Source organism: Myodes glareolus, chromosome 15 (genome assembly GCF_982192425.1).
Source record: "Myodes glareolus chromosome 15, mMyoGla1.1, whole genome shotgun sequence".
NCBI lineage: Eukaryota > Metazoa > Chordata > Mammalia > Rodentia > Cricetidae > Myodes > Myodes glareolus.
In genome coordinates this window covers 51699472-51968104 of record NC_142040.1, presented here as the reverse complement: position 1 = coordinate 51968104, position 268633 = coordinate 51699472, and the positions used below count along the sequence as shown (strand labels likewise).

General features: G+C 38.9%; 6 protein-coding genes and 1 pseudogene across 26 annotated transcripts; 1 reads left to right on the top strand and 6 right to left on the bottom strand.

Annotated features, from left to right (window-relative positions):
* Positions 1–2626: 2626 nt before the first annotated feature.
* Positions 2627–27311, bottom strand: Capsl (calcyphosine like). Of its 5 annotated transcripts, XM_085676653.2 has the most exons (6): positions 27158–27311; positions 18155–18291; positions 15080–15257; positions 14576–14785; positions 4177–4204; positions 2627–3480 (listed from the first exon to the last, which is right to left on the bottom strand). In XM_085676653.2, the coding sequence occupies exons 2-6, from the start codon at positions 18289–18291 to the stop codon at positions 3440–3442; spliced, it is 594 nt and encodes a 197-aa protein (XP_085532779.1). In that variant the 5' UTR covers positions 27158–27311; the 3' UTR covers positions 2627–3439. The 5 variants fall into 5 exon arrangements, with proteins under 5 accessions (XP_085532779.1, XP_085532778.1, XP_085532780.1 ...); XM_085676652.2 differs by lacking the exon at positions 4177–4204 and having other exon boundaries at positions 2628–3480; XM_085676654.1 differs by lacking the exons at positions 2627–3480; positions 4177–4204 and adding an exon at positions 4578–4704.
* A 3874-nt stretch (positions 27312–31185) lies between these two features.
* Positions 31186–64335, bottom strand: LOC125397070 (UDP-glycosyltransferase 3A2-like). Of its 7 annotated transcripts, none has more exons than XM_087896938.1 (8): positions 64206–64335; positions 57543–57735; positions 52456–52554; positions 43847–43961; positions 39248–39779; positions 35524–35755; positions 34030–34249; positions 31186–32187 (listed from the first exon to the last, which is right to left on the bottom strand). In XM_087896938.1, exons 2-8 carry the CDS (start codon positions 57634–57636, stop codon positions 31911–31913), a joined length of 1569 nt encoding a protein of 522 aa, XP_087753064.1. In that variant the 5' UTR covers positions 57637–57735; positions 64206–64335; the 3' UTR covers positions 31186–31910. The 7 variants fall into 7 exon arrangements, with proteins under 7 accessions (XP_087753064.1, XP_087753066.1, XP_087753065.1 ...); XM_087896940.1 differs by lacking the exon at positions 64206–64335 and adding an exon at positions 61082–61222; XM_087896939.1 differs by lacking the exon at positions 64206–64335 and adding an exon at positions 57810–57875.
* Positions 64336–77509: 13174 nt separating this feature from the next.
* LOC125397044 (UDP-glycosyltransferase 3A1-like) lies at positions 77510–99273 on the bottom strand. The gene is made up of 7 exons (XM_087896928.1): positions 99044–99273; positions 93357–93455; positions 88087–88201; positions 85734–86265; positions 81699–81930; positions 80197–80416; positions 77510–78342 (listed from the first exon to the last, which is right to left on the bottom strand). Exons 1-7 carry the CDS (start codon positions 99135–99137, stop codon positions 78066–78068), a joined length of 1569 nt encoding a protein of 522 aa, XP_087753054.1. The 5' UTR covers positions 99138–99273; the 3' UTR covers positions 77510–78065.
* Positions 77510–229714, bottom strand: LOC125397518 (UDP-glycosyltransferase 3A2-like). 2 transcript variants are annotated; one of them, XM_087896937.1, is made up of 8 exons: positions 229462–229714; positions 220636–220734; positions 215577–215691; positions 212064–212595; positions 199340–199571; positions 197849–198068; positions 194990–195314; positions 77510–78016 (listed from the first exon to the last, which is right to left on the bottom strand). In XM_087896937.1, the coding sequence occupies exons 1-7, from the start codon at positions 229553–229555 to the stop codon at positions 195038–195040; spliced, it is 1569 nt and encodes a 522-aa protein (XP_087753063.1). In that variant the 5' UTR covers positions 229556–229714; the 3' UTR covers positions 77510–78016; positions 194990–195037. The 2 variants fall into 2 exon arrangements, with proteins under 2 accessions (XP_087753063.1, XP_048285893.3); XM_048429936.3 differs by lacking the exon at positions 77510–78016 and having other exon boundaries at positions 194217–195314; positions 229462–229713.
* LOC148119697 (UDP-glycosyltransferase 3A2-like) lies at positions 103308–136628 on the bottom strand. 8 transcript variants are annotated; one of them, XM_087896930.1, is made up of 7 exons: positions 136474–136628; positions 126511–126609; positions 121423–121537; positions 116174–116705; positions 110328–110559; positions 108826–109045; positions 103308–105065 (listed from the first exon to the last, which is right to left on the bottom strand). In XM_087896930.1, the coding sequence occupies exons 2-7, from the start codon at positions 126587–126589 to the stop codon at positions 104789–104791; spliced, it is 1455 nt and encodes a 484-aa protein (XP_087753056.1). In that variant the 5' UTR covers positions 126590–126609; positions 136474–136628; the 3' UTR covers positions 103308–104788. The 8 variants fall into 8 exon arrangements, with proteins under 8 accessions (XP_087753056.1, XP_087753057.1, XP_087753058.1 ...); XM_087896931.1 differs by having other exon boundaries at positions 126511–126619; positions 136474–136619; XM_087896932.1 differs by lacking the exon at positions 136474–136628 and adding an exon at positions 134107–134127.
* On the top strand, positions 105464–106358 carry LOC148119698 (small ribosomal subunit protein uS5 pseudogene; annotated as a pseudogene).
* On the bottom strand, positions 148970–173906 carry LOC125397061 (UDP-glycosyltransferase 3A1-like). 3 transcript variants are annotated; one of them, XM_087896925.1, is made up of 7 exons: positions 173693–173906; positions 168379–168477; positions 165726–165840; positions 159290–159821; positions 155749–155980; positions 151553–151772; positions 148970–149737 (listed from the first exon to the last, which is right to left on the bottom strand). In XM_087896925.1, the coding sequence occupies exons 1-7, from the start codon at positions 173862–173864 to the stop codon at positions 149461–149463; spliced, it is 1647 nt and encodes a 548-aa protein (XP_087753051.1). In that variant the 5' UTR covers positions 173865–173906; the 3' UTR covers positions 148970–149460. The 3 variants fall into 3 exon arrangements, with proteins under 3 accessions (XP_087753051.1, XP_087753052.1, XP_087753053.1); XM_087896926.1 differs by having other exon boundaries at positions 173498–173836; XM_087896927.1 differs by lacking the exon at positions 173693–173906 and adding an exon at positions 164387–164518 and having other exon boundaries at positions 168379–168401.
* Positions 229715–268633: the final 38919 nt, after the last annotated feature.

Below are 268633 nucleotides of genomic sequence, written 5' to 3'. Positions count from 1 at the left end.
TCACTGAGCTAATTTTGTGGGACTAATTATATTAGCAAGGGTTCTTCCTACTAATTACTTCTGTCTCACAAAACCATGACTGAGGAGGGTGGTTAAAGGAGTTCAGCATATGAAAAATAATAATAACATGATGTATATAAGATCCCCTACAGAAATTGAACATCACTGGTAGACAAGGTTTGCTGTGTCCTAAGCGATTTATATTAATGAAACCAAAGAAGCAGCCCCTCTACATGTAGATATTCAAAAAGGAAGGCCAGTGAACATCTTTCCAGTCACATTTGGAGACTTGTGATGTAAGTATTATGGTGTCACTGGCGAGATGTCTGCAGAAAGCAGCATAATCTCACTCTTGTTTTAATATACAAACCCCTTACTCTGATTCAAATGACTAAGAATCCCTCATGACTGCAATTAGTATACAAATGATGGATTTGCCTCTAGAATAAAACTTTTCTCATTTACCAATAAATACCTAGTTTATAGTATTATGATAAGGACATAATTTCAATTCCCTTCAGAAAAAAAGTCCCTAATTTACATATATTAGAAATGTCTCCCTGAACTCAATGGACACAGATAAATGAGTTGCTACTGTGTTATTTGTTGTAGCACAAATTTAAGTATTGGAATGATACCAGTAGGTTTAGTATTTGCAGAACGTGAAATCATTATCTTGCAAGGTTATATAGGTAGTTTTATATTTGCTAAAATTGTTAAGGACAGGGAGACCTTAGTTTTGTACTGCTTGATCCTGACTGACATCTGTACACGACACTCCATATGAGATACTGATAAGATAAGATGTTCCGCTAAATAATTTGGAAGTGTTCACCCAAATTCCTAGGTAACTGAAAGATCCCCAACCCTTGAAAGCCTCATAATGTTGCAGGTTTTTCAAGCTATATAAACCCACTCTCTCTTTTGTTAACTGCTGTTAGCTCAAACCCTGCTTTAGGAAGATAGTTCTGCCTGGCAGAAAGTAACACTTGTTTAATTCCGCCAGAAATGTATGGTAGTGCCCTTCACTCTCATTTGGTGGGATTGACATGATCTCAGTGTTTCTTTGTGATTATTTTTGATCCTATCAGGGAACTCTGGTCCAATAAGGAAATAGGAGGATTGTATTTGCCATAGTTGGTCGGTGGCCAAAACTCTCATTTCAGCACCAACTGCTATTAGCTAGGAGTCTGCATTACCAAGTCCTGAATTTTGAAAAAATTTCTCCCGTTAAAAGTTTGTTTCTCTCCTACATGCCTATGTGATATTGTTTTCATAGTCACATGATTTTAAAGACTAGAAAAAGATAGGTGACCCAGTAGTCAAAATTTATAAACTGTGATGAGGAAGTAAAGGTGGGAAAATAATCTGTAAAACACCAAAAAGACACCCGTGGGAATCTTTTTACTCTTCTCTATCTTTCTTTGATGACCAGAGACACCAACGTCATAAGGAAACTTGATAAATGGCTGAACCAGAAATAACATGGTAACAAAATTCCCAGGTGGCCATGTGCTCAATAAGTATGAGAAGCAAGAGTCCACGCTTCCAGGCCTTTTCCCACTCATTTCTTCCGGTTCTCTGCCCTGGAGGTCCTATAGACATAAGCAACGCTTAGCTAGCTCTGGCAATCAAGAAAGTTACCACTGAAAGGGAATGCAGCCTCCAAACCTATAATATAGAGCTTTGTGGAGCACCTGCAAGCCATTGTAATCTCAACAATATGTTTGTATAAACAAAACCTGTGTCATGACCACAACAGTCAATACGTCAATGTGGGTGAGAACAATTTCACAAGGTCACACTCATAGATTAAGAATTAAGAAATCAGCAGCTTCTGAGAGAAGGTGAATCAGTTTTCTTCAGGGACAAGTGCTCCAGTAAATTATCCAATCCCATCGGCCATCCATAAAGACTAAATAAAATGGACTCAGTAGGTGTGTATGTGAGAGAGAGGGGGGGAGGGAGAAGAAGAGGGGTAGGAGGGAGAGGGAGGAAGGGAAGGAGAGAGAAAGATCTTAATCTTAATTAAAGAAGAGATCATGAATTTGAGAGACAACGAAGGGCATCTGGAAGGACTTAGAGGCAGCTGGAGTAGGGATAGAAATAATGTAAATACTGTGCTCCTATATAAAATTCTGGTAGGAAAAATCTCCAAATGATATGAAACCTATCTCTGTAGTGTAAGGTAAACCTCCAAAACACATCTACTTTGTAGCTGTCCCTCCCTTTTCTCTTTGCTGAGCTGATCAGTGAGCTCATTCCATGAAAACCCACTGCTTAACTTGGTGGATTACCGCAGCACACTTACCTTTCCTCATATATTTGTGTCTCTTTTACATTGCATGGGAGCTTCCTGAGTCTAAAACCTTGCATAAAAAATTGGAAATAAATAAAATTCTACTTTTCAGAATAAAGTATGTTTTGCTTTTCTTAAAAAAATGGTAAAAGAAGTAAATTCGTAAAATTTTACAGTTAGATGTTACTCCTGTCAAAACAAGAATAAACACGTGTGGAGAGCTCTATATTTATATCTAAAACAGAAATAGCCAATAAAAGTGATTTATTTTTATACAAAAACCTTTTCAGAATAAAATATGCTTTGTTTCTCTTTCCAAGAAAAACAATAAAATAAGTAAATTCATGAAATTTTGCAGCTAGGTGTTACTCCCGTCAAAACAAGAAAAGACACAAGTGTCAAGAGCATCTATATTTATATCTACAACAGAAATATTCAATACAAGTGATTGATTTTATACAAAAACCACTTCCAATTTCAGTTCATGATTTCCTTCATTTGTTCATTCCTTCCTTTCATGCTGATTTAAAACTAGATTTCCAAGCAGTTGTGGCAATACATTCCAGTACTTAATAAGATTGCTGAAGATTTATTGCAACTAAAATTCCAGGTTTTCAGACATTTTACTTTGTATCTCTTAAAATAAATTTAATTAAAACATAATTATATCACGTCTCCCCTTCCCTTTCTTCCCCCAACCTCTTCCATATCACCTCCCTCCAACCCATTTCATGTCCTCCCTCCCTCTAAAGTTGATGGACTTATATTGTTGAGATAGATAGGTAGATAGATAGATAGATAGATGATAGATAAATGCACAAATATGTGAATACAACTTTTTAAGTCCATATTTGCTGTTTAAGAGTATATGATTTCAGGGATGACCATTTTATAATGAATAAGTAATCAGAGGTCTTATCACTGGGAGGCAAGTTCTTCTCTTGGTAGTAATCAGCCGCCTTAGTTCTTTGTCTAGGGTTAGCTGTGTCTTATTGAGATCCAACACTTTAGATGCCCCACAGATTCATTCTGTTCTCTGAGCATTCTCAATTTCCTCCAAGAGAATGGACAAAAAAAATTCATAATCTCCATGATTTTGTCATCATCAAAACAAAATAAGCATCCGTGTCGATGGAAGCACTAACACCTGCATAGTAATTCAGGAAGTCTTCTTTTGAAACCTGCGGAAGAAAAAAGGTGAGGGGGTGGGAGAAACAGTGTCAAAATATGTGAGCCACAGAACATTGCATTTTTTTCCTGAGATGCTAACTACAGATGGGATCTGCAACAGGAAATAACGCAGCCATGCCTGAGTTAAGAACTTGCTTAGTATTCCCATCTGAAACTGTTTTCTGAAATGGGATATTTACAGTGGGCAGCCTAAGACTCACCTGCATCTCAGTCATCTAAGCCGCTTTCCCCAATCCATCACTATTTATAGTAAAATGAGATCTAGAGATCTCTACCATGCCACCCAATAAGGTAGCCATTGACCACATACAGCTGTTTACATTCACTCTAATTAACATGGAGTCTAATGAGAAATCCCATTCCTTGAGATCACTAACCATACTCCCCATGCACACCAGCTACGTGTGGCCAGCAACTGGCACACTGGAAAACATGGATGGAGAAGAGCTCTGCCACCAGAGCAAGTTCTATGAGACAATCCTGCTCTAGACGCGATACTGTAAACTTGTCATCATTATTAATGCTGCCAACCCTCTGTGTCTGTGGATTCTTTATCCATTGATTTATTCAGCTTTTATTTGGGAGAATTTAAAGTAAATGAAATTGTGTACATGTTCAAGAAGCATGTAGGTTATGAGCAAATGTTAGTTCATATAAAGGACCTGGGCAATTAAGAATTTTATTACCTGTGGCTAGTTCTGGAATAAATACTCTCTGGAAAAAAAAAGAGATGAATACGATAAAGATTTTATGGCATAAATGAGTAGATAATAATTGCTTTAAGGAAGAAAAGTCTGGGCAAACACATCTAGAGACAGAATTAGAGGGAGGGGCACCCTACAAGATCTTTAAGGGAGCACTCTGGAAAACAGGATGTGTTTACTCAAAGGCCAATAGCCAACTGTGAGACAATTGTCATATAGTAGCTGCTGGAACCACCTTATCAGCCAGGCCAGAAGTGTGTTTCTCATAACTAGTTCAAAATGGACTTTCGATGCTGGGCAATGGCACTGAGAACAAAATACAGGAGTCAGATCCAAACTTCTCTCCCTCCCTCCCTCCCTCCCAGGCTCCTTCCCATCCTTCCCTTCTCTTGCCCTCTGCCTTCCTTGTACTAGTAATGAGTTATTCTTTCCATCTTGGTCCTAGAAGACTGACATAATACTGTGCATGCTGAGAAATTGGTGAGCCTCCTAGGTGGACATAGTCTGACCCTGTGGGAAGAATAGAAACGAACAGTGATAGTAAATAGTAAATTTCGTGTCTCAGTATCTCATTCTTGGCTGTCAGAGTAGCAATTTTATGAGTAATTATGTCATGCATCTTAAAAAAAAACTCATCACTTTCAAAATTTAATGCTGTCACTTGTAACCGAAATGTCATACCATTAATATTTAAAAAAGGCTTATAAAGAATATTTATAAATCAATATCTGTAAATATTATAAATAATATAAAAGCACGATCACTCTGCTTTAATGAGTTCAGCAATAAAAACATCACACAACTAGAGTAAAGTAGCCACAAAAATAAACACTTGCCCAGTCCCAAAGTCTATACATTTCAGTTAACTTCTACACAGTTCATTACAATAATATGCTACATTTTTATCAAGAAACAAAAGCACAGTCAGAGAATCTCGGTAAGTAACATGTTAACTAATGAGAAAAAACATACTTTGGAAATAATTTTAACCTTAAACCAGACAGTTATATGTTTCTTTCATTGAAACCATTTTCAAATCTTATTTTTAAAAAACATTAAGTGATCATGGTATCTCCCCTGACAGGCAAGTTCTTACCCATTTGGAGGAGTGGATGAGGGGTAGATGCGGCGGCGGGGGGGGGGGGGGGAGTTAAGGGAGGGCAGGAGGAGGGTTGGGAGGAAAAACTGTGGTTGGAACATAAAAAGAAATTTAAAAAAATAAATACAAATATATTAGGTGAACTTGTTAAAGGCAAATCACTGAAAATATGCCAAAATGATAAGGTTTGGGTTTTTTTATAAATTAAGTCATGTCTAAACTGGTGGGTGGCTCACAGAAATCTTAATTTCTAGTTCCTACAGATGATATCCCGATTGTTTCCATTATGACAAGCTGAAGTCTTCATATATATGGAGCTTACCACTAGAAGCACACGTTGTTTTAAATAAATAGTTAGCATTTATAGTATAAATAACACAAAAGCTCTTATTTAACGATCAGAAGGTCAATTTGAAACCCTTGTTTCCTCCATTTCTACTTAAATGCTGCCAATAAAAGCTTTACGTATGGGAATATCTCACTGTATAAAAAATAGCTTGAGTTACAGTTTTACAATAAAATGACAATTTGTTGTTGGCCTCAGACTGTTTTAGAAGCTATATGGAACCTTTTCACGACTAATAATTATAGTCATAAGCAAATAGATATCTCCCATAAACTTATGGATATAGGTAGACACAGCCCTTGTGTGCCTTGCTACATTACTAATGTTTACTTAACTTTGTTTTTGTTTTTAGTTTACATGAAATGAAAGTGATTTCTACTCAAACACTTTCTCAATGACTTCAATTAGTGGAGCTGAAATTCTCAGTGATTTACTTCACGCACTTTGCAGCTTCAATGATGATCTTAAGTAAATGGATTTTGAATGTTATTGCTAAATGACATTTGAAATGTGAATGAGTATGAAACTTGTGGAATGGTACTTTATTTCTCTGTTCCCTTGGAAACGAAGGGAATGTCCTTCGCTAAGTAAGGGATGCCTGCCACTGGATAATACTCCGCATTTGTGAAGTACTTTAGCACACCACTGTAGAAGCACCAAGACCCAAGAGAACCCTGTAAGAAACAAGCCACTCTGTCAACCATCATTTTCTCTCAATTTACAGCCCCCATTCTGTTCCAAGTCTCTCTCAGACGGCTAATTGTCGTGAGTTACACACACAGCCTGAGTGTTTCCAAGATACCAGCCCCTGAAACCTTCCAAGCTCTAGAGCAAGATGCTTCCAGATCAATACCAGTGACTGAATGCTAAGGAATAAGGTCAGTGGATACTGTTATAAAGAATCTGGAGAAGAATTCAATACAAGTGACAAAAAAAAGCATGACATTTTGAGCGTTTCTTTCCGCAGTGCACTTGACCGTACTGCCTGATGTGCAATCCATATCAGAAACAGCTGCTGCGGGCTGGCTTGTATTCTCACTGGGCTTGACTTCCACGACGTTTCTCTGAGGGGAAGACAAAAGCTGGCTTTGGCAAAGCAGGTGTGAGAATTAAACAAGAAGGCTGTGCTATTCTCAGAGAGGAAGGGCTGTTTCACCGCAGTCTCTCACCGCATCAACCCAGACTGCCAGAAGAATTCTTCTCACAGCAGTGTTCTCAGAGGCCCCATCAATCATTTGCTTATATATCTTTCAACAGATTCCACCCGTCATCTGTTTTAGAAGAAACCATTTGAGGCATTAACTTGGTGAGGTTTTCTGTTAGAACAAAAAGGACTTAGCTAGGTCCAACCTGAGTACACAGTTTTCATCGAAGCAACTTGGAGGAGTCAAACCCATGCCGAGAAAACCATTTGTCCAACGAATCAATTATATGTCAGACCCTTAGAGCTTTTGTTTTTACTTTGAGTCACAGTCTTTCTAAGAGTTAAAACCCTATTGCTGTATTCAGGAAGCTCTTAATTTAAAAGCCCCTCAAAACTCCTTGTTTTCCCCTTGAGTCATGAGTATTTCTATGACTGAACTTTTCTCTGCTTCATCCAATGGATTTTTTAATTAAAATAAAAACAGTATTTTCCAGGAAGGTAAGCTTGTTGGCCAATTTGGAAAGTGGGAAGTTGTGTATTTTGTATTCTGAACTTAAAACAGATTTGCGTAAATCTAGAGCATAAGTGAGTCATAAGATGTTCAGACAATTTTATCGAGCAGAAATAGAAAAGGTACCGACACATCAGCTAACAATATATTGGTAAATTTAATCTCATTCCTTGATTAAATATCTGCATAATAGACTGTAAGTAGATTCATAAGGATGGGGTCATTTCTGGCCTGTACGTTCCAATGAGGCAATCTACATTGGCCAAGACAACTGAAGGAAAAGAGCCACTATCTGCCCCGTTAAAATAGGAGAGAGTTATGCACGCATTGTCATGATAGACTTTCAAGATTTCTAATTCCTTTACATAGTTCCATATGATGGGTTCCACCTGTCTGGATTGAAGAACTGGATGAGGGAGAAGAGGGGAATTTTGGTGCTAATGTATTCTCTTTCTGCCCTCTCTCATCTATTAACAACTGTTGGATGTTAGTTTGGTTTAAAAGACACTGGTTGTATCTAATTCACTGCTCCATCCTTACTCCACAGAAGAGCATGGAACTCAATAAATAATTATTAATAAGATATTTTTACCTGCAAGTCACATTACTTGGTAAGTCAGTTGGCACCTGTTCCTGACTTCAACATTGATGTTAGAGTTTGAAATATAACTGAGTTTATGCTTATGAACAACACAGAGCAAATAAACTGCTATTTAGGGGTAGGGAGATTCTGCCAAGTGCTGCGGGAGTACCTTCCGCTCCTTCAGCCAATAGTCGCTGAAGTACGAGCCCACTGGGGCGTGGTATATTTCTCTTTTAAAAAGAGTCGCAAGTCTCGTCTCGGCCTCTCTTGGTTCCAGCGCTTGCTTGCCTCTAGAAAACAGAGCAAACCCGAAAAATTGCTGCTACCAAGAAAAAATTTTTTGCTACCAAGCAAAAAATTGCTTTACTCTATTCTTTCCCAAACTTTCTCAGGCTTTCTGTGGATTCAGTTATCCACATGGGTGCCATATATAACATGAGGGGCCGGCTTGTTGGGGTTTCTGTCCCGCCCAGTACCCCACAACCGGCAAACTCCAATAAAAATCACACACTGGCCTCCATAAGATTATAAACTGATTGGCCCATTAGGTCAGGCTTCTTATTAGTCCTTGTAACTTATATTAATTGATTATCATTATCTATGTTAGCCACATGGCTCAGTACCTTTCTCAGCATGGCAGCTCACATGTTGCCTCTTCAGTGATCTGGGCAGGAATGGCGGAGGGATCTTCCTCCTCCCTAGCCTTCTCCTATTCTCATTGCCCCGCCTCTACTTCATGCCTGGCCAATCAGTATTTTATTAAAATATGATTGACAGAATACAAATAATTCTCCCGCACCAGCCAAGGACAAGATGGTCGTGAAAAACTTGTCCTTCAGATTGACAGGAGGAATTCTTCCTCAGGCCATACATAATTCAGAACATCTTGCTTTTCATTTGCCCTGAGAATGGAATCAAAGTACATTGTATACAGTTCTTGATAGAAGTTCAGTTACTTCCTAATCTTACACAGGGTTTTATTCTGAAGGAGACAGTCCAGATTCAGTAATAGTAATGACGGCTTGGTCTGAAGATTCTAATTTGGAAATAAGTCATGAGTTAGTTTTATTTCATAAAAGTCTGCTAATGGTACCCTCTCTTCTTTCCCAAATAGGATCCAAGTCCAGTAGGAAAGAACTTCCTAGAAAGGCTTTTGTGTGTGTGTGGGGGGGTATTGTATCTTGTCTTCTGAACCAAGTTGTTACTTTTAACATTACAAACAGAATCATGCTTAAAAATTTAGATGTTTAAATACATTGGAAGGGTGCTCAATAAGTTGTTAGAAAATACTTTAAAGCTGCTCTTCTATCTTCCTGCTTTAGTTACTAGACTGAGTGAATTAATGAGTTGGCCTTGACAGTGTGTGTAAGAAATCATAGAAGAGGACAGTGATCCTTAAAAATTAGATTCTGAAACCACAAATTGGATAAAAACGAGTACAGTTTTCCTTAGCCATTAGGTTCTTAAGAGGCTTGTTCCTCAAAGGTGAGAAGGCCTTGGTAGAATCGTGCTCCGAGTTCAGAACCTAAAACTCTGAAACTGAGGGACCTGGGTTTGCACTGTGAGACAAGGGCCACTGTAAGGAGTCCTTTTGCTGTCCTGCCAGCCAGCTCCCACATAAGGACCCAAAGACACTTCTTATTCATTACGAAACATTGGTCTATAGTTAAGGCTTGCTCTTACAACTTACACAGCTAAAATTAAGCCATTTACATTAATATACATCCTATATATTCTTCTATATACTATATATACATACCATATTCTATATATATTCTATATATACTTCTCTTCCATCTTGGACCTCCTGTTTCCTTCCCGCATCTCCTGGCATCTCCTCCATACCTAAATTCCTCCTCTTCATTCCCTGGAAATCCTGCCTAACTTTCAACCCTTCAGCTTTTTTTTTACACCAGTCACAGCAATACACAGTGTAAAATATCTCACAACAGCTCTCTGAAATCAGATGAGTGTGCCCTGTACCCTCCTTGGACAGGAAGCAAAATATCACAAGAAGAGATAGAGCTGAGAGCTGCAACCTGGGTTCCGCTCAGAATCACATGCTTGCTCTGTAGCCTGCATTAAGCAAGACATGAGTCCTACCTACAATCAAAGACACAGATCTATCTAGATCAGTAGGCTTGAGATTCACCATGTCTAGGACATAGGAGGCTTCCCCTCAATCACAGCTCGCAAGCTACATGCTTTAAAATGGTCTCTTCCTGCGTATTTGTGCTTCCTGTGTGATTTGTACATATTTTCTCATTACATTTGGTATTGGTTGTCCTGCCCTTCTCTATAGAAGACCGGTTAGTAAATTCAATGGAAAGCACGTCTTGGATAATTAATGAGAGGAAAGCTGGTTTCCTATCATATAAAGATATGCCCAACCTCAAGATAAAGGCCTTTTCTCTAGCTAGTTCCTAAGATAAATAATTGAGCTTCCCCAACAAGAAACAAAGCAAGATGCCCCAATAAATAACTGATATAATTCTCATCTTGCAACACCTGTTTTCACAGCATTGAAACAGTATCTATTTTGATCTCAAGGAAGAGTGTAAGATAAATGGTAAATAATGAGGATAAAAGTTTCAATTACAGAGTATCCTCAGTCCACTTTATTGAGCCATTTATATTCAGAAGATCGTGAAGATACCATCTACCAAATTCATGTCCCTAAACCAATGCACAGTGCCAGCCTGATATGGGGTCTGTAGACGAGACGTCCGAGCAACAAAAGCAGCTAGGAATTCATCCCAGTGTCACAACCAGAATTTATTCACTGTCTTGTCTGTGGCCCCAAGCACAAATCATGCAGAGTAGGAGCTGCTGTTTCAGGCTCCATTTCTCCCATTTTGAGACTTCCATTCTTTCCATTAGTCCCTCATGCATTGATTATCCCGTGTCAATAATATATAAGCAGAGATGAGGACTGGAAAGAGGATTTGAACCATGAAGGCTCAAGTATCATGAAGAATCTGCTTTGGAAAGTGCTATGATTTTAGTCTGGGCCATGTCCATCCTCTTTGCATAGAGAACTGTAAGCATGCTTGGCTGACAGCGGAGAAAAGTTAGACAAACTTTGTGCCAAAGGAAATTTTGCTAGTTACCGCAGTGAAGCTGTTCCACATAAAATAGTAGAGTCCAGTCCAGGCTGACCGGTCCAGCCACAGGAAGGTGTTGAACATCCATAGGTTTATCATTCAACAAAATGGCCTCCACTCGTATCAGTATTTTAAAACCAATAGAAACCAACAAACCCATAGTCATGTTCAATCTATTTGCCAAAAGGAGGCTTCCATAGACCCGCAAGGAGTAAACTCCAGATTCACTTGCAGAAATTATAAACCTAGTATATTCTTTCTTGTCTCCAAATTGAGGCTAGGACCCTTAAAATTTTACAACTATACAAATGGAGATATTCTCACACCTAGCTTAAAGGTGAAAATATCTTGACTTTCTGTGCAAATAAGGTCGTAATTACAAGATTCAAAATCTCACTGATGACCAGGGGAGACATCTCAAGTTGCTTGACGTAGCCACAGTGTTAGCAAATTTAGAGATGCAACTTTAATAATTCCTATTTTAGAAATAAGGAAACAGTTTCAGAGAACACAAGTTTACAGTGAATTACTTAGTGACTTTATTTCTGCCCTTATGTCAGCCCTAGAAAATACACTATGTTGGCAAAGAAAAAGACGTGCGATGAACATGAAATAAAATATCATTCTGAGTTTTTGAGGTGTGTTTTGATCATTTAGAGTCACATGGCTGCCTCCAGGACCTGGCTCCCAGGGTCAGGCATCTAGAGCTTCCAGGCAGTAGTCATCATGATGATGAAGTACACATCGGTGTCAATGGACGCACTCACGCCTGCATAATAGTTCATGAACTCCTCAGGGGTCACCTGTGAGAGAGGAGTTAGAAAGAGAAAGGACACTTTGTGTTGCTTTTCAGTGGGGGCCTCCCTTCCATTCCTGTAGAGAGAAGGGGCATTACCACCAAGGATGTCTGTGTGTATGATTACAGCTAAGGAACAGACCTAAAATAAAAGTAAATCCAAGTTAAGGATAGTTGTGAAAATAACTCAGGACAAAAGAAGTAAGCCTTGAAAACATCCGAACCACCCTAAGTAAAGAGTGAGGCATGGGTTGTTATCTTTTCTGTAAAAACTGGGGCCTGTGGGTTCAAAAACAGAGACTAAACACAGAATAAGAAGATCTATTTGCAGTTAGTACTGTCTTTCTGGCACATGTAAGAAGCATGCCATGTCCAATGTCAGGATAAACAATGTCTCACCTTCCAAGAAATGCTTTGTCCTATGGGTAAAGAAATTAATTTCTAGTAAAACGTGTGATTTCTGTGTGTTTCTAAGGTGTGAACTGCTCGTTCAAGGCTGAAAGTGAGCAAAAACATGACTTTCTCCTCAGCTTTTCCCACCCCTCCCCAGACTCTCCACTCTGTGTGTATGACTGTCTTTGGAATGTCAGCAGAGATATCTACTTCCATACTGAGGTTCAGAGGACTCTCCTTTTAGAAAAAAGGAAGGAAGTCTCATGAGTTAATAGGAGTTTGCCAACCTCAAAGTCAAAAGACTAAAAGCATCACAAGAAAGGAAACTCATAAATAACTGAAGAATTCTTTCTAGTTCATAACAGCTTAATCTGTCTCACTAATGTTTAGGACCATTATTGTCTCTTTTTTGTACTATAGGGGCTCATGAACAACATGCATTTTTTTAATGAAACAAAAAAATATAAGTTAACCAAAAAAATTCATGTGACCTACAATGTCTCTATATTCTGTTTCATAAACTTCCTCCCTCAAAGCAGTGAAAGGTGCCAGGAATCACAACCCTGAACTCAGTGAACACTGAAACTGGGGTCATCCATTTGTAAATACAAATAAATAACATACATGTATGAATTATTGTCTGTATGAAAGAGTTTGCCATAGATTTTTTTTTTGTATTTACAGTTTATTATGTTTTTAAGATGTCAGTAAAATTACAGAAGTTTTAAGGCCGGGAAGATTTCAGCATTATGAGTACTGGCTGCTCTTTAAGAGCTCCTGGAGTTGATTCCCAGAACCCACAAAAGGTTGAATCACTTTTATGAACGTATTTATTTCATTTTGTCTATTAAATAAGATAAATGTAAAACCCTTAGCACAATAGTCAGTTGATAAGTGTTCTATAAGCATTGTTCATATTCATTGTCATAATAAATAAGGCTGTATATATATATTATGTTTAGTAATAAAAGTAAGGCTTTCTAAATATTCTAGATCTAAGGCCCTCAGATATGGAGTGTAAACACCAATTGAGTATATATTAAATATACAAAGACTAGGATTACATCTCCCCAGATGTCAGACTTCATGGTTCCTCAGTAATTTGAATTTTTCAAGACACACACCCAATGGTGATGAACAGCTAATATTCAACATTATTACGAGTCTATGGTATTCAAGCAACATCACATACTGTAACTACAGAAAAACCCCAATAACCTTTTGAGATTTTGAGAGATCAATGGGGCTGATTGAGATAAATGTCAGAAGGACCTGAAATAGAGACGTTAAATCAGTTGAATCACAAATGGCTACTTGGACTTGTTAGAGTCAAAAGCAGCTGCCATTTCCCCTGGTGACAAGGAGGAACCACCTGCGGAAAGAACGAAAGACTGTAGGGGCTATGGAGAGTTGAGCTATTAGGGGAAATGGCAGTTGGCTATTTTCTCCGACATCAAAGGCAGCAGCACTAGAGGAAACATAAAGTTCGGTTATTTCTGTCCGAGACATTCGGCTGCCCAACAGAAGCGGGGACTCTTTGGTATCTGACAATCCCTTGACCTACAAGACAGTACTTCAACTACTTCTCCATCTCTGACTGCAAAATGTCAGCAGGCAGGCAGGAAACTTCCCCCTTCCTACCTCCTGCCCCTTGATAATAAGACAAGTCATCAGGTTTTATGGGAAAGGGAGGGGAAATTCCCTTCAGGGGGAGGAGGCTTGCTTCTTCCTCCCATAAGCACCACCCCTTCCAAGTCACTGTCCCTCTTACCTTTTCTGGTCTGACCCTGAGGTTAAGAGGTGTGGCTGCTGCCCAGGCTGAGGGACCCCCTCCCACATCACCATAACTCTCAGGTCCTCTAAAACAAAAACTGCCTCCAGCTGTTTAAACAGGTAGCTTAGGGATCTTAGCCCATCTTTTCCAATACACAGCATCTTGTATAGTTGAAGACAATGATTAAAGAAAATAGAGTGACTGCTTTTGCCTTGAAGTTCACTGAAATTTAGATGTGCAAGCTAATCTCAAAATTTACTAAAGCATGAGTCAGGGTGAATTCTGCTGCCTGGGATTCCCTTTACTGGCAGCTGCCTTTTCACACAGGAAAGCGTGATAACCAATGATGCTCCTACAGACAAGGGTAAAAGAAACAAAGCGTCCTCAAATGCCTTGCTATCTGTTCCAAAGCACTGTGGTCCTATTTAAAACTAAGCACACTTTTATTGTAATTTAATTCATGAGAATATAGCTAGCTGTATGTGGGGAGAATAGTAATCTTCTATTTGTAACAGTTAGGGTTGTCAGCATCTTGAGGTTTTTTTTTTTTTTTTTAGGCTTTGAACCTATTCCTTATTTACAATTTCATGGGGGTAGATAAATTCCATCTGGATTCATCTTTTTCACTTACCAACCCATCTTTGTCATACGGTGAGTCAAAGTTGTCCAGAAACTTCCGGAAGACTTGCTCCTCTGTCCATTCCCCATTTTGGTACTTTGGATGGTGTTTAGCATTATAAACTTCTCGAAGATCTTCAATGGTTATGACACCATCTCCGGTTTTGTCTAACTTCCTAAAAGCTTTCATAATTACCTCCTTTCTGGCTCTGGACATTGGGGGCTAGATAAATTAAAAAATAAAAATAAATACACACATGTGGATAAATACATATTCAAATGAACTTCTAAGCAGATGTGACTTGACACTCCCACCAGTGGTGTGAAATTACTTACGTGCCACTGAGATACTACAGAAAGTCCCTCAGCTGGCTTAATCTTCTGCCCACACCCCTGTGTAATGTACTAGCAAGTTCTGAAAACAAAACTTTGAAGTAGTCAACCCAAACCATGTGGAAGTCAAACTCTTCCACAGAAAACACTGATTCATAGGGCAAAGGTGGAGGAAAATATTTACCCTTAATGTGAGAAGGAACTCGTTGAAGTCTATGGTCCCACTTCCATCTCTATCAAATCTCCGGAAGAGTTCTTCTACCTCCTCTTTCTCCATGACCACGGCGTAATCATTTAACCCTTTCAAGAATTCTTTGAAATCAAGGGTTCGGTTATTATTGTCATCCATGATCCGAAACACTCTGAAGATAACAACATGGAAAAAAATAAGATAAAACAAAACAAAACGAATAAACCACAAAGAAAAACGTCTAAGTGTAAAGGTGCGAAAAGTGAGCCACTCCCATTTGCTTTCAAATATAATACATAAGTTTTAGACTTTTCTCTGCAGACTCGCTGTTGAGCTCAAAGGCTCTGAGCATTTCCTACAGGAAAGCAAACTTTCAAACTCACATTGTGCATGGACACACAAACACACACACACACACACACAGAGAGAGAGAGAGAGAGAGAGAGAGAGAGAGAGAGAGAGAGAGAAGGCTGCAGTTGTACCCTTTGATTCTAATTCCATGACATGTACAACAGTTAATTTTTCAGTCTCCCAAACATCTAGGTGTGGCAGCTTGGCTGTCGGGTGCAGAGGTGCTGCTGGAGGTTGGTAGTGCCTGCTGAGACTGGTGCCTACAAGATGGAAGTCAGATAACTGGAGTTGTGTCCTTGCGAAGGCTATTGTCCGGACCCTGCCTGCTTTCTTCTGCTAGCCTCCCAGCCAACAAGAACAGGCAGCTGTACCCCTACTGCGTTCTCCTTGAGCTAAGGCATGGCCCTGCCACAGGTCACAGTAATGAAGTTCATTGACCATAAACTGAAACCTCTGACTGTTGAATCAAGATGAACTTTTTCCTCATGCAGGTTTATTATCCCAGGTATCTTGTTAAAATCATGAAGAGTTGTAACCAGAGACTGCTTGTTTATTTTCCGGCCACACCAATGAGTTACTAATATAGGTAACCTTTACAGGAGCCCATGCTTGCTAATAAATCATTGTTTCCTCATCTTCCACTTAAACAAATGCCAAAAATGTAGGGAAGCAATTGAAGCATAGTATTTTTATTTTTATTAATCATATTAATCTTAGTAAAATTTCTAGGAACTATTATCAAACATAAATAAGGCTTCTAATTCTCAACTTTTTAAATTTATTTATTTATTTATTTGTTTGTTTATAAAAATTTCCACTTCCTCCCCTTCTCCCCATACCCTCCCATCCCCCCCACTCCCTCTCCTCCCCCCTGCCACTCCCTCTCCTCCTCCCTCTCCAGTCCAAAGAGCAGTCAGGGTTTCCTGCCCTGTGGGAAGTTCAAGTTCCTCCCCCCTCCCTCCAGGGTCTAGGAAGGTGAGCATCCAAACAGACTAGGATCCCAAACAGCCAGTACATGCAGACAAAACAAGACCCAGAGCCATTGTAAATGGCTTCTCAGTCAGCCCCCATGTCAGCCACATTCAGAGAATCCGGTTTGACCACATGCTCATTCTCAACTTATGTGCACTGATCACATAAAGTATACAGATGCTGTTTTGTCCACAGGAAGCCTCTGCTTAGAAACACATCTGTTATAGGCTAGGAGTCTAATCATTCCAAATGCATGGTACCTACTTTTATGAAAGAAATGGTATGTCGTCTCGTTGATCTTGTGATGCTTAAGGCCTTTCTATAAATGCCATATCATGATCTTATGAGCTTACTCATTTCCTTTCCTCCACCATACACCACTCCCCATACTAAAGCCCTAAGAATTATATCTTTGCTAGAATCATAACAGACAGAATTATAATTTAGGATTTCAGAAAGGTGAACTTGAATTCTAGTTCTGCAGTAACAACAGCTATATAAACTTGAGTATAACTGGGTCTCACTTTTCCACAAAAGTCTATCCTCTTGACCTATCACTTCTAATTAACGCTAAAATAAATGCAATTGCTAAGTTACAGCTTACAATTTTCTTTTTGCTAGTACTGTGTAAAGATGAGGGATTCAACTGCAAATGACATAAAGGTAGATGCCTCACTATGTGGAGGAAGTGACCAGCAGGAAGAAGTAAAGAAATAGGACAATGAAGAAAGGATGAATAAGAATGGATACATAGTTATGTATAATATTCCATAATGGAGACATTTACGCTGACTGACTAGCAATGAAAAATTAAAAATGAATAAAATTTCAGACTCTTGTTAATTTATATTTCATATTTTCTTTTCAAAGCTAGAAAGAACACTTTGGATATTAATTAAGTAAATAAGTACATTGTACAGACTTGGACATGGGCTATTTGGTGGCAGATCCATCTCTATGCTTTTTACTGCTATAAATTCACTGTGTAGCAATTACTCTTTTAATATTCACCACCTAGAAGAGTTAATGAGTAAACTTTTCTACTACAAGAAATAGGCTGACAAGTTTCTGTCTTCAAAGATTAATTTGAAATAAATAATGCATTGCTGATATATCTGGGATTGTTCAACAAACTTCATCATCAGTTAGGCATCTTATAAGCTGCCAAACATTAGATTAAATACTGTAATTTGAAATACATAGTTGAATGAGACCAGACTCTATCTGTATGAAATTTATTCAGAGACAGGGAGGTAGGAAAGGAGGGCAATCAGCTATTCTGAGTTCTGGCAAGGAGAAGCATTTTAGATCTATAGTAGTTTGGGGAACATCCCTCGTCCATCTGTGGAAGCAAGAAGACTGCTACCAAAGCTTAAAAGATGGAAGAAGCATGGACAAGTGGATCAATAGAAAAGTATGAAGAATTTTAATCTCCTTAAGTTCTAAGGAGCTTCAACCTTGTTACATGATAAAACATGTAAACCTTGTTACATGATAAAACTTTGCTACGTGATAAAGTAACTGCATAGTTTTCATGAGCAGAATATCATCAAGACAAATTCTTAGAGTCCTTAAAAAGAACTGGCTGAAAGAATTATACAGAGACCGGCAGTGAAAGAGGCTGAGAGTCTGCCCATGAGCCACTCAGATGATAGTATGAGAAGAGACCAGTGGTTTCATCTATAAGTTTCCTTAGTCATAGTGTTTTGCTACTGATTTAGAAAAGTAACTAAGACGCCATCCTACCTGCCAAGACCTTTGATGCCTGCAGAGCCCCTGGCCAGACACTGCAATCGCAGTCTTTCAATGGGATCAGTTGCTGTGGACAGCTTTTTCTTGGATTGGATTGCCATCTCACGGTCATGACGTGCTGTCCCTGCCATCTGAAAGGAGAATCCGCAGCCTGTTAATGGAATTTAGACCCTACTGCCCGCATCTAGCTGGGGAGTTGGCACAAAGAAACAAACAGCCTTCTGTCATTCTGCCCTCAGGAAATAGTCTCAAACTTCCTAAAATTTTACAATTTTTAACTATGCCAATTGTGTGCCTGGCATTTTTACAACCTACTTATCTAGTTTCACAGACATGTGTTCTCATCACTCTGGAAAATAACGAAGAACACTGCCATTTCCAATATGCTTTGATCTTTCTGAAGCCCTTCTCTCTCCACACAAACCCATCCTTAATAGTAAACGGAAAAGGGGAAAAAGAAAGTGTTCAGAAGCTGCTAAGGATACTAAAGTTGAACAAAGCAGGATTCATGGATATGGAAAAGTGAGAGAAACCATTAGACCTGGAACATTAGTGGGAGCTGAATTTCTCAGTTCTTACTTGTTTGAACCAACTGTGACGTGGTGTGTGTGTGTGTGTGTGTGTGTGTGTGTGTGTGTGTGTGTGTGTGCCTATATAATTTATAAGGCCCTGTATCCCTTTGATTCTATACTTAATGCTCTCCCCTTTAGTTTAAGTGCCAAGTTCTATTGCTTCTGTCCACCACTGAGTTTCTCAATGAGAGTGTTAGTGATGCTTACCAGTAACTCATACACCCTCTTTTGTAGGTTAATGCCCTTCGAACAAGGCTTTTAAGAAAGAATAAAATTGAAAAACCAATCCTCTCTCTTTCTATCTCTTTCACACACGCGCACACTCACACATGCATGCACATACACACACACACACACACACACACACACACACACACACACACACACACACACCGTAACCCCTTAGTTGCTCTTTTCTGTAAAAAATATTCAGAAATAGTAGAAGGTGACCTGGCCAGTCCAGATTTGAATTCTCAGAACTCTTACGTCAGTGAGAAGAGCACAAGACCAAAAAGAATAGGTGCCTAGATTTTGTTCTTATTTCTCCAAACTCATCCCTGGTGAATATGAGTTTGAGACAAACTCTATTGTCTGCTGCCTGTGACAGCAGATATCCAGAGTATACAGTAAACAGGAGAGATCAGAGAACACCAGGATCTGCTTAGCACCAAGTGAGGGACTTCTTACTGCATCAGGTAGGGTATCACATGTCATAGCAGAACAAGTATGTCAGGCCTGAGCCCCCTTCTCTTTTGGTAAGGCCACATTATAGCCATCATGGAGGCCCTACTCTGAGGACTTCTTCTAACTTTGGTTATATCTCAAAGATCCTACTAGAAAGTGTCATAACATATAAACTTTGGAATTAAGTTTGGTAGGACACGTTAAAACCAGAGCAGGAAACCAAATATGGATTGATAAAATTACTTTCCTATAAGTCCCAACAAACAATAGATATTGGACTTTTTAATCCCACCAAGATTCTCTCTGCTCCACCATATATAACAGTATGTAAGAAATTCAAAGTGTAATTTCCTGGCACTTCCTCATGAAAAATCAAACTAGATTTTGGGAAGACCAGACACAGGGATCTAGACTGCAACCACTTCTACCTTCTGAGGCCAGTTCTACCAGCGTGATGTAGGCTGGTGCTACTTGATATGATCTCATAAATTCAGGGAAAAAATTGTAATTAAACATGGTACTTGAGATGTTCACATCGACTATTGCTTTTTATCATATAGTCACTTAATTCATCAACAAGCAGCCAATATTAACCACACCCTCTATTTAATGTACTGTGTTAGGATAGAGGTTAGGAGTCTGAGGGGTAACTCGGAGAATCAAGCTCTAGAGAGAACAGAATCTTCACTTGAATTCTGCAGCCTCACATTAAAGCAGAACTGGAAAAATAAAGTTTGCAAGACCTGGGGTTTGAGAGGAAGGTGGATAGAGCAGTATTTCCAATAAAGAAGGACAAGACATACTCAAAAGCTCTGAGGTTTCAATAATACATTCAGCTGCAGTCTCCGAATATGACGTCATGATGTCACTGACATCACATCCCCAATTAAAGTGTGTCTGACTCCAAAATACCCCTTTTGACTCTGGTCACGACAATACAATCAGTCAATTTGAACTAGGCTTAGGAGGCAGTCTTTCCCAATGCATGGGGCCACAGCACCACCATGTGTTGGCTCAGCATATGTACAGTTAGCTTGTCAGAGGAACAGTTCAGTGCATTGCTTCAGCAAACCCCCGTCCAGAATGATAGTCTGGGGCAGCAACAGCAGGCACAGACAACATTCACAGCCTGGACTCTCACTTTATCCCACTTCATCCCAAGAGAAAGATCACAGGTATCACAGCTTTAGCCTGGGGACTTTCTGAGACACCAGAGAGGAAATGATATCTACATTTCACTCATAATAGAAGTTAAAAAAAAAATCTAGGCGAGGGCTGTGAGTGTTCAACAAGGGTGGTTCCTATATAATTGATATGACTGGTATACCACAGGCTTTGGTCAAAGCAAAAAGGTAAATAACCTAAGTAAAGAAATACACCGTTTTTATTTTTATTTCATTTGCATGTATGTGTCTATGTACATGTGTGTCACATGTGTGTCATATTTATGAGAAGTCACAGAAAATGGAACATGCAGCCAGGATGAACCTATTATGTCCAGTATGCTGCCTGGACCCTGTGGACAGTGATGGATCCATTTAAAATCCATGTGAATAAGCTGGAGGTGTAAGATGAAGGGAGAACTAGGGCTGTATCCAGAGCTGCTGTTGCCTTACCTCTCTTCACTCAAACCCACCCTCACACACAGTGACAGATGAAACGACATTCATGCATGTTTCTACCTCTGTTTAAGACATTTTGAATATTGATACAATTTTAGGATATACTTATCATACTGCGTTATACATTTCTATCTCTGATCAAGACACTTGTACATTGTTTACAATTTGAGGTCATTGTCCTCATTTTCTGTATAGTAGTTTAAAGATTGTTTAATATTCTAATATAAAGCCTTAATCTTTAATTTATGCAGGTATTTAGTATTATAGGTCAATAGTCATCCATGTTTGTCATACTTATACTTTAGACTACTCAGGTCCTTTAGAGATTATATTCTGCATAGAAAGATAATCTTCAACCATTTCAAAGACTGTAGAATATGGCATTTAAATAACTTAGGGTTCTTTTGATGTGAGACACAATTGCTTCTGGCAGCACCGATCTATTCCAGAGAGAATGTTGGAGCTTCTTTGCTTCTTAGCAAAACTAGCCTTTGAGCAAGGAACGTCCCATGCCTTGACCACTAACAAAATGCACAGTGTCTAGAATGGATAAGCAAGATACAAGAAAAAAGACTGCCAAACCTTGCCAAGACAGGGTAAGACAGTTTTGAAAATCTTTCTGCTTCCGAAATGGTCTGTCCAGGCCTTAGCCAAAGTTGGTTGCTCCAATGTTGCAAGTGAGACTTTGAGTGATTGCCCAGGTAGCCAGTTGTCTCTGTCATCTACTGCACACTTTGGAAGCTGCTTAATTGCACTTACTGCTTACTCAAGTAATATTATCTCCCTTCTCAGGCCTTTGATGGGGTTAAGACTAGAAAGTCGTAATTACTTTCCTCTTATGGCTTAGCCAAGCCTTTTTGCTTCCTGCTTGCCACACCTGGATGTTCGATTCTGTTCCTTGTGATCTGTGAATTCTCCTTTAATAAAGAACCCCTTACTATACCAGATTAGGAGCTAGCGTGGAATTCCTTTATCCACCTCATCTGACTTGTTCTGCTTCAAGGCCCTGACCTACATTTCTGCTTCTGCACTTCTCTGAGCTCTCTTTAGTGCTACCTGGTGGCAGAAAACTGAACTACACCTTGCTCCCTCCCCCCCTTCCCTTCCTCTCCCTCCCTCCATCCCTCTCTCTCTCCCTCCATCCCTCCCTACTTCCATCCCTTTCGCACTCCCTCTCTCCAAAACTACATAAACAAAACCTGTAAACACAAAAGTAGAGCAAATCTTCAAAGCATTCTCTAGCATATTCATCCATACATCCTAAAACATCAAATTCTTCCACATCCAGTTTATTATTAAGCCCAAAGAAATGTCTTACTAAATCCTCAAAAATGAAGCCTTCCTTGGATTTCCCTGACAAGTAGTCAAGGAACCTGGAGCGCCTTTGACCTGCTCAAATAAAACTACATATAAGGAGTCGATCTGTAGAGTTTCAAGGGGAGGGAACAGAATTACATAATGGAAGGCAGAGCAAAGGATGTGCAGGACTGGGGCAAGGTATATATATCAAGGCAGAGGCCTCCTCTCCTGGCTGCAAGGGGTGTGCACCACAGTGACTGGCTAGGTCTCATTTGGTTTCTGCCAGGGTTTTATCCCCCTAGTGCTGAATTACAGGAAATGTGTGTTTCAAGAAAACCATCCTACTGGGTGGCAGTCTCTAAGAACAGCAAGTGCCTGCAGGGCTGTACTGATTTCCCCGAGGTAGTTCCTTCCCCTTAATGGTGTCAAGGCTATTTTCCTGGCGGCTATATTGAGCAATAGTTCTTTGGGTTTTTTTTTTCTTTAACATTAAATGCCATTTTATTTTAAGGATTTCTGTAATTAAATGTCTGCGCCATCGCATTAGATATTTCCAAAACAAAAAGAGGTACTGTTGCTGTAATCGTTCCTGCAGTTTTAAAACATCGTTCTGATGGAAAGGATAGAGCAGAGAAACAATCTGCACAGCAGGTGACAACTGGCTAACGTAGGAGGGCTTGAAGCCATTTTGAGGAGGAAAGCATGCCCGCCTTCTCTCCAATTCCCCTCCTGCCTCCCTTGCCTCAGACTTCATCCTGAGGACCATGGCTATGCCTTATGTTGTCCTCATAACCATTTTCAGTACAAACTTGTCTAGCTTTCTGATTCCAGAGCAGAGTTCAGTCACTCTGATGGGTTCTTAGGTTTAGCAATGCCCCCAAATGGCTCATGCCGAGGTCAGAGACAATAGGGTACTCTTTATGACTGACTAAGCCCAATGATTCATCTAAATCCTTTCTATTGGGTCCCTTTTATGCCACTGGTCTCTCTCACACTTCTTTCCTCTTCTCCACCCTGCTAACAAAGTACCACAGACAGGGTAATTTACAAAGGAACGAATTTTATTCTCTAGAGTCCTAGAGATGAAGTCCAAGGCCAAGCCCTGGCGTTTCATGACTACTGAGAACGTCTCTCTCTTTTCAATGTGGTGCTGTGGGCTCTATGTTCTTTTAGCATAGAGTAGCCTGTTCTTTAATCTTTCTGTTAATACTGGGGTTAACATTAAGTACTATTTCTCATGTTTGTGAATATTTGAAAAATACTTTTGAAGTATCGTTGTCTGAGTTAGGGTTTCTATTGCTGTGAGAAAACACCATGGCCAAACAGTGGGTGTAATTTTTTTTCATGTTACAGTCCACTACAGTCCATCACTGAGGAAAGTCAAGACAAGAACTCAAACAGGGCAGAGGGCAGGAGGCAGGAGTAGATATAGAGGCCATGGGAGAAGGCTGCTTCTTGGCTTGCTCAGCCTGCTTTGTTTTTACACCTAGGGCCACCAGTCCAAGGTACTGTCCATAGTAATCAAAATTTGATAAGAAAATTCAGTAAGGTAAAGCTTTTTTTAAAACACCAGATTACAGGGATGAAAAATTATCAAACTGTCATGAGGTCAACACCTTACTCCTCCCAAGCACCTACCTTGTCATCAGCTCAGAGTCTCTGGGAGAGACTGATCCTGAGCATGCCATGCAGGCACAGGCCAATTTTGTAGATCCTCCTTGCATTGCAAACTCTGTAGGGAGCAGCCTTGCAACATTTATTCATCCTCATCTGTGATAAAAACTCTGACCAAGAGCTGCTGAGGACAGAAGAGGACTTGTTGCCGTTTAGAGACTACACTCCACCACTGACAAAACCAGCTCCAGGCATTCAAAAGGGAACTCAAAGGGTACCTGCTTCCTCTTCCACACAACTCTAAACAGCAACCTCACTCACAGCCAGGAGGAACAACAACCTTGGTATCAGATGCTGTTTGCTGACTGGGACACTCGGATTTATATTTAGCTAGCTTTGTCGTACAGCCCATGACCGCCTGCCCAGGAAATGGTACATAAACACTGACCTCTGCATCGGCTCCTGTCTCCAGGGTTCTGTCCATAGTTCCAGTCCTAATTATGATTGGAAGTGCAGCCCAAATACCCTTTTCTCCCAAGCCTGCTTTGGACATGTGTTTATCACAAAATTGCTAGGACAGACCAAGGGAACAAAAGCAAAGAACCAAACCAGGTTAGGACTTGTAACTTCAGCCATTTAATATCTGACAATGACACTCAGAGCATAATCTTGGAGGCGGATGCATCTTCAACAAATGGTGCTAGGAAAATTGAATGTCCACATGCAGAGTATTGAATTTAGAGCCACATCTATCATCTTGCACAAAAACTCTCCAAAAGGATGAAAGACCTAAGCATGAAACCTGAAACACTGAAACTGTGAGAAGAAAGCATGGAAGTACCCTACAGGCTTGGTGCAGGAGAATTGTCTGTATTCTGTCAATCGTGTTTTAAATAAATGCTGACTGGCCAGGCAGGAGGTGTAGGTGGGAAAACCAGACAGGAAGTGGAAATGATGCAAGGAGAGCAGGAAAATTCTGGGGAGGAGGAAGTTGATTCCTCCCACTCCTGCCCAGATCACCGAAGCAACAGGATGTGAGCTGCCCCACTGAAAAAGGTACTGAGTAACATGGCTAACATAGATCAGAAAAATGGGTTAATCAAGATGTAAGAGTTAGCTAATAAGTAGCCTGACCTAATGGGCCAATCAGCATTATAACTTACAGAGATCTGTGTGTGATTTTTCTCTGGGACTAAACAGCTGGGGGAACCGGGCAGGACAGAAAACACAAACAAGCCAGCCCCTCATGTTACACTGGCTATTGGTGTCTGAAAGGACTTCCTGAGTAGGAATCCATTTGCTAAGACTAAGTCCAATAATTGGTAAGTTGGACTTCATAAAACTAAAATCTCCTCCACAGCTAAATCAATAACCAGGAAAATAGAATGCCTACAAAATGGGAAAGAATATTTGCTGGCTCTTTATCAGACAAATGACTAATGTAAAGAATGTATATTAAAAAAAAACTTTTAAAAAGATCAGAGAGTCAACTAAAACAGAAAACATGACCCAATCAAAACCTGGGCCTGGCTGAAAGGAGGTAGGAAGAGGCACACGCCTTTAGTCCTAGCACTCAGGAGGCAGAGGCAGGTGGATTTCTGAGTTCGAGGTCAGCCAAAGAGATAGTCACAGAGAAACCCTGACTCGAAAAAAAATTTAAATAAATAAATAAATAACAAAAATAAGAGCCTGGCCCTGGATTCTGAACAACAAGATCTCCAAAGAAGAAAAAAAAAAGTATGGCTTAAAAATATCTCAAAAAAATTGCATCATCCCTAGCAACTGAGGAAATGCAAATCAAGATAACTTTGACATTCCATCTTACCCCAGTCAGAATGCCAAAGCTCAACGCAACGAACAACTACAGATTCTTGTCTTCATCATTGACTTCCCGTGCCTTTGACAATTTCTCACGGCATAAACAGCAGTGCCAGCAGGTGTCACTCGCTTCGTCCCCATAAAGATCACGCTACCACCTTTATTTTTCTGTTAAAGGAAACACCCATGCTGTACTGTCACACATCTGTCCACTCCCTTGTCCACTGCCACCATAGAAACCATTACTCAACTGGTTCTGCCTTACTAGAACTGAAAGAAAAAAATGTTCTGTTGTAGCTCTGGATCAGAGGCATAAAGTGTGTCTCTATCTTTAATCCCGTCAAAGGTTCATTAAATGCTTAAAATTCTGTACACACTCCTTAGCATTATGATCACGCAGGCTCTTTTGCATAATATTGCACATAAGATAACATACTCAGTGCTACCAAAATATTATTAGTGTTCATAAACAAAATATACATATATTATTCCATTAAAAACACATCACTAATTTTAATAGGGCAAAAGGGGTGTATAGGGAGGTTGGAGTAGTGAAAGAAAAGGAGGAATGACACAATTAAATTATAATATTTAGAAAGTATTTAAATAAAAAGAGTAAGAAAAAGAGCAACAAGCAAACAATGACTGATGAAGAAGAGGAAATCCTTCCCCCCCACCCCAGGGAAAAGTCCCCTGATAGGTTATCCATACAAGGCGGTCAACCCTAAACACAAGTACTTACTGGCATCATTAAATGGGTTTAATTAGTGAGTGTGTGTGTGTTCAAAAGATAGAGAAAGAAATGAAGGAAGAGAGAAAGAAAGATGCATTTATATGCAACAATGATAAAGTAGAGGCCATTAATTTAAGATGGAGGGATGTTATGTTTATACAATGCTCTGTGTACAAAATTCTCAAACAACCAAAAAAAAAGTTAAATCCCTAATTTTAATTCTGAATCTATCAACAGTCATGGGGTATGGCATAGTCAGAACAAACTTACCTCACAAAAATACTGGAATATATTTGTTGATTGATTTATGGTTTGGAAATAGAATTCTCTTTGGCTTAGTTTCATCAGGGGCACCAGGGTCCTTAGCAAATCATCAAAACACTCCTCATCCAAGAACCCAGCACACAGACGCCACTCAGAAAGGGTTGTCTCCTTTGCCTTTGCTAAGTGAAACTGAATTTTCTCTAATAATCTCTTCCAAGAGACTACCCCAGGGGCCAAGCGCTGTGCACTGACAGGCTAGGGATGACTTCTTTGGGACATGATTATGATTTCTCATCAAGGCTAATTTGTTTTCTTTAGATAATAGAGCCTCATAGTTAAAAATGAAGCAGAAGTGACAGAGTTAATAGAATAAATAAGAACATTAAGTTACCTGGAATGCTAATCTGTAGCAACAGGCTGCTTCAAGCTGCAACTATGGACACGGACTTCTTTCTGCACCTGGGGACTCTAGTATTCTCTTATGGCCCTGTGTCTCCTCCCTCTTACCTGTCTTCCAAAGGTGTCCCTCCCCTTCAAAACTTTCATTGCTAATTGGATGGCCTGAAAAAACGCTGCAACAGACTCAGGATCTGGTTAGCTCAGCTCACTGTCATTCCTATGCTGGGCCTGCTTTTTTCTCAAGTTTACACTCCTGTTACCTAGGAAATCCCAGTGACTCTGAAAGCCCAAGCTGATTGTTCTGGAGGAGGTGACAGGCAGACGGTCTGTTGGCAATTGTTTGGTTTCTAATACAGCTTCAAAACTGATCTCCCACGTTTAATAGGAAAATGTTTGGTAGATTGTCTTGTCTTATTTGATTCAGCCGCTCTTTCCTCACTCTCCAAGGCTGACTGCCTGAATGGCTTATTGCCAGGTGAGGCATGAAACCACACCCTTTAGAAGCAAGCAGAGGTGATCATAGGAGCTTTTCTACATTCGCACACTGAGATGATACCTTTCCCACATTTTTTGTTCTGTTTTAATATTGGAATATGTATTTTAATTCTTTCTTCTGCATTCACTACACACTTGTTCTTAGCAATACATTTGGCAAAACAGAAACAGGCCAGTTAGTTAATGCTGTGGTGGATCTATCTAAGCCACATTTCTTGCTCTGAGTTTTTGTGACATCCCCCTCCCTCCACACTCCCACACCAGGTTCCCTCCATCCGGAATCATACAAAGAACTAGGAGAACAGCTTTCTAGAAAAACCTCCCTTTCATTTTCTGTTATGCAGTTTGTCTGATGTGTATTCTCAGAGTAGGGTGGTCACTGATTTTTAAGATCACTAATTTTTAAGGTTTTATTATAGACATCAAATGGAAAGATTCCTTTTTTAAAAAAAAAATCAGCATTAGCTGAGGTGATTTCTGATGAAATGTATGAGGAGCAAGAAAACAACCACCAGCTCAAAATCCTGCTTTCTTTATCTCTTTCTGAGTCAGACACACTTCAGGGGGTCCTTCAAGTAGAAGGTGGTACTTAGAAGTGAAGAGAAAGTGCAGACACAACAGGGATCCAGTGCACTTCCCACTCCCATACCAGAGTAGTCTGAGCATCTTCACATAGCACAAGGCATTCCACTTAAAGTACCTTGAGCTTGTCATTTTACTTTTATCAAGGGAAATTATGAGGCTAGCAAGGTTAATCTGGGAGTACTGACCACTTAAACAACAAGCACCACCAATGAAAGATAAACCTCGCCTTTTAAAAAATATTTTATTGTTTTTATTGCGCTATATGTTTTTCTCTGCTCCTGGTCCTTCCTCCCCCAGCCCCACTCTACTGTCTCCCATGATCCCAAAGCTCCCAATTTGCTCAGGAGGCCTTATTTTCTTCTACTTCCTTTGCAGATTAGATCCATGTCTGTCCCTCTGAAGGTCTTCTTTGTTGACTAGGTTCTCTGGGTTTGTGAATTGATCTGTAAATGATGGAAGACAACTGGGAGCTCCCAGAGGTCCAGGAGGAGTCTCGTTTATCTTTGCATCTCTTAAAGTCCCCGTCACAGCACTCTGCACAACCTTGAAATTAATCAAGGTTGGTTAATCAAATTGTTGAACCAAATGAAAAGAATTCATATTCAAAACATTCAAAATGGAAATCAGTCTTCCACAAAGAGCTACTGCTTCCTTACACTAAACAGTTTTTTTAATCAATTAAATTAGCTCTTTAACAACTTCCTACATCTACTGAAGGCAGTCTGATTACTCTAACATCCCCTTATCTTCCTCCAATTCCCTCCTCACATCAGTCATTTTCCCAGGTTCATGGCTTTGACTCTCGTTTTATGACTAATTCAGTTTAATGAGGGTTATCTGTGTAACCACTGGATTGGATATTGGGGACTGATGGAGTCACCACTGGACACAGAAGGCAATCAATCCCCTCTCCAGGATGTATCATCAGCTGATAGTTCAGCATTGAGAAGTGGGGTCCCTCTAGTCCCTCCTCCATCTCTGCCTGGCTGTTACTGGGCATCACTCAGATGTTTATTCTCCTTAAGTTCTTTCTTCTTATTTTTGTTGTTTTGTTTCATTGTGTTTCCTTTAAATTCCCTGAGTTTTGATGAACTTCATAATTTTCTTTTAAATTATGCATCCTGGGATTCATCCAGGTAATTCTCAGTAGCAAGCACATCTACAGACCTGAGAGATTTGGGGCTGAGATGCTGCCTTGATCTTTTATATATTGGTACTTTCTGATGCGATCCCACCATGGTGACTGCTTTTGTCAGTTTGGTGTCATATGTGAGCAGAGCAGATTGGGCAGGAGAATGGTGGGGTCTGGAAGTCGGGTGAGGCTTGTGTGAAATGACAACAGCAGACTGGGGGCAGGACTGCTGTGGAGGAAACGAGTTCTTCAAATTCCACATTTCCAAGGAATCTTGGTTCCTTTTCATGGAAAATGGTATTTAGAGACAGGAAAATATTTTTGGCTAGCAAAAGACTGCTGCTTCCTTTTAATATTTTTATTGGTAAGACCTAGGGAATAACAGGATAGCTGAGATTATAAAAATTTCATATCTGTACCTCTGTGTTGTGTTCTTCTTATCTTTAGAAGAAAAATTATGAATTTTGAGTCACCTCTTAAACTGAAATATAAGCCCATATGGTAACCTTGTTATTCTTCTCAAATATCAACTCTGGATTCTTCTTTAAGTATCTGTGAAACCTCTCAATGTATCAAATTATTTATTTATACATTTTCTCAACCTATGTGAAAATAACGCATTCTCAAATGATAATCCACAAAACTATGAAATACCAATAATAAATTGCAAGTTCCTTTATAATTATATTTCTCTGTAATCTGATAATTTATTGATAAAGTTATACTTTCTCAACTGACATTGTATTAGGTACTTTTTTCTTTTTCTCATACTAATAACAGTGCTGGTGAGAGTAAATGAATACATTCATTTCTTTATATAATTAATTTTAAGATTTTAGATATTTTTTATATTTTAACTTCTTTGTTTTTTCTTTCTTTTATTGTTTATATTGTGTTGTACATCTTTCTCCACTCCCCTCCTTTTCTTCCCTCTGTTCTTCTACCCTTTTTGTGACTCCCACACTCCCAATTTATCAGGATAACTTGCCTTTATTTCCTTCCTTTGTAAATTCATGCATATCTCTCTAAGGGTACTCTTTGTTGTCTAGGTTTTCTGAGGTTTTGGACTGTAGGCTGGTTTTTCTTTATTTTATGTCTAAGAGTCACTTATGAATGAGTATATATTATATTCTTATCTATGGATCTGGGTTTCCTCACTCAGTATGGTTTTTTCCTAGATCCATCCATTTACCTACTAATTTCAAGATGTCATTAGTTTTTACTGTTGAGTAGTACTCCATTGTGTAAATGTACTACATTTTCTTTATCCATTCTTTGGTTGAGAGACATATAGGTTGTTTTCAGGTTCTGGCTATTATGAATAATGCTACTGTGAACATACTTGAGCACATGTCCTTGTGGTATAATTGAGCATCCTTTGGGTATATACACCACAGTGGTATTGCTGGGTCTTGAAGTAGATTGTTTCTAATTTTCTGAGAAATAGTCATACTAATTACCAAAAGGGCTGTACAAATTTACACTTCTACCAGGAATGTAGAACTTTTCCCTTTACCCCCAAATCCTCTCTAGCACAAGCTGTCATCACTGATTTTTTAATTGGCCATTATGGACAGGTATAAGGTAGAATCTTAACTTAAGAGTTAATATATTTTATACATGCAATGCTAGCTCACCTGCAAATTCCTGTGTGCAGTGTGAACTGTGACAGGGGCTCTTCATCCACACACTGCACATGATCCCTCACATGATTTTCCCATGTATATGTGTTTTGAGAATAAAATCATTTTATATTTATTGCTTTACTTTGTATCTTCGTACTCAACAACACTGAAGTTCATTCTGCATCAATTTATAAATCTCAGGTTTATTCTATTTGACATATAACTGCTACTCCAATAATTGGACAGACTGTAGTTTCTTTTCTTTCCTTATGTAAATTTCTCACACATGAGGAATTAAATTTTTCATACCGTAAGTCATATCAAAAAAATGCTTTCTCCCAACCCTTCAATTTTCTCTTATCTTCATTTGTTATTTTATTCATTATTCAGGAAAATGTATTTATGACATTTGTAGGTTGTCATTTACAGCCAAACTGGTTTTTATTACATCCTGGGAGTGGCTGATCCTGCCTAACAGGGTGACAGAAGCAGTCGAATAGAACACTCTAGGCACCTGAACTCTAAAGAAAGATTATATGTTACAAAAAAAAAAAGGAGTAAGTAGAATTTGTCTAATATAGGGTTTTTTAATCTCAAATAATTGCAGAAATAAGAGTCAGAGACTAGAAGTCACAGAGAAGATGAAACTCTGACAGCACTGTGAATGGCAGAAAGGACTAAAGAGGAGAAATGGCCGGTGAAAAAAGGTTGGTACTAGAGCAAGTTGATCCAGGGAATGAGGAGTCACCAGTCAGTCAATGTACTGTATGAGGATTATGAAAAAGACAGAAAATACTGAGGACAACTAGAGGTCCTCCAGCAGGAAGAGGGAAAGAGGAAAACCCTAGAGTTCCTTGTGCTAGGGAACGAGAAAGCTCCCAATGCCCTCCCCCGGGTCAAACTTAACATTATGCCTTCTTTTCCTTCCTAGCCACACACAGGGTCCTGAGCAACAAGCCCAGCACTTTCTTCAATAGCCACAAGGTGGCGAGAGTGAGCCCCAGCAGGAACAACAGGACATCCAGCAGGTGCTGCACATGCCATGGCTGCTGAAAGCCATGGGGCTTTAGATGTGCTCCTCCCCGTGATTGTAGGATGTGGTCAATCCAGCCCACCAGACGCTGGGACGGTGTGAGGGGGTGGGAGCGCCTGATGGCCCTGGCAGTCATTGCTGCAGACTTGTACCTATGGACAGACACAGAGAACATGTGTTACCATTGTGCTGTGCCAATTCTTCAGAAGTTATAACATAAACACACACATACACGCACATACACACACGCACACACACACACACACACACACACACACACACGCACACACATTTTTTTCTAGTTTATAGCCAGCTTCAAACAAAATTGTTGGCATACACTTAACACTGTCTACCTGAGCCCCCACTAAAAGCACAACAAGAAGCTAAAAGATAAAACCTTAGAAGGATCAAAATTAAACTTTGAAAGAAATTTTTGAAAAATAACTATGTTTGTAAGGATTACAGCTATGATACTGAAGTAGTATTCACATTAAATATATTTGAATATATGAACAGGATATATATTTGATTATATGAGTAGGACATTGAAACAAGAGTATGTAGTGGTTTTTGTGAAGGTATTGTGTAGATGGGCAAGTGATATGTGGTTCAACTGCTCTTGTCTCTGTTCCTGTCTACTTTATTTTATGTTTGTGAAGTTTTCTTTTAGAACAGGCCTGACCTTGGCTCTAGAAGTAGAGTGGAAACAGATACTCAATGCTTCCTTGTCATGCAAATTTTCTATGTGCTAGTGTGGGGCAGACAGTAATGACACACATGACTGAGACATTACAATCTATTAAAGGGTCAAAGAGAAAGTATAATATAATAACTGAGCACAAGTACAGAAAAATAACAGCCAAGCACATGGTCTCCTAGGAGGACAACATTGGAGAGACAGTCCTGTGATTTCCACACAAAGACCCTGAGGAGGGGAGATCCCGCAGTAAGGACATCAAAGGTCCTTGTCATGGTTTGAGAGAACAGTGGCTCCCATAACCATGTATATCTGAATGTTTGCTCCAGTTGGTGGACTGTTTAGGAAGGATTAAGAATTGTGATTTTTGCTGGAGGAGGTTTTTCGCTGGAGGTCTTTAAAAAGGCCCACATCAGACCCAGTCTTGTTCTCCTGCCTCCAGCCTGCAGACCAAGATGAAAGCTCTCAGCTACTGCCTCTGTGCCATGCCTGCAGCCACACTTGCCAGCATGATGGCCATGGGCTCACCCCCTGAACTGTAAGCAAGGCTCAATTAAATGCTTTATCTTATACATAACCTTGAGATGTGGGATTCCCCAGTGTATGCTGTGAATACTGTTGGTTAATGAAGAAAACTACTTTGGGCCTATTGCAGCACAGGATAGGGCAAGGTGGGAATTCCAAACAGAGAGAGGAGAGAGTAGGCAGAGTCAGAGAGAAGTCATGTAGCCAAAACAAGAGACAGATGCAGTATGCCGGACAGAAGTTTACTGAGAAGCCACGAACTCGTAGTGATACACAGATTAATAGAGATGGGTTGATTTAAGATAATAAGAGTTAGCAAGAAATATGCATAAGCTAATAGCCAAGCCATTATTTAAAGAATATAGTTTTGTGTGATTAGTTCAGGTCAGAGCAGCTGGGAAAGAAACAACCCAACTGCCAACAACCTATAATTGTATATGTATATGCTGAGCCAAAGATCAGCCATATTAAAAACACACAAAGGTTCTCTCCTGCCTCAACTGGAATTCAGTTTACAGGTAACCAAATACAAGAGGTCATAAAGATAATGTGTGTGGAAAAAAATCATCACATCACACCAAGTAGAAGTGTATTCTCAGCACCTCAACTAAAATTAGGATAAATAGTAAGGGAAACTAGGACTTCAAGTATCACACATGTATTTTACCACATTCTACAAAATTCTAGTTTTATCAATAAACAGACTACACAGATCCTTTAATGTCAGGCCTGCATTCAATGTAAGCAACCCCAACCCCAGAGAGCTGCATACCTCTTGTCTTCTATGACTTCTTTCAGTGTAAGTGCAAATGTCTCTGCCTTGAGAGTGTCTACATGAACAGAAACACCAATTTTCTTGGCTTCTATAAGGACCATGTTTTCAGGCTGGTCTGCAAAGAAGGGAATCCCCACCATGGGTACTCCATGCTGGATGGCCTCCATGATGCTATTCATTCCACCGTGGGTAACAAAAAGTCGAATATTAGGATGAGCTGTTGCAAAATACAAAAATGGTCCAATATTTCACTGTAAAAGTTTCAGATTCCAGGTAAAGCAGCAGACCCAAGAAATACCAGTGTGTTGTTGAGAATTGTTTTACTTATTTTTTTTCCTTTGAGATTTTCAGTGCTTTAGGATATAAAATCTAGTCTTCCCTAGGTAGAGAGATGCCTTACTTCAATCTAAAACTATCAAGGGACCTAGACAAGGAAGAATATGTGGAGAGTGGCAATCCTGGCATGTTTCTCTGTCCTTCTGTTCATCCTCACCTTCTCCATGGATACGTCTTCTTTATTTTTCTAACCTCAACCTTCTCTGGCTATTCACATCTGGTCTTATGAAGCTTGTATTCTGTATATTTTCTCCTCTATTTTAATAGAAGTTTACTAAAGAGGATGGTAGAGCAAAAGATTCCTTATTTACAGATCTTGTCTGTAGCTCCATATTAAGCAACCAAACATTTCTTACGGTCATAAAGAACAATACCTCACACAAAATCTACCCATGTTCCCTAGAAAACAAATGTTTTTCCTGTTGTATCGCCTGTGATGTCCCTGAACAGAGATCTATGTGCAAAATTTCCCATCTTATTTTGAGTGACAACCTTATTTATAAAACTCTGACTGAGTCATTGAGCGTGGAAGTGATGGGTCTACAGAATATCACCAAGAAACAAATGATTTTAGGGGAGGTGGCTAAGGGAATTTCCCTTTGCTCAAGAAATCAGTGTCTCCTTATCTTACTGTAAGGTTACCCTGGTTGGCTCTCAAACAGCTTCCACATCCTCACAACCCCAACATTAATGTTGTAGGTGTCTGAGTTTTCAGCCCTCTCCAGACAACCAAGATGTATCTGCATGCTGACATTCATATGTGTGCCTCCAAAAATGTGAAGCAGTTCCCACATCATTGTGACAATAGTGGGAACAAATAGTGGCATCCGCCCCGAGGAGCAGCTATAGTTCACACGGTTTTCAAGATTGTGTTGGGGGGATCAATCTTGAATACTGATAATTCAAGGCTACCTATCTGTTTAGGGACTTGGGACCTGTCTGAGTAGGGAAGGATAAGGAAATTGCTCCTATCCAGTCTAGAGCACAGCCTGATTCCCGCAAGAACTCTAGCTGCTTTTGCCTGCCTGGTAGAGATCTATCTTTACATATCAGCAGACTTTACTTTTGCAAGCCCATGTACTTAGACATCAGTTATCTATTAAGTCCCAAATGCACGTAAATGGAAATAAAGTAACAGGTCTAGGAGGTGCTTACCCAGAAGGTCAGTCTGGGGAAGCCAATCCATGATTTTGACATTTGGGGCCATTGTGACGTCTTTGGGCCATTGATCATCCTTAACTGTCCACAGCACCCCTTGAGGGAGGCGAGCAAAGGCACTGTTCATCTCCTTAATAAGTTTCTTGGTCTGATACAAGGATGCTACGGAGCCCAGGGACACAAGGACAAAACCTGAGTCTCCAAACATAGTGATAAAATCCTCCAAGTCCTAGATAAAACATAAAAGAAAGAAGTCAAAAGAAGTGGTTTGTGAAAGCCAACACATCTATGACATGAAACCAGGTCAGGTGTTGATTAAGCCCATGCTTTAGTTGCTTGTGTTTTGTTTGAAAAAGTTCCTCTCATGGAACCTGTACAGCTGTGTTCTAAGTACTAACTGCATTGATTAGCAGGCATCTCTTCACCGTTGGACTGTTATGAATTGCTCTTCCAAGCAAATATATAAACAAGATTTTTTTTGTTTTTCTAGACAGGTTTCTCTGTAGTTTTGGGGCCTATCCCACAACTAGCTCTTGTAGACCAGGCTGGCCTCATAATCACAGAGATCTGCCTGCCTCTGCCTCCCGAGTGCTGGCATTAAAGGTGTGTGCCACCACTGTCCAGTGTATAAACAAGATTTTATTTGTGTAAACTATTTCTACTGCTTAAAGTATAAGTTCAGGATAAACTGATTGTTCAGGGCATTTTATTTGTTTAGTAACTTGAGGCTCCTCACAACTCGTTTGGACACTATTTGTATTATTTTATAATCATGCTACAAATACAGTATACAAAATTTCTTTACTTTCTGTGTTATATAATGCCATCTACGCTGGTGTTGTTTTCTAGCTTTGGTTACAGAGTAATGATAGATTCATAGAATGTGTTGAGAAATCTCATTTCTTGTGGAACTGCCACAAACACTGGCATTAATTCTTACATGTTTTGCTTAACTCACCAATTAATCCATGTTATATCAGACATGCTTAATGAAAGATTTTTGTATTATTTTACTCTAATTTAATCCCATCAGTTTCAGATTCCCTGTTTTGAGTCTGTTGTGTTCACAGACATGCATAGGAATTTGTTAATTTATGTAGGATAACTAAATCGATGATATATCATGTTTGTATAATTTCTTCATGATCTTTATTGTTTTATGTAATAGCAGATAATTTTTTACTTTAGAACATAATTATTCTATTCTTCTCTGTTATTTATTTTCTCAATGACTCCAATGATTTGTCACCAAACTGCTCTTTTGATTTTATTGATTCTAATTTTTCTGTTTATTGTTTCAGCCATCTACACTGTGATTCTTGTAAGCCTCTTCTTTCCACTAACATCCTGTTTAGTTCTCTCTTCATTACTGTGCCTTATATGGAATTGTAGGTTATCAATTACAAGTACCTTGTGTGTATTAATGAAGAAAATAACCGCTATAAATCATATCTTAAGTCTTCTTTTTATTATTCTACATTTTTACATTGTGTTTTGTCTCATTTTCCTTGATACATAACATTTGTAAATGTTCCTCTAGATTTTTTCCCTTAGTCTCACTGGTTGTACTATGCTGTGTTGTCTCTTTTTACATACTGTTGATTTCTATCTCATCCCACTGTGATAAGAGATATTTGCATTAATTTAAGATTTTGAAAATTACTGAGGTTGCTTTTGTGTGTGTCATCAAAGGCATGACCAAGGAATTTGTACTGTGCATTAAAGAACACATGTTCTGCTCTTGTTGGAAAGACCACTTAGGTCTTGGGAGTTGGTTCAACAGCCAAGAGAACTGGCTGTCCTTCCAGAGGACCACAGTTCAGTTCCTACACTTAGGTCACAACCACCTGCAACTCTAACTCCAGGGCATCCAGTGCTCTCTGCTGCCCTCTTTTGGGGCCAGACATGCCCTGCACATGGTGCATAAACTTATATGCATGCAAACTCTCAGGCACATAAAATGACCTAAAAAATAAATTCAAAGAATTCTCTGTATAATTCTAATAGTTCTACTTAACCTATGTTGTTATTAAGGTGATAATTTATATGAATGTTCCTCTCGTTATAAAACTGTAGAATTGCAGTCTTCAGTAAAAATCTATTTCTTATTTAAATTCCAAAGATTTTGTTCTTATTTTTATATCATATTTATGCATATATGACATATTTCATTGTAAAAACTGTCTCACAAATTCGAACCAATATTTGTTAGTGTTTAAGTTTGCTGAACAAAGTTTCAAATACCTATATATAGCTTTGGATATTCTGTGAATGTTATGATATAGAGTCTTCTTTCCCTTATATTGAAAACCACCATAGTTTATTTTGCTTCCCCATGATTCTTTAGGAAACATGTGGTTGAACATCCCTCAGAGTAGGTTCCAGACTCTTTTGTCAGGTATTACTTCAAAATGTTTGTTCCCACTCTTCTCCTTATCAATTCCATCATCTCTCTGTGCCAATATCTGAGCCATCTGTCTAGAAGGTGAGGTCTCCGTCAGTCACATCTACATCCCACAAACTTGGGGTTTCTGGAGATTTTCTCCAAACCCCAATAAGAAATCTCCTTCTCCTTCTAGAAATAATATAAATATATTCCTTATTGATCACTCCCTAAACACTCCTTCTCACCCACTGCAAGACAGGATAGGCACTCTGGTACCCTTGGGAACCAGAAAAAGTCCATACCCTCTCTTCTTTGAGCTGAAAGTAGGAAAAACATTACTTTCATCACCTCAGCTTTTTTGCCCCCACTGCTTAAAATCAAAGGAGGTCATTATTCCCAGAATAGGACAGGGGACCCCACAGTGACAGGTAACAAACAATCAAACATCCTTAGCTCTCTGTACTTTTAAATTTTCAGCTGTAGTGACTCTGAGTCTGCACTGAACATGCAGATTATATGCAGCTTTGATGATTCCCAGTAGCTGGATGGAGTACAAAGGGGTCAGTAGGCTAGGAAACTAAAGAGCAGAATCAGTTCTTCTTCCCAATACTGCTAAGTTCTGTCTAGGTACATACCTTGTGAAAGTGTTATCTGTTTCATTATGAAGAGCCTATCTCCATAACAAACACTGTATGTATGGATATGCACGGCATTTATAACATGTATAGCTCTAAATTCAATAGGAAATACCATTACTAACTAAAGGACTTATTGCACCAAAGACGGGAATACAGAGAGATAAAAGAAACTCAAACTTTTTAACACATAGACAAGTCTTCAACCATAGCATGGGATATTCTAACACCATCCTTCACAACCCTAAAATGGACACTCAGAGTGCCTACCTTGCGTTAGAGTACTTCCTTTCAGGACATGCCTACCAGTAACAGTTGCCACCTATGGCACTATTAGGAGGTATGGCCCTGTTGGACTGAGTGCTGCCTACTCAGAGGAAGTGTGACACTGTAGAGTGGACTTTGGAATCTTCTAAGCTAAAGCTATAACCAGTGTTCCACTTGACTTCCTGTTGCCCACTGATCAAGATGTAGGACTCTCAGCTCCTTCTTCAGCACCTGCCTGAAGAGCACAATGTTTCATGCCATGGTGATAATGGACTAAACCTCTGAATCCATAAGAGACCCAGATTAAATATTTTTTATAAAGTTGTTATGGTCATGGTATTTCCTCACAGCCATAGAAACCCTAACTAAGACACCACCTAAGCACTGCCAGCCATTGAATCAAAGGTAAACTGAGGGCTGACGTTTTACTCACTTGAGGTAGTGGCCTGGCAGGTTTGTCCATTAAGCCTGCCACATAGACTGTGTTGGGAAGCAGGGGACGAGCAAATTCAAAGGCAAAGTCAGAGTTGACAAACCACAGCTCTGCTTTCAGTACAAGGTCAGACAAAACTGGCCGAGAGCCTTCTGCAAAATGTTCCTGGATGGTGGCATCATATTGAGAAAATATTTGTCTTTGCTTGAGAGAGAAATCAAAGAACATCAGAAAGTTCTTCACTCGGTCCCAGAAGTCCATTTGGTCAGTTAGTCTTGAACCATACACTGGAACATAAGATAAGGGGCTAGGGAGTCCAAAGTCCATAAAACTAAATTGCGTGGGAAGAAAGGCCACAAATGGTTTTTCAAGTTTCTCAGCAATCAAGAAAAAACAAGATTCTGCTGCATCAAAAAATACTAGGTCAAAATTCTTATTCTTTAAGTAGTCCATGATGTCCTTTCTGCTTAATATGATACTGCATACATCTGCAAAGCATTTATATATCTTTATAAGAGTGTGATGATTGAACCTGCAAAAAGTAATAGAAAATATTTTGGGGAGATATAACATACACTTTGTAAAAAATGTTAAACTCAATTGCTGTAGGAATTCCTACAGCCAGTAGCCTTTAAATTACCTGCCCATTATGTAAAGCCCACCTTCCCCTTCTCTTCCAGCTGCAGGATCAGTTGATGTGCCCCTTTAAAGCAGAGACTGTGATCTGTGAGTCTACCCTAAATAGATGACCTTTCATTATACTCTATTCTTAGTTAGTGTGAAATTTCTTTTTAGCATCTGTCATTACTCAATGAAAGTGTTCCACAACTAGGCAAATGTAAGCCTGTACTCTAAAAGCTACTGATCTTTTTCTATTTTATGCGATACTTAAACTTAACCATGTGTGTATTTGTGATGTGTTGTGTGTGCATGTGCATGTGCATTTTCATTTTTTGGTGATGAAATGAGAAAAGCGGGCATGAAAGCACTTAAAAATAAAAGGCTTCAGCAGAGATTAGGAGTCATGGAAGAGTGTATTGAAGAAAGGGGGCATTAGAACAAAGGATAGTGACATGTTTACTTTAAAATCCATAACAGAACCTATTTTTATATACTCATTTAAAGTTCTAATGGAAAACAAAAGTATAATTGGAAGATTATTATCAGAATACATTGCTCTTACTGACTCCAACTTACACTGGAGATTGTGCTAAACATTAGTCATCCTATTGATGACTCTTTCACATCAATGTTCACCAAATAAGCAACTTGATAAGACGCACCAGCGTGTGATGTCATTTTATGTAGTGGTATTTTCTTTGTGTTTTAAAATTGAAGCTTGCCTGAAGATCAGAGTGCAAAACTAAGTCACTAGAGGCCAGGCAGTGGTGGTAAACACCTTTGGTCCTGGTATTTGGGAGTCACACATCTTTAATCTCAGCACTAGGAAGGTGGAGACAGGAGTGATATGACTGGGAAGAGAGGAATATAAGGCAGGAGGACACAAGCTGGAAGCAGTCTGATGTTTGGTGGAGACAGAAGGAGTCTGAAGATGCAATCTGACAACAGGGTCGCCCCCTTCGGTCTGAGCATTGATAGTGGTAAAAGAACTCTAGTGTCTGGCTGCACTGTTGTCTGAACCCTCAGGATTCTCCCCCTAATATCTGACTCAGGGATTTATTTATTAAGACCAATTAGAATTCTTGCTCCAATCATACATCAAAAGATCCACAAGATGAGAGCCCAGTGACACACTCCTATCTTTGCTCATTCTTGACACAACTTCAAGTCACAACTGTGGTTTGCCTTCACGGGTTCCTTTGTCAGAGAGATGTTGTTCAATGTGACTGTACGAAGGTGATGGTATCTTTAAGGAAGTCCTTCATATGAGATTATTAGAAACCCTTTTCATTTAGATGTTTGAGAAGATCAGCATTGGAGTTTGAGTTAACTTCTGTGGGGGATGTAAACTTCTTCTTTCCCTTCTCTTGGCTCTTCCAATCACACATACTTTAGCAATTATAACAACATCTCTCATGGTGTCTTCAATCAAGCTGACTACCATTGATACCATGAGCTTTAACTTCCACAATTATGACTTAAATATGCTTCTTTTCATTATACATTGACCCAAATACAGTTATTCTGTTATAATAATAGAAAGTAGATCCACACGATGCATAATTCTCTACAATATGTGTGTGTGTATGTGTGTGTGTGTGTGTGTGTGTGTGTGTGTGTGTGTGTGTAATAATTGCTAAGTAACTATAGTATGTGAAGGTTTGTTTTCTTGAAAACAGAATGGTGATCCCTTTGAGGTAAATCAATTGTGAAAATTCTCAAGAAGATGCTGTTCTCAGCAACTTGACTATATTCTACCTGTAATTTGAATTACTCTTCAAAAGTACAAACTTAGAAGGAGACACAATATACATGTTTTAAATGTGTATAAATAATCACCATGTTAGACTAAGATGCAATTTTACTTCTTTCAAACATATGACAAAAGATATATGGTCTTTAAGTTTCTGTGAGTGAGAAAGTCTTCCATAAAGAATCTTGGTGCTATTAGCACCACCTTGACTGTTAAGTAGAATTTTCAAGGACAGAGAGTGAGACCAATGGAATTAACTAAGGGACACATGTGAATTTGTCATCTGTGTAGAAGACAAAGGAGGTTCTGAGCATTAAAGTCAAGGGCTAAAAGCCTGATGTTCATGTATATCACCTGGACATTGAAAAATTGTGAGGTTACCTGTGGTGGTTAGCTGTTATGCCAGTGATAACCAACCTACAATCCATAGAACGGCCAAGTTCAGGTGTAGAGTAAGGTAAATGTGGGCACAGGGAGATCTTATTAAGAACGGAAAATATGAGTAGTTAAGGGTGGAAGTGACAGTCTGAAAGGAGAGGATGAAGTGAGGAGGGGAGAGAGTGATGAGGGATGGAGTACAGGGAGACACATTTAAAATTAAGGGAAAATTGAGGGATAGTATGGAAACAACATAATGGACACCTTCTAAATTATATACATATATGAGGGTGTTCTAAGTAAAATTTACAAATAATGGGGAGGCAGAGGCCTAACTGTTCATCTGTGGCACCAATGAGCTTCCAGTACCATATTTGGGTCAAATATATTTGAGTTATTGGAAAAATTGGTCCCACAGGAATGCCCCAAACAACCCAGGTAGTTACCAAAACTATAGATTTATCTTCATAAACTTACAGGAAGATTCTATTGCTGAAGACAACACCTAAACAGATCATTGATCATGGAGAAATTGAGCTGCTGTCTTTAAAGAGCCTAGGATCTAGCGTCTTTTGTATAATTACACACTGTATGCTACCAAAAGAAAAATGTAAACACCAAGTCAGCCACAAGCCCACTATCTACAATGCTGTCCTCCCAGAAAGTTATACTTGGGCCATGGAGACACAAACTTGTAGGAGTAGCCAAAAAATAACACAACAAACCAGTTAGGTCCACTCTATGATATGAAACTCATACGCAACACTGGGTAATCAAGAGCCTGAGATTAGATAACTCAAGAACCTAGGGGAAAAAAATAAATACTACTGCCCTAAAAAGCAAAGCAAAACAAAACAAAATGTATCAATAAAATGACTTCTAAAGATATTTTGTTAAGCTAGTATATCAGTAACTTGCCCATTCACCACCAGAGAAGAACCGAGAGGAGGAACAGACAGAAAGAATGAAAGAGTCAAAGGAATGGACAACACCAAGAATACAAGGCGCTATGAATCAACATGAGCAAAGTTCATATGGACTCACAGAACACATTGAGGCAGCACACACACGCATACACACACATATATATGCTTCCAGTTTAATGTTTTTATGGGATTTCTGAGTGTACAAAAGAGTGGGTCTCAGATTCTTTCGCCTTCTCTTGGGCTCTTTTCCTATTTTTTCTAATCCAACTGTGATGTGATATTTTCATTTTATGTTATTATATTTTTATATTTTGTCATTATTATCCCTTAGAAGCCTTATCCCTTAGAAGCCTATTTCTTTTCTAATGAATGATAGAAAGAGAGTAGATCTGGGTGGGAGGAGAGGGGGGAGTAAAAGGAAGGCAAACAGTAATCAGGATATATTATGAAAGAAAAATTTGTTTTCAGTAAAAGGAAGGGAAAGGAAAGTTTTTAAACAAGCTTAATAGGAAAGGACCAACGCATGACAGATGACATATGCACGTGCAATGGAGTTTCCTCCATTAGGGATTGTATGTAGGAAGGTGACAAAGTTCATGAAAGAAGGTGGCTCCTCTGTCCCTGAATAGAGAGGTTGCAGTAACTGTACTGGCTTCATTGAGAGGCCATGAGCAGATGACAAGTAACATGCAGAAAAGAAGGTCTAAAAGTCACACCTTCCACTTTCTAGAGAATACCCCATCATTGATCTAGCTGTCAGTTATCTTCCATGTACCACTCAAAGACAATCCATCCCTACATCAATTAATTCACCCACTCATCTTTTCTTTTAAACTCACTCAAAGCATCTTGCAACTATCATCTACCCATGTGTAAGGCTGGATTAGTCATACTTTGGTTCCAAGAAATGAAATAAATTACCTTTTAATAAATAATTCTTCCACAAGTAGAGAAAATCTATTATCAAATTCCTTTTCTTGATCTTCAGGTAGATTCCAGGTTATAATCTCATATGACATATTCTCCTTTTTTAAATCTAGGAAAACACCAATTGAGTAATATTTAAACATATCACAATATACCACACATAATTACAATGATAAAAAATTGGCTCAGTTTCACATCTTTGTGGAAATTATGTTTTGATCTTCAGTGGTTTGTTCTTCCTTTAATCCATTCAGTTCTGTAATCAAATAATACTTATTGAGATTTTATAGCAATTTGAGAACTTCTATTGTTTTTGTTTTTTGGTATTTGTTTTTCTAGACAATGTATCTCTTTTGCTTTGGAGCCTGTCTTGTAATTCACTCTATAGGGCAGGTTAAACTTGAACTCACAGAGATTCACCTGTGTCTGCCTCCTGAGTGCTGGAATTAAAGGTGTGTGCCACCAGCACCTGGGTCAAGAACTTTTATACAGTCTGCAGTACTGAAAGTTTCCAGCAATAGATTTTATTTAAAGACAGAGTTACTATTTTTCACATTACTGGTGGCAAAACATAAAGGAAAATAGTGTGAAATGGTTCATTGAGTTTGTCATCATAGTGAGTTAGGGTTTGTAGTAAACTACAAGTCAGTTTGATTATAGAATCCCTGCATTTCATAGGAAAATTAAAATGAAACATACAATGTGTCCATTTGCTTGCTTGTTTTTTGTTGCTGTTCCTTTCATATTTGGTCCCTGTTTTTTGTTTGTTTGGTTTTGTTTTTTGTGTGTGTGTGTGACAGGGTCATATTTAATGACCTAATTGGTTTTCAACCCAAAATCTTGTTTCTTTAGGCTTCCTATCACTTAGATTATAAATACATGCCAGTACAAAGATGCAGCACAAATTCTAATTGGTCTTTGTAATAAAAGTCCAGAGTGAGATATTAGGGGCTGAAAGATAAGGGATCAAAAAAGCAGAACGGCAGCCACTGGAGCTCTTACCACTATCAACGCTCAGACTAAAGGGCGATCCTGTCTCTACGAATCCTCTGAGTGCATCTCAGTCTGCATCTGCCTCTAGGAATCTTCACACTGCCTGAACGTCTCTCTCCTCCAGCCTTATTTTCTACCCTCTTCTCAGCCATATCACTCCTGTCTCCACCTCCCTAGTGCTGGGATCATCTTTGTGTGAACTCTGTTTTTCTTTTGACAGATTCAATCTCATGTAGTCCAAGGTGGACTTGAACTCACAAAGATCCATCTGCCTCTGTCTCCCAAGTGCTAGATTAAACGCGTGTGCAACCATTGCCTGGCCTCAATGACTAACTGGTGGCTTATCTCTGCACTCTGATTTTCAAGCAAACGTTATTTGTTACAGCATAATCAAAATATCACCACACAAAGAGATTCAAAAGTTCTACCTCAAGTCAAAATGCTAAATCAAAAAAAACTCAAAAAAGGTAGGAACTGTTAGATCCTGGAGTCCAATTACCAAGGAGGAGTCGCCCAAAGAAAACACTCTTATACCTCAGGTGATGTAAAAGCATGAGGATTTAATTAATTCTGTCACGACAGGGTCTCTCAGCATTCAAGAAGCCAGAAAGACCCCGAATAGCTGGTACAGGCTAGTTTTAAAGCAAAAAAGCCACAGAAACAAGGGGAAAGTCTGAGAATTGTTTTCCAACTATTGGGATTGACTTATTCAAAGGGCTATTAACAATAATTGGTCCGAGCCAGGACTGGCAGGCAGTTGTCAGATCAGGTGAGGTAAGAGGAAACATTTGAGGGTTACTTTGACCCCTTTCCAGGGACTGAGTAAAAACATCAGGAACTGAGTCAACATCTTAAGGGTTATCTTGCCCCATTTTTAATAACTAAGTTCTATATGGAGAACATTCACAAAGACTCAGGGAGATGGAGAGTTTCCAACATTTCAGTATGTGTGTGGGTAATTGTTAGAGTCCTGATTCCCAGGAGAGGGTGGAAAGCACTAAGACTGAGAGGCCTCAGAGTTATCTTAGAGTTCTATAGGAACAAAGGAAGGAAGGAAGGAAGGAAGGAAGGAAGGAAGGAAGGAAGGAAGGAAGGAAGGAAGGAAGGAAGGAAGGAAGAATCCACCATGCTTGAACTGGTTATCTAAGCACTCATATGTAATGAATAATCTGATTTCACTTTTGAAGTTTGACTCCTGAAATTTCAAGCAATATCTCTCATTTTACCAGAAAAAAAACCCAAAGTCCAACCCATCCTCTCATGTTCTTGATAAGAATTTTAAGTCAAGAGATCTAGGCCAAAAACAGAATCCTCACATGAACTTACCTGGAGAATTTCAATAATTATTATTTGATGAGAGACTGTAGGATTAGAACTTCCTTTTCAGTGTTCCTGCATCATGTGATACAGCCCAACCCTACATTGGATCTCAGACTCATCCCGACACTGGGACTCATTCATGATTATAGATTCCAGGACAAAATATGGCTGACTCTCCTCAGCAGAAGGACTCTGACTTGTATGTGTGTAGGGCAGTGGTGTGCATAGTAAAAAGTGTTGGTATGGATAACCCGTACAAAATATATCCAGATGACTAGATATAATTGAATGCTTATGCCCATGCAACACCGATAGCAGTCACAGAGGATCCTAGAAAATGCCCTTTCTGTCCCTAGTGATTCCATGTCTACAGCTAAAAATGCTATTAAAGGTGCTGCAATTCTCTGAATGTGGCTGGTTTTTCTGAATGTGGCTGGCCTGCAGTCTTTCCGAGAAGCCATTGACAATGACACTGGGACTTGTTTCCTCTGCATATACTGGATTTTTGGGATCCAGTCTGTTTGGATGCTCACCTTCCTGGACCTGGAGTGAGGGGGGAGGAACTTGGACTTCCCACAGGGCAGGAGACCCTGACTTCCCTTGGGGACAAAGAGGGAGGAGGAGAGGGAGGGGGGGAATGGGAGGGTGTTGGGAGGAGGGGCGTAAATGGAAACTTTTTATAATTTAATAAAATTACAAAAAAAAAAAAGAAGCAGCCACAGTATCATGAAAACACAGTGGATGGTTCACATCAAACTTTATTTTAGACTTGGACCTTTCAAATTTGCCATTTTCTTTGAAGATTCTGGTTATGTCTCTCTGGGGGATGTAGTTAATATGAGAAGTTTAGAAAGACAAACATCATTGCCAAGGAAAGTCAAGCAACAATGAAAAGAAAGAATTGAGTGTGGATCAAGTGTTGTACAAGAACATACACAAAGATTTTTAGAGAAAACTGCAAAGGACTTTCATTAAATTTTGTGTCTCGAAATTAGCATTAATATAAGGGGAATTTGACAGGTAGAAACATTATTAATTGCATTAAGGCATATTAGAGTAAAAGTCTATGACATCAGAATATGTCACTATATTTAAGTGGTACCATCTCTGCCTTTCAATGTCACCAAATGTAAAACTAGAAAAAAAATGAATGGCCTATCTTCCATGAGACTATTCATAGTCTTACATATAAACTACTTCCTGTCACATCCCATGATGGGCTTGGTTGTGAATATAGAAATTACTAAAGTTCTTAGCACTTAGTCAGTTGACAAAAACAAAAAAGAAGAAGAAAAGTGCTGTGGGTCCTCTCTAACACAGGATATTTAACAGTGCTAGCCAAAATGGAAGGATGCTGAGCCTTCATTGAGTACAATCTATTAGAAAAGTTGATTAAACCAGAGATGGTTACCCCAACCTATCTCTATGTAAAAACTCAGTTTGAACTCTTCTTAAATCTATAAAGAAAGGATGCCTGATGGGCTATTACTGCAACTGCTGGCATCAGTTCATCAATGATCTAAGAAACAGTCAGTCAAGTGAAATAATATCCAGGGGGCACACATGGCCCTCTCTATGCCCTTATTCTTGATTCAACTGTTGACATTTTCAATGTGGAAGAGTTTCTATAGGCTTCAAACACTTAATACTGTAATTTACCCCCTGTTGTGATCTCTCTCTCTCTCTCTCTCTCTCTCTCTCTCTCTCTCTCTCTCTCTCTCTCTTTCTGGCTGTCTATCTGTCTGCTTGCTTGAAAATTCTGATATTTAAAGATAGAGGTGTATTTTAATTTCTGTTGAATCAACTTCACCTTACATAGTGAATGAAACTGTTAAACATGTTCTTCCTCTGATAATGGGAACAATGCTGATAAAGATGAATTATAATAAAAACTGAACTCTAATTTAGGAACCTCATCATATCTGCCCTGCCTGCTTTTTTAACAAACCCCACAACAAAAAAGAAATGGCCTACTACACAGTTTAAAGAGTGTTTGGTCAGTCAGAATACGTATATAAACATGTCCTGGTCTGATTATTTGTAGCAAATCACTGAGGATCCCTGATGTTATCGAATTGGTCCCACAAAAGCAGAAACACCATCTAACTTGAAACATTTGCCTAACAAAATGTGGGTTAGACAGGTATTGATATGTTGTTCAGTTGTTACAGTACTTGCCTAATGTATACAACATCCTAAATTTGATCACAAGCACCACACCAAAACAATATATGGCACACACTTATTATCCCAGAACTCAGAAAGTAGAGAAAGGAGGAACAGAAAATCAATTTGATTATTTACCATAAAGCAGTTTTGAAGCCTGTTTGGGAACTTTTCTCTAGATGATAGATAGAGAAATTTTCTCTTGAGATAGATAGATAGATAGATAGATAGATAGATAGATAGATAGATAGATAGATAGATAGATAGATAGATATAAAGAAATAGATGAATTTACAGTTAGTGTTGAAATATGGCCAAAAGAATAAAGCATAGTGAAAGATGCCTTGGGCAACTTTAAGAAAGGCAAGGGGGCTTTACCTCAAGTGCATTTTGTTCCCTGGATTGTGGTTGGATATGATTTCCTGCCTCCTGTGATAAACATTTAATAGGACATGGTTATTCTTGATGGGTATCAGAACATAGTTATAGAACACAATAAGCTGAAAGGATATGCTGAGTGCTGTCCTCAGTGTGCCCTGCTCAAGATATGGTTTTCTATCTTGATTCTGTGCTTTCCCAGATATAATCTATAGTACATTCTTAAACTGCTCTATCCTGAGAAAATCCTGGGAGGACTGCTCTGTTAATATTTAGTATGTGCTTACTGGTATTTATTTACATGGTTTTTCTGATCCTGTTTTTCTGTACTCACACAACATTCCTTGGATCACTGCTTTCATCATTACATTTGTGTATAAAAATACACAAAAACTGAAGTACAGCATTTTTTTTACAACATTAGACTGTAGTCTACCTCATTCTTCTAGGTCTTCGAAGCACAGGTCTTTTTTAAATTTATTTATTTATTTATTAAAAAAAATTTCACCTCTTTCCCGCCTCCCTTTTCCCTCCCCCTCCCCACCTCCCCTCCTTCTCTAGGCTTAAGAGCATTCAGGATTTCCTGCCCCATGGGAAGTCCAAGGTCTTCCCTCCTCCATTCAGGTCTATAAAGGTAAGCATCTAAACAAACCAGGTTCCCACAAAGTCAGTCCATGCAGTAGAATAAAAACCCAGTGCCATTGTCCTTGGCTTCTCAGTCAACCTTCATTGCCAGCCACATTCAGAGTGTCCAGTTTGGTCACATGCTCAATCACTCCGAGTTCAGCTGGCCTTGGTGAGCTCCCATTAGATCCGTCCTACTGTCTCAGTGGGTGGACGCACCCCTCGTGGTCCTGACTTCCTTGCTCATGTTTTCCCTCCTTCTGCTCCTCATTTGGACCTTGGGAGCTAAGTCCAGTGCTCCAGTGTGGGTCTCTGTCTCTATCTCCATCCATCGCCAGATGAAGGTTTTATGGTGATATGCAAGATATTCATCAGTGTGGTTATGGGACAAGGCCAGTTCAGGCACCCTCTCCTCTGCTTCCCAAGGAACAATCTGGGGACCTCTTCTTGGACCTGGGAACCCCTCTAGAATCAAGTCTCTTGCAAACTCTAAAATGGCTTCCTTAATTAAGATATATACTTCCCTGCTCCCATACCCAACTTTCCTCCATCCCACTCATTCCATTCCCCCAAGCTTTCCCCAATCCTCCCCTTCTCCCCTCTCTCTACCCATCTCCCCTTACATCCACCCCAACCCCCCATGCACCCAAATTTTGCCTGGCAATCTTGTCTACTTCCAATATCCAGGAGCATAACTATATGATTTTCTTCAGGTTCACCTTCTTATTTAGCTTCTCTAGGATCACGAATTATAGGCTCAAAGACCTTTAATTATGGCTAGAATTCTCTTATGAGTGAATTCTCTTATGGCATTCCCACCAACATTGGATGAGTGTTCCCCTTACTCTACATCCTCTCCAGCATAGGCTATCATTGGTATTTTTGAGTTTAGCTAGTCTGACAGGTGTAAGATGGTATAAGAGAAACAATGAATAAATGGGACCTCCTGAAACTGAGAAGCTTCTGTAAAGCAAAGGACACTGTCACTAAGACAAAAAGGCTACCTTCCGACTGGGAGAAGATCTTCATCAACCCCTCATCAGATAAAGGCCTGATCTCCAAAATATACAAATAACTCAAGAAACTAGACACTAAAACTCTAATTAACCCAATTTAAAAATGGGGTACTGAACTGAACAGAGAATTCTCAACAGAAGAACTTCGAATGGCCAAAAGACACTTAAGGTCATGCTCAACCTTCTTAGCAATCAGGGAAATGCGAAGCACAGGTCTTGAAGACTGATCTGAGTGTAAAGAAGCTTGTTATAGAATGGCAAAGAACTATAAGCTTAAAACATTGAACCCTCCATGAGGACACTAAGAGAGACATACATAGATCTAATCTACAGGGGAAGTAGAAAAAGATAAAAATCTCCTGAGTAAATTGGGAGCATGGGAACCTTGGGAGAAGGTTGAAGGGGAGTGAAGAGGTAGAGAGGAAAGAATAGAAAAATGTAGAGCTTAATTAAAAAAAATTAAACCCTCCTCCCTAGTACTATCAAATACTTTCAATTTATGTGAATCCTAGAAACCTTTACATCTTCAAGATGTCTGTCATGTAGTTTATCGAGTTGAATAATCACAGAACGAAAGTGATCTAGAGAAAAAAAATAATTTTTAAATGTTTCAGTAAGAGTTTCAGTTTAAGGTTGGTAAAAATGTCCTAGTAATGTTCTAAATTTATAAATCCATGTAAATTCTACTGGGAAATAGAAAAGAAAGACTAACCCATTATTGCATCTGAAATATTGAATGCATGTGGATGGAGAAAGGACCTCTGAGTTGGATCTACTGATTCATTGTATAATCCAAAAAGTTGAGACGCCAAGATAAGAGTTTTGAGCAATAGAGCAATGATTTGCGGACTAAGAAAACAGGGTGAGCATGAATTGAAGTTATAAAACCAGACTATTAAGGATAATTAAATCTGTAAAAATATCCAAACAAAGAACTGAAGTTTTCCAGACTCCTGTGTCCTAATCTATCAGCAGTGACTGATGATTGTCTTCAGTTTGGTTATAATTCTCTATATTCAATAAGCTAAAACCTTCTTGTATCACTATGCAGAGTTCTGGGGGAGCCACTGATTCCTCAAGAATCTGAGGTCTTCTCAATCACACATCCTAAAATTTATGCATAGGTATAAAGGTCACTATAAAATAGTTCTTAAATTGTAGTTCTCCTTATAAAAACTACAAGTGGATTTGTGTGACACCGAGTGTAGCAATTCTTAGATAATTAAAGCCCTTGGTATGGCAGAACATGTCTTTCTACACTACAATCAGACACATTTGACATAAGAATTTCTCAAATGATCAATAATCATGTGTGGTGTTGACTGGGAGTGACACTCAAGTAACTTAATCTATTTTTGTAGTCATAATAAAACACTTGATATTAGTTAACTTGTATTTTTAATATTTTACTGAGATGGCTCTGCAATTAACACTGTGAATTTCTGAGGGCCATTTTCAGTTCCCAGCAACCACATCAGGCAGCTCATAATTGCCGGTTACCTCTAGGTCCAGGTGATCCAACCACCTCTTTTGGCCTCATTGAGAACTTGAATGTATATGCATAAATACAGACAATCACACAGTCCAAGATAGCATGAAGCTGTGTGAATAGCCTTTGATGGGTGCCATTTCACGGCATCTTAATACAGAAAGTGATATGTATCATGGTAGATACAAGAGCCACATGACAAAAGACAAGAAAGAGGCCAGAGAAGGAAAGGATCCTTCTTTTATAAACACCTACCCCATGAGAAATAATCTGCACATGCAAGGACAATGTAATTTCTTTCCAAGTGTAAACCTTCATAGGCCAATCAGCTTTTACTAGGCCTACTTCTAAGAGCTCAATAATGTTCAATACCATTGGTTCTTGCACATTTAGGTTTAGGGGACATACTGCAATCACTGTCAACCTATACCATGAAGTAACATACAAAAATATGTCATAGAAGACCAAGAAAACATAGTCTAATGAGATGTATAAAACTTATGCATACACACATACATCATGATATATATTTAAAAAGGACCACATATACAACTTTAATCAAAAGTTAGTGTTTACAACTTAAAGTGATTTAATGTAAAGATTGATTTTAAAAGTACCTGGGATGGATATCTTTTCATAAAGCAGACTGGTCACATCATGGCCATGGTCTTGAAGAATTTGTGACACACGGTTCATCAATCTATAATGGCTTACACCTAGAAATAAGACATAAGTTCATTTTTGTGGAGAATAATGAAAAGATTTCTGATTATCATAAATGACTGACATAAAGAAATCCAAAAGTAAGTTTAAAGACACAGAAAGCCTCACAATCCATAGAGAGAAGCTACCTTTTCCATGTTCTCAATTACATTGTAGGGAATATCCAGGGTGAGAACCCAGAGCTCTGGCCAATAGTAATCCTCCACCAAGATACGAAGACCATGCCTGAAGAGAGGGCCAGCAAGTAAGAGCATTTGCTGCTCTCACAGTGGACTTGGGTTCAGTTCACAGCACACACATGATGGCTAACAACCATCTGAAACTCCCTTTTCAGGAAATCCAACACCTTCTTCTTGCCTTCCCGCACATGGTTCACTTATATGCTATATGTGCAGTCAAAAGACTCATAAGCATAAATTAAAAACAAGCATTTTACAAATCTGAAGGTTCCCATGCTTGACATAATGAGTTACTCTGTGGAGGCCCAAAAATGTGAGCCTTTTCCAACTAGTCTGAAGGTCAGAGAGTTTTAGATTATTCCAAGTTGTTAACAAGTGTGGCTACACACCCTAACCTAGGGTGTGGTTGCTTTGTGTTTTGGATGTTAAGATGGCTCAGACAGGTAGATCTACTCCACCCTAACCAAAGGCCAGAGCATTCAAGCATACTTCTGCTCCTTCTTTAGAATTAAGAGATTTGACCTAGGGAGTGGCTGCCTTCAGGATATATGGTCTAGGGTGGGTTCACTGCCTAAACAACAGAATGTGTTTCTCAATAATTAATGACTTAATGTCTCATGTAGTGAAGCAAGTAACTGTTCAAGTTGTCCTTTGTATCATGTTAATGCAGCCTTTGTATTCTTACCCTTTTAGCATTGGGTATAAATGTGCATGGAAACTAAACACCAGTGAATTCATCATTCAGTGTTTGCTAAGTTGCCCTCTCATTACTATCTTACGTCTTTGTGATTCTTTCTTATCTCTGTCCTCCTACTTAACATTTTCTAATCCTCAAGCTTCTACCCTAAGAAGTAGGAAACTGCCACTGCTAGGATCGTGGCAGAAGTTACGCCAAAGTTTCCCCCAACACGACTCTGCGTGGACATGAGACACCCTTCATCCTATGTTGCATTTATATTTTCCACTGTGTCTTCCCACCACTACCGTCATTGAGTTAAAAAAATACAACAGTGAAGGAAAATATATAACAATATAAGGTTGATAACTTTTAAGTGACAGAAATTTTCATGGGAAAGTTGAGGATGGAGCTCTCACTTAACTTTCTCTTCTTAGACCTGAGTCTACATCCTTGAAAACAAAGTCATTAAGGATCACCATGAGACTTCAACATATGGGATGGTTGTGAAGAGCACCAGACACATGAGAAGCTAGAGCAAAATATATTCTCCAACAATCCAGGGATCTTCAGGAAATGTATAGGTATCATTACAACACTAGCATCTTAGAGCATTAGTTTTGAGTCCAAAGTAGAAGCAGAGAAAGATGAACTAAGAAAAGAAATGGAAAATGTATAACAAAGGTTGGGAAGGCAGAATGACTGGGAGAGCTAAAAGCACCATGATGAAATTAGGGCAAAGCAGGAAAAGTCAGGGAAATGGAATGTATCTGTTGAGTGAGTCACTCTTCTCATTCCCATTTGTGTTGTCTGAAATAACATAGCACAGATAAAAGCCCACTGCACCTCTGACTTCCTGCTCCTGTTCTCGTGGATGATGAACAAGGGTGTCCAGTAAGACAGCTGTCCTAATGAATGTTCTTTTAAAAATTGTTCTTCCTGGGGAAAGCCTGAGGATTTCAAAATGGACAAACTAAGTCAGTGAGACCAGGAACAAGTGTTGTATCAAGACTTGGGATCTTTACATTCATTACATAAAAGAACCAGGACTAAAGGAGACAGATGAAGCAACATCTTCAGGGATCATTTCAGAATATGAGGCAAGATGATTAACCTCCAGAGGTACATGGAGTTTGCTGTGAGATTATGTCTTGTGTGAATGTCAGAAGTTAAACTCATAAAATCTCAGCAGCAGTAAGAACACCTAAACATGTGCTGAACAAGGACAACAGCGTACACATGGTAAAGTCAATGTGGGAAAGACCTGGAGCCTTCAACCCTGCAGACAGACACACACACACAAACAATGTACACATACACACATACAAGCAGAGAGAGAGGAAAAAAGCAAAACACAACCAAAAACAGCTACAATAAAAACAGAGGCAACTAAGACATACTGAGAGTGGGAGAAATAGGCTTCCCTGGGAAGACTGCACTAATTGGTTATTCAAAATAAAATGGTCATCTCTAAAAACACTATAGAGACTGAGCAGGTTATAGTTCGTAGTACATGTGTATACACACATGCATGTATGCATGTTATAACAATTAATGAAAAATGAGGCCATGTGTTTGAAAGAAGTCATGGAGGTGTATATTGGAGGATTGGGAGGAAGGAAAGAGAAGGAGAACATAGTGTTATTAACAAATTAATTATCTCAGAAAATAAAAGAAGTATTTTTAAAAGCAGGTAGAAAATGAGATCAGAATTTTTAAAAAATAGTGGGCATGTTCCACTATGAGGAAGATCATTAGGAAATGTGTGCGAATTATTTATGTAACATTTGAAAGATGAGATGTAGGCTTGAAAGAGGCTGCCCAGGCCCTTGATCCTTGTTTTCCTTTTTAGAGAACCGAGCAGAAGTTTCAAACCCATGTCTACAGTCTGTGTTTCGCTACAGCACTGAGGTCCTCAAGTTCCAATCCTGAAAGTGATTTAAGGGTGACAAACTATTGTTTGAGAAAGGTTGAGTACAATCATCCTTTCATACAAGCACACTTTCAAACTTTTGTTTTCTATTATGCAAAAGAAATAAAAAGGAAATTACATTTGAACCAGAAAATACAAAATTATAATACCATCCATCTTCAAAAATTTTGAGAAAGAAGGTAAAACACAATAGAGCCCACTAGAATCTCTCTGGTGATTCAAGTCATTGCTTCAATTTTACCTTGGAAAAAGTATTTCTAATATTTATCTCTTAGAAATTGAGGGAAAATCTCTGAATGTCTTATTCCTGCCACTGAGAAAGGACTTGGATTCTATGGCTTAATAGTACATCTAAATCTCTGTCCCCTGTCCTGTGTGATGATTACTTCCACAGCAGTTAAAAGAAAACTTCTGCTTTCCATAAAATTATCTCCCAGGCGGTGGTGGCATCAACCTTTAATTCCAGCACTTGGGAAGGAAGAGGCAGTCAGATCTCTGTGAGTTCAATGCCAGTATGCTCTACAGAACTAATTGAAGCACAGACAGGGCTGCACAAAAAACTCTCTAAAAAAGGAAACAAATAAACAAAACCCACAAAGGATGTGCCAGAGGTTGGAAAGATTGCTCTCTGGTTAAAAATGCTGGCTGTTCTCCCAGAGGGCTAAGGTTCAATACCCAGCACCCAGTGGAAGCTCAGAGCCGCCTATAATCAAGTTTTAGTATATCTGAAGCCTCCTTACAACCCCCACAGGGGCTGGGCACATGGGTGTCAAACAGACATACATGTAGGTAAAATATTCATACAATAAGAATAAATGATTTTTTTTAATTATCATCTTACTGAGATAGTTGGGAGTAGTGAACAGTACCAGATACAATAAACTTTCTATTCATTGTTAAATCCATAATGTCAATAGCTCTGCCATAAAACACTAGATTATGAACCAAGGTTGAAATGCTTACAGCATTCCCTTATGATTAGGACAGCTGAAGAAGGCAGAGTTACAGATAGATACTCAAATGTATACACAAAGGACTTAATGATAAAGTACCTTAATTTATATAAACTCCTTAGAAATTCTACAGAGTAAGCAAAGGCATAACCAGTCTATAAGAGCAGAATCATACTCATTTCAGAATGAAAAACTCTTCTTTACAAGTACTGCAAAACAATCTAAGTGTCACTTGATTTTCATTTACTTTTAAGAATCATTAATTTTGGAAGTCATGGAGCACAATGACACATGAGTTATTTCCTGACAACTTGACATTGGGAAATAGCTGTTACAACTGTATTGTGGTCATGGATTGCAAATTAGCAGTCTATGTTCATTTGTGGAGGTTGAAGTTTACTTTTGCTAAAATCTTGACTCTTTGCTGGTACCCATAGATGTCTAATTGAGATTTTAAATAGGAAAACACATTCGTCAACTCTGCCTTCCTATTACATGTCATTTCTTGCCCTAGTCTCTGGGTCACACGTATTCAACTATAAATGCAAACAAGTTGATCATTTGAAAAATATGTTTTCACAAAACCTATATGTGGGTTTAAAGTGGTCTGTTGCCTTTTAGTACTTATATGTATTTCCCCTTATCCAACTGTTACTTTTATTGGTGATCATGTATCTCTGAGCGCTACAGATTATCATGAGCCTCATTACAAACAACATAGCCAGGATATTTGTGATGTTAAGAATAGCATATCATTTTCTTGAATAATATGGTGGATTACTGGTATGCAAACTTCAGTGACTGAGTGTTTATACAGATGAAGTTCTTTTGAAATCAAATATGTTTATATATGATAGACTCCCTCAGAAAAAATTTGGAAATGCTCACTGATCCATTTTTTTGGAGGAACAGACTGATAAATTTGACTAATATGCCTCCTGTCTACTCATAACCTAAAGTCCCAGCAGAGAAGCCTTTCTTGTCTTCTTTACAACACACCGCTCAGTCTACTTCTGTTGTTTCTACATCGGATGCTATTTCAATGTACTGTTTACCCCACCCTTTGGTACAGTCACTACTAAGCACCACATTGCACACTCCATATGACTTCCCTCAGAGTTGATCTCAGCCTAGCTATAAAATCTCATGTATAGATAATCCCCTATGTGCTGTTTTTAGGAGACATGTCATCCCAAATGTCCTGATCTTACAAGACTCTCTATTTCCAGCAGGTACTCACCCATTGCACCTATTGTCAGTATTTTTGAAGCCTCTAAGAAAAGAGCCTCAGTGAGGAATAAGCTCACTAGAAGCCAAATCCGATGCCCAGCCATGTGTAGAACTCACAGAACACAGGTATACTATCCAGACCTTGAGAATGTGCATAAGTAAGGATCCCTGGGAGCCTCGGTTGCAACGCACTGGCTTTGGCCCTGAAATGAGATTAAGAAGAAAAAAAAAAGATGAGATCTTTTTCTGGTCTTCCAAATGCCCACTTGTTCTTTACCTTGTCTCTGCAGCTCACTTTCAATAGGACATTCTGTTTCACCCTCCTTAATCTGAGTTGGTAGATGAATAGAAAATGGGTTAATATTTAATTTGTACTTTAGCCCCAATATCCTCTTTACTGCTCCAACACAACTCTCTAAACTGATTGAAGGGACCTTGAGAAAGCCTGTCAATGACAGTATTTTGAAGTGACGTGTACCGTGAACATTTTACAGGCCTAGTCACTAACTTATAAGACTCTGCCTCCTTTGTTATTTCTATACTTGTATTCTACTGCCATACCTGTTACCCATTAAGCCAGGTTTTAGTTCTAAAATCTCCAGTAATGGCAATAATAAGCTACTTTCCCAGGAAAACACATAAGATTTTTCCTCAAGGCCTCTCACTAGTCACAAAGTCACAACAATGTGCTCATGGCCTAAATTCAGGAATTTACCTGAAGACAAAACAATTAAGATTGAACCCACGGTTCTGAATGAGCATCATAAAGCAGAATGGACGCATTACACCATCCTCCCATGTGCAAGCACAAGACAGCTTCCAGTTCTGTCACTTGTAAATCCACCCAAGAGGAAGGAGTGTATTGTCTCACGTGGTCATCTTCACATTCCTAGTTGAAAACTTAACAGCTGTAGTGAAGTTTCCCAGTGCATCCTCAAAGTAGAAGAGAGTCTGCTTCAGTACAAACAAAGCATGCAGAGGAATACCGCCTGGAGTTCTGCTTTGCAGCATTGTGTCTGTGTCTATGTCTTTACCTACGTCTGAATGTAAACATTACCTTCTCATATACTCATGCTGGCTTCACAGTCACACAGATGAAAAGACCAAAAAGGAGAAATAATGTGAGAAAAGGGGCTGCATTGTTCTTCACAGCAAATCTCCAGTCCTCCTACTTTCCCGTACTTTCACATGCGTTAATGTGATGGTTAATTTCAATGTCGGCTTCACTACATTAAGGGATACTCAGATACTTGGGAAGGTTTTATTGCTGACCATATGTGAGATCGCATCAGGATGGAAGTAGCCTTTGTAGCAGTGAAGAGTGTAAGGAAAATCACCCTCACCCAAAATAGCTGAGCACTGTCACATTTGCTCAGGCCTAGAAGTACAAAAATTAAAACAAAAATGCAGATTTTTTCTTTTTCCTCTTTAGGAGCTGAGACATCCATCTTCTTCTTCATCAGACGTCAGAATCAGGGAGATGGTTAGGTGAAAGAAGCACTTGTCAGCCTAAGTACTGATACCCAATATTCACCAAAAGAAAAAAAAAACCCAGGCACCTATAATCCCAGCACTAGGAAGGTAAAGGAAGGTAAAGAAGGTGAACCTGGGACCTTTTGGGCCTGCCAGTCTAGATTAATCAGGAGGCTTCAAGTTCAGTAAAAACCCCATCACAAAAAGTAGGGTAAGATGTATTAAGAAGAATACCTAATGACACCTAGCTTCCACATACATGTTTACATGTGTATGTATGGTCACACTGATATATATATACACACAAATACATACATACAATACTCATAGACCTCTCTTCTTCTCTCCCTTTCTCTTACACACATACACACACACACACACACAGACACATAGACACAGAATACACACACACATAGACCTCTCCTCTCTCTCTCTCTCTCTCTCTTTCACTCTCTCTCTCTCTCTCTCTCTCTCTCTCTCTCTCACACACACACACACACATAGACACATAATACACACACACACACATATCCACAAAGACATGAATATGGGAGAGATATTTGTAAGAAGGAAAGTAGATAAGGGGAGAGAGAACATGGAGTACTAAGTGTGATCAGAACGCACTAAAAAGCATTTCTGTAAGCAGAGACTGTTGCTTCCTTCCCAGCCATCCTGACCCAAATAATTACACAGAAACTATATTAATTATAAAACTGTCTGCCTGTCCAATAGCTTAGGAATATTTCTAGGTAGCTCTTACATCTTAAATGAACCCATTTCTATTTTTCTGTGTATCACCACAAGGCTGTGGCTTACTAGGCAAGGTTCTGGTGTCTGTCTCCTTCAGAGCTACATGGTGTGTCCCTCGTTCAGCAGCTTCATGGCATCTGTCTGACTCCTCCTACTCTTTCTACCACTGTTCAGATTTTCTGCCTGGCTTTATTCTGCCAAACCACTGGCCAAAAACAGCTATATTCATTAACTAATAAAAGCCACATATATTCAGGAGGATCTTCCACATTACATTCCAGTGACCAATGTAGAGAAAATAACTTTTTGAAAGAAATGCGTGTGTGAGAGAGAGAGGATGTGTGGATGTGTGGATGTGAATGTGTGTATAAAACATTAACAACAGGTTATTTTTTTAATCAGACAAACAGTAAGCAACCTCAACTCTATGAATAAAAAACTAAACAACTGTGACAATGTGCACAATAGATATGACTAAAAATATAATGAATTACTCATAACCATTATGAATAAATCTTTGCATAATTTTTATGCTTAAAACAATTAATAAAAGGAAATATACACACAGGTATAGGTCACTAACAGGATATTTTTCTATTCAAAAAGACATAACCAAAACCCATTGCTTTCTCCTACCAGCAATTTGGGTTTTCAGAGTCGAGCCCCCTTCTTTGCTCCCCAGTTGCCTGCACCCTGCTTCAGCAGTGTGTCCTTGCTTCTACCCCCAGGACATGAATTCCTAGCGCCTGGCCAGCAGGTTAAAACTGGCAGAAGTTTCTCTGCCACTACTCAGCTTCCTTTGGGGTGGTCTGTGCCATCTTGCGTCGGCAGGGGCGGGGAGGGAATCAGGGTACAGATAACTCAGTGTAGCTACCAGGCACCCATTTGTGTTGCCCAAAGGAGACAGCCCAAGTTAGCTGCTATCGTGTCCCATGTCTGATTCCTTTCCACCTCCCTGCTTGCTCCCTAGCTTTTCATTTTGACACAAACCACCTGCAACCCCAGTAACCCACACTCACGCTGCACCTGTTTTCAAGGGCTCACTTGAAGGCATATTTTAAAATATGCCCAGCTCAGTTGTAAAATCTGGGGTGCGTGGACAAGCACCTTGGCATATATTTAGCTTCTTCTAAGAGGGACATCAAGGTTTGGCTTTAAGCATGTTCACAGCACGGGACGGGATTTCCTCAAGCCCGCAGGCTCTGGCTGCTGCCTGGCATTTCCCCAAGCTATAGGCGCCCGCAGCCAACTGCTCCGCTTGCACAGGTGGCCTCGAACCTGCAACACCCCTGGCCGCGCGCAGACATGTCCAGCCTGGGTACTCACTTTTGCTAGGGAGAAAAGTCTGCCATACCAGGTGGTGCACACTGCCTGCAATGGACGCGAGCTTTATTGCTGCAGGTGAAGCTGTTTCCTAAACCCTGGGTAAAAATCCGGAAGGCAGGAAAGTAAGACGGAACAGGAAGGCGGGGAAAGCCCAGCCTTCTGGGGATTTTAGCCTCTGCTCCCGCAGTCGCCGCGTGTCTCTCCGAAGAAGCTCAACTCGGTGCACTTGTTCACTGTTTCTTCACTAGAGGAGGAGTCAGTGTTGCAACATGCATGTTCCTTGCTGGAGGCAAAACAGAGATTTTCTCCAGCATGCTAAAGGTCCAGAGCCTGCCAATTCTACAAGGCGAAGAAGGTAGTTGGGGGAGTCGGACTGCAGAGAAGAGGCGGACAAGAAATTTTCTGATTTCCCCCGGACCCGTTTTGCATAATAAAGGGACTGTCTTCCACCAAGACTTGACAAAACAATAATAAAAATGCCCTTTAAGTCGAGTGACCTCAGAGATGACAGTTCTCTCAGTAGCCAAGATGAGGCTTGGTGTCAAATGTCTTTCCTCATTTCCCAGAAAGCAACACTGAGCAGATTGAAGAATCTGTTCTTCAATGCCCTGCTGTTGGTCAACAGTCTGGACTGGGTCCTGGCAGCAGGTATTGCACTGGGGCATCTCGCCCAGTGGGCAGCATCATCATAATCCAGATGGAGACATCATGGTATACCATAGCATTCTTTGGAGACCATGGGTCACTGCTAGGATCTCGGAGTCTCTTTCTTATATAAGCTTTTTAATCATTATTTTAAGTGCCATATTCTGCAGATCTCTGAAGTATGAGGGCTGCCTAGATATATCAGATTAGACAAACTTTGTTTCTAGTTACTTGTTTCAAGTTTGACTTCGAAAACTTATACAAGGAACTGAGTGAGGCTTATTCCTGTAATTAATTATGTCAGTACTTTAAGGATGACTGACTAACTTGTATTTTTTAACAGTCTATAAGAAGTTAGCAGCTTTCCTAAGACTAGAACTCCACACTCTGTAATGATTATGAATTGAAGCTAATAAGGAAACTGAGTTAGTCATTCCAAGGCTAAAAACAGAACAAGTGTGCATCCAGCTGTTAATACTGTCTCCAGTGAAGGCAAGGAAAAGGTCACAGGGTAAAATGGGAACAGGAGGGAACCTTAGAAAACAACAATTTTTCAATTGAAGTTCCTGTTAGTACCAATACAAAATTTTATAACTCTCATTATCCAAATAGCTTAAACCCAAGAAACTTAGCAAAGACAACGAGGCTAAACGTACATTTTAAAGCCTGAATAGACCTTGAACAGGAAATACATTTTTAAACCATTAGTTAATATTTTAATGCTATGACTTTTTAACATTGTTTCCCATGTTGTAGTGATCCCCTATTACAAAATTTTTTCCTGTTGTTATTTTACAATTGTAGTTTTGCCAACGTTGTGAATCTCAATTCAAACATCTGACATACAGGTGATCCTAGGCCATTTCTGTACAACCCTCCAAGGATAGAGACCCACACAGGCTTGGGTGCTATTTTAAGCCCTCTATCAAACTGCGTAGGTCACTGTCTTCTGCATCACAAGAAATGAACATTTCATTTTCTGGTTAGCTTTTGCTGCTTATGGCTATGACACTACTTTTTAGCCTTTTATTTTAAGTTCAAATATTAACAATATAGAATCCCATAAGCGCAGATGTCCCCCAGTCTTATAAATTTAAGTATTATAAAAACTTAATTTTAAAAAAATTAAAATCTCTTAAATGCCTTCCTTCAATATCAGAAATAAAGCTCCTCTTTGGTTCCATCTTCAACAGCATATACATAGCCTGTGTTTTTTATCTCAGTCTACTCTCTTTCGCTATAGCTGGTACCTCTGGTGACTGTCACCTGGCACTGGCATTTCTAAAACTGTTAAGGTCCTATAATTGTAATGGGCAGTCCCTTAAATTTTGGGGGGATTTCCACAAATTAATGAGGCCTCTGCTCCTGTATCCACTAGAGCATTTGTTTGAGTAATTGAACTATTTTACAAATATATAATTATAGGAACATGAGGCCTAAAATCAGTTCTAGTTACTTCTCCAATTCGTGGACTGCTAGGAGCTTGGCCTTCATCCTATTTTAATTTAGCTAGATCATCTAGGGGTTATAAAGGAGTCCGTGGCTCTGGGGGAGCTGTCACAAACAGATTCTAGTAGAAATACTTATCCATAACAGTCACCTTCTTTGCTTCCTTTGTCTCTTCTTTATACATTTCTTAGTAGGAATGCCATTCAATTTTTCCCAAGTTACACCTGCCTTAATTAGTGCATCAAACTTTTCTTTCCAGGATAGTCTATTAGTATTAAATTTAGAGTCCTGATTTCGAGGTCCAGATTCTGACTTATTTTCATCAACATTATCATCCCATTCTCCCATATCTTTTAATTCTGCCACCTTTTCAAGTACTCTCTCAATGGGATTGCCGGTTTCTGCCAAAAGAGAAGTCATCATTAAATGCTTCTAAGCAGAGGAAGCAGTTGTGATGAGGCATTGCTGCCTGACTCTGTGGTTCAGCACCTCCTTTTCTAACTTTCCCATCTCTACTTTTACCTCATCACGCTGCTTACATACTTTCCTATAAGCAGACAATAGTATCTACCCTCTTCCACCTCTTCCAGCCCCTGCGATTCATTCCCTTCTTAACAGGCACCATCTTTAACAACTCAGTCACCTGCGGAGGCCGGGCATTTCGATGTTTGCCACCCCTGTTTTCACTCAAACCGGAACTGTATGCCCATTCTGGCAGGAGAGAAGACAACTTGGAATCTTCCCATCCAGGAATAATACAAGTCACACCAACAATTTTAGTTTTCTTTTTAAACAGAGGCATTGTTTTGTTCTCTCTCGGATCCTGCCGACCAAGCCAGTTTGTAATAGCAAATAATCTTAGCCCCTTTGCTGTGCTCAGACTTTTACTTTCATTTCGATCCGTGAGAAAGAACTTCCAAGAGCCACGAAATTAGTTAATAAGGAGAGATTTATTCTACAAGGAAGCTTAATTGAAATAAAGAAATAGAGTGGGAAGCCCCCAAGAGAGGGGACTTCACCCCGGATTTACCACTAGGCGTTCTTCACACAGCACAGAAACACAACATGGGAATACGCATCACCAGCAATCATCACGGGCACAGTCTTTCCACTCATCTGACTGCATGTCTCTTCCGGGTTGAAAGAGCAGCAGCTAGAGGCGTTCTGAGGCAAATTTTTAAGCCTTGTGAGCAAAGGTGGCTTGTTGCCCAGTCATTGGCAATCATCCAAGTACATTTTCCAGCATGCACTTCTGCCAGGCCTCCTTAGCCTCATTCCTCAGGGAAAGGTAAGTGCACTATCTGCCCATTCTGCAGCCCCACAAATCAGGATAATCAGACATGATGCCCTCCCTCTGGCTGGATAGGTGGCTACCTAGATTTTGCTGTCTCATCCTCTCTACTCCCCTTCCCTGTCCCGGGAATTTGAGACTGTCCTTCACTCTCCAGCCAGGCTTTTCTCTGTCCTACAAGCCTCAAGGTACAGGCCCTGAGATAATTTTGGCCTAACACACATCCACTCCCAGACACTGATCAGATGTCACGGACGTGAAGCACATGAACAGGGCTCTATCTTAATTACAACAAATTACTCCCCCCCTTCTCAATCCTGAGAACTGGTCAAGCTCTCAAAACAGAGAAGAGGGGTCATCTACAGTTCATGCCTTAGACTATACAGAGCCTTAACAGAAGCCTCTTCATTTTAAAGACACTTTCCTTGCAATCCTTGGTTCAACTGTTTATTTACAGAAGAATTTCAGTTTTGTTGAAGCTCTTAAAATTGTGATTTTGATTTCTGTGATTCTCTCTCTCTCTCTCTTTCTCTCTCTCTCTCTCTCTCTCTCTCTCTCTCTCTCTCTCTCACACACACACACACACACACACACACATACACACTATACACATACACACATGCACACGCTCAATCATGAACCTAGTTTTCTCCCTAATGGTCTTTTCTATGAGAAATGTTCAGAAGCAGGAGAAGGTGACATGGGCAGTACAGACTTGGGTTCTCAGAACTCTTACTTCAGTGGGAAGAGCCCAAGACCAAAAGCCTGAAAACCTGGGATTTGATCTCACCTCTTCAATCCCATCCCTGGTGAATATGAGTTTGAACCAAAGCCTCCACGATGTACTCCCTGTGACAGCAGAGATGTAGAATAGACAGGAGAGATCAGAGAACACACAGTACCAGGATCTGATCAGTGAAGGTTTTCTTACAACATTATGGAGGGCATCACACACAATAGCGGAACAAGCATATCAGCCCCAGATCCCTCTTTTTTTGTAAAAATGGCTATGGGATGTCTTTCTGTATGGTGTGAACATATGTTATTCTCATTGATTGATAAATAAATCTGCTTTGGCCTATGGCTAGGCAGGAGAGAGCCAGGCTGGAAATCCAAGCAGAGATACAGGAGAAGAAGTACAGAGTCTGGGGACAACAACCAGCCACCGAGGAAGGAGGACATGTTACAAAATAAGGTAATAAAGTACAAACCAAGTAGCAAAGTAAAGACAAAAATAAGGGTTAATTCAAATGTAATAGCTAGCTAATATTAAGTTTGAGCCATTGGGCAAACATTAATAATTAATATAAAACTCTGAGTGATTATTTGGAAGTGGCTGCAGGAATGAGTCGAACAGAGAAAAAACCTTTCTCTACATTTGGCACTTCAACACAGTGCACTTGCTTCCACATAAGACCGGAGAAAGCTTGAAAAAGGTTCTGAATGCAAAGAACTGGAGCCACACTGGGCTTTCTAGTCTCATAGTCTCATGCCAGGCTACTGGCTGACGGAGTTCCTACAGCACAACAGGTGCTGAGAGACATGAAACTGAAAGAGAGACTGATAAAATAAACGAACCTAAATGTATGATATATAATATATAAAGTTAAAATGTTTTAACTTTAAAACAGAAGTCAAAAATGTATTTGTAAAAGGGAACATAAATGATGCATTGCTTGGGTGAAACGGTTTTCCATAGTAAACAATAGGCTATGGATGTTTTCCAGATTAACATGAACCAGATTTGATAAAGGGAGTCCTCCTTTACTGTTTTTTTCTTGTATTGAAAATACATTTATTTCTCATATAATATATTATGGTTACAGTTTCTCCTCCCTCACATCCTCCTATTTCTTCCCTACCTCCTTTGCCGTTTGGAACCAATCCCTTTCTGTCTCTCAATAGAAGAGAAGCAGGCTTATAAGGTGTAAAAATAAACTAAGATAAGACAAAAAAGAAACTAACACATCAGAATAGAAGAAAACAACAAAAATAAAACATTGTAGGTTTCTATAAAGATTTTGTGGGAATGAGTGTGTCTCTGTCTATATCTGTTTCCTGCAACTTTTCTTTTTTTTTGTTTTTATTGATTTTTATTGAGCTCTACATTTTTTCTCTGCTCCCATCCCTGCCTCTCCCCTCCCCGCTTCAACCCTCTCCCAAGGTTCCCATGCTCCCAATTTACTCAAGAAATCTTGTCTTTTTCTATTTCCCATGTAGATTAGATCTATGTAAGTCTCTCTTAGTGTCTGCATTGTTGTCTAAGTTCTCTACGATTGTGGTTTGTAGGCTGACTTTCTTGGCTTTATGTTTAAAAACCACCTATGAGTGAGTACATGTGATAATTGTCTTTCTGGGTCTGGGTTACCTCATTCAAAATAATGTTTTACACCTCCACCCATTTTCCTGAAAAATTCAAGATATCATTATTTTTTCTGCTGTGTAGTACTCCATTGTGCAAATGTATCACATTTTCCGTATCCATTCTTTGGTTGAGGTGCATTTGGGTTGTTTCCAGGTTCTGGCTATGACAAACAATGTTGCGATGAACATAGTTGAGTACATGTCCTTGTATATAATTGAGCATCCTTTGACTCTATACCCAAACATGGTATTACTGGGTCTTGAGGAAGGTCGTTTCCTAATTTTCTGAGAAATCGCCATACTGACATCCTAATGGGCTGTACTAGCTTCCGTGAAGCCACACAGTAGCCATCATGGAGTCCCCAATCTGTGAACTTCTTTTTACTTCAATTATGTCAAAAATGTCCCACCTGAAAAAGTCATTAATATATAAACATTGGAATTACATTTCTAGCACATGGATTTGGGATGACAGATTAAACCACAGCAGGAAACCAAGTGTGCATTGGAAAAATGACTTTCCTATAAGTCCTAACATACAACAGACATTGGATATTTGAGTCACAGCTTGATTTTCTCTCCACTACCATTTGTAACAATAAGTAAGAAATTCAAAGTGTAATTTTCTAGCACTTCCTCTTACAAAATCAAAATAGACTTTGGGAAGACCATACACTGGGGTCCAGAAATTTGACTGATGATATCCGTCAGCAAAAGTTGTAACTAGTCTTCCGAAGACTTGGCCATTATCTCAGATTTTCTCAGGATCCCTAAAAGGTAAGCCTCTTCCAAAAATCAGCAGAAGTAGTTTAGAAAATATTGCCCAAATTATCAAGCTATTTTTATAAATGTTTCTTATCATTTAAGAGGGACTGGTTATAAATTGTTATTAGTCATCGTCAATTTCTTTCTAAACGGGGAAAGGGCATATGATATAAAAATGATAGAGGAAAAGGTAGATATTGATTTGACTTAAATCCAGAAAATAGATGTTAATCTCAAAATACTGTGCATTAGTATGATTTTGGTTTATTGATACAAATTTAAAATCAATTTTTTTTATTTTGTATATATATTTCTATTCTTGTTTAAGGTATTATGTTTATGTAGTCCATTTAAAATATAATGTATAATTAAAAATACAGATTAATAGTTATCTTTTATATTAGTCAAATTTATATTCCTATTGTTTATGTTTTGTAGGTATACAAAGATTTATTTCAATTAGATAAGTAACCTTCGAACCCTTCATAGACCTATAGAATATGGCAAGTAAAATATTTTAATAACTGAGACTTTTCACAACACAGACATTTCTGCTCCTGGAAGCAACTATTACTTTAAAGAGGATGATGAGCATCAAACAAACTTCTTATGAAATTTGCTTTCAATGTGGCAAGTCTAGTCATTTGGCAAAAGGTTGCTTTTGCCTGGACTGCTTGAGAGTATGCTGTATAAACTAGCTATGCAGGAACCACAGGAAAATGACCACGATACTTTGCCAAAACAAAGCAGGCTGGTCCTTCAGGTTCCTGTTTCAAGAAGAAACTGCCAGTATGCAGTACGCAGAGAAAAGTGACTGATGTACTTTGCCAATATTGGTGGAACAGTCCTTTCAATTTCCTGTTTCACTGAAAAGTCTGCCAGATAATACAGACCTGTAGGCTGAAGACCGATAATCCATCATTATATAAGAACTTTGAGAGAATGTACACACAGTCAGATGTTTCTTTCATTTCAAGAGTTTGGAAGTTGCTTGTAATGCACTTTCTATTTATTAGGGGAATATTCTATCTCTGGGATTTTTGACAGAGTTGAAGATCAGATAGTGACAATTATACTTTTCCTTAGTTAGGATAAAAAGTAAATTAGATATGAAACTTCAGACTTATAAAATAGGATATATGATAGAATATTTTTTTAAATTTTGCCAAATACAAATAGACTAGATATTGTTATTTTAATTCTTCCCTGATAACTGTTTTGTTTTATATAATTTAACTATCTTAAAGTTGAAAAATTACTTTTTATTAGAAATAAGAGGATAAATGCTGTGGAATATTTTTTCTGATGATGTAAATATGTGTTGCTATCATTGGTTGATAAGCAAATCGGCTTTGTCCTAGGGCAAAGCAGCATAGAGCCAGGTGGGAAATCCAAGCAGAGATTTAGGAGAAGAAGGGTGAATCTTGTAGAAACCAGACAACTCTGAGGAAGAGAGACTTGTAAGAAATAAGGTAACAAGCCATGAACCTACTGGAAAGTATAGATTTAAAAAATATATTAGTTAATTTAAATGTAAGAGCAATATATTAGTTAATTTAAATGTAAGAGCTACCTAGTAATAAGTCCAAACCTTTGACCAAACATCTATAAATAATATATGTCTCTGAGTGATTATTTAGAAGCAACAGTGGCACCTGACAAAAGAGAAAAGCCTCTATCTACACAAATCCATAATGTGATCATCATGAAGGGCATCACATGCCATAACAGAACAAGAATATTAGCAGCAAGCACCCTTCATTTTCTGTGAAGTCACCCAGTAGCTGTGTTGGGAGCCCCTCTTTGTGGACTTCTTTTAGTTTTAATTATATCTCAAAAGTCCCACCTGAAAGTGTCATTAATATATAAACATTGGAATTAAGTTTCTAACACATGGATTTAGGGTGACAGATTAAGTCACAGCAGAAAAACAAGTATGGATTAATAAAATGACTTTCCTATAAGTCCTAACATACAACAGACATTGGACATTTGAGTCACAGCATGAATTTTCTCCTCTACCATATGTACCATATAATAAATCCAAGTAATTGTCTGACATTTCCACATGCAAAATAAAAATAGACATTGAAAGACCATAAACTGTCATATAGACTACAACAATATCTGTCTTCTGAGACCCAGTCTACCATGCCTGAGGTAGGCTGATGTATCTGGATATAGTCTGATAAAATCAAGGGAAAAAAAATGCAGCCAAGCACAGTACTTGAGATGTTCACATTAACTATCATTTTGCAATATTTTTATTCACTTAATTCATCAACCAACTGCCAATATTAACTGTGACCTTTTTTCAATGTACCATGTTTACATAGAAGCTTGGAGTGTGAGAGATAACTTAGTGAGAAACATGCTTGGATGGTATAGAATCTTCATTTGAATTCTAAAGCCTCAAATTAAAGTAAAAGAGGTAAAAACTAAAGTTCAAGACCTGTGGATTGAGAGAAAGTTAGGATAGTGTAGTATTTCCAATAAAGAAGGGCAAGACATACTCAGAGCTCTGAGGTTTGAATGGTACATCTGACTGCAGTCTCTGAATATGATACCATGATATCACTGACATCACAGCCCCAGTTAAAGTGCTTCTGCCTCCAACAGGCCCCTTCTGACTCTGGCCAAAGTAGTATAACCTGTCATTTTGAACTAGGCTTAGGAGGCAGTCCTTCTCAATGCATGTAGCCACAGCTCCACCATGTGGTGGGTCATCATATGTACAGTTCCCTTATCAGAGGCACAGTTCAGTGCCTTCCTCCATCAAACCTCTGCCCAGTATGCTAGGTTTGGAGGTAACAGGGGGCACAGACAGCCTTCACAGCCTCGAATCTTCCTCTAGTTCCCTGCAGAGCTACTGCTCATCCCTAGGTGAAGAGCACAGGTATCACAGCTTTGGCATGGGGACTTTCTGAGACACCAGAGAGGAAATGATGCCCACAGTTTACTCATAATAGAAGGTAAAAAAACAAAAAATCTAGGCTAGGTGTGTGAATATGCAACAAGGGTGGATGCAATACAATCTGGATATCTGAAATACCACATGTTTTGCCCAAAGCAAAAAAGTAAATGGCCTAAGTAGAGAAATTCACCATTTTTATTTTTATTTTATTTGCCTATGTGCCTGTATGTACATGTAAATGGTGAATGCTCATTCATTTCCCAACTGCCCAGACATGAATAATCACACAGTAACTGTATTAACTGCCAACCTGTTTGGCCAATAACTCAAGTATATTCCTAGAAAGCTCTTATATCCTAATAACCATTTCTATTAATCTATGTCTCACCACAAGGCTGTGGCCCAACAATATGGTTACAACATTTCAGTATAATCTTTTTCGAAATTTGGGCATAGTTTTCTCCAAATTGCTTCCTACTGTTTGTTGGATGATGTAATTTTAGGGTTCGTGGAGGCCTTTTCTTCTTCCATATAAATCTTGTTCCATAAAATTATATTAGATAGGACAGAATCCACAGGTTCTCAAGGCTACGTCCAGCTAAGTGGGACTTTGTAAAAGTAAAATCTTCTACATGGCTAAATTAACAAACAACTTGGTAAATAGGGATTGTGAAAAAATGGGAAAGAATATTTGCTGGCTCTTCATCTGACAAGTGACTAATGTAAAGTATATATATACATATATATGACATGACTCATTCAAAACCTGGGCCAGAGATCTGAACAAGATTTCCAAGAAGAAAAATGTGTGGCTCAAAAACATCTCAAAAAGTTTCCATCATTCCTAGCAACTAAGGTAATACAAATCAAAACAACTTTGACATTCCATTTTACGCCAGTCAGAATGACAAAGCTCAACCCATCAATCAACTACAAAATCTTCCCATCATCACTGACTTTCCGTGCCTTTGACATTTTCTCACGGCATGAACAGCAGTGCCTGCAGAAGTCACTCGCTTCATCCCCATAGAGATCACGCTACTATCTTTATTTTTCTGTTAAAGGGAAAAACCATGCTGTCCTGTCAACGATCTGTTCACCCCCTTGTCCTTGCCACCACAGAAACCATTATTCAACTGGCTCTGCCTTAGTAAAACTGATATAAAAAGATATATCAGTTGTGAGTCTATATCAGAGTCATAAAGAGTGCCTCTATCTTTAATCCCTTCAAAGATTCATTAAATGTTTAAAATTCTACATACACACCACAGCATAGTTATCATTCAGTCTCTTTTATATAATCCTACACATAAGATAGCATGTTTAGAGCTACTAAAATAATTTTAGGATTTGTATACAAAATATTCATATGTTGTTGCATTAAAAATACACCACCAATTTTAAATAGAGCAAAGTGGTTGAAGGAGGGGTTGGAGGAGGGATATGAAAAGGGGAATGATGCAATCATATTTAATTTTCAAAAAGTGTTTAAATAAAAAATCATGAGAAAAAGAGCGGCAAGAAATGACTGATGACAAAGAGGAAATCCTTTTTCTCCAGGGAAATGTTCCCCTGAGAGGTTGTCCATAAAAAGTGGTCAATTCTAAACACAAGTTCTTACTGGCATCGTTAAAAGGATTTAAATAATGAATGAGTATGTTTGTGTGTGTATGTGTGTGTGTGTGTGTGTGCATGAGAGATCTTTACATGCAACAATGATTATTAAAGGAGAAGAGGTGAATTTGAGCAGGAGTGAGCAGAGTAAAAGAGGAAGTGGTTAGGGGAGAGGGGGGATGTTATATATAATACTCTGTGTATAAAATTCTCAAAAAACAAAAAATTAAACTAAAACCCCTCATTTTAATTCTGAATCTATCATCAGTTCACAGAATGTAGCATAATCAATACAAACTTACCTCACAATAGAAATAAGAATGAAGCTATATTTGTTGGTTGCTTTGGTTTGGAAACAGAATTCTCCTAGGCTCAGCTTCATCAGGGGCACCAGAATAGTTCGAACAAATATTCAAAACAATTCTCGTCCAAGAACGTAGCACACAGATGCCACACAGAAAGTGTTATGTCCTTCACTTTTACTAATGAAATTGATTTTTCTCGAAGTATCTCGTCCAAGAGACTACCCCTGTGTCCAAACTCTGTGTATTGATAACCTAGGGATGGCATCTTCAGGACATGATTTCTCACCAAGGTGTAACTTTTCTTTTTAGATAAAAGATCCTAATAGTTAAAAATGAAGCAGAAGTGACAGAGTTAATAGAATAAATAAGAACATTAAGGTGTAGACAGACGTTTCTGTCCTGCCCGGTCCAGCAGCCATTCAGTCACAAAGAAACACACAGAGGCTTATATTAGTTAAAACTATTTGGCCTATTAGCTCAGGATTATTATTAACTAGCAATTACAACTAAATTAGCCAATATTTCTTAACCATGTTTAGCCATGTGGCTTGGTACCTTTTCTCAGTAAGTCATTCTATTCCCTACACCTTAGTTGTAACTACATCTGTGACTTTCCATTTCCCAGAATTCTCTTATGTGGTCACTTCTATTTTCCCTCCCTGGTCACTAGCCAATCAGCATTTTATTAACCTAACACGAGCGACAAATCTTTACAGTGCACAGGAGCGTTGTCCCACAGCACCAGGTCACCTGCTGTGCTAATCTATAGCTGCTTCCAGCTCAGCTACAGACTTGACTACTTTTTGCACCTAGGGACTCTAGTATCCTCCTATGGCCCTGTGTCTCCTCCCTCTTACTTGTCTTCCTAAGGTGTCCCTCCCCTTCAGAGCTTTCAGTCGGAGTTGGATGGCCAGTAAAAAAAAAAAAAAAAAATAGACTCATTGTCTGATTGGCTCAACTCGCTGTCCTGGGCCTGCTTTTTCTCAAGTTTACACTCCTGTTACCTAGGAAATCCCAGGAACTGTGAAAGCCCAAGCTGTTTGATCTGAAGGAGGTGACAAGCAGAAGTTCTGTTGGCAATTGTTGGGTTTCTAACACAGCTGGTCTCCCACATTTAAAAAGGAAATTTTGGTAAATTGACTTGTTTCAGATGGCTCCATCCTCACTCTACAAGGCTGACCCCTGAATGGTTTATTGCAGGTGAGGCATGAAACCACAAGCCGCAAACAGAGCTAATTATCGGTAATGTCTTCTGAGTGTTTCTACATTCACACACTGAGAAGATACCTTTTCCACATTTTCAATTTGATTTGTTTTGGTTTTATTTTGGCTTCTATATTTTAATTCTTTATTATTGTTAATTTGTAATACAATCATATTTTACATTCTAACCCCAGTTCCCTCTCCCTCCCTATTTCTGACTAGGCCACCCCATTCCCATCAATTCCACAGAGAGGGTGAACCTCCCATGAGGAGTCAACAAAGTCTGTCACATTAGTTGAGGCAGGACCAAGGACCTCCCCCCTGTACCTAAACTGAGCAAGTTATCCCTTCATAGGGAATGGGATCCAAAGAGCCAGTTCATGCACTAGGGATAAATACTGGTATCACTGCTTGTGGCAACACAAACTGCCCAAGCCACACAGCTATCACGCACACTTTGATTCTTTATTCTGCATCCACTTCACACTTGTTCTTAGCAATACACTTGCTATAGCAAAATCAGGCTGTTTAGTGGATGCTGTGGTCGATATATATAAGCCACATTTCTTACACTGAGTATCTATAACATCTACCCTCCTTCCAAACACCCACATCAGGTTCCCTCCATCCAGGAATCGTACAAAGAACTAGCAGCACAACTTTCTAGAAAAGCCTCCCTTACATTTTCTGTTACGTAGTTTACCTCATGGGTATTCTCAGAGAAGGGTGGTTGTTGATTTTTAAGATCATTAAAATAAATATTATAATTTCTAAGATTTGACATAAACATCAAATGATACTATTTATATTTTTAAAACTGTAAACATTAGTTGAGGTGATTGCTGATGAAAAGATATGAAGAACAAGAAAACAACCACCTACTCAAAACTGCTTTCCTTATCTCTTTCTGAGTCAGAAGCTACTACAGGGGGGCCTTCAGTAGAACATGGTACTTAAGAAGCTAAGAGAAAGTGTAGACACAACAGGGATCCAGAGTGCTTCTGACTACCGTCCTGGAGTAGTCTGAGCTTCTTCACACAGCACAAGGCATTCCACTTAACGTACCTTGAGCTGTGTCCTTTCACTTGTACTGAGTGAAATTATGAGCCTAGCAAGTTAATCTGTAAGTACTGACCACTTAAACAAGAAGCACCACCAAGGACAGGGAAATTTTGTCTTTAATTGATCAGTAAATGATGAAAGACGACTGGGCGCTCTCAGAGGCCTTGTTCATCCCCTCAAGTCCCCATCACAGCACTCTGCACAACTTTGAAATTAATCAAGGCTGGTTAATCAAATTGTTGAACCATATGAAAAATATTCATATTCTGGACATTTAAAAGGGAAATCAGTCTTCCACAAACAGCTACTTCCTTACACTAAGCAGATTTTTATCAATTAAATTAGTTCTTTAACAACTTGCTACATGTACATAATGCATTCTGATTAGTCTAACATCCCCTTATCTCTCTACAATTCCCTCCTCCCGTCAGTCATTTTTCCAGGTTCATGGCCTTAGGTCTTGTTTTATGACTAATTTAGTTTAATGAGGGTTATTGTATAACTACTGGATTGGAGCTATGCATTGGGGACTGATGGAGTCAGCAGGGGATACAGGAGACAATCACTCCCCTCTTCCAGGATATGGCATCAGCTGATAGTTCAGCATTGAGGAGTAGGCTGTGTCTAGTTTCTCCTCCATCTGTGCCTGGCTGTTATTGGTCATCACTCAGGTGTTTATTCTCCTTAAATTCTTTCTTCTTATTATTTGTTTTGTTTTGTTTCTTTGTGTTTTCCTTAACTTCCTTGTGTTTTGATGAGGTTTACAATTTTCTTTAAACTATGCCTCCTGGGGTTTCTCCAGGAAATTCTCAGTGGCAAACACATCTACAAACCTGATAAGTTTGGAGCCAAGATGCTGCCTTGATCTTTTATATATTGGTACTTTCTGATGCGATCCCACCATGGTGACCTATGTGAGCAGAGCAGATAGGGCAGGAGAATGGTGGGGTCTGGAAGCCGGGTGAGGCTTGTGTGGAATGACATCAGCAGACTGGGGGCAGGGCTGCTGTGCAGGAAACGAGTTCTTCAACTTCCACATTTCCAAGGAATCTTGATTCCTTTTCATGGAAAATGGTATTTAGAGACCGGAAAATATTACCTAGGTCTACTCTTTGCTGTCAAGAGACTGCCGCTTCCATTTTTGTCTTTTTGTTCATCAGATCTAAGAAATAACAGGTTAGCTGAGATTAAAATTTTTCACATCAATACCTCTGTGGTGCATTCTTATATTTACAAGATAAGTTATGACTTTTAGGTCACCTTTTAAGCTGAAATATAAGCCCATATGGTAACCTTGTTATTCCTCTCAAATATCTATTTTGAATTTTCCTTTAAGTGTCTGTGAAACCTCTCAATGCTATCAAATTATTTATTTATTCATTTTTTCAACTGATGTAAAGATAATGTATTCTCAAGTGATAATCACACAACTATGAAACGCAAATAATAAACTGTAATGTCATTTGCAATTATATTTTTCTGTAATCTGGCAATTTAATGAGAAAATTATGCTTTCTAAACTGGCATTGTATTAGTATTTTCTGTTTTTCATACTTATAAATATGCTGGTGAGAGTAAATACATTCATTTCTGTGTATAAGTAATTTTAACGTTTTAACTATCTTTTTATATTTTAACTTGTTTTGTTTTTTCTTTTATTGTCTTGTGTATTTTTTTCTCTGCTCCCCTCCCTTTTTCCCCTCTCCTCTTCTACCCTTTGCTGTGACCTCCACACTCCCAATTTTCTCTGAAAACCTTGCCTTTATTTTTCCTATATAGATCCATACATATTTCTCTAAGGGTACTATTTATTGTCTAGGTTTTTTGAGGTTTTAGAATGTAGGCTGGTTTTTCTTTGTTCAAAAGCCACTTATGTGTGAGTATATATTATATCCAGATGTATGGATCTGGATTACCTCACTCAGGATGGTTGTTTTTTCTAGATCCATTCATTTGTCTGCAAATTTCAAGATGTCATTAGTTTTTACTGCTGAGTAGTACTCCACTGTGCAAATATACCTCATTTTCTTTAACCATTCTTAGGTTGAGAGGCATTTAGATTGTTTCCAGGTTCTGGTTATTATGAATAATGCTACTACTATGAACAGAGTTTAACACAGGTCATTGTGGTATGATTGAGCATCCTTTGGGTATATATCCAACAGTGGTATTGCTGGGTCTTGAGGTAGATTGTTTCTAATTTTCTGAGAAATCGCCATACTAATTACCCATGTGGCTGTACAAGTTTGAAGTCCCTCCAAGAATGTAGGAGTTTTCCCTTTACCCCACATCCTCTCCAGCACAAACTGTCATCAGTGTTTTAATCTTGGTCATTATGATGGATGTAAGGTGGAATCAGAATTAACATGTTTTCTATATACAATGCTAGCCCCCTACAAATTTCTGTGTGTAGTGGAAACTGTAACACGGGATCTTCATCCACACACTACACAATCCCTCACAATGATTTTCCCATGTATACTTGTATTGTGAATAAAATTTTATGGAAGAAAGTTCACACATTATTTGTTGTCCCTTAACTCCTACCATTTAATGTCTTAAAATGTTTTGATGTCTTAAAAAATAAGACATTCTTTATTTATCACTTCTCTGTGTATCTCCTTACTTATCAACACTGAGGTTAATTCTGTATCAATTTATAAATCTCAGGTTTATTCTATTTTACATATAGCTGTTACTCCAATAATTGGACAGAATATAGTTTTTTTCTTTCCTTATTTATATTTCTCACACATTAGGAAATAAATCTTGCATACCAGTCATATCAAAAAAAATGATTTCTCACAACTCTGCAATTTTCTGTTATCTTCATTTGTTTATTTTATTCATTATCCAGAAAAGTGTATTTACGACATTTTTATATTGTCATTTTCATGCAAACTGGTTTTTATTAAATCCTGGGAGTGGCTGATCCTGCCTAACGGGGTAACACAAGCAGTAGAACAGAACTCTCAGGGAATGTGAGCTCTAAAGAGAGATTATAAAGTATGGAAAATAAAAGAGTAAGGTAGAACTTGTTTAGTGTGGGTTTTTATCTCAAATGATTGAAAAAGTAAGAGTCAGAGACTAGAAGTCACAGAGAAGATGAAACTCTCATAGCACTGTGAAGGGCAGAAAGGACCGAAGAGGAGAAATAACCAGGAAAAGAAGCTTTGTACTAGAGCAAGGGGAGCCAGGGAGTCAGTCAATGTACTGTATGAAGATTATGAAAAATTATCATAGTGAAAATAGTGAGGGCAACTGGAGGTCCACCAGCAGGAAGAGGGAAAGAGGAAAACCCTTTGAGTTCCTTGTGCTTAAGCCTTTAAAGAGACAGACCTCCCAATGTCCTCCCCCAGATCAAACTTAACATTATGCCTTCTTTTCCTTCCTAGCCACACACAGGGTCCTGAGCAACAAGCCCAGCACTTTCTTCAACAGCCACAAGGTGGCCAGAGTGAGCCCCAGCAGGAACAACAGGACATCCAGCAGGTACTGGACATGCCATGGCTGCTGAAAGCCATGGGGCTTTAGATGTGCTCCTCCCCCTGTTTGTAGAATGTGGTCAATCCAGCCCACCAGACGCTGGGACGGTGTGAGGGGGTGGGAGCGCCTGATGGCCCTGGCAGTCATTGCTGCAGACTTGTACCTATGGGCAGACACAGAGAGATTGTGTTACCAATGTGCTGTGCCAATTCTTCAGATCTTATAACACACACACACACACACACACACACACACACACACTTTTCCAGGTTTATACCCATCTTCAAAGAAAATTGTTAGCATACACTTGATACTATCTACTTGAGTCCCATTATAAGGACAAAAAAATTAGAGCTGAAAGTCAAACCTTATACTGAAGGATCAAAATTAACATTTGAAGGGAAATTTTAAAAAAATGACTATGTCTGTAAGGATTGTAGCTATGACAGTGAAGCAGTGTTCACGTTAAATATATTTGAACATATGTGAACATCTATTTGATTACATGATTAGGACATTGAAACATGAGAATTTAGTGAAATCATTGTGAAGATTGTCAAATGATATATTTTGCAACTGTTCTTGTCTCTGTTCCTGTCTAATTTATTCTAGGTTTGTGAAAACATCTTTTATAACAGGCCTGCCCTTGGCTCTAGAAGCAACGTAGAAACAGATACACAGTGCTTCCTCATGATTCCCATTTTCTATGTGCTAGTGTGGGGCAGACAGTAATGACACACATGACTGAGACATTACAATCTATTAAAAGGTCAAAGAGAAAGTATTGTATGATGACTGAGCACAAGTACAGAAAAATAACAGCCAAGCACATGGTCTCCTAGGAGGACAACATTGGAGAGACTGTCCTGTGATTTCCACACAAAGACCCTTAGGAGGGGAGATCCCTCAGTAAGGACATGTGAAGGCCCTTGTCATGGTTTGAGTGAACAATGGCTGCCATGACCACGTATATCTGAATGCTTGCTCCAGTTAGTGCCCTATTTAGGTGGGTTAAGAATTGTGATTTTTGCTGGAGGAGGTTTGTCGCTGAAGGTCTTTAAAAAGGCCCACATCAGGACCAGTCTTGTTCTTTCTGCCTCCAGCCTGCAGATCAAGATGAAAGCTCTCAGCTACTGCCTCTGTGCCATGCCTGCGGCCACACTTGCCAACATGAGAGTCATGGACTAACCCCCTGAACTGCAAGCAAAGCACAATTAAATGCTTTATCTTATACATAACCTTGTGATGCAAGGTTCTCCAGTGTATGCTGTGAATATCATTGATTAATGAATAAAACACTATGGGCCCATTGCAGCAAGGATAGGGCGAGGTGGGAATTCCAGAGAGGGAGGTGAGCAAAGAGTAGGCAGAGTCAGAGAGAAGTCATGTAGCCAAAACAAGAGACAGGTGCACTATGCAGGACAGAAGTTTACTGATAGGTCACAAACTCATAGTTTTGCACAGATTAATAGAGAAGGGTTGATTTAAGATAATAAGAGTTAGCAAAAAATATGCATAAGCTAATAAGCCAAGCAGTTATTTAATTAATATACTTTTGTGTGATTAGTTCAGGTCTGAGCAGCTGGGAAAGAAACAAGTAGCCACTGCCAACAACCTTGGTCATGGTTCATCCTCATAGCAATAGAAGAGTAACTAAAACAGTCCTCTTCTGATTCAACTGGAATTCTATATGTATATGATGAGTCAGGAGATCTGCCATCTTCAGAACATACAAAGGTTCTCTCTGGCTCAACTAAATTCTATTACAGGTACCCAAATATAAGAGATCATAAAGATAATGTGTGTGGAAGAAATCATCACACCACACAAGTAGAAGTGTATTCTCAGCACCTCAACTAAAATTAGGATTAATAGGGAAACCAGGACTTCAAGTATCACACATGTATTTTATCGCATTTTTCAAAATTCTACTTTTATTGATAAACAGACTACACGGATCCCTTAGTGTCAGGTCTGCATTCAATGTAAGCAACCCCAACCCCAGAGAACTACATACCTCTTGTCTTCTATGACTTCCTTCAATGTAAGTGCAAATGTCTCTGCCTTGAGTGTGTCTACATAAACAGAAACACCAATTTTCTTGGCTTCTATATTGACCATGTTTACAGGCTGGTCTCCAAAGAAGGGAATCCCCACCATGGGTACTCCTTGCTGGATGGCCTCCATGATGCTATTCATTCCACCGTGGGTGACAAAAAGACGAATATTAGGATGAGCTGTTGCAAAATAGAAAAATGGTCCAATATTTCACTGTGAAAATTTCAGATACCAGGTAAAGCAGCAAACCCAAGAGATAACAGTGTGTTGTAGAGAATGGTTTTACTGATTTTTTTCCTTTGAGATTTGCAGTGTTTTAGTATATAAATCTAGCCTTCCCTAGGCAGAGAGATACCTTATTTCAATCTAAAAAAAATCAGGGACATAGACAAGGAAGAATATATGGAGAGTGGCAATCCTAGCATGTTTCTCTGTCTTTCAGTTCATCCTCACCTTCTCCATAGATACATCTTCTTTACTTTTCTAACCTCAACCTTCTGGCTATCCACATCTGGTTTCTTATAAATCTTGTATTCTGTGTATTTCCCCTCTATTTTAAGAGAACTTTACTAAAGAGGATGGTAGAGCAAAAGATTCCTTATTTACAGATCTTTTCTCTTGCTCCATATTAAGCAAACAAACATTTCTTATGATCATAAAGAAATCATCCCAAACTATACCTCACACAAAATCTGCTCATATTCCCTGGAAAACAAATGTCTTCCCTATTGTATATCCTGTGATTTCCCTGAACAAAGATCTATGTGAAAAATTTCCCATCTTATTTTGAGTGACAACCTTATTTATAAAACTCTGACAGAGCCACTGAGTGTGGAAGTGATGGGTCTACAGAATATCACCAAGAAACAAATGATTTTAGGGGAGGTGGCTAAGGGAATTTCCCTTTGCTCAAGAAATCAGTGTCTCCTTATCTTACTGTGAGGTTATGCTGGTTGGCTCTCAAACAGCTTCCACATCCTCACAAATCCAACATTAATGTTATAGGTGTCTGAGATTTCAGCACTCTCCAGACAACCAAGATGTATCTGCATGCTGACATTCATATGTGTGTCTCCAAAAATGTGAAGCAGTTCCCATATCATTGTGAAAATAGTGGGAACAAATAGTGGCATCTGCCCCAAGGAGCAGCTATAGTTCACACGGTTTTCAAGATTGTGTTGGAGGGATCAATCTTGAATACTGATAATTCAAGGCTACCTATCTGTTTAGGGACTTGGGACCTGTCTGAGTAGGGAAGGATAAGGAAATTGCTCCTATCCAGTCTAGAGCACAGCCTGATTCCCGCAAGAACTCTAGCTGCTTTTGCCTGCCTGCTAGGGAGCTATCTTTACATATCAGCAGACTTTACTTCTGCAAGCCCAAGTACTCAGACATCAGTTATCTATTAAGTCCCAAATGCACATAAATGGAAATAAAGTAACAGGTCTAGGAGGCGCTTACCCAGAAGGTCAGCCTGGGGAAGCCAATCCATGATTTTGACATTTGGGGCCATTGTGACGTCTTTGGGCCATTGATCATCCTTAACTGTCCACAGCACCCCTTGAGGGAGGCGAGCAAAGGCACTGTTCATCTCCTTAATAAGTTCCTTGGTCTGATACAAGGATGCTACGGAGCCCAGGGACACAAGGACAAAACCTGAGTCACCAAATGTACTGATAAAATCCTCCAAGTCCTAGATAAAACATAAAGGAAAGAAGTCTAAAGAAGTGGTTGTGAAAGTCAAGGCAGCTATGACATGAAACCAGACCAGGTGTTGAATAAGCCCATGCTTTAGTTGCTTGTGTTTTGTTTGATAAAATTCTTCTCATAGAGCCTCTACAGCTGTGTTCTGAACACTGACTGCATTGATTGGCAGTCATCTCTTCACTGTTGTGCTCTTATGAATTGCTCTTCCAAGCAAATACATAAACAAGGTTTATTTTGTTTAGTTTTTCAAGACAAGGTTTCTCTGTAGCTTTGGAGCCGGTCCTGCAACTAGCTCTTGTAGACCAAGCTGGCCTCAAACTCACAGAGATCTGTCTGCCTCTGCCTCCCGAGTGCTGGGATTAAAGGTGTGCACCACCACTGCCCAGCTTATAAACAAGATTTTATTTGTGTAAATTATTTCTACTGCTTAAAGTATAAGTTCAGGATAAACTGATTGTTCAGGACATTTTCTTTGTTTATTAACTTGAGGGCCCTCACAACTCCTTTGGACACCATTTGTATTATTTTATAATCATGCTAGAGTTACAATATACAAAATTTCTTCACTTTCTGTGTTATATAATATATTCTACCCTGACATTGTTTCTAGCTTTGATTACAGAGTAATGATAGCTTCATAGAATGGGTTGAGAAGTTGCCTGTCCTGTGGAACTGCCAAAAACATTGATAGAGAAACTGGCATTAATTCTTAAGTGTTTTACTTAATTAATTACCAATTAATCCATGTTACATCAGGCATTGTAAACGAAAGATCTTTGTATTATTTCAGTCTAATTCTCTGTTTTGAGTCAGTTGTGTTAACAAACATGCATAGGAATTTGTCAATTCATGTAGAATAACTAAATTGATGATATATCATGTTTGTATAATTCCTTTATAATCTTTATTGTTTTAATTAATAGCAGATAATTTTCCATTTTCGAACTTAATTATTCTATTCTATATTATCTATTATTGTTATTTTATTATTTTATCATTTATTTATATTTATTTTATTATTATATTATTTATTTTATTATTATTTATTTTTATTTTCAATTTCATTTCAATAACTCCAATAATTTGTCAGCAAACTGCTGTTATGAATTTATAGATTCTAATCTTTCTGTTTATTGTTTCAATCATCAACACTGTGATTCTTTTAAGCCTCTTCTCTCCAATAGCACCCTGTTTAGTCCTCTCTTTGTTACCTGTGCTTTATATAGAATTGTAGGTTATCAATTATAAGTACCTTGTGTGTATTAATGAAGATAATAACATCTACATATTATATCTTAAGTCTCGTTGTTATTCTACATTATTACATTGTGTTTTGTCTCATTTTTCCTTTATATATAACATTTGTAAATGTTCCTCTTGATTTTTTCTTTAGCCTCACCGGTTGTACTATCCAGTGTTGTCTCTTTTTCATACTATTGATTTCTATCTCATCCCACTGTGATAAGAGATATTTGCATAATTCAAGATTTCAAAAGTTATTGGGGTTGCTTTTGTGTGTGTGATCTAAGACATAAACCAAGGAATTTGTACTGTGCATTAGAGAACACATGCTCTGCTCTTTTTGGAAAGACCACTTGGGTCTTGGTAGTTGGTTTAACAGCTAAGAGAACTGGCTGTCCTTCCATAGGACCACAGTTCAGTTCCCACACTTAGGTCATAACCACCTGCAACTTTAACTCCAGGGCATCCAGTGCTCCCTTCTGCCCTCTTTTGGGGCCAGACATGCCATGCACATGGTCCATACACTTATATGCATGCAAACACTCAGGCACATAAAATGACCTAAAAAATAAATTCAAAGAATTCTCTATATACTTCTAATAGTTCTACATAAACTATGATGTTATTCAAGGTGATAATTTATATGAATATTTCTCTCATTATAAAACTGTAGAATTGCAGTCTTCAGTAAAAATCTATTTCTTATTTAACTTTCTAACTTATTGTTCTTATTTTTATATCATATTTGTGCATATATGACATATTTCATTGTAGAAACTGTTTCACAAATTTGAAATAATATTTACATAGCGTTTAAGTTTGCTAAACAAAATTTCAAATACCTATATATAGGTTGTGATCCTCTGTGAATGTTTTGATACAGAGTCTGGTTTTCATCATATTGAAAATCACCAGAGTTTATTTATCTTCCCCATGGTTCTTTTTTTTTTTAGATTTATTTATTTATTATGTATACAACATTCCTTCCACGTATGCTTGCATGCCAGAAGAGGGCACCAGATCACATTATAGATGGCTGTGAGCCATCATGTGGCTGCTGGGAATTGAACTCAGGACCTCTGAAAGAGCAGTCAGTGCTCTTAACCTCTGGGCCATCTCTCCAGCCCCTTTCCCATGATTCTTTATGAAACATGTGGTTGAACATCCCACAGAGTAGATTCCACATGCTTTAGTCAAGTATTCCTTAAAAGTATTTCTTCCCACTCATCTATTTATCAATTCCATCATCTCTCTGTGCCAATATCTGAGTCATCTGTCTAGAAAGTGAGATCTCTCTCAGTCACATCTACATCCCACCAACTTGGGTTTTCTGGAGATTTTTTTCCAAACCCCATATAAGAAATTTCCTTCTCCTTCTAGAAATAATATAAATATATACCTTACTAATTATTCCCCAAATACTTCTTCTCACCCACTGCAAGAAAGGGTAGGCACTCTGGTACCCAAGGGAACCAGAAAAAAAAGTCCATACCCTCTCTACTTTGAGCTAAAAGTAGGAAAAACATTACTTTCATCACTTCAGCATTTTGGCCCCCACTGCTTAAAATCAAAGGAGGTCATTATTCCCAGAATGGGATAAGAGTCCACACAGTGACAGGTAACAAACAATCAAACATCCTTAGCTCTCTGTACTTTTAAATTTTCAGCTGTAGTGACTATGAGTCTGCACTGAACATGCAGAATATGTGCAACTTTGATGGTTCCCAGTAGCTGGATGGAGTACAAAGGGGTCAGTAGGCTAGGAAACTAAATAGCAGAATCAGTTCTTCTTCCCAGTACTGCTAAGTTCTGTCTAGGTACATACCTTGTGAAAGTGTTATCTATTTCATTATGAAGAGCCTGTCTCCTTAACAAATACTGTATGTATGTATATGCACTGCATTTATAACATGTATATCTCTAAATTCAATAGGAAATACCAATAGTAACTAAAGGAGTTATTCCACCAATGCCAGGAATACATAGATACAAAAGAAACTCAAACATTCTACCATATAGCCAAGTCTTTGGCCTTAGCATGGGATATTCTAAAAACATCCTTTCACAACCCTAAAATGAACTCTCAGAGTGCCTATCTTGCATTAGAGCACTTCCTTCCAGAACATACCTGCCAACTGACCATTTCCACCTATGGCGATTAATAAGCACATGGCCCCCATGGAAGTCGCACTATTAAGAGTTATAACCCTGTTGGACTAAGTGTTGCCTTCTTGGAGGACGTGTGTCATTATAGAGTAGGCTTTGAAATCTCCTAAGCTAAAGTTATACCCAGTGTCCCAGCTTACTTTCTGTTGCCTATTGATCAAGATGTAGGACTCTCAGCTCCTTCTTCAGCACCTGCATGCATGCCACCCTGTCCCCTGCCTTGATGACAATGGACTAAACCTCTGAAACTGTATGCCAACCTAATAATATGTTTCCTTTATAAAGTTGTTGTGGCCATGGCTTCTCACAGCAACTAAGACACCACCTATGCACTGTCAGCCATTGAATCAAAGATAAACTGGGGGCTGAGGTTTTACTCACTTGAGGTAGTGGCCTGGCAGGCTTGTCCATTAAGCCTCCCACATAGACTGTGTTGGGAAGCAGGGGACGAGCAAACTCAAAGGCAAAGTCAGAGTTGACAAACCACAACTCTGCTTTCAGTAGAAGGTCAGACAAAACTGGCCGAGAGCCTTCTGCAAAATGTTCTTGGATGGTAGCATCATATTGAGAAAATATTCGTCTTTGCTTCATGGAGAAATCAAAGAACATCAGGAAGTTCTTCACTCGGCCCCAGAAGTCCATTTTGTCAGTTAGTCTTGAACCATACACTGGAACATAAGATAAGGGGCTAGGGAGTCCAAAGTCCATAGAGCTAAATGGCATGGGAAGAAAGGCCACAAATGGTTTTTCAAGTTTCTCAGCAATCAAGAAAACACAAGGTTCTGCTGCATCCAAAAATAGGAGGTCAAAGTTCTTTTTCCTTAAGGAGCCCATGATGTCCTTTCTGCTTAATAAGTGACTGCATACATCCGCAAAGTATTTATAAACCTTTATAATAATGTGATGATTGAACCTGCAAAAATGTAACAGAAAATATTTGGGGAAGATATTACATACACTTTGAAATAATGTTAAATTCAATGAAAATATTTCACAACTAGACAAACATAAAATTATAATCTAAAAACTACTGTTTTTTTCTATTTTATGTGATAACTAAACTTAACTGTGTGTGTGTGTGGTTTTGATGTGTTGTGTGTTTCTGTGATCTTGTCTTTTTAGGTGATGAAATTAGAAAAGAGGCCATGAGAGCACTTAAAAATAAAAGGCATCAGAAGAGATTAGGAGTCATGGAAGAGTGTGTTGAAGGAAGGGGCAAATTAGAACAAAGGAGAGTGACACGTATTTTTTTAAATCCATAACAAAACCTATTTTTATATATACATTTAAAATTCTAATGGAAAACAAAAGTATGATTGGAAGATTATTATCAGAATACATGACTCTTACTGACTCCAACTTCCTCTGAAGATTGTGCTAAGCTTCAGCCATCCTATTGATGAATCTTTCACCTCAATGCTTACCAGATAAGCAACCTGGTAAAATGCACAAGTGTGCTATGTCATCCTATGGAGTGGTATTTTGTTTGTTTTAAAATTGAAGCTCATACCCAACACTGTTTGGATAATCAAGAACCTGAAACTAAATAACCCAAGGACCTAGGGAAAAAACAAATACTTCTGCCCTGAAATACAAAGCAAAACAAAATGCATCAATAAAATGACTTCTAAACGTATTTTGCTAAGGTAGTAGATCAGTAACTTGCTTATTCACTACCAGAGAAGCTTCCTCCTGCAGTAGATGTCATGAAATATAGAGACCCTCAGCCAGGCACTATGCAGAGTAAGAGACCTTGGAATATTCAACCTTAAATGGAATGTCTCTATCATATCTCCCACTTTGGAGATCAGGAAACCGATAGGAAGAACAGACAGAAAGAATGAAAGAGTCAAAGGAATGGACAACACCAAGAATACAAGGCGCTATGAATCAACATGAGCAGAGCTCATATGGACTCACAGAGCACACTGACGCAGCACACACACACACACACACACACACACACACACACACGTATATATGCTGCCAGGTATTTGTATGGGATTTCTGAGTGTACAAAAGTGTGGGTTTCTGAATCTTGTGTCTTCTCTTGGGTTCTTTTCCTTTTTTGTTTCTTATCCAACTGTGACATGATATTTTTGTTTTCTGTTTTTATATTTATATATTTTGCCATTATTATCCCTGAGAAGCCTATTTGTTTTCTAATGAATGACAGAAAGAGAGTAGACCTGGATGGGAGGAGAGAGGAGAGATATTGGGAGGAGTAAAAGGAAAGAAAACAGTAATCAGGATATATTATGTGAGAAAAAAATGTTTTCAACAAAAAGGAGGGAAAGGAAAGCTTTTAAACAAGTTTAACAGGAAAGAACCAATGCATGACAGATGACAGATGCACATGCAATGGGGTTTCCTCCATTAGGGATTGTATGTAGGAAGGTGACAAAGAACGCAGAAGAAGGTGGCTCCTCTGTCCCTGAATAGAGAGGTTGCAGTAACTGTACTGGCTTCATTGAGAGGCCATGAGCAGATGACAAGTAACATGTAGAAAAGAAGGTCTAAAGGTCACACCTTCCACTTCCTAGAGAATATCCCATCATTGATCTAACTGTCAGTTATCTACCATGCACCACTCAAAGATAATCCATCCCTACACCAATTAATTCACCCACCCATCTTTTCTCTTAAACTCACTCAAAACATCATGCAACTATCATCTATCCATGTGTAAAACTGGATTAGTAATACTTTGGTTCCATGAAATGAAACAAATTACCTGTCAATACATAATTCTTCCGCAAGTAGAGAAAATCTATTATCGAATTCCGTTTGTTGATCTTCAGGTAGACACCAGGTTATAATCTCATATGACATATTCTCCTTTTTTAAATCTAGGAAACACCAATTGAGTAATATTTAAACATATCACAATATACCACACATAATTACAGTGATAAAAGAATTGACTCAGTTTCACATATTTGTGGAAACTGTGTTTTGATCTTCAATGGTTTGCTCTTCTTTTAATCCATTCAGTTCTGTAATCAAATAATATTTATTGAGATTTTATAGTAATTTGATTACTTCTATTATTTTTGTTTTTCAGTTTTTGTTTTTCTAGACAGAGTATCTCTGCTGCTTTGAAGCCTGTCCTATAACTCACTCTGTAGAGCAGGCTAAACTTGAACTCAGAGATCCACCTGTCTCTTCCTCCTGAGTGATATAGATATGAATAATTTGCATTGGTATGAAATTTAAGGTCAATTTTGTTATATGTATATATATATTTCTGATCTTGATTAAGGTATTGTGATTGTGTAGTTCATTTAAAAATGTAATGTATAATTAGGAAATATAGGTTGTCAATGGATAATCATCAATAACAGTCAAGCTTGTAGTCATGTTAATTAGATTTTCTAGATATATAGAGATATATTTCAGTAAGATAGGCATTCTTCATATCTTTCAAAGACTACAGAATATGGCATTTTAATGTCTTATTAACTAAAGACATATCATGGCTTTCCATGACAATGAGACATGTCTGCTCCTGGCAGCACCAATCTACTTCAAGAGGAAGATGGGCATCAAAGAGGCTCCTTATGGAGTTTGATAGTCATTTGGGCAAGACACTGCTCTTGCCTGGACTGATGCATAGACTGGATACAAAGAACCCACAGAGAGAGGACTACTGAACTTGTCTAAAGGTGAGATGGTCTTTCAGGGTTCCTGATTCATGAAACAGTCTGTGAGACATTCTGCAGGACACAGCAGATAGTGACTGAACTGCCTTTGAAATTTCCTGCTTCATGGAAATGTCTGCTGGAAACTATGGGCCTGAAGGCTGAAGATGGATGCACCAACGGTACAGAGGATCTTTGGGTGACTGTCCAGGCAGCGAGATGTCTCTGTCATTTCTAGAGTTTGGAAGTTTCTTATTTCTTGTTTGCTTAGGTAATGTTATATCCTTCTTGAGTCTTTGATGGAGTTGAAGAGTGGTTAATTATAGTTTACCTTAGTTATAATAAAAGATAAAGTAGATATAAATATTGTAACTGTAATTCTTGCTTGATAACTGTTTTGTTATATGCAATTTTACTGTGTTAAAGTGAAAGCCTTTCTTTCATGAAGCAGGAAATTTTTTGTTTAAACAGAAAAAGGGGAAATGATGGAGAAGGGTCATGTTACTTTCATTGGTTAATAAAGAGACTGCCTTGACCTTTCTGATAGGCCAGCCCTTAGATGGGTGGAGTAGATAGAACAGAATTGTGGGAGAAAGATATCAGAGGCAGGCAGTCGCCATGACTCTCCTCTCCAAGACAGCTGCAGGTTAGAATCCTCCTGGTAAGCCACCACCTCGTGGTGCTACACAGATTATTAGAAATGGGTTAGATCAATATGTAAGAGTTAGCTAATAAGAGGCTACAGATAATGGCTAGGCAGTGTTTAAAAGAATACAGTTTCCGTGTAATTATTTCATAAGAACTAATAAGTAGCCTGACCTACTGGGCCAAACAGCTTTATAATCTTATGGAGTTCTGTGTGTGATTTTCCTTGGGAGTTGCCAGCTGTGGGGTACTGGGCGGGACAGAAACCCCAACAAGCCGGCCCTCATGTTACATATGGCGCCCAGACATGGATAACTGAATCCACAAAAAGCCTGAGAAAGCTTGGGAAAGAAGAGAGTAAAGCATGTTTTCTTGGTGGCAGCAATTTCTCAGGTTTGCACTGCTTGCTAGAGGCAAGCAAGCACTCTCATCTAAGAGAGGCTTCCTGACTCAGCTTTAGCTGCAAAACCTTGCAGCTCTTTTAAAAGGTCCTGTCACGAAACACATTACCTAAGCAAACAAGAAATAAGAAACTTCCAAACTCTAGAAATGACAGAGACAGCTCGCTGCCTGGACAGTCACCCAAAGATCCTCTGTACCGTTGGGGCATCCATCTTCAGCCTTCAGGCCCATAGTTTCCAGCAGACATTTCCATGAAGATAAATGGATAGAGAAAAGGGGGGACAGATAGATACATAGATATAAAGATGATTGACAGACAAATATATAGAAGATATACAGAGACTAACAGATGGACAGACAAGCACAAAGGCAAAGAAAAGAGAGAGAGAGAGAGAGAGAGAGAGAGAGAGAGAGAGAGAGAGAGAGATGAATTTACAGTTAGTGTTGAAATATGGCCAAAGGAATGAAGCATAGTGAAAAATGCCTTGGGCAACTGTGAGAGAGCCAAAGGGGCTTTACCTCAAATGCATTTTGTTTCCCAGATTTTGGTTGGATATGATTTCCTGCCTCCTGTGATAAATATTTAAATTCGGTTTACAGGACACAGCTATTCTTGTTGAGTATCAGAACATAGCTATAGAACACAATAAGCTGAAATGATAGCTTCGTGTTGTCTTCAGTGTGCCCTGATTAGGATATAATCTTCTGTCTTGATCTTGTGCTTTCCCAGATATAATCTATAGTACACGCTTAAACTGCTCTATCCTGAGAAAATTCTGGAAAAGGACTGCTCTGTTAATATTTAGTAAGTGCTTATGGGCTTTTATTTACAATTTTTCTGATCCTGTTTTTCTGAACTAAACAACATTTTTTGGATCATTGCTTTCATTGTTATATATAAAATACACAAAAACTGAAGTGAAGATTTTTTTGTTTTTTGGGGTTTTTTTTGTTTTTTACAATATTAGACTGTAGTCTACCTCATTCTTTATGGTCTACAAATCCCAGGTCTTGAAGACAGATAGATATGCATAGATCAAAAGTGAGTGTCAGGAATCTTGTTATAGAATGGCAAAGAAGTATATGGTCAAAACTTTAAACCCTCCTTCCTGGCACTATCAAATACTTTCAATTTATGTGAATCCTAGAAACCTTTACATCTTCAAGATGTCTGTCATGTAGTTTATCAGGTTGAATAATCACAGAACAAAAGTGATCTAGAGAAAAAAATAATGTTTAAATGTTTCAGTAAGAAGTTTCATTTTTTATTATTTTATTTTTTATTTATTTATTTTTATTTTTATATTTTTTAAAATTTATTTATTTATTAAAAATTTCCACCTCCTCCCCACCACCCTTTGCTCCCCCTCCCCTCCTTCCTCCCTCTCTCCAGTCCTAAGAGCAATCAGGGTTCCCTGCCCCATGGGAAGTCCAAGGTCTTCCCCTCTCCATCCAGGTCTATGAAGGTGAGCATCCAAACAAACCAGGCAAGTTTCATTTTAAGGTTGGTAAAAATGTTCTTGTAATGTTATTTCTAAATTGATAAATCCACTTAAATTCTACAGGGAAATAAAAAGGAAAGATGAACCCATTATCATATCTGAAATGTGCAATGCTTATGGATGGAGAAAGGACCTCCGAGTTGGGAATAGTGACTCATCGTATAATCCAAAAAGTTGAGAAGATAAAATAAAAACTTGAGTTTGAGAACAACCACGGCTACATGGCTGAGTTCAACAACAGCCTGGACCCATCTCAGAAAACCTCAGAAAAAAAATAAAGAAAAGAACACAATGGTAGCCAATAGAAGGACACAGTAGCAGGGGACAGAACAGAAGGAGGAAGAAAAAGACAAAAGAAATCTGAAATCAGCAACACTCGAATCTATGAAGAAAAGAGATCAGGGCCTTTGTGTTTGGGGAAATTTGTGCATAGCTTCATAAAGGATAAGGGAGTCTACAGCTTTGAGCAATAGATCAGTGGTTGTGGGACTAAGAAAACAGGGTGAGCATGAATTGCAGTTATAAAACCAGACTATTAAGGACAATTAAATATATAAAAATATGTCCAAACAAGGAAGTGAAGTTTTCTGGACTCCTGTGTCCTAATCTATCAGCAGTGACTGATGATGGTCTTCAGGTGGTTATGATTCTCTGTATTCAATAAGCTAAGAACTTCTTGTATCACTATGCAGAGTTTTGGGGGAGCCACTGATTCCTCAAGAATCTGAGGTCTTCTCAATCACATAACCTAAAATTTGTGCATAAATATAATGGCCACTAGAAAATAGTTCTTAAATTGTTGTTCTCATTAAAAAATACATATGGACTTGTGTTACATCGAGTGTAGAATTCTTAGATAGTTAAAGCTCTCGGTATGGCAGAACATGTCTGTTCAACACTACAATCAGACACATTTGACATAAGAATTTCTCAAATGATCAATAATCATGTGTAGTGCTGACTGGGGGTGACACTCAAGTAATTTAATCTATTCGTGTTGTCATAATAAAATACTTGATATTAGTTAACTTATATTTTTAATATTTTACTGAGATGGCTCTGCAATTAAAAGTGTGTATTACTGAGGGCCATTTTCAGTTCCCAGCAACCACATTAGTCTACTCACAATTGCCTGTTAACTCTAGGTCCAGGTGGTCCAACCACCTGTTTTGACCTCATTAGACACTTGGACATATATGCATAAATACACACAAACACACACAAATATACATAATGAAAATAAAAATAAATCTGAAAAGTACTTTAGCTTATAGATATAAAGATTGACAGTCTAAGACAGCGTGGAGCTGTGTGACTAGCCTTTGGTGGGTGCCATTTCACTGCACCTCAATACAGAAATTGATGTGCATAATGCATGGTAGATACAAGAGCCACATGACAAAAGACAAGAAAGAGGCCGAGAAGGAAAGGATCCTACTTTTATAAACACCTACCCCACTGAGAAATAATGCACACCTGGAAGGACAATGTAATTCCTTTTCAAGTGTAAACCTTCATTGGCCAATCAGTTTTTATTAGACCTACTTCTTAGAACTCAATAATGTTCAATATTTTTGGTTCTAGCACATTAAGTTTACTGCAATCATTGTCAACCTATACCCGAAGTAACATACAGAAATATGTCATAGGAGGCAAAGAAAACATAGTTTAATGTAGCAAACATAGTTTACTACAAAACCTATACATACACACACACACCATGATTTATCTCTAAATAAGACCAAATGCACAACTTTTATCCGAAGTTTATTTATTAATTAAGTGATTTAATGTAACAATTGATTTTAAAGTACCTGGGATGGGAACCTTTTCGTAAAGCAGAATGGTCACATCATGGCCATGGTCTTGAAGAATTTGTGACACACGGTTCATCAATCTATAATGACTTACACCTAGAAATAAAACAGAAGTTCATTTTTGTGGAAAATAATGAAAAGATTTCTAATTAACATAAATGACTGACATAAAAAAATCCAAAAGTAATTGTAAAGACACAGAAAGTGTCAAAATCCATATAGAGAAACCAGCTCTTTCATGTTCTCAATTACATTGTAGGTAAATATCCAGGGTGAGAACCCAGCGCTCTGGCCAATAGTAATCCCCAAGATATGAAGACCATGCCTGAAGAGAGGGCCAGCAAGTAAGAGCATTTGCTGCTGTCATAGAGGACTTGGGTTCAGTTCACAGCACACACATGATGGCTCACAACCATGTGAAACTTCCTTTTCAGGAAATCCAACACCTTCTTCTGGCCTCCTCACACATGGTACACTTATATGCTATATGTGCCGCCAAAAGACTCATAAGCATAAAATAAAAACAAGCATTTTACAAATCTGAAGGTTCCCATGCTTGATGTAATGAGCTACTCTGTGGAGGCCCAAAACGTGAGCCTTTGCCAACTTGTCTGAAGGTCAGAGAGTTTTAGATTATTCCAAGTTATTAACAAATGTGGCTACACACACTAACCTAGGGTGTGGTTGCTTTGTGTTTTGGATGTTAAGATGGCTCAGATAGGTAGATCCACTCCACCCTGACCAAAGGCCAGAGCATTCAAGCATACTTCTGCTCCTTCTTTAGAATTAAGAGATTTGACCTAGGGAGTGATACGTGGTTTAGGGTGGTTTCACTGCCTAAACAACAGAATGTGATTCTCAAGAATTAATGACTTAATGTCTCAAGTACTGAAGCAAATAACCATTCAAGTTGTCCTTTGTACCATGTTAAAGCAGCCTTTGTATTCTTCCCCTTTTAGTTTTGGGTATAAATGTACATGGAAATTAAACATATGTGAATTTAGCATTCAGTGTTTTCTGAGTTGCCCTCTCATTACTATCCAATGTCTTCGTGATTCTTTCTTATCTCTGTTCCTCCTACTTAACATTTTCTAATCCTCAAGCTCCTACCCTGAGACATAAAAGCCTTCCATGACTAGGATGTGGCAGAAGTAACACCATAAATGTTGCCCCCAATTTGACTCTGCTTGGACATTAGACACCCTGTGTTACATCTATATATCCCACGATGTCTTCCCACCACTACAGTCATTGAGTTAAAAAAAATTACCATACTGAAGGAAAATACATAACAACACAAGGGCTGATAACTTTTAAGTGACAGAAATTTTCATAGGACAGAATATGGAGCTCTCACTTCAGAACTTTCACTTCTTAGACCTGAGTTTACATCCTTGGAAATAAAGTCATTAAGAATCACCATGAGGCCTCAGCATATGGAATGGTCGTGAAGTGTAGGAAGCCACCTGGAGGCACAGGTGGTCCTGCAGTTTGGAGGTATACAAGCCCATACCTGGCTTAGCCACGTGAGGCTGAGCACCCTTGCCTGCACATGCTCAGACCAGCAGAATGGCATTAACCAATCAGGACAGCATTCAAGCCTCTCCACCGTTTAAAAGCAGCTGCCTCTGGGCTCAACTTCCTCTCTCTAAGCTTTCTCTCGTCCCTGCTCTATCTTCCCTTCCCCCAATTTTCCTCAATCAAAGGGCTCCGAATAAAGACGTGACCAGGGAAGGAATTCTCGTTTTTAGTGGCGTTCATTCCTGCTGGTCAGGATGCGCGTCGCAGTGAAGAGCACCTGAGAAGCTGGAGCAAAATAAATTCACCAACAATTCAGGGATCATCAGTAAATGTATACATATCTTTACAACACTAGCTTCTTTCTCCACAATTTCTTTAGAATATTAGTTTTTCGTTCATAGTAGAAGCAGAGAAAGATGAACTATGAAAAGAAATGGAAATTGTATAACAAAGGTTGGGAAGGCAGAATGACTGGGAGAACTAAAAGCACCATGATTAAATTAGGGAAGAGCAGGAAAAGTCAGGGAAATGGAATGTTGAGTGAATCAATGTTTTGTTTTTATTGATTTTTATTGAGCTCTACATTTTTCTCTGCTCCCCTTCCTGCCTCCCTATGCTCTTAGTTTACTCAGGAGATCTTGTCTTTTTCTACTTCCCATGTAAAATAGATCTATGTATGTCTCTCTTAGGGTCCTCATTGTTGTCTAGATTCTCTGGGATTGTGATTTGTGGGCTGGTTTTTCTTTGCTTTATGTTTAAAAACTCTGCTTTCATTTGTACATTCATGCTGTCTGAAATAACACTGCATGGATAAAAGCCCACTATACTTTGAACTTCCTTCTTCTGTTCTCATAGATTAAGAACAAGGGTGTCCAGTAAGACAGCTGTTCTTCCTGAGGATTTCAAAATGGACAAATGATAGTATCAAGACTTGGGATCTAGTCGGACTGTGGTAGCACACACCTTTAATCCCAGCACTCGGGTGGCAGAGGCAGGTATATCTCTGTGAGTTCGAGGCCAGCCTGGACTACAAGAGCTAGTTCCAGGACAAGCACCAAAAGTTACAAAGAAACCCTGTCTCGAGAAAAAAAAAAACAAAAACTTGGGATCTTTACATTCATTACAGGGCAAAAGGAGATAGATGAAGCAACTTCAACTTCTTCACCTGAGGCTTAGGGATCATTTCAGAATATGAGGCAAGATGATTTACAGCCAAAGGAACATGGAGTTTGCTGAGATTATGTCTTGTAGGAACGTGAGGAGCTAAACTCATAAAATCTCAGCAGCAGGAACACCTAAACATGTGCTAAACAAGAAAAACAACATATATATGCTAAAGTCAATGTGGGAAAGCCCAGGAGCCTCAACCCTGCAAACACACACACATACACACACACAAACAGAGAGAGAGGGAAAAAGCAAAACACAAACAAAAACAACTACAATAAAAACAGGCAACTAAGAAATACTGAGAGCGGGATATAGGCTTTTCTAGAAAGAACTACACCAGTTGGTTATCCGATACAAAATGGTCGTCTCTAAAATCATACATACAAGTAACACTATACAGACTGAGCAGGTTATATTTAGTAATACATGTGTATATACACATACATGTATGCATGTTACAACACTTAATGAAAAAATGAGGCCATGTGTTTCAAAGGGATCATGGAGGTGTATATGGGAGAGTTTGGAGGGCAGAAAGGGAAAGGGAACATAGTTAATTATAATCTTGGAAAATAAAAGAAATACTTTTAAAAGTAGGTAGAAAATGGGATCAGAATTTTAAAAAATAGTGGGCATATCCCACTATGAAGATGATCGTTAGAAAATGTGTGTGAATTACTTATGTGACGTTAGAAAGATGAGATGTAGGATTGAAAGAGGCTGCCCAGGCCCTTGATCCTTGTTTTCTTCTTTAGAGAACCGAGCAGAAGTTTCAAGCCCATGTCTACACTCTGTGTTTCGCTACAGCACTGAGGTCCTCAGGCTCCAACCCTGAAAGCGATTTAAGGGTGACACACTATTGTTTGAGAAAGGTTGAGTACATCATCCTTTCATACGAGCACACTTTCAAACTTTTACTTTCTATTATCCAAAAGAAATAAAAAGTAAATTACATTTGAACCATAGAATACAGAATTATAATACCCATCCATCTTCAAAAATGTTGAGAAAGTAGGTAAAACATAGTAGGGCCCACTAGAATCCCCCTGGGGATTCGAGTTATTGCTTCAATTTTACCTTGAAAAAAGCATTCCTAATAGTTATCTCTTAGAAATTTAGGGGAAATCTCTGAATGTACTATTCCTGCCACTGAGAAAGGACTTGGATTCTAGCGCTTAGTAGTACATCTAAATCTCTGTCCCCTGTCCTGTGTGATGACTACTTCCACTACTATCATCTTCCAGATGGCAATGGTATAGGCCTTTAATCCCAACACTTAGGAGGCAGAGGCAGTATGATCTCTGTGAGTTCAATGCCAGTATGTTCTACAGAATGAATTCCAGGACAGACAGGGCTACACAAAGAAACTCTATCTGAGAAAATGAACAAGCAAAACCCACAAAGGAGGGGCCAGAGGTTGGAAACAGCCTCCGGCTGTTTTCCCAGAGGATTCAGGTTCAATACCAAGCACCCCATGGAAGCTCATAGCCGCCTATAATCAAGTTTTAGTAGGTCTGAAGCCTCCTTACAACCCCCACAGGGGCTGGGCACATGGGTGTCAAACAGACATACATGTGGGTAAAATATTCATACAATAAGAATAAATACTTTTTAATTATCATCTTACTGAGATAGTTGGGAGTAATGAACAGGACCGGATACAACAAACTTTCTATTCATTTTTAAATCCATAATGTTATAGCTCTGCCATAAAACACTAGATTGTAGAGCAAGGTTGAAATGCTTACAGCATTCCCTTACAATTAGGACAGCTAACAAAGACAGAGTTTCAGATAGATACACAAATGTATACACAAGGGGCTTAGTGATAAAATAATTTACATTAACTTCTTAGCAATTCTACAGAGTAAGCAAAGACATAACCAGTTTATAAGAGCAGAATCATACTCACTTCAGAATGAAAATTTCCTCCTTACAAGTACTACAAAATAGTCTAAGTAAGCCATCCAGGTTCACTTGCTTTTCATTTACTTTTAAGAATCATTAATTTTAGAGGTCATGGAGGAAAACAACATGTGAGTTATTTCCTGACAACTTGGCATTGGGGAATAGATGTTACAAGTGTATTGTGGTCACGGATTGCAAATTAGCGGTCTATGTTCCTTAGTGGAGGTTGAAGTTTACTTTTGCTAAAATCTTGACTCTTTACTGGCACCCATAGGTGTCTAATTGAAATTTAAAATAGGAAACACATTCATCAACTCTGCCTTCCTATTATGTCTATGTCATTTTCCACCCAAATCTTTGAGTCACACATATTCAACTATGAATGCAAACAAGTTGATCATTTGAAAGAAAAATGTATTCACAAAAGCTATATGTGGGTTTGGGTTTAAAGTATTCTGTTGCACTTAGTACTAATACATATTTACCCTTTTCCAAACGTTACTTTTATTGGTGATCATGTCCCTGAGTCCTACAAATTATCATGAGCCCCATTACAAACAATAGAGCCAGAACATTTGTGCTGTTCAGAGTAGCATAACATTTCCATGAATAATATGGTGGCCTGGTGATATGCAAACTTCAGTGACTGGGTTACTTATACAGATGAAAGAGAACTTCTTTTGAAATCAAATATATTAGCCTTCCCTGCCCCCCAAAAAAATCTGGAAATGGGCACTGCTTCTTATTTTGGAGGAATAGACTGATCACTTTGACAAATATGCCTTCTGTCTACTCACAACCTAAAGTCCCAGTAGAGAAACCTTTCTTGTCTTCTTTACAATACACCGCTCAGTTTACTGCTGCTGTTTCTACATCAGATGCTATTTCAATGTAATATTTACACTCACCCTTTGGTACAGTCCCTACTAAGCAACACATTGCTCACTCCATATGACTTCCCTCAGATTTGATCTCAGCCTAGTTATATCTAATGCAAATATAATCCACTATGTGCTATTTTTATGAGACATGTCATCCCAAGAATCTTGATCTTACAAGACTCTATATTTCTAGCAGGTACTCACCCATTGCACCCATAGTCAATATTTTTGAAGCCTCCAAGAAAAGAACCTTGGCGAGAAATAAACTCACTAGAAGCCAAATCCGATGCTCAGCCATCTGTAGAACTCACAGAACACAGGTATACTATCCATAAGGATCCCTGGGACCTCTGTCACAAAGCACTCCCTTTGGCCCTGAAATGAGATTTTTAAAAAGAGGAGGTCTTTTTCAGGTCTTCAATTGCCCTCTTGCTCTTTACCTTGTCTCTGCAGCTCCCTTCCAATAGGACATTCTGTTTCACCCACCTTAATCAGAGTTGATAGATGAATAGAAGATGAGTTAATATTTAATTTGTACTTTAACCCCAATATCCTCTTTACTGCTCCAACACAACTCTCTAAACTGTGATTGAAGGGAGTTTAAGAAATCCTGTCAATGAGAGTATCTTGAAGTGATCCTGTCAATGACAGCATGTTGAAGTGACATGCACCATGAATATTTTACAGGCCTGTTCACTAACTTACAAGGCTGTTTTCTTTGTCATTTCTCTACTTGGATCCTATTGCCATATCTGTTACTCATTAAGCCAGGTTCCAGTTTCAAAATCTCCAATATGACAATCATAAACTAGTTTTTCAGAAAAACACCTAAGAATTTTCCTCAAGGCCTCTCACTAGTCACAAAGTCATGAAAATGTGCTCATGGCCTAAAGTCAGGACTTTACCAGAAGACAAAACAGTTAAGACTGAACACACGGTTCTGAATGAGCATCATGAAGCAGAATGGACGCGTTACACCATCCTCCTCCCAAGTGCAAGCACAAGACAGCTTCCAGTTCTGTCACTTGTAAATCTACCCAAGAGGAAGGAGCGCATTGTCCCACATGGTTATCTTCACATCCTAGTTGAAAACTTAACAGCTGTAGTGAAGTTTTCCAGTGCATCCTCAAACAGAGGGAATCTGCTTCAGTACAACCAAAGCATGCAGAGGAATACCGCCTGGAGTTCTGCTTTGCAGCATTGTGTCTGTGTCTATGTCGTTACCTACGTCTGAATGTAAACATTGCCTTCTCATATACTCAGGCTGGCTTCACAGTCACACAGATGAAACCACAAAACAGGAGAAATAATGTGAGAACAGGGGCTGCATTGTTCTTCACAGCAAATCTTCAGTCCATCTACTTTCCCATACTTTCCCATTCATTAATGTGATGGTTACTTTCAATGTCAACTTCACTATATTAAGGGATACTAAATAGGTGGGAAGGTCTTATTCCTGACCATGTGTGAGATTGCAACCAGATGGAAGTAGCCTTTATATCAGTATAAAGTGTAAGGAAATTTCACCCTCACCCAAAATATCTGAGCACTGTCACATCTGCTCAGTACTTGAAATAAAAAAAAAATTATAACAAAGATGAAGATCGTCTCTTTTTCCTCTTTTGGAGCTAAGACACCCATCTTCTCTTGGCTTCAAACATCAGACATCAGGACTGAGAGATGGTTAGGTGAATGAAGAACTTGTCAACCTAAGTACAGATACACAATAGTGACCAGAAAAAGCCAGGCACCTATAATCCCAGCAATAGGAAGGTAAAGATAGGTGGACCTGGAGCCTTTCTGTCCTGCCAGTCTGGAATAATCGCGAGGCTCCAGGAAAAAAAAAAAAAAAAAAAAACAACCCTGCCACAAAAAGTAGGGTAGATGTATTAAGGAGAAAACCTAATGACACCTAGTATTAACCTCTTGCTTCAGCACTTAAACATGGTGCACTTACTTCCACATAAGACCCAAGAAATTTTGAAAAAGGTTCTGAATGCACAGAACTGGAGCCACACTGGACTTTCTAGTCTTACAGTCTCATGCTAGCAGCAGCACAGAAGGAGATGTGTCCCCTTAAGCCTGCCTGCTAGATGGAGCTGGCCACCAGTTGCCATGAGATTAGCTTTGTAATCAGTTTCCCTAGTCTCACACAGGCCTCAATATAAAAGGATAATCAATCATACACTATGTGTAGGATTTAACATTAGCTTATACAACAAAACACACTGAAAGATACAAAATAAAAAAAGGAGCCAAACAGAATACCTCCTAACCAGGTTCTAATTTGTTTACAGTGTGTATAGCCTTAAGAAAAAAAATAAAAAGGAGACCAAAAGTTATAGAAAGGAATAAATAGCTTAAAATAATATGATAAAGTCTTTAAAAACTGTAGAAGGAGCGAGCGGCAGGCCGCATTCCCACCACCCGGCTCCTGGCTAGCTTTACCCAAAATAATTACATGGAAACTGTAGCTGGAAGGGAGAGGGAACACACGCTTTACATTGGGACTTGTAGTATAAGAGGCCATGCCCAAGTAGGCTGGTAACTTAAATGCTGCAGGCTGAAGGAGTTCCTATGGCACAACAGGTGCGGAGAGACATGAAACTGAAAGAGAGACTGATAAAATACATGGACCTAAATATTTTTAAAATGCTTTAACTCTAAAACAGAAGTCCAAAATGCATTTGTATTGGGAACTTAAAGTATGTATTGCTTGGTAAAATGATTTCCCACAGGAAACAAGACGCTATGGATTGTTTCCAGGTTAACATGGACCAGATTTGATAAAGGGACTCCTCCTGAACTTTGACTGATGACATCCTCCTTCAAAGGTTATAACTGATCTTCCCAAGATTTGGCCTTGATCTCAAATTTTCTCAGAGTCCCTATAAGATTAGCAGTGCCCAACAATCACCAGAAAGTAATCTAGAAAACTATGCCCAAATTCCCAAACTCTACTTTATAAAAGTTTTTTTCTTTAAAAGGGGCTTGGTTATGAATTTTTATTGTTCATAGTCAATTTCTTTTAACAGAAGAAAGGGGATATGATATAGAAATGATGGAAAAAAGAATAGATTATTGAATCTACTATAATTGCAAAACATTTCTAATCTCCAAAAATTTTACATTGGTATGATTTTAGTTTATTGATGCAAATGTAAAGTTAATTTTGTTTTACTGCATATGTATTTCTATTCTTCTTTAAGGTATTATGTGTATGTAGCTCAATTAAAAATGTAATAAATAACTAAAAATACAGATTAATAGTTAGTCATCTATAATATTCAAATTCATAGTCATATTAGTTTTTCTAGGTATACAATGATCTATTTCAATTAGGTAGGTAATCTTCAAACACTTCAAAGACCTGCAGAATTTGGCACATAAAATATTTGAAAACTGTGACTTTTCTCAACAGATACATGTTGACTTCTTGAGCTTTTAGTTGCAAGGCTTCTCGAGCCTCCATATTCCCCTAGCCATTGCTAGGTCTCCTTATTTTTCAGAGAAAGGTGAGTGTGCTATCTGCCCATTCCCCAGCCCCACAATGTAGGATGCTTGTTCCATAGCCCCATGAGACAGGACACTCAGATACAATAGGGAGTAGAGTAAAGCAGGAACTCAGTTTATTACTGTGAGCATCAGTTTATAAAGGTTGAGTGACATGATGTGTTATGGGGGTACCTCCAGCGGAAGAGACGCAGCCAAACCCTCCCTCTTGCTGGAGGGGCATCTACCTAGTTTTTGCTGCCTCATCCTCACTCAAACTCGAGCAAGGCTTTTCTCTGTTCTACAGGCCATGAAGTCTAAGCCCTGAACACAAGCCAGGCTTTTTTCTATCCTAAAGGCCTCAAGATACAGGCCATGAGATAATTTTGACCCAACAGATATATATCTGCCCCTAGTAGCACTAATTATTTCAAGAGGATGATAGAAATTGAAGAAACTCCTTATAAAATTTGCTTTCAATGTGGCAAGGGTAACCATTTGGGCAAGAAACTGCTTTTGCCTGACTTATTGGCAGTATACTGTATAAAGTGGACATGCAGGACCCACAGAAAAATGACCACTAAACTTTGGCAAAGTTAGGCAGGATGATCCTTCAGGTTCCTGTTTCACAGAAGAAACTGCCGACTGCAGGACACAGAGAAAAGTGACTCATGAACTTTGCCAACATTGGTGGGATTTCCTGCTTCACTGAAAAGTCTGCCAGATACTATAGGCCTGTAGGCTGAAGACTGGAAACCAACATTAAATACCCAACATTCGGGTGAATGTTTACACACTCAGATATCTCTGTCAATTATAGAGTTTGAAAATTGCTTGCAATGAACTTCCTGCTTACTCAGGAACTTTTCTATCCTTCTGGGAACTTTGATGGAGTTGAAGATCAGATAGTTATAATTATAGTTTTCATTAGTTATAATAAAAGATAAATTAGATATGAAACATCAGAATCACAAGATAGGATATATGATAAAGTATTTTATTTAATTTTGCTAAATACAAATAGACTAGAAATTGTAACTGCAATTTTTACTTGATAACTATTTTTTATATTTAGTTTTACTATGTTAAAGTTAAAGCCCTTCTTTTTGATTATAGAGAAAAGCAGATATGCTGTGGAATATATTTCTGTATGCTGTGACTATGTGTTGCTCTAGGTATTGATTAATAAATAAAGGTGATTTGGTTCAGAGCAAAGGAGGATAGAGCCAGGTAGGAAATTCAAGCAGAGATACAAGAGAAGAAGGGCAGAATTTGGGAGCATCCAGACTACCCTGAGGAAGAAAGACATGTAAATAAGGTAATAAACCACGAACCAAGCAGCAAACTATAGACTAAAAAAAATGATTAATTTAAACATAGGAGCTAGCTAATAATAAGCCTGAGTTATTGGACAAACATTTATAATTAATGTAAGTCTCTGAGTGATTATTTGGAAGTGGCTGTGGTACCAGGCAAAAGAGAAAATCCTTCATCTACATCAGGAAGACTGAATCTCAGAATTAACATATTTTGTACAGACAATGCTAGCTCACATGAAAATCCCTGTGTGTAGTATGAAATGTGACATGGGATCCTCATCCACATATTGCACATGATCCCTCACATGATTTTCCCATGTATATTTGTTTTGAGAATAACATTTTATGGAAGAAAGTTCACACGTTATTTGTTGTCCCTTAACTCCTACTATCTTGAAAAAATAAGACATTTTATATTTATTGCTTTTTTTAAATCTACTTACTTAACAACACTGAGGTTCATTCTGTATCAACTTATAAATCTCAGGTTTATTCTCTTTTACATATAGTTGTTACTCCAATAACTGGACAGACTGTAGCTTCTTTTCTTTCCTTATGTAAATTTCTCACACATTAGGAAGTAAATCTTTCATACAAGTCATATCAAAAATGATTTCTACCAACCCTTCAATTTTCCGTTAACTATATTTATTATTTTATTCAATATCCAGGAATACTTCATTTGTATGTTGTCATTTTCAGGTAAACTGATTCTTATTAAATCTTAGGAGTGGCTATTCCTCCCTAACAGGGTAACAGCACTCTAGGCATCTGAACTCTAAAGAGAGTTTATAAAGTAGAAAAAAAGGAGTAAGTAGAATTTGTCTAGTGTGGGGTTTTTTATCTCAAATGATTGGAGAAGTAAGAGCCAGAGAATAGAAGTCAGATAGAGATTGAAACTTTTATAGCACTGTGAATGGCAGAAAGAACTGAAGAGGAGAAATGGCCGGTAAAAGGTTGGTACTAGAGCAAGGGAAGTCAGGTAATGAGGAGTCACCAGTCAGTCAATGTACTGTATGAGGATCATGAAAAGAGCAGAAATAGTGAGGACAACTGGAGGTCCACCAGCAGGAAGAGAAAGTTCCTTGTGCTACGGAATGGGAAAGCTCCCAATGTCCTCCCCAGGTCAAACTTAACATTATGCCTTCTTTTCCTTCCTAGCCACACACAGGGTCCTGAGCAACAAGCCCAGCACTTTCTTCAACAGCCACAAGGTGGCCAGAGTGAGCCCCAGCAGGAACAAGAGGACATCCAGCAGGTACTGGACATGCCATGGCTGCTGAAAGCCATGGGGCTTTAGATGTGTTCCTCCCCCTGTTTGTAGGATGTGGTCAATCCAGCCCACCAGACGCTGGGACGGTGTGAGGGGGTGGGAGCGCCTGATGGCCCTGGCAGTCATTGCTGCAGTCTTGTACCTATGGACAGACACAGAGAGATTGTGTTACCAATGTGCTGTGCACATTTGAGACTTTATACATACATAAATGTATCGATACACACTTAAGTGCATACACGTCATGGGAGACAGAGCATTTGGATGGGGTTTGTAAGCAGCATGCTACGGCTTGCTTGATGGCAATGTGGACTGGCTATGTGCCTGAAAGTGGGGCGTGTGCATGGCTTTCAGAGGCACTAGCGGCTCTGCCATGCTGGACTGGGCAGGCAAGCATAAAGTACCATATATACCAAAGTAATGGTGCAACTTAAGTTTTAGGAAGTGCTTAGCATTTTAAAAAGTGCTCCTGGAAAGTAAAGAATTATAGATATGCAATAAAAACAATACACAAGCTTCTTCTTCTTCTGGAAAACACCAATGGCGGATGACGCCTGTGCAGCAGGAGGGCCCGGAGGACCCAGGGGCCCAGGATTAGGAGGCCGTGGCGGCTTCCGCGGAGAATTCGGTAGCAGTCTGAGGGGCCAAGGCCGTGGGCGAGGCCGTGGCCGTGGCCGAGGCCGCGGGGCTCACGGAGGTAAAACTGAAAACAAGCAGTGGATTCCCATCACCAAGCTGGACCGCCTGGCTAAGGACATGAAAATCAAGTCCCTAGAGGAGATCTACCTGTTCTCCCTGCCCATTAAGGAGTCCGAGATCATTGACTTTTTCCTGGGAGCATCCCTAAAGGATGAGGTTCTGAAGATCATGCCGTGCAGAAGCAGACTAGGGCAGGCCAGCAGACCAGGTTCAAGGCTTTCGTTGCTATTGGGGACTACAATGGTCACATAGGTCTCGGTGTTAAATGCTCCAAGGAGGTAGCCACTGCCATCCGAGGGGCCATCATCTTGGCCAAGCTTTCCACTGTCCCTGTGCAGAGAGGCTACTGGGGGAGCAAGATTAGCAAGCCCCACACTGTGCCTTCAAAGTGACAGGCCGCTGTGGTTCTGTGCTGGTGCGTCTCACCCCTGTCCCCAGAGGCACTGGCATAGTCTCCGCTCCTGTGCCCAAGAAGCTACTGATGATGGCTGGCATTGATGACTGCTACACATCAGCCAGGGGCTGCACTGCCACCCTGGGCAACTTTGCCAAGGCCACCTTTGATGCCATCTCTAAGACCTACAGCTACCTGACCCCTGACCTCTGGAAAGAGACTGTGTTCACCAAGTCTCCTTATCAGGAATTCACTAACCATCTAGTGAAAACCCACACCAGAGTCTCTGCTCAGAGGACCCAGGCTCCAGCTGTGGCCACCACATAAGGGTTTTTAAACAAGAAAAATAAAAGTGAATCAAGTCTGTTACAAAAAAAAAATACACAATAAATATCCAGATGAAAAAGGCCCCTAAAGGAGATGTACTGTGTTTTTAAAATGTACATATGCTTGGGAGAGAGAACAAAAGAAGTATAGAGAGTTATAAAAGGAAGCAATTTTTTAAAAAAAAAAAAAGTAAAGTCTTTAAAGAGACAGAGTACAGACAGTCAAAGATTAAAGGAGTAAAGATAATAAAATATATATTAAAAGTAATAAAGTAAAAATAAGCTACATAAAGATGGGAATTTACAGAGAGTCTAGATTATGTATATTATTTTGTTTTCTTTGCATTTTTGACTGTAAAAGAGATAAGTATAGAGAGACATTTCATTGTATGGTTTGCTAAGCTAAGCCAACATATATGTTTTAAAGGTATCTTGAATTCAAAATATGGTTCTAAGGATATATTGCTTTGGAAAAGAGGTTCTTCTCTTGTTTCCACAGAGGATGAGAACCTCTGTGATTGCTTCTAGACTGGTATGGTTTGATTGAACAAGACCCCCCACAAAGGTCTCCTTGAACACCCCCAAAAATTACTATGCCCAACAATCATCAAGAAGCAGTTTGAATAAAACTGTGCTCATATTCCCAAATATTGTCTATAAATATTTGTTTACATTTAAAGGGGGATATGCTATAGAGATGGATACCTTGCATTGGTATGGATCTTGGTTTATTGACATAAAATTTAAGGTCAATTCTCATATAATTGATTAAGGTGTTTGTGCTGCTCACTTAAAAATGCAATGTATAATTAAGAAATATAGGCTACTAGATAATAATCTATAGTAGTCAAGCTTGTGGTCATCTTAGTTAAATTTTCTAGATATATAGAGATATATTTCAGCTAGTTAGGTATTCTTTAAATCTCTCAGAGACTTCAGAATATGGCATTAAAAATGTTTAAGAGCTTACAACTTTTCATGACAATGAGACACGTCTGCTCCTGGCAGCACCAGTTACTTCAAGAGGAAGATGGGCTTCTAAGAGACTCCTTATGGAGTTTGCCAGTCATTGAGCAAGAAACTGCTCTTTGGACTATTTAACTGGGCATGCAGGACTGCTCAAATTGCCTAAATGTGAGACCATTCTTTGGGGTTCCTGCTACACAAAAGAGTCTACTAGACATTCTGTAGGACACAGAAGAAAATGACAGACAAATTGCCAATATATGTAAAACTGTCTTTGAAGTTTCCTGCTTCATGGAAAAGTCTGCTGGATACTATGGGCCTATAGGCTGAAGATGGATGCCCCAATAATACAAAAAAAACTTTAGATGACCATCCAGGCAGTGAGATGTCTCTGTCAATTCTAGAATTTTGAAATTTGCTTACAATGTACTTCCTGTTTACTTAGGTGATATTATATTGTTCTGGAGTCTTTGCTGGAGTTGAAGAATAGATAGTAACAATATAGTTTTCCTTAATTATGATAAAAGATAAAATATATACAACTGCAATTCTTGATTGACAACTGGTATGGGAGAATTATCTGTATTCTGTCAATCATGTTGTAAATAAATGCTGATTGACCAGGCAGGAAGTTTAGGTGGGTCAATCAGACAGGAAGTAGAGGTGGAGCGATGAGAATAGGAGTATTCTGGGAAGAAGGAAGCTCTTTCCCCACTCCTGACCAGACCACCAAAGAAATAGCATGTGACCTGTCCCGCAGAGAAAGGTACCAAGCCATCTGGCTAACATAGATCAGAATAATGGGTTAATATGAGCTACAAGAGCTAATAAGAAGACTGAGCTAATGGGCCAAAAGTTTATAACCTAATGTAGACTCTGTGTGATTTTCTTTGGGGCTTGCTAGCTGTGGGGAACTGGGCAGGGCATAAACTCCAACAAGCCGGCCTTCATGTTACAGATAACTGTTTTGTTGTATGTAATTTTACTATGTTAAAGATAAAGCCTTCTTTTTTTATTTAAACAGAAAAGGGGAGATGATGTGGGAATCCCCTCTATGTGTTGTGATTACCATTAATGAATAAAGAAACTGCTTTGGGCCTATAGAAAGACAGAACTGAGGTAATCAGGGAAAGCTACAGTGAATGCTGGGAGAAACAAGGGCAGAGTTGGAGAGACACCATGGAGCTGCTGCCAGAGTCAGATTGCTGAAACTTTGCTGGTAAGCCACTGTCACATGGCGATACACAGATTAATAGAAATGGGTTGAATTAAGATGTAAGAGTTAGCAATAAGAACTTAGAGCTAATGGGCCAAGCAGTGGTTTAATAAATACAATTTCTCTGTGATTATTTTGGGTCTAAGCTATCTGGAGGCTGGGAATTACAAGCGGCCTCCCTCCTCCTTCATTTTACCACACCCCACAAAATTCTGGTTTCATTGATAAACAGACTACACAGACCCCTTAGTGCTAGGCCTGAATTCAACCTAAAGGATCCCAACACCAGAGAGCTGCATACCTCTTGTCTTCTATGACTTCTTTCAGTGTAAGTGCAAACGTTTCTGCCTTGATTGTCTCTAGCTGAACAGAAACACCAATTTTCTTAACTTCTATTCGGATCATGTTTTCAGGTTGGTCTGCACAAAATGGAATTCCCACGATGGGTACTCCTTGCTGGATGGCCTCCATGATGCTATTCATTCCACCATGGGTGACAAAAAGTCGAATACTAGGATGAGCTGTTGCAAAAGGAAAAAAAGGATTCAATATTTCACTCTGAAGTTTCAGATACCAGGTAAAGCAACAGACCCAAGAAATACCAATGTACTGGACATAATGGATATACTGTTCCTTATATTGAGATTTGCATTGTTCTAGGATATGATATCCAGCCTTCCCTCTACAGAAGGATGCCTTACTTCAGTGCAAAACTGTCAAGTACATAGAACCCAGTGACAGCTATAAAGAGAGGAACAAAACAAGCATGTTTCTCTGTCCTTTTGATCATCCTCATCTTCTCTATTGATGCTTCTTTTTTTAAATTTCTTGCCTCTATCTTCTTTTGCTTTCAACATCTGACTTCTTACTAAGCTTGTATTCTATGTATTATCTCCTCCATTTTAAGAGAAACTAACAAAAGTTGATGATATATTAGACACTTCTGTATTTACCAATCTTATCTGTCACTCCATATTGAAAGCAACCATACATTTCTTATGATCATAAAGAAATGATCCCAAACTATACCTCACACAAAATCTGCCAAAGATCCCAAGAAATAAAGTCCATTCTCTGTTGTATAGCCTGTAATTTTACTGAATGTAGATCTATGTGAAAAATTTCCCAGCTTCTTTTTAATCAAAATTTTAGGTTAAAAAAAATTAGGTAGAAAATTCTGATACAGTCATTGTGTGTGGAAGTGGTGGGTTCTCAAAAAGTCACACAAAAACAAATAATTTGAGGTGATGTGACTTTGGGGAATTCTCTGTTGCACAAAAATCAAATCAGACTCTGAGGTTACTTGAGTTGACAATCAAATAGCTTCCTATATCCTCAGTCCCCCAACATCATTGTAAGCTTCTTGAGTTTTTAAGTCCTTTGGCAACTATCAAAATGTGTCTGCATTCATACATTTATATTCGTATTTTTAAAATGCTGAAAAGTTCTCACATCATTGTGAGAATAGTGGCAACTTCCCTAAGGAGTATCTATAGTTCACATATTGTTCAAGATTGTATTGGAGTGATCAGTGTTAAATATTGTTATGTCAAGGGTACAAATCTATTTAGGACCTTGAGACCTGTCTGAGTTTGGAAGGAAAAGGAAGTTGCTGCTATCACATGTCTAGATCACAGACTGATTGCCCCAAGAACTCTAATTGCTTTTGCTTGCCTGTGTGAGATCTATCTTTACCTGTCAGCAGCCTTTTCTTCTGCCAGCCCAAATATTCAAACATCCATCATCTATTAAGTCCCATAAGCACAAACACAGGAATAAAGTAGCAGGTCTTGGGATGCTTACCCAGAAGGTCATTCTGGGGAACCCAATCCATGATTTTGACATTTGGGGCCAATCTCACATCTTTGGGCCAATGATCTTCCTTAACTGTCCACAGCACCCCTTGAGGGAGGCGAGCAAAGGCACTGTTCATCTCCTTAATAAGTTCCTTCGTCTGATGCAGGGTTACTAAGGAGCCCAGGGCCACAAGAACAAAACCTGAGTCTCCAAACTTAGAGATAAAATCCTCCAAGTCCTAGAAAAATCATAAAGGAAAGAAGGCAAAAGAAATGGTTTGTAAAAGACAAGGTAGCTATGACACAAAATCAGTCCTGAACTTTAATAAACCTTTACTTTTATTTTCTTGTGTTCTATATGATAAAACGCCCTTTATAGACCCATGCTCTGCTCTGATTACTGATTGCATTGATTGGCAGCCCTCTCTTCACCATTGGGATATTATGAATTGCTCTCCTAAGCAAATGCACATACAAGATTTGATTTGAGTAACAGATTACTACTTCTAGAAGTATAAGGTCAGGAGTAAACTGATTGTTAAGGGCAATTTTTTTGTTTAATAACTTGAGTCCCCTCCTAAATATTTTAATATGATTTGTATTCTTTTTTAATTCTAGAAATATAATATGCAAAATATCTTGACCTTTTGTGATGTATAATGTCTTCTCTTCTGGTGTTGTTTTCTAGCTTTGGTTATGGGGTAATGATAGATTTATAGAATGGGTTGAGAAGTCTCCTTTCCTGTGGAACCACCACCAATATTTATAGAGGAAGTAGTTTGGAGAGAACTAAACCCAAATTTCCTAAATGATTATTTATAAATGATTGTTTAAAGGGGGATATGCTGTAGACAAATGAATATTTTGCATTGGTATGGATCTTTGTTTATTGATACAAATTTAAGATCAATTTTTAATATATATATGTATATATAGATACATATATATATATATATATTTCTGCTCTTGATTAAGGTATTGTGTTTGTGCAGTTCATTTAAAAATGTAATGTGTAATTATGAAATATAGGTTAATAGAGAGTCATCTATAGTAGTCAAGCTTATAGTCATGTTAGTTGCATTTTCTAGATATATAAAGATATATTTTAGTTAGATAATCTTCAAAACTTTCAAAGACCTATAGAATATGGCATTTAAAATGCTTTAAAAACTTAGGAAATTTCATGACAGTGAGACACATCTGCTCTTAGAAGCACCAATCTACTTCAAGATAATGGATAATGGGCATAGAAGAGGTTTCTTATGGCATTGGTGAGCCATTTGGGCAAGAAACTGCTCTTTCCTGGACTACTTGATGCTATGCTGTATGAACTGGACATACAGGACCCACAGAGAAATGATTGCTGAACCTGCCTAAAGGCAAGAGCATTCTTCGGGACACAGAATGTCTGCAAGACATTCTGCAGGACACAGAAAAATGTGACTGACAAACTGACAATATAGGCAAAACTGTCTTTGAAATTTCCTGCATCATGGAAAGTGCCTTTGGATACTATGGGCCTGTAGGCTGCAGATGGATGCCCCAACGGTACAGAACTTTCAGTGACTGTCCAAGCAGCGAGATATCTCTGTCAATTCTAGAGTTTTGGAAGTTGCTTACAATGCCCTTCCTGTTAACTTAGGTAATATATTGTTCTGGAGTCTTTGATGGAGTTAAAGAATAGATAGTTATAATTATAGTTTTCCTTAATATGATAAAAAATAAAGGTAGATATAAATATTGTAACTATGATCCTTGCTTGATAACTGTTTTTGTTATATGTAATTTTTCTGTGTTAAACTTAAAAACTTCCTTTTTATTTAAACATAAAAAGGGAAACGGTGTGGGAAGTCCTTCTATATATGTGCTGTTTTAGTTGGTTAATAAATAAAGAAGCTACTTTTGGCCAATGACTTAACAGAATATATCCAGGCTAGAAAAGATATAAACAGAGAGTATGCAGGGTCAAGGAGATATCATGAAGCCACCAGAGGAGAGAGATGCAAGCTGCTAGCCAGAACCTTGCCAGTAAGCCATGAGCTTTGTGGTAAAATATAAAATAATGGAAATGGGTTAATACTAGATGTAAGAGCAAGCTAGCAATACACATAAGTGATTGGACAAGCAGTAATTTGAATAATATAGTGTCTGAGTGATTATTTCAGGGATGAGCAGACGAGAACAGACAAGTGCCCCCAACATTAATTCTTAAGTGTTTCATTTAATTCACCAGTTAACCCATGTTAAGTTAGATTTCCTTAAAGAGAGATTTTATTATTGTTTCAGTCTAATTAAATGCCAAAAGTTTAAGATTTTTATTTGTTCTTGAGTCAGTTGTGTTAGCAGACATGCATACACAACTTTCCATTCATGTAGGATAACTATTTTGATGATAAACCATGTTTGTTTAATTTCCTTATGATCTTTCTTGTTTTAAGTAATATTAGGTAATTTTTTCACTTCATAACTTAATTATTTTATTACTCGTTTTTATTTATTTTCTCAGTTACTCTACTGGTTTGTCAGCGTACTACTCTTTTGTTTGCATTGATTCTAAATCTTTTTCTAGTCATCGTTTCAGTTACCTACACTATGATTCTTTTAATACCCTCTTTCTGTTAGCAGCCTGCTTAGTTTTCTCTTCACCATCTGTGCCTAATACTGGCACAGATAGGTTAGGTTATCAATTTCAAATACCTTGTCTATACTAATGATGAAAATAACGGCTACAAATTTCACCTAAGTCTGGTTTCATTGTCCTCCCTTATCCCCCTCTGTTTTGTCTCATTTCCTTGATATGTAATATTTGCAAATGTTCCTCTTCATTTTTCCCTTAGCCTCACTGCTTATTTTATAGTGTTTTGTCTATTTTTATATACTGTTGATTTCTATCTCATCCCACTGTGACAAAAGTTATTTGTGTTAATTTAAGATTTTGAAAGTTACTGGGGTTCTTTTGTCTGTGTGCTGTCTAACACACAAAGCAAGGCAAGGAATTTGCTTTGTGCATTAGAGAATATGTGCCCTGCTCTTGTTGGACGGAACACTTGGGTCTTGTGAGGTGGTTCAGCAGCTAAGAGAACTAGCTGTCCTTCCAGAGGACAACAGTTAAATTTCCACATAACAGGTCACAATCGTCTGCAACTTTGGCTCCCAGGAATCCAATACCCTTTTCTGATGTCCTCTGAGCCCAGGTACACACATACACATTCAAAGCAAATACTCAAGCACAGAAAATAACTTAAAAATAAATTCAAAAGGGTTACTGATTTTATTGAGTTGATCTTCCCAAGGTCCAATTGAAGACCAGAAGGAGGGAGAAGATGAGCAAGGAAGTCTGGACCACAAGGGCTTGGTCCACCCACTGAGGCAGTGTGCCTGTTCTAATGGGAGCTCACCAAATCCAGCTGGACCGGGACTGAATGAGCATGTCATCAAACCGGACTCTGATTGTGGCTGATAATAGGGGATGACTGAGAAGCCATTGATAAAGAACTTTCATCTGGCGATGGATGGAGATAGAGACAGAGACCCAAATTGGAGCACTGGACTGAGCTCCCAAGGCCCAGATGAAGAGCAGGAGGGAGAACATGAGCAAGGAAGTCAGGACCGCAGGGGTGTGCCCACCCATGGAGAAGGTGGGGCTGATCTAATGGGAGCTCACCAAGGCCAGCTGGAATGGGACTGAGCGAGCATGTGATCAAATCGGACTCTCTGTAATGTGGCTGACAATGAGGGCAGACTCAGAAACCAATGATAATGACACCGGATTTTGATTCTACTGCATGTACTGGCTTTTTGGGAGCTTAGTCTGTTTGGATGCATACCTTCCTAGACCTGGATGGAGGGGGGGCCTTGGACTTACCACAGGGCAGGGCACCCTGACTTCTCTTAGTACTGGAGAGTGAGGGGGAGAGGGAGTGGAGAGAGTGGAAGGGAAATGGGAGGATGGGAGAAGGTGGAAATTTTTAGTTAATAAATAAATAAATTCAAAATATACTCTATATATTTGTAATAGTTTCTGCTAATATATGGTGCTATTCAAGATGATAATTTGTATGGATATTCTTTTCATTCTAAAACTGTAGAATTGAAGTCTAAGTTAATATTTATTTCTTCTTTAAATTCCTTAATTTTCTTCACCATTTTATTTCATGTTTTTTGCACATATGACCCGTTTTACTGTAAATTAACTGTTTCAATTATTTTAAATAATATTTTTAAACTTGTGAAGTTTGGCAAACACAAAATTTTAAATAGTTATATATTGTTATTAACCTACAGTGAATGTTTTGATATTGTCTGTTTTCCTCATGTTAACAACCACCATAGTCTATTTTGCTTCTCCATGATTTTTTATGAAATGTGGTAAAACACCATACAGAGTAGATTTCAGACTCTTTAGTAAGGATTTACTTCAAAACATTTGTTCTCACTCTTTACTTTAACCATACTCTATTTCATCTCTGTGTGCCAATATCTGAACTTCCTGTATAGAAGGTGAAGTCTCTGCAAATCATATCTAAATTTATGAATATAAATTAATCTTCTACTACTTCAGGATTCAATCAGGGAACCCAGATGATGACTGTCTTACTTCCAAATCTATATACAGTACACCCATCCCCACAAATTTGGGTTTTCAGAAAATTCTATCCAAAATGCATATCAGAAACCTCCTTCCAAGAAGAATATATATGTATCACTCACAGATCACTTCCCAAACATTCTTCTCACCCACCTCAAGGACATGTAGGCAGTTTGGTACCAAAGAGAGCTAGAGGAATTCTATATCTCTGCTTTGAGTTGAAAGCAGGAGAGACATCACCTTCATCACCTCAACATCTAGGACAACACTGTACGAAACCAAAGGTGATTATTCCTCCCAGCATGGGACAGGGAATCCCACAGTAACAGATAACAAGCAATCAAATATTCTTAGCTCTCTGCACTTTTAGGTTTTCAGTGGTAGTGATTCTGAGCCTGCATTGAACATGCAAACTACATGACAGCTTTGATGGTTTATGGTAGCTTGATGCAGTACAAAAGGCTGAACAGTCTCAACAGAACAACAGAATCAGTTCCTCCTGTCACTGCTACAGTCCACATACATGCCTTCTGAAAGTGTTTTCTGTTTCATTATGAAGAACCTGTCTCCTTAACAAATACTAAATGTATGGACTTTCACTGTATTTATTTTATATATAGCTCAAAATTAATATGGAAATATCAAGACTAGCTACCGGAGTTATTCCAGCAAACCCAGGCCTACAGAGATACAAAAAAAAAAAATGCAAACTTTGTACCAAGATCCTCAAACTTAGCATGTGGTATTTTAACACTCTACATTGGCAACCCTTAAAATGTACTCTCAGAGTGTCTGTCTTGCCTTAGAGTACATCCTTTTAGGACATCTCTACCAAGAAACAATTCTGACCTACGGTGATTTGAAAGAAAATATTCCCCAAAGGTAGTGGCACTATTAGAAGGTATGACCTTATTGGAATAAGTATTACCTTGTTGGAGGAAGTGTGCCACTATGGGAGTGAGCATTGACATCTCCTATGCCCAAGCTATGCCCAGTGTCACAGTTCACTTCCTGTTGCCTGTGGATCAAGATGCAGAACTCTCAGTTCCTTCTCCAGTTACATGCCTGCCTACATGCTACCATGTTTCCTGTCATGAGTATAATGGACTAAATCTTTGAAAGTATAAGTCACCCAAATTAAATGTTCTCGTTCTTTCTTAGAATTTCTGTGGTCATGGTGTCTCCTTACAGCCCCAACGTAGACACCTCCTAAGAATGGCAAGCTTCTGAGTGATAGATAAACTGAGGGCAAAAGTTTCACTCACTTGAGGTATTGGCCTGGCAGGTTTGTCCATTAAGCCTCCCACATAGACTGTGTTGGGAAACAGGGGACGAGCAAACTCAAGGGCAAAATCACAGTTGACAAAAGAAAGCTCTGCTTTCAGTAGAAGGTCAGACAAAACAGGCCGAGAGTCTTCAGCAAAATGTTCCTGGATGGTAGCATCATATTGAGAAAATATTTTTCTTTGCTTCATGGAGAAATCAAAGAACATCAGGAAGTTCTTTACTCGGCCCCAGAAGTCCATTTGGTCAGTTAGTCTTGAACCATACACTGGAACATAAGACAAGGGGCTTGGTAGCACAACGTTTATATAGCTAAATTGTAGGGGAAGAAACGTGACAAATTTTTTCTCAAGTTTTTCAGCAATCAGGTAAGAGCATAAATCTAAATAATCAAAAAATAGTAGATCAAAATTCTCATTCCTTAAGGAGTCCATGATGTCCTCTCTGCCTAGGAAGTGACTGCACAAGTCCCCAAAGTATCTATGTATCTTTACAATCACATGATGTGTGTTCCTGTAAAAGAAGAAGAAGACATAATTTCAGAAGCTGTTTTATACATTTTGGAAGACTGTTATACTCCATGAACGTATTCCATAACTAGACAAACACAAGTCTATAATCCAACACTCTGGAAATGGAGACAGGAGGATCAGAAGTCCAAGACCAGACTTAGACTTGAGACTTTTGAGGTCAGAACACTAGACTAAATAAAAGCATGACTCACTTAGAAAAAATAATTTTTAGTTTGTTTTATGGGAAGAGGTCATATATCCTGAATTTTTTTCCTTCTGTATAAAGATATACAAATCATTATGCTACAGTGTTACTTATTATTTAAAGCATGTTTTTTCTTAAAATAAAGTAAGTTTTTAAATTAAAAACAAAACAGACCCATAGAAATTCATTTTCCATTCCTGCATGGAGATATTTATTTACTTCTTATACTTCTTAATCACTTTCCCACCTGAATTGCAGATGTTGAACAAAACATTCAGCTTTACTTTCCGGTGTAGATATTTATTCTCATACTGTTCATATTCCATCACATTTTTTCTAAGGATCTAATTTCCATTCATCATCAATGCAAGTTTGATTTCTTCCATCTTGAAAGCTGTCACTGATTATAGTCGATCTCAGACTGTATCAATCTCCTTGAGTAGCTGTATAATACTGTCTACCTCACATTATTTAGTGAGTTTTGGGGGTGACAATATTATTCCCCTTCCAATCTGTGTAAATGGCGTGGTTACAGCTTTTATAACCGTCAATGGTAAAGCCAACTCTTCTAAACATGTTTATCTTGGCTTAAATGTTTTGCCCCAGAAAGGAACTTTCCAATGATAATACTGGAACTAGGCTGATCATGTTTCGGCTTTCTGCCTAAGAACCTAGGCAATTAAAAATGAAATAGAATATAAAACCTTCTGCCTTTTTCTTTTTTATGTGAAATCTAAACTTAAGTGTCTATGTGTCTGTGTGTGTGTGTGTGTGTGTGTGTGTGTGTGTGTGTGTTTGTCTTTTTACATGGTGTAGTTAGGAAGGAGGCTATGTGAGCACATAAAAAGAAAAGGTAGCAAAAGAGATACAGGTGTCATGGAACAGTGCTTTGGTGAAGGGGGCAAAGTAGAACAAAGGATAGTGACATTGTGTTTTCTTGAAAATTCATAGCAAAACCTATTGCTTTGTATGCTAACCTAAAATTCGAATGGGAAAAAGAAGCATGATTGGAAGCTCGCTATTAGAATTGACAACTCTTACTGACTCAAACTTTCCCTGAAGATTGTGCTAAACATTTGTCATCCTACCAATGACTCTTGCCTACGGCACTTCTCTAGGGACCGTTTCACACCAGTGCTTACTAGATAAGCATCCTGGTAAAAATGCCCAACTGCAGCCTGTCCTCCTGCATCCAAAGATCCACAAGACGAGAGACCAGGGGCACTCCATCTTTGCTCATTTTAGACCCAACTTAAAATCAAATAGCTGTGGTTTGTCTACAAGGGTTCATCTGTCAGAGAGTTGGTGTCAATGTAGCTGTAGAGAGGTTGAAGTACCTTTAAGAGAACACCTTAGTAGGAGATTATTAAAAGCCCTTATCCTATAGATCGTTAAAACAGTCCTCCTTAGAGTTTGAGTTAAACCCAGTGGGAGATGTAAACCTGTTCTTTCTCTTCTCTTGACTCATCCAGTCCCACATGCTTTAGTCATGATGATACCACCTATCATGTTTTCAGTAAAGCTGACGTGATTGCTGTTTGCACCGTGTGCGGAGAACTGCAGACCCTCATACCCTGAATTTCCAATAACCGCCTGCCTGCCAGAGTATACAACTTGTTTTCCTATGCTTGCAGCTGCTCTGAGCAAAAGACCCTCATGAGTTCCAGATGGTGGAAGAGTGGTTTCTGGTGGGCTTGCAGCTAAAAAATCCTGAGGGCTGGGGCGTGGCCATTGGTCAGGGAGAGCCCTATATAAGCTGCCCTTTAACACAATAAAATTGGCATTCTTGTTTCCAAGAGTGACCCATGTCTTTGTGTGTTTTTCAATCTCCAGCCCCTTGACCAACTCACAAACCATCTGGTAGGGCAGGTGCTACACCATGAACTTGAACTTACACAACTGAGACCTGAATAAGCCTATTTTCATTATAAAAATCACTCAAACTGAGTTATTCTGTTATAATAATCAAACGCAGGTCAATAAAAAAGCATAAAGTCTCTAAATTTATCACCGATATTCCATTTTTAAAAATATTTTGTGTAACACTTGCCAAAAAATGTGATAAATGCAGGATTGGTTTATTAACAAAAAGAATGGTAGTCCCTTTAAAGTACCTGAACTGTAAAATCCTCAAGACATTTCTTTTCTCACCATCTTGACTGTATTTTCCTTGTAGTTTTCACCACTCCTCAAGAATTCAAGCTTGGAAATGATGCAATATATATGTTTTAACTGTTCATGAAAACCAGTGCTGTTAGACTGAGGTACAATCTGACTTCTTTTTATGTGTAACGAAAGATATGTGGTCTTTAAGTGTCTGTGAATGAGAAAGCTTTCCAAAAAGAATCTTGGTGCTGTGAGCCCCACCTAGTGTGTTACGTAGTTTTTAAGGAAACAGATGAGATTGAGAACAATAGTATTAACTAAGTGACACATCTGTACTTGTCATCCATGCGGAAGACAGAGGAGGTTCTGCACATCCCAACCAAGGACTAAAAGCCTCTGGCACATCTGCATCACCTGGTCCTTGAAAATTATTAAAGTTGCCTGCTGTTATCAGCTGTTAAGTCAATTATAACCAAGCTACAATCTATTGAACCATAGAGATTAAGTATAAAGTAAGGGACTAGTGGGCACAGAAAGAACTCATTAAGAAAGGGAAATAGAATATCGAAGGATGGAATTGAAGGCCTGTGATGGGAGGATCAAGTGGGGAGGGGAGAGAGTGATGAGGGAGAAACTTCAGGGAGACAAAGGGCCATTTGAGGGGTAGTTAGTGTAGAAACCTAACACAGTAGACACTTCCTAAGACATACGCATTTATGAAGGTATTCTAAATAATTTCCCAAATGATGTGGAGACAGAGTCCCAACCGGCCATCTCGTGTCACCAAATGAGCTTCCAGTACCATAAGTGTGTCACATCTAATTGAGTTCTTGTCCAAAGGGATCCCACAAGAATCCCCCCAAACAACCCAGGCAGTTGCCAAAGCTACAGGTTGCTCTCTACAAAGCTCTATTGCTAACGATAGCACCTATACAGAAGACTGAGCATGGGGAAACTGAGCTGCTGCCTATAAAGGGCCTAGGTTCTAGTGTCATTGGCACAGAGACATACCCTGTAAACTACCAAAGGAGAATCATAAACACCAATTTAGGCACAAACCCATTGATCTACAGTGCTGTCCTGCCTGCAAGATATGCTAGAACAATGGAGGGACAAAGCTTGTGGGAGTAACCAACGGATAACTCGTTTGACTTATGGCCCACTTCAAGATGAAACCTACACCTAGCACTAATTGGGTAATTAAGAACCTGAGACTAGATACCCCAGGGGAGTAGAGTAAACCCAAATGCTATTGGTCTAAAACACAAAACAAAACATATCAATAAAATTATTTCTAAAGACATTTTGTTATACTAGCAGCTCAGTGCCTTACACATTTCTTGTATCATCAGAGAAGCTTCCTCTTACAGCAGAAGGGAATAAATATAGAGACCCACAGTCAGACATTATGCAAAGAGTGAGAGACCTTGGAACACTCAACTAAATGTTCATCAAATCTCTTGTGTTTGGGATCAGGGAACCCAGAGGAAGAGCAGACAGAAACACTAAAAGAGCCAGAAGGGATAGAATATATTAGGAAAACAAGACCCTCTAAACATGATCAGAGATCATGTGAACTCACAGCAACTGGGGCGCGCGCGCACACACACATACACACACACATGTATGCTTCTAGTTTAGTATTTTATGTGATTTCTGAGTGTGCAAAAGAGTGGGTCTCTGATTCTTGTGCCATCTCTCAGGTTCTTTTACTTTTGTTTGTTTTTCTTGTTCAACTCTGATGTGACATTTTTAGTTTTATGGTATTCTATTTTATTTTGTTGTATTTTCTTATTATATGTATGTAATATATTACTAGAAGCCTGCTTGTTTTCTAATGAGTGACAGAAAGAGAGTGGATCTGGGTGGTATGAGAGCTGGGGAGCTACTGGAAGAAATAGAGGGAAGACTCATATAATATATAATAAGGACATAGTAAATGAGAAAAAAATAATTTTCAGTAAAAGGGAGGAAAAGGAAATCTTTTAAAGTAGCTTAATAGGAAAGGACCATGACAGATGACAGATGCACATGCAATGGGGTTTCCTCCATTAGGGATTGTATGTAGGAAGGTGACAAAAAATACAGAAGAAGGTGGACCCTCTGTCCCTGAATAGAGAGGTTGCAGTAACTGTACTGGCTTCATTGAGATGAGCAGATGACAAGTAACAAGAAGAACAGAAGGTCTAAAAGGCACACTTTCCACTTTCTAGAGAATATCCCATCACTGATCTAGCTGGCAGTCATCTATCATTCACCACTAAAAAAAAAAAATCCATCCCTACATCAATTAATTCACCCAGAAATCATTTTTCTTAAACTCACTTAAAGCATCATGAGACCACCATTTCCCCATCTGAAAGACTTGATTAGCGATTCTTTGGTTCCAAAAATTAAAGCAAATTACCTCTGACGAACTAATTCTTCTGAAAGGAGATTTAGTCTATTACGGAATTCCTTTTCTTGATTTTCAGGAAGATGCCAGTTTAAAACCTGGTATGATATTTTCTCTTTTTTAAAATCTAAGAAAACACCAATTGAGTAAAATTTAAATTTAATCACAATATACCACATATTATATGGCGATAAAAATAATTAACTTAATTTCACCTCTTTGTGGAATTTTATTTTGCTCTTCAATGGTTTAGATCTATCCAGTTCTGTATTCTGGTATTTATTGAAACTTTACAATTCAATAACTTTTATGCAGTCTACAGTAAGGAAGACTTCTAACAACTGCTTTCATTTAAACACAAGGCTATTATTTTTTTACTTTACAGATGAGAAATCCCAAAGGAAAACATTCTAAAATGATTCATTAACTTTTTATCATTGTTAGTTGGGGTTAATAGTTATGTGAAAGTCAGCTTGATTGCAGAGTCCTTGCATTTCATAGAAAAATTAAAATGAAATAGACAAAGTATTGGTTTGCTTGTTTGCCTTTTTGTTTCTGTTTGTTTCAGCTTTGCAATTCATTTGTCTGCCTGCTTGCTTGTATGTTTTGTGCCAGAGTCATGCTTAGTAGTCCCAATTGGCTTTAAACTCTTTCCATTGTGCTGTATCATGTGACTCAGCCCCCTGTCTTGGAGTCTCAGACTCTGTCATGATTGTACTTTCCACCACCAACTATGGCTGCTTCTGCTCAGTGGAAGGACTCTTCCCTGTATGTGTGTAGGGTGGTGGTGAACATAGTAAGGTGTTAGGATGCTTACCCCGTACAAAATATTACCCAGGCGAATAAAGCCAACCGATGCCTGTGGCCACACAACACCAATAGCAATCACACAGGCTCTTGGAAAATGTCCTTTCAACCCCACCTTATTTCATAGCTACGGATTCAAAAGCATGATATTAAAGGTATTGCATGAAAATACACCCACAGCACCATTGCAACACAATCAAGAGTTCACTTCAAACTAGATTTTAGCCTTAGACCTCTCAAAATTGCCATTATCTTTTATAATGCTGGTTAGATTATCCTGTGTGGGAGTTATAAACATGAGAAACTTAGAAAAAAAAAATCATAACCGAGGAAAGTCAAGCAACAAAGAAAAGAAGGAATTGAATGTGCGTCAAGTGTTGTACAAGAATATATACAACGATTTTTAGAGAAAACTGCACAGTGCTTTTATTACTTTAAGTATCTCTAAATTAATATCATGGGAATTGTACCAGTAGAAACATTAATGTCATTAAGGCATATTAGAGCAAATGTTATAAGCATCACAAGATTTCACTATATTTAATCAGTACCTTCTGTGCTCTTATAAAATCACCAAATGTAAAACTAGAGAACAAATGAGTGACCCATCTTCAATGAGACTAAGCATTCCTAGTAGTAAGGACAAACTACTTCCTGCCACCTCCCATGATGGGCTGGGTTGTGAATTTAACCAATACTAAAGTCCTTAGTATTTATTCAGTTGACAAAAAGTAGCGCTATGGATCCTCTCTAACATAGGATATTTAACAGTGATACCCAAATGGAATGAAACTGAGTCTTTATTGACTAGAGTCTATTAGAAAAGACCTGTTTAAACATGAGACAGCTTGCCAACTTATCTCCATTTAAAATTCCAGTTTGTACTATGATTGAGTCTATAAAGAAAAGATGCTTGACACAATATTACTGCAATGACTGGCATCATAATAATAAGGGCATGGTATTGTCAATATTATAAGACCACATCTGTGATTTATTCTGCAGAATGAATATGTATGTACGTTTCAGAAGTTGTCAATACATACCCACTGCTGGTGTCTTTGCCACTCTATGGGCAGTGGGGCCTGGTAGAATGTAGCTGTTAAATGAGGTGAATTAGTCTCATGTAATAGCCAACTTTATTCAGAGCATCAGAAAATATATACTCTGGGAGTTAAGAAGAGTCACCTGAGGAAAGCATATATGAACAAGTTGCACATGATAAAACATGTTATTTCGGGGAGGAGGTGGAAATTTTTAATAAATAAATAAATAAAATGTTCAGATCTTTAAAAAAAACTGTTCTTTCATAAAGGCATATAAATAGATAAACATAGCCAGTCGTAATGAGCACTGTGAAGTAAATACAGGACTATATACTTATCAATATATGTTTAATTATTTATTTTAAATTATCATGAGTTTGTCAATAATAACCAAATAAAATACGCTCCAAAGTAAAAAGTGACCAAAGTGGAGGAATAGACAGATCAACTTATGTTTTAAATGATTGAAAACAAAACTAGAAACACTATCTGGGCAAAAATCTGATTCACTCCTTGTTCATTAGGAACAATGACACTTGGGACTAATTGGACTTAATTTTGAGAATTCACATCATGGAGGAAGTATTTAAATCTGACCAAGTATTCTCCCTGAGTGAGAGAACCGAATTCAGATTTTAGGAAGGACAAGAAAACTGTCTGGAATTTGCAAAACAAAACAGCAAGGACAGAGTTGATGCGGGAGGTCCTTCTGTCTATGCGTTGCTTTTATTGTTTTTATTGGTTAATGAATAAAGAAACTGCCTGAAAGGATAGGCTGAGTGCCGTCCTCAGTGTGTCCTGATCAGGATATGGTCTTCCGAGTTCCTTTTGTGCTTTCCCAGATATAATCTATAGTATATACTTAAGCTGCTGTATCATTAAAAAATTCTGGGAAAGGGATGATCTGTAGATATTTAGTATGTGCTTACTGGCATTTATTTACATGATTTTTCTGATCCTGTTTTTCTGAACTCAAAAAACCTTCCTTGGATCATTGCTTTTATTGTTACATTTTTTGTGTAAAAAAGTACACAGAAACTGCAGTAAAGTTTCTTACAACATTAGACTGTAATCTACCTCATTCTTTAAGATCTTCAAATCCCAGGTCTTGAAAAATGATCTGCATAGGTCGAAAGTGAGTTTAAGGAGCTTGTTATAAAACAGAAAAGAACTATAACCCTCCTTCCTGGCACTACCAAATCAAATACTTTCGATTTATGCAACTCTTAAAAACCATTACTTCTTCAGGTTGTCTGTCATGCAGTTTTTCAGGTTTAATAATTACAAAATGAAAGTGATCCAGACAATTAATTTATATTTAGAGTTTAAATACAGAGTTTCAGTTGAAGTTTGGTAAAAATGTTCTAGCAATCTGATTTCTATGTTCATAAATTCACTTCAATTTTACTCGGAAATAAAAAGAAAGACTAACCCATTATCACATCTGAAATGTCCAATGCTTATGGATGGAGAAAGGATCTCAGAGTTGTGACTGGTGACTCATTGTATAATCCAAGAAGCTTAGAAGCTAAGATAAGACCTTGAGTTTGAGAACAGCCATGGCTACACAAAACCTGGGCCCATCTCAGAAAAACTCAGAAAAAGAAAAATAAAGAAAAGAACACAAGACAGGGAGCAAATAGGAGGACAAGGTGGCAGTGGGGAGAAGAAAGGGAGGAAATAAAGGACAAAAGAAATCTGAAAACAGCAACACTTGAATCTACAAAGAAAAGACATTCATTCCGCTGTTAATGGGAAAAGTTTGCAGAACTTTTGTGCATGGTTTGCTAAAGGATTAGAGAGTCTGAAGCTTTGAGCAGTAGATCAAAGGTTGTAGGACTAAGAAAACAGGGTGAGCATGAATTGTAGTTAGGAAACAAGACAATTAATTATTAATTATTATTAATTATTAATTAATTATCAATTAACCAGACAATTATTAAGGACAATTAAATATATAAAAATATATCCAGAGAGTTGGAGTTTTCTGGGCTTCTGTGCCCTAGTCTATCCCCAGAGACTGCTGGTCTTCAGTTTGGTTATGATTCTCTGGATGCACTAAACTAACTGAGAACTTCTGACTCCACTATGCAGAGCTTTGGCAGAGCCACTGATTCCTCAAGAATCTGAGATCTTCTCAATCACACATCCTAAAACTTGAGCATGAATATAAAGGTCACTGGAAAATAGCTCTTCAAATTATAAGTCTCATTTAAACTTAGAAATGGATTTGAGTGGCGTTGAGTGTAGCGAACCTTAGATAATTAAAGTGCCAAAGTTCTATATGGCAGAATATGTCAGTTCAACACTACTTTTAGACACACTTGATACAAGAATTTATTCAAATAATCAACAATTATGTGTAGCATTGTCTGGGAGTGACATTCAAGTAATGGGCTATTTAATCTATTTTTGTTGCCATAATAAAATAGCTGATATTAATTAACTTATATTTTTAATATTTTACTGAGTTGACTCTGCCATTAAATGTGTGTATTGCATTTGCCAAGGGCCCATGTTCCTTTCCCAGCAACCACATCAGGCAGCTCACAACTGCCTGTTAACTCCAGGTCAAACTAAGCCGACCAAATTCTTTTGGCATCATTGGGCACCTATACTTATGTGCAGAAATATACACAATCACACACAAGTATACACAAAGAAAAATAAATCTAAGAGACTCTTTACTTCATATTTCAAAGATTGGCCATCCAAGATTATGTGGAGCTGTATGAAGAGCTTTCAATGGCTGTCTTCTCACTGCAGCTTAATACAGAAGGTGGTGTGTGTAATACATGGTGGATACAAGAGCCATGTGATGAAAGAGAAAAAGAGGCCAAAGAAGGTAGGGTTCACTCTTTAATAAACACTTGCCTCACTAAGAAATAATCCACATCTGGAAGGATAATACAATTACTTTCCAAGTCTATCCCATCAGAGACCTACTTCTTAGAGCTAAATAATGTTTGATACCGTTGGTTCTAGAACACTAAGATTTGGGGGACATACTACAATCATTGTCAACCTATACCAGGAAGTAACACACAGAAATAAGTCAAGAAATAAGTCAAGAAAACATTTTCTAACGAGATCTACAAAACCTTTACACACACACATACACACACCATGATTTATCTCTAAATAAAACCAAATACAGAACTCTTATCAAAAGTATTTATTTATTTATATCAAAAGCAATTATTTATTATTTAAACAGATTTAATGTAATAATTTATTTGAAAAGTACCTGGGATGTAAGTAATTGCATTAAGCAGCTGGGTCACATTATGGCCATTGTCTTGAAGGATTTGTGACACACGGTTCATTACTAAACGATGGCTTCCACCTGAAATAAAATATACATGTATGCATGTTACAACAATGAATGAACGAACAATGAGGCCAAGTGTTTCAAAGAGATTATGCAAATGTATTTGGGAAGATTTGGAGGGTGGAACGGTAAAGAGAAATTATCATAATTCCAATCTCAAATAATAAAAGAAGGCCAGAGTCAGTAGGCAATAGGCCCACCTGTCAGTGCACAAACTCTGCCTAAGCCACCAAGCAAGGAAGGCTTGCCCACACCCGATCTCCACAGACAATGAGCAACATCCTTCAGGAGCTGAACCATGGCACCAACTCCACCACGAGGAGCCATCATCTGAGCCTAGGATCCAGGGGTGCCTGGGGGACTGATCACCAGAGACAAAACTCAACTACACCAATCGGAAGGAAAGATGGGAAGACAACAAGGTAAGAACACGCTCAACAACACAATCAATAAATCCCTTAAAGAAACAAAAAAGTATCAATCAAAGAGATGAAAGCAATGATTCAAGACTTGAAAATTGTAATAGAGATAATAAAGGAAAAACAAACCGAGAGAATTCTGGAAATGGAAATTATGGGTAAATTATGGAAATTATGGGTAAATGATCAGGAACCACAAATGCAAGCATAAACAGTATAATGCAGTAGATAGCAGAAAGAATCTCAGGCATTGAAGATATGATAGAGGAAATCAACTCATCAGTCAAGGAAAATGTTAAATCTAACAAAAGCTTGGAAAAATATCCAGGAACTATGGGACACACATTCAGCCCTATAAAAAGTACTAGAAGGAAAACTCCAACCCAAAGAAATTAGATACACCCACAAAAACACAGACAACAGATGATCTCACAGCAGCAAACCCCAATTTTGTGGAGAATATGCTTTTGAAGTATGTTCTGATGGTTCTCTGGATTTCCTCCATTCCTGTTGTTATGTTGCCCTTTTCATTTCTGATTTTGTTAATTTAGATATTCTCTCTTTCTTTGACTTTTGGTTAGTTTAGATAAACGTTTGTCTATTTTGTTGATTTTCTCAAACAATAAGTAATCCTCTTTTATACAGGTGATAAACAGGCCAAGGAAGAAATCAGAGAAGCATCACCCTTCACAATAGCCATAAATAATATAAAATACCTTGGCATAATGCTAAACAAACAGATGATAAACCTGTGTGACAATAAATTTAAAACCTTGAAGAAAGAAATTGAAGAAGACACCAGAAAATGGAAAGATTTCCCCATGCTCTTGGGTAGATAGAATTAACATATTAAAAATGGCAATCTTACCAAAAGCAATCTACAGATTTAATGCAATGCCCATCAAAATCCCAGCAAAATTTTTCAGAGACCTCAAAAGAACAATATTTAATTTCATATGAAAAGCAAAAAAAAAAAAAGATTAGCCAAAACAACCTTGTACGACAGAAGAACTTCTGGAGGCATCACAATCCTGGACTTCAATCTCTACTAAAGAGCTACAATAATGAAACATATAATCCATTTTAGGATTAGCATAAAAACAGATAGGTGAACCAATGGAATCTTATTGAAGACCCAAATATCAATCCACATACCTATAAATACCTGATTTTTGAAAAAGAAGCTAAAAAATATACAATGGAAAAAAAGAAAGCAAATTCAAAAATGGTGCTGGCATAACTAGATATCAACATGTAGAAGAATGTAAATCAATCCATATCAATCACCATGCACAAAATGCAAGTCCAAATGGATCAAAGACCTCAACATAAAACCGACCACACTGAACCTCATAGAAGAGAAAGTGGAAAGTACATTTGAACGCATTTGCATTGGAGACCAGTTCCTAAATATAATCCCAGTAGCACAGACACTGAGTGCAACAGTTAATAAATGGGACCTCCAGAAACCAAGAAGCTTCTAAAAAGCAAAAGACATGGTCAATAAGACAAAACAGCACCTGCAGATTCACAAACCAATCAGACAGAGAACTGATCTCCAAAATTTACAAAGAACTCAAGAAATTTGGCATTAAAAGAAAACGTAATCCAATAAAAAAAAAAAAACATGGAGATACAGACCTAAACAGAGAACTATCAGCACATGAATCACACAGGGATGAAAGACACTTGAGGAAATGCCCAACATCCTTAGCCATTGGTGCTGTGGGACAATGGTCTTTTATCCTGTTACTCATACTAATTTTAATAAAATGCTGATTGGCCAGTAGCCAGGCAGGAAGTACAGGCAGGTCGACTAAGAAGGAAGTAGAGGTGGGACAATGAGAATTCTGAGAAGAAGGAAGGTGTAGTCTTCAATCATGACCCAGCCGCAGAGGAAGCAAGATAGCAAGATGTGACTGCCTTGCCAAAAAAAAGGTACTAAGCTATGTGACTAACACAGACAAGAATTATGGGCTAATACAAGTTATAAGAATTAGGTAATAAGAAGCCGGAGCTAATGGGCCAATCAGTTTATAATTAATGTAGACCTCTGTGTGTTTATTTGGGACTAAACGGCTGTGGTACCAGGTGGGACAGAAATCTCAGTCAACAAATTGGAGAAATGCACATCAAAATAGCTCTAAGATTCAATCTTACACATGTCAGAATGGCCAAGATCAAAAACACTTTTGACAGCATATGCTGGAGAGAATGTGACATAAGAGGGAACACTCCTCCATTGCTGGTGGGAATGCAAACTTGCACAGTTGCTTTAGAAATCAGTATGGCGATTTCTCGGAAAATTGGGAAGCAATCTGCCTCAAGACCCAGCAGTATGCTCTTGGGTATATACCCAAAAGGCGCTCAATCATATCACAAGGATATGTTCTCAACTATGTTCATAGCAGCATTATTTGTAGTATCCAGAACATGGAAACAACCTAAATACCCCTCAACCAAAGACTTGATAAAGAAAATGTGGTACATTTACACAGTAGAGTACTACACAGTGGTAAAAATAAAGATATCTTGAAACTTACAGGTAAATGAATGGAACTAGAAAAAAACATATGTAGTGAGACAACTCATACCCAAAAAAGACAAATATAATATTATTCATTCAAAAGTGGCTTTTAGACACACACAAAAAGAAAACAGCCTACAGGCCGGAACCCCAGAGAAACTAGACAACAAAGATGGATCTACATAGGAAGGTGAAAAAAAAAATCAGTATCTCCTGAGTAAACTGCAAGCATGGTGGTCAGAGCAGAGGTCAGAAGGGGAGAGGGGAGGAAGAGAGGATAGTGGAGGAAAATGTACAGCTCAATAAAAGCAATAAAAAAGAACATAAAAAATTAAAAAAAATATTTTTAAAGGCAGGTGGAAACTGTTCCAGTCCCTCTTGGATCCCAGGCCTTTCCTGGCTCCTTGAGGCACTATGCAGGACTGTTTACCCACCCAGTCTAAACTTCCTGTCATCTCCTCTGCTCACTCCACCGGCTAGGGGAATTAGCATAGAGAGCCTTATCCTCTATTGGCATGGTAATTCCACCTGCAAAGAAGGGTTCTTGCAATGGCGCCTGCCACGTCTGTAACTGCAGCTAGCTCGGCACCCCCCCTGTCCGGTACCTCCTGCCACTGGCACCAAGCACTCAACACCTCGATCTCACTCTCGGCTGTGAGGGGGTTCTCGTCCTTTGGCCCCTGAGTATATAAACCTGGAATTTTGCTGAATAAAGTTGACATTTACCCTTTGGGCAAATGATCCATGTCTCTGTGTGTGTGTGTGTGTGTGTGTGTGTGCGTGTGTGTGTGTGTGTGTGTGTGTGTGTGTGTATGTGTGTCTGTGTGTCTGTGTGTCTGTTTTTAACTCCTAGAACATTGTTCCAAGCTCGTAGTTCGATACGGAGGCACGCACCCGTATTGGGGAATAGGGGCTCGCAGAATTGGGTGGGACAAGTCCCCACTATAAAGATACTCATTAGGAGATATGTATGAATTATTTATGTGACACTAGAAAGGTGAGTTGTGATCCTGCACAAAGGTTCCTTGTTCCTTTGGTCCTAGTTCCTTGGTCCTAGTTTTCCTCTATAGAGAACTAAGCAGAAGGTCCCAGCCCATTTTATACTCTGTGTTTTGCTCCAACACTGAGTTCCTCGGGTTCCATCCCACAAAGTGATGTAAGTGTGGCACGTTATCATGAGAAAGGTTGAGTACAACCATCCTTTCATACAGACACTCTTACAAGGTTTTGCATTCTATTATACTGGACAAACAAAAAGTAAATAACACTTCAACCATAGAAACAGAATGATAGGACCCATCGATCTTCAAATATGTGGAAAAGGTAGGCAAAACACAGCAGGGCCCACTAGAAACCTCCTGGGAATGTAAAGTCATCATTTCAATTTTACCTTGGAAAAATATTTCTAATATTTACCTCTTAGAAATTTATGGAAAGTCTCTGAACATCTTACCCTTGCCACTGAGGAGGTGCTAGTATTCTAGGGCTTAATAGCACATCGAAATCTTTATCCCCCGTCCTGCGTTATGATTACTTCCACAGCAGTTAAAAGAAAACTTCTACAGCAGTTAAAAGAAAACTTCTGGTTTCCATAAAACTATCTGCCATCAGTGATGGCATATACATTTAATCCCAGCACTTGGGAGCAGAGGCAGGCAAGTCTCTGTTAGTTCAATGCCAGTTTGCTCTACAGAATGAATTCCAGGACATCCAGGGTTACACAGAGAAACTCTGTCTCCAAAAACAAAACAAACAAAAACAACAAAAAGAAAAACACAAAGGAGGGGCCAGAGACTGAAGATATGAATCAATAGTTAAAAATGCTGAGAGAGGGGGAGGGGGTTCGGGAGAGTGGGAGGGAAATGGGAGGTGGAAATTTTTAATAAATAAATAAATAAAAGAATGCCGGTTCTTCTTCCAGAAGCCTCACGTTCAATATCCAGCACCCAATGGAGGCTCATAGCCACCTAGAACTCCAGTTCTACTAGTCCTGATGCCTTCTTAGAATCCCTACCAGGACTGCACACATGGGTATCAGACATACACACATGTAGGTAAAATATCCATACAATAAAAATAAATATTTTTTTAAAAATTTTCATCTTACTGAGATAGTTAGGAGAAGTGAACAGGATCGATACAGCAAATTTACTATTCATTGATAAATCCATAAGGTTAATAGCTTTGCCATAAAATGCTAGATTGTAGGCCAAGGATGAAATGCTCACAGAATATCATTCCTTTATGATTAGGACCGCTAAAGGAGGTAGAGTTTCAGATAGATACAGAAATGTAAACAAAAGTTTTAGTGACAGAATACCTTAATGTATATAAGCTCTTTAGTAATGCTGCAGAGTAAGCTAAGTGTCAGCACTTTGTAACAGTAGAATCATACTCCCTTCAGAATCTTACAATTACCACAAAAAATCTCAGAAAGCCATCCAGTTTCACTGAACTGAACAGAGAATTCACAACAGATGAACTTCGAATGGCCAAAAGACACTTAAGGTCATGCTCAACCTCCTTAGCGATCAGGGAAATGCAAATTAAAACAACTTTCAGATACCATCTTACACTTGTCAGAATAGCTAAACTCAAAAACACCAATGATAGCCTATGCTGGAGAGGATGTGGAGTGAGGGGTACACTCATCCATTGTTGGTGGGAATGCAAACTTGTGCAGCCACTGTGGAAATCAGTGTGGCAGCTTCTCAGGAAACTAGGAGTCAACCTCCCTTAGGACCCAGCAATTCCACTCTTGGGAATATACCCAAGAGATGCCCTAACATACTACAAAAGCATTTGTTCAACTATGTTCATAGCAGCACTATTTGTAATAGCCAGAACCTGGAAACAACCTAGGTGCCCCTCAATAGAAGAATGGTTAAAGAAGGTGTGGAACATATACACATTAGAGTTTTACTCAGCGGTAAAAAACAATGACATCTTGAATTTTGCATGCAAATGGATGGAAATAGAAAACGCTTTACTGAGTGAGGTAACCCAGACCCAAAAAGAGGAATATGGTATGTACTCACTCATATGGGGATTTTAGCCATAAATAAAGGTTTTTGAGCCTATAATTCGTGATCCTAGAGAAGCTAAATAAGAATCATATAGTTATCCTCCTGGATGTTGGAAGTAGACAAGATTGCCAGGCAAACTTGGGTGCACGGGGAGGGGGTGGGGGGAGGGGTGGAAGTAAGGGTAGAGGGCTAGAGAGAAGGGAGAGGGGGAGGATTGGGGATAGCTTGGGGGAATGGGATGGGGGGCAGGGAGGAAGGATGGTTATGGGAGCAGGGAGGTATATATCTCACTTGCTTTTAATTAACTGTTTAAAATAACTAATTTTAAATATTAAAGATGTGATAATACGTGAGTTATCTTGAAAACTTGGAATTGGGGAATAGCTATGATGAAGGTATTGTTAGCACAGTTTGCGTTAATTGTCTATGTTAATTGTGAATGTCAAAGCTTACTTTGCTAAAATCTTGACTCTTTACTGGCACTCATAGGTGTCCAGTTGGGAATTAAAATAGGATGACACATCCATCAACTCTGCTTTTCTATTATGTCTGGCTTCTTTCCTGCCCTAATCCTGGGTAACATGTATTTAAATATAAATGCAAACAAATTGATCATTTGAAAAAAATGTTTTTACAAAGTCTATGAATGGGAAGCTACTTGTTGGTACTAATATGTATTACCCCTAAATGACCCTGACTTTTATCAGAGATCCTCGTCCCGAGTCCTACAGCATTGTCACCATGAGTTCCATACCACACAGTGGGAGCAGAACACTTTGAGTGGTAAGAGTAACATAACAGTTTGTGGAATAAGATGCTGGCTTGGTGTTATGCAGACTTCAGTGACTGTGTACTTAGAGAGAAGAAGAGGCTCTTTTGAAACCAAAAATCTTTATAGATGGTAGCCTCTCCCAGAAAAATCTAGAAATACTCACTGCTCCTTTTTTTGAAGGAATAGACTGCAAATTTGACTCATATGCCTCCCATGTACTTACAATCTTAGGTCCCAGTAAAGAAGCCATTCTTGTCTACTTTGCAATACACAGCTCAGTCTCCTGGAGCTCTGTCCACATCAGATGCTGTTTCTGTCTACTATTTATGCCCACCCTTAGGTGGAGTCCCTTATAAGCACCACTTTGCACACTCCATACCTCTTCCCCCAGGTTAGATCCGAGCCTAGCCAGAAAATCTTGTGCGCAGATGGTCCTCTATATGCTGTTTCTATGAGACACGTTATCTCGTGTGTCCTGAGCTACAGCACTACATTCCCAGCAGGCACTCACCCAGTGTAGCTATAGTCAGGATTTTCGCAGCCTCCAAAAAAAGAGCCTCAGTGAGAAATAAGCTCACTAGAAGCCAACTCCGAAGCTTAGCCATCTGTAGACCACGTGGATCTCAGGCATAGGATGCACACCTTGAGAACTGAGGCCCACTAAAGGACCCTGTGAGCCTCAGTCACAAAGCACTGGCTATGGTCTTGAAATGACATATAAAGGGGAAGATCTCTTTCTGACCTTTCAAGTACCCTCTCATTCTTTACCTTCTCTGACGCTCACATTCCATTGGGCTTTCTGTTTCACCCTCCTGAACCAGAGTCCATAGAGGAACAGGTGGAGAGTTACAATTTAACTTGTTCTTTAACTACAATATACTCTTTACTGCCCCAACACAAAGATACAATATCCTTTTTACTACCCCAACACAACTCTCAAACTGTGATTGAAGGGATCTGGAGAAATACTGTCTTGACAGCATCTTGAAGTGACATGCACCGTGAACATTTTACAGGCGCATTCACTAACTTATAGAACTCTGCTTCCTCTGTCATTTCTCTACTTGGATCCTATTGCCACATCTGTTACTCGTTAATCCAGGTTCCAGTTTCAAAATCTCCAATAGGACAATCATAAACTAGTTTCCCAGAAAAACACCTAATATTTTTCCTCAAGGCCTCTCACTAGTCACAAAGTCACGACAATGTGCTCATGGCCTAAATTCAGGACTTTACCTGAAGACAAAACAATTAAGATTGAACCCACAGTTCTGAATGAACATCATAAAGCAGAATGGACGCGTTACACCATCCTCCTCCCAAGAGCAAGCACAAGACAGCTTCCAGTTCTGTCACTTGTAAATCCACCCAAGAAGAAGGAGCGCATTGCCCCACATGGTTATCTTCACATCCTAGTTGAAAACTTAACAGCTTTTGTAAAATTTCCCAGTGCATCCTCAAAGCAGAAGAGAATCTGCTTCAGGACTTTCAAAGTACGCAGAGGAATACTGCCTGGAGTTCTGCTTTGCAGCATTGTGTCTTGTGTCTACGTCTTTACCTACGTCTGAATGTAAACATTGCCTTCTCATATACTCATGCTGGTTTCACAGTCACACAGATGAAAAGACCAAAAAGGAGAAATAATGTGAGAAAAGGGGCTGCACTGTTCTTCATAGCAAATTTTCAGCTGATCAATTGTTCTCTAACTTCTCAAATGTATTAGTGTGAGGTCAATTTCATTGTCAACTTAGATTAAGGGATACTCAGAGAGCTGGGAAGGCTTTATTTCTGGCCATATATGAGATTGCTTCCTGGTGGAAGCAGCTTTTGAATCAGTAAAAAATTGTCAGGAAATTCCACCTTCACCAAAAGTGTCTGAGCATTGTTATTATTGCTGAGGACTATCTATCTATCTATCTATCTATCTATCTATCTATCTATCTATCTATCTATCTATCAATCTATCCTACTCTGGAGCTGAAACACCATCTTCTCCTGGCTTCAAACATCAGATCTCAGGTCTGGAGAGATGGGTAGATGAAGTAATCCACTTGTGGACCTCAGTGCAGAGACCTAATACTCACATTAAAAAGCCAGGCACCTATAATCACAGAACGAGGAAGGTTGCGGTAGGTGGACTTGGGGCCTTTCTGACCTGTCAGTTTGGATTAATTGGGAAGGTTCATGTCCAGTAAAAGACCCAGTCTCAAAAAATAGGGTGAGAAGTATAAAGAAATACACCTAATGATACCTCCTGTCAACCTCTGGCTTCCACATGCATGTTCACATATGCATGTATGAGTTGTCACACTGATATATAAACACACAAACACATATATACCTTCTCTCTTGATCTTTCTGTCTATCCCTCATTCTCTCTCTCTCTCTCTCTCTCTCTCTCTCTCTCTCTCTCTCTCTCACACACACACACACACACACACACACACACATGCACACACACACACAAACACACAAACATACAACCACACAAACCCAAAGACTTGAATTTGGGAAGTAAACTTGTAAGACAAAGGGTAGCATGTAAGGTTACAGAGAGCATGGAAGAATAAGTGTGACCAGAACACATTACACACGTGTATGAAATTATATATAAATGTTTAGGCACTGCATTCCCAGCAACCAATGTAGAGATAGTAATTTTTAGAAAGAAATATGAGTGTGCATAGGTATGTGTATGTGTGTACAAAACTTTTATAATAGGCTATTTTTTTAAACAGACAAAACTATGAGTAACATAGACTGTATGAATAGAAAACTAAACACATTAACTGTGACAATGGACATAATAGAATATGACTAAGAAAAATAACTAATTATTCACAAGCATGATGAATGACTCTTTTCATAATAACTAACATTTAAAACAATACAATAAAAGAAAATCTTATTTATCATCCCATTCATATAAAACCCAGAAGGTAAAAACTAGCATAGTAATATTATTTGTTGATAACCAATGGTTATTGGAAAGAATACCAAAAGCAAAAATTATGGATAGCTGTAGAAGAAAAAATTTCCATGATGATAAATCTTCATTGTGTTTAGTGATGTAAATACATTAAAAATGCCATTTACAAGTTTCTTATTAGGAAGTACAAGACACTGAGTACTCACTGGACTTAGTTTTCAGAAATCACATCATGGAGGACGTATTCAAATCTGGTCAAGCATTCTCCCTGAGTGAGAGGACTGAATTCAAATTTTAGGAAGAACAAAACAACTGCCTGGAATTTATAGAATCAGCAGCAAAGACTGAGTGATACATGGGAGCACAGAGTACTGTGTGAGAGGGGCAAAGTCTGGTGTTGGAGATTTCCTAGAAAAAGTCAATCCGAACATTCCAATCCCTCCTCGGTTCAGCAGTGATCTAAGAAACAGTCAGTCAAGTGAGGTAATGTCCAGAGGGCACACATGGCCCTTCTCTATGACCATATCCTTGGTTTACAGAAGAGTATCAATTGACTTGAAGTACTTAACATTGTGATTCTGATTCCTGCGATTCTCTCTCTCTCTCTCTCTCTCTCTCTCTCTCTCTCTCTCTCTCTCACACACACACACACACACACACACACACACACACTCAAACATGCAAGGACCTTTCTCCCATAGTAGTCTTTTATGTAAGAAATATTTAGAAATAGGACAAGGTAACCTGGGTACTCTGACTTGGGTTCTCTCCAAGACCAAAATATTAAAACCTAGAATTTGGTCATATTCCTTCAAACCCCTCCTGGGTAAATAAGAATTTAAGACAAAGACTCCATTATCTATCCACTTGCTATGACAATAAAGATGTAGACTAGGCGGTAGACAGGAGAGACCAGAGAACACAGAACACGAGGATTTGCTTGGCACCCAGTGAAGGCCTTCTTACTGCATGGAGGATATCATGTGCCATAGCAGAACAAGCACATCAGCGCCAGGCCTCCTTCTCTTTTCTGAGGTCACACTGTAGCCACCGTGGATGATATTCCATATTGTAATGGAACAAGCATGTCAGCCCTAGGCCCCCTTCTCGTGTTGAAAAGCCACTGTGGGATGTTTTTCTGTATATTGTGAATACGCATTACTCTCATTGGTCGATGAATAAAGTCTCTTTGGTCTATGGAAATGCAGGATAGAGCCAGGTGGGAAATCTGAGAAGAGATACAGGAGACAAAGGGTGGAGTCTGGGGGATACCAAGCAGTCACCTAAGACGCAAGACATGTAAAACAGTAAGGTAAAAAGTCATAATCCACGTGCCAAAGCATAGATTAAAATAGGGATTAAATAAATATAATAGCTAGCTAACAATAGGTCTGAGCCAGCTACCAAAGCATTTATAATCAATATAAGCCTCTGAGTGATTATTTGGAAGTGGCTGTGGGACCAGGCAAGACAAAAAAAAGCCTTCGTTCACATTTGGTGCTCCAATGTGCTGCATTTACATCCACATAAGACCTGAGAAAGCTTTGAAATGTTCTGAATGCACAGAACCAGAGCTGCACTGGGCTTCCTACTCTTACAGTCTCATGCCAGCAGCAGCACAGAGGTGTGTCTCCCAACAACTGCCTGCAAATGGAACCAGTTGCCTGTCACCCTGAGCTAAGTTGTGTGGTTGGTTTTCAGAGTCTCACACTCTGCAAACAGGCCTAGGTTCAGAAACTAATTAATCACACATTGTGTAATGGATTTAGCTTTTGCTCGTAAATCAAAAGAGTCTAAAAGATACACAATAAAAAGAAGTCCAGACAGAAAAACCTATAAACAATGTGCATAGACTTAAGAAAAAATTAAAAAGGGTATCGACAGTTATAGAAAGAAATCAATCGTTTAAAAGATAATGTAATAAAGTCTTTAAGGAGAGAAATAAAATAAGAAACAAGCCATTTAGAGATGGGAAATACACATGGAGTCTAGTTCCTGGATTATATTGTGTTAATTTTGAATTTTTTGAATGCTGACAAGGAAGCAACAGCTGCTGAGAGACATGGGTTTGAAAAAGAGACTGATAAAATACACCAACCTAAATAAACTTCTAAAATGCTTTGACTTCGAAACAGAAGTCACAAAATACAATGAATGAGGAGGCAAAAATCCAATCAATGCTCACGTTATTCCTCTACAGGGACATACGTGAGGTTTTTGATGGTTTATTTTACTGCCCTCTTTTTGGCTTTTTGTTCCTTCACTCCACATTGCTTGTCACCAATTTCCTTCTTCTTCTTATTTCTAGGAATCATTTGGTTATTGTGTATTTCTTTCTAACTCGCCCATGTTTATAACTTTCTTTCCCTACAAAATTCTACTCAGCATCTTCAAGATGAGAAGCTCCCTTCTGGTCATTTAGAAAAATTAAGTGTTTATCAGTGTCTGGCCTTGTTGTAGAGATTATGTGGGTCCTTTTCCAAATAACTCTGTTAATCAGAATCTGTGTCAATACAGACAAAGTTAGCAGTGGCAAGGAGGGCGTTTTCCCAAGAGTCCTGGAGTCCACGGGGATGAGCCCAGCTGGGACCCTGGGCAGTGGAGGAGAGGGTGCCTGAACTGGCCTTGTCCCGTAATCAGATTGATGACTATTTCGAATATCACCATAGAACCTTTGACCAACAAAGACAAAGACCCACGTTGGAGTACTGGAGCTCCCAAGGTCCAGTTCAAGAGCAGAAGCAGGGAGAATATGAGGAAGGAATTCAGGACCATGAGGGGTTGGTCCACCCACTGAGACAGTGTGCTTGAGCTAATGGGAGCTCACCAGCTCCAGCTGGACTGGGACTGAACGAGCATGGGATCAAACTGGACCCTCTGAATGTGGCTGACAATGAGGGCTGACTGAGAAGCCAATGATAATGGCACTGGGATTTGTCTCTACTGCATGTACTGGCTTTTTGAGATCCTATTCATTTTGGATGCATACCTTCCTAAGCCTGGATGGAGAGGGGAGGGCCTTGGACTTCCCACAGGGTAGGGTACCCTGCACTCTCTTAGGACTGAAGGGGGAGAAGGGAGGGGAAGTGGGGGAACAGGAGGGAATTGGTAGGAGGGGAGAAAGTGGAAATTTTGATTCCTATTATTTATAAAGTAATAATTAAAAAAAAACTACCAGAGGAGCAATGATACTAATTTTCAGTCTGCTTAGAGCAGGGTTGAAGTTGGTGTTTTCAAGACACTAAAAGACTTAAAGCGCACCCTACAACAGAAGCCAAAAGGTGGAGCTAATTCTTAAGAAAATGGAGAGGTTTCCTTTTCTTCTAAGCTGCCCTGGAGTTTCCTATACACAGGCTTGGGCCAGCATTTTGGGCTTAAACTTCCAACAGGACAGAAGCAAGGTCATCAGAAACATGCTTCCAACTTCTTAAAATGACACCCTAGTTGCCTCTCAAAACTGTGGCCATGGGAGCTGAAGGATGTGCTCCTGCCAGGCAGAACACAGTCAGTGCGCATGTTTTCCAAAGCTAACCTGGAAGTGCACTGGGACAGGAGTGAGGAGGACCTTTGGTCCCTATGTTTGAAAATCTCATAGATTTGTCAGTCCTGCCTGTTAGGCCCTTGTGACTATAATCTTTTTTTTATTTTCAAAAAGGAATAAAGAGAGAAGTAAAATGTATCAAGCATTTACTCCGTAACTTTATGTCGTTATCGAACTTGTTCAAGGAAGCCTCTTTGCTTGGTGGGTTCTCTGGTTAATGCAGAGACTCATAATTACCATGTGCTGAGAGTTAAGTGATCACTGAGTGCTCAGCTTTAAATGACCTCTGTCAAACATACACACAGGCACACAGAAGAGAGAGAAAGAGGGGAGAGAATACTCAGAGGTGGATAGTGTTGGAGCCACATGGGCTCCAACACAAATATCCATTTTCCCTAACTGGACTGGTACGGAGTCGCAAGGAATAACCAGGCACAGCTTACACCATTATTATGGGAAAGGGCATCTCAGGCGTCTTCCTCCTGAAGATCTCCCGTTTAAAATCCAGCCAGCTTTTATAGCAACACATAAATTGAGCAGGGAAAATACACCAGCATTCTGTCACCTAGACAACCAGGTGGATGGCCTTTTGTCATGTTCGCATCTACCTGTCTGCTGAGTATGTTAGCTGTCACGTAGGCTTGAATCAGCAGCTCTATAAGGCATCCTCTAATTTACAAAGAAAGGGAGCAGCCAACATCCTGACCTTTGTCAAGCAGAGACAGGCTGTCTGCAGGGCAGACACTTCGGATCGGCCCATGGACTTCAGAGCCTGGCTGCTACACCAATAAGAAATATGGGCCTACAGGATAGGAGGACTGAAAGAATGCAAGAGCCAGAGGAGAACAAGAGCGCTGTGAGTGCCATGAGACATAAGACATTGTCTTGATGGCTGTGACACAGCCATTGTACTGCCAACCCCCCAGCAGCTGCGACTACCTTCCAGGCTGCTCACAAGCTCAAGATCATCAGACACGCAGTGGGTGGTGCTTGTGAAGCCTCCATCTATGACTGAGAAACTGTTGATAATTAATGGCTACCGATAGAGTCATTTTCCTGGGAGGCGGTAATAGTAAATAACTAGTAAATAACCCTGAACCATGTTCATGCAAACGACCCTCATAAAACCCAGTGGGTCATTAATGAAAAGGGGAACTAGAACATGCAACTCACTGTTTACCAAAGTGGTATGAAGCAGGGGAGTTGCCTCAAAGTCAGTTTGGAGAGTAAAATGGAATTCCAGAAGTTGGGGACAGAAAGGGGAAAAAGGTAGACGTTTTCTTACCATCCGTATGGTTACAGCGTTTGGACAGGAATACTATGAAGTAGTATTGATTGGACATCAGCCTTCACAGTTAGGGGTATACTTGATTTTCCTATCGAAAATACTAACTTTCATTACAGGTAGGGTTAGTATATGGGATTCGCAACTCTATCCTTAGTAAATATTTTTAACAGCAACATGTGGGGCCTTGAGCTATTACGCATCAAGTAATTGCCTTTCACCAGGCTTCAATTTATCTCCCTATAATTCCTTCAAAGAGAGCTCCAACCCCAATTGTGACTAACAAATAATTTTAATTCCTTGTGTCTCCTGCATCTCTCTCTTTCATTGCCTTCTCGCCATGTATGCACATGTGTCTAACTGCTGCCAGTGCTAAAAACAGACTATTATTTTCAATAAGATATATTCTACTACTATCATTATTGTCCATATTGCTCTTGCAGTTGCTTCATTATTATGGAACATTTCCCTTCTTCTTGATACATGATGCTCTCCTTAAATTTACCCTGTCCCAATCCTTAAATCAAGCATTTTAAGGAATTTGGGGGTAAACACTATTTAATTGGAGGTCATAGTCTGCTATAGTTAACTTTGCTCTTTGCTAATGTATTAGTTAGAGTTTCTGTTGCTCTGAAGAGACACCATGACCAGGGTAATTCTAATATAGGAAAACGTTTCATTGGGGTTGACTTACAGTTTCAGAAGTTTAGCCCCTTGTCATCATTGTGGGACATGGTGGCATGCAGGCAAACATGGAGCTGGAGAAGGAACTGAGAGTTTTACATCCTGATCTGCAGACAACAAGAACAACTCTGGACACAGTCTGAGCCTAAGCATAGGAGACCTGAAAGCCCACACTCACAGTGACACCTCCAACAAGGCCAACCTACTCCAGCAAAGTCACACCTCCTAATAGTGTCCCTCCCTATGGGGCCATTTTAAATCCCCACAGCTAATGAACCCATAGCACTGACCTGCTTTCAGTGGACAGACATGGGAAATAAATGAGCATAGATACGGTGACAGAGGTCACACAATTATTTCCATATCTGGGTTATGTACATGTTTTTACTGAGAACTATGAACTCACAGTGGGAGGGGGCTATTCTTGCCTATAAAGAAGAGGTTTCCTGAGGTATGAGGAGAGATCATAAGAAAAGCAACATATAGGAGTAACAGACTCCCAAGTATTTAGGGGAAGAATACACAAACTAGTAGAACAAATGAGACAAAGGATTTCTCTGCAGAAAGGGGTAAAACTATCAAGACTGCATCTAGGAGAAGGAGTCTAGTAGTCCGTGCTTCTGGGAACTACCATTTCTCAGCAGAGAGTTCTGAGTCACATGAAGGTCAAGATGTCCGAGTGTGGCACATTGGGTTCCTATAAATGAGTAAAAAAATGAACTAACCCAAGATAGGTATTTTGAAAATACCTTGGATTGAAAACTGAAGTCAAAAGGTATGTTACTTTGGAGAAGAGATTTTGCTTTTGTTTCCACAGAAAATGAGAAGCTGTGGATTCATTCTGAGTTAAGAAAAATCAGGTTCGAAGAAGGAAGACCACCTGAGAAATCTCCGATAGGAACAGATGGCCCAGATGACAGAGTTCTACATCCAGAATAGATTCAAGACTGCCAGCAGGAAGTAGCCTGAAATACTATGCCCACATTCCCAACAAATGGACTATGGGTATTTTCCTTTGTTTAAAAAAAAGAGGGAAATGGTGCGGGAGAATTATCTGTATTCTGTCAATCATATTTTAATAAAACGCTGATTGGCAAGGCAGGAAGTATAGGTGGGAAAGCCAGACAGGAAGTAGGGGTGGAGCAAAGAGACTGGGAGTATTGTGGAAGCAGAAGCTCCCTCCGCCACTCCTGTGCAGACCACCGAAGAGGCAGCATGTAACTTGCCCAGCTGAAAAAGGTACCAAGCCATATGGCTAACGTAGATAAGGATAATGGGGTAATATGAGTCATAAGAACTAATAAGTAGCCTGACCTAATGGGCCAATCAGTTTATAACTTATAGAGTTCTCTGTGTGATTGATTTTCTCTGGGACTTGCCGGCTTTGGGGCACTAGGCGGGAACAGATACCCCAACAAGCCGGCCCTCAGGCTACATCAGCAGATGCTGAGGACCAATTTTAAACACTAAGAACTTTAAGTTAGATAAATTTCTTGTTGTTAAACAGTTAATTAGCTTCACTTATTTGTCTACACAAAAAGAAAACAAAGTTCTACTGAAAGGGACTCCCACACATAGGTTGGTCTCTTCTAGACCCCAGATTAGACACAAACCACACCCAAGCACCTATTTCAGGAGAGATCCTTCATTAATCAAGAAAGAAAGGTTTAAGTGGCTGCTTTCTGATTCAGGCAGAAAAACAGCATCAAATGACCTTGCAGGTGCCATTCCTACGAAGAGGAAATGGGGAAGTCTGTGCTAAAATGGGCTAGGATATGGTTGTATAGGAGATAGAGGATGAGGGAGAAGAAGGGGACAAGAGAAAGGGGAAGAGGTATTTGTCCCAGATGGACAGAAAGGAGACTGATGTGGCACATAGACAAATGGCAGTTTATAAAGGTAGAAGGGGAAAGCCTGTGTTAGGTGTTAGGATGAAGTTTCATTTTAATTAGGCATGTTAATTATGTGAGCCAAAGGGGGATTCTGGTTGCTGGACTTTGGACTGTGGTGGTTAATTTTAGGAATGCAATCTAATAGTTTTCAGGAAGGCAGAGGAAATGGGGGGAAAGAGCAAGACCTGCCAGAGCCACACACTCTAGAGAGCTAGTGTCCTTTCATCTACCTCTTAAAATTATTTTAACCAAACAAATGTCATTTATTTAATTTAGTTATTGAAAACCTTAATATTGAGAATACAGTTGTTTTGGGGTGGGCAAGTTTGTTTTCTTTTCTTTTTTTTAACTTTTAAAGCTATGCTGTACATAGAATACTGCCAAATATTGTATATAAACTCAATATGTAAAGGTTATTTCTTTAATGGTTAAACATTAATCCATGTGCATTGGATCTTAGTAATTCTCAGAAAGGGACTGGCCTCAGTAAGAACATATTTAACTTATTGATTGAACCAGTTTTCAAAGAAATCAAGCTAGCAGAGAGATCAAACTTAAAAATTCACAAGTACCACACACCATAAGTATAATGTAATAGCTAAGCTTGAGTGAAAAAAAATGTGTGAAAAATTAATCGTCACAGTACTAGCTGTGGAGACCCCAAACTGTGAGCCTATTTACACCTTGTCTGAAGGTCAAAGAGTTTCAACTTCCTGGAAGTTGTTGCCATTCCACGCTGACCAAAGGTCAGAGAGTTGGAACTTATTTCTATTCCTTCAAGGTTATTGTCTGCTTCTACCCCAAACAAAGGTCCCTCCTAGATTTAGAGCAGAAAATTCTGCTCTCAAGGTTATTGTCAACAGTTGTGGCTAACGTCCACAACTTGTATTTCAGGAATAGAGAAGTAGATCTGTTTCTACCCCAAACAAAAGTCTAAGTGTCCAAACAAGTTCCTACTCTCTTAGAGAGGTAACAATGGATTCCACCCAGGGAGTGGTTTACCTACAGAATGTTTTGGTCTAAGGTGTGAGTGTGACTTTTTTGTTCTAGCAACAGAATATTTACTAAGAATGTAGCCCAAAACCTTCAACTGGTGAAAATTTCCTTGTATTATGTTAACGCAGTTGTTTTTTTAAAAAAATCTTACTCCTACCTTTTGGGGTCAGGGGTATTTTAAGCAAATGGAAATTAAATGTGGGCAATTTCAGTATTCACGGGAACTCCCTCCCAATACTATCCTATGTTTTTTGTTATTATTTTCACTCATGTCTTCATTCTCATCCCCATGCCCCTACCCTGATAAGTGGTATTTTTGTCAGTGCTGGTCTCCTAGAAATAACTTGATGGTTAAGGGAAATATTCAAGGACCAAAATTAAATAAGACAGGCAAAGATTTTTGTATGTCATACCTCTATGTGGAAGATGATGATTATTCTATGTATTCAAGAGATGTCAAATGGCTTAGGCCATTTAATTGGATATAACAGACTATCGTGTTTTGAAAGAATTTTTTAAAATAATAGTTCTAGAGAACATATAAGAAAAGGAAACTGACAGTTTAGGTCTGTTTGTGTGGTGTAGTGAATAAGAAGAGTACAGATAACAAATAATATGCTCTACTTCAAAAACAAAAGGGATGGAAATGTGTCTATATGTTGCTTTTATTGGTTACTGAATAAAGAAGCTTCTTTGGCCTGTACTAGGGCAGAATAGAGCTAGGTGTGGAAATCTAAACTGAATGCTAGGAGAAAGAAGGCAGAGTCAGGAAGAAGCTATGTAGCTGCTGCCAGAGAAAAATGTGCTGGAAACTTGCTGGTAAGCTACAGCCATGTGGTGATAAACAGATTAATAGAAATGGGTTAACCAAAGATGTAAGAGCTAGCCAATAAGAAGCTAGATCTAATAGGCCAAGCAGTGATTTAATTAATACAGTTTCTATGTGTTTATTGCGGGACCAGGCAGACAGCAGTCTCCCACCTACAAACTGGCAACCAGATATGACAGAAACCTCCACCAACAAATTGGTGCACTAATGTGTGCCAGCAAAATCCACATAAAACCTGAGAGAGCTTGGACAGAAATTCTAGACACAAAAGAACAGAGTTAAGTATAGGTTTTTGGTAGCCAGGAATTTTTTTATTTTGGATGGACTATTTTCTGGTGGTGAGCTTAAGAGAGGTCTTCCTGACTCAGCATTGGCAGCAAAAACTGTGTAGCTCCTTTAAGAAGGCTTCCCCATCCATGCTAGTTGAATGAACAGCTCTGGCTCTTTCAATAGACTGAACATTTAAATGGGGTTTGTGAGGAGCATGTTACAAATTGCTTAATGGTAACTCAGACCCACTGTGATCCTAGATCCGGGGTGGAGAGAACGGTTCTCAGATTCAGTGAACATGCCTCCGCCATGTTGGACTGGGCAGGTCAAGCAGACAGTGATATGGAATTGGTCCTAGCCATGCCCACTTAGCATTTAAAAAAGGGACTTTTGGTCAGAAAATAATTACAGATACACAATAAAGACAGATTCAAGATTCTTTTTTAATTTGAATCTGTCTTTATTGTGTATCTGTAATTATTTTACTGTGATCCTCTAAATCGGTCACAGTGTTGAATAAATGTACATAGGCTTGGGAGAGAGAAGGAAAAGAATATAGACAGTTTATAAAAGGAAGTAAATGGTTGTAAAATTAAAGTCTTTAAAGAGACCGAGTACAGGCAGTCATAGACAATAGATAGTAAAGAAAAGTAAGCCATGTAAAGATAAAATATACACAGAGAGTCTGGATTATGTATATAATTGTGTTTTATTTAAATTTTATGACCATGAATGAGCTAAGTACAAAGAGACATTTCATTGTATTGGCTGCTAAGCTAAACTAACATATGTTTTAAAGGTATCTTGGCTTCAAAATTTGGGTCTAAGGATATGTTGCTTTTTAAAAGAGGTTCTACTCTTGCTGCTACAGAGGATGAGAGCCTATGGATTCCTTCCTGATTAATGTGGTTTAATGAACCCAGATCCCCCAGAAAGTCGCTGTGAACACCCAAAAAATGACTTCACTAAACAAAAGCAGGAAGCAGTTTGGAGAAAACTATACCCAAATTTACTAATTGGGTGCTTACAAATGTTTGTTTACGTTTAAAGGGAGATGTACTATAGAGAATACTTTGCATTGGTATGGATCTTAGTCTATTGCTATAAATTTTAGGTCAATTTTTTTATATGTATATTTCTGCTCCCGATTAAGGTATTGTGTTTGTGCAGTCCTTTTAAAAATGTAATGTGTAATTATGAAATATAAGTTAATAGAGAGTCATCTATAATAGTCAAGCTTGTAGTCATGTTAGTTAGGTTTTATAGATATATAGAGGTATACTTCAGTTAGATAGGTTTTCTTCAAATCTTTCAGAGACCTTTAGAATATGATTTTTAAAATGTTTTAAAAGCTTAAGAATTTTCCTGACAATAAGACACATCTGCTCCTGACAGCACAAATAACTTCAATAGGGAGATGAGCACTGAAGAGACTTCTTACGGGGTTTGCTAGCCATTAGTGCAAGAAACTGGTCTTGCCTGTACTGCTTGATGAACTGGACATGCAGGACCCACAAATGAATAACTGCTAAAATTGCCTAAGGAAGATCTTCTCCCCGTCGGAAGGTAGCCTTTTTGTCTTACTGACAGTGTCCTTTGCTTTACAGAAGCTTCTCAGTTTCAGTAGGTCCCATTTATTCATTGATCCTCTTATTGTCTGTGCTACTGGGGTTCTACCTAGGAAGTGGTCTCCTCTGCCTATATCTTGTGGACTACTTCCCACTTTCTCTTCTATCAGGTTCAAAGTGATCAGATTAATGTTGAGGTCTTTAATCCATTTGGACTTGAGTTTTGTGCATGGTGATAGATATGGATCTACTTTCATTCTTCTACAGGTTGACCTCCAGTTATGCCAGCACCATTTGTTAAAGATGCTATCCTTCTTCCATTGTATCCCTTGTCGAAAATCAGGTGTTCATAGGTTTGTGGGTTAATATCCGGATCTTCTATTCGATTCCGTAGGTTGACTTCTCTGTTCTTATGCCAATACCGAGCTGTTTTCAATACTGTAGCTCTGTAATAGAGCTTGAAGTCAGGGATGGTAATGCCTCCAGAAGTTCCTTTATTGTATAAGATTGTTTTTGTTATCCTGGGTTTTTTGTTTTTCCATATTGATTGGAATAAATCAATAAGGATTTATTGTTGATTATTGTTCTCTCAAGATCTGTGAAGAATTTTGATGGGATTTTGATGGGGATTGCATTGAATCTGTAGATTGCTTTTGGTGGAATTGCCATTTTTACTTTGTTGATTCTCCCAATCCAAGAGCAAGGGAGGTCTTTCCATTTTCTGGTATCCTCCTCAATTTCTTTCTTAACCCAGACCCAAAAGGAGGAATATGGTATGTACTCACTCATAAGTGGATTCTAGCCATAATTAAAGGTCTTTGAGCTTATAATTCGTGATCCTAGAGAATGTAAATAAGAAGGTGAAGCTGAAGAAAATCATATAGTTGTCCTCCTGGATACTGGAAGTAGACATGATTGCCAGGCAAACTTGGGTGCACGGGGGTGGGGGATGGAAGTAAGGGGAGATGGTTAGAGAGAAGGGAGAAGGGGAGGATGGGGGATAGCTTGGGGGAATGGGATGGGAGGGAGGGAGGAAGGATGGATATGGGAGCAGGGAAGTATATATCTCAACTAAGGGAGCCATTTTAGGGTTTGCAAGAGACTTGATTCAGGAGGGGTTCCCACAACCAAGGAGAGGTCCCCAGATTGTTCCCTGGGCAGCAGAGGAGAGGGTGCCTGAACTGGCCTTGGCCCATAACCATACTGATGAATATTTTGCATATCACCATAGAACCTTCATCTGGCGATGGATGGAGACAGAGACAAAGACCCACATTGGAACACAGGACTTAACTCCCTAGGTCCAAATGAGAAGCAGAAGGAGGGAGAGCGTGAGCAAGGAAGTCAGGATCAGAGGAAACCTTTACCCGACAATGGATGGAGATTGAGACAGAGACCCACATTGGATCACTGGACTGAGCCCCCAAGGTCCAAATGAGGAGCAGAAGGAGGGAGAACATGAACAAAGAAGTCATGACCGCGAGGGGTGCGTTCACCCACTGGTACAAGAGGACTGATCTAAAGAGAGCTCACCAAGGCCAGCTGGACTGGGACTGAACGAGCACGTGATCAAACTGGATTCTCTGAATGTGGCTGACATGGCGGCTGTCTGACAAGAAACTTATTTCTCACAACACTTCAATTTTCTATGAACTTTAATTTTGATTTTATTAAGAAAAATAATCTACTTTATTCATATGTTGTCATTGTCAGTAAAATTTGTTCATATTGAATCCTGAAAATGGACAAATATTCTGAACTCTAAAGAGAGACTAAAAGACAAGAAAAATATAGGAGTAAGTGAAATTTGTAAATATGTGGGGTTTTTATCTAAAAATAGATGGAGGAGTAAGAGTCAGAGACTAGAGTCACAAAGAGGATGACATTCTCATAACACTGTTAATGGCAAAAATGATTGAAGAGAAACAATGGCTGAGAAAGGAAGGTTGGTACTAGAGCAAGGGGAGCCAGGGAATGAGGAGTCACCAGTCATTCAATGTACTGTATGAGAATTATGAAAAAAGCAGAAATAGTGAGGACAACTGGAGGTCCACCAGCAGGAAGAGAAAGTTCCTTGTGCTAGGGAACGGGGAAGCTCCCAATGCCCTCCCCCAGGTCAAACTTAACATTATGCCTTCTTTTCCTTCCTAGCCACACACAGGGTCCTGAGCAACAAGCCCAGCACTTTCTTCAACAGCCACAAGGTGGCCAGAGTGAGCCCCAGCAGGAACAACAGGACATCCAGCAGGTGCTGCACATGCCATGGCTGCTGAAAGCCATGGGGCTTTAGATGTGTTCCTCCCCCTGATTGTAGGATGTGGTCAATCCAGCCCACCAGACGCTGGGAAGGCGTGAGGGGGTGGGAGCGCATGATGGCCCTGGCAGTCATTGCTGCAGTCTTGTACCTATGGGCAGACACAGAGAGAATGTGTTACCAATGTGCTGTGCCAGTTCTTCAGACCTTATCTCACACACACACACACACACACACACTCACATTTTCTAGTCTATACCCATCTTCAAAGAAAATTGTTAGCATACACTTGATACTGTCTACTTGAGTCCCCATTAAAAGTACAAAAAAAAAAAACCTGAAAGTCAAACCTTATACTGAATGATCAAAATTAACCTTTGAAGGGAAATTTTAAAAAATGACTATGTCTGTAAGGGTTGTAGCTATGACCCTGAAGTAGTGTTCACATTAAATATATTTGAACATATAGGAATATATATTTGATTACATGATTAGGACATTGAAACATGAGTATTTAGTGAACTTATTGTGAAAATTGGCAAGTGATATGTGGGTCAACTGTTCTTGTCTCTGTTCCTGTCTACTTTGTTCTAGATTTGTGAAAACTTCCTTTCTAACAGTAGAAACAGATACTCAGTGCTTTCTCATGATGCCCATTTTCTATGTGCTAGTGTGGGGCAGACAGTAATGACACACATGACTGAGACATTACAATCTATTAAAGGGTCAAAGAGAAAGTACTGTATGATGACTGAGCACAAGTACAGAAAAATAACAGCCAAGTACATGGTGTCCTAGGAGGACAATATTGGAGAGACAGTCCTGTGAGGTCCACACAAAGACCCTGAGGAGGGGAGATCACCGCAGTAAGGACATGCGAAGGTCCTTGTCACGATTTGAGTGAACAAAGGCTCCCATAACCACATATATCTGAATGCTTGCACTAGTTAGTGGACTGTTTAGGTGGATTAAGAATTGTGATTTTTGTTGGAGGAGGTTTGTCACTGGAGGTCTTTAAAAAGGCGCACATCAGGCCCAGTCTTGTTCTTTCTGTCTCCACCCTGCAGATCAAGATGAAAGCCCTCAGCTACTGCCTCTGTGCCATGCCTGCAGCCACACTTGACAATATGAGGGTCATGCACTAACCCCCTGAACTGCAAGCAAAGACCAATTAAGTGCTTTATCTTATATATAACTTTGCATGTGGGATTCCCCAGTGTATGCTGTGAATACCATTGGTTAATGAATAAAACTACTTTGGTCCTGTTGCCACACAGAATAGGGTAAGGTGGGATTTCCAAGAAGATAGAAGACGAGAGACTCAGAGAGAAGTAATGTAGCCACCTCTGGAGACAGATCCTGAATGTAAGCTTACTGGTAGGCCACAAACTCATGGTGATGCACAGATGAAGAGTGATGGGTTGATTTAAGATGTAAGACTTAGCTAGAAATATGCATAAGCTAATAGACTAAGCAACAATTTTATTAACATAGTTTTGTGTGATTATTTCAGATCTGGGAAGCTGGGAAACAAACAATGAGCCTCTACAACAACCTTGGTCAGAGTTCCTCCTCACAGAAATAGAATAGTAACTAAAACAGTACTCTTGTGATTCAATTGAAATTCTATATCTATATGATGAGTAAGAAGATCAGCCATCTTAAGGACATACAAGTGTTCTCTGTTGCCTCATTTGGAATTCTATTACAGGTACCCAAAATATAAGAGGTCACAAAGATAATGAATGTAGAAGAAATTATCACACCACATCAGTTATAAGCATATTTACAACAACTCATGTGAAATTAGGATTAATACTAAAGGAAAAACAAGACTTTCAAGTAACACACATGTATTTTACACACACCACAGAATTCTACTTTTACTGATAAACAAACTACACAGACCCCTTAGTGTTAGGCCTGCATTCAATGTAAACAACACCAACCCCAGAAATATGTATACCTCTTGCTTTCAATGACTTCTTTCAGTGTAAGTGCAAATGTCTCTGCCTTGAGTGTCTCTACCTGAACAGAAACACCAATTTTCTTGGCTTCTATAAGGACCATGTTTTCAGATTGGTCTCCAAAGAAGGGAATCCCCACCATGGGTACTCCATGCTGGATGGCCTCCATGATGCTATTCATTCCACCGTGGGTAACAAAAAGTCGAATATTAGGATGAGCTGTTGCAAAATACAAAAATGGTCCAATATTTCACTGTAAAAGTTTCAGATACCAGGTAAAGCAACAAACCAAAGAAATACCAGTGTGTTGTAGAGAATGGTTTTACTGATTTTTCCTTTGAGATTTGCAGTGTTTAAGGATATAAAATCTAAGCTTCCATAGGCAGAGAGATGAACTTACTTCAATATAAAAAAAATCAGTGACCTAGACAAGGAAGAATATATGGAGAGTGGCAATCCAAGCATGTTTCTCTGTCCTTCTGTTCATCCTCACCTTCTCCATGTGTAGTATGAGGGCTGGCTTGTTGGGGTTTCTGTCCCTCCCAGTACCCCAACAGCCGGCAAGCAACAAAGAAAATCACACACAAGACTCCATAAGGTTATAAACTGATTGGCTCACTAGGTCAGGCTTCTTGTTAACTCTTATAACTTATATTAACCCATTATTCTCATCTATGTTAGCCATAACGGCTCCGTACCTTTCTCTGCTAGGCAAGTTACATGCTGCCTCTTCGGTGGTCTGTACAGGAATGGCTGAGGAACCTCCTTGCTTCCCAGAATTCTCCTGTTCTCATTGCATCATCTCTACTTCCTGTCTGGTTTTCCCACCTATACTGCCTGCCTGGCCAATCAGCGTTTTATTAAAATATGATTGACAGAATACAGACAATTCTCCGCATCATTTCCCTCTTTTTTTTTTTTAACAAAGGAAAATACCCACAGTCCATTTGTTGGGAATGTGGGCGTAGTATTTCAGGCTACTTCCTGCTGGTTGGGGGCGCCGATGATCTTATGGGGACCTAAAGAAAATTTAGAGTTATAATCAAGTCCTGACTGGAGTATCCTGTGAGTCTTGATCATCTCAGGCAGCAGTCTTGAATCTGTTCTGGATGTAGAATTCAGACATCCAGGCCATCTGTTCCTACCGGAAATTTCTCAGGAGGTCTCCCTTGATCAAAGATGATTTTTCTTAACTCTGAATAAATCCAGAGCCTCTTATTTTCTGTGGAAACAAAAGCAAAATCTCTTCTCCAAAGTAACACACCTTTTGACTTCAATTTTGAAGCCAAGGTATTTTCAAAATACCTATCTTGGGTTAGTTCAGCAGCATTTATAAACAAAAGTCTTTTAGCAGCTGTTGTTCCTTCCTCAGCATTCAAACAATTCAAAGAGAGCATAATAGCATACAGTATCAAGATTCTCTGTATATTTTCCATCTTTATTTTAACCTCTATTTCTTCCTATTTTTACTTTTACTTTTTGAGACTGGTTCTCTGTATATCTTTGTCATGGAATAACTCTGTAGACCAGGCTGTCCTTGAACTCAGAGATCCTCCTGTCTCTGCCTCCCCAGTACTGGGATTAAAGGTGTATGCTACCACACCTTGAACTCAAGAGATCTCTGCCTCCCAGGCATTGGGATTAAAGGCGTGTACTACCACATCTTGAGGTCACAGAGGTCAATCTGCCTCTACCCCTTGAAGTCACAGAGGTCAATATGCCTCTGCCTCCCAGGTATTGGGATTAAAGGTATGTACCACCACACCCTATTTCTCCCTTTCTTTTTTATTTTTAATGACTTTAACTTTTAGCCTCCATATATTTTTAACACACTATAAACTCTTTAGAGGTTTTCTTCATCTTTGAACCTCTTTACTGTATCTCTCTCTCTTTTTTTGACTACATGAGTCTTTAAGGAGAAGATTAATCCTCTCCTTTAAAGCCGTGGCTTTGACGGCTAGATCCAGTCCATTCCTTAGCTTGCCAGCCTTGTGGCTGAGATACCAGCCAGAGCTGTGTTCACTGCCACAACTCGATGGCTTTTCAAGGTCCTTGCTAGCAAGCAAGCTGGAGCATTCTGCTCACAGACCACAGTCAATCAGACTGCCTGCCTGAGTCAGAGTTTGCCCTGGCAGGACAGCCCAGAAAAACAGCATTTTAAAACGGCGCAGCTTTTCTCCTGCTACGGCTGAAAACCGAAAAGCATGCGTTCAGCTTTACATCAACACCGTTTAAGTGTTTCGTGGCAGGACCTCTTAATGAGCTGCAAGGTTTTGCAGCTAAAGCTGAGTCAGGAAGCCTCACTTAGATGAGAGCCTTGCTTGCCTCTAGCAAGCAAAGTAGACCCGAGAAATTGCTGCTACCAACAAAACATGCTTTACTCTCTTCTTTCCCAAGCTTTCTCAAGCTTTCTGTGGATTCAGTTATCCACGTCTGGGCACCATATGTAACATGAGGGCCGGCTTGTTGGGGTTTCTGTCCTGCCCAGTACTCCACAGCCGGCAAGCCCAAAGAAAATCACACACAGGACTCCATAAGGTTATAAACTGATTGGTCCATTAGGTCAGGCTACTTATTAGTTCTTATGACTTATCTTAACCCATTATTCTGATCTATGTTAGCCATATGGCTTGGTACCTTTTTCAGCTGTCAGCTTCACATGCTGCCTCTTCAATGGTCTGCACAGGAATGGCTGAGGAACCTCCTTGTTTCCCAGAATTCTCCTGTTCTCATTGCATCATCTCTACTTCCTGTCTGGTTTTCCCACCTATACTGCCTGCCTGGCCAATCAGCGTTTTATTAAAATATGATTGACAGAATACAGACAATTCTCCCGCATCATCCATGGATACGTCTTCCATAATTTTCTAACCTTAACCTTCACTGGATATTCACATTTGGTCTCTTATGAAGCTTGTATTTTGTGTGTTTCTTTCCTCTATTTAAAGAGAACTTTACTAAAGAGGGTGGTAGAGCAAAAGATTCTGTTTTTACATATCTTGTCTGTTGCTCCATATAAAGCAAACAAACATTTCTTATGATCATAAAGAAATCATCCCAAACTATACTGGTGCAGGAGAATTATCTGTATTCTGTCAATCATATTTTAATAAAACGGTGATTGGCCAGGCAGGCAGTGTAGGCAGGAAAGCCAGACAGGAAGTAGAGGTGGAGCAAAGAGACTGGGAATATTCTAGAAAGCAGGAAGCTCCCTCTGCCGCTCCTGTGCAGACCACCAAAGAGGCTGCATGTAACTTGCCCAGCTGAGAAAGGTACTGAGTCATGTGGCTATTATAGGTAAGGATAATGGGGGTAACATAAGTTATAAGAGCTAATAAGTAGCCTGACCTAATGGGCCAATCAGTATATAAACTTATGGAGTCTTGTGTGTGATTTTCTTTGGGGTTTGCCGGTTGTGGGGTATCGGGCCGGACAGAAACCCCAACAAGCAGGCCCCTCATGTTACACTATACCTCACACAAAATCTACCCATATTCCCTGGAAAACAAATGTCTTCCCTATTGTATAGCCTGTGATTTCCCTGAACAAAGATCTATGTGAAAAATTCCCCAGCTTAATTTGAGTGACAAACTTATTTATAAAACTCTGACAGAGCCACTGAGTGTGGAAGTGATGGGTCTACAGAATTTTCCTTTGCTCAAGAAATCAGTGTCTCCTTATCTTACTGTAAGGTTACCCTGGTTGGCTCTCAAACAGCTTCCACATCCTCACAAACCCAACATTAATGTTGTAGGTGTCTGAGTTTTCAGCCCTCTCCAGACAACCAAGATGTATCTGCATGCTGACATTCATATGCGTGTCTCCAAAAATGTGAAGCAGTTCTCACATCATTGTGACAATAGTGGGAACAAATAGTGGCATCTGCCCCGAGGAGCAGCTATAGTTCACACGGTTTTCAAGATTGTGTTGGGGGGATCAATCTTGAATACTGATAATTCAAGGCTACCTATCTGTTTAGGGACTTGGGACCTGTCTGAGTAGGGAAGGATAAGGAAATTGCTCCTATCCAGTCTAGAGCACAGCCTGATTCCCCCAAGAACTCCAGTTGCTAGAGATCTATCTTTACATATCAGCAGACATTTCTTCTACATGCCCAAGTTCTCAGACATCAGTTGTTTATTAAGTCCATAAGCACATAAATGGAAATAAAGTAACAGGTCTAGGAGGTGCTTACCTAGAAGGTCAGTCTGGGGAAGCCAATCCATGATTTTGACATTTGGGGCCATTGTGATATCTTTGGGCCATTGATCATCCTTAACTGCCCACAGCACCCCTTGAGGGAGGCGAGCAAAGGCACTGTTCATCTCCTTAATAAGTTCCTTGGTTTGATACAAGGATGCTGCGGAACCTAGTGCCACAAGGACAAAACCTGAGTCTTCAAGAGGAACAATAAAATCCTCCAACTCCTAGAAGAAACAAAAAGGAATGAAGTCAAAAGAAGTGATTTGTAAAAGTCAAGGTATCAATGACATAAAACCAGATCAGGTGTTGAATAAACAAACCCATGCTTAGTTGATTAAGTTCCATGTAAGAAAATTCCTTTCCTAGCCCCCATAAAGCTGTGCTCTGAGTACTGCCTGCATTGATCAGCAGTCCTCTATTCACCGTTGGCTTCTCATGAATTTCTCTTCCAAGCAAATACATGTACAAGATTTTATGTGAATAAACTATTTCTACTGCTTAAAGTATAAACTCAGCGTAAACTGATTGTTCAGAGAATTTTTTTTTGTTTAGTAACTTGAGGCTCCTCACAACTCATTAGAACCCCATTTGTATTATTTTATAATCATGCTAGAAATATAGTATACAAAATTTCTTCGCTCTCTGTGTTGCATAATGTCTTCTACTCTGACATTGTTTTCTGGCTTTGATTACAGAGTAATGATAGCTTCATAGAATGGGTTGGTAAGTCGCCTGTCCTGTGGAACTGCCAAAAACATTACAGAGGAACTGGCATTAATTCTTACGTGTTTCACTTAATTCACCAGTTAATACATGTTATATCAAGCTTTCTTAATGAAAGATCTTTTTGTATTATTTTCTCTAATTTAATCCCATCAGTTTCAGTTTCTCTGTTTTGAGTCAGTTATGTTAACAGACATGCATAGCAATTTGTCAATTCATGTAGGATAAATCATTGATGATACATCACGTTTGTATAATTTCTTCATAATCTTTATTATTTTATGTAATAGTATATAATTTTCCACTTTAGAACATAATTATTCTATTCTTCTCTATTATTTATTTTCTCAATGACTCCAATGATTTGTAACCAAACTGCTCCTTTGATTTTATTGATTATAATTTTTCTGTTTATTGTTTCAGTCATCTACACTGTGATTCCTTTAAGCCTCTTCTTTCCACTAGCATCCTGTTTTGGCCTCTCTTCGTTACTGTGACTTATATAGAATTGTTAGGTTATCAATTACAAGTACCTTGTGTGTATTAATGAAGATAAGAACAGCTACAAATTATATATTAAGTCTTGTTTTTATTATTCTACATTTTTACATTGTGTTTTGTCTCATTTTCCTTGATACATAACATTTGTAAATGTTCCTCTAGATTTTTTCCCTTAGTCTCACTGGTTGTACTATGCTGTGTTGTCTCTCTTTACATACTGTTGATTTCTATCTCATCCCACTGTGATAAGAGATATTTGCATTAATTTAAGATTTTGAAAATTACTGAGGTTGCTTTTGTGTGTGTCATCTGAGGCATAAACCAAGAAATTTGTGCTGTGCATTAAAAAACACATGCTCTGCTCTTATTGGAAAGACCACTTGGGTTCAGTTCACACACTTAGGTAAAACCACCTGCAACTCTACCTTCAGAGCATCCAGTGCTCTCTTCTGCCCTCTTCTGGGGCCAGACATGCCCTGCACATGGTGCATAAACTTATATGCATGCAAACACTCAGGCACATAAAATGACCTAAAGAATAAATTCAAAAATTCTCTATGTATTCCTAGTTGTTCTACTTAACCTATGGTGTTATTCAAGGGGATAATTTATATGGATATTCCTCTCATTCTAAAGCTGTAGAATTGCAGTCATCAGTCATTATCTATTTCTTCTTTAAATTTCTAACTTTGTTCTTGTTTTTATATCATATTTGTGCACATATGACATATTTCATTATAAAAACTGTTTCACAAATTTGAAATAATATTTGTATAGTGTTTAAGTTTGACAAAAATTTCAGATAGCCATATATAGGTTTTAGTCCTCTGTGAATGTTTTGCTATAGAGTCTTCTTTTCCTTATATTGAAAACCACCATAGTTTATTTTGCTTCCCCATGATTCTTTAGGAAACATGTGGTTGAACATCCCTCAGAATAGGTTCCAGACTCTTTTGTCAGGTATTACTTCAAAATATTTCTTCCCACTCTACTCCTTATTAATTCCATCATCTCTCTGTGCCGATATCTGAGTCATCTGTCTAGAAGGTGAGGTCTCCGTCAGTCACATCTACATCCCACAATCTTGTCTTTTCAAGAGATTTTTTTTCCAAAGTTCATATAAGAAACCTTATTCTCCTTCCAGAAATAATATAAATATATTTCTTACTGTTTACTCTTTAAACACTTCTCACCCACTGCAAGAAGGGTAGGCACTCTGGTACCCATGGGAACCAGAAGAAATCCATACCCTCTCTGCTTTGTGCTGAAAGCAGGAGAAACATCGCCTTCATCACCTCAGCATATTGCACCCCTTTGTATAAAATCAAAGGAGGTTATTCCTACCAGCATGGGACATGGGACCCCACAGTGACAGGTAACAAACAATCAAACATCCTTAGCTCTCTGTACATTCAAAGTTTCAGCTGTAGTGACCCTGAGTCTATATTGAAGATGCAGATTATAAGCAGCTTTGATAGTTTGCAGTATCTGGATAGAGTACAAAGGGCTCAATGGGCTAAGAACACTAAATAACACAATCAGTTCTTCTTGTCTCTATTGCTAAGTTCTGTCTAGGTACATGCCTTGTGAAAGTGTTAACTGTTTCATTAGGAAGAGCCTGCCTCCTTAACAAATACTATATGCATGAATATTCACTATATTTATTACAAATATAGCTCAAAATTCAATGGGAAATACCAATATTAACTAAAGGATTTATTCCACCAAAGCCAGAAATACATAGGTACAAAAGAAACTCAAACATTCTACCATATAGCCAAGTCTTCAACCTTAGCATGGGATATTCTAACAGCATACCTTCACAACCTAAAATGGACTCTCAGAGTGCCTACCTTGCATTAGAGCACTTCCTTTCAGGACATGCCTGCCAACTGACCATTTCCACCTATGGCGATTAGCAAGAAAGTGGCCCCCCATGGAGAGTGGCAATGTTAGGATATATGGCCCTGTTGGATTGAGTGTTGCCTTCTTAGAGGACGTGTGTCATTGTAGAGTAGGCTTTGAAATCTCCTAAGCTAAAGTTATACCCAGTGTCCCAGCTTACTTCCTGTTGCCTATTGATCAAGATGTAGGACTCTCAGCTCCTTCTTCAGCACCTGCATGCATGCCACCATGTTCCCTGTCATGATGATAATGGACTAAACCTCTGAAACTGTATGCCAACCTAATAATATGTTTTCCTCTATAAAGTTGTTGTGGCCATGGTATTTCCTCACAGCAACTAAGACACCACCTAAGCATGTCAGCCATTGAATTAAAGATAAACTGAGGGCTGAGGTTTCACTCACTTGAGGTATTGGCCTGGTAGGTTTGTCCATTAAGCCTCCCACATAGACTGTGTTGGGAAGCAGGGGACGAGCAAACTCAAAGGCAAAGTCAGAGTTGACAAACCACAGCTCTGCTTTCAGTAGAAGGTCAGACAAAACTGGCCGAGAGCCTTCTGCAAAATGTTCCTGGATAGTGGCATCATAATGAGAAAGTATTCGTCTTTGCTTCATGGAGAAATCAAAGAACATCAGGAAGTTCTTCACTCGGCCCCAGAAGTCCATTTGGTCAGTTAGTCTTGAACCATACACTGGAACATAAGATAAGGGGCTAGGGAGTGCAAAGTCCATAAAACTAAATTGCATGGGAAGAAAGGCCACAAATTGTTTTTCAAGTTTCTCAGCAATCAAGAAAACACAAGGTTCTGCTGCATCCAAAAATAGGAGGTCAAAGTTCTTTTTTCTTAAGGAGCCCATGATGTCCTTTCTGCTTAATAAGTGACTGCATACATCCACAAAGTATTTGTACATCTTTACAAGAGTGTGATGATTGAACCTGCAAAAATATGACAGCAAATATTTGGGGAAGATATTTCTTACTATCTGGAATAATGTGAAATTCAATGAAAGTATTCCACAACTAGGCAAACATAAGCCTAGAATCTGATCTATTAATTTTTTTTTTCTGTTTTGTGTGATACCTAAATTAACTCTGTGTGCGGTGTGTGTGTAGGGGGGAGTAATGTGTATTTCCTTTTCCGGTGATAAAATTAGAAAAGAGGCCAAAAGAGCACTTAAAAATAAAAGACATAAAAAGTGATTAGGAGACATAGAAGAATGTGTCAAATTAGTGCAAAGGATAGTGAAAGTTATGAATTCTTTAAAATCCATGATAAAACCTAATTTTTCACATGCTCAAATTTTTTAATGGTAAACATGAGTGTGATTGGAAGATTATTATCACAATTCTGAGTCAAATTTCCACTGTAGATTATGCTAAATTTTAGTCATCTTATTGATGAATCTTTCACATCAATGCTTACCAGATAAGCGACCTGGTAAGATGCACAAGTGTGCTATGCCATCCTATGTAGTGATATTTTGTTTGTGTTTTAAAATTGAAGCTTGCCTGAAGATCAGAGTACAGAACTAAGCCACTAGAGGCCAGGCAGTGGTGGCAAAGACTTTTACTCCTGGTATTTGGGAGTCACACATCTTTACTCTCAGCACTAGGAAGGTGGAGACAGGAGTGATATGACTGGGAAGAGAGGAATATAAGGCAGGAGGACACAAGCTGGAAGCAGTCTGATGCTTGGTGGAGACAGAAGGAGTCTGAAGATGCAATCTGACAACAGGGTCGCCCCCTTCGGTCTGAGCATTGGTAGTGGTAAAAGAATTCTAGTGTCTGGCTGCATGTTTTCTGAACCCTCAGGATTTTCCCCCAATATCTGACTCAGGGATTTATTTATTAAGACCAATTAGAATTTGTGTTCCAATCATGCATCAAAAGATCCACAAGATGAGAGCCAGTGACACACTCCTATATTTGTTCATTCTCGACTCAACTTCAAGTCACAACAACTGTGAATTGCCTTCAAGGGTCCCTCTGTCAGAGAGATGTTGTTCAATGTGGCTGTACGGAGGTGGTGGTATCTTTAAGGAAACACCTTCGTAAGACATTATTAGAGGCCCTTTTCCTTTAGATGCTTGAAATGATCTGCAGTGGACTTTGAGCTAATTCCTGTGGGGGATGTAAATCTGTTCTTTCCCTTCTCTTGACTCTTCCAATCTCACATACTTTAGTCATTATGATCCCATCTCTCATGGTGTCTTCAATAAAACTGACTGCTGTTAACCCCATAATCTTGAACTTCCACAATTGTGACTTAAGTATGCTTTTTTCATTATATATTCACCCAAATTCTGTTAATTTGTTGTAATAATAGAAATAGATTTATGCAAATTATAATCCTCTACATTTATCATCTTCATTCCATTTTAAAATATATATTTAGGTAATAATTTCTAAATAACTATCATAAGTGCAGGTTTGGTTTCCTGACAACAGAATGGTGATCCCTTTAAGGAAAATCAATTGCAAAAATTCTCAAGAAGGTGCTGTTCTCAGCAACTTGACTGTATTCTACCTGTAATTTGAACTACTCTTTAGAAGGAGACACAATATATATGTTTTAATGTGTATAAATATCTGCCCTCATAGACTAAGGTGCAATTTGACATCTTTCAAACATATGACAAAATATATATGGTCTTTAAGTTTCTGTGAGTGAGAAAGTTTTCCAAAAAGAATCTTGATGCTGTTAGCACAACCATGACTGTTAAGTAGAATTTTCAAGGACAGAGATGAGAGTGAGACCAATGGACTTAACTAAGGGACACATCTGAACTTGTCATCCATGTAGAAGACAAAGGAGGTTCTGAGCATTATAGTCAAGGTCTAAAAGCCTGAGGTTCATGTATATCACCTGGACTTTAAGAAAATTATGAGGTTACCTGTGGCAATTAGCTGTTATGCTAATGATAACCAGCCTACAATCCATAGAACTGCAGAGTTCAGGTGTAGAGTAAGGGAAATGTGGGCACAGGGAGATCTTATTAAGAAAGAAAAATATAGGTAGTTGTGGGTGGAAGTGAAAATCTGGAATGAGAGGATAAAGTATGGAGTGGAGAGAGTGATGAGAGAGAGAATGCAGGGAGACACATTTAAAATTAAGGGTAATTGAGGGGTAGTATATAAACTTAAAACAATGGACATTTCATAAAATATATACATATATGAAGGTGTTCTAAGTAAAACTCACAAATAATGGAGGAGACAGAGCTCTAACTGTCCATCTCCTGGCAGCAAATGAGCTTCCAGTAGCATATTTGGGTCAAATATAATTGAGTTGTTGGCCAAATGGAATACCCCAAACAATCCAGGTAGTTGCCAAAACTATAGATTGCTCTTCACAAACTGGCAGCAAGGCTCTATTGCTGAAGACAACTCCTACACAGATCATTGATCATGGAGAAATTGATCTGTTGCCTTTAGAGAGCCTAGCATCTAGCATCTTTGGTATAAGCACATTCTCCGAACACGAAGAAAAATATAAACGCCAAGCCAACCACAAAACCACTGATCTACAATGTTGTCCTCCTTGCAAGATGTGCTAGGGCAATACAGAGGCAAACTTTTGGGAACAACCAACCAAAAAATAATTTGATTTAAGGCCCATTCCATGAGATGAAATCTATGCCTAATACTGCTTGGATAATTAAGAACCTGAGATTAGATAACTCAAGCACCTAGGAAATTAACAAATACTATAGGGTTAAAAATCAAAACAAAACAAAATGTATCACGAAAATGACTTCTAAAGATATTTTTGATATGCTGGTAGATCTGGAACTTGCTCATTCACCACCAGAGAACTTTTCTCCTGCAGCAGATGGGAGCAAATATAAAGACCCACAGCCAGACACTATGCAGAGTAAGAGACCTTGGAATACTCAACCCTAAATGGAATGTCTCCATCAAATCTCTTGCTTTGCAGATCAAGGAACTGGTAGGAAGAGCAGGCTGAAAAAATGAAAGAGTCAAAGGAATGGAGAACACTGAGAATACAAGGCACTAAGAAGCAACATAAGCAAAGCTCATATGATTTCCAGCACACACTGAGGCCAAACACACACACACACACACACACACACACACACACACACACACACACACACTCTTCCAAGTTGCCGGAGGCTGCTCATTCATTCTCCGACTGCTCTGACTCAAAATAATCACACAAAAATCTGTATTCATTGCAATAGCTTAAGTGTATTTATGTCTAGCTCTTACATCCTAAATTAACCAATTTCTATAATCTGTGCATGACCAGAAGGTCATGGCCTACTGGCACAGTTTAAACAGGCTCCAGCAGAGGCATCTGTCTCTGGCAGCAGCTACATGGCTTCTCGCTGACTCTGCCTACTTTCTCCCAACATTCAGTTTAGTTTTCCCATCTAGCTACATATTGTGCTATCATAATCCAAAGTAGCTTCTTATTCATTAACCAATGAAAGCAACAGATATACAGAAGGACTTCCCACCCCATTTCCCCTTTTCTGACTAAATAAAAAGGAAGATTTTAACTTTAACAGAGTAAAATTGCACATAACAAAACGCGTATCAAGCAAGAATTACAGTTATAATATTTATATCTACTTTACCTTTCATCAAAACTAAGGAAAACTATTACTATCTATTTTTAAAGTCCATCAAAGACTCCAGAAGGATATAATATTGCCTAAGTAAACAGAAAGTTCATTGTAAGCAACTTCCAAACTCTAGAACTGACAGAGACATCTTGTGACCTGGACAGTCACTGATCATTCTTTTGTAATATTGGGGCTTCCAGTCTTTATCCTACAGGCCCATAATATCTGGCAGACATTTCCATGATTAGGAAATTTCAAGGACAGTTCTGCCCATATTGACAATTTGTCAGTCGCTTTTTTCTGTGTCCTGCTGAATGTCTGGCAGATACTTTCATGAAACAGGAACCCTAAAGGAGTATCTCAGCTTTGGACAAGGTCAGCAGCCATTTTTCTGTGGATTCTGCATGTCCAGTTCATACAGTATAACATCAAGTAGTTCAGGCAAGAGTAGTTTCTTTCCCAAATGACTAAATAACTACATAAGAAGCCTCTTTGATGCCCATCAACCTCTTGAAGTAGATTGGTACTGCCAGGAGCAGATGTGTCACACTGTCATGAAAAGTCCAAAGTTCTTAAAACATTTTGAAAGTCATATTCTGTAAGTCTTTGAAAGATCTGAAGAATATTTATCCATTTGTATATCTAGAAAACATAAGTAACATGGCTACAAGATTGACTATTATAGATGACTATCTATTAACCTGTATTTTTTAATTATAGAATACATTTTTAAATGAGCTGCACAAACACAATACTTTAATTAAGAGCAGAAACATACATATAACAAAATTGACCTTAAAATTTTATCAATAAACCAAGAGCCATACCAATGCAAAGTATCCATCTCTATACCATATCTCCCATTAAATGTAAACAAAAACTTATAAAAAAATATTTGGGAATTTGAACCTAGTTCTCTCCAAACTGCTTCCTGCTTTTTGCTGAGCAAAGTAATTTTTGGGGGTGTTCATGGCGACTTTTCAGCTGGTCTTGGTCCATCAAACCACATTAGTCTGGAAGGAATTCACAGGTTTTCATCCTCTGTTGAAACAAAAGAAGAACCTCTTTTCCAAAGCAACAAATCTTTAGATCCAAATTTTGAAGTCAAGATACTTTTAAAACATATATGTTGGTTTAGCTTAGCAGTCCCCAGAATCAAATATTTCTCTGTGGTCAAAAAATTCAAAAAAACACAATAATATTTATAATCCAAACTCTCTGTGTATATTCCATCTTTACATGGCTTACCTTTCTTGCTCTATTACTTTTTCTACAAGTTTAATATGACTGTCTGTGTTCTGTCTCTTTAAAGGCTTTGTTTTACTTTATATTTTTTCTTCTCTCTCTCAAACCTACATACATATGTCCAACACTGTGACCCACTTAGATGTCTTTTATTTGAATCTGTCTTTATTGCGTATCTGTAATTATTTTTTGACCAGGAGCACTTTTTTTAATGTTAAGCAGGCATGACTAGAATCAACACCATGGTTCTGCCTATTGGCTCTACCCAGTCCTACATGGTAGAGGCATGTTCGTAACCTCTGTGAGCCATGCTCCCAGCCCCATTTCCAGGCACACAGTAGGTCTATGTTGCCATTAAGCCAGTTGTAACACTCTGTTCACAAAACACATTTAAATGCTCTGTAGTCAGAAATCTCTAAAGAGACAGAGCCATTTGTCAGGCAAACCAGGAAGCCACTGTTTATTAAAGCCATGCAGCTTTTACTGTACTTCCCTTGCAAGCAGAGCCTATCTGAAAAAAAAAATGTTGTTACCAAGAATTATGCTTGCCTCCTGTTTTTGTGGGTCTAGAAGCCTTTTTTTCTTTAAAGCTTTCTTATACTTTACATGGAAATTCTTGTCCAATGCCACTGTGCCAATTTGTTGCCAGAGGCTGCTTGTTTGTTCCCCGACTGCTTTGATTCGAAATAACCATACAAAAATATGTATTAATTGTAATATTGTTTGATCAATATCTTAAGGGTATTTCTGGCTAACTCTTATATTTTAAATTAACCCATTTCTACTAATCTGGGCAACACCACAAAGTCATGGCCTACTGACACAGTTTCAGCAGCTGTCAGTCACCTACCATGCATCACTCAAAAACAATCCAGCCCTACATTGGATAAATCATCCAGTTGTTGCTTCTCTTAAATTCACTCAAGGTATCATACAACTATGATCTACTCATGCATAGGACTTAATCAGCAATACTTTGGTTTCAAGAAATAAAGCAAATTACCTTTCATTAAATAATTCTTCCACAAGGAGATATACTCTACTATGAAATTCTTTTTCCTGATCTTCAGGTGGACGCCAAGTTATAACTTCATATGATGTTTTCTCCTTTTTAAAATCTAAGAAAACATCAATCGAGTAATATTTAAACATATCACAATATACCACACATTATTACAGTGATAAAATAATTAAACTAGCTTCACATTTTTGTGGAAATTTAGTTTTGACCTTCAGTGGTTTGTTCTTCTTTGAATCTATTCAATTCTGTAATCTAATAACATTTATTGACACTTTGCAATAATTCAAGAATTTTTTGCTGTTTTCTTTTTTTTCTTTCTGTTTTTCTAGACAGGGTTTTCTATATCTTTGGAGCCTGTCTTATAACTCACTCTGTAGACCAGGCTGACCTCAAACTCACAGAGATCTGCCTGCCTCTGCCTCCTGAGTGCTGGGGTTAAAGGTGTGCACCACTAGCACCCGGGTCAAAAAAATTAAAAAAAATAAAAGAACTTTATAAAGTGTTCCCTAATGAAAATGTCCCTGCAACAGATTTCATTTAAAGACACAGCTGCCATTTTTCACTTTACCGGTGACAAAGCATGAAGGAAAATAGTCTGAAATGATTTACTGACTTTGTTGTCAAGTAAGTTAGGGTTAGCAGGTAACTACGAGTCAGTTTCATTGTAGAGTCCATGTGCTTCACAGAAAAATTAAAAGGAAATATGTGATGTGCTGATTTGCTTGTTTGTTTTTTGTTGCTGTTTATTTCATGTTTGGTTCTTGTTTGTTTGTTTTGTGGCAGAGTCTTATTTGATGACCTAATTGGTTTTCAACCCAAAATCCTGACTCTTTAGGCCTCCATATGGAAATCTACTAATCTAAAAGCTAACGTTAAAATTCTACTGTGAAATAGAAAAGAAAGACTAACCCATTATCACATCAGAAATGGCAAGTGTACATGGACAGAAAAAGAATCTCTGAGTTGGGAGTGGTAACTCATGTTTATAATTCAAGAAGCTGAGAAACTAAGATAAGAGAGCAATCATGTGAGTTTGACAACAACCATGGCCACATGAGAGAGTTCTACAACAGCCTGGGCCTGATTCAGAAAAAAATCAGAAAAAGAAAAAGAAAGAAAAGAACACAAGGGGAGCAAATAGGAGGACATGGTGGCAGGGGACAGAAGAGAGAGGGGAAATAAAAGACAAAAGAAATCTGAAATCAGCAACACTCAGATCTACAAATAAAACACACCCGTTCCACTGCTAAGGGGAAATTTTGCATATCTTTTGTGCATACTTTGCTAAAGGAGGAGAAAGTCTGTAGCTTTGAGCAATAGTTCAAAGGTTGTGGGACTAAGAAAACAGCGTGAGCATGAATTGCAGTTATGAAACTAGAATATTAAGGACAACTAAATCTGTAAAAAATATATCTGGATAAAGAACTGAAGTTTCCTGGGCTCTGTGCCCTAATCTCTCAGCAGTGACTGATGATGCTCTTCAGTTTGGTTTGGTTATGATTCTCTGTATTCAATAAATTACGAGTTTTGGGGGAACCACTGATTCTTCAAGAATCTGAGGTCTTCTCAATCACAGATTCTAAAATTTAAGCATAAATATAAAGTTCACTGAAAAATAATTCTTAAATTGTAGGTCTCATTAAAAAATACATATAGGTTTGTATGGCATCGAGTGTAGCAATTCTTAGTTAATTAAAGCCCTCGGTATGGCAGAACATGTCTGTTCAACACTACAATCAGACACATTTGACATAAGAATTTCTCAAATGATCAATAATCATGTGTAGTGCTGACTGAGGGTGACACTCAATGGAAAAAGCAGTCAATTTTGTTGCCATAACAAAATATTTGATATTAGTTAACTTATATTTTTAATATTTTACTGAGATGGCTTTGCAGTTTAAAGTGTGTACTACACATGTTCAGTTCCAAACAACCACATCTGTCAGGCAGCTCACAACTGCCTGTTAACTCTAGGTCCAGGTGATCTAACCATTTCTTTTGACCTCATTGGACTCTTAGACATTTTTGCATAAATACACACAATCACACACAAATATACAAAATAAAAATAAATCTAAAAAATACTTTAGCTCATGGATCTAAAGATTGACCATCCAGGATTGCATGGAGCTGTGTGACTAGCCTTTGGTGGGTGTCATTTCACTGCATCTTAATACAGAAGGCGATGTGTGCAATGCATGGTAGATACAAGAGCTTCATGACAAAGGAGAAGAAAGAAGCCAAGAAGGAAAGGATCCTTCTTTTATAAACACCTATCCCATGAGAAATAATCCACACCTGGAAGTACAATGTAATTCCTTTCCATGTGTAAACCATAGGCCAATCAGCTTTTACTAGGCCTACTTCTTAAGCTCAATAATGTTCAATACCTTTGGTTCTTGCACATTAAAGTTTGGGGGACATACTCCCAATCATTGTCAACCTATACCATGAAGTAACATACAGAAATATGTCATAGAAGGCCAAGAAAACATAGTCTGATGAGATCTATAAATCTTATACAGACACACACCATGATTTCTGGTGAAATGAGACCAAATATACAACTTTTATCAAAAGTTAGTATTTACTAATTAAATTGATTTAATACAATAATTGATTTTAAAAGTACCTTGGAAGGGAACATTTTCATGTAGCAGATTGGTCACATTATGGCCATGGTCTTGAAGAATTTGTGATACATGCTTCATCAATCTACAATGGCTTCCACCTAGAAATAAAACAAGTCATTTTTGTGGAGAATAATGAAAAGATTTCTGATTAACATAAATGACTAACATAAAGAAATACAAAAGTAAATGTAAAGACATAGAAAGCCGCACAATCCATAGAGAGAAACCAGCTCTTCCATGCCCTCAGTTACACTGTAGGTGATATCCAGGACAAGAACCCAAAGCTCTGGCCAATAGAAATCCCCCACCAAAGGTACGAAGACTATGCCTGAAGAGAGGGCCAGCAATTAAGGTCATTTGCTGCTCTCACAGAGGTCTTGGGTTCAGTTCCCATGATGGCTTACAACCATCTAAAACTCCATTTCCAGGAAAATTAACACTCTCTTCTGGCCTCCACAGGCATTTCTTGAACATGTTATAGGCTATATGTGCAGCCAAAAGACTCATAAGTATAAAATAAAAATAAACATTTTACAAATCCAAGAGTTCCCGTGCTTGATGTAATGAGCTACTCTGTGGAGGCCCCAAAACATGAGCCTTTTCCAACTTGTCTGAAGGTCAGAGAGTTTTAGATTATTCAAAATTGTTAACAACAAGTGTGGCTACACACCCTAACCTAAGGTGTGGTTGCTTTGTGTTTTAGACATTAAGGTGCCTCAGACAGGTAGATCCACTCCACCCTGACCAAGGGCCAGGGCATTCAAGCATACTTCTGCTCTTTCTTCTGAATTAGGAGATTTGACCTAGGGAGTGGCTGCCTTCAGGATATATGGTCTAGGATGGGTTCACTGCCTAAACAACAGAATGTGTTTCTCAAGAATTAATGACTTGATGTCTAAATTATTGAAGCAAGTAACTGTTAAAGTTGTGCTTTGTATCATGTTAAAGTAGTCTTTTGTCTTCTAACCCTTTTTGTATAGGGTATAAAAGTGTATGAAAAATGAACGAAATGAATGCTGGTGAATTCAGCATTCAGTGTTCACTGAGTTGTTCTCTCATCCCTTTCCTATGTTTTGTTATTCTTTCTTACTTAACATATTCTATTCCTCAAGCTCCTACCCTGTCACTTGGGAGCCTGCCACAGCGAGGATCATAGCAGAAGTCATGCCCAAAATGTTGACCTAAATACTACTCTGCTTGGATATTAGACACTCTTCATCCTGTGGTACATTTATATTTTCCATGGTGTCTTCCCACCACTACAGTCATTGAGTTCAAAACAAATTATCACACTGAAGGAAAATACCTCATAATAGGAGTATGGAGCTCTCATTTAAGAAATTTCTCTTCTTAGACCTGATTTTATGCCCTTTGAAATAAAGCCATTAAGGATCATCATGAGGACTCAACATATGGGATGGTTGTGAAGAGCACCAGACACATGAGAAGCTTTGACAACATAAATTCTCCAACAATCTGGGGATCCTCAGGAAATGTATGCATATTTTTACAACAATAGCTTCTTTTTGGCTACAATTTCTTTAGAATATTAGTTTTGAGTCCAAAGTAGAAGCAGAGAAAGATGAACTAAGAAAAGAAATGAAAACTGTATAACAAAGGCTGGGAAGGCAGAATGACTGGGAGAGCTGAAAGCACCATGATTAAATTAGGGCAGAGCAGGAAAAGGCAGGGAAATGGAATGTATCTCTTGAGTGAGTCACTCTTTTCATTCATATTTGTGTTGTCTGAAATAACACAGCATGGATAAAAGTCCACTACACCTTGAGCTCGCTGCTTCTGTTCTCATAGATTAAGAACAATGATGTAACACAGACATTCTAATGAATGCTCATTAAAAAGTGTTCTTCCTGAGGAAAGCCTGAGGATTTCAAAGTGGACAAACTAAGTCAGTGAGACCAGGAACAGGTGTTGTATAAAGACTTCGGATCTTTAAATTCATTACATAAAAGAACCAGGACAAAAGGAGACAGATGAAGCAACGTCTTCACCTGAGGCTGAGGGATCATTTCTGAATGAGGCAAGATGAATAACAGCCAGAGGAACATGGAGTTTGTTGTGAGACTATTTCTTGTAGGAATGTCAGGAACTATACTCATAAAATCTCACCAGCGAGAACACCTAGCCATGTTCTGAACAAGGACAACAACATATACATGCTGAAGTCAAGGTGAGAAAGCCCAGCAGCATTCAACCCTACAAACACATACATGCAGACACACACACACTCAGAGAGAGAGAGAGAGAGAGAGAGAGAGAGAGAGAGAGAGAGAGAGAGAGAGAGAGAACAATAAACAAACAAAAACAACTACGATAAATATAGAGGCAACTAAGAAATACTGAGAATGGGAGAAACAGGCTTCCCTAGGGAAGATCACACTAATTGGTTATCTAATACTAAATTAACATCTCTAAAATCATACATACAAATAACACTATACAGACTGAGTAGGTTATATTTAGTAGAACATATGGATAAACACATACATATATGCATAGTGTAACAATGAAAATGAGATCATGTGTTTCAAAGAGATGATGGAGATGTATATGGGAGGATTTAGAGGGAGGAAGGGAAGGGGAATATGGTGTAATATAAGCTCAAGAAAAGTATTTTTAAAAGCAGGTAAAACATGGGATCAGAATTTTTAAAATTACTGAGCATGTCGCACTATGAGGGTGATCATTAGAAAATGTGTGTGAATTACTTATGTGACATCAGAAAGGTGAGTTGTGGTCCTGCAAGAGGCTGCCCAGGGCCTTGATCCTTGTTTTCCTCTATAGAGAACCGAGCAGAAGGTTCAAGCCCATGTCTACAGTCTGTGTTTCGCCACAGCACTGAGGTCCTCAGGCTCCAACCCTGAAAGTGATTTTGATACACTATTGTTTGAGCAAGGTTGAGTACAATCATCCTTTCATACGGGCATGCTTTCAATCTTTTGCATTCTATTATCCTAAACAACGAAAAGTAGATGACAATTGAACCATAGAATACAGAATTATAATACCATTCATCTTCAAAAATGTTGAGAAAGAAGGTAAAACACAGTAGGGCCCACTAGACTCCTCCTGGGGATTTGAGTCATCACTTCAATTTTACCTTGGAAAAAGAATTCCTAATGTTTAACTCTTAGAAATTTAGGGGAAATCTCTGAATGTCTTACCCCTGCCACTGAGAAAGGACTTGAACTTTATTGCTTAATAGTACATCTTAATCTCTGTCCCCTGTCCTGTGTGATGATTACTTCCACAGCTGTTAAAAGAAAACTTCTGTTTTCCATAAAACTATCTATCATCTTCCAGGAGGTGATGGCATAGGTCTTTAATCCCAGCACTTGGGAGGCAGAGGCAGTCAGATCTCTGTGAGTTTAATGCCAGTATGCTCTACAGAAAAAATTCCAGGACAGGCAGGGCTACACAGAGAAACTCTGTCTAAGCAAGCAAACAAATAAACAAACAAACAAACAAGCAAAAGCCACAAAGGAGGGGCCAGAGTCTGGAAAGATTGCTCTCTGGTTAAGAATTCTCGCTGTTCTCACAGAGGGACTCAGGTTCAATAACCAACACCCAGTGGAGGCTCATAACCACCTATAACTCAATTTCTAGTAGATCTGAAGTCTTCTATCAAACCACACAGGGACTGGGTGCATGGTTGCCAAACAGACAAACATGCAGGTAAAATATTCATGCAATAAGAATAAATAATTTTTTTTAAATTATCATCTTACTGAGATAGTTGGGAGTAGTGAACAGTACCAGATACAGTAAACTTTCTATTCATTGTTAAATCCATAATGTCAATAGCTCTGCCATAAAACATTCTGAAAAAAAAAATGCTAAAATTCTTACAGCATTCCCTTATGATTAGACAACTAAAGGAGGCAGAGTTTCAGATAGATACACAAAAGTATACAGAAGGGGCTTAATGATAAAGTACCTTAATTTATATAAACTCCTTAGCAATTCTACAGAGTAAGCAAAGACATAACCATTTTTTCAAAAGCAGAATCATACTCACTTCAGAATGAAAAACTGTTCCTTACAAGAACTTCAAAATAACCTAAGTAAGCCATCCAGGTTCACTTGATTTCCATTAACTTGTAAAAATCATTAATTTTAAAGGTTATGGAGCAAAATAACACGTGAGTTATTTCCTGACAACTTGGCATTGGGGAATAGTTGTTATAACCGTATTGTGGTCACAGATTGCAAATTAGTGGTCAATGTTCCTTTGTGGAGGTTGTAGTTTACTTTTGCTATAGTCTTGACTCTTTACTGGCACCCATATAGGTGTCCAATTGAGATTTAAAATAGAAAAACACATTCATCAACTGCCTTCCTATTACATGTGTCATTTCCTGCCCTAATCTTTGGGTCACACATATTCAACTATGAATGCAAACAAGATGATCATTTGAAAAAATATATTCACAAAGTCTAAATGTGGGTTTAATGTGGTCTGTTGCCTTTTAGTACTAATATGTTCCCTTATCCAACCCTTACTTTTATTGGTGATTCATGTATCCCTGAGTCCTACAAACTATCTTGAGCTCCATTCCAAACGATAGAGCCAGAACATTTGTGCTGTTAAGAGTGATATAACAATTCCCAGAATAATATGATGGCCTGGTGGCATGCAAACTTCCGTGACTGGGTGCTTATACAGATGAAGGAGAAGTTCTTTTGAAATCAAATATGTTTATATATGTTAGCCTCCCCCAGAAAAAAATCTGGAATAGCTCACTGCTCCAATTTTTGGAGGAATAGACTAATCACTTTTACTAATATTCCTTCTGCCTACTCACAACCTGAGTCCTAGTAGAGAAGCCTTTCTTGTTTTCTTTACAATACACCACTCAATGTACTATTGTTGTTGCTATATCAGAAGTTATTTCAATGTACTATTTACCCCCACCTTTTGGTACAGTCACTACTAAGCACCATATTGCACACTCCATATGACTTCCCTCAGATTTGCTCTCAGCCTAGCTATAAAATGTCATGTATAGATGATCCACTACGTGCTGTTTTTATTAGACAGGCCCTCCCCTACAAAGTATCCTGGTCTTACAAGACTCTATATTCCCAGCTGGCACTCACCCATTGTAGCTATAGTCAGTATTTTTGAAGCCTCCAAGAGAAGAACCTTAGTGAGAAATAAGCTCACTAGAAGCCAACGCCGATGCTCAGCCATCTGTAGAACTCACAAACCGCAGATATAGGATCCACACCTTGAGAATGTGCACCGGTAGGGAACCCTGGGGGCCTCTGTCACAGTGCCCTCTTGCTCTTTACCTTGTCTCTGCAGATCACATGCCACTGGACATTTTGTTTCACCTTTCATAAACAGAGTTGACAGATGAATAGATGGAGAGTTAACATTTAACTGGTCTTTTACCGCGCCAGCACGGTCTGGAACCACGAGTCTCGGTGGAGGGTGTCCAGGTTGAATGAATCCACAGAGCATGAGGTTGAAGTGGAACAGCAGCTTCTTTATTGTTCTGCTGGGGCTAGCTTTTATACCATGGCACCAAAAGAGGAGTGGGCTGCGAAGGGACTGTCACCTGACCCAAGGAGGGACTGTCACCTGACCCCAGTAGGGGGTCAAGGAATGATCATGTGCACTCAACCTTCACCTGACCCCAGTAGGGACCAAGGAATGATCACGTGCATCACGTGCACTCAAACTTCCTTATCCAACTCCAGGAGCAGAGGGAAGTTATTATGTTTTCTTTGCAGATAAGTACCTCAAATGGGGCCAGGGAAATGTAACTCGGGGCAGCAATTCCCACAATTCCCCCTACTTTATTTTATAATGAGTGGTCCTGTCTTAGGTCCTGCAAGGGAAGTACCTTCCCTTACCCGTCATAAGGCCCCCGATGGAGACCCTCATTTTTTTCAGCATCTGCAGCCATACCTCATGACTTCCGGGAGAGTCATGGGCCAGACTGAGTAACACCTGATGGTGGACAAGCTCAGTCGTGGTGAAGGTGTTTAGGAATCGTTTTAAGAGGAGCAGGCCTACTGCCACCCCTACTAGTCCCAAGATCTCCAGGGACAAGGCACCTCCCCATCACTGTGCCCAACCACCAATCTGGGCCATGGCATTCCACCATGCCTCAGCAGATACAGGTTTAACACGAGTTTCATTAATTGCAATAATTTGATGTACCAAAGAGTGGGTAAAGTTTACAAAGGAATCATTCCAAGGCCCCCTAAGGTAAGCATTAAGGCGTTGTACCTCAAAGGACGTATTTTTCACTTCCATAAGGGTCACACAGGCAGAATGATAAAAATGAGAACAAGAGGCTTGTTGCACCATCCACAACACATTAATCTGTTCCTGCAATAAGACTGCTTGCTGATTTAAATTTAACATCCCCAACTGAATATGTGAGTCAATGGTATTTTGAGTCTCTAAGGCCTGGGTAACACGGGCAGCAAGAGTGTTAACAGTCTCTGCAGTAGCTGCATTCTGGGACACGGTGATTCCTGCAACGGTGGCAGCTGTGACTGATATGGCGATAGCTGCAATGACTGTGGCGGTGATTCCAAAGTCTCTTCTCTCTCGATACAAGATAAGCTCTCGTCCATCATGTGGGTCTTCTACCACCAGGGGAACCAGAGCAGGAATTCTCACCATCAGCATGGACTCATCCGTCAGGGACCAGCAGTTGCTCAAAAGGCAGGAGCTGGAAGAACAATTAAGAACACCATCCTTCCCGACCGACCCATTAAAGGAGACAAACATAAAGGGAGGCAGAACACAAGCTAGGCTGACAATAGAGAAATTCATTCCCGCTGCGTAATTAATCTGGAGGGATGATTCAAAGATGTCTGATGTGTTCCCTCTGGCTGTAGCATTGAAAGCCAAGCCCCTTTGAAGGGCTAAAGGCCTAATATCTGTACATGCACGAGGGTCGCAGAGAAACATGCCCGCGAACGTAGGTGAAACTCCTGCCATATTTGGATTTCTATAGGAATAATCAAAGGCCCCTCTCAAGGAGATTTTAGAGGTAGGTCGGTGACCAAACCACCATAAATATTTATCTCCCTCCAATTTCCATGGTTCCTTAGGAGCACAATTTCCCCAAGATAATGGTAAGTACAATCTGAAGGATTGTGGCATCTTCCAACATAAGGGAGCTGGTCTCAGAGGAGTTGGAAGTCCAGAAACATTTCTTTTAAAATTTATTGGGTAAAAGATATCTCTCAATCCAAAACAAGGATGCCCAGAAGAATTAGAAGAAAAATCTCCCAGAGAGTAATTCCTAAGGACCACACATGGTCCAGAAAGAGAGATACTAGGCATCTCTGAAATAGTGCTAATCTTCCGGAAGCAGAGGGCATGAGACATATCAAATGTTAAATTACCCAATAAAGATCTTTCTAATGCTGTATTTGCTGTAGGAACCCCCAAAGTATAATTGGTGGAATAAAAGGATGTAAAAACAGAGCTTATTTTACTTACTGGCATCAGTATGAGTGGATTCCTCACCAGTGCCCATCTCAGGGCTCTCGATGTTCTTCACTTGAATCCATATTATCAGGACCAGTAGGACCTGGCTCCACTGGCCGAACATTCCGCTCTGGCACCCAGATGGGGTTTTTAGTTCCTGGAGGGAAGATACAAATGGTTCCCCTCACCCTAGCCAACATGGGTGTGGGTGATTGCCATTGTCCTGTGATACTATCTTCCATTTAACCCAACCCAGAGATTGGGAAGGTTTCTGTCAATGTCTATCCATTGCTGGTAGACCTTGTTTATCTACTGTTAAAAATTTAAATGTATAAAATTGTAGATAACTGGGTATTTGGGGAGGTGATATACTCCTCCTTCTTTATTTTACAAAAAAAATTGTTTAAGGGTAGCATGTGTGCACTCCACTATGGCCTGTCCTGTGGGATTATGTGGAATTCCAAAGGTATGTGTAATTTGATGTTCTTGACAAAATTTTGCAAACCTTTGGCTGGTATAAGCTGGTCCGTTGACTGTTTTGAGAAAATCTGGGATGCCCATATAGGCAAAAGCCTGTAGACAATGAGCAATAACATCCTTAATCTTTTCTCCTGAATGTAGGGAGGCATAAATTACCTTGGAATAAGTGTCTACAGAGACATGTAAAAATTTAAGTCTGCCAGCTTGAGACAAATGGGTAAAATCCATCTGCCAAAGGTGGTTAGGACAGAGGCCTCGAGGATTAACACCTTCATTGGGGGCATTATGAAATGGAGCACAAGCTGTACATTGGGACATGATTTGAGTAGCTGTGGCTAGAGTACAGCCAGAGTGAAACTTTAGAGAAGAGACATTTAAATGATACTTTTCATGAAGATGATGGGCTCGTTGTTCCTCAGAAAGGAACAATGCCATTGGGCTGGTGAGGGAATCTGCAAGCTTATTTCCCTCTGCCAAGGGCCCTGGCAGATCAGTATGGGCCCGAATGTGGCCAACAAAGGCAGAAAACACTCTTTGGCATATAAGGCTTTGCAGCTGAACCAAAAGGTAGAAAACCTGAGAGGTAGGTAATACGTATGGCGAGGTTTCCAATGGCCCAACAATCCTTGCCACATATATACTATCAGTATACAAATTGAAGGGTTGATCTTTGAAAAGAGAAAAGGCCATAAGGCAGGCCGTGAGTTCTGCAGCTTGGGCAGAAATTGGACCTAGGGGCTGCTTTTCTTTAATTGAACCAGAGACCACCACTGCATAGCCCTTGGAAGAACCATCAGTAAACACTGAGTGCATTCCCTTAAGGGGGGAAGTTTTAATAATTCTTGGAAAGATAACAGGATGATTCTTTAAAAATGAAATTAAACAAGAATCAGGATAATGGCTATCAAAAATGGCTCCACTGGTTGCGATGGACAAGGTCCATCCATCTTGAACCCTCTGTAGCCTTGTTATTTCCTCTTTTAGATAAGGGATTAGAAATTTATTTGGGATCCTGCAAAACATTTGTAAACTAAAATCATATGCCTTCCATAGGAGCTGTAGCACCATTTCATAATATGGGGTCACTACCTTCTTAGGGGAAGCGGGTAAATGTAACCAATAAATGGGTCCCCCTTGCCAAAAAACACCAGTAGGTGAAAATTGTGAGCTTGGGACGAGCCTCTAAATTCTGAGAGGAAACTCTGTCCTGTGACTCATTTCCCTCCACCCTGTCTGGATGCTTTTTCTTTTTAATCTTTGTCTCCTCTATCTTACCAGGCCTCCCCTTAGCAGGCTGAGGGAGAGGTTCTGCCTCTGTGTTGGAGGCCACATCAGAACAAAGAGAAGCCTTAATCTCACTATCTTGAATCTCAGATAACATCTCTTTTGTTGCTTCCAAAGCCTACTTAACCCAGACTTTCTCTGTAAGCAAAGCATCCCTGATCAGTCTCCAAAGGGAGAACATGGCAATTGGCAGGACTTCAGGCCCCTCCTTTCTCAAAGTTTTTTGAAGAGCCCCGCAAACCTGTTCCCATTCAGAAATATTGAGGGCTCCACTGGTGATGAACCAAGGACTCCACGTTTCTATAGTTTTAAGAAAATGTTCTAAAGTTTTCTAGTTTTTACAGCTGTTCCCTGCTCTTTCAATAACCTCTTTAGCTGAAACTTTAGCTCTGATTTACCCGGGGTATTAGCCATTTCTTAATTATCTCTTATCTCTTAATTATTTCTTAATTATCTTAATTATCTCTTATTTCTTAATTATTTCTTAATCCCCAATGCATCCTGGCTGGCTACAGGATGACCCGGTCCACTTGCCTCACCTTTCCAATCTCGGGGGGGCCTCCAATTACCGCACCAGCACGGTCTGGAACCACGAGTCTCGGTGGAGGGTGTCCAGGTTGAATGAATCCACAGAACATGAGGTTGAGGTGGAACAGCAGCTTCTTTATTGTTCTGCTGGGGCTAGCTTTTATACCATGGCACCAAAAGAGGAGTGGGCTGCGAAGGGACTGTCACCTGACCCAAGGAGGGACTGTCACCTGACCCCAGTAGGGGTCAAGGAATGATCACGTGCATCAACCTTCACCTGACCCCAGTAGGGATCAAGGAATGATCACTGCATCACGTGCACTCAAACTTCCTTATCCGACTCCAGGAGCAGAGGGAAGTTATTATGTTTTCTTTGCAGATAAGCATCTCAAATGGGGGCAGGGAAATGTAACTCGGGGCAACAATTCCCTCAGTCCTTTAGCCACAGTATCCTCTTCTTCAACACAACTCTTCAACTGTGATTGAAGGGACATTAAGAAATCCTGTCAAGGGAAGCATCTTGAAGTGACATGTACCATGACCATTTTATAGGCCTATTCACTAACTAACAAGACTCTGTCTGCCTCCTCTGTCATTTCTTTACTGGTATCCAATTGCCATATCTGTTACCCTTAAAGCCAGGTTCCAGTTCTAAAATCTCCAATAGTAGCAATCATAAGCTAATTTCCCAGGAAAACACCTAAGATTTTTCCACAAGGCCTCTCACTAGTCACAAATTCATGAAAATGTGCTCATGGCCTAAATTCAGGACTTTAGCTGAAGACAAAACAATTAAGATTGAACCCACGGTTCTGAATGAACATCATAAAGCAGAATGGACCCGTTACACCAACCTTCCAAGAGCAAGCACAAGACAGCTTCCAGTTCTGTTACTTGTAAATCCACCCAAGAGGAAGGAACGCATTGTCCCACATGGTCATCTTCACATCCTAGTTGAAAATTGATAACTTTCATGAAGTTTCCCAATACATCCTCAAGCAGAAGAGAATCTGCTTCAGGACTTTCAAAGCATGCAGAGGAATACCGCCTGGAGTTCTGCATTGCAGCATTGTGTCTGTGTCTACGTCTTTACCTACATCTGAGTGTAAGCATTACCTTCTCATATACTCATGTTGGCTTCACAGTCACACAGATGAAAAGACCAAAAAAAAAAAAAAGAGAGAAATAACATGAGAAAGGGGGCTTCACTGTTCGTCACAGGAAATCTTCAGTCCATCTACTTTCCCAGATTTTCACATATATTAATGTGATAGCTAATTTCAATGTCAACTTCACTACATTAAGGGATACTAGCTTGGTGGGAAGGTTTTATTGCTGGCCATGTGTAAGATTGCATCCAGATGAAAGTAGCCTTTGTATCAGTGAAAAATGTAAGGAAATTGCACCCTCACCCAAAATATCTGAGCACTGTCGCATCTGCTCAGCCCTAGAAGTACAAAAAATTTAACAAACATGCAGATTCTCTCTTTTCGCTCTTCTGGATCTGAGACACCATCTTCTTCTGGCTTCAAACATCAGATATCAGGACTGGAGAGATGGTTAGGTGAATGAGCACCTTTCGACCTAAGTTCAGATACACAAAACTCACAAAAAAAAAAGCCAGGTACCTATAATCCCAGCAATAGGAAGATAGGTGAACCTGGGGTCTTTCTGTCCTGCCAGTCTGGATTAATCGGGAGGCTCCAGGTTCAGTAAAAAACCCGTCACAAAAAGGTAAGGTAATATGTATTAATAAAAACACCTAATGAAACCTAGTGCCAACCTCTGGCTTCCATATATATATTTACGTGTATATGTATGGTCATATACACACAGACACACACACACACAGACACACACACACACACACACATATATATGTATATATATATCACACATAGACCTCTCTCTCTCTCTCTCTCTCTCTCACACACACACACACACACACAAACACACACACACACACACACAAACACACACACACAGAATACATATACGCATAACCACAAAGACATGAATATGGGAGAGATGCTTTTAAGAAGCAGGGAAGTAGATAGGGAAGAGAGCATGGAGGAGCAGTGTGACCAGAATACACTGAACATGTGTATGAAATTGTATGTAAAAGCATTTAGGGACTGCATTCCTGTAAACAGAGACTATTCTTTCCTTCCAGACCACCCAGACCCAAATAATCATACAGAAACTATGTTACTTATAACACTGCTTGGCCAATAGCGTAAGCATATTCCTAGCAAGCTCTTACATCTTAAATGAATACATTTCTATTATTCTGTGTACCACAAGACTGTGGCTTACCAGGTAAGGTTCCAGTGTCTGTCTCCTTGAGAGCTACATGATGTCTCCCTCCTTTAGTAGCTACATGTCATCTGCCTAACTCCTTTTATTCTCTCTCTCTCTGTTCAGATTTTCTGCCTGGCTTTACTCTGCCAAACTCCTGACCAAAAACATCTAAATTCATTAACTAATAAAAGCAACATATATATAGAAGGATATAAGACATTACATTTCAGAGACCAATGTAAAGAAATAATTTTTGAAAGAAATGTGTGTGTGTGAAAGCATGTGTGTGAATGTGTATATAAAACATTTACAACAGGTTATTTCTTAATCAGACAAGCAGTAAGTAACCTCGACTCTATGAATAAAAAATTAAACAACTGTGACAATGTGCACAATAAAATATGACTAAGAAATACAATGAATTACTCATAAACATAATTTCTTATGTTTAAAACAATACACTAAAAGAAAATACAATTTATAATTCCATTCATATGAAACCCAGAAGGTAAAAAGTAACAGTAATATTATTTATTGGTCACCAATGACTATTAGAAAGTAAGGTGGCCAAAAGCAGAAATTATGAATAGCTATAGAGGAGAAATCTTCTGTGATGATAAATCTTCAGTGTTCAGTGATATACTATAGATATAGATATCCATATGTATAATTATTTATTTTAATTATAATTATTTTGTCAATAATAATGCAATAAAATACTTTTCAAAATAAAATGTGGACCTAGGGTGTTAAGTCCAGTGTTCCAATATGTGTCTCTGTCTCTATCTCCATTCTTTGCCAGATGAAGGTTCTGTGGTGACATGCAAAATATTCATCAGTATGGTTATGGGCCAAGGCCAGTTCAGGCACCCTCTCCTCTGCTGCCCAGGGAAAAATCTGGGGACCTCTCCTTGGGCTTGGGAACCCCTCCAGAATCAAGTCTCTTGCAAACCCTAAAATGACTCCCTTAGTTGAGATATAAACTTCCCTGCTCCCATAACCATCCTTCCTCCCTCCTCCCCTTCCATTCCCCCAATCCTCCCCCTCTCCCTAACCATCTCCCCTTACTTCCACACCCCCCTCCGTGCACCCAAGTTTGCCTGGCAATTTTGTCTACTTCTAATATCCAGGAGGATAACTATATGATTTTCTTCAGGTTCACCTTCTTATTTAGCTTCTCTAGGATCACGAATTATAGACTCAAAGACCTTTAACTATGGCTAGAATCCACTTATGAGTGAGTACATACCATATTCCTCTTTTTGGGTCTGGGTTACCTTACTCAGTAAAGCGTTTTCTATTTCCATCCATTTGCATGCAAAATTCAAGATGTCATTGCTTTTTACCGCTGAGTAAAACTCTAATGTGTATATGTTCCACACCTTTTTTAACCATTCTTCTATTGAGGGGCACCTAGGTTGTTTCCAGGTTCTGGCTATTAAAAATAGTGCTGCTATGAACATAGGTGAACAAATACTTTTGTAGTATGATAGGGCATCTCTTGGGTATAATGCCAAGAGTGGAATTGCTGGGTCCTGAGGGAGGTTGACTCCCAGTTTCCTGAGAAACCGCCACACTGATTTCCACAGTGGCTGCACGAGTTTGCATTCCCACCAACAATGGATGAGTGTTCCCCTCACTCCACATCCTCTCCAGCATAGGCTATCATTGGTGTTTTTGAGTTTAGCTATTCTGGCAGGTGTAAGATGGTATCTCAAAGTTGTTTGGATTTGCATTTCCCTGATCGCTAAGGAGGTTGAGCATGACCTTAAGTGTCTTCTGGCCATTCGAAGTTCATCTGTTGTGAATTCTCTGTTCAGTTCAGTACCCCATTTTTTAATTGGGTTAATTAGAGTTTTAGTGTCTAGTTTCTTGAGTTCTTTGTATATTTTGGAGATCAGACCTTTGTCTGGTGAGGAGTTGGTGAAGATCTTCTCCCAATCCGAAGGTAGCCTTTTTGTCTTAGTGACAGTGTCCTTTGCTTTACAGAAGCTTCTCAGTTTCAGTAGGTCCCATTTATTCATTGTTTCTCTTATTGTCTGTGCTACTGGGATTCTACTTAGGAAGTGGTCTCCTGTGCCTATATCTTGTAGACTACTTCCCACTTTCTCTTCTATCAGGTTCAAAGTGGACAGATTAATGTTGATGTCTTTAATCCATTTGGACTTGAGTTTTGTGCATGGTGATAGATATGGATCTACTTTCATTCTTCTACAGGTTGACATCCAGTTATGCCAGCACCATTTGTTAAAGATGCTTTCCTTCTTCCATTGTATACCTTTAGCTCCCTTGTCGAAAATTAGGTGTTCATAGGTTTGTGGGTTAATATCCGGGTCTTCTATTCGATTCCAAAGGTCAACTTCTCTGTTTTATGCCAATACCAAGCTGTTTTCAATACTGTCACTCTGTAATAGAGTTTGAAGTCAGGGATGGTAATGCCTCCAGAAGTTCCTTTATTGTATAAGATTGTTTTGGCTATCCTGGGTTTTTTGTTTTGCCATATAAACTTGAATATTGTTCTCTCAAGGTCTGTGAAGAAGTTTGATGGGATTTTGATGGGGATTGCATTGAATCTATAGATTGCTTTTGGTAGAATTGCCATTTTTACTATGCTGATTCTCCCAATCCAAGAGCAGGGGAGGTCCAAATGAGAAGCAGAGGGAGGGAGATCATGAGCAAGGAAAGCAGAACCAGAGGGAACCTTCATCGGACGATCGATGGAGATAGAGACGGAGACCCACATTGGAGCACTGGACTGAGCCCCCAAGGTCCAAATGAAGAGCAGAAGGAAGGAGAACATGAAAAAGGAAGTCAGGACGGCGAAGGGTGCATTCACCCACTGATACAAGGGGACTGATCCAATGAGAGCTCACCAAGGCCAGCTGGACTGGGACTGAACGGTCATGTGATCAAGCCGGATTCTCTGAATGTGGCTGACATGGGGGCTGACTGAGAAGCCATTGACAATGGCACTGGGTCTTGTTTTGTCTGCATGGACTGGCTTTCTAGGATCCTGGCCTGTTTGGATGCTCACCTTCCTGGACCTGGAGGGAGGTGGGAGGAACTTGTATTTCCCACAGGGCAGGAAACCCTGACTACTCTTGGGAATGGTGAGGGAGGAGAAGAGGGAGTGGGGGGAGTTGGAGGGTACTGGGAGGAGGGGAGAAAGTGGAAATTCTTTAAATAAATAAATAAGGAAAAAAATTTGAAGATTAGTTTTAGAATTGCATAAAACTTGAGAACAACTATTTCCCACAGATTCCTGCAGCTAGTTTCCATGTTATTAACATCTTGAATAAATACAATACATTTATACCTAACTCACTTATCTATTACTATAAGCAGAAAAAAATAAAATAAAATAAAATGTGGACAAAAGTAAGTAGTTAGAAGATCTGTTTGGTGCTTTAAATGACTAAGAAAAAAACTTGAAACACTATCTGGGAAAAATGCTACTTACAAGTTGATCATTAGGAAGTACAAGACACTCAGTACAAATTGGACATAGTTTTCATAATTCAGATCATGGAGGAAATATTCAAATCTGGTCAATCATCCTCCATGAGTGAGAAATCTGAAGTCAGGACATCTGCCTGAAATTTACAGAACGGAACAGCAAGGACAGAGTGATGCATGGGAACACAGAGTTCTGTGTGAGAGGAGCAAAGTCTATGCCTAAATTCCCCAACTCTACTTTATAATTGTTTATTTTCTTTTAAGAGGGGTTGGATGTCAATTATTACTGGTCATAGTCAATTTCTGTTATTTAAAAAAGGAGATATAATACAGAAAAGAATATGATAGAAAAAAAGATAGATTATCAAATCTACTTTAACCTCGCAAAATTGTTAATCTTCAAAAATTAGTTTATTGATACAAATTCAAAGTCAATTTTGCTTTGCTGTGTATATATTTCTATTGTTGTTTAAGATATTATGTATATACATTTCATTTAAAAATACAATATATAATTAAAATACAAATTAATAATTAATGATCTATAATAGTCAAACTTAAATTCACATTAGTTAGATTTTCTAGGTATACAAAGATATACTTCAATTACGTAGGTAACACTTCAAAGACCTACAGAATGTGGCACATAAAATATTTGAAGAACCAAGACTTTTCTCAGCTGATGCGCATCGGCTTCCAGCAGCACCAGTTACTTCAAGAGGATGATATGCATTGAAGGAACTTTCTACGGAATTTGCTTTCAATGTGGCAAGTCTAGCCATTTGGGCAAGAAGCTGCATTTGCCTGGACCTCTTGAGTGTATATTGTATAAACTGGACATGCAGGACCCATAGGAAAATGACCACTAAACTTTGACCAAGCAAGGCACAATGATCCTTCAGGTTCCTGCACAGTCCCCACAGTCGTTAAGTCCCAAAGAAACACACAGAGGTCTACATTAATTATAAACTGATTGGCCTAGTAACTCAGATTTTTTATTAATTCTTATAACTTTATTAGCCTATTTGTTAGCCACATGGCTCAGTATCTTATTAGGTGAAACAGTCATATCTTGCTTCCTCTGCATCTGGGTCATGACTGCAGATTGTGCTTCCCTCTTCCCAGCATTCTTGTTGCCCTTCTTCTACTTCCTGTCTGGTCGCCCCGCTTCTACTTCCTGTCTGGTCACCCCACCTATACTTCTTGCCTGACTACTGGACAATTATTAAAAATAATGCAAGTGACAGAATAAAAGACAATTGTTCCTCAGTATATATGGGTGCTCTTGTACTTGGGGAATAGACATTCAGGATTGAGACTTCATCTTGATGAATTGTTCCTGTTTTGTGTATAAAGTGTTTTTCTCCATCCCTTCTGATTGATTTTAGTTTGAAGTCTGTTTTGTTAGATATTAGGATAGTTACACCAGCTTGTTTCTTATGTCCATTTGATTTGAAAACCTTTTTCCTACCCTGTACTCTGAGGTAATGTCTGTCTTTGAGATTGAGTTGTGTTTCTTTTATATAGCAGAAGGTTGAATCCTTTTTCATATTCATTCTCTTATCCTGTGAATTGAAACCATTGATATAAAGAGATATTAATGACCAGTGACTGTTAATTCCTGGGGTTTTTTTTTCCAGTAGTAGGGTTTGTGTGTTTCCCTTCTTTGGGTTTTGCTGGTGGGAAGTTATCTGCTGCCTATGTTCTTATGGGTGCAGTTACATCCCATGGGCTGGGATTTTCCTTCTAGTACTTTCTGTAGGGCTTGCTTTGTGGATACATATTGTTTAAATCTGGTTTTGTCATTGAATGTCTTGTTTTTTATCCATTAACATTGATTGAAATCTTAGCTGGGTATAGTAGTCTGGGCTTGCATCAGTGGTCTCTTAGCGTCTGCAGTACATCTGTCCAGGACCTACTGGCTTTCATGGATTTTCTTGAGAAGTTGGGTGTAATTCTGATAGGCCTACCTTTCTATGTTACTTTTCTCTTTTTCTTTGCATCTCTTAGTATTCTTTCTTTATTCTATATGTTTTGCATTAATTATTATATAACTTTTTTGATTCAGTCAATTTGGTATTCTGTAAACAGGTTTCTTTTTTTTGTTTTTCTTGGTTTTTTTTTGTTTGTTTTGTTTTTGAGACAGGGTTTCTCTGTAGCTTTGGAGCCTGTCCTTGAATTCGCTCTTGTAGACCAGGTTGGTCTTGAATTTATAGAGATCCGCCTGCCTCTGCTTCCTGAGTGCTGGGATTAAAGGTGTGTGCCACATCGCCTGGCTCAGTAAACTTCTTGTATCTTTATAGGAATATCTTTCTTTAGGCTGGGAAAATTTTCTGTTATAATTCTGTTGAATATATTTGCTGTGCCTTTGGGCTGGAGTTCTTCTCCTTCTTCTATCCCTATTATTCTTAGGCTTGTTTTTTTCATGATTTTCCAGATTTCCTGGATGTTTTGTGTTAAGGATTTGTTGGATTTAATGTTTTCTTTGACCGATGAATCTATTTCCTTTATAGTGTCTTCAACACCTGAGATTCTTTCTTCTATTTCTTATATTCTGTGGGTTATACTTACCTCTTTAGTTCCTGTTCCTTTACCCAGATCTTCTATATCCAGAATTCCCTCAGTTTTTGTTTTCTTTAGTGCCTCTATTTCAGTCTTCAAGTCTTGAACTGTTTGCTTCACCTTTTTGTTTTTTTAGGGGGGGTTCTTTGGTTTCTTTCAGGGATTTATTAATTTCTTCCAATTTTTTGGTTGTCTTTTTCTCTATTTCTTTAAGGGAGTTTTTTGTTTCCTCTTTAAAGGTCTCCATCATTTTTATAAAATTATGTTTAAAGTTCTTTTCTTCTGCTTCTTATGGGTTAGGATGATCAAGTCTTCCTGTTGTATGACCACTGGGATCTGGTGATACCATGTTGCTTTTAAGGTTGTTGGATGAATTCCTGCATTGGCACTTACCCATTTTTTCCTTCAAATGAAGCTTTGCATCTTGGTTCAGTCCTTACAGCAGCTGTCTGAGTCTTTGAGAATTGTTCTTGGTCTGCTGTTTACTGTCAATGTCTGTGTCTCAGGGAGCCACTGAGGTCTCTCTAAGCCCGCTCTCTTGATCTTCTCTCCTAGTTCACAGTGGAACTTTTGTTTAATGATGCAAAGATATGTTGCATTCTTACATGTTGCATTTGTTTAACTTTAGAAAACTGCATTACATTGCTTGACTTAAACATTCAATTGGTGTAAAGAGGAACTGAATGGCCAATAGCAAGGCAGGAGAAGGGATAGACATGGCTGGGAGGCAGGCATAATAAGTAGGAAGAGAAATCTGGGAAGAAAAAGATCAAAGGACAAGAGAAGGAAAAGAGGATGCCTTCATGGGTCAGCCATCCATCTACACAGCAATCCACAGAGTACGAAGTAAAGAACGGTATACAGAAACAGAGAAAGGCAAAAGTCCAGAGGCAAAAGATAGATGGCATAATTTAAGTTAAGAAAATCTGGCAAGAAACAAGCCAAGTTAAGGCTGGGCATACATAAGTAATAATAAGTCTCTATGTGTATCTATTTGGAAGCTGGGATTGCATGCCCCCCAAAGAGGCTAAAGAGTGAAGAGTAAAATCAATCAACAACAAACTCTACATATTCCTGGGGCAATGGAAAGGGGGCTCATGCTATAAACCTCAAATATCTTAGATCACTAACATCATAGAACTATAGTATAAATAATGTCAATACCTACTGATGTAACAATACTGCCGTGTAATTTCTATTGTTTGTCTAACCCATTTATGGTCAGCTCTTCTGGTATTTGCACGTAAAGTGTTCTTTTTTTGGCGTAACTGGCAAATACTTGTTCCTGCAGTACCCTTATTTGAGTTGATTCTAGATATTGACCTTGATCTGTGTGAAGCAACAACACAGACTTTGAGGATGAACTAACTGCTGTCTCTAAGAATTAGGTAGAGGTAGAGTGTGGGGGAGTACTGTTCCATTATAAACTTCTTCCCTCATTAGAAATTTCTTGTTAGATATCAGTTTCTTTGGCATTTCTGACTATAAGAGAGAAATCTGCTCAGCATGCCATTCAAGGGCTCCTGTGACTTACACGCGCAGTAAAAAAAAAATCCAGGCTTATTTAAGCACAGCGGTTACATTCAGATCTTGTCACACTGAGCTCCTTTGGGACTGCAGGCTGTGCTCAGGAGGTATGAGGGGAGCACTCCAATTGTTGTCCCCCCTCCCTCTGACTCTTCTCCTTAACTAGACTGAGTCTCTGCTGTTTTGTTCAGAGCTTAACTTGCAGTTTATCTAAATCTAATCAGCCTGAAAGATGAAAACTGTCAAAGAAACAAAGAAAAAAGATAAGTAACTCATACCCAAGGAAGCACAGATCTAGGAGATTTGGACACAGGTCAAGAAATAGATTAACAAAGCATAGAAATAAGAAAAAGAAAGTGTATGCTTTCCAACTCCCTGACTTCAATGCTATATAATACAATTTTCTTGCCTTGTTCAGATGCGGAAGAGCTGCAAGCCCAGTTTGCATCTGGGTCTTTGAACCCATGACTCACCTAAATCACTAAGTCACTTGAGTAATTTTTAGAGTATTTCTCTAGGAATCATTTGGCTATATAAGATTTAATACATGGACACTCATAAATCCAATGAGTTTTTTTATATCTCTAATTGATATTTCCAGAAAACTGAAAAGAATTAGTGGATAGAAATCTAATGTTGTAGTGCAACTTTGTTGAAGACTAGTATATCTGATGTGGATTTTTGGCATAAGCATTACATATAGAAGAGAACAAGGCTTTGATCTCCTTCAATGTATAAAGTCTGGAGGCAGTCCAAACAGTCACCTCAGTCCAAGGCACTAGTGTCCATCTGACTTTTTTACTTAAAGTTTCCTAAATGTCATAATAAAAAAATCAATACCACTCAATACATCCACACTCTAATCTTCAGGAAAGATCAAGAGATATATCCCATCTAAACCAGGCCCATTGTAAGTGCTTTCTAAAAAGTTCATTTAGCTTCTACTATGGGAATCATATGAGTACCTCCTACAAAGGAGACTGGAGATCCTGAATTTGGGCTGAGTACTTTGCCCCAACCCCCACCCCTAGGTTCTGTTCATAAAAAGGAGCCTTGAGACCGAACTGGTAAGCTACAGTTTCTGCCACAGTGGGCAGATGAAGCAATGGTTTCAGAAAGATAGAATGTGGTGCCTCTAGCACAGCCAGTCTCCCAACACTGTCTACATGAGGGGTTCTCAATGTATGGGTCACAACCACCATGGGAGTTGCCTATCAGATATTTACATTAAAATTTGTAACAGTAGCAAAATTGTAGTCATAAAATAGTAATGAAATACTTATCTGGTTGGGGTTCATCACAACATAAGGAACTATATTGAAGGGACACAGCATTAGGACAGTTGAGAGTCACTGTTCTCTAATCTGAAGTTCCTACAGGCACATTCAGCACCCACATCAACCGCCTTGAGAAGACTAAACTCAGTTTACCACAGCAATGACTTCACACTTTCCAACCACTGTTTCCTCAAACCATGTACTGCTCAACATCTCAGAGTTGAGATTGTGATCATGAGTAACGCTGAAAGCTGACCACTGTTGTACTTAAAGAGTCCATAAGACAATTGCTGCTGCTTCTCAGCTGCTAGTTGTGAAATGTCCCCTTCAGTGAATTTGCCCAAGATAGATGAGAGAATAGATGAGCTAATAATCTTAATAAACTGCTGATTATTACAAATTTTACTGCCTCCATTGTTCTTAGAAGACAGTGATTCCTGGGAACTAACTGCTGCTTTGCTTTTGTAAAAAACTGCTTGCTTACTGGAAATAACTGATGCGTCTACACGATGTTTGTTATAAAAATTCAGCTAATTTAACCCATAAAATTCTATAACTTTGTAGGTTTTTTACTTTTATAAGCTCTGTACTAACAAGGTATAAGAGCCATTCTATGAGCATCTTGAGCCTCAGAGTATGTGGTCCTGGCCAGTATCTATAGTTCTGGCCAGTATTTGATAAAGCCTCTTACTTGTTAAGTTTTACTAATGGTCATGGTGAATCTCTGAGCTACCCATCACTTGTAACGAGATATCCTGTGTTCACAAAAACATAACCAATAATGGTATTCAGCAAAAGACAACAAAGCAAAACCCATACACCAAATCTGGCTCTCTAGCTTCTTCCATTAACAAGGACTTACTTGATAGCAGGGCACACGTGTTTTACAAAAGTTCTGTGTCTCCCTTTATACCTCATCTACAAAGACGAAGGATGCATCAAACACTTTATGGCACAAAATCTGAAGTTTAATATATACTTTATGGGGAAACAAATTACAAAAGAAAAATAACAATAATAGAGATCAAGTGTGTGGTTGATTTTAGAGACGGTCCAGTTAAGAAGACATATTTTGTTGTCTTTGAGTAGAATGCTCTAAAGATGTCTATTAAGCCCACATGAGTCATGATATCTGTTAGTTCCATTATTTCTCTGTTGATTTTCTGTCCAGTAGCCCTGTTCATTAGTGAGAGTGTGGTGTTGAAGTCTCCCACTATTAGTGTGTGGGGTTTTGTGTGTGATTTAAGCTTTAGTAATGTTTCTTTTACAAACATGGGGGCCCTTGTATTTTAGGCACAAATATTCAGGACTGAGAATTTATCTTCATAAATTTTTGCTGTGATGAATATGAAATATTCTTCTTCATCTCTTTTGATTACCTTTAGTTTGAAGTCTATTTTGTTCTATATTAGGATAGCTGCATCAGCTTGCTTCTTAGGTCCATTTGATTGGAAGTCTTTTCCCAAACCTTTACTCTGGGGTAATTTCTGTCTTTGAAGTTGAAGTGTGGTTCTTGTATATAGTAGAAGAATGGATCTTGTTTTTGTATCTATTGTGATACCCTGTATCTTTTTATAGGTGAGTTGAGTTCACTGATGTTAAGTGATATTAATGACCAATAATTGTTAATCCCTATTATTTTGGGTGGTAATGTGTATGTGGTTCCCTTCTTTAGGATTTGCTGGTGTGGGATTGTCTACTGCCTGTAGTTTCATGGGTACAGCAAACTTCCTTGGGTTGGATTTTCATTCTAGTGCTTTCTGTAGGACTGGATTTGTGGATAGGTATTTTTGAACCTATTTGTGTCATGGAATGTTTTGTTTTCTCCATCTATGGTAATTTGAACGTTTTATTGGCTATAATAATCTGAGTTGGCATCCTTGATCTATCTCTCTCTCTCTCTCTCTCTCTCTCTCTCTCTCTCTCTCTCTCTCGGTTTTTTATTTTTTTTTTTGAAACAGCGTTTCTCTACATAGCTTTGGTGCCTGTCCTGGAACTCCCTCTGTAGATCAGGCAGGCCTCGAACTCACAGAGATCTGCCTGCTTCTGCCTCTCCAGGGTTGGGGGTTAAAGGTATGTGCCACCACCACCCAGTTAATGTCTATCGAGGACCATCTGGCTTTCAGAGTCTCCATTTAGTTTCCAATGGTTTTGTGTTTGATTACTATGTAGTAAGGGGATTTTTTGGTGCAGTCTAGTTGGTGTTCTGTAAGCCTCTTATACCTTCATAGGCATATTTCTTTCTTTAGGTTAGTAAAGATTTCTTCTATGATTTTGTTGAATATGGTTTTTGTGCCTTTAATCTGGAACCGTTTTCCTTCTTCTAACCCTAGTATTTTTAGGTTTGGTTCCAGACTTCCTGTACATTTTGTGTTATGACTTGGATGACTTTAATGTTTTCTTTGACCATTGAATCTATTTACTCTATCATATCTTCAATATCTGAGATTCCCTCCTCCATCTCTTGCATTCTGTTGGTTATGCTTACATCTGTAGTTCCTGTTCATGGACCCACTTTTTCCATTTCCAGAATCCCCTTGGTTTGTGTTTTCTTTGTTGCTTATATTTCAATTTTCAAGTCTTGAACTGTTTCCTTCACCTGTTTGTTTTTTCTTGGCTTTCTATCAAAGATTTATTGATTTCTCCCTATTTTTCATTTGTCTTTTTCTCAGTTTCTTTGAGGGAACTTTTCATTTCCTTTTGAAGGGTTTCTAACATCTTCAAAAAGTTGTTTTTAAGGTCATTTTCTTTTGGTTCCTCTGCATTGGTTTATTCAGGTCTTCCTGTTGTAGGACCACTAGGTTCTGCTAAGGTCACAATGCTCTTTAGGATGTTGAATATATTCTTGCATTAGCATCTACCCATCTCTTCCTCCAATTGATGCAGACACTTTCTTTGCCTTTTCATCCAACCATTGCAGGCACTGCCTGTGTCTCAGGGGATGTTTTTGATACACTCTTTGCAGTTTCTATCTGTGTACAGGGAGCCACTTAGGTCTCAGGGCAGAGGTGGATTTGGGAGCAGAGAGGGAATTGAAGATTACAAGGTCTGATAAGGATGGAGTAGCCTGTCTGTAGGAGTCTTGCCTGCTAGCTAGTGCAGCTGGAATGAGTTGGGGAAGGGCCCAGGATTTTGCTCCAGGACCTAGGATCTAGAGACTGGACTGTCCAGCTGAGAGGGTGGTCACTCACCTCTTGGTCCACAACCGAATTTCTCTGTATAGATTCATCAAGGGCATCAGGATACTAACAGCAAATCACCAAAACACTTTTTATCCAGGAACCCAGCACACATATGCCACTCACAAAGTGTTGTCTCCTCCGCTTTTGCTAAATGACATTGGTTTTTATCTAAGCATTTCTTCCAAGAACTAGCCTGTGGAGGGCAATGGGTCTGTGCACTGATAGCCTAGGGATGGCTTCATTGGAACATAATTTCTCAAGGCTTAACTTTTCTTTTTAGATTATAGATCTTTATTGTTAAAAATAAAAAAGTGACAGAGGTAATAGAATAAATAAGAACATTAAGTTACCTAAAATGCTGATCCGTAGCAACAGATTGCTTCAAGCTGAAACTATGGACATGAAATTCTGCACCTGGGAACTCTAGCACCCTCGTATGGCCCTGTATGTCCTCCCTCTTCTCTGTCTTCCTAAGGTGTCCCTGCCCATCAAAACTTTCAGTGCTAATTGGATGGCCTGGAAATGCTGCAGCAGACTCATGGTCTGACAGGCTCAACTCACTGTTAATCCTATGTTGGTACTGCCTTTTCTCAAGTTTATACTCTTGTTACCTAGTAAATCCCAGTAACTGTAAAAGTCCATGTTGTTTGTTCTGGAAAAGATGACAGGCAGAAGTTCTGTTGACAATTGTTTGGTTTCTAACACAGCTTCAAAACTGATCTTCCACTTTAAAAAGGAAATGTTTGGAAAATTGTCTTAATTACTTCAGCGGCTTTCTCCTGACTCTACAACGCTGACCCCCTGAATGACTTATTGTCAGGTGAGACTTGAAGCCACACCTTTTTGGAGCAAACAGAGGTAATTCACACACTGAGAAGTTACCTTTTCCACATAAGTTTTGTTTGGCTTCTTTACTTTAATTCTTTATTTTATATTTGCTTCATGCTTAATCTGAGCAACACCTCTGCCAGATCAAAAGCAGGCCAGTTAGTCCTTCCTGCGGAGGGGATTTCTAAGCCACATTTCTTATACTGAGTGACTGTGACATGCTCCCTTCCTCCATACTTCCACCCTCAGACTCCCTCTCTCCTGGAATCATACAAGAACTGGACCAGAACTTTCTAGAAAGGCCTCCATTCCACTTTCCATTATGTGTTTTACCTGTATAATCTCAGCATAGGGTGGACATTGATGTTTAATATCATTAAAGTAAGCGGTATGATTTGAAGATTTAACATAGACATTAAACAAGATTTATTTTAGAAAATCAACATAAGTTCAGGTGTGTTCTTGATGGAATGATCTTAGGAACAAGAAAACACCTGCTCAAAAAGAACTGTATCTATTTCTAAGTCAGACAGTATTTCAGGGAGTCCTCGCAATAGAACACTCTGCTTAATAAGTTAAGAGAAAGCGGAGACACAGCAGGGATTCAGTGTGCTTCCTCTCTCTTCCAACCCAGGATAGTCTGAGGACCACACAAATAGTCAATTACAAGGTCATTTGAAATTAAATTGTCTTTAATCAGAGATGTTAATGAACACATTAAGCTTTCTCAACTCATGTTCTATTAGGTTCTTTCATGCTTTTCATCATTATAAAAATGCCAATGAAAAGAGCTGCATTTGTTTCTGTGTATATTTTATTTTATTATTTTATAAGCACACCTTATATTCTGGCTTGTGTGTGTAACATGAGTTGTGACATGTGTTCCTCATCCGCACTGCAGATGACGCCGCATGAAATGTCCCATGTACACTTGCTTTCAAGGATAATGAATGTTTTATTAAGAGTGGCCACGTATTTCTTGCTGTTGCTCAACTTTCACTATCTTAAAAAATAGGACAGTCAATATTTATCACTTCTCTTTATATCTTCTTACTTAACAGCAGTGAAGCTCATTCTGTATCAATTTATAAATCTCTGGTTTATTCTGCTTTGCACATAGTTGTTACTCCAAAAGTGGATAGACTGTAGTTCCTGTTTTTTATTTTAATTTCTCTGACATAAGAAAATATATCTATCATATCAGTCACAAGAAACATATTTCTCACAACACTTCAATTTTCTATGAACTTTAATTTTGATTTTATTAAGAAAAATAATCTACTGTATTCATATGTTGTCATTGTTGGTAAAATTTGTTCATATTGAATCCTGAAACTGGACAAATATTCTGAACTCTAAAGAGAGGCTAAAAGACAAGAAAAATATAGGAGTAAGTGAAATTTGTAAATATGTGGGTTTTTTTATCTAAAACAATTGGAGGAGTAAGAGTCAGAGACTAGAAGTCACAAAGAGGATGACACTCTCATAACGCTGTTAATGGCAAAAATGATTGAAGAGAAACAAAGGCTGAGAAAGGAAGGTTGGTACTAGAGCAAAAAGAGCCAGGGAATGAGGAGTCACCAGTCAGTCAATGTACTGTATGAGGATTATGAAAAAAGCAGAAATAGTGAGGACAACTGGAGGTCCACAGCAGGAAGAAGGAAAGAGGAGAACCCTGGGAGTTCCTTGTGCTAGGGAACGGGGAAGCCTTTAAAGAGACAGAGCTCCCAATGTCTTCCCCAGGTCAAACTTAACATTATGCCTTCTTTTTCTTCCTAGCCACACACAGAGTCCTGAGCAACAAGCTCAGCACTTTCTTCAACAGCCACAAGGTGGCCAGAGTGAGCCCCAGCAGGAACAACAGGACATCCAGCAGGTACTGGACATGCCATGGCTGTTGAAAGCCATGGGGCTTTAGATGTGCTCCTCCCCCTGATTGTAGGATGTGGTCAATCCAGCCCACCAGACGCTGGGACGGTGTGAGGGGGTGGGAGCGCCTGATGGCCCTGGCAGTCATTGCTGCAGTCTTGTACCTATGGACAGACACAGAGAACATGTGTTACCAATGTGCTGTGCACATTTGAGACTTTATACATACATAAATGTATCGATACACACTTAAGTGCGTACACGTCATGGGAGACAGAGCATTTGGATGGAGTTTGTGAGCAGCGTGCTACGGCTTGCTTGATGGCAATGTGGACTGGCTGTGTGCCTGAAAGTGGGGCGGTGTGCATGGCTTTCAAAAGCGCTATCAGCTCTGCCATGCTAGACTGGGTAGGCAAGCATAAAGTACCATACATACCAAAGTAATGGTGCAACTTAAGTTTTAGGAAGTGCTTAGCATTTTGAAAAGTGCTCCTGGAAAGTAAAGAATTATAAATATGCAATAAAAACAATATGCAATAAATATCCAGATGAAAAAGACCCCTAAAAGAGATATAGTGTGTTTTAAAAATGTACATAGGCTTGGGGGGAGAGAAGAAAAGAAGCATGGAGAGTTATAAAAAGCAGTATTTTTTTTTAAAAAAAGGTAAAGTCTTTAAAGAGACAGAGTACAGACAGTCAGAGATTAAAGAAGTAAAGATAATAAAATAAATATTAAAAGTAATAGAGTAAAAACAAGATACATAAAGATGGAAAATTCACAGAGAGTCTAGATTATGTATATTATTTTGTTTTCTTTGCATTTTTGACTGTAAAGGAGATAAGTATAGAGAGACATTTCATTGTATGGTCTGCTAAACTAAGCCAATATATATGTTTTAAAGGTATCTTGAATTCAAAATATGGTTCTAAGGATATATTGCTTTGGAAAAGAGAGTCTTCTCTTGTTTCCACAGAGGATGAAAATCTGTGGATTGCTTCCAGACTGTTATGGTTTGATTGAACAAGATCCCCACAAAGGTCTCCGTGAACACTCCCAAAAATTACTAAGCCCAACAATCATCAGGAAGCAGCTTGGATAAAGATATGCTCATATTCCCAAATATTGTCTATAAATATTTGTTTACATTTAAAGGAGGATATGCTATAGAGATGGATACTTTGCATTGGTATGGATCTTGGTTTATTGACACAAATTTAAGGTCAATTCTCTTATATTTATATTTCTGCTCTTGATTAAGGTGTTTGTGCTGCTCACTTAAAAATGCATTGCATAATTAAGAAATATAGGTTAACAGATAATAATCTTTAATAGTCAAGCTTGTGGTCATCTTAGTTAAATTTTCTAGATATATAGAGATATATTTCAGTTAGTTAGGTATTCTTTAAATCTCTCAGAGACTTCAGAATATGGCATTTAAAATGTTTAAGAGCTTACTACTTTTCATGACATTGAGATATGTCTACTCCTGACAGCACCAGTTACTTCAAGAGGAAGATGGGCTGAAGATGGATGCCCCAATGATACAAAAAATCTTTGGATGACTAGGCAGTGAGATGTCTCTGTCAATTCTAGAGTTTTGGAATTTGCTTACAATGTACTTCCTGTTTACTTAGGTGATATTATATTGTTCTGGAGTCTTTGATGGAGTTGAAGAATAGATAGTAACAATATAGTTCTCCTTAATTATGATAAAAGAAAAAATATATACAACTGTAATTCTTGATTGATAACTGGTATGGGAGAATTATCTGTATTCTGTTAATCATGTTGTAAATAAACGCTGATTGGCCAGACAGGAAGTTTAGGTGGGTCAACCAGACAGGAAGTAGAGGTGGGGCGATGAGAACAAGAGTATTCTGGGAAGAAGGAAGCTCTTTCCCCACTCCTGCCCAGACCACCAAAGAAATTGGTACCGCTGAGAAAGGTACCAAGCCATGTGGCTAACATAGATCAGAATAATGGGCTAATATAAGCTACAAGAGTTAATAAGAAGACTGAGCTAATGGGTCAATAATTTATAACCTAATGTAGACTCTGTGTGATTTTCTTTGGGGCATACTGGTTGTGGGGAACTGGGCAGGGCATAAACTTCAACAAGTGGGCCCTCGTGTTATAGATAACTGTTTTGTTGTATGTAATTTTACTATGTTAAAGATAAAGCCTTCTTTTTATTTCAACAGAAAATAGGAGATGATGTGGGAGTCCCCTCTGTATGTTATGATTACCATTAATGAATAAAGAAACTGCTTTGGGCCTATAGAAAGACAGAACTGAGGTAGTCGGGGAAAGCTACACTGAATGAATGCTGGGAGAAACAAGGGCAGAGTTGGAGAGACACATGGAGCTGCTGCCAGAGTCAGATTGCTGAAACTTTGCTGGTAAGCCACTGTCACATGGTGATACACAGATTAATAGAAATGGGTTAAATTAAGATGTAAGAGTTAACAATAAGAACTTAGAGCTAATGGGCCAAGCAGTGATTTAATTAATACAATTTCTGTGTGATTATTTCAGGTCTAAGCTATCTGAGAGGCTGGGAATTACAAGCAGCCTTCCTCCTCCTTCATTTTACCACACCCCACGAAATTCTGGTTTCATTGATAAACAAACTACACAGACCCCTTAGGCTAGGCTTGCATTCAACCTAAAGGATCCCAACACCAGAGAGCTGCATACCTCTTGTCTTCTATGACTTCTTTCAGGGTAAGTGCAAATGTTTCTGCCTTGATTGTCTCTAGCTGAACAGAAACACCAATTTTCTTAACTTCTATTCGGATCATGTTTTCAGGTTGGTCTGTACAAAATGGAATTCCCACGATGGGTACTCCATGCTGGATGGCCTCCATGATGCTATTCATTCCACCATGGGTGACAAAAAGTCGAATACTAGGATGAGCTGTTGCAAAAGGAAAAAAAGGATCCAATATTTCACTCTGAAGTTTCAGATACCAGGTAAAGCAACAGACCCAAGAAATACCAATGTACTGGACATAATGGATATACTGTTCCTTATATTGAGATTTGCATTGTTCTAGGATATGATATCCAGCCTTCCCTCTACAGAAGGATGCCTTACTTCAGTGCAAAACTATCAAGTACATAGAACCCAGTGACAGCTATAAAGAGAGGAACAAAACAAGCATGTTTCTCTGTCCTTTTGATCATCCTCATCTTCTCTATTGATGCTTCTTTTTTTAAATTTCTTGCCTCTATCTTCTTTTGCTTTCAACATCTGACTTCTTACTAAGCTTGTATTCTATGTATTATCTCCTCCATTTTAAGAGAAACTAACAAAAGTTGATGATATATTAGACACTTCTGTATTTACCAATCTTATCTGTCACTCCATATTGAAAGCAACCATACATTTCTTATGATCATAAAGAAATGATCCCAAACTATACCTCACACAAAATCTGCCAAAGATCCCAAGAAATAAAGTCCATTCTCTGTTGTATAGCCTGTAATTTTACTGAATGTAGATCTATGTGAAAAATTTCCCAGCTTCTTTTTAGTCACAATTTTGGGTAGAAAATTTTGATTCAGTCATTGTGTGTGGAAGTGATGAGTTCTCAAAAAGTCACACAAAAACAAATAATTTGAGGTGATGTGGCTTTGGGGAATTCTCTGTTGCACAAAAAAAAATTCATATCATACTCTGAGGTTACTTGAGTTGACAATCAAATAGCTTCCTATATCCTCAGTCCCCCAACATCAATGTAAGCTTCTTGAGTTTTTAGTCCTTTGGCAACTATCAAAATGTGTCTGCATTCTTATGTTTATATTCGTATTTTTAAAATGCTGAAAAGTTCTCACATCATTGTGAGAATCGTGGCAACTTCCCTAAGGAGTATCTAAGTTCACATATTGTTCAAGATTGTATTGGAGTGATCAGTGTTAAATATTGTTATGTCAAGGGTACATATCTATTTAGGACCTTGAGACCTGTCCGAGTTTGGAAGGAAAAGGAAGTTGCTGCTATCACATGTCTAGATCACAGACTGATTGCCCCAAGAACTCTAATTGCTTTTGCTTGCCTGTGTGAGATCTATCTTTACCTATCAGCAGCCTTTTTCTTCTGCCAATCCAAATATTCAAACATCCATCATCTACTAAGTCCCATAAGCACAAACACAGGAATAAAGTAGCAGGTCTTGGGATGCTTACCCAGAAGGTCATCCTGAGGAACCCAATCCATGATTTTGACATTTGGGGCCAATCTCACATCTTTGGGCCAATGGTCATCCTTAACTGTCCATAGCACCCCTTGAGGGAGGCGAGCAAAGGCACTGTTCATCTCCTTAATAAGTTCCTTCGTCTGATGCAGGGTTACTAAGGAGCCCAGGGCCACAAGAACAAAACCTGAGTCTCCAAACTTAGAGATAAAATCCTCCAAGTCCTAGAAAAATCATAAAGGAAAGTAGGCAAAAGAAATGGTTTACAAAAGACAAGGTAGCTATGACACAAAATCAGTCCTGAACTTTAATAAACCTTTACTTTTATTTTCTTGTGTTCTATATGATAAAATGCCCTTCATCGACCCAAGCTCTGCTCTGAGTACTGATTGCATTGATTGGCAGCCCTCTCTTCGCCACTGGGGTCTTATGAATTGCTCTCCTAAGCAAATGCACATACAAAATTTGATTTGAGTAACAGATTACTACTTCTGGAAGTATAAGGTCAGGAGTAAACTGAGTGTTAGGGCAATTTTTGGTTTAATAACTTGAGTCCCCTCCTAAATATTTTAATATGATTTGTATTCTTTTTTAATTCTAGAAATATAATACGCAACATTTTTTCATCTTCTGTGATGTATAATGTCTTCTCTTCTGGTGTTGTTTTCTAGCTTTGGTTACGGGGTAATGATAGATTTATAGAATGGGTTGAGAAGTCTCCTTTCCTGTGGAACCACCACCAATATTTATAGAGGAAGCAGTTTGGAGAGAACTAAACCCAAATTCCCTAAATTATTGTTTATAAATGATTGTTTAAAGGGGGATATGCTGTAGACAGATGAATATTTTGCATTGGTATGGATCTTGGTTTGTTGATACAAATTTAAGATCAATTTTGTTATATATATTTATATATATATGTGTGTATGTATAAATGTATATATATTTCTGCTCTTGATTAAGGTATTGTGCCTGTGCAGTTCATTTAAAATGTAATGTGTAATTATGAAATATAGGTTAATAGAGAGTCATCCATAATAGTCAAGGTTATAGTCATGTTAGTTAGGTTTTCTAGATATATAAAGATGTAGTTTAGTTAGATAATCTTCAAACCTTTCAAAGACCTATAGAATATGGCATTTAAAATGTTTTAAAAACTCAGGAAATTTCATGACAGTGAGACACATCTGCTCTTAGAAGCACCAATCTTCTAGATAAGTGATCTAGTACTTCAAGATCACTAGATAAGTGATCTAGTGAGTGATCCATTACTTCAAGAAAATGGATAATGGGCATAGAAGAGGTTTCTTATGGCATTGGTGAGCCATTTGGGCAAGAAACTGCTCTTTCCTGGACTGCTTGATGCTATGCTGTATGAACTGGACATACAAGACCCACAGAGAAATGATTGCTGAACCTGCCTAAAGGCAAGAGCATTCTTCGGGACACAGAATGTCTGCAAGACATTCTGCAGGACACAGAAAAATGTGACTGACAAACTGACAATATAGGCAAAACTGTCTTTGAAATTTCCTGCATCATGGAAAGTGCCATTGGATACTATGGGCCTGTAGGCTGCAGATGGATGCCCCAACGATACAGAACTTTCAGTGACTGTCCAAGCAGCGAGATATCTCTGTCAATTCTAGAGTTTTGGAAGTTGCTTACAATGCCCTTCCTGTTAACTTAGGTAATATATTGTTCTGGAGTCTTTGATGGAGTTAAAGAATAGTTATAATTATAGTTTTCCCTAATTATGATAAAAAATAAAAGTAGATATAAATATTATAACTATAATCCTTGCTTGATAACTGTTTTTGTTATATGTAATTTTTCTGTGTTAAACTTAAAAACTTCCTTTCTATTTAAATATAAAAAAGGGAAACGGTGTGGGAAGTCCTTCTATATTTGTGCTGTTTTAGTTGGCTAATAAATAAAGAAGCTACTTTTGGCCAATGACTTAACAGAATATAGCCAGGCAAGAAAAGATGTAAGCAGAGAGTAAGCAATGTCAAGGAGATGCCATGAAGCCACCAGAGGAGAAAGATGCAAGCTGCTAGCCAGAACTTTGTCAGTAAGCCATGAGCTTTGTGGTAAAATATAAAATAATGGAAATGGGTTAATACTAGATGTAAGAGCAAGCTAGCAATACACATAAGTGATTTACCAAGCAGTAATTTAAATAATATAGTGTCTGAGTGATTATTTCAGGGATGAGCAGACGAGAACAAACACCCCCCCAACATTAATTCTTAAGTGTTTCATTTAATTCACCAGTTAACTCGTGTTAAGTTAGATTTCCTTAATGAGAGATTTTATTATTGTTTCAGTCTAATTAAATGCCAAAAGTTTAAGATTTTTATTTGTTCTCGAGTCAGTTGTGTTAGCAGACATGCATACACAATTTTCCATTCATGTAGGATAACTATTTTGATGATAAACCATGTTTGTTTAATTTCCTAATTATCTTTATTGTTTTAAGTAATATTAGGTAATTTTTTTCACTTCATAATTTAATTATTTTATTACTCTCTCTTATTTATTTTCTCAGTTACTCTACTGGTTTGTCAGCGTACTACTCTTTTGTTTGCATTGATTCTAAATCTTTTTCGAGTCATTGTTTCAGTTACCTACACTGTGATTCTTTTAATACCATCTTTCTGTTAGCAGCCTGCTTAGTTTTCTATTCACTATCTGTGCCTAATACTGGCACAGATAGGTTAGGTTATCAATTTCAAATACCTTGTCTGTACTAATGATGAAAATAACGGCTACAAATTTCACCTAAGTCTGGTTTCATTGTCCTCCCTTATTCCCCTCTGTTTTGTTTTGATATTGCATATCATTTCCTTGATATGTAATATTTGCAAATGTTCCTCTTGATTTTTCCCTTAGCCTCACTGCTTATTTTATAGTGTTTTGTCTGTTTTTATAGACTGTTGATTTCTATCTCATCCCACTGTGACAAAAGTTATTTGTGTTAATTTAAGGTTTTGAAAGTTACTGGGGTTCTTTTGTCTGTGTGCTGTCTAACGCACAAAGCAAGGCAAGGAATTTGCTTTGTGCATTAGAGAATATGTGCCCTGCTCTTGTTGGACGGAACACTTGGGTCTTGTGAGTTGGTTCAGCAGCTAAGAGAACTAGCTGTCCTTCCAGAGGACAACAGTTAAATTTCCACATAACAGGTCACAATCGTCTGCAACTCTGGCTCCCAGGAATCCAATATCCTTTTCTGATGTCCTCTGAGCCCAGGTACACACATACACATTCAAAGCAAATACTCAAGCACAGAAAATAACTTAAAAATAAATTCAAAAGGGCTACTGATTTTATTGAGTTGATCTTCCCAAGGTCCAATTGAAGACCAGAAGGAAGGAGAAGATTAGCAAGGAAGTCTGGACCACAAGGGCTTGGTCCACCCACTGAGGCAGTGTGCCTGTTCTAATGGGAGCTCACCAAATCCAGCTGGACCGGGACTGAATGAGCATGTCATCAAACCGGACTCTGATTGTGGCTGATAATAGGGGATGACTGAGAAGCCATTGATAAAGAACTTTCATCTGGCGACGGATGGAGATAGAGACAGAGACCCACACTGGAGCACTGGACTGAGCTCCCAAGGCCCAGATGAAGAGCAGAAGGGAGAACATGAGCAAGGAAGTCAGGACCGCAGGGGTGTGCCCACCCATGGAGACGGTGGGGCTGATCTAATGGGAGCTCACCAAGGCCAGCTGGAATGGGACTGAGCGAGCATGTGATCAAATCGGACTCTCTGTAATGTGGCTGACAATGAGGGCGGACTCAGAAACCAACGATAATGACACTGGATTTTGATTCTACTGCATGTACTGGCTTTTTGGGAGCCTAGTCTGTTTGGATGCATACCTTCCTAGACCTGGATGGAGGGGGGGCCTTGGACTTACCACAGGGCAGGGCACCCTGACTTCTCTTAGTACTGGAGAGTGAGGGGGAGAGGGAGTGGAGAGAGTGGAAGGGAAATGGGAGGATGGGAGGAGGTGGAAATTTTTAATTAATAAATAAATAAATTCAAAATATACTCTATATATTTGTAATAGTTCCTGCTAATATATGGTGCTATTCAAGATGATAATTTGTATGGATATTCTTTTCATTCTAAAACTGTAGAATTGAAGTCTTAAATTAATATTTATTTCTTCTTTAAATTCCTTAATTTTCTTCACCATTTTATTTCATGTTTTTTTCACATATGACCCGTTTTACTGTAAATTAACTGTTTCAATTATTTTAAATAATATTTTTAAACTTGTGAAGTTTGGCAAACACAAAATTTTAAATAGTTATATATTGTTATTAACCTACAGTGAATGTTTTGATATTGTCTGTTTTCCTTATGTTAACAACCACCATAGTCTATTTTGCTTCTCCATGACTTTTTATGAAATGTGGTAAAACACCACACAGAGTAGATTTCAGACTCTTTAGTCAGGATTTACTTCAAAACATTTCTTCTCTGGCCAGCAAGGGGCACTGAACCCCTGGTGGACATACATTGGAGGGATGGGTTTGCTCCCGGCCCGCGGCAGAAGCCCGGCTAGGAGGAGTTCAGACTTTCCCCATCCCCCGTGACACCCTGGTCACCCTGCAGTGGTAGCTCCACCCTGCTAACCTCTCCTGCCTCCAACTCCAGCTTTCATCCAGGTACACCTTCCATTTTTCTCCCTTCCCCCTGGGGCCATAAAATTTCCCCAGCTCAGTTCCCTTGCACACTGGGTCTGGGTGGGAAGCACAACCCAGAAGGAGGCAGTCCCTGGGTTTCAATAGCCTGCCTGAGGAAAGGTAGGCCTTCTGTCAGTGAAGTCCCTGCCCAATAAGGGAACCTGACCTGATATCAGAAGATCCAATAGAGAGCATTTGAAGGAAGAGATGGGCAGACGCCAAGGCAAGAAATCCTACAACAATCTGAAAAACAACAAGAAAACACCAGACCCCAACTACCCTACAGTAGAAGGACTTGAACACCTTAATCCAGAAGAAGTGGGAAAAAGTGCCATTATGAAAGCAGTAGAGTCCCTTAAACAGGATATGAATAGCTAACTCCCTTAAAGAATTGGATGTGAAGTATAACAAAAAGTTTGAAGAAATGAGTAAATCCGTGAATGATACCCTGGGAAACCAAGAAAAAGCAATCAAACAGGTAATGGAAACAGTTCAAGAATTGAAAACTGAAATAGAGGCAATGAAGAAAACACAAACCGAGGGCCAGCTGGATATGGAAAATCTAAGTAAACGAACAGAGACTACAGAATCAAGCATAACAAATAGAATACAAGAGATAGAAGAACGTATCTCAGAGTCTGAAGACACCATTGAGAAAATAAACGCTCCGATCAAAGAAAATGGCAAATCCAACAAATTCTCAAAACATTCAAGAAATCTGGGACACAATAAAAAAAACCAAATCTAAGAATAATAGGGAATGAAGAAAGAGAAGAATTGCAGATCAAAGGCCCAGAAAATATATTCAACAAAATTATAGAAGAAAACTTTCCCAACCAAAAGAATGATATTCCTATGAAGGTTCAAGAAGCATACAGAACACCGAATAGACTTGATCAAAAAAAAAATCCCCTCGCCATATAATAATCAAAACACAAAATGTTCGATTAAAGAAAGAATATTAAGAGCTGCAAAGGAAAAAGGGCAAGTAACTTATAAAGGTAAACCTATCAGACTTACACCGGACTTCTCTATGGAAACCATGAAAGCCAGAAGGTCCTGGATAGATATACTGCAGAAACTAAAAGACCATGGATGCAAGCCCAGACTACTATACCCAGCCAAGCTATCGTTCACTATCAATGGAGAAAACAAAATATTCCATGATAAAAACAAATTTAAACAATTCGTAGCCACAAATTCAGCCTTACAAAAAGTATTAGAAGGAAAATCACAACCCAAGGAAGCCAACACTGCCTACAATAACTCAGACATCTAGTGACCCTTCACAACCACAATTCAAAGAAGGGAAACACACAAACTCTACTACACGCAAAAAAATAAAAAAAAAAGAATAATAACCGGAGTCAACAACCACCGGTCATTAATATCACTTAATACTAATGGACTCAACTCACCTATAAAAAGGCACAGACTAAGAGATTGGATATGAAACAGGATCCAACATTCTGCTGTTTACAAGAAACACACCTCAACCACAAAGACAGATATCTACTCAGAGTAAAGGGTTGGGAAAAGGTTTTCCAAGCAAACGGACCCAAGAAACAAGTGGGTGTTGCCATTGTCATTCTAATTTCCAACAAAATTGACTTCAAACTAAAATCAATCAGAAGAGATGGAAATGGACATTTTTTACTCATACCAGGAACAATTCATCAGGAGGAAGTCTCAATCCTGAATATCTATGCCCCTAATATAAAAGCACCCACTTATGTAAAAGAAAAACTTTTAGAACTCAAGGCAGTCATCAAACCACACACACTAATAGTAGGAGACTTCAACACACCTCTCTCACCAATGGACAGGTCAATCAGACAGAAACCCAACAGAGAAATAAGAGAATTAATAGAGGTAATGAATCAAATGGACTTAACAGATATCTATAGAACATTCCACCCAAATAGGAAAGGATATACCTTCTTCTCTGCAGCTCATGGAACCTTCTCGAAAATTGACCACATACTCAGTAACAAAGCAAACTTCCACAGATACAAAAAAAGATTAGTATCTGTATCTTGTCAGACCACAATGGATTAGTTAGAATTCAACAACAATGCTACCCCCAGGAAGCCAACAAACTCATGGAAGTTGAACAGTCAACTACTAAATCACCCCTGGGTCAAGGAAGAAATAAAGAAAGAATTTAAAGTCTTCCTTGAATTTAATGAAAATAAAGACACAACATACTCAAACCTATGGGACACTATGAAAGCAGTGCTAAAAAGGAAAGTTCATAGCACTAAGTGCCCAATTAAAGAAAACGGAGAAAGCACACATTAGAGACTTAACAGCACACTTGAAAGCTCTAGAAAAAAAAGAAGCAGATTCACCCAGGAGGAGTGGAAGACTGGAAATAATCAAACTGAGGGTTGAAATCAACAGAATAGAAACACACAAAACAATCCAAAGAATCAATGAAACAAAAAGCTGGTTCTTGGAGACAATCAACAAGATTGACAAACCCCTCCCCAAACTAATCAAACGGCAGAGAGAGAACATGCAAATTAATAAGATCAGAAATGAAAAGGGGGACATAACCACAGACACAGAGGAAATTCAGAGAATCATTAGATCTTACTACAAAAGCCTGTATGCCACAAAATTGGAAAATGTAAAAGAAATGGACATTTTTTTAGATAAGTACCATATACCAAAGTTGAACCAAGACCAGGTGAACAATCTAAATAGACCTGTCAGTCATGAAGAATTAGAAGCTGTTATCAAAAATCTCCCTACCAAAAACAGCCCAGGACCAGACGGTTTCAATGCAGAATTCTACCAGAACTTCCAGGAAGAGCTAATACCTACACTCCTTAAGGTATTTCACAATATAGAAGCAGAAGAGTCATTGCCAAACTCTTTTTATAAAGCTACAGTTACCTTGATACCAAAACCACACAAAGACACAACCAAGAAAGAGAATTACAGGCCAATCTCACTCATGAACACTGACACAAAAATTCTCAATAAAATACTGGCAAACTGAATCCAAGAACACATTAGAAAAATTATCTATTATGATCAAGTGGGCTTCATCCCAGAGATACAGGGTTGGTTCAACATACGCAAATCTATCAATGTAATCCATCATATAAATAAACTGAAAGAAAAAAACCATATGATCATCTCACTAGATGCTGAAAAAGCATTTGACAAAATTCAACACCCATTTATGATAAAGGTGTTGGAGAGACTGGGGATACAAGGATCATACCTAAATATAATAAAAGCAATATACAGCAAGCCGACAGCTAACATCAAGTTGAATGGAGAGAAACTCAAAGCCTTTCCACTAAAATCAGGAACGCGACAAGGCTGTCCACTCTCTCCATACCTCTTCAATATAGTGCTTGAAGTTCTAGCAATAGCAATAAGACAACATAAGGAGATCAAGGGGATTCGTATTGGAAAGGATGAAGTTAAACTTTCGTTATTTGCTGACGATATGATACTATACATAAGTGGCCCCAAAAACTCTACCAAAGAACTCCTACAGCTGATAAACACCTTTAGTAACGTGGCAGGATCCAAGATCAACTCCAAAAAATCAGTGGCCCTCCTATACACAAAGGATAAAGAAGCAGAGAGGGAAATCAGAGAAACATCACCTTTCATGATAGCCACAAATAGCATAAAATATCTTGGGGTTACTCTAACCAAGGAAGTGAAAGACCTATTTGACAAGAACGTTAAGTCTTTGAAGAAAGAAATTGAGGAGGATACCAGAAAATGGAAAGACCTCCCCTGTTCTTGGATTGGGAAAATCAACATAGTAAAAATGGCAATTCTACCAAAAGCAATCTATAGTTTCAATGAAATCCCCATCAAAATCCCATCAAACTTCTTCACAGACCTTGAGAGAACAATAATCAAGTTTATATGGCAAAACAAAAACCCAGGATAGCCAAAACAATCTTATACAATAAAAGAACTTCTGGAGGCATTACCATCCCTGACTTCAAACTCTATTACAGAGCTACAGTATTGAAAACAGCTTGGTATAGCATAAGAACAGTGAAGTCGACCTATGGAATCGAATAGAAGACCCAGATATTAACCCACAAACCTATGAACACCTGATTTTCGACAAGGGAGCTAAAGGTATACAATGGAAGAAGGAAAGCATCTTTAACAAATGGTGCTGGCATAACTGGATGTCAACCTGTAGAAGAATGAAAGTAGATCCATATCTATCACCATGCACAAAACTCAAGTCCAAATGGATTAAAGACATCAACATTAATCTGTCCACTTTGAACCTGATAGATGAGAAAGTGGGAAGTAGTCTACAAGATATAGACACAGGAGGCCTCTTCCTAAGTAGGACCCCAGTAGCACAGACAATAAGAGAAACAATGAAAAAATGGGATCTACTGAAACTGAGAAGCTTCTGTAAAGCAAAGGACACTGTCAGTAAGACAAAAAGGCTGCCTTCTGACTGGGAGAAGATCTTCACCAACCCCTCATCAGACAAAGGTCTGATCTCCAAAATATACAAAGAACTCAAGAAACTAGACACTAAAACTCTAATTAACCCAATTAAAAAATGGGGTACTGAACTGAACAGAGAATTCACAACAGATGAACTTCGAATGGCCAGAAGACACTTAAGGTCATGCTCAACCTCCTTAGCAATCAGGAAAATGCAAATCAAAACCACTTTGAGATACCATCTTACACCTGTCAGAATAGCTTAAGTCAAAAACACCAACAATAGCCTATCCTGGAGAGGATATGAGGTGAGGGGAACACTCATCCATTGTTGGTGGGAATGCAAACTTGTGCAGCCACTGTGGAAATCAGTGTGGCGGTTTCTCAGGAAACTGGAAGTCAACCTCCATCAGGACCCAGCAATTCCACTCTTGGGAATATACCCTAGAGATTCCCTAACATACTACAAAAGCATTTGTTCAACTATGTTCATAGCAGCACTATTTGTAATAGCCAGAACCTGGAAACAGCCTAGGTGCCCCTCAATAGAAGAATGGTTAAAGAAGGTGTGGAACATATACACATTAGAGTTTTACTCAGCGGTAAAAAACAATGACATCTTGAATTTTGCATGCAAATGGATGGAAATAGAAAACGCTTTACTGAGTGAGGTAAGCCAGACCCAAAGAGAGGAACACGGTATGTATTCACTCATAAGTGGATTCTAACCATAATTAAAGGTCTTTGAGCCTATTATTCGTGATTCTAGAGAAGCTAAATAAGAAGATGAACCTGATGAAGATTATTTAGCTATCCGCCAGGAGGTAGGAAATAGACAAGAGTCCCAGGTAACCTCGGGTGCATGGGGGGGGGGGGTGTGGGAGGGTTGTTGGAAGGGGAGAGGGTTAGAGAGAAGGGAGTAGGGGAGGAATGGGGAAAGCTAGGTGGCCTGGAATGCGGGGGAGGGAGGAAGGATGAATATGGGATCAGGGAAGAATATATTTCAACTAAGGGAGTCATTTTAGGGTTTACAGGAGACTTAATTATATATGAGATCCCAGGTCCAAGGAGAGATCCCCAGATTGTTCTCTGGACAGAGGAGAGGGTGCCTGAACCGGCCTTGGCCCATAACCATACTGATGAATATTTTGATTATCACCATAGATCCTTCATCTGGCGAAGGACGGCGATACAGACGGAGACCCACATTGGAGCACCGGACTGAGCCCCCCAAGGTCCAAATGAGGAGCAGAAGGAAAGAGAACATGAGCAAGGAAGGCAAGATCAGAGGGAACCTTCATCTGACAATGGATGGCGATACATTGGAGCACCGGACTGAGCCCTCCAAGGTCCAAATGAGGAGCAGAAGGAGGAAGAACATGAAAAAGGAAATCAGGACTGCGAGGGATGCTATCACCCACTGATACAAGGGGACTGATCTAATGAGAGTTTACCAAGGCCAATTGGACTGGAACTGAACGAGGACGTGATCTAACCAGATTCTCGGAATTTGGCCGGATTCTCTGAATGTGGCTGGCCCGAAGTCTTTCTGAAAAGCCATTGACTATGATGCTGGGACTTGTTTTCTCTGCATATACTGGATTTTGGGGATCCAGTCTGTTTGGATACTCACCTTCCTGGACCTGGACGGAGTGGGTAGGAACTTGAACTTCCCACAGGGCAGGAAACCCTGACTGCCCTAAGGGACGAAGAGGGAGGAGGAGAGGGAGTGGGGGGAGTGGGAGGGTGTTGGGAAGAGGGCCGGAAATGGAAACTTTTATAATTTAATAAAATTACTTTGAAAAAAAAAAAGAAAAGAAAACAGCTTGGTATTGGCATAAGAACAGAGAAGTCGACCTTTGGAATCGAATAGAAGACCCGGATATTAACCCACAAACCTATGAACACCTAATTTTCGACAAGGGAGCTAAAGGTATACAATAGAAGAAGGAAAGAATCTTTAACAAATTGTGCTGGCATAACTGGATGTCAACCTGTAGAAGAATGAAAGTAGATCCATATCTATCATGGGGGGAGGTGGGTACATGGGAGGCTTGAGGGGAGGAAAAGGAAAGGGGAAATGATGTGATTTTGTTATAAGCTCAAAAAATAAAATTATTTTTAAAAGGTTAAAAAAAACATTTCTTTTCACTCTTTACTTTAACCATACTCTATTTCATCTCTGTGTGCCAATATCTGAACTTCCTGTATAGAAGGTGAGGTCTCTGCCAATCATACCTAAATTTATGAATATAAATTAATCTTCTACTACTTCAGGATTCAATCAGGGAACCCAGATGATGACTGTCTTACTTCCAAATCTATATACTGTACACCTACCCCACAAATTTGGGTTTTCAGGAAATTCTATCCAAAGCCTATATCAGAAACCTCCTTCCAAGAAGAATATATATGTATCACTCACAGATCACTTCCCAAACATTCTTCTCACCCACTTCAAGGAAGTGAAGGCAGTTTGGTACCAAAGAGAGCTAGAGGAATTCTATATCCTCTCTGCTTAGAGTTGAAAGCAGGAGAGACATCACCATCATCACCTCAACATCTAGGACAACACTGTACGAAACCAAAGGTGATCATTCCTCCCAGCATGGGACAGGGAATCTCACAGTAGCAGATAACAAGCAATTAAATATCCTTAGCTCTCTGCACTTTTAGGTTTTCAGTGGTAGTGATTCTGAGCCTGCATTGAACATGCAAACTACATGACAGCTTTGATGATTTATGGTATTTTGATGCAGTACAAAAGGCTGAACAGTCTCAACAGAACAACAGAATCAGTTCCTCCTGTCATTGCTACAGTCCACATACATGCATTCTGAAAGTGTTATCTATTTCATTATGAAGAACCTGTCTCCTTAACAAATACTAAATGTACCGGCATTCACTGTATTTATTTTATATATAGCTCAAAATTAATATGGAAATATCAAGACTAGTTACCGGAGTTATCCAGCAAACCCAGGCCTACAGAGATACAAAAGAAATGCAAACTTTGTACCAAGATCCTCAAACTTAGCATGTGGTATTTTAACACTCTACTTCTGCAACCCTAAAAATGTACTTTCAGAGTGTCTCTCTTGCCTTCGAGTACCTCCTTTTAGGACATCTCTGCCGAGAAACGATTCTGACCTACGGTGATTTGAAAGAAAATACTCCCCAAAGGTAGTGACACTATTAGAAGGTATGACTTTATTGGAACGCGTGTAACCTTGTTGGAGGAAGTGTGTCACTATGGGAGTGAGCATTGACATCTCCTATGCCCAAGCTATGCCCAGTGTCACAGTTCACTTCCTGTTGCCTGTGGATCAAGATGCAGAACTCTCAGTTCCTTCTCCAGTTACATGCCTGCCTACATGCTACCATATTTCCTGTCATGAGTATAATGGACTAAATCTTTGAAAGTATAAGTCACCCAAATTAAATGTTCTCGTTCTTTCTTAGAATTTCTGTGGTCATGGTGTCTCCTTACAGCCCTAACGTAGACACCTCCTAAGAATGGCAAGCTTCTGAGTGATAGATAAACTGAGGGCAAAAGTTTCACTCACTTGAGGTATTGGCCTGGCAGGTTTGTCCATTAAGCCTCCCACATAGACTGTGTTGGGAAGCAGGGGACGAGCAAACTCAAAGGCAAAGTCAGAGTTGACAAACCACAACTCTGCTTTCAGTAGAAGGTCAGACAAAACAGGCCGAGAGTCTTCAGCAAAATGTTCCTGAATGGTGGCATCATATTGAGAAAATATCTCTCTTTGCTTCATAGAGAAATCAAAGAACATCAGGAAGTTCTTCACTCGGCCCCAGAAGTCCATTTGGTCAGTTAATCTTGAACCATACACTGGAACATAAGACAAGGGGCTTGGTAGCACAACGTTTATATAGCTAAATTGTAGGGGAAGAAACGTGACAAATTTTTTCTCAAGTTTCTCAGCAATCAGGTAAGAGCAAAAATCTAAATAATCAAAAAATAGTAGATCAAAATTCTCATTCCTTAAGGAGTCCATGATGTCCTCTCCACCTAGGAAGTGACTGCACAAGTCCCCAAAATATTTATATATCTTTACAATCACGTGATGTGTGTTGCTGTAAAAAAAAAAAAAGAAGAAGAAGAAGAAGACATAATTTCAGAAGCTGTTTTATACATTTTGGAAGACTGTTATACTCCATGAAAGTATTCTATAACTAGACAAACACAAGTCTATAATCCAACACTCTGGAAATGGAGACAGGAGGATCAGAAGTCCAAGACCAGACTTAGACTTGAGACTTTTGAGGCCAGAAGACTGGACTAAAAAAAGTATGACTCACTTAGACGAAAAATGATTTTTAATATGTTTTATGGGAAGAGGTCATGTATCCTGAATTTTTCTTTTCTTCTGTATAAAGATATACAAATCATTATGTTATAGTGTTATTTATTATTTAAAGCATTTTTTCATAAAATAAAGTAAGTTTTTTAATTAAAAAGAAAACAGACCCATAGAAATTCATTTTCCAGTCCTGCATGGAGATATTTTTTTACTTCTTATACTTCTTAATCATCTCTGTGAGAGAGAGAGAGAGAGAGAGAGAGAGAGAGAGAGAGAGAGAGAGAGAGAATATTCTAGACAATACTGCATCACTTTCCCATCTGAACTGCAGCTGTTGAACAAAACATTCAGCTTTACTTTCCGGTGTAAATATTTATCTGCTTCTCAAACTGTTCATACTCCATCACATTTCCTCTAAAGATCTAATTCCCATTCATCATCAATGCAAGTTTGATTTCTTCCATCTTGAAAGCTATCACTGATTATAGTCGATCTCAGACTATATCAATCTCCTTGAGTAGCTGTATAATACTGTCTACCTCACATTATTTAGTGAGTTTTGGGGTGACAATATTATTCCCCTTCCAATCTGTGTAAGTGGCGTGGTTACAGCTTTTATAACTGTCAATGGTAAAGCCAACTCTTCTAAACATGTTTATCTTGGCTTAAATGTTTTGCCCCAGAAAGGAACTTTCCAGTGATAATACTGGAACTAGGCTGATCATGTTTCAGCTTTCTGCCTAAGAACCTAGGCAATTAAAAATGAAATAGAATATAAAACCTTCTGCCTTTTTCTTTTCTATGTGAAATCTAAACTTAACTGTCTATGTGTGTGTGTGTGTGTGTGTGTGTGTGTGTGTGTGTGTGTGTTTGTCTTTTTACATGGTGTAGTTAGGAAGGAGGTTATGAGAGCACATAAAAAGAAAAGGTAGCAAAAGAGATACAGGTGTCATGGAACAGTGCTTTGGTGAAGGGGGCAAAGTAGAACAAAGGATAGTGACATTGTGTTTTCTTGAAAATTCATAGCAAAACCTATTACTTTGTATGCTAACCTAAGATTCGAATGGGAAAAAGAAGCATGATTGGAAGCTCGCTATTAGAATTGACAACTCTTACTGACTCAAACTTTCACTGAAGATTGTGCTAAACATTTGTCATCCTACCGATGACTCTTGCCTACGGCACTTCTCTAGGGACCGTTTCACATCAGTGCTTACTAGATAAGCATCCTGGTAAAAGTGCACAAGTGCATCCTGTCCTCCTGCATCCAAAGATCCACAAGACGAGAGACCAGGGGCTCTCCATCTTTGCTCATTTTAGACCCAACTTAAAATCAAATAGCTGTGGTTTGTCTACAAGGGTTCATCTGTCAGAAAGTTGGTGTCAATGTAGCTGTATAGAGGTAGAAGTACCTTTAAGAGAACACTTTAGTAGGAGATTATTAAGAGCCCTTATACTATAGATCATTAAAACAGTCCTCCTTAGAGTTTGAGTTAAACCCAGTGGGAGATGTAAACCTGTTCTTTCTCTTCTCTTGACTCATCCAGTCCCACATGCTTTAGTCATGATGATACCATCTATCATGTTTTCAGTAAAGCTGACGTGATTGCTGTTTGCACCGTGTGCTGAGGACTGCAGACCCTCACACCCTGAATTTCCAATAACCGCCTGCCTGCCAGAGTATACAACTTGTTTTCCTATGCTTGCAGCTGCTCTGAGCATAAGACCCTCATGAGTTCCAGATGGTGGAAGAGTGGTTTCTGGTGGGCTTGCAGCTAAAAAATCCTGAGGGCTGGGGCGTGGCCATGGGTCAGGGAGAGCCCTATATAAGCTGCCCTTTAACACAATAAAATTGGCATTCTTGTTTCCAAGAGTGACCCATGTCTTTGTGTGTTTTTCAATCTCCAGCCCCTTGCCCAACTCGCAAACCGTCCGGTAGGGCAGGTGCTACACTGTGAACTTGAACTTACACAACTGAGACCTGTATAAGCTTATTTTCATTATAAAAATCACTCAAACTGAGTTATTCTGTTATAATAATGCGCCATCTCTCAGGTTCTTTTACTTTTGTTTGTTTTTCTTGTCCAACTCTGATGTGACATTTTTGGTTTTATGGTATTCTATTTTCTTTTGTTGTATTTTTTATCATATGTATGTAATATATTACTAGAAGCCTGCTTGTTTTCTAATGAGTGACAGAAAGAGAGTGGATCTGGGTGGTATGAGAGCTGGGGAGCTACTGGAAGGAATAGAAGGAAGACTCCTATAATATATAACCAGGATATATTATATGAGAAAAAATAATTTTCAGGAAAAGGGAGGAAAAGGAAATCTTTTAAAGTAGTTTAATAGGAAAGGACCATGACAGATGACAGATACACATGCAATGGGGTTTCCTCCATTAGGGATTGTATGTAGGAAGGTGACAAAAAATACAGAAGAAGGTGGACCCTCTGTCCCTGAATAGAGAGGTTGCAGTAACTGTACTGGCTTCATTGAGATGAGCAGATGACAAGTAACATGTAGAACAGAAGGTCTAAAAGGCACACCTTCCACTTTCTAGAGAATATCCCATCACTGATCTAGCTGGCAGTCATCTACCATGCACCACTCAAAGAAAATCCATCCCTACATCAATTAATTCACCCAGAAATCATTTTTCTTAAACTCACTTAAAGCATCATGAGACCACCATTTCCCCATCTGAAAGACTTGATTAACGATTCTTTGGTTCCATAAATTAAAGCAAATTACCTTGGATGAACTAATTCTTCTGAAAGGAGATCTAGTCTATTATGGAATTCCTTTTCTTGATTTTCAGGAAGATGCCAGTTTAAAACCTGGTATGATATTTTCTCTTTTTTAAAATCTAAGAAAACACCAATTGAGTAAAATTTAAATTTAATCACAATATACCACACATTATATGGCGATAATAATAAATTTAATTTCACCTCTTTGTGGAATTTTATTTTGCTCTTCAATGGTTTAGATCTATCCAGTTCTGTAATATGGTATTTATTGAAACTTTACAATTCAATAACTTTTATGCAGTCTACAGTAAGGAAGACTGCTAACAACTGCTTTCATTTAAACACAAAGCTATTATTTTTTACTTTACAGATGAGAAATCCCAAAGGAAAACATTCTAAAATGATTCATTAACTTTTTATCATAGTTAGTTGGGGTTAATAGTTATGTGAAAGTCAGCTTGATTGCAGAGTCCTTGCATTTCATAGAAAAATTAAAATGAAATAGACAAAGTATTGGTTTGCTTGTTTGCCTTTTTGTTTCTGTTTGTTTCACCTTTGCAATTCATTTGTCTGCTTGCTTGCTTGTATGTTTTGTGCCAGAGTCATGCTTAGTAGTCCCAATTGGCTTTAAACTCTTTCCATTGTGCTGTTTCATGTGACTCAGCCCCCTGTCTTGGAGTCTCAGACTCTGTCATGATTGTACTTTCCACTACCAGCTATGGCTGCTTCTCCTCAGTGGAAGTACTCTCCCCTGTATGTGTGTAGGGTGGTGGTGAACATAGTAAGGTGTTAGGATGCTTACCCCGTACAAAATATTACCCAGGCGAATAAAGCCAACCGATGCCTGTGGCCACACAACACCAATAGCAATCACACAAGCTCTTGGAAAATGTCCTTTCAACCCCACCTTATTTCATAGCTACGGATTCAAAAGCATGATATTAAAGGTATTGCATGAAAATACACCCACAGCACCATTGCAACACAATCAAGAGTTCACTTCAAACTAGATTTTAGCCTTAGACCTCTCAAAATTGCCATTATCTTTTATAATGCTGGTTAGATTATGCTGTGCGGGAGTTATAAACATGAGAAACTTAGGAAAAAAAACCATCATAACCGAGGAAAGTCAAGCAACAAAGAAAAGAAGGAATTGGATGTGCGTCAAGTGTTGTACAAGAATATATACAACGATTTTCAGAGAAAACTGCACAGTGCTTTTATTACTTTAAGTATCTCTAAATTAATATCATGGGAATTGTACCAGTAGAAACATTAATGTCATTAAGGCATATTAGAGCAAATGTTATAAACATCACAAGATTTCACTATATTTAATCAGTACCTTCTGTGCTCTTATAAAGTCACCAAATGTAAAACTAGAGAACAAATGAGTGACCCATCTTCAATGAGACTAAGCATTCCTAGTAGTAAGGACAAACTACTTCCTGCCACCTCCCATGATGGGCTGGGTTGTGAATTTAGCAAATACTAAAGTCCTTAGTATTTATTCAGTTGACAAAAAGTAGCGCTATGGATCCTCTCTAACATAGGATATTTAACAGTGCTACCCAAAGGGAATGAAACTGAGTCTTTATTGACTAGAATCTATTAGAAAAGACCTGTTTAAACATGAGACAGTTTGCCCACCTTATCTCCATTTAAAATTCCAGTTTGTACTATGATTGAGTCTATAAAGAAAAGATGCTTGACACAATATTACTGCAATGACTGGCATCATAATAATAAGGGCATGGTATTGTCAATATTATAAGACCACATCTGTGATTTATTCTGCAGAATGAATATGTATGCACTTTTCAAAAGTTGTCAATACATACCCACTGCTGGTATCTTTGCCACTCTATGGGCAGTGGGGCCTGGTAGAATGTAACTGCTAAATGAGGTGAATTAGTCTCATGTAATAGCCAACTTTATTCAGAGCATCAGAAAATTTTTACTCTGAGAGTTAAGAAGAGTCACCTGAGGAAAGCATATATGAACAAGTTGCACATGATAAAACATGTTATTTCGGGGAGCAGGTGGAAATTTTTAATAAATAAATAAATAAAATGTTCAGGTCTTAAAAAAAAGTGTTCTTTCATAAAGGCATATAAATAGATAAACATAGCCAGTCGTAATGAGCACTGTGAAGTAAATACAGGACTATATACCTATCAATATATGTTTAATTATTTATTTTAAATTATCATGAGTTTGTCAATAATAACCAAATAAAATACGCTCCAAAGTAAAAAGTGACCAAAGTGGAGGAATAGACAGATCCACTTATGTTTTAAATGATTGAAAACAAAACTAGAAACACTATCTGGGCAAAAATCTGATTCACTCCTTGTTCATTAGGAACAATGACACTTGGGACTAATTGGACTTAATTTTGAGAATTCACATCATGGAGGAAGTATTTAAATCTGACCAAGTATTCTCCATGAGTGAGAGAACTGAATTCAGATTTTAGGAAGGACAAGAAAACTGTCTGGAATTTGCAAAACAAAACAGCAAGGACAGAGTTGATGCGGGAGGTCCTTCTGTCTATGCGCTGCTTTTATTGGTTTTATTGGTTAATGAATAAAGAAACTGCCTGAAAGGATAGGCTGAGTGCCGTCCTCAGTGTGTCCTGATCAGGATATGGTCTTCCGAGTTCCTTTTGTGCTTTCCCAGATATAATCTATAGTATATACTTAAGCTGCTGTATCATTAGAAAATTCTGGGAAAGGGATGATCTGTAGATATTTAGTATGTACTTACTGGCATTTATTTACATGGTTTTTCTGATCCTGTTTTTTTGAACTCAAAAAACCTTACTTGGATCATTGCTTTCATTGTTACATTTTTTTGTGTTAAAAAGTACACAGAAACTGCAGTAAAGTCTCTTACAACATTAGACTGTAATCTACCGCATTCTTTAAGATCTTCAAATCCCAGGTCCTGAAAAATGATCTGCATAGGCCGAAAGTGAGTTTAAGGAGCTTGTTATAAAACAGAAAAGAACTATAACCCTCCTTCCTGGCACTACCAAATCAAATACTTTCGATTTATGTAACTCTTAAAAACCATTACTTCTTCAGGTTGTCTGTCATGCAGTTTTTCAGGTTTAATAATTACAAAATGAAAGTGATCCAGACAATTAATTTATATTTAGAGTTTAAATACAGAGTTTCAGTTGAAATTTGGTAAAAATGTTCTAGCAATCTGATTTCTATATTCATAAATTCACTTCAATTTTACTCAGAAATAAAAAGAAAGACTAACCCATTATCACATCTGAAATGTCCAATGCTTATGGATGGAGAAAGGATCTCAGAGTTGTGACTGGTGACTCATTGTATAATCCAAGAAGCTTAGAAGCTAAGATAAGACCTTGAGTTTGAGAACAGCCATGGCTACACAAAACCTGGGCCCATCTCAGAAAAACTCAGAAAAAGAAAAATAAAGAAAAGAACACAAGACAGGGAGCAAATAGGAGGACAAGGTGGCAGTGGGAAGAAGAAAGGGAGGAAATAAAGGACAAAAGAAATCTGAAAACAGCAACACTTGAATCTACAAAGAAAAGACATTCATTCCACTGTTAATGGGGAAAGTTTGCAGAATTTTTGTGCATGGTTTGCTAAAGGATTAGAGAGTCTGAAGCTTTGAGCAGTAGATCAAAGGTTGGGGGACTAAGAAAACAGGGTGAGCATGAATTGTAGTTAGGAAACCAGACAATTAATTATTAATTATTATTAATTAATTATTAATTAACCAGACAACTATTAAGGACAATTAAATATATAAAAATATATCCAGAGAGTTGGAGTTTTCTGGGCTTCTGTGCCCTAGTCTATCCCCAGAGACTGCTGGTCTTCAGTTTGGTTATGATCCTCTGGATGCACTAAACTGAGGACTTCTGACTTCACTATGCAGAGCTTTGGCGGAGCCACTGATTCCTCAAGAATCTGAGATCTTCTCAATCACACATCCTAAAATTTGAGCATGAGTATAAAGGTCACTGGAAAATAGCTCTTCAAATTATAAGTCTCATTTAAAGATAGAAATGGATTTGAGTGGCGTTGAGTTTAGCGAACCTTAGATAATTAAAGTGCCAAAGTTCTATATGGCAGAATATGTCTGTTCAACACTACTTTTAGACACACTTGATACAAGAATTTATTCAAATAATCAACAATTATGTGTAGCATTGTCTGGGAGTGACATTCAAGTGATGGGCTATTTAATCTATTTTTGTTGCCATAATAAAATAGCTGATATTAATTAACTTATATTTTTAATATTTTACTGAGTTGACTCTGCCATTAAAAGTGGGTATTGCATTTGCCAAGGGCCCATGTTCCTTTCCCAGAAACCACATCAGGCAGCCCACAACTGCCTGTTAACTCCAGGTCAAACTAAGCCGACCAAATTCTTTTGGTATCATTGGGCACCTATACTTATGTGCAGAAATATACACAATCACACACAAGTATACACAAAGAAAAATAAACCTAAGAAGCTCTTTAACTCATATTTCAAAGATTGATCATCCAAGATTACGTGGAGCTGTGTGAAGAGCTTCCAATGGCTGTCTTCTCACTGCAGCTTAATACAGAAGGTGGTGTGTGTAATACATGGTAGATACAAGAGCCACGTGATGAAAGAGAAAAAGAGGCCAGAGAAGGTAGGGTTCACTCTTTAATAAACACTTGCCTCACTAAGAAATAATCCACATCTGGAAGGATAATACAATTACTTTTCAAGTCTATTCCATCAGAGACCTACTTCTTAGAGCTAAATAATGTTTGATACCGTTGGTTCTAGAACATTAAGATTTGGGGGACATACTACAATCATTGTCAACCTATACCAGGAAGTAACATACAGAAATAAGTCAGAGGAGGTCAAGAAAACATTTTCTAATGAGATCTACAAAACCTTTACACACACACACACACACACACACACACCATGATTTATCTCTAAATAAGATCAAATACAGAACTTTTATCAAAAGCAATAATTTATTATTTAAACAGATTTAATGTAATAGTTTATTTGAAAAGTACCTGGAATGTGAGAAATTGTATTAAGCAGCTGGGTCACATTATGGCCATTGTCTTGAAGGATTTGTGACACACGGCTCAATACTAAATAATGGCTTCCACCTAGAAATAAAACATAAGTTCATTTTTGAGGAGACTAATAAAAAGGTTTCTGATTACAATAAACAGCTGACATAAAGAAATCCAAAAGTAAATGTGAAGACATAGAGAGTCTTAAATCCATAGAGAGAAACCAGTTTTTCCCTGCCCTCGATTACATTGTAGGTATATCCAGATTATGAATCCATAGCTCTGGTCAATAGGAATCCGCCATCAAAGATATGAAGACCATGCCTGAAGAGATGGTTCAGCAATTAAGAGCATTTGCTGCTCTCAGAGAGGACTCTGGTTCAGTTCCTCGCACTCACGTGATGGCTTACAATAATCTCAAACTCCTGTTCCAGGAAATCTAACATAGGAACTTCATGCACACGGCATATTTATATGCTATCTGTGTAGTGAAAACACTCATATGAATAAAAAGAAATAAACGTTTACAAATCTGAGGGTTCCCATGTTTGATATAATGAGCTACTCTGCTTGGACATTAGACACTCTTCATCCTATGGTATATTTATATTTTCCACTGTGTTTTCCCATGACTGCAGTCATTTGGTTCAAAACAATTTTTATAATGATGGAAAAAACATCACAATATCATGACTGATAAATTTTCAGTCAAAGAAATTTTCATGGAGACAGAAGAGTATGGAGCCCTCAGTTAAGAAATTTCTCTTCTTAGACCCGAGTTTACATCCTTTGAAATAAAGCCATTAGAGATCACCATGAGGCCTCAACAAATGGGTTGGTTGTGAGGAGCACCAGACACACAAGAAACTGGGGCAAGGTAAATTCTCCAACAATCCTGGGATCTTCAGGAAATATACAAGTATCATCACAACAATGGCTTCTTCTTAGCCACAATTTCTTTAGGACATTAGTTTTGAGTCCAAAGCTGAAGCAGAGAGAGATACATTAAGAAAAGAAATGGAAATTGTATACGAAAAGCTGGGAAGGTAGAATGACTGGGAGAGCTAAAAGCACCATGATTAAATTAGGGCAGAGCTGAAAGAGTCAGGGAATTTGAATGTATCTCTTGAGTGAGTCACTCTTCTCATTCACATGTGTGTTGTCTGAAATAACACAGCACACATAAAAGCCCACTGCACCTTGGACTGCTGCTCCTGTTCTCATAGACTGAGAAGGGCATCCAGTGAGACAGCCATGTGAATGAACACTCATGAGAAAGAGTTCATCCAGGAGAAAGTCTGAGAGTTTTAACCTGGACAAACTAAGTCAGTGAGAACAGGAACAAGTGATATATCAAGAGTTGGGTTCTTTACCTTCATAACATAAAAGAACCATGAAGAAAGAAGATAAATGAAGCAGCTTCTTCCCCCTGAGGCTCAGGGATCATTTCAGAAGAGGAGGTAAGATGATTAAGAGCCAAAGAAAACTAAACTCATAAAATCTCACCAACAGGACTGCGTAAACGTGAGCTGAACAAGAACAACAATGACATGCTAAAGGCGATCAGCCTTCAACCCTATAAACACACACATATACACATACACACACACACACACACACAGAGAGAGAGAGAGAGAGAGAGAGAGAGAGAGAGAGAACAAACTAAAACAACTACAATAAAAACAGAGGCAACTAAAAGTGCCAAGAGTGGGAGAAATAGGTTTCCCTACGGAAGACTACAATAATTCATTATCCAATAAAAACAATGGTCATCCCTCAAAGCATACATACAAGTAACACTATACAGACAGAGCAGGTTATATTTAGTAGTGCATGTGTATGTAAATATAATTTATGCGTGTTACAACAATGAATGAACGAACAATGAGGCCAAGTGTTTCAAAGAGATTATGCAAATGTATATGGGAATGTTTGGAGGGTGGAAAGGTAAAGAAAAATTATCATAATTCCAATCTCAAATAATAAAAGAAGGCCAGAGTCAGTAGGCAATAGGCCCACCTGTCAGTGCACAAACTCTGCCTAAGCCACCAAGCAAGGAAGGCTTGCCCACACCCGATCTCCACAGTCACTGAGCAACATCCTTCATGAGCTGAACCATGGCACCAACTCCACCATCATCTGAGCCTAGGATCCAGGGGTGCCTGGAGGACTGATCACCAGAGACAAAACTCAACTACACCAATTGGAAGAAAAGATGGGAAGACAACAAGGTAAGAACACACTCAACAACACAAAGTACAACATGGCACCCCCAAAAACCAGTGGTTCTACAGCAGCAAGACGTGAACACCCCCACACATATGAAGCAGAAGAAGATGAGCTAAAAAACTAACTTTTGGAAAATACTTGAGTCCCTTAAAGAAGAAATGAAAAACTCCCTCAAAGAAGTAGAGGAAAAAACAAAACAATTGAAATAAATCAATAAATCCCTTAAAGAAAACAAAAAAGTATCAATCAAAGAGATGAAAGCAATGATTCAAGACTTGAAAATTGTAATAGAGATAATAAAGGAAAAACAAACCGAGAGAATTCTGGAAATGGAAATTATGGGTAAATGATCAGGAACCAAAAATGCAAGCATAAACAGCAGAATGCAGTAGATGGCAGAAAAAATCTCAGGCACTGAAGATATGATAGTGGAAATCAACTCATCAGTCAAGGAAAATGTTAAATCTAACAAAAGCTTAGAAAAATATCCAGGAGCTATGGGACACAGATTCAGTCCTATAAAAAGTACCAGAAGGAAAACTCCAACCCAAAGAAATCAGATACACCCACGAAAACACAGCCAACAGAATATCTCACAGCAACAAACCCAATTTTGTGGAGAATATGCTTTTGAAGTATGTTCTGATGGTTCTCTGGATTTCTTCCATGCCTGTTGTTGTGTTGCCCTTTTCATTTCTGATTTTGTTAATTTAGATATTCACTCTCTCTTTGACTTTTGGTTAGTTTGGATAAACGTTTGTCTATTTTGTTGATTTTCTCGAACAATAAGTAATCCTCTTTTATACAGGTGATAAACAGGCCAAGGAAGAAATCAGAGAAGCATCGCCCTTCACAATAGTCACAAATAATAAAAAATACCTTGGGGTAATGCTAAACAAACAAATGATAAATCTGTATGACAATAAATTTAAAACTTTGAAGAAAGAAATTGAAGAAGACACCAGAAAATGGAAAGATTTCCCCATGCTCTTGGGTAGATAGAGTTAACAGAGTAAAAATGGCAATCTTACCAAAAGCAATCTACAGATTTAATGCAATGCCAATCAAAATCCCAGCAAAATTTTTCAGAGACCTCAAAAGAACAATATTTAATTTCATATGAAAAGAAAAAAAACAGGTTAGCCAAAACAACCCTGTACAACAGAAGAACTTCTGGAGGCATCACAATCCTGGACTTCAATCTCTACTATAGAGCTACAGTAATGAAATATATAATACAGTTTAGGATTAGCATTAAAACAGATAGGAGAACCAATGGAATCAAATAGAAGACCCAGATATCAATCCACATACCTATAAATACCTGATTTTTGAAAAAGAAGCTAAAATTATACAATGGAAAAAAGAAAGCATATTCAAAAATGGTGCTGGCATAACTAGATATCAACATGTATAAGAATGTAAATCAATCCATATCAATCACCATGCACAAAATGCAAGTCCAAATGGATCAAAGACCTCAACATAAAACCAACCACACTGAACCTCATAGAAGAGAAAGTGGAAAGTACGTTTGAACGCATTTGCATTGGAGACCAGTTCCTAAATATAATCCCAGTAGCACAGACACTGAGAGCAACAGTTAATAAATGGGACCTCCAGAAACCGAGAAGCTTCTGAAAAGCAAAAGACATGGTCAATAAGACAAAACAGCACCTGCAGATTCACAAACCAATCAGACAGAGAACTGATCTCCAAAATTTACAAAGAACTCAAGAAATTTGGCATTAAAAGAAAACGTAATCCAATAAAAAAAAAACATGGGGATACAGATCTAAACAGAGAACTATAAACAAACAAATCACACAGGGATGAAAGACACTTGAGGAAATGCCCAACATCCTTAGCCATTGGTGCTGTGGGACAATGGTCTTTTATCCTGTTACTCATACTATTTTTAATAAAATGCTGATTGGCCAGTAGCCAGACAGGAAGTACAGGCAGGGAGGCTAGGAAGGAAGTAGAGGTGGGACAATGAGAATTCTGAGAAAAGGGAAGTTGTAGTCTGCAGTCATGACCCAGCTGCAGAGGAAGCAAGATAGCAAGATGTGACTGCCTTGCCAAAAAAGGGTACCAAGCTATGTGGCTAACACAGACAAGAATTATGGGCTAATACAAGTTATAAGAATTAGTTAATAAGAAACTGGAGCTAATGGGCCAATCAGTTTATAATTAATGTAGACCTCTGTGTGTTTATTTGGGTCTAAACGGCTGTGGGACCAGGTTGAACAGAAATCTCAGTCAACAAATTGGAGAAATGCAAATCAAAACAACTCTAAGATTCAATCTTACACATATCAGAATGGCCAAGATCAAAAACACTTTTGACAGCATATGCTGGAGAGAATGTGACATAAGAGGGAACACTCCTCCATTGCTGGTAGGAGTGTTAAATTGCACAGCTGCTTTGGAAATCAGTATGGCGATTTCTCGGAAAATTGGGAAGCAATCTGCCTCAAGACCCAGCAGTATGCTCTTGGGTATATACTCAAAAGACGCTCAATCATATCACAAGGACATGTTCTCAACTATGTTCATAGCAGCATTATTTGTAGTATCCAGAACATGGAAACAACCTAAATACCCCTCAACCAAAGACTTGATAAAGAAAATGTGGTACATTTACACAATAGAGTACTACACAATGGTAAAAATAAAGATATCTTGAAACTTGCAGGTAAATGAATGGATCTAGAAAAAAACATATTTAGTGAGATAACTCATACCCAAAAAAGACAAATATAATATTATTCATTCAAAAGTGACTTTTAGACACACACAAAAAGAAAACCAGCCTACAGGCCGGAACCCCAGAGAAACTAGACAACAAAGATGGATCTACATAGGAAGGTGAAAAAAAAAAAAACCAGCATCTTCTGAGTAAAATGTGAGCATGGTGGTCAGAGCAGAGGTCAGAAGGGGAGAGGGGAGGAAGAGAGGATAGTGGAGGAAAATGTACAGCTCAATAAAAGCAATAAAAAAGAACATAAAAAATAAAAAAATATATTTTTAAAGGCAGGTGGAAAATGTTCCAGTTCCCACTATAAAGATACTCATTAGGAGATATGTATGAATTATTTATGTGACACTAGAAAGGTGAGTTGTGATCCTGCACAAAGGTGCCCAGTTCCTTGGTCCTAGTTTTCCTCTATAGAGAACTAAGCAGAAGGTCCCAGCCCATTTTATACTCTGTGTTTTGCTCCAACACTGAGTTCCTCGGGTTCCATCCCACAAAGTGATGTAAGTGTGACACGCTATCATGAGAAAGGTTGAGTACAATCATCCTTTCATACGGACACTCTTACAAGGTTTTGCATTCTATTACACTAGACAAACAAAAAGTAAATAACACTTCAACCATAGAAACAGAATGATAGGACCCATCGATCTTCAAATATGTGGAAAAGGTAGGCAAAACACAGCAGGGCCCACTAGAAACCTCCTGGGAATGTAAAGTCATCATTTCAATTTTACCTTGGAAAAATATTTCTAATATTTACCTCTTAGAAATTTATGGAAAGTCTCTGAACATCTTACCCTTGCCACTGAGGAGGTGCTAGGATTCTAGGGCTTAATAGCACATCGAAATCTTTATCCCCCGTCCTGCGGGATGATTACTTCCACAGCAGTAAAAAGAAAACTTCTACAACAGTTAAAAGAAAACTTCTGGTTTCCATAAAACTATCTGCCATCAGTGATGGCATATACATTTAATCCCAGCACTTGGGAGCAGAGGCAGGCAAGTCTCTGTTAGTTCAATGCCAGTTTGCTCTACAGAATGAATTCCAGGACATCCAGGGTTACACAGAGAAACTCTGTCTCCAAAAACAAAACAAACAACAACAACAAAAAAGAAAAACACAAAGGAGGGGCCAGAGACTGAAGATATGAATCAATGGTTAAGAATGCTGAGAGAGGGGGAGGGGGGTTCGGGAGAGTGGGAGGGAAATGGGAGGTGGAAATTTTTAATAAATAAATAAATAAATAAATAAATAAATAAATAAATAAATAAATAAATAAAAGAATGCCGGTTCTTCTTCCAGAAGCCTCACGTTCAATATCCAGCACCCAATGGAGGCTCATAGCCACCTAGAACTTCCAGTTCTACTAGTCCTGATGCCTTTTTAGAATTTCTACCAGGACTGCGCCATGGGTACCAGACATATATACATGTAGGTAAAATATCCATACAATAAAAATAAATATTTTCTTTTCTTGTTTTTTGTTTTTTTTTCCTTATTTATTTATTTAAAGAATTTCCACTTCCTCCCCTCCTCCAAATCCCCTCCCGTTCCCCTCACTCCCTCTCTTCCTCCCTCACCATTCCCAAGAGCAGTCAGGGTTATCATATTACTGAGATAGTTAGGAGAAGTGAACAGGATCAATACAGCAAATTTACTATTCATTGATAAATCCATAAGGTTAATAGCTTTGCCATAAACTGCTAGATTGTAGGCCAAGGATGAAATGCTCATAGAATATCATTCCTTTATGATTAGGACCGCTAAAGGAGGTAGAGTTTCAGATAGATACAGAAATGTAAACAAAAGTTTTAGTGACAGAATACCTTAATGTATATAAGCACTTTAGTAATGCTGCAGAGTAAGCTAAGTGTCAGCACTTTGTAACAGCAGAATCATACTCCCTTCAGAATCTTACAATTACCACAAAAAATCTCAGTAAGCCATCCAGTTTCACTGAACTGAACAGAGAATTCACAACAGATGAACTTCGAATGGCCAGAAGACACTTAAGGTCATGCTCAACCTCCTTAGCGATCAGGGAAATGCAAATTAAAACAACTTTCAGATACCATCTTACACCTGTCAGAATAGCTAAACTCAAAAACACCAACGATAGCCTATGCTGGAGAGGATGTGGAGTGAGGGGAACACTCATCCATTGTTGGTGGGAATGCAAACTTGTGCAGCCACTGTGGAAATCAGTGTGGCAGTTTCTCAGGAAACTAGGAGTCAACCTCCCTCAGGATCCAGCAATTCCACTCTTGGGAATATACCCAAGAGATGCCCTAACATACTACAAAAGCATTTGTTCTACTATGTTCATAGCAGCACTATTTGTAATAGCCAGAACCTGGAAACAACCTAGATGCCCCTCAATAGAAGAATGGTTAAAGAAGGTGTGGAACATATACACATTAGAGTTTTACTCAGCGGTAAAAAACAATGACATCTTGAATTTTGCATGCAAATGGATGGAAATAGAAAACGCTTTACTGAGTGAGGTAACCCAGACCCAAAAAGAGGAATATGGTATGTACTCACTCATATGGGGATTTTAGCCATAATTAAAGGTCTTTAATTATTATAGGTCTTTGAGCCTATAATTCGTGATCCTAGAGAAGCTAAATAAGAATCATATAGTTATCCTCCTGGATGTTGGAAGTAGACAAGATTGCCAGGCAAACTTGGGTGCACGGGGACGGGGAGGCAGGGGGGGAGGGGTGGAAAAGGGTAGGGGGCTAGAGAGAAGGGAGAGGGGGAGGATTGGGGATAGCTTGGGGGAATGGGATGGGGGGGCAGGGAGGAAGGATGGTTATGGGAACAGGGAGGTATATATCTCACATGCTTTTAATTAACTGTTTAAAATAACTAATTTTAAATATCAAAGATGTGATAATACGTGAGTTATCTTGAAAACTTGGCATTGGGGAATAGCTATGATGACGGTATTGTTAGCACAGTTTGCATTAATTGTTTATGTTAATTGTGGATGTCAAAGCTTACTTTGCTAAAATCTTGACTCTTTACTGGCACTCATAGGTGTCCAGTTGAGAATTAAAATAGGATGACACATTCATCAACTCTGCTTTTCTATTATGTCTGGCTTCTTTCCTGCCCTAATCCTGGGTAACATGTATTTAAATATGAATTCAAACAAATTGATCATTTGAAAAATATGTTTTCATAAAGTCTATGAATGGGAAGCTTCTTGTTGGTACTAATATGTATTACCCCTAAATGATCCTGACTTTTATCAGAGATCCTTGTCCTGAGTCCTACAGCTTTGTCACCATGAGTTCCATACCAAACAGTGAGGGCAGAACACTTTTAGTGGTAAGAGTAACATAACAGTTTGTAAAATAAGATGCTGGCTTGGTGTCATTCAGTGACTGTGTACTTAGAGAGAAGAAGAGGCTCTTTTGAAACCAAAAATCTTTATAGATGGTAACCTCTCCCAGAAAAGTCTAGAAATACTCACTGCTCCCTTTTTTGAAGGAATAGACTGCAAATTTGACTCATATGCCTCCCATCTACTTACAATCTTAGGTCCCAGTAAAGAAGCCATTCTTGTCTACTTTGCAATACACAGCTCAGTCTCCTGGAGCTCTGTCCACATCAGATGCTGTTTCTGTCTACTATTTATGCCCACCCTTATGTGGAGTCCCTTATAAGCACCACTTTGCACACTCCATACCTCTTCCCCCAGGTTAGATCCGAGCCTCGCCAGAAAATCTTGTGCGCAGATGGTCCTCTATATGCTGTTTCTATGAGACACGTTATCTCGTGTGTCCTGAGCTACAACACTACATTCCCAGCAGGCACTCACCCAGTGTAGCTATAGTCAGGATTTTCGCAGCCTCCAAAAAAAGAGCCTCAGTGAGAAATAAGCTCACTAGAAGCCAACTCCGAAGCTTAGCCATCTGTAGACCACGTGGATCTCAGGCATAGGATGCACACCTTGAGAACTGAGGCCCACTAAAGGACTCTGTGAGCCTCAGTCACAAAGCACTGGCTATGGTCTTGAACTGATATATAAAGGGGGAGATCTCTTTCTGACCTTTCAAGTACCCTCTCGCTCTTTACCTTCTCTGACGCTCACATTCCATTGGGCTTTCTGTTTCACCCTCCTGAACCAGAGTCCATAGAGGAACAGGTGGAGAGTTACAATTTAACTTGTTCTTTAACTACAATATACTCTTTACTGCCCCAACACAAAGATACAATATCCTTTTTACTGCCCCAACACAACTCTCAAACTGTGATTGAAGGGATCTTGAGAAATCCTGTCTTGACAGCATCTTGAAGTGACATGTACCGTGAACATTTTACAGGCGCATTCACTAACTTATAGAACACTGCTTCCTCTGTCATTTCTCTACTTGGATCCTATTGCCATATCTGTTACTCATTAAGCCAGGTTCCAATTCTAAAATCTCCAATAGTGGCAATCATAAGCCAATTTTCCAGAAAAGCATCTAAGAATACCACCCAAGGCCTCTTCACTAGTCACAAATTCATGAAAATGTGCTAGTGGCTTAAGTTCAGGACTTTACCTGCAAGGCAAAGCAATTAAGATTGAACCCATGGTTCTGAACGAACATCATGAAGCAGAATGGACGCGTTACACCATCCTACTCCCAAGTGCAAGCACAAGACAGCTTCCAGTTCTGTCACTTGTAAATCCACCCAAGAGGAAGGAGCACACTGCCCCATGTGATCATCTTCACATCCTAGTTGAAAACTTAACAGTTTTAGTAAAATTTCCCAGTGCATCCTCAAAGTAGAAGAGAGTCTGCTTCAGTACAAACAAAGCACGCAGAGGAATACCGCCTGGATTTCTGCTTTGCAGCATTGTGTCTGTGTCTATGTCTTTACCTACGTCTGAATGTAAACATTACCTTCTCATATACTCATGCTGGCTTCACAGTCACACAGATGAAAAGACCAAAAAGGAGAAATAATGTGAGAAAAGGGGCTGCACTGTTCTTCACAGCAAATCTTCAGCTGATCAATTGTTCTCAAACTTCTCAAATGTATTAGTGTGAGGTCAATTTCATTGTCAACTTAGATTAAGGGATACTCAGAGAGCTGGGAAGGCTTTATTTCTGGCCATGTATGAGATTGCTTCCTGGTGGAAGCAGCTTTTGAATCAGTAAAAAATTGTCGGGGGGCCGGGTGGTGGTGGCGCACGCCTTTAATCCCAGCACTCGGGAGGCAGAGGCAGGTGGATCTCTGTGAGTTCGAGGCCAGCCTGGTCTACAAGAGCTAGTTCCAGGACAGGCACCAAAAACTACAGAGAAATCCTGTCTCGAAAATCAAAAAAAAAAATTGTCAGGAAATTCCATCTTCACCAAAAGTGTCTGAGCATTGTTATGATTGCTGAGGACTATCTATCTATCTATCTATCTATCTATCTATCTATCTATCTATCTATCTATCTATACATATATCCTACTCTGGAGTTGAAACACCATCTTCTCCTGGCTTCAAACATCAGATCTCAGGTCTGGAGAGATGGGTAGATGAAGTAATCCACTTGTGGACCTCAGTGCAGAGACCTAATACTCACATTAAAAAGCCAGGCACCTATAATCACAGAATGAGGAAGGTTAAGGTAGGTGGACCTGGGGCCTTTCTGACCTGTCAGTTTGGATTAATTGGCAAGGTTCATGTCCAGTAAAAGACCCAGTCTCAAAAAATAGGGTGAGAAGTATAAAGGAATACACCTAATGATACCTCCTGTCAACCCCTGGCTTCTTCCACATGCATGTTCACATATGCATGTATGAGTTGTCGCACTGATATATAAACACGCAAACACGTATATACTTTCTCTCTTGATCTTTCTGTCTATCCCTCATCTCTCTCTCTCTCTCTCTCTCTCTCTCTCACACACACACACACATACACACACACATACACGCACACACAACCACACAAACACAAAGACTTGAATTTGGGAAGTAAACTTGTAAGACGAAGGGAAGCATGTAAGGTTACAGAGAGCATGGAAGAATAAGTGTGACAAGAACACATTACACACGTGTATGAAATTATATATAAACGCATAGACACTGCATTCCCAGCAACCAATGTAGAGATAGTAATGTTTAGAAAGAAATATGAGTGTGCATAGGTATGTGTATGTGTGTACAAAACTTTTATAATAGGCTATTGTTTAAACAGACAAAACTATGAGTAACATTGACTGTATGAATAGAATACTAAACATGTTAACTGTGACAATGTACATAATAGAATATGACTAAGAAAAATAACTAATTATTCACAAGCATTATGAATGACTCTTTTCATAATAACTAATGTTTAAAACAATACAATAAAAGAAAATCTTATTTATCATCCATTCATATAAAACCCAGAAGGTAAAAACTAGCATAGTAATATTATTTATTGATAACCAATGGTTATTGGAAAGAATACCAAAAGCAAAAATTATGGATAGCTGTAGAAGAAAAACTTTCCATGATGATAAATCTTCATTGTGTTCAGTGATGTAAATACATTAAAAATGCCATTTACAAGTTTCTTATTAGGAAGTACAAGACACTGAGTACTCATTGGACTTAGTTTTCAGAATTCACATGATGGAGGAAGTATTAAAATCTGGTCAAACATTCTCCCTGAGTGAGAGGACTGAATTCAAATTTTAGGAAGAACACAACAACTTCCTGGAATTTATAGAATCAGCAGCAAAGACTGAGTGATGCATGGGAGCACAGAGTACTGTGTGAGAGGGGCAAAGTCTGGTGTTGGAGAATTCCTAGAAAAAGTCAATCCGAACATTCCAATCCCTCCTCGGTTCAGCAGTGATCTAAGAAACAGTCAGTCAAATGAGGTAATATTCAGATATTACACATGGCCCTTCTCTGAGACCATATCCTTGGTTTACAGAAGAATATCAATTGACTTGAAGTATTTAACATTGTGATTCTGATTCCTGCGATTCTCTCTCTCTCTCTCTCTCTCTCCCTCTCTCTCTCTCTCTCTCATACACACACACACACACACACACACACACACACACACACACACACACTCAAACATGCAAGGACCTTTCTCCCATAGTAGTCTTTTATGTAAGAAATATTCAGAAATAGGACAAGGTAACCTGGGAACTCTGACTTGGGTTCTCTCCAAGACCAAAATATTAAAACCTAGGATTTGGTCATATCCCTTCAAACCCCTTCCAGGTAAATATGAATTTAAGAAAAAGACTCCATTATCTATCGACTTGCTATGACAATAAAGATGTAGACTAGGCGGTAGACAGGAGAGACCAGAGAACACAGAACACGAGGATCTGCTTGGCACCCAGTGAAGGCCTTCTTACTGCATGGAGGATATCATGTGCCATAGCAGAACAAGCACGTCAGCGCCAGGCCTCCTTCTCTTTTCTGAGGTCACACTGTAGCCACCGTGAATGATATTCCATATTGTAATGGAAGAAGCATGTCAGCGCTAGGCCCCCTTCTCGTTTTGAAAAGCCACTGTGGGATGTTTTTCTGCATATTGTGAATACGCATTACTCTCATCAGTTGATGAATAAAGTCTCTTTGGTCTATGGAAATTCAGGATAGAGCCAGGTGGGAAATCTGAGAAGAGATACAGGAGACAAAGGGTGGAGTCTAGGGGATACCAGGCAGTCACCTAAGATGCAAGACATGTAAAACAGTAAGGTAAAAAGTCATAAACCATGTGGCAAAGCGTAGATTAAAATGTGGGTTAAATTAAATATAATAGCTAGCGAACAATAGGCTTATAATCAATACAAGCCTCTGAGTGATTATTTGGAAGTGACTGTGGGACCAGGCAAGACAGAGAAAAGCCTTCGTTCACATTTGGTGCTCCAATGTGCTGCATTTACATCCACATAAGACCTGAGAAAGCTTTGAAATGTTCTGAATGCACAGAACCAGAGCTGCACTGGGCTTCCTACTCTTACAGTCTCATGCCAGCAGCAGCACAGAGGTGTGTCTCCCAACAGCTGCCTGCAAATGGAACCAGTTGCCTGTCACCCTGAGCTAAGTTGTGTGGTTGGTTTTCAGAGTCTCACACTCTGCAAACAGGCCTCGGTACAGAAACTAATTAATCACACATTGTGTAATGGATTTAGCTTTTGCTCATACATCAAGAGTCTAAAAGATGCACAATAAAAAGAGGTCCGGACAGAAAAACCTACAAACAATGTGAATAGACTTAAGAAAAAATTAAAAAGGGTATCAACAGTTATAGAAAGGAATCAATCGTTTAAAAGATAATGTAATAAAGTCTTTGAAGAGAGAAATAAAGTAAGAAACAAGTCATTTAGAGATGGGAAATACACATGGAGTCTGGTTCCTGGATTGCATTGTGTTAATTTTGAATTTTTTGAATGCTGACAAGGAAGCAACAGCTGCTGAGAGACATGGGTTTGAAAAAGAGACTGACAGAATACACCAACCTAAATACTTCTAAAATGCTTTGACTTCGAAACAGAAGTAGCAAAATACCGTTAATGAGGAGGCAAAAATCCAATCAATGCTCACTGTATTCCTCTATGGGGACATACGTGAGGTTTTTGAGGGTTTATTTTACTGCCCTCTTTTTGGCTTTTTGTTCCTTCACTCCACATTGCCTGTCACCAATTTCCTCTCTTCTTATTTTTATGAATCATTTGGTTATTGTGTATTTCTTTCTAGCTTGCCCATGTTTATAACTTTCTTTCCCTACAAAATTCTACTCAGCATCTTCAAGATGAGAAGCTCCCTTCTGGTCATTTAGAAACCCCCACTTAAGTGTTTATCACTTTCTGGCCTTGTTGTAGAGATTATGTGGGTCCTTTTCCAAATAACTCTGTTAATCAGAATCTGTGTCAGTACAGACAAAGTCAGCAGTGGCAAGGAGGGCATTTTCCCAAGAGTCCTGGAGTCCACGGGGATGAGCCCAGCTGGGACCCTGGGCAGTGGAGGAGAGGGTGCCTGAACTGGCTTTGTCCCATAATCAGACTGATGACTATTTTGAATATCACCATAGAACCTTTGTCCAACGAAGACAGAGACCCTGTCGGAACACTGGAGCTCCCAAGGTCCAGTTCAAGAGCAGAAGGAAGGAGAATATGAGGAAGGAAGTCAGGACCAAGAGGGGTTGGTCCACCCACTGAGACAGTGTGCTTGAGCTAATGGGAGCTCACCAACTCCAGCTGGACTGGGACTGAACGAGCATGGGATCAAACTGGACCCTCTGAATGTGGCTGACAATGAGGGCTGACTGAGAAGCCAATGATAATGGCACTGGGATTTGTCTCTACTTCATGTACTGGCTTTTTGAGATCCTATTCTATTTGGATGCATACCTTCCTAAGCCTGGATGGAGAGGGGAAGGCCTTGGAGTTCCCACAGGGTAGGGTACCCTGCACTCTCTTAGGACTGAAGGGGGAGGAGGAAGGGGAAGTGGGGGAACAGGAGGGAAGTGGTAGGAGGGGAGAAAGTGGAAATTCTGATTCCTATTATTTATAAAGTAATAATTTAAAAAATAACTACCAGAGGAGCAATGATACTAATTTTCAGTCTGCTTAGAGCAGGGTTGAAGTTGGTGTTTTCAAGACACTAAAAGACTTAAAGCGCACCCTATAACAGAAGCCAAAAGGCGGAGCTAATTCTTAAGAAAATAGAGAGGTTTCCTTTTCTTCTAAGCTGCCCTGGAGTTTCCTATACACAGGCTTGGGTCAGCATTTTGGGCTTAAACAGCAGCACTTCCAACAGGACAGAAGCAAGGCCATCAGAAACATGCTTCCAACTTCTTAAAATGACACCTTAGTTGCCTCTCAAAACTGTGGCCATGGGAGCTGAAGGATGTGCTCCTGCCAGGCAGAACACAGTCAGTGCGCATGTTTTCCAAAGCTAACCTGGAAGTGCACTGGGACTGGAGTGAGGACCTTTGGTCCCTATGTTTGAAAATCTCATAGATTTGTCAGTCCTGCCTGTTAGGCCCTTGTGACTATAACCTTTTTTTATTTTCAAAAAAGAATAGAGAAAGAAGTAAAATGTATCAAGCATTTACTCCGTAACTTAATGTCGTTATCGAACTTGTTCAAGGAAGCCTCTTTGCTTGATGGGTTCTCTGGTTAATGCAGAGACTCATAATTACCAAGTGCTGAGAGTTAAGTGATCACTGACTGCTCAGCTTTAAATGACCTCTGTCAAACATACACACAGGCACACAGAAGAGAGAGAAAGAGGGGAGAGAATACTCAGAGGTGGATAGTGTTGGAGCCCATGTGGCTCCAACACAAATATCCATTTTCCCTAACTGGACTGGTACGGAGTCGCAAGGAATAACCAGGCACAGCTTACACCATTATTACGGGAAAGGGCATCTCAGGAGTCTTCCTCCTGAAGATCTCCCGTTTAAAATCCAGTCAGCTTTTATAGCAACACATAAATTGGGGGAGGGGGGAGATACACCAGCATTCTGTCACCTAGACAACCAGGTGGATGGCCTTTTGTCATGTTCACATCTACCTGTCTGCGGAGTATGTTAGCTGTCATGTAGGCTTGAATCAGCAGCTCTATAAGGCATCCTCTAAATTACAAAGAAAGGGAGCAGCCAACATACTGACCTTTGTCAAGCAGAGACAGGCTATCTGCAGGGCAGACACTTCGGATCGGCCCATGGACTTCAGAGCCTGGCTGCTACACCAATAAGAAATATGGGCCTACAGGATAGGAGGACTGAAAGAATGCAAGAGCCAGAGGAGAACAAGAGCGCTGTGAGTGCCATGAGACATAAGACATTGTCTTGATGGCTGTGACACAGCCATTGTACTGCCAACCCCCCAGCAGCTGCGACTACCTTCCAGGCTGCTCACAAGCTCAAGATCATCAGACACGCAGTGGGTGGTGCTTGTGAAGCCTCCATCTATGACTGAGAAACTGTTGGTAATTAATGGCTACTGATAGAGTCATTTTCCTGGGAGGCGGTAATGGTAAATAACTAGTAAATAACCCTGGAGCCATGTTCATGCAAACGACCCTAATAAAACTCAGTGGGTCATTAATGAAAAGGGGAACTAGAACATGCAACTCACTGTTTACCAAAGTGGTATGAAGCAGGGGAGTTGCCTCAAAGTCAATTTGGAGAGTAAAATGGAATTCCAGAAGTTGGGGACAGAAAAAGGAAGAAGGTAGACATTTTCTTACCATCCGTATGGTTACAGCATTTGGACAGGAATACTATGAAGTAGTATTGATGGGACTTCAGCCTTCACAGTTAGGGGTATACTTGATTTTCCTATCGAAATACTAACTTTCATTACAGGTAAGGTTATTATAAGGGATTTGCAACTCTATCCTTAGTAAATATTTTTAACAGCAACATGTGGGACCTTGAGCTATTACGCATCAAGTAATTGCCTTTCACCAGGCTTCACTTTATCTCCCTATAATTCCTTCAAAGGGAGCTCCAACCCCAATTGTGACTAACGAATAATTTTAATTCCTTGTGTCTCCAGCATCTCTCTCTTACATTGCCTTCTCGCCATGTATGCACATGTGTCTAACTGCTGCCAGTGCTAAAAACAGACTATTATTTTCAATAAGATATATTCTACTACTATCATTATTGTCCATATTGCTCTTGCAGTTACTTCATTATTATGGAGCATTTCCCTTCTTCTTGATACATGATGCTCTCCTTAAATTTACCATGTCCCAGTCCTTAAATCAAGCATTTTAAGGAATTTGAGGGTAAACACTATTTAATGGGAGGTCATAGTCTGCTATAGTTAACTTTGCTCTTTGCTAATGTATTAGTTAGAGTTTCTGTTGCTCTGAAGAGACACCATGACCAGGGTAATTCTAATATAGGAAAACGTTTCATTGCGGTTGACTTACAGTTTCAGAAGTTTAGCCCCTTGTCATCATTGTGGTACATGGTGGCATGCAGGCAAACATGGCACTGGAGAAGGAACTGAGAGTTTTACATCCTGATCTGCAGACAACAGGAACAACTCTGGACACAGTCTGAGCCTAAGCATAGGATACCTGAAAGCCTACACTCACAGTGACACCTCCAACAAGGCCACACCTACTCCAGCAAAGTCACACCTCCTAATAGTGTCCCTCCCTATGGGGCCATTTTAAATCCCCACAGCTAATGAACCCATAGCACTGACCTGCTTTCAGTGGACAGACATGGGAAATATATGAGCATAGATACGGTGACAGAGGTCACACAATTATTTCCATATCTGGGTTATGTACATGTTTTTACTGAGAACTATGAACTCACAGTGGGAGGGGCTATTCTTGCCTATAAAGAAGAGGTTTCCTGAGGTATGAGGAGAGATCATAAGAAAAGCAACATATAGGAGTAACAGACTCCCAAGTATTTAGGGGAAGAATACACAAACTAGTAGAACAAATGAGACAAAGGATTTCTCTGCAGAAAGGGGTAAAACTATCAAGACTGCATCTAGGAAAAGGAGTCTAGTAGTCCGTGCTTCTGGGAACTACTATTTCTCAGCAGAGAGTTCTGAGTCACACAAAGGTCAAGATGACCGAGTGTGGCACATTGGGTTCCTATAAATGAGTAAAAAATGTGGGTGTCAGCTGCTAAGATATCAGGAGATCTGTGCTGTAGTTGGAAAATCGTGATGATTCAGAATAATTTCACCAACAGCAGTTCCCTGCCAGGGAGGATAGTCATGTCTTAACGTTGTGTCTTCTTCATCTTTCTGGCTCTACTCAGATACCTGGCCATAGCACCAAGAACTTTGCCACAAAGCAAAGTGACCTACCAGATTGCTGGTAAAATAAAAATTAAAAACAAGTGCAAATAAGTAATTTGCTTTGAGGTTTACTTTTGTATTTATGTGTCATACTGAAGTCTCATTCAATCCAACAGAGACCCTTTTCCTTCAGTACTTTCCATCAGTCTGTAAAGAGAATGATCCAGTCCTACAGGAAATATGAAAAGGAGGAAGACCATGAATAGACGGAAGTGGCACAGGTGCTCTTCAAACCATGACCTTCCTCATCCGAGAGGTGAGAATGAGAGAACCAATCTCTCAGAGAACCTTTATTGCAAACACTTTTGCCTCTCATCTTATACACGTAGACTACAATTGGAGAAGTCAGGAACATTCTTATGTCTACATGTCCTTTAGAATCTACTTCTGGTCACAATGAGGGCACAATGTCTTTGTTGTGGTTTGTTCTCGGGTATTTACATCCTAAAAGTTTGCTCCTGGTTGCAGCTGTGCAGACTGGCTGAGTCCTTTAAGAGGGAGAGCCCAGAGAGAGTCATTAAGGACTTAGCTCCTAAAACTAATATGGTGGTTCTTGCACTCTGAGTTCCCATAGTTGAACTGTAAGAAAAAGGAGTAGATCACACCCACCATTTTTGACATCTTGCATCACCCTGAGATCTTGTCCTTTTATCTCTGCTGCCAGAGTACTGATGTCATAATGTCCTATAGGGAAGACATGGTGATGACATTGTTTTGAATATTCAGAACTGAGATGTAGCTCAACCTTTTATTTTCACAGTGTAGCAAGTTGAATTTTTATAAGTATAGAGGAGTGGGGCCACTTTCATTAAGAGACACAAATATGTACCCATCTTTACTGCGGAAGATAAAGGTGATTCTGTTAGATAAAAATTGTCAGACTCGGCTGAGAGGATCCAGACAGAACCCTTGTCCAGCAACAGATGGAGATAGAGACAGAGACCCACATGGGAGCACTGCACTGAGCTCCCAAGTCCAGTTCAAGAGCAGAAGGAGGGAGAATATGAGGAAGGAAGTCAGGACCAAGAGGGGTTGGTCTGCCCACTGAGACAGTGTGCTTGAGCTAATGGGAGCTCACCAAATTCAGCTGGACTGGGACTGAACGAGTATGGGATCAAACTGGACCCTCTGAATGTGGTTCACAATTGAGGCAGACTGAAACGCCAATGATAATGGCACTGGGATTTGTCTCTACTTCATGTACTGTCTTTTTGGGATCCTATTCTATTTGGATGCATGCATACCTTTCTAAGCCTGGATGGAGTGGGCCTTGGACTTCCCACAGGGCAGGGTACCCTGCTCTTTCTTAGGACTGGAGGGGGAGGTGGGAGGGTGAGTGGGGGAGCGGGAGGAAAGTGGGAGTAGGGGAGCAAGTGAAAATTTTGATTCCTATTATTTATAAAGTAATAAAAAATTATCAGAGAAAAAAATTGTCAGACTCGTTTTTACACTGTGACACCAGTGCATTCGAGTTAAGTAGGTGATTTCAAAATAAGAAATATCAGTCAGGAAAGAGTTTTCACCAATTAGGAAATGTAAGTGAGGAAAAAACAGTACTTTCTCTACCATAGTTGCTGAAATATCTACCCTGATTTTTTTGTGAGGGAGACGGATTGTATGTAAAGATTATGAAAGATTTATTATAGATAAGGTCTAGAAGAAAAAGAACTTCTTTCTACAGAATTATCTCATTAATTGTAAAGAAAGCTGGTCAACACTCTGATTGGGTATGAAATGCTCCTTATTGTACCTACATGAGAATGTATCTCTTCTACTCTCCATGACAACATTATTTAATATCCATGCATCTACTACCCATTATGCAAATTGTCCATTCCTTTTTTTCTGTTCATTCACCCATTCATCTTCTTATCTTAAACTCATTTTAAGTAGTGTCCAACCCGTCATGTAACTGAAAAGTTAATGAAATCAAATTACCTGCCATTGAAGGCTTCCTCTATAGAGAATTCAAAATGCTTTGAAAATTTTTTTAGTTGATATTTGGGTGGGAGCCAATAAATAACCCGGTATGTTTTTTCCTTTTCTTTATATGAAAGAAAACATCAATTACTTCAAGAATAAATATGTCACAAAATACAGATTAGCACTAGCATGATAATAACAAGATGGTATTACTCCAGTATTTATGGAAGTTTGCATTTTATAATTTCTGTAGTCACTAGTTCATCATTCATAATGAAGTTTTCATAAAAATATTTAGAGGGCTAGAGGGATGGCTGAGATGGCAAATGGCTTGCTGCACAAACATAAAGAACTTGACTTGATCCCCAGAAACCACATAAAAAATCTCATGTCAGATATGCCTACAATGCTAATAGCAGAGAGGCAGAAGCAGGGGGACCTCTTACAGACCAGTCAGTCTATTAGAACTGATTAGTTCCAGGGTCAATGAAAGTCAGCCAAAAAATAACTTAGAGAACAGTTAAGTCATGGCATCACCTCTGGCCTATACACATATGCACACATAACTCCCTCTGCATATATATAAACACACACATAAGTACATACAAATAAAAAATAACTTTTCATACACCATATCATATGCTTTGGCCATCTTCACTCGACAAATTTCCTCTCATTCTGCCCCATCTCTGTATCTGCTGGTTTGCTTTCATCCTCCAGACTGTCTCCGGAGAGAAGAAAACTTTGTTGTGTGTATAGCATATTTTCTGTGTAGTCACCTGTTAACAGACAACTAGGTGACTGTTACAGTGGTCCATTAAGCACATAAGCAAATATTTCTGTGTTGTATTGATGTAGGATCTTCTGTTATGTATGCACGAGTTATATGATAGTTGTATTTTTTAATGAACCTTCATTTTCATAGTGGGTGGACTAATTTAGCTTCCTACCAATATTATGTGAGGGTTCCTTTTTCATCACAGTCTCACCAGTGTTTTTTGTTATTTTTAATTATAGCTACTGTATTAGTTGACTTTGTATGTCAACTTGACACAAACTTAGAGTCATCAGAGGAAGGAGCCTCAGCTGAGGAAACGTCTCAATGAGGTCCAACTGCAAGGCATTTTCTCATTTAGTGATCAGTGGGGGAAGGCCCAGCCCATGGTAGGTGATAGCATCCCTGGGTTGCTGGTCCTGGATTCTATAAGAAGGTGGGCTGAGTGAGTCATGGGAAGCAGACCAATAAGCAGCATCCCTCCATGGCCTCTGCATCAGCTCCTGCCTCCAGGATCCTGCCCTGTTTGAGTTTTTGCCCTGACTTCCCCCTACACTGGAGAAGAGCAATGATGAAGTGTAAGCCTATTAAACCCTTTCCTCCAAACTTGCTTGTTGGTCATCGTGTTTTGTTGCAGCAAATAAAACACTAACAAAGACAACTGAGATAAGATGGAATTCATGTGCATATAGTTTGATTTTGACTTTCCCTGATGACTGAAGATGTTTTATCCCTTTTCATATGTTAATTAGACAGTTATACATCAGAGAAGTGTCTGTTCTTCCATTAGTCTATTTATTAATTGGATCTTAGAGTTTATTGGTATTTAATGTTTTCAATTCTTTATATATTCCAGATATTAATCTTCTCAGATAAATAACTAGAAAATGTTTATTACTACTCTGTAGATTTCTCTCCAGTTAATTGTTTAATCTGCGTGGCAGAAGTTGTTGATAAATGGCAAGAAAAAAAATGGGTAAGTCCTGATTTTATAACCTTATATGTATTTCAACTGGAAATTTGAGTCTGTTAACATTGATAACTATTGCTTAAAAGCTTACATTTATTTTTGTCATTTTGCCATTTTTGTAATATTTAATGTTACAATTAATTAGTGTTCTTAATCTTCATTCGCTCACCTGTATTCTATTGTAATGTATTCTTTCCTCTTGAATGAGTTGCTCTTTCCCTCCATTAGGTACTATTATTTCAAGAGCATTCAGCAGTACTAGATTAGTGATTATTTCAAGAGCATTCAGCAGTACCGGATTAGTGATTAAGAATCCCTGCATTGTCATAGGAAGATTTTCTTTCTCTTCCAATTACGAAGGATAATTTACCGAACATCCTAATCTGCACTGGCAGCTACTGGCATTCAGAGCTTGAAAATGCCCTGTTTCTTGTCTTCTTTGCTTGTTGTTAAATGTACTGTTTTATATGTTTTGGTTCTCTCTCAGTTTTTAATATTATTTCTTTTCCCTGCATACTTAGTGTTTTAACTATAATATGATGTAAGGAGCTTTTGCTTTTCCTACTTGTACTTCTGTGTCTCTCCTGAATCTATATAACTAGCTCCTTCCCAACAATTGGAAAATTTTCTACTATATTTTATTGAAAATATTCTTAAGGCCTCAACTTTACATCTCTCCTTCTTAGATCCAAAAGAGATTTGGCATAGTTCACGGTTCTTTTATATTTAGAATCATGTCACCTCTTCATCTTAGATCCAGAAGTAATTTGGCATTGTTCATGGGTCTTTCCCATTTAGAATCATGTCATCAGAAAACAGAAACAGTCTAAATTCTTTCCAGTTTTAATAAAGCTTGTTTAGATCACTATTTTGAAGGCTGAAAGTACAAGGTTGTCAACTGACTGACATCTGATGGTGGCCCCTGATGATGGCATCCTGGCATCACATAACAGAGATCATAGTAGAGTAAGAGATCATTAATATGTGTATGCGCACATGTGTTTATAACATAAATTAATGAGAAGGACATAGATTTGAAAGACAGCAAAGAGGGCTATATGGGAGATGTCTTAGTCGTTGCTCTATTGCTTATAAGAGCCACTATGACCAAAGCAACTCTTATAAAAGAAAGCATTTACTTGGAGACTTGTTCAGAGTTTCAGAGCCTTAGTCCATTATCATCATGGCAGGGAATCTCACAGCAGACAGGCACTGGAACACCTTTCCGAGAGACCCTTTTTACATCCTGATCCACAGACAGAGCAACATAGGGCCTGAGCCTGCTCTGGGCTTTTGAAATCTCAAAGCCCACTCCCAGCACAGCACTTCTTCCAACAATACCACACTTACTCCAACAAGGCCAAATCTCCTAATCCTTCCCAACAGCTCCACTTTCTGGTGACCAAGTATTCAAATATATGAGCCTATGGAGGCGATTTATATTCAATCCATGTCAAGAGGGTTTGGAAGAAGGAAGGGAAGGGGAAAATGCTGTAATTACATCATAATCTCAAATAAATCACAGAATTAAAAAAAAAGAACTAATAGACAAAGGAAAGACCAGGTCCCACTTCATTAAAAACCCACTCAAAATAAAAAAAAATTGTTCTTCCAATAACTATAATATCTATCTTACAAGATAGATACTATCATAAATTAAAGCTTTGTAGTAGAGCCTGCCACTTAAAGATAAATACTTCTCTTTTCATTATATTAGAAGGCCAAGATCCTGGTTCATGAAGTATTTGAGTATGTATTCTATCCACATGAAACCAAAGCATAAAGTAAAATATCGAATGGATCTAATGGAAAGCCCAGAGTAGAAATGAATGGAATCTCTAAAACTTAAACATGCAAAAAGAAAAAGAAATGTGCTTCTCGATCTATACAGTTACTATATCATCTAATGTGGAAAAGTCAAGCTGGTAACTCATTAGAAGCTTTATCCCTATGGACTAACTTTTATGGTGTTACAACATAATCTGTACACTACCAAAGGAGAAAGGTTATCATCAGTATCATCTAGCTGCAAACCCTATAACCTACAACAGCAACTGGCCTGCAAGCTATAATGGTGCAATGGTGACCACAAATTATGGGAATAACCAGCCACTTTTGGATTGAATTTAAGCCCAGTTCCCTGAGATGGAACCCATCCCTGCTAGAGTGGCCAAAAACTGGAGACTAGACAGACAGATCATGAGCAAGTGTAGGACAAAACCTACTGTTATTATTCTGCTAACAGAATGTAACAATAAAATGGCTCTTAAAGGCATACAGCTATGACCACAGAGCAGTGTTCTTGCTCAACCCTCACCAGAGAAGCTTCTTCTTGCAGAATATGGGAATTAGTGCAAAGATCCACAGCTGGACAATGTGCAGAGTGAGAGACTTTGGAACACTCAGTCAGAAATGGGACGTCTTCATTAAATCCTTCCCCTCAAAGACCAGGGGTCTAAGCATAAGAAAATACAGAAAGATTATGTGAGCCAGAGGTGGTGGATAACTCGTAGGAAACAGTGACTGATAGATGTATGAACTCATAGAGACTCTAGCAGCATATACATGGCCTATACAGGTTTAAGCCAGACTGACAGGGACCATAGGTATGGGTCCATTCTATCTTGACTAAAGGTCAGAGAGTTGGAAGTTTCTTCTGCTCTCTCAAGATTATTGTCAACAGATGTGGCTAACACCTAGACTTGGTATTTCAGGTATTACGAAGTAGATCTGTTTCTACCTCAAATGAAAGTCTAAAGATCCAACTATATTAGGGAGTATTCCACTCAGGGAATGGTTTGCTTGCAGAATGTTTTGGTCTAGGGTGTGAACGTTGCTTATCTTGTTCTGGCATCTGACTATTTAACTAAGAATGTAGCCTGTAATCCTTCAACTGGTATGTTCATTTCCTTGTATCATGTTAATGTAGTTTTTATCTTACTTCTACCTTTGGGGTTGGGGTTATTTAAGCAAATGGAAATTAAACATAAGAAATTTTTCAATATTCACTGGAACTCCCTCCCAATATTATCCTGTTTCTGATTTATTATTTTCACTAGTGTCCGTATCCTCTTTACTTATTTTTTTCTAATTCCCATGCCCCTACCCTGGTAAGTGCTATCCTTTTCGAAGCTGGTCTCCAACACCAGACAGGGTCTCAGTACTGAGATGGAGAAATGGATAGGGGATCCCACCCCTAATTAAGAAGCCATCTGCAACTGATACCCATTGACAAAGGAAGAACCTGTTTTCTTCAGTGAAATGTCACTGGATATACCAATCGCACTCCAGCATAGGTTCTGTGTCCACGAGTAACTGGCCAAAACAGAAAAGATTCCATGATTTGGTTGGTTTTTGTGGTCACTGTAATGACTCAGTCACACAACATGGCTGACACTTCTGGGTTCCAGGGCCACACATGTGCAGATAAGCCCTCAGGCAGAAGTGCCTAATGGCCCTGGGAATCTTAAAGACCCCGCACGACCTACGTGCAGCATGGTTACATCATCTACATGTGACGCAGCTGCATGAGCCCTTGTGTGCATGCGTGAGCTCCATGACCTGAGAATGACGCAGCCACTTCATCTCCCTGTGTCCATGTGCTAGGTGGTCTTTAAAAGCTGGACTGCTTTCTCTCTCTCTCTCTCTCTCTCTCTCTCTCTCTCTCTCTCTCTCTCTCTCTCTCTCCACAACAACCTTCACCAGGCCTGTATCCTAAATGTGTTTAAGTCACTATGTTTGTTTTATCCGGACATTTTTTCTCATGTTGTTTTTTGTTTGTTCATTTTGACTTTCAGGTTTGTTTTCATTTTATTTTATGTTGTTTTGAGAGAGAAAGAGAGTATGAAGTTAGTTGGGTGGGATCTGGGAGGAGCTGGGAAGGGTGAAACATGATCAAAATACATTGTGTAAAAATTTTTCATAAAAATAAGTAGCTCTATGAAAAGTCATTTTTACTTGAAGTAGAATATGGCAACTAATACCTTGCATAGATCTCATTTCTGTAAAAAGACTTGTTACCTCGTGACCATGATCTTGAAAAATCTTTTGAAATAAAGTTCATTTTGATATAATGACTTCCACCTAGAAGCAAAGTAAAGTTTAATGTAGTGAAGACAGAAGCAGGAGCTCTGGTGATAACATTCCAAGAGGAGTTGAAAAGCCAAACTGAAATATAGAAACAGACCTGGTATTTACTCACTCAGTCTCACTTCAGTTCACACAGGTAATGGTCCTACAACTTCCATAAAAGATGCCCTTGTAAGCAGTACTTTCTTGTAAGCAATACTTTCCATGCCTGTGTTGTAAGCTTCTTTGTGCAGAGCTGTTTAGAGTATCTCATTCCATAGTACACATTGCATCCCAGACAATATTGGGTATGTTCTAGGTGTTATGGCAATAGACTATCTGCACTTCAGCTGGGATCTTGTGAAGACATTACATCAAAATTACTGGAAATGCAGAAAATACGGAACAATACTGGGGGTGTGTGTTTGTTAGTTATGTTTTATCAACCCTACAGAACTAGAGTATAGCATGAATAAAAACCCAGAGACAGATACTGGGATTCAAGCTGAAGATCAGAAAAGCAAACCAGCCAAGTCACTAGAGAAGTCTTACAGGGCAACTGCAGACTGGGCCCTCAGCCTCTGTCTCCTCCCATTTTATATTTTTTGTTTGTTTGTTGTTGTTTTATATCCTAACCCTCCTCTCCTCTCAGCACCCGCATCCCAATCTCCTCTGTTTCTCTTGGGGGGGGGGGCAGGACTCCCACGGAGATCAGTCAGCAAAGTATATCAAGTTGCAGTGAGCCTAGGTGCCTCCTCTCCTATTAAGGTTAAACAAGGCAACCTGGTAGGAGGAAAGAATCCCAAGAGCAAGCAGAGTCAGAGATAGCCCCTGAGCCCACTGTTAGGAGTCCACAAGAAGACCAAGCTACACAAGTATAACATGTGCAGAGGGCCTAAGTCAGTCCCGTTCAGGCTCCCTGGTTGTCAGTTCAGTCTCTGTGAGCCCCTGTGGACCCAGGTTAGTTGATTCTGTGGGTTTTCTTGTGGTGTCCTTGACCCCTCTGACTCTTACAATCCCTCCTCCCCCTTCCTCAGGATTTTTTGAGCTCCACCTAATATTTGGCTGCATCTGTTCTATCAGTTGCTTCTAAGTTTTACTGATACCCTATTTAATTGTGCCATGACTTTTTCAGTGAATATATTAAATTCCTGCCACTCTGGCAAATAACTTGATTAACTCTTCCACAGAAATAGATGTTTTAGTCTTTCATAAAACCCTGTGAATTTTACATTTGATGGATTGTCTCACACAAGGAACCTTCTCATGATAGTATCGGAAGCCAGAATCTCGGCTCAGCAGGAGCATTCCTTCCTTTAGTGTAACAGTTTATCATCTAAAAAGAAATAGAAAACATTCTGAGTCAAAGCTGGCTATTGCTCTTATACCTTATGCTGACTTGAGGCTGAGCATGGCGGTGGTGGTACGTACCTTTAACCCCAGCACTAGGGAAGCAGAAGCAGGTGGATCTCCATGAGTTCAAGGCCAGCCTGGTCTACAAAGTGAGTTCCAGGACTGGCTTCATAGCTACTGAGAAACCCTGTCTCGAAAAACAAAAAACAAAACAAAACAAAAAAACAACAAAAAATAAGAAATACCTGAACACAGGATTGCCTACACATGCACTTTAAACAATGGACTTCCTGGTCTAAGTTCAGAGAGAAGCAACAGCCTGGCAAACTTGTAACCTGTTTAACACAGGAAAACGCCCAGCATCAAGGCTCAGAAACCATCCCTGCCTCTGCTCTTTATTTAAAGTCAATTTCAGGTCATCGTGTTTGTTTATCCATTTGTTTTTTTCCTCAAGTTCTTTTTTCCTCTTCAATGTGAATTTTTAGAGGTAATGGAACCATTTAAAGGGTCAAAAATACGTCTTTAAGAGCAACAAATATCAAAATAACCAGACCTTGAAAGAAATAAAAATAAAATTTCAGAAAGGCACAGTGGGTGGTCATAGTGGTTCTGTTACTGGAAGTGAGTGGAGCGGTTATCACGGGACCATACAATGGTTCTCATGGCTGACTTTATTTAAAAAGAAAACCTTCCCTTGCTTTGGTATCTCGTCTTATTCAGTAATTTTATCCTCCCTCTATTGTTACTGTGACAATATCATCTGCAGTGAACTCCTTACCAGATCTCAGCAGATGCTGAGGACCAATTTTAAACACTAAGAACTTTAAGTTAGATAAATTTCTTGTTGTTAAACAGTTAATTAGCTTCACTTATTTTTCTACACAAAAAGAAAACAAAGTTCAACTGAAGGGGACTCCCACACATAGGTTGGTCCCTTCCAGATCCCAGATTAGACACAAACCACACCCAAGCACCTATTTCAGGAGAGATCCTTCATTAATCAAGAAAGAAAGGTTTAAGTGGCTGCTTTCTGATTCAGGCAGAAAAACAGCATCAAATGACCTTGAAGGTGTCATTCCTATGAAGAGGAAATGGGGAAGTCTGTGCTAAAATGGGTTAGGATATGGTTGTATAGGAGATAGAGGATGAGGGAGAAGAAGAAGGAGACAAGAGAAAGGGGCAGAGGTATTTGTCCCAGAGGGACAGAAAGGAGACTGATGTGGCACATAGACAAATGGCAGTTTATAAAGGTAGAAGGGGAAAGCCTGTGTTAGGTGTTAGGATGGGGTTTCATTTTAATTAGGCATGTTAATTATGTGAGCCAAAGGGGGATTCTGGTTGCTGGACTTTGGACTGTGGTGGTTAATTTTAGGAATGCAATCTAATAGTTTTCAGGAAGGCAGAGGGAATGGGGGGAAAGAGCAAGGCCTGCCAGAGCCACACACTCTAGAGAGCTAGTGTCCTTTCATCTACCTCTTAAAATTATTTTAACCAAACAAATGTCATTTATTTAATTTAGTTATTGAAAACCTTAATATTGAGAATACAGTTGTTTTGGGGTGGGCAAGTTTGTTTTCTTTTCTTTTTTTTTAACTTTTAAAGCTATGCTGTACATAAAATATTGCCAAATATTGTATATAAACTCAATATGTAAAGGTTATTTCTTTAATGGTTAAACATTGTGCATTGGATCTTAGTAATTCTCAGAAAGGCACTGGCCTCAGTAAGAACATATTTAACTTATTGATTAAACCAGTTTTCAAAGAAATCAAGCTAGCAGAGAGATTGAACTTAAAAATTCACAAGTACCACACACCATAGGTGTAATGTAATAGCTAAGCTTGAGTGAAAAAAAAATGTGTGAAAAATTAATCGTCACAGTACTAGCTGTGGAGACCCCAAACTGTGAGCCTATTTACACCTTGTCTGAAGTCAAAGAGTTTCAACTTCCTGGAAGTTGTTGCCATTCCACGCTGACCAAAGGTCAGAGAGTTGGAACTTATTTCTATTCCTTCAAGGTTATTGTCTGTTTCTACCCCAAACAAAGGTCCCTCCTTGATTTAGAGCAGAAAATTCTGCTCTCAAGGTTATTGTCAACAGTTGTGGCTAACGTCCACAACTTGCATTTCAGGAATAGAGAAGTAGATCTGTTTCTACCCCAAACAAAAGTCTAAGGGTCCAAACAAGTTCCTACTCTCTTAGAGAGGTAACAATGGATTCCACCCAGGGAGTGGTTTACCTACAGAATGTTTTGGTCAAAGGTGTGAGTGTGACTTTTTTGTTCTAGCAACAGAATATTTACTAAGAATGTAGCCCAAGACCTTCAACTGGTGAAAATTTCCTTGTATTATGTTAACGCAGTAGTTTTTTTTTTTTTTTTAAAAATCTTACTCCTACCTTTTGGGGTCAGGGGTATTTTAAGCAAATGGAAATTAAATGTGGGCAATTTCAGTATTCACGGGAACTCCCTCCCAATACTATCCTATGGTTTTTGTTATTATTTTCACTCATGTCTTCATTCTCATCCCCATGCACCTACCCTGATAAGTGGTATTTTTGTCAATGCTGGTCTCCTAGAAATAACTTGATGGTTAAGGGAAATATTCAAGGACCAAAATTAAATAAGACAGGCAAAGATTTGTGTATGTCATACCTCTATGTGGAAGATGATGATTATTCTATATATTCAAGAGATGTCAAATGGTTCAGGCCATTTAATTGGATATAACAGACTATCGTGTTTTTAAAGGATTTTTTAAAATAATAGTTCTAGAGAACATATAAGAAAAGGAAACTGACAGTTTAGGTCTGTTTGTGTGGTGTAGTGAATAAGAAGAGTACAGATAACAAATAATATGCTCTACTTCAAAAACAAAAGGGATGGAAGTGTGTCTATATGTTGCTTTTATTGGTTACTGAATAAAGAACCTTCTTTGGCCTATAATAGGGCAGAATAGAGCTAGGTGGGGAAAACTAAACTGAATGCTAGGAGAAAGAAGGCAGAGTCAGGAAGAAGCTATGTAGCTGCTGCCAGAGAAAAATGTGCTGGAAACTTGCTGGTAAGCTACAGCCATGTGGTGATAAACAGATTAATAGAAATGGGTTAACCAAAGATGTAAGAGCAGGCCAATAAGAAGGTAGATCTAATAGGCCAAGCAGTGATTTAATTAATACAGTTTCTGTGTGTTTATTGCAGGACCAGGCAGACAGCAGTCTCCCACCTACAAACTGGCAACCAGACACGACAGAAACCTCCACCAACAAATTGGTGCACTAATGTGTGCCAGCAAAATCCACATAAAACCTGAGAGAGCTTGGACAGGAATTCTAGACACAAAAGAACAGAGTTAAGTATAGGTTTTCGGTAGCCAGGAATTTTTTATTTTGGATGGACTATTTACTGGTGGTGAGCTTAAGAGAGGTCTTCCTGACTCAGCATTGGCAACAAAAACTGTGCAGCTCCTTTAAGAAGGCTTCCCCATCCATGCTAGTTGAATGAACAGCTCTGGCTCTTTCAATAGACTGAACATTTAAATGGGGTTTGTGAGGAGCATGTTACAAATTGCTTAATGGTGACTCAGACCCACTGTGATCCTAGATCTTGGGTGGAGAGAACGGCTCTCAGAGACAGTGAACATGCCTCCGTCATGTTGGACTGGGCAGGTCAAGCAGACAGTGATGTGGAATTGGTCCTAGCCATGCCCACGTAGCATTTAAAAAAGGGACTTTTGGTCAGAAAATAATTACAGATACACAATAAAGACAGATTCAAGATTTTTTTTTAAATTTGAATCTGTCTTTATTGTGTATCTGTAATTATTTTACTGTGACTCTCTAAATGGGTCACAGTGTTGGATAAATGTACATAGGCTTGGGAGAGAGAAGGAAAAGAATATAGACAGTTTATAAAAGGAAGTAAATGGTTATAAAAATAAAGTCTTTAATGAGACAGAGTACAGGCAGTCATAGACAATAGGTAGTAAAGAAAAATAAGCCATGTAAAGATAAAATATACACAGAGAGTCTGGATTATGTATATAATTGTGTTTTATTTAAATTTTTTTGACCGTGAAGGAGCTAAGTAAAAAGAGACATTTCATTGTATTGACTGCTAAGCTAAACTAACATATGTTTTAAAGGTATCTTGGCTTCAAAATTTGGGTCTAAGGATATGTTGCTTTGTAAAAGAGATTCTACTCTTGCTTCTACAGAGGATGAGAGCCTATGGATTCCTTCCTGATTAATGTGGTTTAATGAACCCAGATCCCCCAGAAGGTCGCTGTGAACACCCAAAAAATGACTTCACTAAACAAAAGCAGGAAGCAGTTTGGAGAAAACTATGCCCAAATTCACTAATTGGTTGCTTACAAACATTTGTTTACATTTAAAGGGAGAAGTACTATAGAGAATACTTTGCATTGGTATGGATCTTAGTCTATTGCTATAAATTTTAGGTCAATTTTTTATATGTTTATTTCTGCTCCTGATTAAAGTATTGTGTTTGTGCAGCCCTTTTAAAAAAGTAATGTATAATTATGAAATATAAGTTAATAGAGAGTCATCTATAATAGTCAAGCTTGTAGTCATGTTAGTTAGATTTTATAGATATATAGAGGTATATTTCAGTTAAACAGGTTTTCTTCAAATCTTTCAGAGACCTTTAGAATATGGTTTTTAAAATGTTTTAAGAGCTTAAGAATTTTCATGACAATGAGATACATCTGCTCCTGACAGCACCAATAACTTCAATAGGGAGATGGGCACTGAAGAGGCTCCTTATGAGGTTTGTAAGCCATTTGTGCAAGAAACTGCTCTTGCCTGCACTGTTTGATGAACTGGATATGCAGGATCCACAAAAGAATAACTGCTAAAATTGACTAAGGAAGATCTTCTCCCAGTCAGAAGGTAGCCTTTTTGTCTTACTGACAGTGTCTTTTGCTTTACAGAAGCTTCTCAGTTTCAGGAGATCCCATTTATTCATTGATTCTCTTATTGTCTGTGCTACTGGGGTTCTACCTAGGAAGTGGTCTCCTGTGCCTATGTCTTGTAGACTACTTCCCACTTTCTCTTCTATCAGGTTCAATGTGGTCAGATTAATGTTGAGGTCTTCAATCCATTTGGACTTGAGTTTTGTGCATGGTGATAGATATGGATCTACTTTCATTCTTCTACAGGTTGACATCCAGTTATGCCAGCACCATTTGTTTAAGATGCTTTCCTTTTTCCATTGTATACCTTTAGCTCCCTTGTTGAAAATCAGGTGTTCATAGGTTTGTGGGTTGATATCTGGGTCTTCAATTGGATTCCATAGGTCGACTTTTCTGTTCTTATGCCAATACCAAGCTGTTTTCAATACTGTAGCTCTGTAACAGAGTTTGAAGTCAGGGATGGTAATGCCTCCAGAAGTTCCTTTATTGTATAAGATTGTTTTGGCTATCCTGGGTTTTCTGTTTTTCCATATAAAGTTGATTATTGTTCTCTCAAGGTCTGTGAAGAAGTTTGATGGGATTTTGATGGGGATTGCATTGAATCTATAGATTGCTTTTGGTAGAATTGCCATTTTTACTATGTTGATTCTCCCAATCCAAGAGCAAGGGAGGTCTTTCCATTTTCTGGTATCCTCCTCAATTTCTTTCTTAACCCAGACCCAAAAAGAGGAATATGGTATGTACTCACTCATAAGTGGATTCTAGCCATAATTAAAGGTCTTTGAGTCTATAATTCGTGATCCTAGAGAATCTAAATAAGAAGGTGAACCTGAAGAAAATCATATAGTTATCCTCCTGGATATTGGAAGTAGACAAGATTGCCAGGCAAACTTGGGTCCACGGGGGGTGGGGGGTGGAAGTAAGGAGAGATGGTTAGAGAGAAGGGAGAAGAGGAGCATGGGGGATAGCTTGGGGGAATGGGATGTGGGGGAGGGAGGAAGGATGGATATGGGAGCAGGGAAGTATATATCTCAACTAAGGGAGTCATTTTAGGGTTTGCAAGAGACTTGATTCAGGAGGGGTTCCCACAACCAAGGAGAGGTTCCCAGATTGTTCACTGGGCAGCAGAGGAGAGGGTGCCTGAACTGGCCTTGGCCCATAACCATACTGATGAATATTTTGCATATCACCATAGAACATTCATCTGGCGATGGATGGAGATAGAGACAGAGACACACATTGGAACACTGGACTTAACCCCCTAGGTCCAAATGAGGAGCAGAAGGAGGGAGAACGTGAGCAAGGAAGTCAGGATCAGAGGGAACCTTCATCCGATGATGGATGGAGATTGAGACAGAGACCCACATTGGAGCACTGGACTGAGCCCCCAAGATCCAAATGAGGAGCAGAAGGAGGGAGAATATGAACAAGGAAGTCAGGACCGCGAGGGGTGCGTTCACCCACTGACACAAGAGGACTGATCTAATGAGAGCTCACCAAGGCCAGCTGGACTGGGACTGAACGAGCATGTGATCAAACCGGATTCTCTGAATGTGGCTGACATGGGGGTTGTCTGAGAAGCCATTGACAATGGCACTGGGTCTTGTCTTGTCTACATGTACTGGCTTTTTGGGATCCTAGTCTGTTTGGATGCTCACCTTCCTAGACCTGGAGGGAGGGGGGAGGAACTTGAACTTCCCACAGGGCAGGAAACCCTGACTGCTCTTAGGACTGGAGAGGGAGGAGGAGAGGGAGTGAGGGGAGTGGGAGGGTATTGGGAGGAGGGGAGGAAGTGGAAATTTTTATAAATTAATAAAAAAAATAAAAATAAAAAATTACCTAAGGAAGATAGACAATCCTTCGGAGTTCCTGCTTCATGAAAGAGTCTCCCAGACATTCTGCTGGACACAGAAGAAAGTTACTGACAAATTACCAATACAGGCATAACTGCCCTTTCCTGCTTCATGGGAAAGTCTGCCAAATACTATGGGCCAGTAGGCTGAAGATGGATGCCCCGGTGTGATAGAAGAACTTTGAGTTACTGTCCAGGTAGCAAGATGTCTCTTGTCAATTCTAGAGTTTTGGAAGTTGCTTACAATGCATTTCCTGTTATCTTAGATAATATTATATCATTCTGGAGTCTTTGATGGAGTTGAAGAATAAATAGTTACAAGTTTCCTTAGTTATGATAAAAGATAATATAGATATAAATGCTGTAACTGTAATACTTGCTTGATACCTGTCTTGTTACATGTAATTTTATTATGTTAAAGTTAAAACCTTCCTTTTTATTTAAACAGAAAAGGGGAAATGGTGTGAGAAGTTCTTCTATGTGCTGCTTTTATTTTTTAATGAATAAATCTGTTTCAGGCACTGGCTTAGCAGAATAGGGCAAGGTGGGAGTTCTAAGCAGATACAGGAGAGAGTAGGCCGAGTCAGGAAAAGCCAGGTAGCCACCACCAGGGACAGATACCTCCACCAGAGCCCACTGAAACTTTGCCAGTAGGCTACAACCTCGTGGTGATGCAAAAATTAATGAAGATGGGCTAGTTTAGGATATAAGAGCTAGCTAGCAATATGCTTAAGCTATTGGCCAAACAGTGATTTAATTAATACTGTTTTGTGTGTTTGCAGGCCTCAAGGCTGCTTCTTTGTTCCTGATTGCCCAGATCACAAAATAATCACTCAGAAACTATATTATTTTCAATACCGTCTGGCCAAGAGGTTAAGTGTATTTCTGGCTAACTCTTATATCTTAAATTAATCCATTTCTATTAATCTGTGTATCGCCACATGGCTGTGGCTTACCACCAACGTACTGGCACATTGTTCTCTGGCAGAGACTAAATAAATTGAATAGTAAATGAATAAATTATTTAACCAATAAATGGGCAAATGAACTGAACATTTTCAAATGAAGAAATATAAATGACCAATAAATACATTTAAAATACTCAACATCTTTAGGCATCAGGAAAATGTAAGTTTAAAAGTACACTGAGATTCTATCACACCCCAGAGTAGCTATCATCAAAAATAAAAAATGGTAAGAATGTAGGAGGGTGAGGTAATATATCTTTGTATATTATTTGTAGGAAAATAAAAAAAGTTTAGGGGGGCTGGAGAGATGGCTCAGAGGTTAAGAGCATTGCCTGCTCTTCCAAAGGTCCTGAGTTCAATTCCCAGCAACCACATGGTGGCTCACAACCATCTGTAATGGGGTCTGGTGCCCTCTTCTGGCCTGCAGGCATACACACAGACAGAATATTGTATACATAATAAAATAAAAAAAAACTTAAAAAAAAAAGTTTAGTTCCTATGGAAATCAGCATAGCGGTTCCTCTAAATAATAAGGACTACCATATCACATTTGGTGTGTGTATACTTGAAGCTTCCAAGTCAGCATACAAAAAAGAATCTGAAAACTTACAAGCACTCTAACACATTCATTACAGGCAAGTTAAGGAAATAATCTGTGTCCATCAATGAACCAATGGATAGTGTGGAAGGATATACCTAGAAGAGTTATTATAAAACCACTGAGAATAGTATTATGTCACATGAAAGAAAATGCTGGAACTGGAGATCATCCTATTAAGTCAAGTAAGTCAGATGCAGAAAAACAAGTGCCATGTGCTCCACTCACCTATGAAATCTGTTTAAAAACATGATAGTAGTAGTAGTAGTAGTAGAGGGGACTATTACAGACTAGAAAAGAAACCATCGAGAAGATGGAGGCTAGTAAATATAATCAAAATCATTTATATATGTCATAACAAAACAAATAATTTTATGTGATAAATATTAAAAAATAAGTGATTACTTTAAAAAATTAGAATGTATGTTTATTTTATGTGTATGTCTGTGTGCCTAACTCTATATATGTGTATAACATGAAGGCTTGGTGCCCATGGGGGCCAGTAGAGGGTATTAGATTCCCCAGGGAGTTTATAGGTAGTCAGGAGCTGCTATGTTGGGGCTGTGAACAAAATCCTGGTCCTCTGCAAGACCAGTAAGTGCTCATTGAGCCATCTCTCCAACACCTAAAAAGAAAGGAATACTTTCTAATATTTTTTCAAGTTTTCCTTCTGTGCATTCACTTTGGTGTTAGATCTAAACATTATTGGCAGACCCAAGGTCACCTACAATCACCAATATTATCCACTATGTAACTTATTTTCAAAGCTTAGTGCTTCAGGACCATGGTTTTAATTATTGTGGAAAGTATAAAATTGGCAACTATAATAATATGCTTTTCTATGACAATATATAGTTGTTTGCTTTTCTTATCAGCTATTCTAGTAACAGCTGTGGATAACATTCTTTTCTCCACAAAGTTACCTTTCTTCCTTTGTCATAAATTAGCTGAATCTATTCACGTGCATTCATTTCTACGTTCCTTATTCTGATCAAATAAATGATCTTGTAATTTTCTCACCCATAATCCCATGCCTTCTTATTGTTCTATAATAAATTTTAAAGTCAGGTAGTATTTGTAGGCTTTGCTTTTTGACAATATCGATTTGATTCTTGTAGAGTTTTGCCTCTCTCGTAAGTTGTTTGATAATATTTACAAAATAATTAGCTAGAATTTTGAATTGACCACATTGAATATGTAATGTAGGTCCAGTTAGGAAAAAATCCACACCTATAAACTATTAAGCCAAAAAGATGGACTATCTCTTCATTTACTTAGTTATTCAATTTCATCAATTTTCTATTTTTTCTCAAATATATCATGTACAGCTTTTGTTAGATTTTGAATTGGGGAGTAATATAAATGCTATTGTATTTTAAATTTCAAATCCCAGTTGTTTATGTTTGGCACACAGGAAAGGAACCTGTTAAGTTTGATCAGTTTTACTGATGTTTTTCAAACACCCAACATTAGTTCTGTTAAGCTTCTATTGCTTCTCTATTTTCACTGTTACTACCATGCACATAAAGCTTCTGTTTAATTCTGTTTTCATTGTAAACAAAAGACAGAGCAGTTACTAAGTGTATATCTGTTTAATTATTCATCTTTAAATGTTCTATAAAATTTGACAGTGAATTATAAGGAATAAAAAATATCTAGACTGTCCCAAAACAGTTTAATCTCAATGGAGGTAAGATGCATAAATAACCAGCAATTGTAGCTCATAGAAATGTAGTTTATTTCATGCAAAGCTATACAATATCCTATATTTTAATAATGAATCATATAAACACATTGAAAAATTCATTACATCACAGTCACTTACAATAATACAAAGAAATTGTGAGTCAATGAGTTTGTCAAAATCAAACTAAGGAACATTATGCATAGATAAGGCCAAAGATGCTAACTTACTTACTGATAGCACTTTGTAGTTTTTTTCCAAATATAGATTTGAAAATGTAGTGGTAATCTACAGAAAAATAGTTAAATCTACAACCTACTGGCCAGGTAGGAAAACATCCATTGTTACACATTCAGTAATAAAGGCTGATTAAAGATAATCTTGGCATCATGCACCCCAAAAATGAAGTTACCATTTTGAAAATTGTGATTGGATACAATTTGAAAAGACTTATGTTCTATTTCATCTAGACAACTGAATTATATGAAGGCAAAATACCAAGCTCTTTATCAATGCAATGTAGAAACTAGGCTTACTGTATGCTTTTCTTGGGAACTGGTATACATACATATGAAGAAATGAAGAAAATGCAGGCATGTTTCAGATTCACATCAGAGTACTGTACTTCAGAATACTGTACTAAGTAAGTTTGGGTCAGAACTTATTTATGGATGACTTTAAAACTATTTAAAAGCAATACTACAATTAGTTACAAAAACATTTATAAAAATTAAATACCAGGAAATAACATCAATAATTAGAGCTATTTGTCCTTTTTAATACTATAATTTATATATATTAGGTTATAGTATTTAAAAGATAGATATATTCTCTATCTTCTAAAATGATAATAATCCTTCAAATTGTTCCCAAAATACAAAGAAAAACAAATCCATTGGATTGTTTAAAAAAATAAATAAATAACACAGTCTCTTCCCTACAACTTGGCATGCCAAACAGGGAAGAGGTTAGCCAGTATTCCTTTGATAAAGACAGAAGATTTATGCCGTGATACCAACTCCAAATGCTCTGCACATTAACGTGCTGTGCACTTGCTTCATATATGTCTGCCACAGCCAGCTACTTATTTGCACAGCCAGTTATTCATTTGTACCAAACACAGTAAAATTCTTTTACAAAATTATTTGTAATCAACATACCTGCAAAAGAAAAGGTTTTGGGGGAAGAAACCAAAACATCTTTTTGGACAGTGAATGCAGAATTATACCAAGTCTTACTTTATTAAGAAAAATTTAAATTATAACAATACCTCACCTGATCTCAATGGATAAATCCTTTAAAAATAAAATTTTTGTTGTTGTTGTTATGCTGGCTAATATGGAAGCAAATAAAGGTGAGAGCATGCCTCCTTGGCAGTGGAAAGGAGGATAGTGCCTGCACCACAGGGCTGGGATTCAGGAGCTGGAAATGGGGCTAAAGCTGCCTAATCTTCCAAGTCTTTAGCTACAAAAAGCAACTGATTTGGAAGTACTATACAAAAAAAAAAAAAAATCACAAAGCCCCCTGCAACACTTTGTTCCATTTTTAAACATGAACATTTTTATGAGTTCCTTTTTATGATAATATACAAATTTTTACAGTGAAAATGATTTCTCCTGTAGTGCCCTCCTTTGTCCCCTAGAAGAAAATGTACTGAACACACAGCACATGTCTATTCAGACACTGTCCACTGGTTCAGCAGCCTGTTTTATTCCTTAGGTACAATACTGCTATTTCAAGTAATGGGATTTGAAGTCAGAAGTAATTCATTTTGAGTGTACTGCTCATCAAAATAACTGCATACATAAAACAAACAAAAGAGAAAACTCTGTCAGCATACTGAAAATCAAATGATACAAAGAGGCGGGAAAGGAGGGAGGATCAGAGAGTGGGAGGCACAAGAGAAAGGCAAACCCTAACTATACCTACTTCTTAGCTTTTAAAAGTTCAATGTATACAGTCCATTGCACTTTGAAAATTCAAGTGTGCTATGACTCTCAAGGACTTGTTTTGTCTCTTAGTACAAATACACTTTCATCTTTGTTATTTTTCAGACATTCAAATTCTAAGAATAAATCTTACTTTATAACCGGAACTGTAACTATTCGTTTTATTTCCTCCTTAATATAGTAATCAATATGCTATCAAAAACATTCCTTAAACCTACCAAAAATATAAAATGGTCTGTAAATAAACATAAATGAAATCTGTCCATTAGCATGCTAAAAAAAAACTTTAAAAGACAGAGTGACTTTCCCACCTACACTTAATTTGGACACACATTATGTTTAAATTTTAGATCAGATGATTTAAATGATAGAGGCCAGAAACATACCAAGCAACAAGACTTCTCTTTAGATGTTTAGACAGATGGATTTGATCTTTTTTTATGATGGGAACTTTTCATACCATTTGTGTGAATTGAGACCCTCTTTTGGGATGAAATTATGCTAAAACTCTTGTATGAATGTGACACAGTAGCAAATATTTATGATTGCATTTATATTTTAATTGTTATTTAAATAATTGTACAAAAATGTACAATTAATAAAATGACTACGAAGTTGTAAAAAGTAAATTAACAATACATATACGTGATTTTTGAAATTTATAGTTTTTTCCTATAATACTTATTTTGAATTATTAGTTTGTTAAATGTTCTTAACTAACAATTATTTTAAAAAATATTGATTTAAGAGCTGTGGCACATGTCTTTAATCTTAGAACTTGAGAGGTGGAAGAGAAAGATCAGAAGTTCAAGGTCATCCTCAGTTATACAGACAGTTCAAGGGCAGCCTGGGTTACATGAGACTCTGTCTCAAACAAAACAAAATTTTAGGTAAGTCTAATAAAATATTTCTTAACATGTAAGAAAGACATAAAAAGTACCAGAAATAATTCTTTCTTTAAGAAAAAAATCTTGCACATAAAGCATATGAACTCTACAATAATATTTTCGTGACAGTATCTTTACATGTTATAAGGGTCTTAAAAAATAAAAATATTGTGCAAACTATCAATGCTTTACACAAAGTATCTTAATAAATATTAACTTAATTCCTCAGAAATAAACTCAGTCTTCCAGTATGAAATCATTGCCTTCTAAACTCAAATTTACCCAGCAAAGTAACTTTCCTATATGGTCACATACAAAATCCTGTAAGAGAAACTCTTTGTGAACACACTCTGGATCACAGAAACAATAAAAATTCACTGTGGAAATAACTCAAATGCCATAACGAAGCCCAGTATTTGTGAAGCATATGTCTACATATACATCTATGCATATGTATTTATACACATATGTTTCTATTATTGTAACTTTAAAGGAAAACACCTTTAACACATTTCTATCAATTTGTTTAGTGCATTAGCAAAGTTAGTTGTAAAGTTGGACATTTCTTCTCTTTTTATCCTTCTATTCCAACAACAGCATCTGAGTATTAAGAAAAAAATTTAACAAAAAATGTATTTAAGAAAAATTATTTTAAAGTAAATCCACAGAACAAATGATGAAACTATTTCAGCAACTTTAGACAAATTAGTTCATTTTGCTTTGGGGACTTCAAAGCTTCTCAAAGACCCCTTACTTACTGTGGTAATCATCCCTTTCACCTTCAAAGTACTATTTAAAGAAAAGTACAAACAAACATAATAGCCCAGGAGAAACCCCAGCACACAATCATCAACCTAACCCCCTCACAACAGTTTTGTGAGGTAGATCACTAGGTAAGTAGCAAATGTCCTTCATTCTGAAAATGAAGAAATTGAGGCACTGAAAGGTTCCATGATCTGCCCAAGGTATTCCAGGAACCAATCATAAAATTATAAATAGCATTACATCATCACTGCTCTGATCAACTGCCCTCTGGCCTCATTTCACAGTAAAAGGTTATATGCATTATGTGTCCTTGAATTAAGCAGGCTATGCAACCTTCAATTCAGAATAAATCTATCTACTGATAATTGTTTAAAAGGGGATCTATTTGAAAGGTTATCAAAAATGCAACCATTAAAAAAGAAAAATAATGAGGATGATACATCCTTCCTTTCAGTACCCACATAGAACTACATTCTTAACATATGACAATATCACACTTGAACACTAGGTATAACTGCAAGGAAGATAGGTGCAAGACTGTCTGGACAAGTTTAAGTCTGGTCATTCACGCAGAATGGATTCTGTAAAGAGACACAAATATTTCAGGACCATAAAACAATACCTGCAAACATGTTGCACTCAACCATGTTCACATTACAATGAAGCACTGGCTCTTTAAAACATAATACCCAACTCTGGCTTAAATGCAAAGGTTGAAACAATCAATTTAAAATAACAACCATCCCCCCCTCAGCTTCTGCAGCAGGGTCTTCCGTGTTCCAAGGGTCCCCTCCCCTCCCCCCCACTGCTGCGGGCCCTTTGTCTCCTGAGTCCTGGGAAGACCAGCTAGCCCTGTTGCCCTGCTGAGCAGTTCTTCCCAGAGAGGTGAGTGGGTGCTAGCCTGCCTGCCTCTCCGGGAAGGGAGGACAGCCCTTCCCCCCTCAGCTTCTGTGGCAGGGTCTTCCCTGTTCCAAGGGACCCCTCCCCTCCCCCCACTGCTGCGGGCCCTTGTCTCCTGAGTCCTGGGAAGACCAGCTAGCCCTGTTGCCCTGCTGAGCCGTTCTTCCCAGAGAGGTGAGTGGGTGCTAGCCTGGGCAGCCTGCCTGCCTCTCCGGGAAGGGAGGACAGCCCTTCCCCCCTCAGCTTCTGCGGCAGGGTCTTCGGTGTTCTAAGGGACCCCTCCTCTCCCCCCACTGCTGCGGGCCCTTTGTCTCCTGAGTCCTGGGAAGACCAGCTAGCCCTGTTGCCCTGCTGAGCAGTTCTTCCCAGAGAGGTGAGTGGGTGCTAGCCTGCCTGCCTCTCCGGGAAGGGAGGACAGCCCTTCCCCCCTCAGCTTCTGCGGCAGGGTCTTCGGTGTTCCAAGGGTCCCCTCCCCTCCCCCCACTGCTGCGGGCCCTTCATCTCCTGAGTCCTGGGAAGACCAGCTAGCCCTGTTGCCCTGCTGAGCCGTTCTTCCCAGAGAGGTGAGTGGGTGCTAGCCTGGGCAGCCTGCCTGCCTCTCCGGGAAGGGAGCACAGCCCTTCCCCCCTCAGCTTCTGCAGCAGGGTCTTCCGTGTTCCAAGGGTCCCCTCCCCTCCCCCCACTGCTGCGGGCCCTTTGTCTCCTGAGTCCTGGGAAGACCAGCTAGCCCTGTTGCCCTGCTGAGCAGTTCTTCCCAGAGAGGTGAGTGGGTGCTAGCCTGCCTGCCTCTCCGGGAAGGGAGGACAGCCCTTCCCCCCTCAGCTTCTGCGGCAGGGTCTTCCCTGTTCCAAGGGACCCCTCCCCTCCCCCCACTGCTGCGGGCCCTTCGTCTCCTGAGTCCTGGGAAGACCAGCTAGCCCTGTTGCCCTGCTGAGCCGTTCTTCCCAGAGAGGTGAGTGGGTGCTAGCCTGGGCAGCCTGCCTGCCTCTCCGGGAAGGGAGCACAGCCCTTCCCCCCTCAGCTTCTGCGGCAGGGTCTTCCGTGTTCCAAGGGACCCCTCCCCTCCCCCCACTGCTGCGGGCCCTTCGTCTCCTGAGTCCTGGGAAGACCAGCTAGCCCTGTTGCCCTGCTGAGCAGTTCTTCCCAGAGAGGTGAGTGGGTGCTAGCCTGGGCAGCCTGCCTGCCTCTCCGGGAAGGGAGGACAGCCCTTCCCCCCTCAGCTTCTGCGGCAGGGTCTTCGGTGTTCCAAGGGTCCCCTCCCCTCCCCCCACTGCTGCGGGCCCTTTGTCTCCTGAGTCCTGGGAAGACCAGCTAGCCCTGTTGCCCTGCTGAGCAGTTCTTCCCAGAGAGGTGAGTGGGTGCTAGCCTGCCTGCCTCTCCAGGAAGGGAGGACAGCCCTTCCCCCCTCAGCTTCTGCGGCAGGGTCTTCGGTGTTCCAAGGGTCCCCTCCCCTCCCCCCACTGCTGCGGGCCCTTCGTCTCCTGAGTCCTGGGAAGACCAGCTAGCCCTGTTGCCCTGCTGAGCCGTTCTTCCCAGAGAGGTGAGTGGGTGCTAGCCTGGGCAGCCTGCCTGCCTCTCCGGGAAGGGAGGACAGCCCTTCCCCCCTCAGCTTCTGCGGCAGGGTCTTCCGTGTTCCAAGGGACCCCTCCCCTCCCCCCACTGCTGCGGGCCCTTTGTCTCCTGGGTCCTGGGAAGACCAGCTAGCCCTGTTGCCCTGCTGAGGAGTTCTTCCCAGAGAGGGCTGAGGAGCTCTATCCAGAGAGTGCTGTGAAGTCCTACCCAGAGAGTGCTGAGGAGTTCTATCCAGAAAGTGCTGAGGAGTTTCATCCAGAGTGGGGGAGATGGGCAGGCGCCAATGCAAGAATTCCTCCAACAACCTGAAAGGCAACATGACATCGCCTGAATCCAGGGAGCTCGAAACTAGAAGAATTGAACACCCTACTCCAGAAGAAATAGAAGAAATCGACTCTAAGCGCTTCTTTATGAAAATAATAGAGGAACTTAAACAGGAGGTGAAAATCTGCCGTAAAGAAATGGAAGATAAGTATAACAAAAAAATTGAGGAAATGAGTAAAGAATTGGAAGAGAAATATACCAAAAAGTTTGAAGAAATGAGTAAATCCGTAAATGAAATTCTGGGAAACCAAGAAAAAACAATCAAACAGGTAATAGAAAAAGTTCAAGATTTGAAAACTGAAATGGAGTCAATGAAGAAATCACAAACCGAGGGCCGGCTGGCTATGGAAAATCTGGGTAAACGAACAGAGACTTCAGAAACAAGCTTAACCAATAGAATACAAGAGATAGAAGAGAGAATCTCAGACTCTGAGGACACCATAGAGAAATTAAACACTCTGTCCAAAGAAAACAGCAAATCCAACAAATTCTCATCACAAAACATTCAGGAACTGTGGGACACAATAAAAAAACCAAATCTAAGAATAATAGGAGTAGAAGAAGGAGAAGAATTGCATTTCAAAGGTCCAGAAAATATACTCAACAAAATTATAGAAGAAAACTTTCCCATCCTAAAGAACGATATTCCTATGAAGGTTCAAGAAGCATACAGAACACCGAATAGACTGGATCAGAAAAAAACATCCCCTCGTCATATAATAATCAAAACACAAAGCATTCAGACTAAAGAAAGGATATTGAGAGCTGCAAAGGAAAAAGGTCAAGTAACTTATAAAGGTAAACCTATCAGACTTACACCAGACTTCTCGATGGAAACCATGAAAGCCAGAAGGTCCTGGATAGAGGTACTGCAGAAACTAAGAGACAATGGATGCAAACCCAGACTACTTTACCCAGCCAAGCTATTGTTCACTATCAACGGAGAAAACAAAATATTCCAGGATAAAAACAAATTTAAACAATACGTAGCTACTAATCCAGCCTTACAGAGAATACTAGAAGGAAAATCACAACCCAAGGAATCCAACATTCCCAACACTGCCTACATTAACTCAGACATCTAGCGACCCTTCACAAGCACAACTCAAAGAAGGAAAACACATACACGCTACTACCCAAAAAAAATGACCGGAGTCATCGATCACTGGTCATTAATATCACTTAATATCAATGGTCTCAACTCACCTATAAAGAGGCACAGACTTAGAGATTGGATACGAAAACAGGATCCAACATTCTGCTGTCTACAAGAAACACACCTCAACCACAAAGACAGACACCTACTCAGAGTAAAGGGTTGGGAAAAGGTTTTCCAAGCAAATGGACCTAAGAAACAAGCGGGTGTGGCCATTCTAATATCTAACAAAATCGACTTCAAACTAAAATCAATCAGAAGAGATGGAGATGGACATTTCATACTCATAACAGGAACAATTCATCAGGAAGAAGTCTCAATCTTGAATATCTATGCCCCTAATATAAAGGCACCCACATATGTAAAAGAAACTCTTCTAGAACTCAAGGTAGTCATCAAACCACACACACTAATAGTAGGAGACTTCAACACTCCTCTCTCACCAATGGACAGGTCAAACAGACAGAAACCAAACAGAGAAATAAGAGATTTACTGGAGGTACTGAATCAAATGGACTTTACAGACATCTATAGAACACTCCACCCAAATAGGAAAGAGTATACCTTCTTCTCTGCAGCTCATGGAACCTTCTCGAAAATTGACCACATACTTGGTAACAAAGCAAACTTCCACAGATACAAAAAAATATTAGTGACCACCTGTGTCTTGTCAGATCACCATGGATTAAAATTAGAATTCAACAACAATGGTACCCCCAGGAAGCCAACAAACTCATGGAAGTTGAACAGTCAACTACTAAATCACCCCTGGGTCAAGGAAGAAATAAAGAAAGAAATTAAAGTCTTCCTTGAATATAATGAAAACAAAGACACAACGTATTCAAACCTATGGGACACTATGAAAGCAGTGCTAAGAGGAAAGTTCATAGCACTAAGTGCCCACCTAAAGAAAACAGAGAAAGCACACATTGGAGACTTAACAACACACTTGAAAGCTCTAGAAAAAAAAGAAGCTGATTTACCCAGGAGGAGTAGAAGACTGGAAATAATCAAACTGAGGGCTGAAATCAACAAAATAGAAACACAGAAAACAATTCAAAGAATCAATGAAGCAAAAAGCTGGTTCTTGGAGAAAATTAACAAGATTGACAAACCCCTATCCAAACTAATCAAACGGCAGAGAGAGAACTTGCAAATTAATAGGATCAGAAATGAAAAGGGGGACATAACCACAGACACAGAGGAAATTCAGAGAATCATTAGATCTTACTACGAAAGTTTATATGCCACAAAGTTGGAAAATGTAAAAGAAATGGACATTTTTTTAGATAAGTACCATATACCAAAGTTGAACCAAGACCAGGTGAACGATCTAAATAGACCTGTTAGTCGTGAAGAACTAGAAGCTGTTATCAAAAATCTTCCTACCAAAAAAAGCCCAGGACCAGATGGTTTCAATGCAGAATTCTACCAGAACTTTCAGGAAGAGCTAATACCTATACTCCTTAATGTATTCCACAATATAGAAACAGAAGAGTCACTGCCTAACTCCTTTTATGAAGCTACAGTTACCCTAATACCAAAACCACACAAAGACACAACCAAGAAAGAGAATTACAGGCCAATCTCACTCATGAACATCGACGCGAAAATTCTCAATAAAATACTGGCAAACCGAATCCAAGAGCACATTAGAAAAATTATCCATTATGATCAAGTCGGCTTCATTCCAGAGATGCAGGGCTGGTTCAACATACGCAAATCTATCAATGTAATCCATCATATAAATAAACTGAAAGAAAAAAACCATATGATCATCTCACTAGATGCTGAAAAAGCATTTGACAAAATTCAACACCCATTTATGATAAAGGTGTTGGAGAGACTGGGGATACAAGGATCATACCTAAATATAATAAAAGCAATATACAGCAAGCCGACAGCTAACATCAAACTGAATGGAGAGAAACTCAAAGCCTTTCCACTAAAATCAGGAACGCGACAAGGCTGTCCACTCTCTCCATACCTCTTCAATATAGTGCTTGAAGTTCTAGCAATAGCAATAAGACAACATAAGGGGATCACGGGGATTCGAATTGGAAAGGATGAAGTTAAACTTTCGTTATTTGCTGACGATATGATAGTGTACATAAGCGACCCCAAAAACTCTACCAAAGAACTCCTACAGCTGATAAACACCTTTAGTAATGTGGCAGGATACAAGATCAACTCCAAAAAATCAGTGGCCCTCCTATACACAAAGGATAAAGAAGCAGAGAGGGAAATCAGAGAAGCATCACCCTTCATGATAGCCACAAATAGCATAAAATATCTTGGGGTTACTCTAACCAAGGAAGTGAAAGACCTATTTGACAAAAACTTTAAGTCTTTGAAGAAAGAAATTGAGGAGGATACCAGAAAATGGAAAGACCTCCCCTGCTCTTGGATTGGGAGAATCAACATAGTAAAAATGGCAATTCTACCAAAAGCAATCTATAGATTCAATGCAATCCCCATCAAAATCCCATCAAACTTCTTCACAGACCTTGAGAGAACAATAATCAAGTTTATATGGCAAAACAAAAAACCCAGGATAGCCAAAACAATCTTATACAATAAAAGAACTTCTGGAGGCATTACCATCCCTGACTTCAAACTCTATTATAGAGCTACAGTATTGAAAACAGCTTGGTATTGGCATAAGAACAGAGAAGTCGACTTATGGAATCGAATAGAAGACCCAGATATTAACCCACAAACTTATGAACACCTAATTTTCGACAAGGGAGCTAAAGGTATACAATGGAAGAAGGAAAGCATCTTTAACAAATGGTGCTGGCATAACTGGATGTCAACCTGTAAAAAAATGAAAGTAGATCCATATCTATCACCATGCACAAAAATCAAGTCCAAATGGATTAAAGACATCAACATTAATCCGTCCACTTTGAACCTGATAGAAGAGAAAGTGGGAAGTAGTCTACAAGATTTAGGCACAGGAGGCCTCTTCCTAAGTAGGACCCCAGCAGCACAGACAATAAGAGAAACAATGAATAAATGGGATCTACTGAAACTGGGAAGCTTCTGTAAAGCAAAGGACACTGTCAGTAGGACAAAAAGGCTGCCTTCTGACTGGGAGAAGATCTTCACCAACCCCTCATCAGACAAAGGTCTGATCTCCAAAATATACAAAGAACTCAAGAAACTAGGCACTAAAACTCTAATTAACCCAATTAAAAAATGGGGTACTGAACTTAACAGAGAATTCACAACAGATGAACTTCGAATGGCCAGAAGACACTTAAGGTCATGCTCAACCTCCCTAGCGATCAGGGAAATGCAAATCAAAACCACTTTGAGATACCATCTTACACCTGTCAGAATAGCTAAAGTCAAAAACACCAACGATAGCCTATGCTGGAGAGGATGTGGGGTGAGGGGAACACTCATCCATTGTTGGTGGGAATGCAAACTCGTGCAGCCACTGTGGAAATCAGTGTGGCGGTTTCTCAGGAAACTGGGAGTCAACCTCCCTCAGGACCCAGCAATACCACTCTTGGGAATATACCCTAAAG

What these genes read in the sequence shown, in the direction of transcription:
- Capsl (XM_085676652.2), bottom strand. Translation starts at nt 18,291, where the DNA reads ATGGCAGGGACAGCACGTCATGACCGTGAGATGGCAATCCAATCCAAG. An exon ending in AGTTCCTTCTCACATTAAGG is followed by an intron (nt 14,786 to 15,079) that starts GTAAATATTTTC and finishes TAATTTATCTAG; the next exon opens with CCCCCAATGTCCAGAGCCAG. An exon ending in CGTATGACAAAGATGGGTTG is followed by an intron (nt 3,481 to 14,575) that starts GTAAGTGAAAAA and finishes TTTCTTCCGCAG; the next exon opens with GTTTCAAAAGAAGACTTCCT.
- LOC125397070 (XM_087896938.1), bottom strand. Translation starts at nt 57,636, where the DNA reads ATGGCTGGGCATCGGATTTGGCTTCTAGTGAGCTTATTCCTCACTGAG. An exon ending in TCCCCAGACTGACCTTCTGG is followed by an intron (nt 34,250 to 35,523) that starts GTAAGCACCTCC and finishes ATTTTGCAACAG; the next exon opens with CTCATCCTAATATTCGACTT. An exon ending in GAAGTCATAGAAGACAAGAG is followed by an intron (nt 32,188 to 34,029) that starts GTATGCAGCTCT and finishes GTCTGTCCATAG; the next exon opens with GTACAAGTCTGCAGCAATGA.
- LOC125397044 (XM_087896928.1), bottom strand. Translation starts at nt 99,137, where the DNA reads ATGGCTGAGCATCGGATTTGGCTTCTAGTGAGTTTATTTCTCGCCAAG. An exon ending in CTGCCAGGCCACTACCTCAA is followed by an intron (nt 81,931 to 85,733) that starts GTGAGTAAAACC and finishes TGTTTTATCTAG; the next exon opens with GACTTGGAGGATTTTATCAG. An exon ending in TCCCCAGGCTGACCTTCTGG is followed by an intron (nt 80,417 to 81,698) that starts GTAAGCGCCTCC and finishes ATTTTGCAACAG; the next exon opens with CTCATCCTAATATTCGTCTT.
- LOC148119697 (XM_087896929.1), bottom strand. Translation starts at nt 133,943, where the DNA reads ATGGCTAAGCTTCGGAGTTGGCTTCTAGTGAGCTTATTTCTCACTGAG. An exon ending in CCTGACTATAGCTACACTGG is followed by an intron (nt 126,610 to 133,849) that starts GTGAGTGCCTGC and finishes ATTTTATTTCAG; the next exon opens with GTGGAAGCCATCGTTTAGTA. An exon ending in GAAGAATTAGTTCGTCAGAG is followed by an intron (nt 116,706 to 121,422) that starts GTAATTTGCTTT and finishes CTTCTTTTACAG; the next exon opens with GAACACACATCATGTGATTG.
- LOC125397061 (XM_087896925.1), bottom strand. Translation starts at nt 173,864, where the DNA reads ATGCTCTGTGGATTCATTCAACCTGGACACCCTCCACCGAGACTCGTG. An exon ending in CTACCAGGCCAATACCTCAA is followed by an intron (nt 155,981 to 159,289) that starts GTGAGTGAAACC and finishes TGTTTCTTCTAG; the next exon opens with GAGTTGGAGGATTTTATTGT. An exon ending in TCCCCAGACTGACCTTCTAG is followed by an intron (nt 151,773 to 155,748) that starts GTAAGCACCTCC and finishes ATTTTGCAACAG; the next exon opens with CTCATCCTAATATTCGACTT.
- LOC125397518 (XM_087896937.1), bottom strand. Translation starts at nt 229,555, where the DNA reads ATGGCTAAGCTTCGGAGTTGGCTTCTAGTGAGCTTATTTCTCACTGAG. An exon ending in TACAATTTCTCACATTCCAG is followed by an intron (nt 215,692 to 220,635) that starts GTACTTTTCAAA and finishes GTGTTTTCTTAG; the next exon opens with ATTTTAAAAAAGAGAAAATA. An exon ending in TCCTCAGGATGACCTTCTGG is followed by an intron (nt 198,069 to 199,339) that starts GTAAGCATCCCA and finishes CTTTTGCAACAG; the next exon opens with CTCATCCTAGTATTCGACTT.